This window comes from Saccopteryx bilineata, chromosome 2, assembly GCF_036850765.1.
Source record: "Saccopteryx bilineata isolate mSacBil1 chromosome 2, mSacBil1_pri_phased_curated, whole genome shotgun sequence".
Classification (NCBI taxonomy): Eukaryota; Metazoa; Chordata; class Mammalia; order Chiroptera; family Emballonuridae; genus Saccopteryx; species Saccopteryx bilineata.
In genome coordinates, this window is record NC_089491.1 from 56246 (window position 1) to 267097 (window position 210852).

General features: G+C 50.5%; 1 protein-coding gene across 6 annotated transcripts; it reads right to left on the bottom strand.

Moving 5' to 3' along the window:
• Positions 1-26094: 26094 nt before the first annotated feature.
• CACNA1B (calcium voltage-gated channel subunit alpha1 B) lies at positions 26095-195210 on the bottom strand. Of its 6 annotated transcripts, none has more exons than XM_066255573.1 (47): positions 194807-195210; positions 193755-193860; positions 190306-190445; positions 168567-168658; positions 167038-167190; positions 164744-164934; positions 156295-156398; positions 153071-153186; positions 152380-152436; positions 151232-151321; positions 146162-146371; positions 142880-142992; positions 139032-139144; positions 137060-137191; positions 136756-136828; positions 125642-125759; positions 123926-123993; positions 120827-120933; positions 116929-116991; positions 112721-113530; positions 111595-111812; positions 86255-86381; positions 83728-83857; positions 83408-83467; positions 82363-82469; positions 79781-79877; positions 77683-77843; positions 74083-74220; positions 72755-72956; positions 72312-72476; positions 71893-72003; positions 71443-71526; positions 59894-60010; positions 59580-59645; positions 58245-58336; positions 55768-55912; positions 51857-51984; positions 46190-46286; positions 43394-43502; positions 36387-36494; positions 35520-35632; positions 34502-34629; positions 31418-31556; positions 31127-31243; positions 29775-29982; positions 29296-29540; positions 26095-29013 (listed from the first exon to the last, which is right to left on the bottom strand). In XM_066255573.1, the coding sequence occupies exons 1-47, from the start codon at positions 195088-195090 to the stop codon at positions 28483-28485; spliced, it is 7083 nt and encodes a 2360-aa protein (XP_066111670.1). In that variant the 5' UTR covers positions 195091-195210; the 3' UTR covers positions 26095-28482. The 6 variants fall into 6 exon arrangements, with proteins under 6 accessions (XP_066111670.1, XP_066111669.1, XP_066111674.1 ...); XM_066255572.1 differs by having other exon boundaries at positions 151232-151324; XM_066255577.1 differs by lacking the exon at positions 116929-116991 and having other exon boundaries at positions 112721-113527.
• Between the last annotated feature and the right edge of the window lie 15642 nt (positions 195211-210852).

Sequence of the window (210852 nt, forward strand, 5' to 3'; positions counted from 1 at the left end):
GGCGTGCCAAGCCAGGCCACTCTCCTACATCCCGGGATCTCGGCCTTGGGGTGACAACCTCTTGTCTGAGACTCTCTTTCTATGGAGATTTTCTCCTCTTGGAACTGTGACTGAAGGCAGGGACCCCCCTTCTCTCACCAGTCTCCTCTACTGTGGGCTCCTCTCAGTCCAAACCAGCCAGCCAGGCTCCCCTTGGAACATGGGCTCCTCCTAATCTCAGGCCTCAGAGACTACTCCTCTACTCCTTCAGGACTACTCCTTCGGGACTCACTCTACTCTCCGAGGTTCACAGTTTGGGAGGTTTCTACTCTGAGCGGCTAGTTTCTACGGACTTCCTTAAAAGTCTAGGCACCTAGCCAGGTTGCTTTTTACTACCATAACAATATCCTAAGAGATCTTGACAACTTTTGCCACCGGATAAGGAGGGCATCAGAAATTCCTTACGTGCGGGCTTTTCTTCTCCCTTCTCTCCTGTCCTTAATTTCTGTGCCTTCTGTTCTACACGCAGGCCGTTTTGGCCAAAGAAACCTCACCTAAAACCTCTGCTCCTAATCTTTCCTTCTCCACGGACTCCCAACTCTCTCCCTCCTACCTGACCACCCCCCTCTATGGTCCCTCTGAAAATTTTTTCCACTCGAGTCTCTTCCCTCCAAGAGCCCCCTCCCTTCTCCACTGTGTTCTTCATCCCCTTCTCCCTCCTTAGAAGCTGTGGCTCTGGCTGTGGTGCCTGTCTCTTCTCTGACCCCTCCTCCCTCCTTACAAACTGTTAACTTTGCCTCTTTCCTCCTTGCCCCCTCCCTTCTCCTCAAAGCTCTAAATCTTTTTTGACTCCTCTGACCACGTGGTGCCACACCAGTACTTTAACCTCCTCCTCCTCCTCCTGCAGATTCTGACCCTCCTTCTTTCCATCCACCTATTCACACTGTCCATCCGTCTGCTTTCTCTCTTTCTCCCCTGTATGCTGACAACTCCCTGCTGTCTTGAAAAACTTAAAAAGCAGAATTGTATATTAAGATATGTGAGTAAGTAATCTGTCTTGTCTCTTTGTCAGAAAATATCTCAAGTATAATTTGAATTGAAATAAGTAGCCCTGGCCGGTTGGCTCAGCGGTAGAGCGTCGGCCTAGCGTGCGGAGGACCCGGGTTCGATTCCCAGCCAGGGCACACAGGAGAAGCGCCCATTTGCTTCTCCACCCCTCCGCCGCGCTTTCCTCTCTGTCTCTCTCTTCCCCTCCCGCAGCCAAGGCTCCATTGGAGCAAAGATGGCCCGGGCGCTGGGGATGGCTCTGTGGCCTCTGCCCCAGGCGCTAGAGTGGCTCTGGTCGCAACATGGCGACGCCCAGGATGGGCAGAGCATCGCCCCCTGGTGGGCAGAGCATCGCCCCTGGTGGGCGTGCTGGGTGGATCCCGGTCGGGCGCATGCGGGAGTCTGTCTGACTGTCTCTCCGTTTCCAGCTTCAGAAAAAAAAAAAAAAAGAAAGAAATAAGTAAAGTGCGCTCATTTAAATTCCTTAATTCATAATTTGTGAAATCTTTGTTTAATGTGTAACTGTGTCTGTTTCTAAGGCCTTAAACCAATAATTACCCACCTCTTAAACTAGGCTTACACATCCCCATGGACTCTCCCTGCAATAGCCCCACGCTTCCTGTTCAAAAACCTTCAGGGGTTTATCGCCTTGTACAAGCCTTACACCTAATCAATGAGGCAATAATTCCCCTCCATCCAGTAGTCCCTAATCTCTACAAGTTACTGTCACACATTTTCTCAAACACCACTCACTTCACAATCCTAGACCTCAAGAATGCCTTCTTTACCATTCCTCTACTACCTGACTCTTACTTTCTGTTTACCTTTACCCGGACACTAATGCAACCCAGCAATTTACGTGGACTGTCTTACCCCAGGGGATCAAAAACAGCCCACACCTGTTTGGGCAGGCACTAGATCAGGATTTAGCAGCTTGCAATCTCAAAACTACTACTCTCTTACAATATATAAATAACTTACTCCTCTACAGCCCCTCCCTGCCTGCCTCAAGGAGACACACCACCACCCTTCTTAACTTCCTCACCATGAAGGGATATCACATCTTCTCTGCTAAGGCTCAACTTCATTCTCAGTCCCTAGTCTATCTAGGCATTGCCTTAACCCCCACCACCTGAGGTCTCACCCTAGATCAAACTCAGACCCTCCGCAGTCTCCAACCACCTACCACTGCAGATCAAATCCTTTCTTTCCCCAGTCTAATAGGCTTCTTTAGACACTGATTCCCAATTTTGCTCTCTTAATCAAGCCCCTCAGTGAGATCTTCTGAGCATGGCTTTAAGGTCTATAATGACCAAGGGAGTAACAGAAAAGGCAAATAGAGTCCAAAAGGGGTCAGGAAATACCAGCTTTTGGCATATGCTCTTAAAAGCTCCAGTGCCCTAAAGGGCTTCATAAGATTCCATCAAGGCCCTGCTTCAATAGTGGGAAGAAAGGTCATTAAACTGAAGCCTGTGAGGCTTCTCAACCCCACCAAGGGACACATCTTTGCTGTGGAAAGAGGGACACGAGAAGGTAAGCTGCCCCCTTGCTCCATGGAGGGAGGGTTCAGTCTCTTCTCGCCCTGCTCCAGCTACCTGTGACCTGACCTTGCCCAGCCTACTGGGACTTGCCACTGAAGGCCCAAGGACATTGTTCATGAGCCTAAGTTATGTTTTCCAAGGAGCAGACAAACTGATCTCATTTCTTGTAAACACAAGGGCCATCTATGCCTTGCCTGAATATTTGAGTTTTATTTATCCCTTGAAGATCTCTACCGTGCGTATTGACAGTCTGATTTTGTTGCTTTATTTAATGTATAGTGTCTCCTTTATTCCTCTTGTCTCAATGCCCCATGCCTATTGTAGGCTAGGACCTGCTACTAATTCCAGCTAAAAGCAGTGGTCACTAGGACTTAAACTCTAGCTGCAAAATGTAGAAATGTAACCACCCTTTCCCTAAGTACTTACAGGATTTACAGATTACTCAGCAAACTGTCCAAGAGGCGCTTCCAGCATTACATCACCCACGGACTGACTTTCACATGGACAGGTCCACACACTGTGATCCTGACAACTCCCACTGCTGCTAAAGTAGAAAAATGGCATGCCTTACTCCAACCACAAACTGGAAGCTGGTTGGTCTATGTATGATGAATATATGAAGAAACCAAGGACTCTTTTAATCAGACTTTGGGAAAAGGGAAACTAGAGTAAAAAGAAAGTCAACTTAATTGTCACTAAAGGTTAAAGTTGTTTTGTTTTGTTTTTACAGGGACAGAGAGAGAGCCAGAGAGAGGGATAGATAGGGACAGACAGACAGGAATGGAGAGAGATGAGAAGTATCAATCATCAGTTTTCCGTTGCAACACCTTAGTTGTTCATTGATTGCTTTCTCATATGCACCTTGACCAGGGGGCTACAGCAGACTGAGTAACCCCTTGCTCGAGCCAGTGGCCTTGGGTCCAAGCTGGTGAGCTTTGCTCAAACCAGATGAGCCCATGCTCAAGCTGGCGACCTCAGGTTCTCAAACCTGGGTCCTTCTGCATCCCAGTCTGGCGCTCTATCCACTGCACCACCGCCTGGTTAGGCAAGGTTAAAGATTTTTAAATCAAGAGTTCTGAATAGAAAGAAATTGTATGGTTTTGATAACAGAAGGTATAAGGTATGGAAATACTTTTAAAAGAAAAAGGAAAAAGCAAGTAGTTATGAAAGCCAATTATTTCTGGATAAGAAAGTTCATGAAACTTTATGTAGGATTTATGTAAGTTGTAGAAGGTTTGTGCAGGTTGTAGGAGATTAGTACAGAGAAAAAAGATTTTGAATAGTCAGAAAACTGGTTTTCGAAGAATGTTTAATTAGTCACCCTAGCTAACAATCTTCTACTCTCCCCACTTATTGGGGCAGCTTTTTCCTCCATCATGACTATCTGGAGCTCAGAAACAGAGAAACAAAACCGACCCCTTGTCCTTCTATTCTCTATCCATCTCTCAGCCTGCCTCACCCAATCAGGGGCTTTCTACTTGTGTGAGACCAACACCTATATGTGTCTCCCTATTAATTGGACAGAAACCTGTACCCTAATCTATCTCACCCCAAATATCAACCTAATCCCACCCCATGAGCCTCTTCCAATTCCTAATACACTACCCATCAATCTAAGGACCAAACAATCTATACAGGTAATTCCTCTTCTTGTTGCTTTAAAATTTTCTATAAAAATAAGTCTAGGGGCAGGGGGACTGGCCACTGTCCTGTCTTATTCCCTCTTTCTCTCTCTCTCTCTCTCTCTCTCTCTCTCTCTCAGCGAATTTGTAAAAAACAAACCAAGTCATGGAATCAGTGGTTTCACACAAACTGGGTGTCTTGACTATTGCCTTTCATTGGTCCACTCACTCTCCTATTTATTTTTCTAACTTTTGGACCCTGCCTCTTATGTTTGTTCACTAATTTCTTACAGAACCACACGCAGACCTTTGCCAATCAGAAAATTGGAAAAAAATCTACCTAACCCTACACACCAACCCTGAAACCTGCCCTCGCAAAACAGAAAAATCTGAAACCCTATAAATACACCCCTACCCAACAAGAAGCCATCACTGCATCTCTCTACCCCTCCCTGAGAGTAATCCTTAGAGAGGCCATAACCCCTCACTGCCCCTACTCAGCAGGAAGAAGTTACAGAAGATGATGACCTCCGTCCTTTTTCCCTTGAGGCCTCTCTAGGAACCACTCTCTTTATTTTTTTATATATCAAATAGTTGGGAATCTTAGGTTTCATTTCTTTAACCTGCCAGTAAGTCTGTTTCAGGGCTCACAGCCGATGACCAACCGCAAAGGAATGTCTGACGTCACAAGCCAAGAAGTCCTGGCAAACTTCCATAAAGGAGCATCCTTGGTCCAGCAGCCAATGGGCTAATGCCCCACAACCCTTCTCACTCCCCTCCCCAAAAACCCTTAAAATCTGGTCCCAGGCTGTGCCTGGTGTGCAACTCTCCCTTAATAGCCCGGCAGGGTTCCTTTCTTCCTTTCAATAAAGCCTGTTACTCTGATCTTTTCGGACTCCCTTGGATTCTGACGCCTCCTCTCCCTTAAAAAAAGTCAGTTAAAGGATTTATATTTTTAAAAACTAATAACAAAAGACATGAAATGCCTGGAAGTCTGCTTAACGAGAATAGGCACGATCTGTACAATGATTTTAGAAAATGCTACCCAAGGACAAACTTCAACAGAGTGCATACTCTCATGCTCCCTCAGAAAGTGGTGGAGGAAAAAGGGGCCAATCAGCCTGATCGGCGCTGGCACAGTGGATGAAGCATCCACCTGGAATGCTCAGGTCACAGGTTTGAAACCCCCACCTTGCCCTCTCGGTCAAGACACAGAGGGAACCGAGTGCTACTGAAGGAAAAGTTTTGTTTTATTTATTTATTTTTTTATTTTATTTTATGTATTGATTTCAGCGAGAGAGGAAGGGAAGGGAGAGAGAGAAAGAGAGACAGAAACATCGAGCTGTTCCTGTATGTGCCCTGACCAGGGATTGAACCAGCAACCTCTGTGCTTTGGGATGATGCTCTAAACCAACTGAACTATCCAGCCAGGGCTGAAGGAAAAGTTTTAACTCATGTTCTTTTCTTCAACTAATTCCCAACTCCCTCCATTTGGGTTCTTCCAACCAGGGAGTAGAATGAGAAATAACTAACTTGTTTACCAAGCCCTCAGCCCCCTTTACCTAGTCATCCGGGTTTTCTTCCCCAGTCATTCCCAACCCCCTTACCTAGTTAATGATATTCCCATCTCTCCTTTCCACTGTTGTGCAGCCATTTAAACTAGCCAATGGAGAAAGAATAAGATTGTCCTGTCAACACTCCACCCAATGGAGCAAGACCCAGCATCCTACGGCCTGCATTAGGGATGAAACAGAATTTGCCCTCTGCCCGTGCCTGCTGGCTGGCTTTCTTTTTTATTTTTCTTTTCTTTTTCTTCTTTTTTTTTTCTGAAGCTAGAAACGGGGAGAGACAGACAGACTCCCGTATGCGCCCGACCAGGATCCACCCGGCACGCCCACCAGGGGGCGATACTCTACCCACCAGGGGGCGATGCTCTGCTCCTCCGGGGCATCGCTCTGTCCCGACCAGAGCCACTCCAGCGCCTGGGGCAGAGGCCAAGGAGCCATCCCCAGCGCCTGGGCCATCTTTGCTCCAATGGAGCCTTGGCTGCGGGAGGGGAAGAGAGAGACAGAGAGAAAGGAGAGGGGGAGGGGTGAAGAAGCAGATGGGCGCTTCCCCTGTGTGCCCTGGCCGGGAATCGAACCCGGGACCCCTGCACTCCAGGCCGACGCTCTACCACTGAGCCAACCGGCCAGGGCCTCTGGCTGGCTTTCAATAGTGGCAGCACGCCCTTCCGCAGAAGTTATTAAAGTTGCCTGGCTGAGGTATTTTGTCTCCACAAGTTGGCTTAATTCCATCTCTAGCACTATGAATGGATACTTCACCATTCTCTCTTCTCTCTTTCAAATCAATCCAGATAATCTTTAGGGGGAAAAAAGAATTGCATCATTTTCTCAAACATTATCTACAAATCTAGTGCTGTCTACATTGAAATACAAAAGTGTTCCCACTGGAAGTGCTCACTTACATGGGGAGCAGAAACATATGCCTCACAAACCTGGAGCTCTTCTCTGCTCCTCGTGGCCAACTGCACCTCCCTTCCAAACTTCTCGCGCTCTCACTCCTGTCCCCTCTGTCCCTCTCCTGCTCTCTTCTAGGTCCCAGGCTCCACTCACGTTTCTCCGAGCTCTACACTTTCCGACCCGTGGACAACGGCCTCTGCCTGGCAGCACCGCACCTCACGTCCACAGACTTGCTCCTTCTTCCCCTGAACCGTCCTCCACTGAACCTGCCCTCATTCCTATTTCCCCTCCAGTCCACTCTGCGCCGCAACTCCGCCTGGGCCCCACCCTTCACCTCCCGCCTCCCGCCTCCGGCTCAGACAGCCCTGCAGCTCACACAGCACTTAAGTTTTCAACGGCCCATTTACCTGGAAACAGCCAGGAACCGGGTACACTCCTGCACGTTTACTTTAGCAAAATAAATTCACTTACACTTCACAGGACTATAAACTACCATTGAAAAGTCCTAGAGAATAGAGTATAAACACGAGCCACAACATGGGACATTCTGAAATACTAAAACCGTAAAGGGGCGCACAGACTCCAAGGAAAAACGGTGGGGAAAGTTCTACGGGTAGGAAGAATAAAGGGTGACGGTCATTCTACTGAAAATAATACAATAATTAATAAGTATGAATACAATTCCTTCTCACAGTCACAGTGGAAAACCTATTGTAGAACTCTGGCATTAGGCAAACGTTATACAAATGAATATTATATACAACTTGGTAAACTGAGGGGAAAACCTATGACTGAAAATAATAGCACTTCCTATCGATCAATTAAATTCACCTGGTAATTCCAACTTTTCCTGTATTTAACAAACTACCACTTACAGCAGAGCTACAAAAGAAAACAAAAAAGGAAAATTACCATGGAAAATCATTCAACACACCTCTCTCATTCAGAGACGGACCGTCAATCCTTCTAAAACGATAGGCTCCCCCTCTCTTTCAAAAAAATCGTTACAGAACAAACCTTGCCTGAACAGCAGAGTGGATTCCGCCTTCGTAGAGGATCCGCTCTACTGCGCACCTGCGCTACGGTGTCATTCCCCGAGATGCCCACACGAGGGCGCCAGGGTACCGCGTAACCGCATTAGACGAGACACAAGTGGTAACACATAGAAACACTGTATCTTCCTCTCCTGGTGCTTCTTCCAGAAATCTGCAACAAAAAGTAACTACAGCACCGTTATAGCTACAAGTTATCAAATGCACTTCTCAATAACCCACAAAGTTAATTACACTGGCCATTACAATACCATTGAAACTGAAAGGTAATAAACGGATACACAGGAAATTCTAACAGTCTTCCCTGCAACAGAGGAGCAAGAAACTGTAAGGCCAGGTGCTGCCGCCATGACCATGCAGTTTCTCATCAGATTCAGACAGACGGTAAAGGAACAATGGAGACAGAAAATGGTGGGTCATTCCCTTTATTAAAGTCTCATAACGGCGGACAAGCAAGCAGGCAGGGAAGACCGCTTCCCTCTCGCTTAGGGCTCCCAAAGCCCCGACTCATTCTTGGGACTCTGCGGGACTCACAGGCCCCCACCAGTCTCAGCGCTCTCTCTCTCTCTCTCTCTCTCTCTCTCTCTCTCTCTCTCTCTGCCTCTCCAGCCAAAACCGGCTGGAAGGGAAAAATAAAACCCTTCTCCAGCAAACAATCGCCCTTCCCAAGCAGGAAGGTAATCTGCAATTTGCAATCTACTGTCCTGAGGGCAAGCACTCACAGCATTCCATAGAGCAGTGGTCCCCAACCTTTTTTGGGCCACCGACCGGTTTAATGTCAGAAAATATTTTCATGGACCGGCCTTTAGGGTGGGACAGATATATGTATCATGTGACCTAGACAAGCATCAAGAGTGAGTCTTAGATGGATGTAACATGGGAATCTGGTCATTTTTAAAAAATAAAACATCATTCACACTTAAATATAAATAAAACGGAAATAATGTAAGTTATTTATTCTTTATCTGCAGACCATTACCAAATAGCCCACGGACCGGTACCGGTCCACGGCCTGGGGGTTGGGGACCATTGCCATAGAGTATACACACATCGCACTGCCCCAATACAAGCTAGCAAACCTGAAAAAAAAAACAAGAAAACACTTGTTTACCCAACAACAACCGACCCAAGCTGCCACAAGACAGACACAGGAACTAAACCAGATGCTGACGATGGGAATAGAGCCAGGACTCAATAAAGAAAATTCACACTCTCTGAGTCCAAGCAGATAGCTTCTCAACTATATTTTCATACCAATTTAATGGAGGGAGAAAGAAACATACCTTGCAGCACTACTACATTCTACCAAATCCAACAGAAATAACCCCAAAACCTGAGAGAACAAGAACATTTACCGTAGCTGGCAGATGTCCATGGTCTCAGCTGCAGGACTCTCCAGAAGATTGTGTCCCAGCCATTCATGTCACCTGTCGGCTCATCGACACTATGAGGGATGAAATAAAATGATTTCCTCATACCTTGACAGTTCTAGCAGGTGGGCTACTAATCAAGTGATCAGATAAACAAGAGACACCCAAAGATAATACCTGCTTAAGTAGTTCCTTACGCAAATAAATACAAGATATTGAGGTTGTACTGGGTATATAGCAAATTTCAACAAACAGAATTAACAGAATCTTAGATTTTTTTAGGTGTTACATAAGTGACATTGTAGTAATATAATGTTATAGTAATTAAATATATGAAAATATAAAAAATATGGAAGATATATGAAAGTAATTAAGATATAATGTTAAAATTAATTAAGGAAATTATGTAAAGTTATGCCATTTGGATATGAATTAATATCGTGTGTGCAGATGTGATAAACAGACTCTGACTTTCGAGCAGAGCCCAGTTATTGCGTGTGTGAAGTTATACATAGATAAGAAGTGGCTTGATGTCATAACTCTGTAAGTTAACATAAACAAGAAGCTTCCCTAGGAACATCTTAAAAGTGGTTTGATGTAACATTTCAGTAGATTAACATAAAAAGGGCTCCCTGCGAGGAATTCCCAAAAAGGTAGTTTGAGGTGATAATCCTATAGATTGACACCTGTTAGAAGGCGTTGGCCAGAAAAGGTACTAAAGATGAAGGGCCTCCCTGTTGCAGTAGTCACCCAGACTCCAATGTGAAGATGGACTGTCTCCACGCCACTCTGAGCTCTGACCAAAGACAGCCGAAAGGAGCACGCTGATGGGGCCCCCTTGAGCTGTACCCAGGCATGCCAAAAGGATTTGTGACTAATAAATTGCTTGTGTGATTCTTGCAACTAACTTTGTGTGTTGGTCTTGTGTCTTTTCTCTGGTGACAGGTCATGTCGGCACTGATAAGTAGAATCCTCATAGCTGCCTGAAGAGTAGTCTCGAAGAGGCTGCCAGCCCTGCTGATAAGCAGGAGTGTCCCACTGCACTAGAAAGTCGAATCAGGGACGCCTGATCGACGTAGAGCTTGGGCTCTACTAGGACAGACATGCAGGTAACTTAAGAACAGTGCAACATACCTGACAGGTTACTTTTTGTTAGGAAAACCCAAAACCTACTGGACATAAGAAATAAGGTAGGGGGGTCAACAAACTGTCCTTGGAGTCTTCAAGTCTAAAGCCAAGGTGATCAGAAACAGTTCTTTTCCTAAACCAGATTTGGGCAAATAAATTACTTAAGGCATGAGGTCAAAACTGAATAGAATCCAATTGAACATGTCAGACTTCCTTCCTTAACAGCCAGCTTACAATCAACATATTGAGTGAAAAACTTTGCCACCCCCCTCTCATTCCCACCTTTCCATAAAGCTTTCTGCCCATAAGCTACGCTGCTACGTTGTTCCATTTCTTACTGACATAATTGGTTGGTTTTCACAATAAGTTACTTTACTTAAAATGTTAAATCTTAACTCAGGAAATGGTGATGTTCCTATACTCCCAAAATTTACCTCCCACTACATATCTGATGACTTGCTTCTGTGAAGAGAAACGCACTTCCCTCTAACCCCAAGGATCTTTCAGCTGCTCCAATAAACAGATGTGACACAGATCAACAACAGAAAATAACATGATTTTTTTCTTTATTTTTTAATACATTTTAGAGAGGAGAGAGAAAAGGAGAGAGAGAGAAGGTAAGGAGGAGCTAGAAGCATCAACTCCTATATGTGCCTTGACCAGGCAAGCCCAGGGTTTTGAACCGGTGACTTCAGCATTTCCAGGTTGGTGCTTTATCCACTGTGCCACCACAGGTCAGGCAACATGATTTAATATATAAGTAGGCATGGTAACTTTCATGAGACTCAGAGCCCGCACATGGAGGACAAGATTAGACACAGATTAAAAAAAACAAACTAGGCCCTGGCCAGTTGGTTCAGCAGTAGAGCATCAGCCCAGCGTGTGGAAGTCCCAGGTTTAATTCCTGGTCAGGACACATAGAAGAAGCACTCATCTGCTTCTCCACCCTTCCCGCTCTCCTTTCTCTCTCTTCCCCTCCTGCAGCCAAGGTGCCATTGGAGCAAAAATTAGTCCGGGCCCTGAGGATGGCTCCAGGGCCTCCACCTCAGGCACTAGAATGGTTCTGGTTGCAACAGAGCAACGCTCCAGATGGGCAGAGCAACACTTCCTGGTGGGCATGCCGAGGGGATCCTGGTCGGGTGCATGTGGGAGTCTGTCTCTCTGCCTCTCCACTTCTAACTTTGGAAAAATACAAACACACACACACACACACACACAACTAGATATATAAGACACTCTGTTAGGGATGCTGTAAGGTGCCTCATGGACTTCAAAGGCTCCTTAGAAAATTCTAACAGTAGAGCCTTCATAAAAAGGTGATATTGCTAAAATGTACAGTGGATGGCAAAAAAAAAAAAATTCCCTGGTGTGTACTCCACTCACATGTTATTTCAAAGATGTCTACTAGATGACATTGTGCATCAGACTTGTAAGGGTCCCACTCAGACAGACTAGAGGATTGGGAGAAGTATTCCTACCAGACTATGGAGTCCTATAACATGAACTCTAGGTTCTCACCAAATAAAGTGGGCAAGTCATGTGAGCTCTGGGTCATAGGAGCAAGGTGACAGGTCCCACATGGGGGTGAAATGGTTCCTGGGACATCAGTTCTGGGTTGTTGGGCAAATCAATGTGTTTCAAGTGTGAAACAAGCGAGTTTAAGTTTGCTCATTATATTTTGTATTGGCCTGGGAAGCACCCTGTGTATGTGGTCTTGCCCTCAGGACCACAGGTTGCAAATTGCAGACTGCCCTTTTGCTTTCCTGCTTGGGAGGGGCAACTGTTTGCTATTGTTTGCTGGAGAACAAACAATCCTGTTTTGGAAGAGAATCCAGAGAGAGAACTGAGAGAGACCGTAGGGGAGTCTAGAGAATTAGTCTAGGTTGTGGAACATGAGCTGAGGGGTTTTGGGAGCTCTGCTGAGGCTGGTGGGGGGCCTTTGAGCCCAGAAGGAACTTGAGAATGCATCAGGGTTTTGGGAGCCCTGAGTAAAAGGGTCTTCTCTGCATGTTTGCTCATCTGCCTGTATGAGATTTTAATAAATGACATGGCCCACCATCTTATGGCTCCACAGTTCCTTTACCATCTGCTCAAATCCAATGAGAAACTGCATAGCCACGGCAATGGCCACTGACCTTACCTAGGTAATGTTAGTGTAGACAGAACCACATATGACAGACAACAGCATCTTCTCATAACATCATTGGGTCCTGAAAGGGTGAACAAAGTTTTCTCCTTGTGAAAATAGTGTCCTAAGCCATCATCTGTGTCCCATGACTGTGACAAGGGGGTCCAACATACCAAAGAAAGGGGTCATCTCATTTCTCCTCTGTGTTCTGTGAGCCTGGGAAACACTCCCATGTGACAATTAAGGACCCTGTCACAGGGCCCTATGTTGCTGAGGGCAGAAAGTAGTCCCGCTAGTGACAGTAGCTCCCTGTAACCTCTGAATTAGGTGAAAAACTCCTGACTGGGACCATAGACACTGCTATAAAAATCAGCTGTGTCCTGTCAGGGTGGGGAGAGGTCCTTCGCTGAGAGAGTTGGCCATTGTGTCATGTCAGTTCTGGGTCCTATGATGAAGGGGTGGGTCACACTTGAGAGGGTAAGGGGTCCTGTCATTGTAGAAACAAGTCCCACCAGAGAGAGTAAGCTGTTGTGTCATGTCAGCTCTGGGACTTGTGAGTATATGGAGGGTCCTCCTGAGAATATACCTGATCTTCTGACATCAGATCACGGTCCCAGGGAGTATGGAGGAGTACAGCATGAGATAATTTGGGGTCCTGTCCCGTCATCTCTGGAACCTGTCAGTGTGAGGAAAGGTCCCTCCCTGAGACAGTAGGGAGGGTGTCACATCATCTTTGCTTCTTATGAGTACAAGCAAAGGTCTTTCCCTGAAATTGCAGCTGGTCCTGTCCCTTCTGCTCAGGGTCTTGTGATGGTGTGGAAGGGTCATCCCTGAGAGAGTACAGGGTCCGATAACGTTAGCTTTGGGACCTGTGACATAAGAACGGGGTCCTACCAGGGAGAATAAGGAGTTGTGTTACATCAGCGCTGGGCCTTATGACTGTGCTGAGGGGACCCCACCTAAGAGGGTCACCGGACCTCAAACCGCAAAACAGAGCTCTGGAAAGGAAAGCACTCATTTCATCAGCCTGGCCACCGACACGCCATCCTGTGTCCGCTCCTCACTGCCTTAGCCGTCCAGAGCCTCCACATTAGCAACACGACTTCTGCACAGCATGACTCTCCCTGTTCTTGCCCTACTAAAACCAAGAAGAACCGTCCCCGCCTACCACACTCCCAGAACAGTTTTCCTGTTTCCCCTTCTTCTCACAACCAGGAAAAACAAGACAGAGGTAAGCTGAAGAGCCTCTGAGAGCAAATCCCGCTGAACCCTCAGCCAACTAACTCCAATACTGTACCCCAAACCCACCTGACCGTGTCCTGACGCCCTTCCCCTCCTATTGAAAACTGAACCCCTGCCAATTAGAATTGGCTGCAACTGGTGCTGCTTCCCTCTGCTCTCTGTTCCTTTCCACAGGGGGAAGGGGGCCCTGCGTCCTTCATGACCCTGAAGCTCCACTGCCCTGTATCCCCACCCCCGTCTTCCTATACTGGTGCTGCTTCCCTCTGCTCTCTGTTCCTTTCCACAGGGGAAAGGGTGCCCTGCGTCCTTCATGACCCTGCAGCTCCACTGCCCTGTATCCCCACCCCCGTCTTCCTATACTCTCCCTGATTTTCTCACTGTCCCCATGACCTCGGCTCTCCATTCTGAAAACTCTTATTCCACAAACGCTGACATAGGCACTAACCTCTCCACCTGCAAGGTAACACTTTCAAAATCTCCTCCCAAAGGTCTTCAGTCCAGTCCTCTCCTTTACCCAAGAGAGAGAGAAAGACAGATAAGGACAGACAGACAAGGAGTCAGATGAGAAGCACCAGCTCATAGTTATGGCACCTTGGCTGTTCATTGACTGCTTTCTCATATGTGTCTTGACCAGGGGCTCCAGCCAAGCCAATGCCACTTTGCTCAAGCCAGAAACCTTTGGCGTCAAGCCAGTGACCTTTGGCCTCAAACCAGTGACCACAGGATCATATCTATGATCCCACACTAAAGCTAGCAACACTGCGCTCAAGCTGGTGAGCCCGCACCCAAGTTGGCAAACTTGGGGTTTTGAACCTGGGTCCTCAGCATCCCTAGCTGATGCTCTATCCACTGCACCACTGCCTGGTCAGGCTACCCAACTCTTCATAGCGCCCTTCACAAAAGCCCAGTCCTCCTTCCAACCACAGGCTACACCCCCTTCCCTTCTCACCCTGGGTTTCTCCTGCCCAGATGCTGGGATCACGGCCCCGCTTTTACCTCCACCTCCACTACAGCCCTCACCTGGCCCAGCCTGGGCTTTCTTTAACTTCTCAGCACTGCTACACTCCTTTCCCTCCCTCACCCACAGCGTCCTGGTCATGTCATTCTCTGAGGTTCTTGGTCTCCACAGCACCACCCTGTCCCTTCAACTTTTCTTCCCTAGGACCTTGAGAGCCTGCACCCTGTCCAGCTTCACTCCCTGCCCAACTTCTGCCACTGGACCATCCCCGCACTGAGTTCATCCCCACTGGGCATCCCAGGATCCTGCTGCCAATGGGAGGAAAAGACAGGTCTTTGGGGGGGGGGGGCACAAAGGGTGGGGAGAGGCTGCAATCTGGGGCAGCTTCAAGACCACAGGGAGGCCTGAGCTGAGCAGCCATGCTCTGTGAGGGCTGCCTGGCAGCTGCTTGACAGAACTTCAGCTGCTGAAGTGCACCCTTCGCTTACCCCCGGGAACCCCCACTACCTCTCAGGGGCTGGCTGGACCGGCATGGTGAAGCCATGTCCAAGTTTCTCCTTGCCCTTGACCTCAGATGTCCTGTGCCCATCACATACATACTGGAGCCAGGAAGAAAGAAGTGGCTCCAGGTCCCTCCTCACCTCTGTCTGGAGGCTCCAGCTGCCTGTGAGATGCTAGGCTGGAGTCATAAGAAACAATGTGCCTCTAGGTCTCCCCTGGCCCCTTCCAAGAGAAACCCCTTCTGCCCATCACATACTGACTGCAGCTATGAAGGGAAATTCAGCTCCATATGATCCCTTTCACTGCACAAGCTGCTGGAGCTGGAGTGAAGCATCCTGCTCTCAGTCTTTCCTGGCCAGTGACCTGAAGTCCCACTGTGCTCTGCACACCCTGGCTCAAGCAGGGAGGGAGAATTCACTCGCAAGTCTCTCCTTGCCCATTTTCCCATGACCATTTCCAAGAGATGTATGGAGAGCAGATAAATGATTCATCTCCAGGACTCCCCTTGCCACTAAGCCAAACATCTGCTCTGCCCTCACACATTGACCTCAAGCCCCCAAGGAGAATTTTCCACCAGACCAAACACCTCCTTCCCAGACACCCCCTCTTCTCCTCGACGGCTGGTTGGAACTGGGATAGAAGATCCGCCTCCACGTCTGTTCTTACCCCTCAGCGCCAGACTCCCTGTGCAACTCACTTACCAGACACCAGACACGTGGATCCAGGGCACAGACCTCTCAGGGCCTTTCTTCTGTCACTTGTAAAAGTTCGCACTTTTATAGCTTATAACTCATTCACTGTGGAAAAACCTACTCCAGATTTGGCTGTTGCTGTTAAGGTTCAGGGTCTCATGAAGAGGAGCCACAAAGGAAGGAGGCAGCAACAATTCTGTAAGTGGAGGACCCAATCTCTCCAGGGTTGAGGTGCCTTGGAGAGATCAGCTATGCAATTAAGCAGAAACATGACATCATGCGTATGAAACTAACAAGCAGAATCCAGTGTACAATGTTATTATTTGGTTTTGCAAAACTGATTAGATTTCTCTTGCCCTTTCTGAGACATAACACCATCCATCTGCTGTCTGATTCCTGACCTGCAGAAAGCTCCAGTTGGGCCAAGCATCCACGTCCTTGGGCCTTCCCTGGACGCAACTGTTTTCAGTCACAAGTGCTTGTTCTCAACCTTCACTACCTCAGGACAGGGACAGAAAGTCACTCGGTGCTTTGGCTTTCCTCCAACATTGGCTCCGCCTCCGCCTCCTGAAATGTTGTGACGCTGGACCTTGCTATACTCCTGTGAACTGGGACCAGATGTAGTGCACTCTAGAATCTGATATGCAGTCCAGATGATGTGCTAACAAAAAGTGGTCCAATTGGAATGACTCACCTCATTTAGGACATGAGATATGTACCCCAAAACCTGTATGGGCACCCTTTCTGGTCTTCATGTGAGCTGGCTGCCACTATTCTCCACCCCAATTGCCTCAAGCCCCCCACTTCCACTCACCTGATATCTCCTGGACCATGTTGCTCAATTCATGTTTATGTTCTGATATGTAGACAGAAATGGAGCCCATATCTACTAAGAGATAATACATCCAAAGTGAAAGAAACAGCTGAGAAAATAGGTATTCAACTATAAATTAAATTTCCTTGTCTTTTCCTCTCCTCTTACCCCATGCACTCACTAGGTCCACATGGAGGGGACTGGAGGAGAAGAGCTACCTGCTCATAGCAGGCTACAGTGGGAAACCGAGCCTCCTCAGAGCCCCTACACCTTCCCCATGCTCCCACTTGGGGAGCCATTGGGGAGTCAAAGGGTAGGTTTCACATTCAATCAAAAGAAGAGATGGCCATTCCAAAGCTGACTCATTCAACGTGTCCTGACTAGAAACCCCAGAAAGTGAACAAATATTTCCCCCAGAACAATAAGCTGGAACATGAAGAACACAGAAAGCACTGTGGTCCCCAGTATTCATTAATGGACACTATTCTAGATTAGTCCTCAATCCTCTGTGGATTAACTCCCTACATTTGAGAGGCAGGATCTTTCTACCTTTCCAGGCCAATCATTCAAGTTCCAGAAATTATCTGAGCTCCCAAGGTCAGTGATTCTCACCCTGGGGTGATGATGGCCCCAGGGACAACCACATTGTATGCAGACACTTTAGATTGTTGTGAGCCTGGGCTGAGGGAGGGACTTAATGGAAGGCAGTAAGTACAGAGAAAGGAGAGTGATGAGCATCTGCAATGCATATGACAATTATGAAAAGCAAAATAAAACACAGAAGCCTGACTAGGCAGTGGCACAGTTGATAGAACGTTACATTGGTATGCGTAGGACCCAGGTTTGAAACCCTGAGGTCACTGACTTGAGCACAGGTTCATCCAGCTTGAGCACAGGGGATCTGGCTTGAGCCCTGATCATAGACATGGCCCCAGGGTCCCTGGCTTAGCAAGGGGTCACTCACTGTGCTGGAGTCCCACTGCCCCCACAGTCAAGGCACATATGAGAAAGCAATCAGTAAACAACTAAGGTTCCACAATGAAGAATTGATACTTCTCAGCTCTGGCCGATTGGCTCAGTGGTAGAGCGTCAGCTCGGTGTGTAGAAGTCCTGGGTTCGATTCCCAGCCAAGGCACATAAGAAAAGTGTCCATCTGCTTCTCCACCCTTCCCCCTCTCCTTTCTCTTTATCTCTCTCTTCCCTTCTGCAACCAAGACTCCATTGGAGCAAAGTTGGCCCAAGCACTGAGGATGGCTCCATGGCCTCGACCTCAGGCACTAGAATGGCTCCAGTTGCAGTGGAGCAATGCCCTAGATGGGCAGAGCATTGCCCCCTGGTGGGCTTTCTGGGTGGATCCTAGTCGGGGCAAATGTGGGAGTCTGTCTGCCTCCCTGCTTCTCATTTCAGAAAAATACAAAAAAAAAAAATTGATGCTTCTCATATCTCTCCCTTCCTGCCTGCTGTCCCTATCTGTTCCTCTCTCTGAGTCTCTGTCAAAATAAATAAATAAAATAAAACACAGAAGCTTGCACAATTAGATATAAAAATTCATTTCATTATGAAGGTACAATAATTAAAACACTAGGGTAATGACACATGACTAGACAAAATGATGAAACAGAAAAAAATGCCCAATAAGACATGCACATCCATATATAAAAGTTTGTACAATAGAGACTTTTTTTAGTTGTGTGAAAACAACATGCATCATATAATAAATACAGTGAGAAAAGTATATGGAAAAAAATATTAGAACCTTATATCATACCCTTGACAAAACTCCTTTCTTTCTGGATTTTAATAATTACTCATTATTACTATAAAACATGGATTTACCTAAAATATAAGGGTACAAAGAAATGAAAAGGGAAAGACTACAGGTGGTGTAAAAGTGGGTGTGTGTGTATTATATACACAGTGGTACCTTGAGATACGAGTTTAATTCGCTCTGTAACCAAGCTGGTAAGACAGTCAACTCGTATATCAAACAAATTTCTCCCATTTAAAATAACAAATAGATTTAATCCGTTTCAGCCCTGTGAAATATCCACAAACCATCCTAAATTATGAAAAAAGACATGTTTTTAATTAAGAAACACACATGTATACTTTACTAATGCATAACAAAATATATGAAATAAAAAAAATGTTATTTAGTACTATATTCTTGCCTGACCAGGCAGTGGCGCAGTGGATAGAGCGTCAGACTGGGAAGCAGAGGACTCAGGTTCGAGACCCCGAGGTTGCCAGCTTGAGCGCAGGCTCATCTAGATTGAGCAAAGCTCACCAGCTTGGACCCAAGGTGGCTGGCTTGAGCAAGGGGTTATGTGGTCTGCTGAAGGCCCACAGTCAAGGCATGTATGAGAAAGCAATCAATGAACAATTAAGGTGTCACAACAAAAAACTAATGATTGATGCTTCTTATATCTCTCTCTTCCTGTCTGTCTGTCCCTATCTATCCCTCTCTCTGACTCTGTCTCTGTAAAAAAATAAAATAAAATAAATAGTACTGTATTCTTACCTTGGAGACAGACAAGTGCGGCTAATGGAGGTGAATGGAGGAGGAGGAGTGAGGGAGGAAGGGATGCAGGCACTGTAGACACGTAAACTAAAACTGCACTTTCTTAACACTAAATGTAAACTAAAACTGCATTTTCTTTACTTTAAACAAAACTAAAACTGCGCTTTCTTTACTTAAAATGAAACCACAAAAACTTAATTATAAAAAAATGCACTTTCTTAACTTTAAACTTAACCTAAGCTTAACATTATGTATTTTCCATTTAATCATCACCTGTTTTTGCCTTTTTGGCTGCACTTTCAGCACTTTCACTTGCAGGACTTTTGAATAAAAATCTATTCAAAGAGGTTTGCTTTTGCCTGCCTTTTAAAATGTTGCAGAAATGTGACAAACAAGTGTCATTAAAAAGTGCTGAAGCACGACCAGTTGAAACTTTTTCTGGGTGTTTCTTTTCAGTGAAACTTGAAAGCTTCTCCCACAGTGACTAATCTAGAGTACTGGGGCCAGCATGTACCACAGAATTCACTTTGGTGAACAAAACAGATATGACCATGAAGCTCACTGTTTACACAGGTAGAAAATAAATACATCATTTTTGATAAAGCATTGACCTGGAACGCTGAGGTCACCAGTTTGAAACCCTGGACTTGCCTGGTCAAGGCACATATGGGACTTGATGCTTCCCCCCCCCACACACACTTCTCTCTATATATATCTCTTTTCTCTAAAATGAATAAATAAAACATTTTTTTTAAAAAAGAAGCAAGAACATAACTTTAAAAAAGAAAATAAATACATCATTTTAAATGAAGACAAGGGCTATGTAGAAAACCAGCAGAATGCGGTGACAGGAAAATGGACGAGATGGGAAAGTATGTCTTTAAAGAAGCAGCGTGGAAACAGACTGGAGAACAAGGAAAAGCCAGCCACCTTGCAACATGCGGATGGCAGAGCCAGGTAGACAGGTACCTCCCACATCCAGAGGCACAAGACAGGAGACACCTTGCAGAGAGGGGCATGTGATGAACCACTGCAGGCATCTGAAAACTACTGCTTCTTTTCATTCCTTGCAAATGACTTTTTTTCCCGGAAGTTAGAAGCGGGGAGGCAGTAGGACAGACTCCTGACCGGGATCCACCCTGCATGCCCACCAGGGAGTGATGCCCTGCCCATCTGGGGCATTGCTCCATTGCAACTGAAGCCATTCCAGCACCTGAGGCGGAGGCCATGGAGCTATCCTCAGCGCCCGGGCCAACTTTGCTCCACAAAAGACTTGGCTGAAGGGGGGGGGAGAGAGAGAGACAGAGAGAAGGGAGAGGGGGAAAGGGTGGAGAAGCAGATGGGCGCTTCTCCTTTGTGCCCTGGCTGGGAATCAAACCTGGGACTTCCACACACCAGGGTGATGCTCTACCGCTGAGCCAACCATCCAGGGATGGAAATGACTCTTTAATAATAAGTCTTTGATAATGTAACAGAGAATGAATAATCTTAGTCTTTAACTTTATAAAATTCACCATCTACAGATTTCTTCTAGGAGACTGTAAACATTTCCATATTATGAGTTCCTCAGATGGACTGCAGGGGGCACAATTTCACTTACATAATACTGATTTCTAGAACACAGTTTGTGCAGGCCTTGAACTGTTGAAAATTCTAAGAATTCTATTACTATTTTATGTATTTATTTATTTATTTTTAGATTTATTGATTTTTGGAGGGGGGGAAGAGAGAGAAGGAGAGGGAGAGTGAGAAAGAGGGGGAGAAGCAGGAAGCATCTACTCATGGTAGTTGCTGCCTGTATGCGCCTTGACCAGGCAAGCCCAGGGATTTGAATCGGTGACCTCAGCATTTCAGCTTCATGCTTTATTCACTGTACCACCACAAGTCAGGCTTATTTAATTATTAATGAACTCCTAATCAACAAAATAAAATTTTCTACCTCCTCACATTACCACATTCTTTCATGTTTTTTTCAAGCCTATTTCTCCTTTCTCTAAAATAAATCAATAAAATATTTTTTAAGATTTAAAAATTGAGTTGAGAGAGAGAAAAAGAGAAAACTAGAGAAAAAGAAACATCAATTTATTTTTCCACTTATTCATACAGTCACCGCTTTTTATTTTTTATTTCTGAGAGGAGGGGAGATAGTGAGACATATTCCTGAATGTGCCTCAACCAGGATCCACCAAGCCCATCTGGGGCTGATGCTTGAGTACTGAGCTATCTTTAGCTCCTGGGTTGATAATTAAACCTATCTAGCAACTGGCTGCAGGAGGAGAAGACAGACAGAAGGGGGAGAGGGAGGAGGGAGAGAAGCAGATGGTTGCTTTTCTTGTGAGCCCTGACTGGGAATCGAATCCAGGACTTCCATACACCGGGCTGATGCTTTATCCACTAAGCAAACCAGCCAAGGCCCACTGTTTAATTCTTACATGTGCCCTGAGTGGAGATCACTGCAACCTTGGGGTGTCAGGACAATGCTTTAACCCACTGAACTACCTGGCCAGGGCTGCACAAGTTTTTATATACCTAAAATAAATGATCATTACTGCACAAGAGCTTATTTAACAAGACAACTGCTAAGAACCAACATAAAATTACATCTAATAATAGACTTGGGTGAAGTGGGAGAGGGGGAAATAACAGATATTAATAAATATCCTTTATGTGTACAAACAGTAAGTTAATCAATGAAAAGACCCAATAGTAACAAAATCAATAAAATGCCTATAAATATCCCTAACAAGAATGTGCTCAATATGAATTAACAAAATTTTAAAATGCTATACATATAAAAGAAACTTCAACATATAGAAATTAATATCATGTTCTTGGAAAGGAGAACATATTTAATGATGTCAAATTTCCCAAAAATTCCTATAAATTTATTGATTTAAATAAATATCAGTAAGATTTTTTTTTAATTTTATTTATTTATTTTTTTTTTACAGAGAAGGAAAGAGAGTGAGTCAGAGAGAGAGGGACAGACAGGGACAGACAGATGAGAAGCTTCAATCATTAGTTTTTCATTGCGCGTTGCAACACCTTAGTTGTTCATTGATTGCTTTCTCATATGTGCCTTGACCGTGGGCCTTCAGCAGACTGAGTAACCCCTTGATGGAGCCAGCGACCTTGGGTTCAAGCTGGTGGGCATTTGCTCTAACCAGATGAGCCCGCGCTCAAGCTGGCGACCTCAGGGTCTCGAACCTGGGTTCTCTGCATCCCAGTCCTATGCTCTATCCACTGTGCCACCGCCTGGTCAGGCTCAGCAAGATTTTTAAATATTACAAAAGCTTATAAGGGATAATTCTTTTTAAACAAGGTTTAATGATTAGAAGCTAGCTCTTGCAGATATTTTTTTATAATTTTTATTTTTTAAAGATTTTATTTATTTTAGAGAGGACAGAGAGAGAGAGAGAGAGAGAGAGAGAAGGGGGAGAAACAAGAAACATCAATTCTCATCTGTGCCTTGACCAGGCAAGCCCAGGGTTTTGAACAAGTGACCTCAGTGTTCTAGGTCGATGCTTTATCCACTGTGAAACCACAGGTCAGGCCGCCCTAGTAGATATTTTTTAAAAATGTGTTTTAGTATAAAGCAACAATAATTTAAACTGTGGGGTAAGAACTTGTAAAGAGATAAATTGCTAGACTAGAATACAAAGTCCTATAATATATGTACATCTGTATGGAAACTTGTTGTTAATTGAGAGGCGGGAGGCAGAAACTGATTCCTTCACGTGCCACAACTGGAATCCTAGCCGGCAAGCCCACTAGAGGGTGATGCTCTGCCCATCTGAGGCCACTGCTCCGTTGTTCAACAACTGAGCCATTTTAGCGTCTGAGGCTAGGCCATAGAGCCATCCTCAGTGCTCGGGCCAACTTGCTCAAACCATTTGAGTCATAGCTACAGGAGGGGAAGAGGAAGAGAGATGAGGTGGGGGGGCGGGGTAGAGGAGCAGATGATCCCTCCTCCTGTGTGCCCTGACCTGGAATCGAACCCGGGACTTCCAAACGCCAGGCCAACGCTCTACCGATGAGCCAAATGGCCAGAGCCTAGACATGTTGTATGGTAACAGTGTTCCTTTACATCAGAAGAAAGATTGTGCATCATATGATGAGTAGTGTTGGGACGACTACATGGGAAAGTTTATTGGATCCTTACATCGTACCTTCCACCAAAATCAATTATTTATGAATTTTAATAGCTATTCATAACTAATATACAATACTGGGCTCTACCTAAAATATAAGGGTACAAATATAGTAAAAGTAAAAACATTGGAGAAGATGTATTATGCAAACATAAACCAATTCCTAGGAAAGAGCACTTCATATCAATAAGTTCAATTTACCAGGATGTTTCAGATGTGTTTGCACTTAATAACATAAACTCAGATTATACAGAAAACAGCTACAAGGACAATTAGACAAATTCCTAATCATAATAGGAGACTTAACACGTGGCTCTGAGGGACAGAGCACACCTCTTTCAGAACCAACAGACCCCCCACACAAAAATATTAGTAAGCATATAAAAAGCAACATATTAAACAGCAAATTGGATTCAGCATGCATAAATACCCCACTATTCCCCAAAACTGCAAATTACAAACTATTTTCAGGCACACTTGAAACTTTTAAAAAAAAAGCTGATCCTATTGTGCTGCTTTAAAGCAAATTCTAAAAATTTTCAAAGGACTTAAATTTATATATAAGCTTTGTTTCTTACTCTCATCAGTGTTAATCTACAAACCAGTAACAAAAGGTAATCATATTTAGTTGCCTTATATGCAGATGTTATAAATCACACTTCTAAATAACCCCCCAAAATTAATCCCAGTGTCCATGTACACAAGCTATGTGTCTCCACCTCTCCCATGGGACACGCCCCTACGCAGTGCTTTCTCCACCCACGGCCTTGTCTTGGGGTACAGCATTTGGTGAGAAGGAACAGGGCTGTGGTAGCAGAGGATGGCTGGTCCTCCCCCCACCCAGCATGCAGACACCCCAACGCGGAGCACAGGGGCTGCTGGGCCATGAGACTCCAAGGCTTCTGGAGTGGGGGACATGTCCATGCTTTGGCAGTGAGGGACCTGCTGCTGCCCACACAGCACCTTGCCCACTCTGTGATTCTGCAAATAGGACCTGCTGAGACCTCAGCCCCTTCCCTGCTGCAGGAAACACCACGAGCCTCCCTGTAAAGACGACATTCGGCAACATTTCCACCAGACCCCTTCCGCCTGTTAGTTCCTCTTATCAGGTTCCATGACTCAGTCCATGCTGTCATCACCCAGCTACAGACTGGGAAACCGAGGCCTTGAGAAGCTCTGTAACTGCCCAGAAAGCCCAGCGTGAAACGCACAGCCGCGCGGGCTCCAGGCGAGCAGGCCCATCCGCATGGTCCCATGTTCTCCCTCTGAAGGCTTTTCCCTGGAACCTTCTATGATAAGATCCCCATGGCAGAAGCCTTCACTCCAACGGGACTCACTGCGCACAAGTCTTTCCACAGAATTTGTGCCCCAGGCCTCCTGCAGGGATCCCAAGAGTGGGTTCTGCCTCATGTTTCTGGTTGGTTCGGGACCCTGAAGGGGTTCAGATTCATGACCAGGCTGGGCATCACGCCCTCCTCCCTGAGCCTCCCTCCAGCATCCCCTGCCTGGTTTCCAGACGTGCCTGCCCGCTCCCCTCTCCATGCTAGGGTGGCCTCCTTGGCTGTCACTTTCGGGTCAGGGTAGAAGAAAGGAGAGGTACTCACGAGTCTCCCTCACAGAGGAACCCAGGCGGCACATTTCTAGTGACTTCTTCACTCGGCTGTGCCGAGCCGGGCCCAGGGAGTGCTCAGGAGGCCCAGGGAGAGCTCCTGGGTTCTCTTCTCTTTTCATCCAGCGCTGCCCACAGTAAGTGGCCACTTGCAGAGACAGTATGCTTTCTTGCTCACCCCTCTCTGCATGCACATGGGGCTCACCCGGGCACAGAACTCCCAATGCACGAGACATACCTGAACAGGCACTCCCTCCACATGGGGCTCACCTGATCAGCACACAGGGCTCACATAGGCACACAGCTATGACACACGCAGGCAGCTCATAGACCTCACCTGGCCAGGGCTCAGCACACTGCTGAGCAGCCCCAGCCTCACCTACTGGGCAGAGCTGACTGAGTGAGCTTCTCAGATCAAGACCCAGGAAAACAGACAACAGCTTCTCGGGGCAGCCATCACCCGCATGTGCAGGGACTCTGTGGCCACCTTCCATGGTCATCTCCAGAGGATTCCATGGCTTGGCAGAAGGGCCATTCCTGCCACTGTGTCCCAGCATCCAGGGAACCCAGTGGGTGTCTGTGTCCACTCCCGCTCTCTTCTCCTGACCTGATCCCTCGAGGTGCCCACAGTGTCAGGGGTGGGGATCCACATGTCCAGATTTTAAGACTATGGGGAGGCCGGTATGCAGCCTATACCCTTGGGTGTGCTCAAGACTTGATCCTTCAGGAGTCATGGCTTCGGGATTTCTGGAGGCTCAGGGCTTGGCTATGGCCACACCTCCCCTCCTCCCAGCTGTTCTCTCATCCACAGCTCCTTCCCCAAGTTCTCTGCATCTTCTCCCCATTTCTTATTATATGGACACCAGTCAGGGAATGAACAGTCCACCTCCTCCAGGAGGACCTCATCTTAACTCTGCCCCCCTGCCTCTCTCTATAGAAAAAAAGAATCAAAAGCCAATTTATCCAAACACAGCCACCCCAAACCTTACAGTCTGCCAACCCCTCCCTTCAACCAGCCTCCACTGCCCCCCTAACACTCCAAGGACTTAGCTAGGCTCCTCCTGCACCGTCGACCCTGACATTCACCTGGCTCTCAGCCTGATCGCATCGGTGTGGATTGCTCCTTCCCTGTGCCCTCCTCGCTGGACACTGACACCGAGCCCGCGATGTCCTGAGTGCTCACCGTCCTCCAACTCCACAACCCTCACATACATCACTCAGAAGCGTGCTGGGGTTTCGTTTTTGATTTTTTTTGCTAAGTTTTATTTTAATCCAAGGACTTTGCTTCATACAAAATGTCAATGTAGAAACAATAGCAGAATTCAAAGTTTGGCTGATAAATATTACTCAAGCAGCAAACTAGTCAATCACAGATTTTTTTTAAAGTGAGTCCCAGTCGTGTTGCATGATTAGGACTTCTCTTTTTGTTTTTTTAATTGTTTTTTTAACACTGTTCTTAAATATAAAGTTTTGCAACAAACCTTTGATTTATATCAAATATAATTAAAAATTAACAAATGATTACATTGTATCAAAAAGTACGAAGATGTACATTGTCATGCATATACTTGCATACTGTATATATGTATATATTTTACATGCACACGCAACTTGTTCAAACTACAGCCACTGCTTGACTGGTTCCAGTGCAGACAACTGGTTGATGCATTTCAAATTTGGCAACTCACTGAGATTTGGGGGAAATGTGTTGGCTAAAAAGAGACAGTGCAGAGACAAAACCCAAAGTCAAGAAAACAAGACACACTGTCTGCCACCACACTGTGTAATCTACCCCATCTTCAGTGTCTGGAGGGACCTGGACAGACCAGCGAGGCTGTGGCTCTAGACAGTGGCTTCTCCACTCAGCGTGGTCTGGGGAGCAGCTGTGGTTCTGCACAGAACGGGTACAAAGGAATGGGCTCGGGTACCAGAGATGAAACATCAGACTCAAAACACACACCCTCTGCTTTGCGCCAGGTCACAGCGACCACATGCAGTCTAGATTCCAGTTTAACTGCATCGTATTGGAGTAAAATGCTCTGTTATCTTAAAGTTTCGGTGTTGTGCCTTCCAGTAAGAAAACTCTATAAAATGGTTTGGTCATAAGCGTGCTGAAACCCTAGAGCAGGTGGCGGTCTTGTGTTTTATTTCTAATAAACGTGTGTCTTTTGTTGCATAGCCCTATGGGTGAACGGCATCCACTCACTGTGACAACTCCACGCACACACATCACACACCAAGTTTCTTTATGGAGAATCATGGGGTGAAAGCCAGTGGGAACATACATGACCCAGTGAAGAGACCAGTGACGCTGAATAGAGAACACAGTAGACTCTGCTCTATAAACACTCCTTTCTCCACCAGAGCCTCAGCAGTGTCGGTCCCCTGGAGAGTGGCCCCGAGGCTGGATTTCCCATCTGCTGCCTGCGGGGAAGTCGGGGCAGGCTCCACGTGCCCCTGCTCCACTGCGGAGCCCAGTTCTTCTTACATCAGTCGCTTCCTCCAAGGGAGTCAGGCCCGCCTCCTGCCCAACCACCCACACCAGCCCTACCCGTCTCTCCCACCTGGTGCGAAAGACGTTGGCAACAGAGTCTGCTGGGCAGGCACACTGTCCCTGAGGCTCAGGGTAGGCCCGACTGGAAAGGCCCCACACAGCACCCACTCCATGCTGCTTCCAGAGAACCCTCCTGCAGGAGGAGACCGGCCATGTCCAGTCACACTGTCCTGCTACCCGTGGTCTGCGGTTCTCCGTGGACGGCAGCTTTCTCCTCGGTTGCCGTGTGGCACAGTCTCCACAAACCCTGCACGGCTCACAGCCTCACGTCACCCCCAGGAGCCTGGTGCCAGAGGGCTCGGAGGTCAGGCACTTGGTCGAGAGCAGCGGGACTGGGGATGTGGGGGGACACCTGGACTGAGGAGTGTCTCCTCACACAACGCAGAACACCAGGGGAGGCCGAGATCTCCCTACAGGCTTGACATTTGAAGTTACGCTCACTTTTCCTGCCCTGCTTGTCCATGTTCTCTAGAGTGAGTGTGCAGAGCAGACAGAAGAATGACAGGAACTGCGACTAAAAACCAAAGTCAACACAAAGAACAGTTCCCAGACTTGGTCCCTCTCTGGACAGTGAGTGAGGGAAGACATGTGAGGTTATCAAGTCCGTCTGCTGCTTCAGACTCCGAAAGCCACACTGGTCGTGTGTTTCTAGATGTGGAGGAGGCCGGCCGTGCCACAGGCCAGCTCCCCAGGCTGCTGCTGTGCTGGCCCCCGCCCCCTGCACCACACACTGGGACGAGGACGCTCCCCAAGGTCAGACCCCTAAAGGGTTCCCCGCAGCACCCCAGAGGCTGGGGTCCATCACAGGGATTTGGATTCACAAGGTCCTACTCAGCACACACAGACACTTCCTGGTTGGGTCTGTGACCCAGGCGGGCAGCCCACGAGGGGACAGAGAGCGCCATGGACCTCCACAAAAAGGCTTTCAGTCCGTCCTTCCCACGGAAAGTAGGAGGGAGGAGCAGCGGGCCTCCCCCACTGGCCCAGGACGTGAGGCCCCTCCGCCCCGTGTCTGCTGCCACTGCCTGGGCCCCCAGGAGCCACATCGATGATAAAACTCATCAGCTGCAGCGGGCGCGGGGCGGGTGCGTGCGATGGGGTCGCGGTGCACCTAGCACCAGTGGTCTTGGTCGGGACGGGGGTAGCTGTGCCGCACGCGGCTGCCGGAGCCGAGTCCCAGAGTGCAGTGGTAGCCGTTGGGCACACGACGCAGGGGGTGGGACTGGGAGGTCAGGGAGGACACGTAGGAAGTCCGGGAGGAGCGGCCTGAGTTGGTCGCCACGGCTTCCTCGAAGGTGAGCATGTCCTCAGGCTGGGTGCGGCCGGCAGCCTCGCTGTCAAGACGCTGCCCCAGGTAAGGGTCCGAGCCGATCCGAGAGCTGGGGGCCAGCGGCTGGCTGAGGGGGTCTCTCTGGAGCAGAGCGTTGTGTTCAGAAAGGCCTCGGCTGAGCCGGCCCGGGGAGAAGGCGGGGAGGCTGGTCGGAGCCCCAGCAAAGTGGACAGGCGAGGAGTTGGCCGTCTTGTAGGTGATGCTGGGGCGGGGGGTCAGCGGAGTTTGGGGGAGCTGTCTCCGCCCACTGCGGCCAGGGGTGCTAGCACCAGATGTGGACAGCAAGGGGCTCCCGTTCACGGAACCACTGCCCTAAGGAAAGTGGAACAGAGCGAATCACAGGGTTGGCCAGACAGAGCAGGTGCAGGAGGCCTGGGTGGGGATCAGGGAACAGAGGGGACAGGAGGAGGGACCAGAGGCCGGCTGCTCAGGTCACCCAGGTCGGGGGGAAGTAAAGCAGCAGAGAACTGAGCGAAGAGCCCTGGAGGGTGGGAGACCCGGGGCAGGGCAGGGCGGGGGCTGCACAGGGACTTGGGAACAGGGACTGGATGGGGCCCAGGCCGAGGGTCCCGGGAAGAAGCTGCCTCGGCGTACCTGTCGTGGGGGTCCTGGCTCCTGCCCGGCCGTGGGCGACGTGGGATGACTGCTGAGGGAGGGCCTGGGCTGCAGGGGCTCCCGGCCCCCAAAGCGGTCGCACGAGTAGAAGCGCTGCTTCTCAGAGGAGGAGGAGGAAGGCTGCCGGCGCTCCTGGGACCGGCCCCGCTCCTGCCTGTGCTCCCGCCGGCCGCCGGGAGGTCCCTCTCCTGCAGGCGGCCCTGGCCCTGCAGTGCCACTGGGCGCTGACCCAGGAATAGAAGTCACCCCCCTGAGCTGGCTTGGGGGGAGGAGTGCCAGCTCAGGGTGTGCCAGACCTGCCGCCCGGGCCAGCAGAGGGTCCAGGGCAAGAGCTGGGTGGTCCTGTCTGGGGCCCAGACCTGGACTCAGGGCTGGTTGTGGGGTTGTGAGGTACAGAAATTTGAGGGTTCTCAGACCCCAGCTCAGGCCACGCCCCCTTGAGGAACCCTCCTACTCACTGCCGTCTGTGTCTGTAAACAGACTGGGCCCCTTCTCCAGAGACTTCTGCTTCCTGTCCCTGCGGCGATGGCAGCGGTGGTGGTGGTGGGGGGCGGCCTGGCTGGCGGGGGCACGGTCCGGGGCGGCATTGCAGAGGTGGGCCACGTGGGGGCGCTGGGGCGCCAGTGTGGAGATGGAGCGCTTCATGGGGCTGGCATCCGAGGCCGGCTGCGAGGGACCAGGGCAGGCCACAGCCTGAGGGGCCTGGGGCAGCTCCACAGGGTGAGGCCAAGGCCCAGCAGAATGCGCCCCTCAGAGGGCCCAGGCCCCACAGTCGGCCACCTCCTGGGCAGGGCATGAGTGCTCCTGGAGGCTGCCCAGGTGCTCCTCCACCCCTGGAAAGCTCCTTGCCACCTGAGACCCACCCTCTCTGCTACAGCATCTGCTGCTCACGTGCGTGGCCTTCTCTCCCCAGCCAGGTGGTGCCCAGGAGGCCTCACAGGGCCAGTGGCAGAGATGAAAAAAGTGAGGGACTGGCGAGGTCAGAGCCACCATCAACAGGAGTGACAACTTACCACAGTCAAGTCCAAATTAAATGTAGAGAACCAGAAACCACAGAGAGGAGGCAGGGCCAGGAAGGGAAACACAGGGTGGGCTCAGGCCGCCCTCGGGCCAATGGGTGTCAGCTGCACATAGCCAGGCAGTTGCTGAAGGTCCCAGGCTACAAGGCCAGCCCTTTTCTAGCCTCTAAGTGGCCTGGCAAGTCCCTTCAGACAAGTGAGAGCAGCGTCCCCTGACACAACTTCAGTGGGTCTGCAGACTCCTTCCTGTGTCCTTGTGAAAGGGATGTGGCCCAAAAAGCACAGAACCCAGCCTTTGGCTGGGGCTTCCTGCTCAGTCACCAACCTATCTCAAAAGGAGCAGGCCCTGGGAGGGGGCATCACCTCCAATTTCCAGAGAAAGACTAGGCCAGGCCACCCCAGAGTCTCCAAGGACTGAAGAACGCTAAAGGGAAACGGTGGACCGAGGTGTGAGGCACCCGTGCATTTTATGGGGAAGGGGAAGGGGAAGGGAGAAGGGGAAAGGGGCCGGCGTGGGTAAGGTGTGTCCCAGAGAGAGGGAACGCCTGGGTCAGGCAGGGAGGCTGGCATACCCACAGCTGGGTGGTAGGGATTGTGGCTGGCTGGGTTGCAACTCTTAAGACCAGCGTTGCATTCCAGTGGTGCCCGGCAGGGTTGTCAGCGTCCAAACTGCAAGGCAGCTGGAGGGGCTCAACCCCAACAAGCCCACATGTGGACCCAGCCCCTCCACACCAGGTCTCCTCACCCCACGGCCTCCCTCCTCCCACCCCCCAAACTCCCAGACCACCCACCTGCGTCTCCGCTGCCAGGCGGGGCATGGAGGCTGCTCGGCCCTGGCTCTCCAGCCCGGGTTGGGGCTCCCCATCAGTGCCCCTCGGGACCATGCTCTGCATCTGGACATCCACAGCCTGGGGGTACAGCAGCCCCCCAGTCACACCCACCCCATACCCCACTCTCATCTTCTCTCTCATCCCGGTCTCCCTCCCATCCTGGTCTCCCCCCTGTCCCGGTCCCCCCAACCGGTCTTCTCCCCATCCGGTCTCCACATCCCCCCCATCCCCAGCCCTGGGAGCTCTCCTTACTGGTTTTCCTGGCTGTACCACTGGGATCTCTGTCGAGTGGCCCCGTTCCAGGGGGGGTCTCACCTCATATGGCACTTCCTGGGTCCTCTGAGTGCCCCAGGAAATAGATTCCTTGATACCACCACTCTCTTGGGTTTGTCTGTGGAAAAGAGGTTTGTTCTGTCAGCTCTGATGACCATCCAGGACATGGGCCAACGTGCCAAGAATCCCCACCCCCTGTTGTGAGCTAGAAAGAACCCAGAGGGTGTGGCCCTGCGTGTGCAGGCACTTCCAAGTGGGGGCACAGCAAGGGTTATGGACCCAGTGCTGGGCTGAGAGTGGACAGAGGCCACCCACCCAGGGAACTCTGGGCGCATGCCTCCTGGTCTGGGAACACCTGACAAGCTCCTCAGCTTCTGCAGGGGCCCCTGTGTGCTATGGAAGTAGGAACCATTCACGGCAAGGACGAGACCACGCATGTGTGGTGTGCAGAATGCATGGCAGCTGAGGATGTCCTGCCCAGGCTGGGCACAGGCAACCCTGACAGCCAGGTGCCCTCCTGAGGGGCTCCTCTTCCTCACTTCCAACTCACTGGCTCTAGCGTTCCCTGGCCCCCGGACACAGGAGCCACTCTGCTCTTCAGATACGGGCTGAGTGTCGCCCTCCGGGAAGGCCTTTCCCGCACAGGCACCCGGCCCCCCACCCGCTCCTTCCCTGTCAGTGCTCGTCTTTCTGGTCACGTCTCCCGAGCAGCGGTGGAGCCGCCTAGCCCCGGCCTGGGTCATGGCGGGTTCTACTGCTCAGTGGGGCACTGCACACACATCAGGCACGTGTCAGGTCACCGGGCTGAGTGGCGTCCATAACACGGAGTTCAGAGGTGGAGCCTGATGGCAGCCGGCCACACTGATGGCCACACCCACCGTGGGGGGGTCCTGAGAAAGTGTCCTTCGTCTCCCCAGAGCTGCCAGCCTCCCCGCAGGGTGCTTTCTGGACCCAGGGGCTCCGGGAGGCCAGCCCCTAAGGGCAGCAGGCATTATTTAGGAGCGTGGTTCTGTAGGGGAGCACTATGAGTTTCAGGCTTTCTCAGGGTCCTGTGGAGGGTGCCCCTACACTGTCCCCCATGCTATGAGCTTAGGCCTGGCCAGGTGACTTGTTTGGCAGATGCGCCACAAGGGCAGGCCTAAACCTAGATGAGAGGATAAGCCATCCTGGGTACGCTGGCCCCACAGGACCACCAGGCTGGCCCCAAAACTTGAGAAGTAACACCACTGAGTTACGACAGTAACTCAGCAGAGTCACCTGATTAACACCCATGAACAAGGATCCAAACTCAAGGAAGAATGAGCAAAACACGTAAGGAGAGGACCCAGGTGCCCGGCCCGGCCCTCTCAGAACAGCAGGCCGGGGAGCTGGCCCTACTCAGTCTTGCTGGGTGAGACAAAGCTCACACCCCTGCCTGGGACAATGAGATGTCTGCAGACCTGGGACCTCCGCTGGCCCGGGGCACAGGAGGCTGGCTGAAAGGACCCTGCCCTCCTGTGGGGCCCAGCCTGGCCACTAGCAACCGCCTCTCAGCTATCCACAACGCAAAACAGAAACTATTTTATATAACCTAGTTTAGAGAGGTTTTTTACCAAAAATCATTCTGGCAAGAATTATGGACTATCGAAGGACCTTGCCAATTAGTCTACAAAATACAGTTGCCTCAGAAATCAATACCAGAATGGAGATCTGAGAGAGAAAAAAAATGTCTTACAGGAGTTAGGATGATCAGGGCACTAATACCCATCGATAGAATGGGGCGAGGACCTGAGGTGGAAACAAGTCATTTCTTTCTTTTTTTTTTCTGAAGCTGGAAACAGGGAGGCAGAGACAGATTCCCACATGTGCCCGACCGGGATCCACCCGACATGCCCACCAGGGGGCAATGCTCTGCCCATCTGGGGCGTCACTCTGTTGCATCCAGAGCCATTCTAGTGCCTGAGGCAGAGGCCATGGAGCCATCCTCAGCGCCCGGGCCAACTTTGCTCGGATGGAGCCTCGGCTGCGGGAGGGGAAGAGGGAGACAGAGAGGAAGGAGAGGGGGAGGGGTGGAGAAGCAGATGGGCACTTCTCCTGTGAGCCCTGGCCAGGAATCGAACCTGGGACTCCTGCACGCCAGGCCAACGCTCTACCACTGAGCAAACCGGCCAGGTCCACAAGTCATTTCTTTTTTTTTTTTTTCTTTTCATTTTTCTGAAGCTGGAAACAGGGAGAGACAGACAGACTCCCGCATGCGCCCGACCAGGATCCACCCGGCACTCCCACCAGGGGCGACGCTCTGCCCACCAGGGGGCGATGCTCTGCCCCTCCGGGGCGTCGCCATGTTGCGACCAGAGCCACTCTAGCGCCTGGGGCAGAGGCCAAGGAGCCATCCCAGTGCCCGGGCCATCCTTGCTCCAATGGAGCCTTGGCTGCGGGAGGGGAAGAGAGAGACAGAGAGGAAAGTGTGGCAGAGGGGTGGAGAAGCAAATGGGCGCTTCTCCTGTGTGCCCTGGCCGGGAATCGAACCCAGGTCCTCCGCACGCTAGGCCGACGCTCTACCGCTGAGCCAACCGGCCAGGGCCAAGTCATTTCTTAACAGTCTGCAGGCAAGGAAGCCCAGCGAGGACGCAGAGGCCAGGGCTCCTCGCCTGCAGGAGAAGCCCTCACACTTGGGGAGCTGAGAGCCGGAGGCATAAACTGCCTCCATCGCTGATCTCAGTGCTGGGATTTACTTTTGGGGCTCACCATAGAAACCACTTCCTCGGAACCAGCATTTGGTGGGCACTGAGACATCTGGGCAGAGGTGACCACAGGGCTGACCCCAAGCACTGTGATGGGACTCGAGGATGCCCTGACCTGAGCACTGCGCTGGGGGCCTCAGAGTAGGAAGGCAGAGAAACTAGTCCTGCTTTCCCCAACAAAGTCAGCCTGGTGCAGTCTGGTACACCACCCAGACCAGGGTCATACCCCCGTCCAGGGACCACACACCTTCCCAGTAGTGACACCCCCCTCCCCGGAACTTCACCCCCCACCCAGCACTCATCCCCCCTCCACCACCACCCTGCACCACCCGGCACTCACATGGCCCCACCGTTACTGAGCGAGGCAGAGCTTTTCTGCTGCAGGAAGACACGGGCTCCTCGGAGCACAGCGGGCTGCGTCTGCTCCAGTGTGGCCTTCAGAGGGTGAAACAGGGACACGGGACCCATCTGCAGGAGGATTCAGGGAGAACAGCTGAGGGCTGCGTGGGGCCCCATGGTGCCCCGCACAACGGTGCCTCAGTGACTGTGGGACAGGGCTCTGTGTGTCTGCTTCCATGTCCCTCCCTGCGTACGGAGCAGGGGAGGTCCTGCTCCCAATCTGGTCTGTAAGTGACTTCAGGAAAGTAATTTTACTTCTTGGAGCCTGTCTCTACCTACAAAACTTGGGAGATGGCAAAAAGAATTCACATCATCAACTTGAACTGACTAGTAGAGGCTGCAGGAGCCCCAGGGGAGCAGAAGTCTGAAGATTTCAGGGTTAGAGGGCGTCTGCAACAGACAGGGAATGGAGGGAGCTGGCATGGGTACCACCGCGTCCCAAGGTGGGTGAATGCCCTGTAAGCTCACAACACCAGGCACGTTTCTACACAAAGAGCCTACCGGTGGCCGGTGAGGACGGCTGGGTAGGGAAGTTGTCACGTTCGAAGAATGACATCAGGAAGATGGGCCCCCAAATCATCCCAGAGTCACAGTGGGACAAATGGTGACCCTGGGTCCATCAGTCTGAATCTCTTTGGTCCCTGCTTGTATCCAGGGTGAACGAGTTCTCTTTGCTGCTCCCAGAACCATTTCCTCAAGTGTCCTTCATGTTTCTTCTACCCCTTAAAAATGTGGCATTGCCCCAGGCCTGTTCTCCGCCCTCTAAATTATTGCCCCTGGACATGAGCACCCCAAGTCAGAGGCTCTCCAGAACCACCAGGCAACCAGTTCAAGGAACACATCAAGGCTAAGTAGGTTTTGGAATTTGGGGCCAGAGAAGTGTTTGCGGGGACCTCCCACCTTCCCTTTCCCGCTGTTGTCCAACATTGGAATGCTCGGGGATGCCAGTGTCTCAGTACCTGGGACAGGCCCCCAGGAGCTTGGTGAATCAAGTCTCTGCTGGTTTTGTTCTGTTTGTAGAAGTCGAATATCATCAGCGCTGCGTAGACTTTCCCCACTGTCATCTCGTCGGCTGGAGAGAAGAGCAGGCGAGGGAGGGAACACAGAAGCTGGAGCATGGAGGAGACGGGACAGGGTCCCCCAGAAACGCAGGGCAGAGCAGGGGAAGAAACAGGACCCTGCCCAGAGGACTAGTGGACACACTCAGGCAGTGGTAGCATGCAGCTCGGCCAAAGGGGCCTCCCCTCCCCCAGCGGTACCTCTAGACACTGACTCTTCCCGCAGGCTCCCCAATCTCCCAAGAAAGTCCAGTCAGAGTTTGTCTTTAAGCACCTCGTCTTTGACATCTCTTAGTGTAGGATTAGTCTCCTTACCCTTTCTCTGCACTTTTTAAAGTAAATTCCCCACACAAAGAGTGTAGAGAATAATACCCAAATCACCTTCTCCCATGATTCCTGTGCACCAACTTTTTAAAAAACTTTTTTTTCCAATTACAGTATTGATTTGGGGAGGAGGGTGAGAAGGAGGAAAAGAGAGATGGAGAGAGGGAGGGAGGGAGAGAAACATCAACCTGGTTCTGTATGTGCCCTGATTAGGGGGTGAACTGGTAACCTCTGCTTATCTGGACCACACTCTACAATTGAACCGAGCAATCGGCCAGGGCCACCGCCTTTTAAGACCAGTTTCCCTGCAGATGGAAACTTGCGTCTAGACTATTGAGAACATGAGCCCACCTCTCCAATGTCACTGGACAGTCACTCTCACCCAGCCTCCCTGCTCTGCCTCTAGGTGAGGCACAACAGGGGGACTCTCTCCCCGTCACTTACGTTTATGGGGTGGCACCAGTAAATCCAGGGTCTTCTGGGGCAGATTGGCCCACACAGAGGAAATTTCCTTCCTCAACTCTGCATCACACTGGTGCTGCTTCGTGCCAGCTGGGGCAGGACAGGGTGGAAAGGGAGGAGGGGGTTAGGACCCACCCCAGAGCCACCTTAAGGGACAGGCAGAAGAGACAGTATGGGGGCCGATGGGACAGAGACAGTGATGGCAGAAAGGTGTCACGGAGGCCCGTCAGACCTGTCCCTGCTAGAAACTCGTCTGTGCACACGTGTGCATGGGTGGGGGGAGGGGTGGCACTGGGAAGGGGAGGGATAGGCTGATGTTCCAAACACTCCTCCATCCACTCAACAGCATGTGCTGAGCACCCACGAATGTCAGGTGCTGTTTTGGTGATAAGACAAAACCCAAGAACTGCCCTCTGGAGGGACATGGCAGCCTTCTACCATGAACTAGTGTTAAGTGAAAGATCCAGCATGTCGGACAGAGGTAAGCCAAGTGCGAGGGATGAAAAGTATCAGGAAGGCTGTAGTTTTGGACTGTGTGGTCAGGAGAGGTCTGCTGAGAAGGTGGCACATGTGTCAGGGACCCTGAGAGCAGGAAGGGCCAGCGCCGTGTCACACAGGAGCGGCGAGGGCGATGCTGCTGCAGAGGGGGTGTGGATGCCGAGGTGAGACGCAGGGGAATGAAGTATGTTCCTCTTTTCTTGACACCAGGTTTATTAAGGTATAAATTACATATGCTAGAAATCACCGTTTAGTTATCCCACTCTATGAATTCTGGTAAACACATGTGGTCATGTATCCACCACCACAACCAAGCTGTGGGGGACAGCACCACTGCCAAAGTCCCTCAAACCCTTCACCCCACCCCCACCCGACTGACATGCCTCCTGTCTCCACGGCTTGGCCTTCTCCAGAATGTCACACAAATGGCACCAATGTGTTAGCTGTGGGTCTGACTTACGTCACTCAGCACGATGTATGGGAGACCGCCCATGTTGTGGAACATAGCAGCAGTCTGTCTGTTTACTGCCTGGCACCGTATCATGGTGTGTACAGACCACAGCTTGTCCATTCACTTGATGGACATGTGAGTTGCTCACAGTTTAGGGCAACTATGAACCAAGCCATAAACGTATTGCTAGTGAAGCTGGAAACCAATCCTGTATCACCGTGTTTCACAAATATTTTCTCCGAGTCTTTGGTCCATCTTTTCAGTTTTTAAAATATATTTTGAGAAGTAAAAGTTTTTTTTTTAAAGTTACAAATTTTTTCTTATGGCTCATGCTTTTTATTTTAAATTAATTTCTGCCTAACTAAAAATTTCTAAGATTTCTTATCTGTGTTTTCTTCTAGAGGTTTTACTTACTTTTTAGTGAGATAGACAGAGAGAGGGACAGATAGACAAGAGAGAGATGAGAAGCAGCGATTTTTTGTTGCAGCACCTTAGTTGTTCATTGCTTTCTCATATGTGCCTTGACCAGGGGGCTACAGCAGAGCGAGTGACCCCTTGCTCAAGCCAGCAACCATGGGGTCATGTCTATGATCTCACACTCAAGCCAGATGAGCCTGCACTCAAGCCAGCAACCTCAGGGTTTCTAACCTGGGTCCTCTGCATCCCAGTCTGATACCGTATCTACTGTGCCACTGCCTGGTCAGGCTCTTCTAGTTTTATAATTTTACTTCTATGTCTATGACTCATTTCAAATTAAATTTTTGTGGAAGGTAAAAGATGTGCTACTGACTGAATTATGTCTCCCCTCCCCCTCCTTTGTATGTTGAAACCTTAACCCCAATGTGCCTATGTTTGGAGATAGGGCCTAGGAAGAAGCAATTAAGGTAAAATGAGGTTCTATGGGTGGGGCCCTGACCCACAAGATTACTGTCCTCATAAGAAGAGAGGACACTCATTCTACACATTTGCTGAGAGGAAAAGCTACGTGGAAGGATACTCTGAGAAGATGGCCATGTGTCAGCCAAGAAAATGGTCCCAGAATGAAACCTACCTTCCTAGAGCCTTGATCTTGGCCTTCTAGCCTCCAGACTGTGAGAAACAAAGGTCTGTGCTTAAGCCACTCAGGGACATTATTTTGTTATAGCAGCCCCAGCAGACCAGACAGTCAGTGTCAACATTTTTTAAAAATTGGCATATAGTTTTCTAAATTTCTCCAGCACCATTTGTTGAAAAGAATACCTTTTCCTCTATTAAGTGCCTTTGCACCATCGTTGAAGACCAATGACTGTGCAAGTCCCTTTCTGGAGCTTCTGTTGTCTCCACTGATCATGTCTCCATTTTGTCACCAGCACCACAGCCTTTGGTCAAGGTAGCTTTATAGCAAGTCCTGGATTCAGGTAGGGTGAGTTTTCAAACTATGTTCTTTTTTTCTAAATTGTTTGTGTTACTGAAGTTCTTTTGCTTTTTTTTTTTTTAAACAGAGAGAGTCAGAGAGAGGGATAGATAGGAACAGACAGGAACGGAGAGAGAAGCATCAATCATCAGTTTTTCGTTGCGACACCTTAGTCGTTCATTGATGCTTTCTCATATGTGCCTTGATCGCGGGCCTTCAGCAGACCGAGTAACCCCTTGCTCAAGCCAGTGACCTTGAGTTCAAGCTGGCGACTTTGAGGTCTCAAACCTGGGTCCTCCACATCCCAGTTCAATGCTCTATCCACGGTGCCACCGCCTGGTCAGGCATCTTTTGCTTTTCTATATATATACATTTTAGAATTGGTTTGTAAATTTCTACTCAATGAGCCTGCTTTGATTTTTCCTGGGATAACAATAATTCTGTTGATCAATATCAGAAGAACTGACATAACAATATTGAGTCTTCTCATGCATGAACATGATATATATAGTGCTTGAGTCAATGTTTTGAAAGTTGCAGCATACACAAAGTATACTATATAACATATATATCTTCTCCGTTTCTAGCAATACAGAAGTATTTCATGTTTTTGGTGTGATTTTAATGGACCTTTTTACTAATTTCAACTGGTAACTGCTAATATAAATACTGACTTTGTATCCTGTGACCTTGCTAATCTCACATATTATTTTTAGTAACTTTCTTATGGCTTATAATAATAAAAATTTATTGTCTCAGTTCTGGAAGTCAGAAGCTCAAAATAAAGGTGTCAGCAAAGCTGTACTCCTTCCAGTGACCGAGAATGAACACCCTTCATTCTTTTCTTAGCTTCTGGTGGATCCCATAAATCCTTCTTATTGCTTGGCTTGTAGCTACCTCAGTTTTATTAATATTTTATTAGATCTTTTGGGGTTTTCAGCATAGAAAATTATGTCACTTGTGAATAGAGGCAGTTTTATTTTGTCCTTTCCAATTGCTTTCTCTTGACTTTTTTTTTCTTGACTTATTACAATGGCTCGTACCTCAAGCATGATGTTGAACAAAAATGGTGACAGCAGACATCTTGGTTGCATTCTTGACCTTAGGAGGAAAGGAGTCCATCTATCTTTGTAAAATATATTGTTAGATGTAGGTTTTTCGTTGCTATCCTTTATCAGATGAAGGAAGTTTCCTTGTATTACTAATTTATGCAGAATTTTTAAAATCACAAATGTTTGTTGACTTTTGTCCAATGTTTTTCCTGCATCAATTGAAATAATCATATAGCTTTTCTTTTTTTGATATATTAAATCGCATTAACTTTTTTTTTTTTGTATTTTTCTGGAGTTGGAAATGGGGAGGCAGTCAGACAGACTCCCACATGCGCCCGACCAGGATCCACCCGGCATGCCCACCAGGGCTCCAATGGAGCCTTGGCTGCGGGAGAGGGAGAGAGAGACAGAGAGGAAGGAGAGGGGGAGAGGTGGGAAAAAGATGAGAAGCATCAACTTGTAGTTATATCACTTCAGTTGTTCATTGATTGCTTTCTCATATGTGCCTTAACTGGGGGACTCTAACTGAGGGAGTGACCCCTTCCTCAAGCCGGTGACCTTGGGATCAAACCAGACAACTTGGGCTTCAAGCCACAACCCACTGAGTCATATCTATGATCCCATGCTCAAGTTGTTGAGCCTGTGCTCAATCCAGCAAACTCAGGGTTTCAAACCTGAGTAATCAGTATCCCAGGTTGATGCTTTATCCACTGTGCCACCATCTGTTCAGGCTGTACTGATTGATTTTCAAACTTGAACCAAGCCTGCATTCCTGGGGTAAACCCTACTTCTGTCGCATATTTATATATATAAATATATATACATATTTGGTCTATAATTTTTTCTTATAATACTGTCTTTGTTCAGTTTTATTATCAGAGTAATGCTGACCTCATAAAATTAGGTTGAGAAATATCCTTTTTCTATTTCCCATAAGAGTTTGTACAGAATTGGCATTATTTCCTCCTGAAATGTTTGGCAGACTTCACCAATGGAACTAACTGAGCCTGGGATTTTCTTTGATAGGTTTTTGCCAATGAGTTTAATTTCTTTAATATAGTATGACTTAGAATTATCTATTTTTTAGGCTATCTATATTTTTTAAGTAAGAGAAATAAAGATAGTGAGACAGACTCCTGCATACATCCTGACTGAGATCCAATCAGCAGCCCGTTTGGGGCTGATACTCAAGTACTGAACTATTTTTAGCACCTGGGCTGTCCCTGAGGCTGACACTGGGACAAATGAGCTATCCTCAGCACCCAGAGCCGATGCTTGAACCAACTGAGCCACTGGCTGTGGGAAGGGAAGAGGGAGAGAGGGGGAGATGGAGGGGAGAGAAGCAGATGGTGGCTTATCCTCCTGGGTGCCCTGATTGGGAATAGAACCCAGGATGTCCAATGCTGGGCTGATGCTCTACCCACTCAGCAAACCAGCCAGGACAGGCCATCTTTTCTTCAATGACCTTGACAGTCTGTATCAAGGAATTTTTCCATTTTATATAAGTTGAAGTTTTTTACATAAAGTTTTTAATAAAATTTTCTTATCATTTAATGTCAGCAAGATGTTTTCTATTTCACTCCTAATGTTGGCTATTTTTAGCATCTGTATTTTAAAAAAAATTTTTAGAGAGACAGACAGACAGGAAGGGAGAAAGATGAGAAGCATCAACTCAGAGTAGTGGCACTTCCGTTGTTCGTTGATTGCTTTCTCATACTTGCCTTGACTGGGGGGCTCCAGCTGAGACAGTGACCCCTTGCTTAAGCCAGCGAACTTGGGCTCAAGCCAGTGTCCATGGGGTCAGGTCTGTGATCCTACACTCAAGTCAGTGACCCTATGCTCAAGCTGGTGAGCCTGTGCTCAAGCCAGCAACCTTGAGGTTTGAACCTGAGCCCTCAGTGTCTCAGGCTGATGCTCTATCCACTGTGCCATCACCTGGTCAGGCTCTTCTTTTTGTCTTGCCCAGTCTAGCTAGAGATTTATCCATTTTATTGGTTTGATGTTGAATTCCATCACTCTGGCTGCTGTACTGAAGGGAGACTGAGAGGGCAAGAGCAGAAGCAGACCCGCTAAGGCTGAGCGAGAAGAGCCTGGGTCAGGAGGTTGCAGTGGAAGAGGATGGACACATGATCACATTCTAGATGCATTTTGAAGGTAGAATAAAAGATATGATGGATAAAAGACATTGATCAAAAACAGACAAAGATAGGAGATATGACTCCAAAACTTTTGTCTTGAGCACCTGGCAGAGCTCAGTATCTGTGGATGGGAACGGGAAGACCATGAGGACCAGAAGAAGGAGCTCAAGTCTGAGAAAGTGAAGTTCAGTGAGTGTACTGGGCCTGCAAGTGCAGGTGGTCAAGGGTCTGTGGGATACACAGGCAGGAGCTCAGGAGGAGGCCTGGACTAATGATACAAAATTGAATTCACAATATTTAAAGCCACAGGAAGAGGTGGAGATGACGAAGATGGCAGCCAGAGATGGAAAGTAAATGAGAGAGAGAGAGAGAGAGAGAGAGAGAGAGAGAGATGGGTTTCCAGGATAAGGGAGTGGGAGCTAAGAAAGGGGCTGTGGACAGGACTGTAAGGGGAGGGCTGAGGATGTGTAGGAGCAGGGGAACGTAACAAGAGCACTTCCAGGTCTATGTTGCAGTGAAGATAAACCAGAGAGACAAACACCAGTCTCTCAAAGAGCTGTTTGCTGTGAAGGAAAGAACAAAAATAGGGAGGTTGATAGAGGAGGAAAGAATGTTTTAATGATGGAAGAAATAACAGTGTACTGATATATTGATACAGATAATCTAACAGAGAGAAAATGGATGGGACAAGAGACAGGGAAAAGAATGAGAATGGAACAGGTGTGCAAGTTAAGGAAACTGATCTGAACTCACCCATCCGAGGAGAGTCAGCTGAGCTCAAGGACACGGATGCAGGGAGGAGGATGGTTGTGGGGTGGGGATAGTGTAGGTCCTCCTCTGGCTACTCTAATTTTTCTGCTGAAGGGGAAGCTGTCATCGCAGGAGGGTGAGGGTGGGGGTCGAACGACCAAAACACAGAGGTCGCCTAAAGCCATCGGAAATACATATTTTATTTGAAAATGTATTGTATAATAAATATGTATTTTCCGATGGCTTTAGGCGACGCCTGTGTTTTGGTCGTTCGAACCCCGCCGGGGTCGCGACCCACAGGTTGAGAACCGCTGTTCTAAAGGTTCACTCTCTCCTTGACCTGGCCTAAGCTTGTGTGGTCCTCTTGGTGAGCTCGGGAGAGGGTATGATGGAGGACTGGGCTCCCTAGGGAGGTGCAGCCAGGCCATGCCCAGTTCCAACATGCAGCTGCCAGCACTGGGCAACCTGGACAGGCCATTTAACTTCACTGCAGCTCAGTTTCCTCATATGAAAAGGGAGCATTGCCGTGCTGACCTGCAGGTTGGTTATCAGGGGGCACAGTCGATGCACAACACAAGCACCATGGCAGTCACCCTCTGTCCCCAGACAGGTCCCACAACCCTCTGGGCACTCCCACCGGGGGCAACTCTCAAGGATGGGAGCGTGGACCTGGCTTGATGCCCTCTCCCCGATGTGACCTTGCTCACCTGGAGCCAACTTGATCTCCAGTGCAGTCCGGATGAGGGCCATCAGTGTGGATGTGAAGTGGACAGTCATGTCCTCATTGGAGATGGGCATGTTCATGCGAACCAGGCGCTGGGGACAAGGGGGGCAGGTCAGGGCCCGGCCTCCAGGGGTACCCCCACCACAAGACCACTCAGTGCTGGAGGCCCCTGGAGGTGAGCCCTGCAGGTGCCTGGGACAAAAGAGGTTGGGAGTTTTGCCAGCATTCCTACTCACCCCTGGACCCCTGCCCTCCCTCATGTGAGCTGAAGATTCTCCTGGCTGCGGAAAAGTAGAAGTCCAGGTCAAGACTGGTCCCTGGGGCTGCCCAGGAGCCTGGATCACTCTGAAAGAGCAGGTACTTCCTCAGCCACAAGGCTCCCTGCTGGCTGCCTGTGGTCAGGATGAAGGTGCATGGCATCGCCTAAAGGGGGAGGGGTCTGGGCGGCAGGACCAAGGCTGAGGTGGCTAGGGACAACCCATAGGAGGGAAGATGCCTATCCCTTACTCCTCTATCCACCTGGAGCACTGGAGTGGGGTGGCCAAGAGCATAGCTCCCAGGGAAGGCTCCTCAGCCCCAGCAGAGCTTCTGCCTCTCACCACCCACCTGGGCAGGTGGGAAGAGACACCCAGTGCCACTCGCCCAAGGCATCCAGGGAGCCTCAGAGACCAGCTGCATTTGGAAAGACCCAGAGAGCTGGGTTTGCACAGGCCTGGGCTTTGCCAACAACGTGGGCCAGGCAAGGAGAGGCTCAGGGCCATCTGCAGGAATACAAGCACTCCAGAGCACAGTGGGACAGTTTCCCACCAGGTGAAAAGTCCCTCTTCCTGCTTCAGTTTCCAAGGACAGAAGAGCCTGTCTGCACTGTGCGCCTCTGGGCACAGCCAGCAGCAACCCAGAGTCCAGGGCTCTGGGGACTTACATGCTCTCCGGGGGTAAATCAGGTGTGTCTGGAGTGTCCTCAGCATGGAGAGTGCTGTGACCCACCTGTCCTTTCCCAGCAGCCTCCTCTCCCTTCCACAGAATGAGAGCTAGGGATGGGGCACAGGGCCCTCACTGGGTCTGCTGGTCCTTTGCCATGTCTGCAGCCCGTAACATAACAATCTCTTGGCTCATTCTCTGGGGAGGGCCAGTTGGCCCCCAGCTCTGCCCCAGAGTCTCGGCACCAAATATAACCCTCACCCTGGTGGAGGGTGGGTGGCCAGAGACCTGAACACAGACCCTGTCCCCTGAATGCTGGCAAAACCCCACTTCACACATCTGACTGTGGTCCCAGGACCACGTGTCACCTATGTGATGCACCCCAGGAAAAACAGCTTCCCAGAGCACCGCGTTCCTGCAGACCAGCACCGACGAAAGTGGAAAGGCAGAGGAGTTCCTCTCCGGGGACTTGGGGAATCAGGGAACCGAAAAGGAGGAGCAAAGCAGGTGATTTCCAAGAACGGAGGGCTCCATCCAGGGCACCTTTCCCCAGAGGGCCTGGAGTCTCAGGGCGCAGCAGAGGACCACAACCCGGACAGGAGGACAGGCCTCCCTGCCCTGGTCCTTGGCGCTCTTGGCCACAGCTCTGTGCATCTCCTGTACCCTCCCCAGCTTACAAGCCTGTCTACCCCTCCCACCCTGAATTCTTCCTTGGCCTCTTCATGCCCAGAAACTTGGAGTTGGCCAGCATGGCAGGGCAAGGGTTCCAAAGCTGCCCCATCAGGCCCTGCGGCCCACCCTGGCCCCAGGTGTCAGTGTGGACAGAGCTCTCCTTCTTGGGGACAAAGCTATGGTCTTGCATGCAGGGCCTCCAGGCAGGCACAACACGCATGCCAGGCAGGGGAGGCTGAGGAAGACACCAGAGGCCATCTGCACAGGGCTCCCAAAGACTGTGCCGAGCCAGGGGACAGACAGGTCTGGGACCAGAGCACAGAGACAGACAGCGTGGACAGACCAGACAGACAGAGAAGTGCTGGTGGAAGCCCACTCAGAGAGAGGGAGACGGCAGGAAGGCTCCCGACACATGCTGGCTGTCTGCTGGGGCACAGGACTGTGGGGGGGCTTGTGGGGGGCGGGTGCTGGAGAAACATGAGGGGGCGACAGATGCATGAGTGGGGAGAGCAGGCACGCCTGGAGGTGTCCCTCGGTTTACATTCTTCCTGGCAGCTCAGCTGGCTGCATCATCAGCAGTGGGGGCAGGGGACCACAGGCCACCTGGGTGCTGAGGCTGTTCCCACCCTGCAGTGACCCTCGGAGGAGTATTTCCCTGGCACGCTTCCTCCTCAATGCCATGGTGGGCTCCTGAGACTCCGCAGACCTACTTCCTCCCCAGGCTGCTGCAACCAGGCCTGGGGAGTTCTGCAGGTGTGGACTGGGATTGCTTTCTCACATGCACCTAAGGCCCTGCAGGCCCATCTTCCTCCAGGGTCAGACCCAAGAGTGGCGGACAAAGGAGTGAGTGTAGAACAGCCCAGAAAAAAAGCCTGTGTCAAAAAAACTGGTGTACCCCCTCATTCTAGGAAGGAGAGGGGGAGAAAAGCCAGGGGACGGTTCTGTCTGCTTCCCGAGCCTCTTGGGGCTCTCAGGGGCAGCCCTGGGGTACAGGGGGCCTCTGCAGAGACACCGTCGTGGTGTTCGTGTCCCTCTGTCTGGGAAGGAAGTGGAAATGGCTGGGGTGAAGAAAATAAAGAAACAGTGAGACAGCAGACTGGCAGACAGACAGACGAATAAGCCCCGACAAGAGGTAGGAGACCAGCCCCAGCACAGACAGCCTCCAGGGAGCAGGGTCAGGGTCTACCTTGTATGCAACTCGAGCAGGGCATTTCTTCCCCAGCCCCAGGGGCGGGGACATGTGTTTCAGCATCTCAAACATGTCATTGTAAGTGATGCGCCCACTGGAGACCCGGCCCAGGGAGGCAGAGGCAGAGGGTCCACAGGAGGGTGTGGGAGGGGCAGGGAGGAAGCAGACAAGAAAACAGATCCAGTTAGCCAGCGTCAGAGTGGATGCCGAGTCAGATAATGAAAGGAGGGTCTCCGCTCCTCTTGACCCCTCCGTGCCCCCCAGCCTCACCTCCTCACTCCAGCCCCACGCAGGGCAGTGGGCAGGGGGACATCTGAGCTATGAACATGGAGGGATGAGAAAAGGCTGCATCAGGGTGGCTTTGGGTTTCACAACTTCTGATTTCACAGTTTTAGAAACTACAGAAAATGCCAAATCAGAAAAGAGCTGCCTGACCGTGCAGGAGAGCTGGTGGACAGGCTGTGACCACTGAGGCAGGCCCGAGAACCATGGAAACACCAGCTTTTCCTAATGCTCAGCTTGCTTCCAAGTTAGCCACGAGGCCCAAGGCGGAGAAGAGTCTAAAACAAGCAGGAGAACTAGAGCAGAGGGGCGCTGTTCTGCAGGAGCCCAGAGGCTCCAGACAAACTGGACAGGGCCAGTCCTGACCAAGCCCAGAGACGCCTGAGGCCGGCCCAGAGCAGGGCTGCTGCTGGGGTCAGGGCTGGGCAGGAAATGGGGGACTGCGGGCAGGGATGGGGTGGTGGGTAGCTCGGACAGGCTATGGCCTGGCATCACTCTTGCCCCCTCCGGACACTGTGCGGGGCAGGCAGGGGCCAGAACACAGCCTGAGGCTCCAGACTCAGGAGAGCATCCTGGGGCCAGCAACTACCTCAAGCATCACCTCCACCACGGACTCCTGCCTACGGGACCTGCTTGGGGCCCCAGAGGCACAGGCAGGTTCAGGCCACCCAGGAGAAAAGGGGCAGACCCTTCCTGGGCCTGGCCTTCTGCCCAGGGCTCCCAACCTTGGCTGCGCAAATCAGTCCAGAGGGGCAGCAGACCCTGGGATGTTGGGCTCCTCTGACCCAGAGGGGCAGCTACTCCTGGCCTGCTTGTGCCTATGTCCCTTCCTCCAAGCCCTCAGCCTCTAGTTTCTCTGACCATTAGCCCACCCTTGAGAGCCCAGGAGTTGTGCTGGGTGTCGTCTGGCCCCGGCTCTCATCCAGCAGCTGGTGTGGAGCTCACAGCAGCTGGTGTGGAGCTCACAGCCCAGCCAGGAGGTTCTGTGTGCACTGTCTCACAGGCTGTCTGTCCCCAGCCAACTGGAGGGTCAGGGAGGTCAGACGGGGGACCAGAACATCCAGGAGTCTGGAGTGCGGGGCAGGGCAGGGTGGGAGGAGAGAGAGGTGAGGTGTCGTCATTCCCAAACCAGGCAGGGAGTGTGTGCAGTGTTTGCGTTCGGGCAGGGAAGATATGTCAGATGGAGGCTCTGAAGTTGCAAACCTTGTAGGCCAACCTACGAGGGCAGTTCTTCCCTAAGCCAACGGGTGGCGCAATACAACGCAACAAACTGTACATATCCTTATAATGAATCCGGCAACTGGAAAGGAAACGTCACAGGTTATAGCAACCGAGGCACTGGACCCCATCCCGCCCACGCACCCAGCCTGATGGGCAGACGTGCAGGTGAAGCGGAGGCTGGACAGGGGGCTCCCTGGTGGGGCCAGGGGTTGGGAGCCCCTGGATCAGGGCCAGAGATAGTCTGTGAGCCCCTCTTTACACACGACCACTGCTCCAGCCTGATGGGCAGACGTGCAGGTGGAGCGGGCGGCTGGACAGGCGGCTCCCTGGTGGGGCCAGGGGTTGGGAGCCCCTGGATCAGGGCCAGAGATAGTCTGTGAGCCCCTCTTTACACACGACCACTGCTCCAGCCTGCACCGCCCAGCACAAAATCCACCCTCTGGCAGCCCTGTCCCAGGAGTACCTGAGCCTCCAGGGGCTCTCCTGACTGTCCCCACCTCCCTAAATGAGTGCCCTGGAATCGGGGTTCCAGCAAGGGACCCGCTCACCCCAGGGTTAGCTTCTCTCTCCTGCATATGCCCCCCAGTCCAATCAGCTCCAAACTGTGAGGCCTCACTTGTGGAAAAAAGGGAAGAAAGAGGAAGCCCCACTGTGGCCTTACCCAAAGTGCGTGCCAACCTCAGGGGACCCACGGGACCACCACAACAAAGCTGAAAACATGGTGGAGCCCAGCTCAACACCACCCAGTCTCAATCCACAGCCTGTTCCCTGGCTCATCTCTCCTCTGCCATCAAAACCCTCAGATGCCACCAGATTAAAAGTGTGGGTCTGATACTATCACTCAGATTCAAAAACTATGCCCACGGTCTATAAAACAAAGTCAAAGGTACTTATTTAACCCTGATTTCAAGACCTTTCCCAACGTGTCCTAGCCACCCTTTGTTACGCCGTCTCCCTTTCAGCCAGACACACTCAGCCTCCTCCACCTGCCCCTCCACCTGCCCTCCTCTGCGCTCTGTCCACCCATCTAGTCTGTCCCACACACTCTGGCTCACACACCACCTCCTCCGACCCATGCCTCCCTCCTCAGACACTTCATGGCCTCGTGCTCGGGCTTCTCTTTTCCCCTGTGACCCGGCACAGAGTCCACGTGGACCCTGGTCCCCAGCACTCAGGATGCTGACTGAACGAGAATGGACATGAGGACGAGTGACAAGCTCACAGCGGGCATGACCGTGATATTCCCTCTGGAGTCCACACTCACCCTAGTGTTGAAGCCACAGGGGGTGAGGACCCCCAAAAGCAGCAGCTCCGAGCCTTCCTCCTTTCCCCCAGCAGGCATGTATTTGTGCATATGAGCCCACCCATGCTCACAGGCACTCAACACACACAAGCATGCACCACCACATGCATGCACATTCACTCATGCACATGGTTGTGCACCTGTCACATAGTTACAGAGGGGCAAACACACACATACGTGACAGGCTGGGAAGCTTCACAAAGTCCTATTGTTGTTTCAAAACCTCTCTGAGAAGGAGGACGCAGCAGAGTCGTCCCCTGGGAAATGACCACATGCTGGCCTCTGTCCCAGAGACTAGTGTAAAGCTCACACCACTGTCTCTCCTGCCCAGGGTGTGGGGTCAAGACCCAATCAGCCCAGGGGCCCCTCCCAGAGTCTGGAGGTGACCTGCTCCCAGCCCAGACCTGTGGGAGCAGTAAGCATGTTAGCTGGGGCCACACCTCTGCCACTTTGTGGACTTAGGTGCAGGAGTGCCTCTGGCGTGAAGTGTACATTCTGCTGTCTGCTTCCCCACAAGCACTTTTTTTTCCATGTCCCTGACTGCAGGGCCTCCCAAAGGCCCAGACGAGAACTCTGTGCCCGATCACAAGCCACAGCCTGGCCCAAGTCCACTTCCCGTGTGTTCTACCTCTGACTTAACTGTGCTGGCCAGGGAGTCCAGGGTCTACACTTCACACCAACTAGGGGACATCCTCCCCTCTCCCAGGTCTGCACCAACCTGCCTTTGCCTGTTGGACCAAGTCCCATCTAAACAATCTGTCTTTCTGCAACACAATCTCCTCCACAGACACAGCAGCGTCTGTGTGACCATGTCAGGATGAGTCAATGCTGCCTACATCCTAGTCTCTGCAGTCTGTGCCCAAGGACCAGACCTTGTGTGTGGTCTGATCCGATGCGCCTTCTCGACCAGAGAACCTGTGACTGTCCCTCAGTCAGGAAAATGACAGGGCTCTCCAAGGCCATGAAAATGGCTACACACACCATGAAACAATACTAACAGCCATGTTTGTCTCACACTGCAGGGAACTGAAAGCTTTTCCCTACAATGAAAACACACTGCGGTGTTGGGGGCCTGGAAGTGCCTGGGCCATGGTGCTGCCAGGAGCTCCAGGACTTGCCCAGATGGGAAAGGGTCACACAGGCCCCTTCTGGGTCCACATTGTGCTGAGGTGGAGCTCCAAGTGGTGAGGGAGCCTTTGGGGCCTGCAGGTCAGAAAGCTCCAGGACATTTTCTATGTTGACCTTCAGCTTAGCGAAAGGCGGGCAGAATCCTGCTGCTCACTGTGAGGACACTGATCCCCCTCTGAGTCCTCTGCCACACAAGGGCTGTGCGAGAAGGACGTGGCAGGACACATGTGTATGCAGCTCCAGTTTCCCGTCCCCTCAGAGCACAGGAGGTCACAGGCACCCTCCCACTCACTGAGGCACAGTTCACGTGCATGTCTGCTGAGTGCTCTCCCTGAGCTGCAGGCCTGTGCGGTACCTGGGAGACAGGTCTATCGGTCCCTCCATGCTCTGCCTTGCAGAGAGCATGCCCTCAAACTAGTCAAGTAACTGCTTGAGAGATGAATGAATGAGCAGGTGGATGATAAGGGATGGAGAATGCACAGTGGGCAGGGAATCCATGCTGCTCGGCTAGCCCTGCAGATGAGAGTACACCATGGGCATGCAGGGGTCTCCCAGGAAACGTGGTCTCAAACCACCTTCTGACCCCCAAACCATGCCCTTTACGAGACCCTTGCTCTGCCTGGAAACAAATCATCCCTCACTCACACAACAAACATAGTAAACCTTTCTCACCATGACCAAGGGGTCCTACACATACTAGACCAGGGGTCCCCAAACTACGGCCCGTGGGCCCCTGCCACACTTCCAGAAGGGGCATCTCTTTCATTGGTGATCAGTGAGTACTGTATGTGGCGGCGCCACAAAGCACAGCGTCGCTCACGTACAGTTCTATTTCCGGTGATGCGAGATGCACGTCACGGCTACGGAAGCACGTCATATCACTTGTTACGGCTAACAGTAACAAATATGGAACCGAACACTGACCATCTCATTAGCCAAAAGCAGGCCCATAGTTCTCATTGAAATACTGGCCAGTTTGTTGATTTAAATTTACTTGTTCTTTATTTTAAATATTGTATTTGTTCCCATTTTGTTTTTTTACTTTAAAATAAGATATGTGCAGTGTGCATAGGGATTTGTGCATAGTTTTTTTATAGTCTGGCCCTCCAATGGTCTGAGTGAATGGCCCCCTGTGAAAAAAGTTTGGGGACCCCTGTACTAGACCCTTCCTGGTAGCTCACTAGATTTCAATAACAGTTCACTGAGCACTATTTGTAGCCTGATCTGAGGACACACAGGGGCATGAAGTTTCCTCTCCCTGAGAGAGACGGCAGAGCCCTGAGCCCGTCGGGGAGAACATTCTGTGGCCATGTCGTTCCTGCCCACGATGGCCTCTGTGCTCTGTGAGGATGAGCAGGCCTGAGAGAAGGTGCCCTGCAAACTCCACAACCTCTTTCAGGGCCTCCCACAACCCCTTACGTGATGACCATTCAGTAAGAACCCCAAGTCTCACAAATACCCTGAAAATGTTCCATGACCCCCAGGTAACATCCGAAGGGCTGGACTGAGGATTCAAAGAGATTTCTCAGCCTGGGGAGCTGTAGAAAAGTGCATGAAGCCCCAGTGGAAGACCCAATGAGGCTGCCGTCCCACGGGAGCAGGAACCCTGAGCCCCAAACAACACCTGACGGGGATGCTCATGTAACTTGTCTGATGCCGCCCCAGCCCTGTTCTGATACCGATGGGTCTGAAAGAACCCTGAGGATCACAGAGTGCGGCGACTCACTCACCACGCAGCCGGGTCGTACTCAGCCCAGACCCTGATGAACTCGTCCAGGTGGTGAGGCCCTAGGATGGAAGAGTCCCGCGTAAGGTACTCAAAATTGTCCATGATCACAGCCACAAAGAGGTTCAACATCTGCAGGACAGGAAGGAGAAGAGGTGACGTAGAGAGACCTCAGCCTGCCCTCTCCCGACACCCCCACCCTCCGGTCAAAGTCTGTGTGAGACCATCAGGGTGGCAGAGGTCACTCTGCCTCAGCCAGAGCCGGGCCTCCTCCACATGGCCACTGCCAGCAGCAGCAGCCTCAGCCTCAGGTTGTGGGGTGAGGGGAGGACTGACCACGTTTGGCCCTCTGAAGGCTTCTGCTCTCTGATTCTATGGCCTGTCCTAACTCAGGCCCCATCATCTGACACCCATGATCCACCTGCCATCCAGGTTTATCTTCTCCCATTCTGCAGTCCCATCCTCTTCCCTCTGAGCAAGGACAGCAGTGACTTTGGAGTATTAACAGTTTGGTCACAGAAGGCCAAAAGCTCACGTGCTTTTTTTGTTGACTTGAAATTCACATAACATACAACTACTCATTTTAAAAATGTTTGTTGTATTGATTTTAGAGAGACAGGAAGGGAGAGAGGGAGAGACATTTATCTGCTCCTGTATGTGCCTTGACCAAGGATCAAACTGGCAACCTCTGTGCTTTGGGTTAATTCTCCAACCAACTGAGCTATCAGGTCAGGGCTCAGTTTTTTTATGCATTAATAGAAAAAGAAAGGGGAGAGGGAAAGGAAGCAAAGGAAGCATCCATTTGTTGTTCCACTCAGCTGTGCATTCATTAGTTGCTTCTCCTGTGTGCCCTGATGTGATCAAACCCACAACCTTGTTGTTTTGGGACGATGCTCTTAACCAACAAAGCTAACTGGCCAGGACCTAAGAAGCTTTTAATGTACCTGTTGACCATTTGTATGTCTTCCTGGGAAAAATGTCTAATCAGCCACATTGTGTTGACTATGGCAGCCCCCCTCCCCCCCCCCACACACAGAGGGACAGACAGGAAGCAAGAGAGATGAGAAGCATCAATTCCTCGTTGCAGCACCTTAGTTGTTCTTTGTTTTCTCATATGTACCTTGACCTAGGAGGCTATAGCAGAGTGAGTGACCCCTTGCTCAAGCTAGTGACCTTGGGGTCATGTCTATGATCCCACGCTCAAGCTGGCGACCTCGGGGTTTCAAACCGGGTCCTCCATGTCTCAGTCCAATGCTCTTATCCATTGTGCCACTGCCTGGTCAGGCTGATTATATGATAGCTTTATGATAGTCTTGAAATTGGGAAATGTGAGTCCTCTGTGTTGGAGAGAGAGAGAAATAGAGAGAGAGAGAGAAGGGGGGGAGGAGCAGGAAGCATCAACTCCCATATGTACCTTGACCAGGCAAGCCCAGAGTTTCGAACTGGCAACCTCAGTGTTCCAGGTCGACGCTTTATCCACCGTACCACCACAGGTCAAGCGAATATTGCCATCTTAATTATATTAAGTCTTTTGATTCATAGACATGTCTGTCTATCCACTTAATTAATCTTTAATTTCTTTCAGCATTATTTTGCAGTTTTCAGTGTACAAGTCTTTCGCCTACATGGGTATTTATTTATTCCTACGTATTTTATTCTTTTGAATACTAATGGTAATAGAATTATTTCCTTTGCAGATTGTTCACTGCTAGTGTGCAGAGATTTCTGTGTGTGGATTGTATGCCCTCCACGCTGGTGAACTCATTTATCAGCTACTGTAGTTTCTGGTGTGTGAGTGTGTGTGTCTGTTTGTGTGTATTCTTTGGGACTTTCTATACATGGAACAATGTCATCTGCAAATGCAATTTTCCTTCCTTTCCATTTGGATGCCTTCTATCTCTTTCTGTCTCACTGTTCTAGAGGGGCTTGTATCACAGCAATGGACAGCAGTGATCTGAGTGGGCATCTTCTGCTTGATCCTCTTCTTTGGGAGAAATCTGTCAGTCTTTCACCAAATATGGCGTCAGCTGTGGGTTTTCAGAAAACCTTTTTATTATGTACAGGAAGTTCCCTTCCAGTCCTAATTTGTTAAGTGCTTTTATCATGAAAGTGTGTTTAATTTTATCAAGCATTTTTTTTGCATCTACTGCAGTGACCATGTGGGTTTTCTCCTCATCAGTGTGGTCCTCACACTGACTGACTCCCCTGTGTGCTGTGTTGAGCCACCCTTGCCCTCCTGAGATAAATCCCATTGGGTCACAGTGCAGAACCCTTGCACCGATGCAATTAGTCTGCTGGTGTCCTGTCCAGGGTATTTACATCTATATTCATGAGGGACATGTCTGGTTTTGGTGTCAAGGTAACACTGGCCTCATAGATGGAGTTTGCAAGTGTTCCCTCCTCTTCAATTTTTAGAAAGAGTTTGAGAGCACTGGCATTAGTTCCTCTCTGCATGTTTGATAGAATTTATCACTGAGGCCATCTGGTCCTGGACTGTATTTTGAGGGAATTTTTTATTTTTTGTGACAAAGACAGAGACAGAGACAGGAATAAGGGCAGACAGATAAGAAGGGGGAGAGATGAGAAGTATCAATTCTTCGTTGCAGCACCTTAGTCTCATTAGTTCTCTATTCATTGCTTTCTCATATGTGCCTTGATTGGGGGGCTGCAGCAGAGTGATCCCTTGCTCAAGCCAGTGACCTTTAGGCTCATGCCAGCGACCATGTGGTCATTTCTATGATCCCATGCTTAAGCCAGCCACCCCACGCTCAAGCTGGATGAGCCCAAGCTCAAGTCAGTGACCCAGTGCTCAAGCTGGTGAGCTTATGCTCAAGCCGGATGAGCCTGCGCTCAAGCAGGCGACCTCGGGGTTTCAAACCTGGGTCCTCTGCATCCCAGTCCGATGCTCTATCCACTGTGTCACTGTCTGGTTAGGCTTGAGGAGATGTTTTTGATCAGTGATTCAAACTCTTTCCTTGCTAGAGGTCTATTTGGATTTTCTACTTCTTCTTTAGTCAATTATGGTAATTTGTGACACTCTAGGAATTTGTCTACTCCAACAAATGCAGGCTAATCAAAATATCTGACATCTCCTAGTGTCCATTTATTCATTGTGATAATACCAACCTCAGGTATTGAGGTTGCTGCAAAGATTGAAACACAAGTACTCGTTCACAGGACCCTGCACAACAGCTAAGTCAATGACTGTGAGCAGGCTGTCCCTTTCTCAGTTCCTGTTGCTCTCTCAGTGCCCCTCTACTCTAATCAAAGTGACTGAATCCCGACCTATCCTGGTCCTGCCACCCAGCCCATAAATCACAATACTGTTTTTCCCAACGTTGCTTCTCTGTCACACCAAACCAGACCCAAGTGATTCAGAGTATGAGTACCCAACAGACCCACAACTGGCCAGCAGATGCTGGGGGACTGTGCTTTCAGCTCATTTCCCTTCTCTGCTTCAGCCGAGGACAAGGCCCACAGGACAGCAGCCACAGTGAGGTTCTGACATGTCAGGCCGACCGTGTCCTGCCCAGCTCTTGTCCCCCAGGGGCTTCGCTGGCTTGGAATGAAGCCTACACTCCTGGCACCAGCCCACTGACTGCTCCTCCAGAGCCACAGGCTCCCATGCCCATCCCCACACAGTGGCAGGAGGCTTGTCCCCCATGTCCTGTCACCACAGGAGACATCCTCTAACAGCCGAACATGAAGGGATAGCTGCTCCGCGGAAACCCACAGCCCTCTCCACAGAGGTCAGGCCAGGCTCCGGGGAGCTCCCTACAGGGGGGCCCTCTGGGGGGAATGAGGCCGTCATCTCTGAGGAGTCAGCTTGCAGTGGACACAAATCCAAGTCGGGGCTCCTGGAAAGTGGGGACCCGTAACAGATGGAGACGGGATGGAGGCGCTGCATGGACTCACCAGGAAGGAGCAGAGGAAGATGAAGGAGACGAAGTAGAAGTAAGCGAAGTCACTGCCACACTCGCTGGCATTGGCATGCTCGTCACAGGCCTGGGCGCTGAGACAGGACAGCATGATCTCGTGCCAGGCCTCCCCGGTGGCGCTCCTGATGGGAGGGCGAGCTGTGAGGCCCGTGGAGGACGGCGCGGAACTCGCCTGGGCTCCCATGCAGAGCGAGCCTGCACAGGCGTCATGTTTGGTTGACAGAGGCTGCTTCTAGAAAAGCGCTCTCTGGCATCAGACTTTTTAAGTGAGAGGAGGGGAGATACTGAGACAGACTCCTACATGCGCCCTGACTAGGATCCACCCAGCAAACCTCATCTGGAGCCTACACACAAATCAACCGAGTTATTTTAGTGCCTGAGGGTGATGTTCAGACCAGCCGAGCTATACTCAGCACCTGGGGCCACTGCTTGAACCAATCGAGCCACTGGCTGTGAGAGAGCCAGAGGGAAAGAAAGGGGAGAGGGAGGGGAAGAGAAGCAGATGGTGGCTTCTCCTGTGTGCCCTGACTGGGAATTAAACCCAGGACATCCATATGCCAGGCTGAGGCTCTATCCACCGAGCAACGAGCCAGAGCCTGGCATCAGACTCTGAAATTGCTCATTTCAAGTTATTAAAAATAACCCACTGAAGCAGAGTGAGCACCAGACGGACTGCCCTCCATGGGCACCTCAGAACCAGTACAGCCCAACTGCAGCTCTCACCTCCCAGCACAGTCAGCCCAGTCCTCCTTGAACCAGGGAATAGTGGCTCCATCCTTCTACCTGCTCAGTCATCACCCCGTGTCCTGCACCTCCCTCCTACCACATCTCACCCATCAGCTTATTGACCTTCAGTGGGGCTAAGCCAGTCACTGCCCTGAGCTGCTTCAACGGTTTCCTGACATGGTTTTGCTCTGCCCTGCCCAGCAGCCTGGCAGGTACACTAGATTCTGGTCAGATCTTGTCCCTCACAAGTAAAAGCCAAAATTCACATGACTGCCCACAGCCCCATGTGAGCTGCTGCCTGCCTTTCTCTGACTTTGACGACCACCCTGCTCAGTCCAGTCCAGCCACACCAGCCCTCCACTACTTCTTGAACACACCACAGACACCTTATGCTGAGCAGTCACCTTAAGGACCCTCTGATACAGACCTTTGTTCCTGGGCAAGGCTACCAGCATCAGGGGCCAGGTTTGCACTATAACTGCAGGCAGGCCAGAGGCACCTGTGCACCTACTTGTGTGTCCTGCCCTGGGCAGAGGCTGGGCCCATGCCCCACTGATGATGGCCAGGAGTAAAAGTTTCCTACAGGATAGCTGGTATAGACTACACACGCCCAACAGGTGCAAGTGCTCACATGTGACAGGAAGATTAAGGAGGAAAAGATCTGTGAGACCCCAGGCTTAAAGTCAGTGCTGACTTCCTAGGTTGGCCTCAGGGCCTCAGTGCCACAAGCAGGGATGTTAGTAAGTGAAGAAATATGATGTGTCCCAGCTGAAGTCCAGAGAAAGGACGCTCATCAGGAAACTGTAGCCTCAGGGTGTTTGCTCACCTGAAGCAGAAAACTCTTTCCATGCAGCTCAGCAAAGCAAACTGGTCTTTGCTGACCACAAGCACAGGGAAGAGCCCCGAGCCATCCCAGGGCAGCCCTACAAGTAAATGGACATGGGGCAAAACCTCCGGAACCTGGAGAGAGGACCTGCAGTCGCACAGAGCTCTTTCCTTGGGTCACAGGGTGGGCGGGGCTAAACAAGAGACACTTTGGAAGCAGCAAGACATATCTCCCTCCTCCTCTGTGCTCCTGCCCCTGTTCTCAAACTGGGATGGCCAACCGCCCCCAACCTCAGAGGGTACCCTACCTAAGAACGGTGGTGGGTGCCAAGCATGCCTTCCCAGGGAGACTGAGCCAGAAACAAGCTCTGTGCCCCTCGAGGTTCCAGCTGGGGGCTTGGCTGCACCCCAGAGCCTAGGGCACAGCAGCTCCAGTAAGCAACAGTGGCAGATGCAGGTGCACCCAGACCAGCAGTTCTGGCCTGTTGGGGTCTTGGGCCACCGAGAAACTCTAACCTCTGTCACAGGCAGCCCCTGCTCCCTGGCTTCTCCCTGACCCCATAGGCCCCTGTGGTCAATACAGTAAGCAGGTGAAAAGCTTGGGGCCTGCACATCAAGAGAGGCCCTGCTGGGCATCATCTTCTCCCAGACCTTCCAGCAGCAGCTTTACCAGGGCCTTTGGGCTGCAGTCAGGGAGCAGAGGGAGGAGGGAGGCTAGCCTGGTCCAGGCCCTCAGGGTGACCTCCCCACCGGGTGTCCTCTCCCCAAGAGCCCTTTGGAAGGTCTACCGAGAGGAAGACAGAAAGACCTGAGGGTTGGAGGGGTGGCCTCTGGGTTGCTGCGCAGCCTCTCCACCTGCAACAAAGGAGCCCCTGAGTCTGAGTGACCTCCCAAACAACACACCTGAACAATAGCATCAGCGCTTGTAAAAATGTCCGAAAGTTGTTGTGTCTGTTGATGCTGGAGTCGTCATCCAGAGCTATGTTTCCAAATACCTGGAATAGAAAAGCAGGCTGCAGGCTGACTCGCTGCTCCTGGAGCCAGGGCCAGGCAGGGGCTGTGCAAGCACTGAGGCCCCGGGCAGGTGCTGCCCTGTCGAGAGCACCCCTCCGGGAACCACAGCCATGTGGATGCGGCTAGAAGGGCATCAGCCGTGAGCTTCTAGGGCAGAGAAACCCTGTGAAAAGCCAACGTGTGCAGCCCAGGGTCTGAGCAAGTTTGTGTGACCTGTAAAAACAGGACCTAGAGCTAAATGTACAGGCTCTGCCTCATTCAAGACAGGAAGCATCTTCAAGTTCACATTCATCAATGCTTCCAAAGTGATTGTTACATTGGTAACAGCTCTAATAGGCTGTTTCAAAGTTTCTTTTAAAATTTCTGTGCAAATACCACAATGGGAATTTTACACACTTAATTTGTTTTTTAAGGTTAGAAATGCAGATGATCAGGAACTATACTTAGCTTAAAATCTGGAATCCAGCTGAAAAATTTATGAACTGTCACATAGCCACAAAACACACAGATCTGTGACATCCATGATTTTGTAAGCCATCAAAGCTCAACAAATTTTAAAGCAAGAGAACTTTTCAATCCCTGACAGTTTAAAACATCCACTTGCTCACCTTTAGGACACTGGCCCCTCCCACCCTTCTAGCCTTTTGGTCCACCTGCCAGCCTACTGTGGGAAGTGGCCAGATGCCAAAGCTTTATAACAGGGATACTCTCGCATCTTTTACGTTTCTCCGAACAACAAAGTGTTCTTTGGCAAAATGAAAAAAATCTAAATTATGTAAGCTACATTTGAAAGAATCAGGGATGCGATCTGGTCCCTGTGGTTGGCTTTGATTGTGTATAATGTACTGGAGAGCAGCAGGAGGTCTGTCGTTCAGAACTGGACTAAGACAGCGAGCAGCTGCTGCTATTCAGGCCACTGCGTGTCATGCAGACGAGCTCAGACGCTCACTCCCACGGGCCCAGCAGCCACGTAAACATGCCCACCCTGGGACGCCACCCAAGAGCAGACCATGTGCTGGCGGCCGTCCTTGGTGCCTCAGCGCCCTCAATCACAGAGCAGACTTTCCGAGAACTAAGCTCATGAAGCGCTGACATTGTACCTGGATTGCAGAAAGCTCTGCTAAATGTCAACTTGTCATTTTATAACTGAATGACCATGATCAGTGAGTGCTCTTCTGCCCAGGGACTGGAGCCCAAGTACCTCACCCGGGCGTGCGTGCGCACCTGCATGCCAATGATGGCGTAGATGAAGAACAGCATGGCAATCAGCAGGCACACGTAGGGCAGGGCCTGTCGGACACAGGGAGGGTGGGTCAGCCAGGACAGTGAGTGGTGGCTGACCCCAGACCCACCCCCACTGACCACACCAAGCGCCTCCACCAGGGGAACCCACTCAGAATGAGCATGAACAGGGCAATCTCTGGGTAACACAAGGTTTCACAAACAAGAGAGCAGGTTCCCACAGGTGTGCACGGCGCCCTCCAGCCTTCCTCAGTGGGGCTGCGTGGGTGCTGGGTGGGGCCTGACAGACAGCTCACCTTGAAGGACTGCACGAAGGTCCAGAGCAGGATGCGGATGGTGTAGCCCTGGCGCAGCAGCTTGATGAGCCGGGCAGCGCGGAACAGGCGCAGGAAGCTGAGGTTGATGAAGTTGTTCTGCAGGAATAAGGATGTTGTCTGACCTTCCGGAATCGGCCTCCTGCACGGCAGGCAAGAACACCCCCACCCACCTGTCCCTGCAGCCCTGTGTCCTGAAAGCCAGTGGGTCAAGGGTCAAACACAGTCACTGCTCCACAGTCTGAGCAGCCATCAGCCACCAGAACACCTTCCAAAAGGAAAGCGTGTCATCACAAACCAGTTCTCATGCAGCAGATCAGAGACGGTCCTCACCCTTGGCTCCCCCACCTGAGAGGAGGAACAGAGAAGCGGTCTCCCATGCAGCACCCTGCTGCCAGGTGGAGCCGACATTATCTGCGGTGGTACACGGCCAACAGTCCAAGTGCTGGGCAGGGCTGCTTCTCCTGCGTGCCTCTGAAGGGACCTGCCTCCGGCTGGTGGCCTCACTTCCCTTCCCCACACAGCCAGCAAGGGCCCTGCCCAGAGGACCCCACAGAGGGTCAAACATCTCCTCTGGGGGCGTTCAAGTCCCTTACAGACCAGTCACCTAGGTGGTCCTGCTGCTCACACCACGGAAGCCACCTCTGCAATCCACAAACAGGTCTCTGCTCCAGAGGACCCGGGACACCTAGGCTTGCTCCCCCGTCCAAGGTTTCAAAATAGAGCTAAAAAATAAACCAATACTCTCTGACCTCCACTGATGACCTGGGAGTGAGGCTTCCGCCTGGCCTGGGACACCCTGAATTATTGGCATATCCCTTTCAGGCAACATGACTGAGCAGTGTCCCCAAGTAGATGGGGTGCTGTGGACAAGGCAGCTTTCCACCCCATCTGCTCAGGGACCAGAGCCCTCCAGTCTGAGCAGCCCCTGGCCTGTCTGCTATGGAGCAGGCCAGCAGCTTGGGCTTAGACAGGCTTTGTTGCTAGATTCACTGGTGAAATAAAGAGGAAAGAACAGATGCTGTGACAGCAGCGTGCAGAGTTAAGAGCAGCATGCGGGGCTACGGCCTCACTCCAGAGCTGCCTGTCTAGTCTTGGTGGCCATCTGTGGAGATGGGAACTACTCTGGCTTCTAGGGACAGTGGCCCCAAACACGCACCTTGTCTGCCAATTCCCTGAAGTGTCCCTCTCTTAGGGGCTGATCTATTTCTACCATGGTGGCTGGGGACTCTGGCCCCTGCTGGTGAGGGACCTATGGCTGCATGGGACACGGCCCACAGGCAGGGCGGGTTCTGGGCAATGCTACAGGGGGAGCTGTCAACGGGCATGAGGAGGAGTCAACTGTAAGAAACAGAAGTTGATCCCTGGGTGGGAACCTGGAAGGTGCAGGTTGCCCCCAGTTCCTTGACTTGCCCTGCAGGGGGAAAGAGCCCCAGTGGTGCACAATGGCCGGGAGACGCCCCTCACTGTCTGCATCCCGGGGTCCTGAGGAATCTCTGATGGCTAGTCTCTTCAGGAGGGAGACTGTGCACAAGGCCAGGACGACACAACTGAGCAAGGAAGGGGTGGCCAAGTTCCTGCTCCCTGGGGGGTCTCCACCCTGAAAGTACCTGCTCAGGTGGGTCTGGCATGGCCAGGACTGTGGGAACAGTCAGCACCACCCTAGCTCTAACTGATGTGTTCATAGCTGGCAGACAAAGATACATATTGGAGAAAATACAAGGTTTGGGGTGAGAAAAAGGAATGCCCACAAAGATGGCAGGTAGCTTGCTCATCCAAGTTACTTGTGACAAATGCCAAGGTCATGTTTGGTTGAGTCACTTACTCCTTCTAGTTGTGACTCCAGTTCCTATCTCTCCTCCCAGGCTTCTTTCTTGGGGCTCTGGGAGGCACTCAGGAGAGGGGTGGGAGTGGCAAGAGACAGACAACCCTAGAGAGCCATGAGGACAGATGATGACAGCAGCCACAGACACCCCAAGCACGGCATGAAGGCGGATGGAACGGTGACTGCACTTGGGCAGGGGCTGCCAGGCACAACCACACAGACTGCATGCAGGGCAGCACGCGACCGCCTCCCCACCATTGTGCACGGTCACCTCTGGACTCAGCCAACTCCTTGGAGGTGGACACACCTGGCCACCCTCCCACAGTCCATGGCTTCTGTGGCACCTGGGAGCAGCTATACCCACTGAAAAAGCAGGCCTGGCCTTCCTGTACCCACCAGAGTCAGGAAAAGCCCAGAGGACCACAAGGCGCATCTGCCTTGATGTGGCAGATGAGTCACCAAGAGGGTACATGGGTCCCTGGCTCCTCTGAATCCTAGCTTCCTTCTCCAGGAGAAGAGGGTATTCAGATCCTCCGCCCAAGGTGACCCCTGGGGAGGGGTCACTGAAAAGAGAATTTAAAAGAACACAGGGCTTGTGAAACACCCCACAAAGGCGATATACTGACCCTATGCCAAGACCAGTGTCCCCTGCATCTAAGTACATCACTGCCTCTGGTTAAGGTCACAACAAAGCAAAGGATACCCCGAGACCTGTGCAGACCCGCTGAGGCCCCGCCTCCTGGAGCAAGGTCCAGTGCGTGCGAAGCTCTCCAGTCTCCCACTTGGCTTTATTCTCATGGAGCTGCTGATGAAAGAGACACCAAGCAAAGACCCACGCACACATGCACTGCATGTGTGGACAGGCTGCTGTGAGCACAGGGCTGGGGACAGGAGTCAGAGCCCGTACGGCATCACATGTCATTTTCTCAAAACCCATGAGGTTCCATTCCAACTGTGAAACACCTCTTCACAAACTTCACAAATATTTGCTACTTTATGACTTTCCAGCCACGGCCTCAGTTCCGTCTGCTCCTCAAATCTCTCCAGCCAAGGGCACACACACAAGCCAGTGAGCCTGGGTGACGTGGACCCTGAGCCCCACTGTCTCCTGGGGTCGACCCCTTCTCGTTCTCAGCCCGGCCTTACACAGCCCTTCTGAATCATGAAAACTAAATGTCCAGTCCCCTGGGCCCTGGCCCCAGGCTGACCCCACATGGAAGCGTCTCCAGGAGGGACAGCAGGGGTGACTCTGTCAGAGGCCCCTGGGCAGAACGGGAAACTACTGTTGTCTGCTGGCAGCATGTGCAACAGAAACCATGGACTCCACAGGGACCAGGGTCAAACTCACCTCTGGCACAGTCTCCTAATCTGCGCCAGTTCCAACAGGAAGACCCACCAAGGCACGACCAGCCTCCCACTGCTGGGCCCCAGACGGAGGGACAGTGCACAAGGCCAGAGGGTTGGGTGCAGCCGAGCAGAGCAAGCAAAGTAAGGAGTTTTTAAGAACAGTTAAAGTCATGAAACCAACCGTTTCCTACATGTGATGTTTTCATGGATGAATATTTGCACATTATTTACACATTGGGGTGTTTGAGCAGCAGGTACGCAACATACAGACGGACACATGGGTTTCGCGTTGTATGTTGGTTGGATGGCGTGAGTCAGCAGGTAGGTTAAGGTAAATCAAGAACAGAAACAGAAAACAAAGGAGAAAATGAGTCATCAACACAAGCAAAACTCAAACTCTGAATACTTCACTGGAAAATTTTAGCTTTTTGGTAAACTGAATGTTTTGCTTAAAATGCATCAAAACATAGTTATGACATCTGTAGGTTATGCAGACAGAATGACATTCATTTGCATTCCTGTTTGTAATGCAAATTCAAAATGACTCAGACACTTAGTTTTTATTTCTAGGCAAAGAAATCAATGTCAGTTTTATGCTTGGACTATTTTCTCTACGTGACCCTGGTTACGACTATTGCTTTATTTCATTTTTTGAGCTGGGGATGAGAACTGACACTAATATTTTTGCCTAAGGAAAAAAAAGTGTATGCACCAAGTGACATATGAAGTGACTACAAATAGAAAGAAGAACTCCACGAATCCCCAGGCCAGTGGGCCCACCCAGCCGCTTAGCCTGCTCTTGGCCTGCGGTGCTGCCACCAAGCGGTTTCAGGGCAAGTCTGAAACAGCCTCAAGCCGCCTGGCTCAGGTGTGCAGCTAAGGGGCAGGTGTGGGGCCACTCCAGGTCTCTGCCATGTGTGTGGACTCTGGGAGGCTTCCCGTCTGTGACGTGGGCCAGGCACCCCTGCCTGCTCCTCCTTGCCAGGCCTTCTCAGCATCACCATCTCTGGCCAGAGACCCCACAGGTGGAAGCTCAGTGCTGCATCCCCTTTATCGGGGGAAGAGATTCTTGAGTCAAAGGTGCAACTACAAACACTGGTGCCAACTGCCTGTGAGAAGCACCAGGAAGGGAAGGCCCTTGGGCCATCGACAGGGGAACAACCTTAATTTATTTTTCTTTTTGGTAATACGGCAGCTTTTTGCCTCGATTATTCAGATTAGAGTTTTAAAACTATGAAACATGCCACATAAAAAAGACTACATGTAAATGTCTGCACACACACCTTGAAGAAAAGTAGTAAAATACCCATATTCTGTAAGAATCAGATGGCGTAGGAAATAGTGTCACCATCACTTCTGAAGCCCTGCCTGTCTCCTTCTTCCCTCCAGATGTAGAGACCACCCTTAATTCTTGTGAATAGCTGCTTCTTTACTGTTTCATAAAAAACTTCAAATTGGGTCTCCTTGCCCATTCTTGCCCTTGGTGCTGGGATTGTGCTGTGGGAGGCCTATGTGTGGACAGTGCAACAGAGGTCCCGCACTGTGTTGGGGTCACTCGTGTGCATGTCATGTATGCACTGTGAGCACGGCTGGCACGCACACCTGAGTGCAGGGACAGGGTGAAGTTGCTGAGCAGCAGCCCCAGGCTCTGCTGCCTACCTGAGCTTACAGCAGCTTCCCTGCTGCGGGCAGTGTGAGAATTCTGCTGTGATAAGCTGCGGGTGTGAAGTGGCCTCTCAGTGTCATTTCTCTTTGTCCATCTTTGGATACAGATAAGGCTGAGCATCTCTTCCTATGGCAACTGGCAATTTATGCTTCCGTGCCAAATCCCCTTCATACCTTTTCCCTTTTCCCACCTGGCTGTTTCCTGTGGACTCAAGGAATAGCCTTGCACATTCTGGACAGGAACCTTTGCCAGTGGTCTGGAAAGCCTCCCACCCTGGGGCGACGCCTCTGTCACCAAACAGTGGTGCACCCTGGAACGCAGCCGTCCCCCCTTTTCCCTTCTGATTCATCTTATGGCTCGAACCCACCTGCACACGTGTTCACAGTTCCTGACCTTGTCACTAGCCTGGATCACCTCCAAGATCCAGGTTCTTCGTCCAGCTGCCTACTGGGTGATGCCTCTGAGCAGTCAAATCCCACCCATCCCACTGGCATTCTTTCCCATGATGATCCACGGCTATTTATTTTTCCAGTTGACCAGACCAAAACGTTTGTCATTCTTGCCTCACTTGCATATCCATCCCTGTCCGTGTGCAGCTCTGCGCGACCATTCTATCCAGAATCTGCTGCACTGCTCAGCTCACTGCAGTCAAGCTGGACAGCACCCATATCCCCAATGGCCTGAAGACCCCTCCCCCCCCCCCGCAGCACACACTTCCTCCCTGTGGTGTTTCACAGGCTGGGATACAACTCTCTCCCTCGTTGTATCCCAGCCAGTGACCTGCCAGTGTCAGACAGCAGGGGGTGAAAGTGCCCCAGCCACTTGCTGGGAGACCTGGGGCTTAGAGCTCCTGGCAGGGACCCCAAAGACAACTGACCTAACAGCATCATCCATTGGCTGCCTCCTTCCCTGGCTCAGGTCACCATTCCCCCTGCATTCCTGAGATCACCATTCCAATAAACAGCTTGCACTGAATTCTTGTCTCAGGTTCTGTGTCTGGGAGAAGCCAGTGACAATGGTGCCAGATGGTCTTGCTGCCTCTGCCTGTGCCCTTTATTCCCCATGGAGCAGGCACGGTGTGAAAAGCCAGATGATGTCACCTCTCCTCAAGTCTCCAACCTTTCTCCTGTCTCACTCAGAACAAAGGCTGAACTGACTGACAGGCCTTCCCTCCACACAGCCCCTCACACACGCAGCCAAGGCCTCGGCACCTCACTCCCCAGATCCTCACAAGCCGGAAGTCACCCTCCCAGGGACGTCTGGTCTGAAACACTACCAGTGCCTCCAGTGCGTCTCCTTCCCACTAAACTGAGGCTCTGGAAGAGCGCAGCGCTGACCTCTGTCCCAGGACATGCTGAGCACCCTGTCACTCTTCTTAAGTGCAGAAACAAAGGAATGTGAGGCAACCGTCCTTCCTGTTCACAAACGGCCTTTCCTTCTTATGAGAAACAGAAACTCTTTGTTGTATATATAAAATTTTTTCAGTTATGGCTGGTGCTTTATATTTTGCATAACAAATCAGTCCCTATCCCGAGGTCCTAAAAATATTCTCTGGCATGTTCTTCTAAGAGTTTTCAAATTCTGCCTCTTTTATTTAAGTCATCAATTTGAAATAGATATTTGTGAACGGTGTGAGCCAAGAACCACCGTCTGCTTTCTCCCACTGACGGGGAGCGGCCCTGTTGCCTCCACTGAGCAGCAGCCCAGCCCTCGTGCGTGTGTGGAGCTGGCTCAGCTCTTCCCTGAGCTGGTGCCACCTGTCCAGCCCGTGTGTGTGTGTGTGTGTGTGTGTGTGTGTGTGTGTGTGTGTGTAGGTAGGTAGGTAGGTATAGCTGGCTCAGCTCTTCCCTGAGCTGGTGCCACCCATCCAGGAAGTCACAGCACAGGCAGCAGCCTTCTTCCCACACCCCAGCTGACTTTCTCTTCTTACATGTCTTGACTATTTGGGGCCTTTGCTCCTTCTTATGTATTAGGAGCAGCTTGGCTAGTTTCAAAACAGACAAAAACAAGATAATTGGTATTTTTAATGAAATTGCCTTGAGCCTGACCAGGTGGTGGCACAGTGGAGAGAGCGTCGAACTTGGACGCTGAGGACCCAGGTTCTAAACCCCAAGGTCGCCAGCTTGAGCGTGGGGTCACTGGCTCGAGCAAGGGGTCACTCACTCTGCTGTAGCCCCCCCCCCCATGTCAAGGCACATATGAGAAAGCAATCAATGAACAACTAAGGAGCTGAAACGAAGAATTGACACTTCTCATCTCTCTCCCGTCCTGTCTGTCTGTCCCTATCTGTGCCTCTTTCTGACTGTCTCTGTCAAGAAAAAAAAATTGCCTTCAATCTGCAGGTCAATGTGGAGGAAACTGTCATCTCTATGAAGCTGACAACAGTACTTATTAATTAACAAATAACTTCATCTGTAATGAATGTAACTGACTTAACGTGGGTAATCACATATTCAGCAACCCTGCTGAACCCTTCCTTAGTTTCACATTATTCTAGACTTCATCCCCAGAGAATGATGATATCTGTGAATAATGACAGCACTGTCTACCCCTTTTCTGACCCTTAAACATTTTATTTACTTTTCTTGTTTAGTCACCCAGCAAGGATTTACTGAATACCTACCGAGTGTCAGGCACTGCTCTGAGCAGTGAAGAGAACAGACACCACCTGTCTTCACAGAGCTGACCCTCACTTTACTGAACTGACCAGGAGCCGGGGTTTAATGCTGCAAATAAGTAATGCTTATAGGCTTCATTGTCCTCTTCTCATTCTGAACGACATTCTTTACAAATTTCCCCATTATATATGTTGTTTGCATGGAATTTTTTTGGTAAATATTCTTCAAGTTGATAATTCCTAGGTTCTAATAATTTTTTTTTTTTTGTATTTTTCTGAAGCTGGAAACGGGGAGAGACAGTCAGACTCCCGCATGCACCCGACCGGGATCCACCTGGCATGCCCACCAGGGGGCGACGCTCTGCCCACCAGGGGGCGATGCTCTGCCCCTCCGGGGCGTCGCTCTGTCGTGACCAGAGCCACTCTAGCGCCTGAGGCAGAGGCCAAGGAGCCATCCCCAGCGCCCCGGCCATCTTTTTGCTCCAATGGAGCCTTGGCTACGGGAGGGGAAGAGAGAGACAGAGAGGAAGGGGGGGGGGGGTGGAGAAGCAGATGGGCGCTTCTCCTGTGTGCCCTGGCCGGGAATCGAACCCGGGACTTCTGCACGCCAGGCCGATGCTCTACCACTGAGCCAACTGGCCAGGGCTGGTTCTAATAATTTTTATCATGAATAAAATCTGAGTTTTATTAGGTGCCGTGACAAGATCACATTAACAGTAAGTTGCAGCCCCAGAGTTTCCGACGCAGAGACAAGACAAGCCTGTCCTTTCTTCCCTGGACACTGTGGGACTTGTCACGTGCAGCTTAGAACTCCACATCTCCATACAAGTGGGTGTGGGCTGTGGCCTTCCTTTCTCACATGCTCTCTTTTTAAAATCTGGTGTTAAGACTGTACTGGCCTCACATAAATAAGGAATGCTCACTCATGTTCTAGTCTCTGGGAACACTTTTTGAGGTGGAAATGTAACATGTATGGCGAAACCGGCTGGTGGTGTAACCCATGCTGGGACATGGACCCAGAGGTGGGAGACTAGTCCCTGCACCGTGTACCTCCCTGGCGGGCCCTGTGGGTTCTGGAAGCAGCAGGGCCACTACTGACATTCTGGGGTGACCCACTGCTCAGATGTGACGGGATTTCAAAGTAGAGATCCAAGCCATGGTGTCCCCAGGTGAGGCTGTCTGTGGTGAATGGAGACACTGGGTGGCATCCCTGCACACCCCCACTGAGTGTCTATGCAGACCCCTCAGATTCTGGAACAAGGCCACGTTCCCAATGACCATGAGACCTCGTGTCTGTGACCCCCAACCGTGTCCTCATGAGTAGCGTGTGACGGGCCACCCACAGCCAAGCACACAGAGGAAGGGCCACATTTAGGACCAGGCCTAAGCATTTCAACAGGGCACAGTCACAACACAGCAGGCCCAGATCCTACGCCTGTCGCCTTTTCCTCAGCTTGCCCCCTTCCACACACATCAAGGGGTGACTGCTCAAACCCCGTCGGAGGGGGCTGCTCAGATATACTGGTGCAGGCCCCATGAGAGCCCAACATGAGATGGAGGCCTATGGGTGCTGGACATGAGCAGCCACAGCATGTGGAGAAAGAAATTGCCTGTAGTAAGGGTAACAGGACCCCAGGCCAGGGATAAAGGGTTAAAGGGTTAAAGGAGGCCCTGGCCGGTTGGCTCAGCGGTAGAGCGTCGGCCTGGCGTGCAGGGGACCCGGGTTCGATTCCCGGCCAGGGCACATAGGAGAAGCGCCCATTTGCTTCTCCACCCCCCCCCTTCCTCTCTGTCTCTCTCTTCCCCTCCCACAGCCAAGGCTCCATTGGAGCAAAGTTGGCCCGGGCGCTGGGGATGGCTCCTTGGCCTCTGCCCCAGGCGCTAGAGTGGCTCTGGTCGCGGCAGAGCGACGCCCCGGAGGGGCAGAGCATCACCCCCTGGTGGGCAGAGCGTCGCCCCTGGTGGGTGTGCTGGTGGATCCCGGTCGGGCGCATGCGGAAGTCTGTCTGTCTCTCCCCGTTTCCAGCTTCAGAAAAATACAAAAAACAAAATAAAATAAAGGGCTAAAGGGGAAGAAGCACCCAGGCAGACCTGGGGAGTGGGCTCCTGAGCTCATCTGTATACATGCTCATATCCAGCAGAGGGCTCCCCAACCACAGGGCTGCTGACAGTGCACTGGGACGAGGCAGCAACAGGGGTAAGCAGTCTCCCGTGCTCACACAGGAGACCCATAAAGGACCGACCGTGACTGTCGAAATGAAGGCAGTGCCAGAGCCCAACACTGGGCTCCTTCTTGCAAAGCTGAGCAGCCTCGGCCACTGCAGAGCACGAAGCACTGTGGGCAGAGGTCCATGAGGCCTCTGCGGGTGAGGCTGAGGCTGCCACCCAGAACGCTGGTGGTGAGTTGCCTCCCTGGGAGCCCCTTCACCTGGAATGGCCATACCTGTTTCGGCTAGAACCAGTCCTGCCTTGTCTCAGAGCTTCGCCAGCACAGATCCCACAGATCACCGACTCCGAGCAAGCAGGAAGTGTGCAAACAGCCAGGCAACACAGGACCCACCACACGTCACGTTCCACGTAACTCAATAGGCACAGATACAGAGCCAGTTTGCTGAAGTACTTATGGTACTGGGGTGCTGTCCTTCAGCATGAACTGATGGCCACAGGCAGTACAGGGTACCTAATCAATAAAATGTGTGGATCCAGAAACAAGGGCCACCCCTCCTACATTACTGTAGAGACTCAGGTGGCTCTGCTCGTTGTACCTCAGGTTAGGTGTTGGGACTTTGGAAGTCCTGGCTCAGGGCTGTAAAGTGCACACTGCCTGTCACTCTGGGCTCTTCACGCCAGACACCAGCAGCCAGAGCTCCACACTGGCCAGGAACACTGCCCTCAGCAGGATCAGGGGCTCCCTGGGCCTCTTTAGACACTGCTATGGCCAGTCTTAACCACAACTAAACTACAGCAGTAGCCAGAGTCGCATGAGCCTATGGCCAGCAGGGTGAAAGTCTGGGTCACCTCACCAGACCAGCACCCAGAGCAGCAAAAGGCTGGCAACAGTCAGGGGACTCCAGAAGGGGTCCAGGAGGAATGGGATGACAAATATCGGCTCAGTTCAGGCCATCAGCTGCTGGGCCCTGGCTCCCTCCAGCCCTCTCTTCCCAGAGGGTGTGTGACCAGCCCCACCAGCACAGGTGGGTAAGGTAAACACAACGTGAGGCGTGGGCAGAGCAGGGTGGGCCAAGATGGCACAGATGTCCTACGCTCGTTTGGCCTCATGATATTGACAGCTGCTGTCCTTCCCATCCCCAGCACCTTGGGTTATGGGAGCCTGCTTCTCCTGGTATCTAAGAACTAACACCCCCAGGAACAGCCCTTAGCTGAGGACCCACAGGGACAGAGGTAAGAGCTCTGTGGCTCTGAGCTGTGACCCACCCTGCCTCGGAGGCCCCTCAGGGGATGAACCCAACATCCCAGACTCTGGCTCACGACCTAGCATTTCTGCTCCTCCTCCTGCCTCACCCATCTCCCCAAACCTCTCTCCACTGGTGTTGCTGGGAACACTTCCTGCAAAATAACTTCCTAAGATCTTCATCTCAGCGTCTGCTCCCAGAGAATCCACCCAAAACAAAATGATAGAGATCTGCTACTTAATTCTAACACAGTGTACTAGGATTCAGACCCTTTAAAACAGACTTATGTCCCAGCACGTGGTCAGTTTTTAGTTATGATCCATGTATGCTTAAACAGGATCTTTCCAGTTTCATATATATATATTTAAAAAACCTGGTACTTTAAAACATTCTGAATTCTTACTGATCTTAGTATATATGATTTTGGTGCCAAGTTGTTAGACACACACAAACCTAAAAGAGATACCAGCCTAGAAGACGTTTTGGAAATATTTCCTCATGCAAGAACAAGTAGTTGCTGAGGCAACACCTAATTCCCAAACTCCACCAGTGGAGAGGGGCCTCCTGCCCAGGGCTCAGGGATCGCCTGCTCCAGAGGAGGGAGCGCCCTCTGAAAGGAAACCATTTTGAGGCCCTGGAAGGGGAATAGAAAATGCTACTTACCGCAATCTCTGTTACTAAAATATCAGTAATACTTCCCAACACAGTGACAAAATCAAAGACATTCCAGGCATCTCTGAAATAGTTCTAGAAAGAAAGAAGGGCAGTTGAGTCTGGGGGCTGATGAGGCTCTGCCAGAAAAGGGTCCAGGGGGTCCACTCAAGAAGGGGCAAAGAGAGGGATGGGCTGCCCAGGTGGGACAGCATAAGGTCATGCATGCAGACACCCTGGGTCTGGTCAGCGACAGATCTGACAGCCACGTGCCCCAAGGGGAGCAACCTGCCCCACCGCCTCCCAGAGATGGGCTGGGGACACGTGGGCGGTGGGGCTAAGTGTCCTGTGTACCCTGAAGCTTGAGGAATTCCCAGCTCCAAATTAGGAGCCCCCCAAGGTCCTTCTACAGAGGGGAGCCAGAATGCAGACCAAATGGCCAAGAGGAGCCCAGGCACGCACCAGCACCCCGAAGGCGATGATCTTCAGCACGCACTCCATGGAGAACATGGATGTGAACACGATGTTCAGGCACTTCAGCATCAGCTCGTACTCGTACGGTGCATCATAGAACTGCCCGAACGAGAGCCGTTGGCCACAGGCTTGGCTGCCCCAACACACCCGCCATGGACAGGGACGGGGCCGCTGTGGCTCCTGTCAGAGCACAGTGGGCAGACAGCACCTGCCTAGCCAAGGACATCCCTCCCCATGCCCCACGCCTTCCCAGAACCTTGTTCTTCTCAGCCTACAGCCAGGGGAGCAGCACGAATGAGCACCCTGTGCTGACCATGCTGGGGAGCACCGGAGCTCCCACACAGGTGGTAAGGAAAAGGCAGCCCCCCAAGCCCAGCAGGTGCCTGCCGCCCCCCATGCTGACGCACCTTCATCATCAGCACCACGGTGTTGAGGGCGATCATGGCCATGATGAAGTACTCAAAGGGCGGCGAGACCACAAATGTCCACGTCTTGTACTGGAAAGACTGCTTGTTCTGGGGCATGTACCGGGTCAGGGGCTTGGCGCAGATGGCGAAGTCAATGCAAGCTCTCTGCTCAGGTGAAAGGGAGTGGCTGCAACTCAGCAGGGGACCCCACATGGCAGTGCCAGCTGCACACGGCACCTGTTGCCCTCACCCTCGCAGGCAGTCCCCGTGAGAGAAGACAACTGAGCCCTGACCACCCCACAGTCTCCCCTGTGTGCTGGGTGATAGGGCAGTGAGGGAACCCCATGCAGAAGGAGCCCGAGGGCCCTGCCCCACTGCCCGGCAGGGAACCTAACCGAGCCTCCACACACACGTGCAGACAGAACAGGGGAGGGGGCACCCACCTCATTCTTCTCCAGGCTACACTCAGACATCACCTTGTCCCCCTGCTCCTGGAAGGTGATGATGATCAAGGCCACAAAGATGTTGACGAAGAAGAAGGGGAAGACGACGAAGTAGACCACGTAGAAGATGGACAGCTCCATGCGGTACCCGGGGCTCGGGCCTTGCTCCTCGTAGGTGGCATCCACAGAGTGTTTCAGCACCCTTAACCAGGAGCAAATGCCCAGCGTCAGGGGAACCCGTGAGGGTGCAGCTTTGAGAAAGTCATGAGTTGCATCCCAGCTGAGACTTCCATGCTTGAGCCCAAAGATGGTGAGAGGAATGGGGGAGCTGAGCCCAGGGATGGCCCTGCCATACTGGGCCCAAACCCCCTCCCCAGGTCTGCCATCTTTGTTAGAGGTGGGAAACCTTCCCAACAGGGTTTGTATGCAGGGCTGTTAGAGGATCTCCAAGGGGAGGCCCCATGTGCCTGAGGTCTTATCCCCAGGAAAGGTGGAAGAGGCCCAGTAGTTCTGGCTTGCCAAACTCAACCAAGCTCACTTGCTCACTCCTAACTCACACCCAGCCCACCTGCTCACATCCACCTCACTCCAGACTCACAGCCCCTCACACTGCCCACTCGCAACTCATACATGCTCACACCCCCTCACACTGCCCACTCGCAACTCATACATGCTCACACCCCCTCACACTGCCCACTCGCAACTCATACATGCTCACACCCAGCCCACCTGCTCACACCCACCTCACTCCGGGCTCACACTCCCTCACACTGCTCACTCGCAACTCATACATGCTCACACCCCCTCACACTGCCCACTCGCAACTCATACATGCTCACACCCAGCCCACCTGCTCACACCCACCTCACTCCGGGCTCACACCCCCTCACACTGCCCACTTGCAACTCATACATGCTCACACCCAGCCCATCCCCTCACTCAGCATCACCTGCTTCAGGAATCCAAGTGCCTGAGCATTGATTCTACCTTCTGAGGGTGGTCCTCTTGGCCCCAGAGGAAGCCCCTGTCGCTCAGTGTGGCTCTGAACAAGAATGTCCTCCTAGCTGCTATAACTGAGGCCCATGAGCCATCACAGGGAGACTCCAAAGAGCCCCGTCCCCTTTCTGGCCTCCAGACACTCACAATGATTTTCGGGAGAGCACTGTGCTGTACTCTGTGCTTCAGTATCCTCCTCCCTCTTCCCCAGGAGGCCGCTCTGGAGAACTGACCACCTCTTACCTGGCAGGTGCAAGGGCCTGCGGGCATCTATGGAGTGACAGAAACACACACAAATGCTTTGGGCCCCTGCCTAGCCTGACAGAACTCACATGGGCCACCCTTCTCCCGTGGACACTGTGAACAGGGTGAGCAGCGCCCAGAGCACGTTGTCGTAGTGAAAGTCGTACTTCTTCCACTGCCGTGGCTGCGCCTCCACTTCCTCCCTCTCGTAATCCAGATACTGACCCCTGGAGACAAGGGGCACAGACAGGTCAGAGGTTCAAGACAAAAACCCAAACAAACTATGATTTTTGAAAAGTGTTGTCCACTCGGTGAAGAAAAGTCTCTTCAATAGCTGGTGTTGGGACAACTACATGCAAAAGAATGATGTGGGAGCCCTAATACGCACAAAAACTAACTCAAAATGGATCAAATGCCTCAGTTTAAGAGCTAAAACTGTACCGCTCTTAGGAGAAAACAAAGGGGCCTCAGATTTGCAAATGGATTTTGGATATCACACCAAAATTATGAGCAACAACAACAAAAGAAAAACAAATAAATTTAACTTCGTCAAAATTTAAAGCTTCTTGCTTTGGCCCTGGCCGGTTGGCTTGGTGATAGAGTATCAGCCCAGTGTGTGGATGTCCCAGGTTCAATTCACAGTCAGGGCACTGGAGAAGTGACCATCTACTTCACCCCTCCCCCTCTTGCCTTTCTCTCTCTCTCCCTCTCCCACAGCCATAGCTTGATTGAAGCAAGTTGGCCCTGGGCGCTGAGGTTGGCTCTGTGGCTTCCACTGCAGGCACTAAGAATTGCTCGGTTGCTGAGCAATGGAGCAATGCCACAGATGGGCACAGTATTGCCCCACAGAGGGCTTTCTGTGTGGATCCCAATCAGGCACATGCAGGAGTCTGTCTCTGCATCCCCTCTTCTCAATTGAAAAAAAAAAGCTTTTTGCTTCAAAGAATATCAACACAGGCCCTGGCCAGTTGGCTCAGTGGTAGAGCGTTGGCCTGGCGTGCAGAGGTCCCGGGTTCGATTCCCAGCCGGGGCACACAGGAGAGGCACCCATCTGCTTCTCCACCCCTCCCCCTCTCCTTTCTCTCTGTCTCTCTCTTCCCCTCCCACAGCCGAGGCTCCACTGGAGCAAGGATGGCCGGCGCTGGGGATGGCTCCTCGGCCTCTGCCCCAGGCGCTAGAGTGGCTCTGGTCCCAACAGAGGGACGCCCCGGAGGGGCAGAGCGTCACCCCCTGGTGGGCATGCCGGGTGGATCCTGGTCGGGTGCATGCAGGAGTCTGTCTGACTGTCTCTCCCTATTTCCGGCTTCAGAAAAATGCAGGAAAAAAAAAAAGAAAAGAATATCAACACACAGAATGAAACAAACTATTTGAAAGTGTTACCCATCTGATAAGTCATATCTAGAATATATAAAGTACTACAATCAATTATTAACATCCCTCATTTAAAAACAGGTAAAGAATCTGAAGACATTTTTTCCAAAGAAGACATACAAATGGTCAATTAGCACACAGAACGATGCTCAGCATCACTAATCATTAGGGAAATGCAAGTCAGAACCAGAGAAGACATCAACTTGTACCCGTCAGGATGATTATTATTTAAATTTTTTTTTTTTTTTTTTTTTTAGAGGGAGGAACAGATAGGGACAGACAGGGAGAGAGATGGTGAGTCCGTGCTCAAGATGGCGACTTCGGGGTTTCGAACCTGGGTTTTCTGTGTCCCAGGCCAACACTCTATCCACTGCTCCACTGCCTGGTCAGGCATGATTGAATTTTTAAGAAGGAAAATAACAAGTGTTGGCAAAGATAATGAAGACATCAGAACCCTCACACCTGCTGGTGGGAATGTGAATTTTAAGCCACTTTGGAAAACAGTCTGGCAGTTCCTGAAACTGTTAAACAGAGTGGCCATATGACCTGACCCATCAACTTCACTCAAGAGAAATGAAAACATCTGTCCACACAAACATGTGTGCACATGCTAATGGCAGCACTGATCACAATGAGCAAAAGGTGGAAACAACCCAAACATCCAACCCCAGATGAATAAAGAGATAAAATGTGGCCCATCTATAAAATGGACTGACAGGACACACCATAGCAGGGTGACCTAGGAAACACAAAAGACCACAAATAATATTGTTTCATTTACCTGAAATAAGTCAGTAGAGACAAAACATACATTAGTGGTTGCCTAGGGCTGGAAATGGGAGGCAGGGACAATATCTAAATGGTATAGGTTCTTTGTGGGATTTAGCTAATGAAAATGTTCTAATGAACCACGGAGATGATTGCACACTTCCAGTGATGAGTTCTATGAACTTTACGGTTGTTATATGAATTATATCTCAATAGCTATTTTTAGGGGAAAAAAAACAAAACAACAAATTTGATGCATTGGGAAAAGAATGGTCTTTTCAATTAAACGGTGCTGGGTTGAGTGGGTTTACACCTACAGAAAACTCATCTTCCTCCATACCTCACACAAAACACAATGCCCAACTCCAGACAGACTGCCAATTAAAATGTGAAAGGCAAAAGTATAACTTTAGAGGGAAACATAACAGAACATTTCCTTGACCTGGGCATTTCTTACACAGACACAGTGTACTAAGTGTAAGATATAAATTAGACTGTATTGCGATCAACACTTTGTTCTTTAGAAGACATCATCAAAAGAACAGAAAGCCCCAGTGCCCACAATAAACAGATCTGGCAAAGGAGTCCTATCCAGGGCTTTAAAAAATTTTTTTTATTTATTTATTCATTTTTAGAGAGGAGAGAGAGACAGAGAGAGAGAAGGGGGGAGGAGCTGGAAGCATCAACTCCCATATGTGCCTTGACCAGGCAAGCCCAGGGCTTTGCTATCCAGGGCTTTAAAGAATTCCTACAAATCAACAAGAAAGAGAGCTCATGTAGGAAAATGGGCAAAGGCTTGCATAGACATGTCCCAGGAAGGGACATCCAAGTAGTAGATCCACCTGGGAAAAGGTCATCACACAGGTGCAAAATGAACCACAAACACATGCCACAACCCATGCCACCAGGAAGGCTAAAGGCAAGACAGAAGACACTAGTACTGGCTGGCAAGATCGACATTGGAGCCTCATCCATGCTGGGAAAGTGTCATTTTAAACAAGGATTTGGTGGCACCTGCAAAAGTTAAATATAAATGAAGTCCATGACCAGATGTAAACATCTCCTGGAGCTGTGACCTGTGTTTCCCAAGAGACATGTCCTGGGACAGTCCCCCCAGCACTGCTCGTAAGGCCTCACACTGAAAAGCCCCACGTGCCCGGTAAGACAGTGGTGGCACGGTCACACACAGACAAGCGGGACCACTACCGTGGGCGAGGAAGGAACCGGCTGTGCCGCCATGCTCGGTACCCACACAGGCACAAGCTCCACTTCCCTCCCTCGAGAGGGCACCTCTCCTGTCTGCTCTGGTGTGCGGCCAGGCCCAGGACAGTGAGAGTGGTCACAGTAATTGGGCAACGCCACTGACCTTAGGGCCAGCCTACAGCTTCAGGGTTTACAGAGCCCTCCAGCTACACCCCAGCATCCCCTGTGCGTCCCTGCCCGTCTGTGGCAGGTCCTCCCTGGCCTGGCCCTCGGGCATGGCTGGCCCTGACCGTGGGAGCCCTGGGACAGAGGCACATGCCCCCCAGCCCCAGCCCGGCTTAGGTCACCTGCAGTCCCTCTCCAGCTCCTTGGACTCATCTGTGCAGTAGAAGAACTTGCCCTTGAACAGCTGCACGGCAATGACGGCAAAGATGAACATGAAGAGCATGTAGACGATCAAGATGTTTAGTACGTTCTTCAGGGAGTTCACCACGCAGTCGAACACAGCCTGCAGGCGTGGGGGACAGAGCACCTACATGCTAGAACAGGGGTCCCCAAACTACGGCCCGCGGGCCACGTGCGGCCCCCTGAGGCCATTTATCCGGCCCCCGCCACACTTCTGGAAGGGGCACCTCTTTCACTGGTGGTCAGTGAGAGGAGCCTAGTTCCCATGGAAATACTGGTCAGTTTGTTGATTTAAATTTACTTGTTATTTTAAATATTGTATTTATTCCCGTTTTGTTTTTTTACTTTAAAATAAGATATGTGCAGTGTGCATAGGGATTTGTTCATAGGTTTTTTTTTATAGTCCGGCCCTCCAACGGTCTGAGGAACAGTGAACTGGCCCCCTGTGTAAAAAGTTTGGGGACCCCTGCGCTAGAACTTCAGGACCCTGTGTGGCCCTTGGGTCCCTGACCATCAAGAGGACCTGCTGCCTGCTGTTTTTCTCTCAGGAAGGAAGGGGTCACTGTGGATGTGACAGAGCAGCTGGCAGAGCTAAGAGAGGTGTCACAGGGCAGGTGGGCAATGACAGCCCGGAGCCCAGGCCGGCCTGTGTCAGGAGGGGCTGACACAGAGGGAATGGGATGCGGCCACTCACCCTACCCCTGCCCCGGGGCCTGCCAGAGGGCCACACTGTGCTCCTGCCCATCTGTGGGATCTGTGCAGGGCAGAGAAGCAGCGATGCTGTGACCTGCTCCAGCACAGGCACTTTGGGCACGCTTGGTGGCCCAGGGGTGACTCACGTTACCACCAGCCCTTTCTCTCAGCTCCTTCCCCACCAGGAGGCTCAGTTTTCCCTGCACTGCTGACCTGGCCCCAGTCCCTGCTTCCCGGAACCCAGCAGCTGTCCCCACCCTGCACCAAAGTGCAAAAGAGCAGATCCACAGCCACCTCCGGAGACACTGCCTGCCATGCACAGACTGAGCAGCGGGCTTGGCAAACACAGCCACTGCCCACCTGCACAGTGTCCCTGGGCCCTGTCCCTGATGGCAGGTCCAAGTCCCCACCTGACCCAGTGCCTCTGGCTGCTTTCAGGTCACCTCCCAGCCGGCCCCTTCACACACAGACTCTGGGGAAACTGCCCTCTGTAATCCACACACTGCCTGTGTCCCCAAGGCTTGCACCTCCAAGCTCCTCAAACTACAGGTACTTCACTGCACACAGTTTTGGAGAATTAAATGACTTGACGCATATAAAGCACTTCACACAGTGATTAGATTTCAGAAGAACTCTAAGTGCTGGAGTGCACACTTCACACTTTCCTTTACTCAGAACCTGAGCCACACCCACCCTGCAGGGCCCAGCCCCATTACCACTCTTCAGGGCCTACCTCCTGCACCACCCCATCATCCCCCACTTCCTTGGGCAGTCCTTTCCTCTCAACACTGCAGCTGTGAATGAAATACTGTCCTACAGGACACTACTGGAGGTGTGGGTGTTCAGAGAGCTGAGAGAACCCATCCCACCCACGCAGTACATGGTCTGAGAAAACCTCATGTGGGGGTTCCCCTCAGTTGTGCCTACCCCTACCCCACACAGAAGCTGCAGGACAGGGTTATTCACATTTATACACACGCACACATACATGTATGCACATGTAGTGTACACACCTAACATGCATCCTGCACATGCACAGCCTAATACATGCTAACTCACATGTGTGTACTCCACTGCACAGGCCCACACATCTACATAGCACATACATGCTCATTCACATGTGCACAGGCCCACACAAGTGCATGGTACATGCATGCTCACTCAAATGTGCAGAGGTACACACATGTGCACAGCACATATATGCTTGCTCCACATGCATTCACACATGTGTACAGCACATGCATGCCTATCCACCACATGTGTGTGAGTGCATGTGAGTTAGCATGTATGTACCCAACATGTATGCATGGCGCTGCATGCTCTCAAGTCCCAACTCCAGGCCCTCACCTTGAGCTTTGGCAGCCGCTTGATGGTCTTGAGGGGCCTCAAGACACGCAAGACTCTCAGGGACTTGATGGTGTTGATGTCCTTCCCTTTGGATCCTCTAGAAGAAGAAGCCACGCATGCAGATGGCTGGTTGCACACTGTGCCCTTCCCCATGAAGCCCATCAGGGCTGGGGCATGCTGCCTCTGAGTTTTGTCTTGGGCCTTAGGGCAGAGGACCAAGAAGCATGGAGGCCTCAGCCTTGTAGGCACCACAGAGGCCTCATCTAAATGGACAAGGGCCAGGTCAGCAGCACCTGGTGAACAGGGAGCACTGGGCGTCCTGATGAGAAGAGCTTATTGCCCCAGACCACGTCCATCACCCAGCACTCCCTGACCCCCCAAACCAGCTTCCACCCATGAGGTCAGCAGTGGGAGTGAGAGGGGAGGGGAGAAGAGGCCCGTACAGTGACCTACAGGCAACGTGCCCCACAGCTCTGGAAGGGTTGCCTTCTCTTGAAGGGAGGTCAGGGAACATGTGTGGATCCCCTGCCTGTCCTCTCTCAGCTGCCCTAACACTCCTCCACGTGACATAAAACTGGCAGAAAGGGGCAGGAGAAGAGGATGAGACACCTGAAGGGAGGGAGGGAGAATATTAAAAAAAGATAAACTGAGAGAAAGAGAGAGGAGGGAGGGGAAGGGAGGGAGAGAAGGAAAAAGAGCCAGAGAGAAGACAGAGACATCAAGACAATGAAGAAAAGAACAGGAGGGAGGTAAGGCAGGAAGTGAGGTAAAGAACATTCCAGGCACTAGACACAAGCTCAGAGGTCCAGGATGTTTGGGACCAGATCAGGGCCCCTCACAGAGGAAGCCAGAGGGGACCCAGGTAGCTCCCACAAGCTGGCAGGGACAGAGGAACTGTCACACTCTGGGTCTGGCCCTCCTGCCAATCTGAAGGCAAGGCAGGAGGTGAGAGGGTTCAGGAGGCCAGCCTCAGAAGCAAGGCCGACCTGCCATTGGGGGTGCGGGGAGTAGCTGAAGGCTCAGGACTGGAGGCCCTAATCCATCCTGCTCAGAGGCCACTTCTCCCCAAGCTCAGGGATCTGTACAAGGTGGGGGAAGGCAGTCTCCTTAAGCTCCAGCCATGCTCTGGGGAGAGTGAGCCCGTAAGACCCAGGCAGGCTCCATGGGGGAGGGACCCTTAGGGGAGCCGCATTCTCCTCCTCCAGAACCATAGCTGGGGCCTCCTCTCCAGAATCAGATCAGAGTCCCCCTGAAACGCCAGTCTTCCAGGTAGGACATCTCAGCCTTTGAGTGCTGGTCAGCATCTGCATCACTCCAGCATCCAGATGCCCCCCACACCAGCTTCCTCCAGGTTGCCAGGCTGAGGAGCAAAGAAGGACACCCCACACTCATTTCCAGGAGACGGAAAGGGCCCTTGCTACCGTGGGGAGGAGCCTGCGGGCAATCTGTGCTCGGGGGGGGCTGCAGGCTGCACTTCTCTCCCCCAGCTCAGCTCAGCCCCTTGCTCTGTGGCCATCCGGCTAGGTTCATTGGTTCCCTCACTCTCACTCCAAGTTCCTCACTGACACCGGCAAAGCTGTCACCTCCTCTACAAAGAAAGAGGGTAGGTAAGACCCCCAGAGATGCTGAACCTTTCAGAGAAGTAGTCGTCGAGGAAAGAGGAAAGAGAGCCGTGCTTTTGGGGAACAGACTGTGGGAAAGTGCGTCAGGGTGTCCACCATCCCTGGTCATGTGGCATCGGCCACCCAGAGCTGCCCTGTGGGCCCTCGTTCCTGGCCTCCAGCATTCATTTGGGACACCCTGCTCCCTGAACCTCTCCAAGGACTGCCCGTGCCTAGCTGCAGCCCCACAGACCCCCAGTCCAGGTGAAGTGGGAAAGCGTGGGGTGGGGCTGTGGCTCCCGGCAGCATGCAGCCCGGAGGTGGAGGTGATGAGAGGTGGTGAGGCAGCGATGAAACGGCCCCGAGGGGCAGCTGTGATGTGGGCAGTGTGAGGGGACAGAGGGAGGCATTACCCCATGAAGCTCCTACCGAGTCCAGCAACAGGGAGACAAAGAGAAGAGAGTCAGTGAGAAGGCCTGGCCATAGGCCAGAGAAAAGGAAGACCCATCCCTCAACACTGCATCCTCATCTCTGCATCTCATCCCACCCCTGATCCATGTGACCCCAGCTCTACTCAAGACCCCACACCTGCCTCAGCCCCACCACACACAGGCCCTGGGGGCCTACAGGCCCAGCCACAGTAGGGCTGCGCGTCACCCCCTCAGAAGCCTGAGAAAACAGCCCAGAACCTGAAGGGGTGACACCCATCAGCACTGCAGCTCTGGACAACCATCAGTGCTGCTGCAGGTGGGCAGTCAAGCCGTTTGAAAGGACGTCAAGAGGCACAGAGGAAACAAGCCAGGGTCCAGCCAGCCCAATTTCAGGACAACGGATTTTGGGGACAATAGGCTCGAGGTCCTACGACACACACAGCCCAGCCCAGGCAGCAGACAGAGACAGCCCTGGAGGTCAGCAGTGCCCCAAACTCCATCACGCATCTGGGCTGAAGCTGGCCAGGTCAGAGCAGACGTGGGTACTTACGAGAAGGCAAACGCCACCAGGGCCCCACTGACCACAATGAAGTCCAGAATGTTCCACAGATCCCGGAAGTAGGCCCCCGGGTGCAGAAGCAGTCCCAAATCAATCATCTTTGGGGGAGAAACACAGTTTAGGGGATAGGATACTTTAGAAAAAAAGGGCAGAGTTAGACCCCAGAGTCATGGGGTTGGGGGGAAGGTGACAAAGCCTAGGTCATGCCCTCCCAGGCATAGACATGGCTCAGATCTCTCTCTGTCAGGGAAGGGGTCATGGCCCAGTTCACATCCAGTCATGGGGAAGAGACACGACTCAGGCAGGCCCTCTTGAGGACCTCATGGGCTTTTGGACCTCAATGCCATTGACTTCGAATATCTACATGGTCAGTATGGCTGAGATCTGGCCTGGGCCCCAAGTCCCTTGGGGCTCACTGCTGGGCTGCAGGCACACCCTGCCTGTCTCCATAGCAGGGAAAGGGTTCTGCCTCTCCCAGAGGTGTGACTTTGGCAAGCAATTTAAAGTCTGTAAGGTCTCTGAACACCTCCCCCAGGTAGAGAGGAAGCAGAAGTGACGTGGATGCACAGAGTCAAAGCCACTCTGAGTCGTGCACAGGGCACACCCTAAGCTGCCCTGCATCCGGGGCTCATCCACACCGAACACACACCTAAGCATTCACACTAGCCACTCTTCAGACACCAACTCAGAGAGAGCAGCACCTGTCAACACTGAGCACAGAAAGTGGAGCTCGAGATGTAATGGCTGGTCTTCAATCTGCCATCAAACCCCAGGGCCCTTTCCTGTCAGCGGCGTCAGCACCATCTGCTGTGCTGTCCAGGATCCCTCCTCCAGCCAGACGTCAGGGAGTGGGGACCCTGGTTAAGAGTGTGGGGAGCTCTGCCAAGGCTATTTAACGCTGTAGTGACTCCTTAGTGGTTGATAGCCTCTTGTGTAACCACATGTGCATGGGTGCAAGGCACACCTACCACCTGCCTCCGTAAGAGATTCCACGAGGGAGGGTGAACGGGGACAGCGAGGCACCCATGTCACTCACCTTGATCACCATCTCAAAGGTAAAGACGCCTGTGAAGATGTAGTCCATATATTTCAGGACCTACAACCAAAAAGAGGCCAGATGCTACAGCCAGAACTGTGTGGGGGCTCCAGGTTCCCCCTCCAGACCTCGGGGTGGACAACTCAACAGCCCGGGGGCGTGTGGGCAGTTTGTGAGGAGGGGCCACTGAACCAACCCTGAGGCCTCAGCCTCAGCTCCTATCCTGGGCACGTCTATACTCTTCCTGTCCCTTCCTATCCATGACGTGGAGCTGGACCCTGGCAGTGCCCAGCCCTCCATAGTTTGACAGTAGCACTCACGTTGTTCCTTGGTGAGTCTGTCCGCACGGGGTCCTCAGCGGCCAGGGCAATGCTGCTGAGGGCGATGACCACGAGGATGACCATCTCGAAGTACCGCATGGTCACAATGTAATGGCAGAAGCGGCGGAGCCTGGTTGGGGGTGGGGGCAAAGTCTGGCTCACCAAGGCCCAGAGATGGGTCAGACGACCCTCTCTCTGACTCCCCTGGTGGGCCTCTCCCACAGGTGACTGGTGGTGACTGAGATTCCTGACAGGGTATCCCAGGAAGAGGGAAGAGGGGTGGGAAGGCTGCTGAAACCTACAGCAGGGTCGGCAAACTACGGTGTGCAGGCCAGACTGTGGGCCCTGCGGACATCAGGTCCGCTGGAGTGCTGCAGGACTGACCACCGTTCTGCTCGGTCAGGCACATTCCGCACACTGGGCACAGGGCTGAGCAGGACAACAGTACACAGTGTAGACATGAGCCAACAGGATACTCTCAGATACTAACAAATGCCACAACACAGTGTGGACGGTGACTGGGAGGCCAGGGAAGACCCCTTTGCTGGGGCCGTGAGGTTGATCCCGGGTGACGAGAAGGAGCAGCTGTGTGAGGAGCACGTGGGGAGGACCTCCTCTCCTGCCACTGCCAGGGACACACCGTGCTTCTTCTGCATCCTGCCGCAGTCCCCACGCAAGCTCCTCACTGCCCCTCCCGCCCTTGACTTCCTCCTGACACCAGTAATTCCTGTGCCTGAGGACCTTCCATCTGAAAGGACCTGCTGCACTCACCTGCTTCTCTCTCCCTTGAAGGAACTCTATCAGGTTATCTCATTCCCCACCACTGCCCACAGCTCTGGCCTCCACACAAACACCTTCCCAGGCCCGCTGGCCACTTGAAGGCACTTCCACGTCTGAACGCTCTGTCCCAGCTCCTCTATCTGGCCATTCTCCTAAGCGAAGTCACAGGTCCATCCTGGGCTGTCTCCACTGCCCAGCTCCGCCCATGGCTGCACGCCTCCCCTACTCAGAGGGCCCCCAGCTGTCATACCCAGATGTCATCCTTCATATCTCCTGCTCCTTCCTAATTTGGTCATCGAGTCTAAGATTCTGCCGCTACAACTTCTCCCCAAGATTTCCCTTCCAAATCTCTTCACTATGACTGCCCTCATCAAATTGCCATCTCTTCCTGAAAACCTGGGCCACCAACTAAGTGGCCTTCCTAACCACAGGCCTCTGCTGAAGGGCAACCTGAGTGTCACGACGCACCCCAACTCGACAAGTCTCCCTGCTCCTTGGGTCTTTGCACAACATCCAGTTTCCCTGCAGGACACCACCTGGCCCCCTTCCCTGTCTTTGGCTGCCCTGGGCCCAAGCCGTCAGCCTGGACCACCATAACCGCTCTCCTCTCTACAGACAGCAGTTCTCCCTTGTCATCACTCTTCCTCACCCCTCAGTTTCAGATGAGACTGCTCACTGACTAAAAACACTGCCCAATCCCACCCGCTCCAACCCTCCCCTCCCCTCCCTCTGAATCACTGCAACACTGTTTATCTAGTAGACAGCCTGTCCCCTCCTCCACCATCAGTGTTGAGCAGTAGGGCCACCGTTTCCATCAGCATTTCACTCCTGACCCAAGGCTCCTATGCTCCTGTGTTGATACACAGATTGTTGATACTCAATCTGTGTATCAACAACAGATTGTTGGGGTGAGGGGCAGCTAACAAAGGAGTGGCCACACAGACAGGTGATGTTGGGGCACTAGTCCCACAAACCCTGCTGCCCTTTGTGCCAGGCTCTGGCCACACTAGCCTTTTGAGTGGCTCCACTTTGCTTGTTCTGTCGCCTCTCCCTTGAGTGCTCTCCCTCTCACATCTTTGCTCCAACCTCACCTCCCACTGTAATTTCAGGGCCCCAACAGTTCCAGCTCTAGATTTTCTCTGAGTGTGCACCACCCGACACAACATCCATGGCCTTCACTTACTGGTCTTGTTTGCTGCCTGTCTCTCCCACTGGAGGGCAGGCTCCTGAGAACGGGGCCTGTCTGCTCTGCTCATACTGAGTGTCCCCAGCATCTACATCGCCAGTGGCACATAAATACTGGCTGGCCTAATGAAGACAGGTGTCATGATGAATGTATGAGAGATACATGGTAACCATGATAGGTAAACAGACAGGAGGACACATGGATGATGTGTGTCAGTGTGCCGCATATGGGCTCACATGCATGGGCACTGGGTGTGTATGCAGAGGTAAACAAAGGTCATAGAGGGATTAAGAGCATGCTCTGGAACTGAGTGTCTGTGTTCAAGTCTGCCTGGCTCTGTGTCTGTGGACAAGCAACAGAACTTCCTTGTGGCTCCGTGTCCTAGTCTGTACAGTGAGGTAACAAAAGTATGTGCTTTGTGGATTGCAGTGACAATCAGAATGTTAACATCTGCGAAGTATGCCCGGTCACACCTAGCACAGACGGCTGTCACATGCATGTGTATCACAGGCCATAGATGAAGAACGTCATGGCACAGGTGCGGGCAAGAAGGAGACTCACAGGTTGGTGGGGCTCAGACAGAACATGGAACTGTATGGGACGATGGGCCGCGGACCACTCCTCATCACATCATCGGCTTCCACCTCCTTCTTCCCCTCTGCTTGGCTTTCCAGGTCCATGTTGCCACCTACGAGGATAGAGGGCCGCCAAGTTAGGAGTGTGGTGCACACAAAGCCACATCATACAGGTCTCACCCGGGCAACAGATGCTGTCCAGCTCCAACCCCAACAGGCTGGTGGTGGTGGTGGGATTTCATGGAGTTACCCAGGAAAGTGCATGTGGGTAAGGACCCAGAGCATGAGGGAGGTGAGTGATGGCCATAACTGAACCAGCACTGAGGACTCTAAGAGGCTCTTCAGCACATCACACTGTTACCAGGTCAGGGTACATGAGAACAGACAGACCAGTGGAACAGAATCAAATGCCCAGAAATCAAACCAATATATAGGGGCAAATAATCTTTGACAAAAGAGCCAAAAACACACAATGGTAAAAAGAAAGACTCTTCAATAAATAGTGTGAGAAAATTGGAAAGTCATATGCAAAAGAATGAAACTTGACTACAGTTTGTCCCCACGCACAAAAATTAATTCAAAATAGATCAAATACCTAAATATAAGAACCGAAACAATAAATTACACAGAAAAAAACATAGGTACTAAACTCATAGACTTTGGCCATAAGGAACATTTTATGAATTTGATCCCAGTGAAAGGAAGTAAAGGCAAAAATAAATGAATGGGACTATATTAAACTAAAAGGCTTCTGCACAGCAAAAGAAACAACAAAACAGACAGCCAGCCAAAAGGGAGCTGGCCTTGAGTGGCACATGAGTACACATGCACGGGTACTGGGCGTGTGTGCAGAGCTGAGCAAAGGTCATAGCAGGACAAACAATAGTAGGACAAACAACAAGAGGTTAATATCTAAAATATGTAATGATCTCACAAAGCTCAACAACAAAAAAGCAAATAATCCTATTTAAAAATGAGAAAAAGACCTGAATGAACACTTATCCCAAGAAGACATACCAATTGCCAACAGATATATGAAAAGATGCTCATCTTTGCTAGCTATTAGAGAAATGCAAATCAAAACTACAACGAGATAGCCCCTCATACCTGCTAGATTGGCTGTTACCAACAAGACAGGTAATAACAAGTGTTGAAGAGGGTGTGGAGAAAAAGAAACTCATTCACTGCTGGTGGGAATGTATAGCCACCATAGTGGCTGGTATAGCCACTATGGAAGACAGTATGGTGGTTCCTCAAAAAACTAAAAACATAATTACCATATGACGCAGCACTCTTTCTATTGAGTATCTACCCAAAAAACCTCAAAAGTATTGGTACACAAAGACACATGTACCCCCCATGTTCATCACAGCATTATTCACAACAGCAAAGACAAGAAAACAACCAAAGTGTCCCTCGATAGAGGATTGGATCAAGTAGATGTGGTGCATACATACAATGAAATACTAGTCAGCCACAAGAAATGATGAGATGTCGTCACAACAACATGGATAGACCTTGAGTACATTATACTAAAGTGAAATAAGTAAATCAGAAAAAGCTAAGAACTATATGACTTCACACATAGGTGGGATATAAAACTGAGACTCATGGACACAGATAAAAGTGGTTATGGGGGAAGGGGGAAGGAGGATGGGAGAGAGAGGTGAAGAAAGAGGGACAAATATATGGTGACAGAATATGATTTGACATTGGATAATGGGCACACAACACAATCAACAGTTCAAATGGTATACAGATGTTTACCCGAAACCTATGTATTCTTATTGATCAATGTCACCCTATTTAATTTCTAAATAAAAAGGGGCCCGTAAAGAAAAAATAGGCCCTGGCCAGTTAGCTCAGTGGCAGAGCGTCGGCCTGGCGTGCAGGAGTCCCAGGTTCGATTCCTGGCCAGGGCACACAGGAGAAGCACCCATCTGCTTCTCCACCCCTCCCCCTTTCCTTCCTCTCTCTCTCTCTTCCCCTCCCGCAGCCAAGGCTCCATTGGAGCAAAATTTGCGCAGGTGCTGAGGATGGCTCTGTGGCCTCTGCCTCAGGCGCTAGAATGGCTCTGATTGCGGCAGAGCAACGCCCCAGAGGGGCAGAGCATCGCCCCCTGGTGGGCATGCCAGGTGGATCCTGGTCGGGCACATGCGGGAGTCTGTCTGACTGCCTCCTCGTTTCCAACTTCAGAAAAATAAATAAATAAAAAAAATAAAAATAAAGAAAAGAAAAAATAACATCAATCATGTGTGAACTTTAAAATATCACCAAACTTACAAAGTGTAAGGTCACCATGTGTGAAGGACAGCAGAAACAAGTAGAATCACACCACCATGACCTTGATATAAGAATTTTTAGATGAGGTTTATAAAATAACTAAACATATAATAGATATGTAAAGAAATTTTTAACATCTACCTTAAAAAAATGAATAAGCAGTAAAGTCCACAAAACTGACCCAGCATTACAATGGCCTGTGACAGAGAAGCTTAAAATGACCTGTCCTCCCACTGAAAACAACAACAAAAGCTGAAGAAACATATAAGCTAAACACTTAAGTTTAAAGGTATGAACAGAAGCGAAAAACTATGACTGTCAGGAGAGAGAAGCACTGGTGACCCCACATCCCCCCAGTTTTTCCAAGGCCATTTTCCAAATCATCGTGCTAAAACCCAAGCACCAAGCCTCACTTCCTGGGAGGAGGAAAAGACTGGAGGTTGAGGATGACAGTGTCAGGGACTGAGGGAGAGCCATGCAGAGGAGAGCGAGGCCACTGATCATGTGAACGGGAAGCAAACACCCTTGAGGTGCTCATCTGAAGGAGAAAGCAGGGTGAAGTTTCCATGGCTGTGCAAAAGCCAACAGAGATGTAACTTCACTTAGTTTTGTTAGGACTGTTTTTGTTCTTGTTCTTGTTCCTGTACCATGTACAATGTTGCACAGATCTTGAATCATTTGATCTTAACCCTACTATTCCTTACAAGGCGTTTTATTTTCCATGGGTGGCATTTTCAGGAATGGGTGTATTGTGCTTTAGCAGTCTTGTTTGCACTTTAGGAGGACAGAAAACAATATTAAAGGGATGTCTGAGATGCAAGAACAAAAGGTAAGCCAAGAAATGGTGAATCTACATAAACATAGAATCAATAAAGTCAAAATGATAACACCTATTCTGCGAGATTAGGAAAAGGACTGTCAGTGCTGGATAACAAGGATGGCGTTAGAAATGTGAATGGAGCCCCACCGTGAGGGGACTTAGTATGGACACACGACAGAACTATGAAGGCAACCACTGAACACCAGCAACAGCAGTCAGTTTCTAACCTTTATTAGAGAAAAATGTGATAAGGAAAGCAAACAACCAACCAATTATTCAGTATTAAAACTGAAGGAAAAAAGGAAAACCATAGGAAAATGAAACAAATGTCCAAATCTAAAATAGATGAAGCTAATACAAGTAAATCAATAGTCACAATAAATATAAACACCTGGCCATTCAGTGACACAGACTATCCAGCTGGATATGATACTTATGACACAGCTCTAAGTAATTTCCAAGAGACAAGCCTAGAATAGAAGGCCATGCAAAGGTTGAAAGTCAAAAGATGGAGCCCTGGCCGGTTGGCTCAGCGGTAGAGCGTCAGCCTAGCGTGCGGAGGACCCGGGTTCGATTCCCGGCCTGGGCACACAGGAGAAGCGCCCATTTGCTTCTCCACCCCTCCGCCGCGCTTTCCTCCCTGTCTCTCTCTTCCCCTCCCGCAGCCAAGGCTCCATTGGAGCAAAGATGGCCCGGGCGCTGGGGATGGCTCTGTGGCCTCTGCCTCAGGCGCTAGAGTGGCTCTGGTCGCAACATGGCGACGCCCAGGATGGGCAGAGCATCGCCCCCTGGTGGGCAGAGCGTCGCCCCATGGTGGGCGTGCCGGGTGGATCCCGGTCGGGCGCATGCGGGAGTCTGTCTGACTGTCTCTCCCTGTTTCCAGCTTCAGAAAAATGAAAAAAAAAAAAAAAAAAAAAGATGGAAAATTGTAACAGCAAGTGTTCGTGCAAAAAGGAAAAAGCTCAGGTATATATTCACATCAGAAAAAAATCATTAAAGAGCATCACAAGATGACAACAGGTTCAGCTCCACAGACACATAGCCATTTTACACAGAAGTAACTCAGAATATAGAAGGCAAACACATAAATTTTAAAAAGAAATAAAAGTTGTCGGCCTAGCATGTGGAGGACCCGGGTTCGATTCCCGGCCAGGGCACACAGGAGAAGCGCCCACTTGCTTCTCCACCCCCCCTCCTTCCTCTCTGTCTCTCTTTTCCCCTCCCGCAGCCAAGGCTCCATTGGAGCAAAGATGGCCCGGGCGCTGGGGATGGCTCTGTGGCCTCTGCCTCAGGCGCTAGAGTGGCTCTGGTCGCAACATGGCGACACCTAGGATGGGCAGAGCATCGCCCCCTGGTGGGCAGAGCTTCGCCCCATGGTGGGCAGAGCTTCGCCCCATGGTGGGCGTGCCAGGTGGATCCCAGTCGGGCGCATGCAGGAGTCTGTCTGACTGTCTCTCCCTGTTTCCAGCTTCAGAAAAATGAAATAAATAAATAAATAAATAAATAAATAAAAGAAAAAGCCCCACCAAAGAGATTTGGAAATACAGTTACTGTTTTAGAAACACAGACATGTACTTGGTCATATGTTAGATTGTTTTCTATTCTGAGCTGCATGTTTCAAACTATTCACAATAACTGTATAAAATAAAAACATATATGTATAAAGTAAGAGCTGACAGAGCTACTGAGAGCAAGAGGTTTCAATGTACCTTGCTCAATTATCTATGAATGAGTCAGGCAAAATATTAGTGAGCATACAAAATATCTAGCACTACAACTAAGAAACAATTTAGAGAACAAATAACAAAATTAAAGGGAACATATTCCTTTTAAGCTCATGCAATATTTACAGATGTTGACCAGATACCAAGACATAAGCAACTGTAAATATGTCTTAAAGAAAACCAATGCGAGGGCAGAAAAATAATTTTCTTTCTACCTTTCTAAGTCCCTCTGACTGGACTAACAATCAAATTAACATGAGACAGATTAACAGCAGAAACATGACTAAATTTATTACATATTGAGCAAAGAGTGAAGAAACAAAATGGGGTGACCACAGCCACACTAACAAATTACTTATATCACAATGGGCTGAAACATGAGGAAGGAGTTTGTTTTAGTTAACTAGCCCAAGGACTTAAACTTTTAAACCTCTCAACTTTCAGGACCTGAAGATATATATGAATCCTGTCAACTGCCCTCTGAAGACATAGGGAAAGCATGTCCACATGTCCAGATGGCCTGACATCTGGGAAATCACTACTTTGAACTAATTACAGAAACTAAAAAAGCAAGACTGCATTCTTATTCTCTATATATGAGAATAAGAATTCATATATATATATGAATATAATAATTCATACACATAGGAATTCTCAACTTTAGTTTTCTTCACAACACTCTAGTGTTACCTAGTTGTGTTTCTAGATTTCTAAATCTTAAGACCTTTGAATAGATCTTTGTCATTTAATTATGGTGAATCTCCCTGACTCATTAACCCTCAGTGGTCAGTACATACTGGTTCCCTTAGAAGAGGGGACCCTAAGGGACACACTGGGCAGAAGCTTATTCGTCATTCTGAACTAAGGAGAGCGGGCAGTGGTCTGGGACTTCAAAGGGAGAGTAGGCAATTCACCAGTAGAAAGAAAGTGCAAACATAAATCTCGCTAAGACCCCAGAAACAATGGGGCACAGAGGAGTCTAGTCAGGACCCTAGAAAGCATATTTTGGGCAAACTTCCCCCACCATCATGCTCTCTAATCATAGTGCAATCAAGTTAGACATTAAGTCAGTTATCAGAAACAAAAAAGAGTAAGGTTTAAATTTTACAGTTGGAAATTGAAAAGCAGACTAAAGAGTTTGTGAGTCAAAAATTGTATTTACAGGCAGTAAAACATGTCTACATAGAAAACAAAATAATCTACAGAAAAATTACTTAGCGTAACAAGAGAGATTGGCAACTCTGTGCCTGGATTAAAAAACTGCTTGTGCCTGACCTGTGGTGGCGCAGTGAGATAAAGCGTTGACCTGGAAATGCTGAGGTCGCCGGTTCGAAACCCTGGGCTTGCCTGGTCAAGGCACATATGGGAGTTGATGCTTCCAGCTCCTCCCCCTCCTTCTCTCTCTCTGTCTCTCCTCTCTCTCTCCCTCTCCTCTCAAAAAAAAAAAAAAAAAAAAAAAACTGCTTGTATTTCTGTAGAGTAGGAGCAAATAATTAAAAAATACATTTTTTTAAAGACTACCATTTTAAAAACAGAATATGCAAAGTAAGGCCCTGGTAAGTAGGCTCAGAGGTAGAGCGTCAGCCCAGCATGTGGAAGTCCCAGCTTCGATTCCCAGTCAGGACACACAGAAGTGACCATCTGCTTCTCCACCTCTCCCCCTTCTCCCTCTCTCTCTCTCTCTCTCTCTCTCTCTCTCTCTCTCTTTCTTCTTTCTTCTCTCACAGCCATGGCTCAACTGATTTGAGCACATCAGCCTCATGGCACCAAGGATGACTCCATGGAGTCTCCACCTCAGGCGCTTAAGATAGCTCGTTTGCGAGCATGACCCCAGATGAACAGAGCATTGCTTCCAGACAGGGGTCACTGGGTAGATCCCGGTTGGGGCGCATGTGGGAGCCTGTCTCTCTATCTCCCCTCCTCTCACTTAGAAAAAAAGGAAAAAATATACACAAAGTAAAAGGACAAAAAGAAGAAATTTTAAACTACTCTATATGATTCTATAATGGTAGATATGTCATTATACATTTGTCCAAACCCACAGAAGGTACATCATGTAAACACCATGTAAACTGTGTATTTGGCAAGAAAATGACATGTCAGTGTGGGTTACTGACAGTAACAAGTATACCATCTGGTGGGAATGTTGATAGTGGAGGCAGGGAGTATATGGCAAAGCTCTGTACTCTGTTTACTATGCCTGTGAACCTAAAACTGCTCTAAAAAAATAAAAAGACAAGAATTTCAGGATAATACAAAAGAGATACAAACACAAAATCAAATAATTAGACAAAAATTCTATTATCTCATATTTGAATTATAAAAGTTAAAAGGATACATAAACGTTCTTCTCTTTAAAAAATAAAAAAAAAGGTTCTGTCAAGTCTAAAAGTAATGGCCTGACCAGGCGGTGGTGCAGTGGATAGAGGACCTAGGTTTGAAACCCTGAGGTCACAAGCTTGAGTGCGGACTCATCCAACTTAGCACGGGGTCACGGCCTGAGTGTGAGATCATAGACATAATAAACTCATGGTCACTGGCTTGAGCCTAAAGGTCCCTGGCTTGAAGCCCAAGGTCATTGGCTTAAGCAAGGGGTCACAGGCTCAGCTGGAGCCCCCCCCCCCCCGTCCAGGCACATATGAGAAAGTAATCAATGAACAACTGAAGTGTTGCAACTATGAGTTGATGCTTCTCATCTCTCTCCATCACTGTCTTGTCTGTCTGTCTCTTGCTAAACCAAACCAAACCAAAACAAAACCAAAAGTGTGAAAGAAATGAAAACTCCAGAGTCAGGACCATATTGCTAAATATACACTGTTTCTCATCAAAGGAGCCAAGCATGTCAGATCCCTCCCAGAGAAACTAGAGGGGAGCGAGAAAGCAGAACAGGGAGGAGAAAGAAGCCAAGTAGAAAGCAGTGACCAATGAAGTCCTCAACAGCAGTGTGAGCCGCCATCCACGGAACAGTGGGGTCTGCACTAAAGCTCAAAGTTGTCCTGACCTGAAGCCACAGGGCTGGGCTTTCAAATTCCTGCCCATTCCCCATTGGCTAGGGCCACCTGCCAATTCTCAGCACCTCCACTTCCCGTCCAGGTGGAGGGAGGCCTCAGAAGAGGCGGCCGTGGAGGTGCACACACACTGAGGTAAGAGAGGGGAATGTGCCGGAAGAGCCAGTACACAGATCTTCTTGGAGAAAAGGCCAATCCCAGGCCTGGGGCAGGAAAGGTACATCATGATCCTAGATCATGTTGTTGCTGATGAAAACCAGAAAGCTGTCAAAGATTTCTAGAGGCAAGGGAGATAAAAAAATGCATACTTTTATAAGGGACTCCCTCTGCCAAAGATGGGACCATTTATGCATCAAAAGTAATAGTGAGTGCAAAGGCCTGAAACACAGCAAACACATTAAAATCCAAAAATCCACAATAGTTTTCTTCACTCTCTGTCTCACAACTCATAATTTTGAAAATCTACACATAAATAAAGGAACAGAATTAAGCCTGTCTTCTGCTTAGTATAAAAACAAACTGTATTTCAGGGTAACTAAATAGTTGATGATGTAAGTTCTTCCTTACAAAAAAAAGTCAAATAATAAAAAATTAAGTTGCAATGCCTAATAAAATCTGGGTGACAATCGTCAGCGTCACTAAACCATTAGGGGGGCGATGGTGCAGAACTTTGCACTGGACAGATCAGGCCCAACCCTGGTCAGTCTCAATCTTACTGCTGCCAAAGGAGGACTCTGGGCCTTGTCCAGCTCCTGGACTGGTGCAATATAAAGCGGGACCACTGCCCCGGAGGCTTCCAAAAGAGTTTAACTGAATTCCAACGAAGTCTCTAGCTCTGTGCTTTGCAAACAAGGGTGGTTTTGCCTCCTAGGGACATGTGGCATTGTCTGGAGACATTTTCTGGTTGTCACACCACAGGGTACTACTGGCATCTAGAGGGTACAGGCCAGGAACGATGATAAACAGCCTAAATGACACGAGGGCTGCCAATAGCATAATGTCAGTGGTGCCAAGGGCTAGGAGGCCTGCTTCTACATCTATCTGATGATCAGTTAACAGGAGACACTAAGGACAGAGGAAATATTAAATAACACAGTGATACAATTTACCAAATTCTGAATTGGGTAGATTCTATAGGAAAAACCATTAGTCTTCAACAAATCAATGGCATGCACAAAGGAAGAAGGAAAAACTCTTATAAAGGACATGGGCAGATTGAACAAGTCAAATGAGTAAACCTCATTTGCATCCCAATTCAAACCAATTCTAAAACATTTTTGAAATTGGTAAAATTTTAATCTGGGTTAACTACTAGATAATATTTAGGAAGTATGATAACATCACCAGATGAAATCATGTTACTGTGGTTGTTAATTGTTAGAGATGCTCACAGACATATCTATTCCTACAATGATATATATATAAAAAATACAAGTGAAGTGAGATTGGTGAAATGTGGATAATTTCTTGAGGGTGGGTGCCAGAGACGTGGTGGTTCATTATATTTGTGTTTCTACTTTAAATGTTTCAATTCTCCACAATTAAAAGGTTTTTTATAAGCAGCCCTGAAAAAAAGACAAAGGACACAAAGGAACCACTCAGACTAAAGTCTGGTTTCTCAGGAACAGCAGGGACAGCAGATGCTGGAAGAATCCCAATATGGTGTCAAAAACTAGCTAGAATTCCATACAAAGTGAAACCATATTTAACAAACAACTGCAAAATGAAGATTTTTCAACAAACAGAGAGTTTACACCATCAAATCTCACTGAAACAAATTAAAAAATATGTTCTAAGCAGAAGTAAAAAACAAACAAACAAACCAAATAGATGATATGACATCTAGAAATGATAAGCTACAAACAGAATGAAATCAACAGAAAATAAAAATTCAAAATAAAGTTCTCCCATTTGTAAATTCAAAACCATATTTATAAATAACTCATGGATTATATAAAACACCATAAACTTGGAAAAAGATTTCAAATGAGAAAATATAATGTCTCAAAACATGTAAGATAAAACTAAAATAATTCTTACAGTGAAACGTGAAGCCTTGAACACATCAGCAATGTCGAAAGGCTTAAATGTCATGGGCCAAGTATCTTCGTAATAAATGGGAAAAAGATGATTACAACAAAGACAAAGAAAGTAGAACAGAAAAAATAAAATAAATTTATAAAACAGAACCAAAGATATAATAGAGTAGGTAAAAAAAAAAACAACCCAAAAGTTGAAACTTAGAAGCCTGGCTGGTTGGCTTAGTGGTAGAACATCAGCCAGGTGTGTGGAAATCCTAGGTTTGATTCCCAGTCAGGGCACACAGAAGCGACCATCTGCTTCTCCATCCCTCCCCCTCTCCTCTATCTTCTCCTCCCACAGCCATGGCTCGAATGGTTTGAAAAAGTTGGCCCTGGGCGCTGAGGATGGCTCCATAGTTTCGTCTCAAGTGCTACAAATAGCTCAGTTGCTGAGCAATGGCCCTTGGTGGGCAGAACATTGCCCAGTAGGGCGCTTGCCAGGTGGATACTGGTTGGGGTGCATGTGGGAGTCTGTTGAGTCTCTCTCTCTGCCTCCCTGCTTCTCAATAAAAAAAAAAAGAAACAGTCTATTTAAAGTGACCAAGAAAGAAAGAGCTTATCAAGGGAAAGAGCAAGGGGAGGAAGGACAGAAAGAAGGAAGGGAATTAGAAATGTGAAAGTGGCCATAACTACAAATCCAGCAGCAACTAAAACGATGAGGCTGGCTCCCACAGATAACAACAGTCACCTACTATCAATTTCTCCCATATCCTTTATAAACCATATGGTAAATAAGGAAAGGTGATAAAACCATGCACAGTCCATACTTACAGCGTTTGGCAGTAAAAGACAAATGTGAATTTACATGTAAGTGGGGAACAAACCTGTGAGGTCTGCAGTCAGGCAGGGACTGTGAAGAAGGGGGTGTACAGCAAGGAAGTCCTAGGAGAGTGGAATGCAGACAACACCAACCAGCAGGGAAGCCCCACCCAAAGTGGAGAAAGACTGAGAAGAGGTCTGGGACCTGGCCAGTAAGAGCCCTGTTCCTGGGGACTCGAAAGGAAGGGCTTAGAAAATACAAGGGACTGGGTGTGTGTGTGTGTGTGTGTGTGTGTGTGTGTGTATGTGTATGTGTGTGTGTAAACCTTGGGAATGCACTACTTCTAAAGGAAAAAGAGATGCTTGAAAGGGAGAGGAGGTGTACGTCAGTGGGCTATTGACAGAATAAAGGAAAGAAACAAGTACTTGAGGTCCAGGGTCCTCCTGAGATAGGATAGTATCAAAGAATCAGAACTAGACAGACATTCCCCCCCAAAGCATGACTGACTAAATAAACTAGATTTCATTGTACTAATACAACAGGTGTTGTTGAACTAGAAAGCAAGTAGGCTGCCCAAACACCTCCCCTACTCTTCGCAAAATCAAACATTAATTGCTGGTCTAGCACGATTTCAAACACTTCCTCATTATCAGAACAAGGAAGCTAACATCCATGCAACACCTGTACCATAATAAAATAAAGTGTAAGGATAAAAACTTTTTGCTAATAAAAATACTTCACACACACACCACAATTGCAATGCAGAGGAAAACTGTAATGCAACTTTCCCACATGAAGCAAATATAATTAAGCATTTCCTAATAAGAAAACAACACTACCAAAAGCTCAAAAATGTATGGACCACTAGATGTGAGATGAGAGCTGGTGAAACTCAGGAGAGAACTGAAAAAAAAAATAAAAATACAAAATAATCTCAGAAATCATAAGGGGGCCAAGAGAAAATGAATATGACTAAAAGGAGAGCAAGGGGAAGAAGATGAAAGTGAAATGAGCAAAGAGAAAAAATATGAACAAAGGAATGAGTTTTCAAAAGGATCAGAGAGCAAGTCACATAAAAGACAGGCAATGTATATCCAACATTTGTTAAACTGGAAATGTCTAAAAAGTATAAATAAAATGATAGAACATTTAAAACTCATCCCAATTTTTTTTCCTGAAATGAAATAATACCTACCAGTTCATTTCTTTTTTTAAGTGCCAATTCAATGGGAAAAGGACAGCCTTTTCCACAAATGGTAATGGAACAAATGGATATCCATGGAGCAGAGTGGGGAAGAAACGCAACCAACCCTTAACCTCACAGCACAAATAAAAGTTAACTCAAGACTTCAGTGTCTGGAAAGATGAAATAGAAGCACTCCCCTCCCCCCCTTTATCCCACTCAGCAAAACTAAAAACCCTAGACATCATATATAAGGCAATCCTAAGATGAATCTGAAAGGTGGAAAGAAGGCAGACTGGCTGATGACCTTGTGACCCAAGAAATGACACAGCAGTAAGTTTTTCTTTTCTGAGCTTTATTTATTTTTTTCATTATTATTTATTGATTTGAAAGACAGACACATCAATCTGTTCCTGTATGTGCCCTGACCAAGAATCATGTTTCCAGATGATCCTCTAACAAACTAAAGTATCTGGTCAGGGAAAAGATTATTTTATTTACTGATTTTAGAGAGAGTAGCGAGAGAGAGAGAAAGGGGGAGGGGCAGGAAGCATCAACTCATAGTTGCTTCCTTTATGTGCCTTGATTGGGCAAGCCCAGAGTTTTAAACTGGCGACCTCAATGTTCCAGCTCAACACTCTATTCACTGCACCAATACAGGTCAGACTGAATTTTCTTTTATGCTTCACATATTCTTGGTACTGGAGAAATTAGTGACCCAGAAATGCCAAAAGGCACAGATTTTTTAAAGTCCTGAAAAAAGCCAGCTCTCCCGAGTGACAGGAGAGAGAGACCAGGAGAGCTGCGACCTAGTAGAAAAAGACTTGTAACAGACAATAACTACTTTGCCACAGCCAAACACTGCAGAAAAAGCTGCAGCCCTACCTCCACTTATAAGCAGATACTGAGTGGAGCACCCTAGACTGCCATCCTCAATAACCTGTAATGAGGTAACCCAAAGCACTTGTGGGGGTGGTGAGAGAGCCAAGTAGGCTCTCTTATTCCACTCTGTGGTAATAAGACTCCAAGCCCATACAAAGTCAGTAAAGATCACATGGGGAGACTTCAGTTACCACCCAGAAGTAATGAGGCACCCCTTCCCTTTACTTGCTAGAATCAATGCTAGTGGAAAGTCAAAACTTTTGCTATAACCTAGAGGCAATGAGGTCAACCCTGCTATGTCAATATAGGCTATGTGGGGAAAGAAAAGGCACTCTTGCCTCTCTCAGACGGGATGGTATCAGTGGAAATCCAAGGAGGAGCTAAATCTTCCACCCCAGTCCAATTGGAACAAGGAGTCCACTTCCACAGGCTGTGAATGGAGGTCAAGTGAGAAAACTGTAATTCCATGCCACCTGCCAGTGAGACCACTCCCCAACTCTCCCCTGCTTGGAGCAGTATCACAGTAAACTGGCTAAGACAGAGATTTAAATAGGAGTCACAGCCTAATGACATAATGTCAATGTGGCTGGGTCTCAATAAAAAATCACTTGTCACACCAAGAATCAGGAAAATATCCTTTTCAATGAGAAAAGACAATCATACACACCAACTAATACAGATGTTAGAATTTTCTGACAATAACATAATGTTCCCACCATAAAAATGCTTCAACACACTATTAAAAACACATTTGAAACAAATGAAAAAAAAAATCTCAGCAAAGAAACAGAAAACATTAGCAAAGAAATAGAAGATACAAAGAAAAACCAAATACAAATTTTATAACAGAAAAATACAATAACTAAAATGAAAACTCAATAGATGGGCTTAACAGCAGGATGGAGCATACAAAAGAAAGAATCAGTGAACTAGAAGAAATAACAATAGAAATGATCCAATCTGAACAGAGAAAAAACAGACTGAAAAAAGTGAACAGAGCCTCAGAGACCTTTGTGTCTACAACAAAAGATCTACCATTTATGTCAACAGAGTCCTGAAAAGAAAAGAGAAAGAGAGCAAAGCTGAAGACGTATTCAAAGACATAATGGATGAAAATATTCCAAATCTGGCAAAAAGACATAAACCTACAAATTCAAGGATCTGAGCAAACCCCACACAGGATAAGCCTAAAGAAACTCATGCCAACACACATCATAATCAAACTTCTGAAATATAAAGACAAAGAAACAAATCTTGAAAGCAGCGAGAGAGAAACATCTTACCTATAGGAAGAAAACAATTCGAATGACAGTAGATTTCTCATCAGAAACCATGGAGGTCAGAAGGAAGAGGCACACGTTTTTTCAAGTGCTGAAAAAAAAAGAACTGTCAACCCAGAATTCTATACCCAGTAAAAATATCCTTCCCGAATGAAGGGAAAATCAAGACATTCTCAGATGAAGGAAAACAGAGAATATGTCACCTGCAGGCCTACCTTACAAGAATGACCAAGGAAGGTCCTCTAAACAGAACATAAATTAGGAAAGACGAAATATTGGATTATTAGGAAGGAAAAAAACAATGGAAGGAGTAAAAATATAAGTAAATACAATATATTTTCTTCTCCTCCTCTTTAGTTTCTAAATTTCCAGGTTGAAGTACAAGTTATAACACATACTAATGTGATTCTAAATATATGCAGAGGAAATATTTTGAGACAATTACATTATATGTTGGGAGGAAAAAGAGAGGTAAAGTTTTTATCTATTCTTTATTCAAACTGGTAAAATGATAATGCTGGTGTGCTGAAGTACATTACTGTATAATGTAATACCTAGAGCAGGCATGGCCAACATCCGGCCCGCGGGCCGAATGTGGCCTGCGTAATGAGTTTATGCGGCCCACAATTAAATTTTTAATATTCTCCGCTACTTTAAAATCTCAGCTACTCAGAAGCGGAAGTATCTTTGATTATTGGAAATCAAAATATTTAAGAAGATAGTGATACACAGAAAAGAATTCCACATGTGACTAATTTAGGGTTAACTTCCAATGACTGGTCGAATGGATTCACGATACTTTTTTTTTTTTTAATTCCATTATAAAGGTTTACAACTTTTGTACTCGTCTGTACTCAATATGAATTGTTTGACGTTTAGCGGCAATGTGAAAACCACATTCTTTTAGTTAGAGTTTGCCAGAGCGCACCCAAGGCCAAACAATTTGTTATTTTTGTGGTCAAGTGTGCTGAATCAAGTGGCATTGTAGCACAGACAAAAGCTGCAGTTAATAACTGAATTTGTAAAACAAAATAATTGTTTTATTTGTGATATAACCCCTTCAAGCTCATTCTATTAATTAAATATTGTTTCAATTGATTGCAATACAGTTTGAATATTTATATGGTATGTAATTATATTTTTATTAAAATAATACTGTATATTAAAATTTTTCATTCACATATTCATAAACAAATTACATAATAAAATTTTCTTTGCTTAAACAAATAGCTTTTGTATTTAACATTTTTTAATTTCAATATTTTGACCAGCCTGTAAAGAAGTTTTCTTTCTAATCTGGCCTGGGGGTAAAAACTGTTGGCCACGCCTGACCTAGAGCAAACATTAAAAAATACAAAGAGATACACTCAAATATACTATAGTTAAAATGAGTTAAAAAAATACATACAACCCAAGAAGGCAGGAATAAAAAAGAGAATGAACAAAACAAAAAAATACAACAGCAGACTTAAGTCATAACATATACAATCACCTTAAATGAAAATGGTCTAAATATGCCAAATAAAAGACAGAATTGATAGAACAGATTAAAAATTCAACCTAACTATACGTTGTCTACAGGAGGCTAACATAAAATATAACTATGGAGGTAGTCTGAAAATAAAAAGGTGAAAAAGATATACCACAAAAATACTAATCAAAATAAAGCAAGAGGGGGTATATTTCTGTCAGATGAAAAAGACATCAGAGCAAAGAAAATTATCAGGTACAAAGAGACATTACACAATGATCAAAGGGTCAGTCTTTCAAGAAGACACAATTCTAAACATGTATGTACTCAAAAATAGGGCTGCAAAGTAGAAAAAAAAACTAATAGAACAGACCCTGGCCAATTGGTTCAGTGGTAGAGCGTCGGCCCGCGTGTGGAAGTCCCGGGTTCGATTCCTGGCCAGGGCACACAGAAGAAGAGCCCATCTGCTCCTCCACCCTTACCCCTCTCCTTTCTCTCTATCTTTCTCTTCCCCTCCCACAGCCAAGGCTCCATTGGAGCAAAGTTGGCCCAGGCGCTGAGGATGGCTCCATGGCCTCTGCCTCAGGTGCTGGAATGGCTCCAGTTGCAATGAAGAAATGCCCTAGATGGGCAGAGCATCGCCCCCTGGTGGGCATGCCAGGTGGATCCCAGTTGGGCCCATGCGGAGTCTGCCTCCACTCCTCTCACTTCAGAAAACAAACAACAACAACAACAAAAAACTAATAGAATAAAAAGGAAAAATAGGTATATTCACGTTTACAATGAGAGACTTGAGTCTGCCTTTTTCCATAATTTATATATCTAGACAGAAAACTAAAATTCACACAGAACTCAACAACATCTCAACCAACAGGGTCCAATAGGCATCGACAGAACCACCCACCCAGCAACAGCAGTACGCATATTCTTTTCGCAGAACAGACCAAGCTCTGCCATATCTGGGCTAAATAACAAACCTTAAAAGTTTCAAAGAGTTGATATCATACAGAGTATGCTCACTGACCACAAAGTAATCAAACTAGAAGTCAATGACAGAAAGATAAGAAAATGGAACTCCAAACACTTGGAAAATAAAACAACACACTTCTAAATAATCTGAGTCAAAGAGAAGTTGTTTTTTGTTTGTTTGCTTGCTTTTCTAGGTGAGAAGAAGAAAGAGTGAGACAGACTCCACATGCGCTCCGACTGAGACCCACCTGGCAATCCCACCCAATCTGGGGTCGATGCTCTAATCAACTCAGCTATCCTCAGCACCGGGGACAGATGCTCAGACCAATCGAGCCACTGGCTGCGAGAGGGGAAGAGGAAGACGGGGAGAGGGTGGGGCATATGGTTGTTTCTCCTGTGTGCCCTGACCAGGAATCAAACCCGGGACATCCGCACTCTAGGCCAATGCTCTGTCCACTGAGCAAACCAGCCAGGGGCCAAGAGAAAGTCTTAATGGAAAAATTTTAATAGGACTCAATGAAGTGAAAATATAATGTTGCAGTCTGTGGGACACAGATAAAGCAGCGCTAAGAAGAAAATGTACAACACTAAATGCTTACATTAGAAAAGAGGGAAAGATTCAAATCAATAATCTAAGCTCCCATCTCAAGAAACTAAAAAAGAACAAAATAAACCCAAACCAAACAGAAGGAAAAAAAAACACAAGCAGACATAAAATGGATTGGAAACAGAAAAACAAGAGAAAATCAGTGACAGGATCGACGAGATTAACAAATTTCTAGCAAGACTGACAACAAAAAAAAAAAAAGAGAGAAGACACAAATTACCAAAACCAGGAATGAAAGATGCTGTCACCATAGATTACAAAGACAGCAAAAGAATAACAAGGACTACTTCAACTATACACACATAAATTTAACCACTTAAATTCCTTCCAAAGCACAGACTACTACAACCCACAGAATATGAAATAGATAAAGTAGGCCTATGACTATAAATAATAATTTTAAACTCCAAATATTTCATTGGCAAATTCTGCCAAACATTTAAAAGGATAATACCAATTCTACATCATGTCCTTCAAAAAACAGAATAAATTACAATTCCTTTTACAAATTCAATATTCTGACACCGAACCTAGATGACAGCACAAAAAGGAAGCCCAAGATCTCTAGCCTGAGTCCAAGGTCGCTGGTTTGAGCAAGGAGTCACTTGCTCTACAGTAGCCCCCTGGTCAAGGAATGTATAAGAAAGCAATCATTTAATAACTAAGGTGCTACAATGAAGAATTGATGCTTCTCATCTCTCTCCCTATCTGTCTGTCCCTATCTCTGACTCTCTGTCTTGTCACACACACACACACACACACACACACAAAAGTAAAACTAATAAATTAAAATGCTGGTTCCTTTCATAAAGATCTACAAAATATATAACAACTAACTAGTTTAATCAAGAGCAAAGGGGAGAACATAGAAGATATAGGATAAAAAACAAGGGGGAAAAACACTAAACCAGAGTAAATTCTTGTTAATGAAGCCACCTCTTTGCACAACTCTTCAATAACTGGTGTTGGCAAATCTGGATACATGCCAAAAAATGAAACTGTACTGCTTTCTTACACCATATACAAAAATAAACTCAAAATAGATTAAAGACTTAAATGTCAGACCTGAAACCATAAAACTCCCCAAGGAAAACATAGCCAGTAAGCTCTCTAATACTGATCTTAGAATTATTTTTTAAAATGTCTCCTCAAGCAAGAGAAACAAAAGATAAACAAATAGGATCGACAGACTAAAAGTTTTTATACAGCAAGGGAAACCATCAACGAAACAAAAAAACAACCTACTGAATGGGAGAAGATAGTTACCAATGATACATCCTATAAGGGATTAATACACAAAACTTATAAAGAACTCATACCACCAAAAAACAAACAATCCAACTAGAAAATGGGCAGAGGATCTGAAGAGACATTTCTCTAAAGAGGACACACAGATGGCCAATAGACATATGAAAAGATGCTTAACACTTCTAATCATCAGGAAATACAAATTAAAACCACAATGAGATAACACCTCATACCTGTTAGAATGGCTATCATCAATAAACAAACAACATGGGTTGGCAAGGATGTGGAGAAAAGAGACCCTTGTGTACTGAGGTGGGAATGCAGACTGGGTCCGCCTCTGCGGAAAGCAGTATAGAGATTCCTTAAAAAATTAAAAGAGGCTGACCACGTAGTGGTGCAGTGGATAGAGCATTGGCCTGGGATACAGAGGACACAGGTTCGAAACCCCAAGGTTGCCAGCTAGAGCGCTGGCTCGTTTGGCTTGAGCGCTGGCTCGTTTGGCTTGAGTGCGGCTCATCCGGCTTGAGCATGAGGTCGCCAGCTTGAGTGTCGAATCACAGACATGACCCCAAGGTCACTGGCTTGAGCAAGGGGTCACTGGCTTGGCTGGAGCCTCCCCCCCCAGGTCAAGGCACATATGAGAAAGCAATCAGTGAACAACTAAGGAGCTGCAACAAAGAACTGATGCTTCTCATCTCTCCCTTTCTGTCTGTCTGTCCCTATCTATCCCTCTCTGTGTCTCGCTCACTAAAAATAAAAAATAAAAGAATGAGCTTCCATATACTCAAGCAATTCCACTTACAGGTATTTATCTACGGAAAACAAAAACACAGCCTGACCAGGCGGTGACGCAGTGGATAGAGCGTCAGACTGGGATGCGGAAGACCCAGGTTCGAGACCCCGAGGTCGCCAGCTTGAGCGTGGGCTCATCTGGTTTGAGCAAAAATTCACCAGCTTGGACCCAAGGTCGCTGGCTCAAGCAAGGGGTTACTCGGTCTGCTGAAGGCCCATGGTCAAGGCACATACGAGAAAGCAATTAATGAATAACTAAGGTGTCGCAATGCACAACGAAAAACTAATGATTGATGCTTCTCATCTCTCCGTTCCTGTCTGTCCGTCCCTGTCTATCCCTCACTCTGACTCTCTCTCTGTCTCTGTAAAAAAATAAAATAAAATAAAATAAACAAAACACTAATTCAAATATATACATGCATTCCTATGTTACTGCAGCATTATCTACAATAGCCAGGCTATGGAAGCAACCTGAGTTTCCACCAACAGATGAATGGGTAAAGAAGTGGCCTGTGTGTGTGTGTGTGGGGGGTATATTTAAGTGGTATACATATAGATATATATTTATAGATACGAATGCAATCTTGCTATTGACAACATGGATGGACCTTAGTGGCATTATGCTAAGTGAAATATGTCAGACAGAAAAAGACAAGTACCATATGATCTTATATTTATGTGGAATCTAAAAAACAAACTAAGTGACTAAACAAAACAAAACAGAAATAGACCCACAGTTATTGGGAACAAGTTGGCCGTTGCAAAGCAGAGGGAGTTGGGATGAGAACAAAAAAACGAATAAAAAATATTTTAATCGGTGGTAAAATTCTTTTGTCAGACTTTAAAAAGAAGTGAAAAAGAATTTAAGAACAGAAAGAGCCCCTGGCTGACTGGCTCAGCGGCAGAGTGTCAGCCCAGCGTGTAGAAGTCCCGGGTTTGATTTCCCGTCAGGGTACACAGGAGAAGCACCCATCTGCTTTTCTGTCCCTCCCCCTCCTCCTCCTTCTCTCACTCTCTCTTTCTCTCTCCAACCTCTTCTGCAGCCATAGCTCAATTGACCATGGCCTTGCCTCAGGTCCTAAAGTAGTTTGGTTGCTGAGCAACAGAGCATAAGCCCCAGACAGGGGTTGGTAGGTGGATCCTGGTCTGGGCACATGTGGGAGTCTGCCTCTCTGCCTCTCTGCTTCACTTAATAAAAAAAGTAAAAAATAAAATAACAGAAAGAAAAAACTTTGGAAAACAATTAAGCCACTTTTTGCATAACTTATAAAACCTAAATCAAATGGATCATTTCTAAGGAAATTTACCAAACTGATCTCAGATAGAAAGTTTATACAGACCAGTATCTACACAGAAACAGAGAATTATCAAAGAACTACTCTTCAAAAAATATATATAGACCCAGATGATTTCACAAAGGAATTCTACCAAAATCTTTAAAGACCAGGGAACGCTGATGCTACTTGAACTATCCCAGATAAAGAAACAGAAAACTTTCTAATTCTACGAAACAATAGGCCCAGCCTGCACAACATCTCCTCAGGTGAGATTCCCCAACAGAGCACCGCTCACGTTTCTTCTGTACACACTTCAGGAGAACACACATACTGCTCACAAAAATTAGGGGATCTTCTATCATTTCATATTCATTTTGAAATATCCACTAATTTTTGTGAGCAGTGTTTTTCTCTTTACAATGTTGTCAGAGGTTTTCTTGGCTGATATTATATAAAAAAAAGGTATACATCACCCAAACTCCACACAACTTTAACAAAAATTTTTGAGAAAAAGTCTCAGGCAAAATTCTAAATCCAATCGGTAAATTATCAGAATCTTGTGTGGATGTTTTTGAAAAGTGCAGTAAGTTTCAATAAAGGAGGTGTTCAAAGATACTGCTCGTTCATAATTATTTTAACTGTGGTGATCAGGAAACAATGTGTTAAGCATTTCAGATCCTAATGTGACATTTTTTACTTTTCAGTGTTTTAACTATGCTTTAGTTATATTTTAAGAAATTGGTTGAAGACTTAGAATACAACCAATTGTAATGTAATATAATTTATAGTACATTATGTTTCTCATTTAAAATTATGGGAACTTGAACTCACATTATATTTGATTTTCAGAAATGGATTTGTAAAGTTAAGCAAGAGATAACCATATAGCATTAATATCCAAACCTATTCAAGTACCATAGGTTTGGATATTACTACGATATCCAAACCTATGATACTTGAATGTAATAAAGAAAGCTACAGAACTCACCTCTCTTTAAAGTATCAATCCAAAATCCTACACAAAACACTGGCAAATAGAATCCAACATCACATTAAAAAATAGATATGATAACCAAGTGGGGTTTATTTTAAGACTGCAAAGACAGTTCAATATCAGAAAATTCACTACTATAAACCCACATCTATGGATGATGAAAGTCCTTCAGAAAATTCAACAACTATTCCAGATAAATATATTTACTGAAAAAGGAACTAACAGATACTGACTGCAACATAATTTTCCACATACACACATACCTCTCAAGCCAAAACCAGTATCTTACCTGGTATAAGCGAAAACAAGGCAGGGTGCCCACGAACTCCACTGTTATCTGAGAGTGTACTAGCTACTGCAATCAGGCAAAAAACAAACAAACAAAAAACAATGAGAAGCATAAGACTAGGAAAGAAATAGGAAAGTTACAGAAGTTTTGATAATATACTTAGAAAAAACAAGAGAATCAGTGCTAAAACTAATAAACAATTTGAGGAGTAAGAAAAGTAACAGAATAAAAAATTAATACACAAAACTCAGTAGCCTAGATTTCTGCTTCTAAAAGTAGTAACAGGGACCAGATTAACCCTTCCATCATTAACAAAAAACAAAAACTAAACAAAAGGAATCCTAGACATTAAGAAAATGAAAGAATAAGTCACATACAGGGACAAAATATTTGCAAGCCACATATCCAAAATATACAAATATATCTTAAAACTCAACAATCAGAAAACAATCCAATTAAATAGTTGGCAAAAATGTTGATTCCCAGAATACAATAAAATTAAAAATCAATAAATAGAAAGACAACTGGAAAATCCCCAAATAGGTAGAGACTGCACAACACACTTCTAAATAACACATAAGTCTAAAGAAGTCTCAAGAGAAATTTTTAAGTATTTTTAACTAAATAAAAATTAAAACACAACTTGTCAAATTTTGTTAATGCCACGAAAGCAATGCTTCAAGGAAAATGTATATAGCTCTGGATGCATATTTTGGGAGAAAAAGGATCTAAAATCAATCATCTAAGCTGCCATCTTAGGAAACCAGAAAAAAAAAGCAAGTTACATTGAAAGTGAGCAAAAGAAAAAAATAATAATTAGAACAGAAATCAAGACAATTTGAGATAGAGAATCAATAGACAAAATTGATAAAACTAAAAATTGGTTCTTGAAAAAGATCAGTAAAATTGATAAGCCTCTAAATTAGGCCAACTAAGAAAATACAGGGAAAACACAAATGACTAATATCAGAAAAAAATCAACAAAAAAGACTCCTGAAACTAATAAAGAATTTTAGCACGGTTGCACGATACACAGTTAATATACAAAATTCAATTGCTTTCTGATATACTAACAAGGAGCAAGTGGAATTTGAAATCCAGAACATAATACCATTTGTATTCGTACCCCAAAGATGAAATATCTAGGCATAAGTCTATTGAAATATGTAACACATCTCCACAAGGAACACTACACAATTCTGATGAATAAAATAATAAATCTCAACAAACGCAGATATAGTCCATATTCATGTACAGGAAGACTCAATACTGTCAGGATGTCAGTTCTTTACAATTTGTTTTATAGACTCAATGCAATCACAAAAATCCCAGCAAGTTATTTTATGCATATTAACAAACTGATTCTAAAGTTCACATGGAAGCAAAAGACTCAAGACAGTCGACAATTCAATAATGAAAAAGAAAAAAGAGGACTGCTGCTACTCAACTCCAAGACTTACAATAAAGTCACTGCAATCAAGAGGGTATGTTATTGCTGAAAGAATACACAAATACGTAGAGCGATAAACTGAAGAGAGAGCCCAGAAACAGACCCACAACTACAGTCAACTTATCTCTGACAAAGGAGCAAATGCCATACACTGGAACAAAGACAGTCTCTTCAACAACTGGAAATCCACATGCAACAATGCGAATCTAGAATGAATTTACACTCTTAACAAATATAAATTCAAAACGGCTCATAGGCCACAATGTGAAATGCAAGACCATTAAACTCCTGGGACAAAACCCAGATGACTTTGGGCATAGCAATCCCTTTTAGACAGAAAACACTAAAGATATATAACCCACAAAATAAATAATGAATAAGCGGGGCTTTGTTAAAATTCACAACTTCTGCCTGCAGAAGACAATGATGCCAAGAGAACGGTAAGTCACAGACCGGGAGAAAATATGTGCAATAGGCACATCCGATACAAGATTGTTATCCAAAATATATAAAGAATCTTACAACTCAACAATATTAAAACAATCTAACTAAAAAATAAGCCAAAAACCTTAACAGACACCTCAACTAACAAGATATACACGTAGCAAATAAGCATATGTAAAGATTCTCCACATCATACGTCATCAAGGAAATGCAATTTTTAAAAATTTGACCTCACCACACACCTATCAGAATGGCCAGAATCTGGAACGCTGTAACAACAAATGCTGCTGTCTCACATTGCTGGTGGAAATGCAAAACGGTATTGCCAGGTTGGTGGTTCTTACAAAATTACACACTCTAGCCACATGCTCCCTCCATAGCTTTCCTTGGTACTTACCCAAAGGAATTGAAAATTTATGTCTACATAAAAACCTACAGCAGCTTTATTCATAATTGCCAAAATTTGGAAGTAGCCAAGATGTTGTCCAGTAGGCAAATGGGTAAAGAAAGCTGTGGTACATCCAGACAATGGAATATTATTCAGTGCTAAAAACAGATGAGCTGTCAAAACATGAAAAGAACCTTACACACACACACGACTAAGTGAGAAAAGCCAGTCTGACAAGGGTACACACTATGTGACTCCAACTCTGTGATGTTCTGGAAAAGACAAAACTATGGAGACAGAAAAAAAGATTAGTGGTTGCCAGGGATGGGGAAGAAAGACCACACCTGGACACCTGCTAACAAAAGCCAGGAAGGGGTGTGTGTGTGTGTGTGTGTGTGTGCGCGCGCGCGCGCGCGCTGCGTTCACCCTCAAGCAAATCCAGAGAATCAGAGCAGGGGCTGATTTCTGGAAGTCTGGGAAGACAGTCACACCCATGGGGGTAAAACAGCAAGGAAGCAAGAGGGAGGGAAGGCAAGGCAGGCACAGCCAGCCACCTGCCCTTGTTATACCTGGGATGGAACACTGATCCACAGGCCTCAGGCAAGAGCACCTGAGCAAGAGAGAACAGGCAGACACGCTTCTGTGTGTGGACATCTGCAAACACAGGCAGACGTGTGACAGCGAATGGTCTGCTTAAGACCAAAACCTTCATCTGGCATTCAGGTCTGTTCTGCTTCTGTGGTCTCTCCCCTCTTCGCTCAGCACATTTTCTCTATCCTCAGTGCTCATAAAACAACCATGCACCTTCCGCCTAATGTGAGGGGCCTGTGTTTGTCACCTGCAGGTCTCTCCCTGCTCAATGGAGTGACTTGTTCACCTGGGAGCCTCAGTACCTGCACAGTCGGTCCTGGCCGCTCAATGAGGACATCCTCCTCCACACCCATGAGCTCCCTACCCAGTCACGTCTGTGGCCATGGTCCTCAGCAGCTTTTGTGCAGTCATGACCACGTGGGGGTCTACTCTCCTGAAGAGACTGTAAGCCCCATCAGAGCAACTGGTCCCCCTCCCTCCTGCTGCATGCCCAGCAATCTAACACTGTGCCTGGCACTGACCTGGGAACTCGCAGGTACTTTTGGAAGACAGGAGGATAGAGGTTAAGTGATGTGCAATAGCAACAGTGTTCCTTTAGGGCACTGGAAGCAAAGGGGCATCAAAGCACAGATGCTGACAGCAAACAACTTTCTATGCAGCTGAGGAAACAATTCACAGAAGCAGTTCTGTCCCCAAGCAGCCGCCGTGGAGCAGGAGAGAAAAGGAAGAGCAGACTGGACCTGTGCAAGGTGGGCCCCGCCCCGCCAGTACCAGGAGATACTCACTGGGAACAACTGTGGTCTCCCCGGGAGGGCCGGTCAGGGTCACTGGGGTATGCACAGGAACACTTGGGTCTGAGGGCTGACTGCCCATCCGAGTGACATTCCGCTGATTATCTGCATCTTCTGGCTGTTCTTCCACCTTCTGTACACAGGTGCTGGGCAACGCATGCACAGGGCCCAGGCCCATTGTCCCGCTGGCCTCCAGGTCGCACTGCGGCTCCCTGCAACCAAGAATGCACAGCACAGTCTGATGGAGCCCAGCACCAAACTCCTAATCAGTCTGCAAAACCCAGCTCCTTAAACACCTATCCAGATCAAATAAATCCCTGTCCACCTCCTCTGCTACTCTGGGACTTAACACAGTTTATCACTCTGTACAACTCTACGTTTTTAGATCTAAAACTTATTGGTAGATGGGCTGTGCCACCTGTCTCTTCATGGCACAAAACCAGGCATAGCTGGTATCACAACGTGTGAAATGGAACTGTCTGTAAAATGAAGAAACCTGGAGGATATTTCTCCAAGTCAGCCTAACCTGGGCTACCAAGGACTAAAGGCCCAGCACAGAGCTCCATGGCAGGTCTGATCCTACACGGTAGCCTCTGCCTGCATGATTGGTTCTGGCTGGTTGTAGCCAGTAGGCAAGCATGGAGACTGCTGGCCTGACCCTCCCGGCTCTCAGTGTCAGAGCCAGATACTGTCCCAGCCAGGGAGCAGACTGAGCTGGCCTGGGGGGAGATGCTGCCATAGCGACATAGCCTGAACCCTCCTCACTTTTGACAGCCTCCTCAGGCCTCCCACAGGCTCTCCTGACTCCTTCCTCTACAGTGTTCCCCAATTTCCTCTTCTCCATGGGCACTCTGTTCTTCCCAAGGCAACATGGCCCAAACCCATACCAACAATTTCCCTCTAAGCCCTCTGGGAGCCTTACAATATTGATTGGCTTTCACTAAGTATACCTTCCCCACCCTGCAGGCTCAAGTAATTTACAGCCACCTCAACCAAGCAAGATGGTCACCAACCAGGGAGGGTAGAGACAGAGAGCTTCAGGTGTGAACAAAGTTGACCCTGTATCATCACACCTGCCCCTACCGAACCAGCCATATCCTTCCACCCCGCGCTCACTCACTGGGGCTGGTGGTTCCTCGGCTCCTTCTCCTTGTCCCTGTCCTCGGCCTCGACCCCCTTCTCCGGGGCGCCCTTCTCCGCATCCTCGTGCGTGGGCGGTGCCTTGTGCCTGGTCCGGTGCCTCCGCGCAGGCTCCTCCCCGCTCTCCACCTCCCTGGGGCCCGCCCGGGGGCCACCGCGGTGCCGCGCTCGCCTCTCACTCCTGGCCCCGGGCGCAGTGCCCTCCTTGCCCGGGTCCGGAGCATGCCGGTGGGCACGGTGGCGCCGGGGCTCCCGCTCGGCTGCCTCCTCCGGGGAGCCCCTCCGGTGGTGGCGCCGGCCGCACTCGGGACCAGGGCCGCGGCCGCGTTCGCTCCGGGCCTCCCGGGTTCCCGCGGTCTCCTTGCTGCGACTGCGGTGCGGTCGTGACCGCTCCTCCTGGGCCGCCAGTTCCCCGCCCTCCGCCTTCGGGGCGTCTGCCCGGTCCTGCTCCCCCGCCGGTGCTGGGGCCGGTGCCGGGGCCTTGTCCTTGTCGCGGTGCCGGTGGTGCCTGCGCGGTGGGTCTGGGCCCTCTGCAGACTCCGCACCCTCGGGCCGGGCCTTGCCCGCCGCCGGCGATCGTGCACTTTCCCGGCCCGGCTCCACCACGAGTGGCCGGTCCAGGTGCGTCTTCATGTCCGGCCGCAGGTGGCGAGTGGTGGCGTAGCGCAGCCGTTCCTCGGGGTCCAGCTCACTGTACAGGGCCTCGCAGCTGGCCCGCAGGTTCTGCAGCCGCAGCTGGCTGGCCCGCTGCTCCCACACTGAGCGGGCCTTGGCTGAGTTTTGCTGCCTGCTGTGGGAAGATGGGAGGTGAGCGCCCCCTGCGCGCCCCCCACCTTTCTGCCTCATAGGGGAAGCCACAGATGACACACAGCGATGGAAGGATGGTGAAGTGGGCACAGGGAGCAGGGTAGGCCGGAGGAGTGCTAGATCCCTCGAGACCCCTGACAATGAATGCAAGTAGGACACATGGGGGCATCCAGGGTAACAGAATATACCCTGTGGTTGGATCAGCAGATCCTGCAGGCCATGGGTACACCCACCTAGAGCAGAGGGCTCAAGGCCACTCCTGAGCAGGCAGACATGGCTTGAGACTAAGAGGTGCAAGACAGTGGGAATGACAGGCACCAGCATGAGGATGGTAGACAGGCTTCCAGCACATGTGGGCTACTGGCCAGGAAGACCAAAATGGGGGGTGAGGGGACAGTTTCCATATAGGCATGACTGAGGGACAAGCAGGAGACTAGAGCCCCTGCAACACACAGAGCAGAGCTGCCCCAAGGCGGGAACTCTCCACTCTCCACTGGAGGAGTCGGAGAGCACAGCAGATAGAACAGCCCAGGGAGTGAGGGCCTAGGGCAGCTGGCCCTCTCAGGAGCAGACAGGGCACCAGGGCTGTCCCTGAGGTGGTCAGCTCCACCAGGGTGTCTGCCACTCAGCTCAATGACCGTTTGCTCACAGGAGATACTACTTCCTGTGGTCACCAATGCCCTGCTCTCTCCTAGCTCCATGGAGAGCACCTCCCTCCCCAGGGACAGAGTCAGAACCGGCCCCTGGGCCCTCTAGCGCCAGGAGTGGCATGTGGTCCAGGTTCAGCCCTCACTGTACAGGCTACCAAAGGCCAAGACCCATTCCAAGCTCATTCACAGTCATATGTGGGGTTCCACAGCCCCGGATATACAGGAAAACCTTTGCATTCTGGGCTCTTTGCTAAGTAACAACCCCAAGGTGTGTGACCCTAGCCCCACTTTGGCCAAGCAGACCTCCTCTGAGGTCTCACCCTTCCTCCCCTGGAGGTCATCGTACCCACTGTGAAGGTGCACTAACAACGTGAGAACAATGACTACAGTGATGTCTGTGTCATTCAGTAACCCACACTGTGCTGTGAGCTCTGGTGCCCACCTCACCCAAACCTCACCACTACCTCAGAGAGCAGGTGCTGGTCCCACTTCATAGATGAGGACACAGCCTTGAGGGCGTAACTTACAAGGGTCCCACAGCGAGTCACTGACGGAGCCAGGATGGGATGCATGCAAGGGCTGAAAGGATAAGAGATCTAAAGATGAGAGGCCTCAGCCCAACCCCAACCCCAACCCAATGACAGCACACCTAGGCCCCAGCCTGAGGGGCCCCAGGATAGCCCAGCTATCAGGCTCAGGGCCCTGGGTCACTGATACCATGGTGACCTGCAAAGAGAGGTGGCAGCTGGCCTAAGCAAAGTGGTGGGTGATGAGCCCTACCTTTTGAGGGTGAAGTCCAGGCCCCAGTATAGGAAACAAATCCAGGGCAGAGAGAACAATGTCTGCCCCTCACCAGAGGCCAGACAGGGGAGGCAGGGCAATGTCAGTCTCAGAGGGTAAATGGTGGCCTCTTTGGCCATCTGCTGACTCACACCTTCACCTGCTACCCCAAGCCCTGACCTGCCTCCAGCAACACGTGAAAGCCATGCTGCCCTGCTCTCGGAGTCACCTTGCAACACACTCACTTCTCTCGACTTAAACCTAGAGCCTCAAGGGACTTGCCTCCACCCAGGGTGGCACCGGAACACAGGGCCCAACCCTGAACAATGCTGACCATGAAAAGTCAATGGCAGCCATGCAGGGCATGCCCTAGGCATAGGATCTGTGAGGGGGCCAGTCACTGCTTCAGGTCCCCCATTCTGTCCAGCACCCCATGATGGGCCTGGAATCGTAGCCACTTGGTCAGCAGGGTGGTGGCCCGTTCAATTGCAGCCACAGTCCTGAGACTCTGTTCTTCATCAGAACAGACAAGCAATAAAGTGGACCATGGCTCCTGATGGACTGACTGTGCCCTCCACCTCTATGGCCTGTGCCTCCCCAGGAACCAGCTCAAGGTCACAGAGAGTTGTACTGACTGTGGGCTGAACTGGAAGGTGCCATGGGGCTGGTGAGCTCTCCTCATAGCTACCTGGGAAGCAAGGTCCACTGTGCTCCACCTGGCTCTGCTCCTGCCAGTCTCTCTCGAGGCCCCATGCCACCCACCTTGTCTGCAGCACCTGCCCTGCAGCCGAGCCACTGGCTTCTCTTCCCTTCTGGAGTCTGAGTCAGCAGCCCACACCAACGCTGGCCTCTCTGTACCTCTGCACCAAGTTCATAGGCAGCACCAAGAATGTGAGAGCAAGGGCCAGGCCACTTCTGTTCTACAGGGCCATGTGGCCGGTGACTCAAATCCAGGTAAAAGTCCATACTGGAAAGGGTTCTTTAGGGAGTCACACGAGGAGTCCTGCCCTCGCTTGCAGGCACAGCCCGACCCAGGTGCTGTGCCTACGTCTGTGCTGTAACCCTGCTTTGCAGTTTCTGAGAAAGCCAGTCACTCATAGCTGCTGAGACCATGCAGACATAAATCCCCATCTCACTCAACCTGTGAATCTGTCATTCCAGATCCAGCTTTCTTACCCCGTGAGAGACATTAGGGCCCCAGTGGCCAGAAGGTCCAAGTGTCTGTAGGTGGATAGAACCAGCCTGCTGCTGGTTACGTAGAAAGCAGAGGGCTCAGGGTCAGTAGGGTCTCCTACCATCACCACTAGGATGCAGAGTGGGCACCCAGGCACCTCTGTCCAAGTGGCCTCATTGTACCCAGCCTGTCAAGAGATCTTTCACCTGCAGGGTCTAACCTCACCCTATGGACAAAGCTCCGGGGTCAAGCCTCCCCGGCCCCCTTCCCACTTAAACTGGTGTCACCCCTAGGATTCTATGGCTCTGCCTTGGGCTCTGGCTGGTCTTGTGTAAACCTCACAATGGGAAGCAGCTCTGCTCTAGCTAGAACAAAAACTGTGTAAGGATCAAAGATACATCCCCTCCCAAGTAAGGAAGGAACTGGGGCAGGAGGATCATGAATGTCCCCAGTGAGTACTGACAGACACTCTACTTCATGGGGACCACAAGGAGACCTGAGACCCCAAAGTAATGGCACACGGACAGACAGCAGACAGAAGGACAGAGACCAGGAGGAAGAGGAGAGGGAGCTGAGCTCAGAGAGTCTGATGCCCATAAGCAGGACTTGGGGACGTCAGGAAGCTTGTCCACCGTCCCCGAGCAGGCTGCAGGAGGCTGGCCTGGAGCTGCCTCTGAAGCAAATGACTGGAGGTGGGAAGCAGAGTTAGGAGTGGGGGAAGGTGTTTGCGTGTAGTAATCATGAAGCCAAGGTGGGTATTGTAGCATAGCGACTCACGGTGAGTTTACGCTGGAGACAGATGAGCTGCGAGATACAGTACCTCGAGTTTGCTTTACAAAACTGCACATGCAAAAAACAAAACAAAACAAAAGTGAGAAAACCAGGGAGAGCTCTAAAAGACACGTGCACACATGTGAGCCGTGTCAGGTCAGCGTGCAGGCTGCGGTGTACATCTAGGCAGGAGGCCAGAGACACTTCCGTCAGAATGGTCACCGGCTGCGACCTCGGGGTAAAAGAGAAGTTGAGAAAGAGCAAGCATCCAGGAGAAAAGTGAGCTAAAGTGAACACAGCAAAACCCACATTGGCTAGAGACAAGAGTATTATCATGAGGGCTACCTGATGCAGAATGACACACCTGCCCCTAGAAGGACAGAGCTGGCACCAGTTGTCCCTCGATTCCAAGCAGGCTCCCCGTTGGCACCCCATGGCAGGGCTGCAATGCCTGTCCTTCAGACGGAGCAGAGCGCGGACACAGGCCTGTGAGTTTCTCCTGCTGCCCAGCCTCTTGCTCTGCCCCTGCACACCACAGTCCCTAGCCTCAGCTCTAAGCCACCAGGACCCTTCCCAGGGGCAAAGAGGGGACCTACTCAACCCACCTTCCCTTGGGTATGACTCCAACCATTTCCAAGTGACTTTCTAGAAGCTTTTCCAAAACCAAGAGAGAGAAACCAACCATCTCCTTACAACCATTTCCCCTCAAGGTAGCTTCCCCAGGGGAGGACCAGGTGGGTTCCCAATTCCTTCTTAAGGATGAATCTATAGACATTTGTGAGGCACTCAAAGCAACTCACCTACCTACAGGCCCTAGGTGCAAACAGATGTGTGTGTGCGCAAGAAAGTGTGCACATCAGTGTGTGACTGTGTGTGTACATTTGTAAATGAGTAGGTGTAAGGGTGTGAATGAGTGCTGTATGTGTGGGGAAGATGTGAATGGGTGTATGAGTAAGTGTGAGTGTGTGTCTGGGAGGTGAATGCAAATATAAATAACTGTGAACATGTGTGTGAACGTGTGTGTGAACATGAGTGTACGCAACACCATACAGAAATCCAGTGATGACGATGACAGCAGAGCGAGCCAGGAAGACCCCATCAACCTTACCGCCCTTCCTTCTCAGCAGTCTGAAAGTGACCATCTCCTGATGTCAAAGACACTCACCACCCTAGCCAACCTCGAAAGGACACAGGGGTCCTTATGAGGTGGGATCCCAGCACAGGGCCTCTGCCCCATTGGTGTCAAGCTGCACAGAGCACTGACGGGAGCCTCTCAAGCAGCAGCGACACTCATGATCCCCTCAGCATCCAAGTCACAGAAAGGATCTCAACCAGTCTTCCCATTTCACAGACCACACAGCACTGCTGTGAAAGCAGAGTCCGGGCAAAGGCCACTGGGGTGTTAGTTCTCACCTACTCATCAGCTCACCACAGAAATGACCGGGGAGGAACAGGTACTGCTCATCCAACCAGCATGACTCACCAGGAGAACAGGAAACATGGGGAAGGGACAGACGACAGACACCAGGAGCTCCGAGCAAAGAGCCACAGGGCCCTCAGACCCAGTGCCCTCACACATCCAGGGGTAGGCCTTGCCCAGTGCACAGTCTCTGGTGATTAGACTGACTGTGTGTCCAACAAAGGTGAGCTGATGACATTCCACAGAGGACCAAGACCTAGATTTGCACCCAGCAGAGCCTGCAGGATCTACACGGGAAACGCAAAGACCAACGCCTGGGCAAACCCACGCTGGCTGTGACATGGGTGAGCTAACCCTGGGCGCAGAGCCCCAGGGGCCAGGAAAGAAGCACTGTGGCCGTGATCAGGCCAACAGCTAGTGTCATGGGCACCCCAGCCAGGGGGCCTGTCTGCAGCCGGGTTACTGCACAGTGGTGTTCCCAGAAGGGAACAGAGGAGGAAGAGCATTCACGCCTCATGTTTTGGTGGTGTGACATGCTCCCCATGGTTGTGCTGAGGAGCCCAGCAACCTCCTCTCTGAGGTCTCATCCCAGATGGGGATGACCCTGCCATGTACCCCCAAGGAGCAGGCAGCCCTGGCAGGTAGCAGGGCCACGGGGCAATGCACTCACCTCCAGAAACAACTGGAGGAGGTGAACAGGTGCAGGCTCAGCACTGCCCCTCTGCAGCAGACCTCCAGCCGCTGACAGAGCTCAGGGGAAGGAGTCATAAAAGGAGGTCTGCTGGGTCACAGCACCCTCCTCAAGCAAGCCCACAAACAAGCAGACCGAGCAACTGAACAGGCCAGACAACCAAATAGCCTCTAACAGTCGCGTCCCCCGCAGCCGTCTGAGGGCTGCTGTGTCCTGCCTGGCTCCGTGCCTGGGCTCCAGGGGCCTGTGACCTCCTCTAACTTCTTCTCCACCACAGGCCAGCACACTGTGCTTGGTTCAGAAACAGGCACACTGCAAACACTTTCCTAGAAAACAGGCCATTGCCTTGGTGACTGCCATGCAAGAATGGGACTATGGGCCCTGGCCGGTTGGCTCAGCGGTAGAGCGTCGGCCTGGCGTGCAGGGGACCCGGGTTCGATTCCCGGCCAGGGCACACAGGAGAAGCGCCCATTTGCTTCTCCACCCCCCCCCCTCCTCTCTGTCTCTCTCTTCCCCTCCCGCAGCCAAGGCTCCATTGGAGCAAAGATGGCCCGGGCGCTGGGGATGGCTCCTTGGCCTCTGCCCCAGGCGCTAGAGTGGCTCTGGTCGGGGCAGAGCGATGGGCAGAGCATCGCCCCCTGGTGGGCAGAGCGTAGCCCCTGGTGGGCGTGCCGGGTGGATCCCGGTCGGGCGCATGCAGGAGTCTGTCTGACTGTCTCTTCCCGTTTCCAGCTTCAGAAAAATACAAAAAAAAAAAAAAAAAAAGAATGGGGCTATGATGCTCACTCACACACACATGCACACCCACTCACACGTGGACATATACACACACAACCAGATACATGCATAGTCTCAGACTCCCAGAAGATTCCCTCATGCCAGCACACACACTCAAGAGCATAGATTGCAGGCTGTTCCTGGTGCTGTGACCACAATGCTCAGAGAGTCGGAGGCTAACCACAGGGCTTGGGCCCAGGCATCAGCTGGGAAGTAGGAGGTGTGATGGGTGGTCATGGGGCTGAACTCAGCCTGACCACGGAGAGCTCCCAGTAGCACAGAAGCCACCTCTGTGCTCTTACGGTCACCCTGGGACCAGGCTACGGGCTGAACTTGCCCATCTCCTTCTAGTCCTCCCTTCTCTGGGCTGACCTACCCCAGACCACTGCAACCTTTGGTCCTGGGCTGCACACTCTGTCTCAACTCTGAGGTCCAAATGTTCTTCTGCAGCATGCCCAGAGGCTCAGCTGAACTGTGCATGACCTGGGTCTCCCCGTGGATGCCTGGGTCACACCTTCACCTTTACTCATCACGGAGGCTTCCCCTTGACATCTGGCCCAATAACTGAGATATTTTACCAAAAACTGAGATATTTTTGGTAATGCATGAAGTCTTCTGAAGTACTACCAAGAACCTTTCGGTTCACAAAACACATTTCTGAAAACCTGTGCATAACGTAGATGACTCCTAACCCCAACTCATGATGGGCTTTGCTCAGGGAAGGACCCTCGAGCCATCCAATACCACCAAGGAGCAAATATCGGCAGTTCAGCCAACCCACCCACAACATGAGGGCTGCACCCTGCCACGTCCTGCTCCTGCTCACACTGGAGGAAGCTGTGGAGGCACTCCCTCATGACAACTTTGCTCCCAGGCTCCTGCAGGAGACACGAAACGTGTTTGAACAAGCTCCAGCCAAGACAAGGAGCTTGTGAGGAAGCCTCCGGAAGAGGCCCCAGCCGTGGACTCTGTAGTAGCCCCACTGCCACCCCACAACCCACTCCAGAGAGCCTTACGCAGCAATGGAGACATTTGTGGCTGACATGGGGCTGACTTCAGCCACTTCCTTAGCCTTTTGCAGAGCAAGCTTCTGATTGGCTGCTTCTTCCATCTCCTCTTCATCCTGTGAGCAGACAGAAACATGTGGCCACCCTCAGAGTGCTGCGTGCACCTCTGTCCACATGCTGGGACCCAAGTCCTTCCTGCTGTTTGAACCTGGGCCAGGCAGCACAACCTGTCCACACCTCAGCACTGAGCCCCCATTCCACACAGGGTTCCGGTGGCTGTCAGGGATCCCCAGTCTATGCCTGCTGCTCAAGGTCACAGTCTCCAGGTTTCCTGCCTCAGCAGCCCCCTGCATGTGTTATCTCCCAGAGTGCCCACAAACTGACCTCTCCATACCTATGTGTGCACTAACCCCACTCCTAAGCTCCAGCCCCAGGGACCCAGCTGCTGCATGGACGGTGTGTGTGTGTGTGTGTGTGTCACAGCATGTTAAGCTCACTTGTCAAAAAGCAAACCCAATCCTCCCTTCGTCCCACCTGCCCCCAGGAACCCCCGCCACACTTGAACAAAACCAGCCTCTGTCCCACAGCTATGAGGACAGGGGCCTGTTCCACACCTGAGCCTGCATCCTGGCCCAGCACTGCCCATAGGAATCGTCACCAAGAGTGTATCTAGCAAAGGCACCTCAAAGCCTTTCGGCTTTTCTACCTGTCTGCCTGTCCCCGGCTGTGACTGTGAAAGTCCCTCTTTGTTGCCCCTACAGCTGGACAGCCATTAGCAGGGCCTGGCCCCATGCTCCCTTCCACACTGAGGTCCTGGAGAGGACCCCCTGGCTCTCTGCCACTGTGGGCCGAAATGTGCTCATGTGTGTACACCTGTGCAGACATGCTGCCCTGCCTCTGGCCTCCATGGGAAGGGGGTGGACGTGTGGACAGACCTCTGGCCCTGACCCCACGTCACTGGGCAAAACCCACACGCCCTGCTCCTGGGGTTTTGATACACAGCTTAGGCTAAGCCCACAGCCTGAGCTCCACCGGCCAACTAACTGCTCACTTTCCCCCAACCCCAACCCCAACCCTAGGCCCACCTGGCTCCCCTGGGTGCTGGTATTCCCAACATGTCCCAAAACATCCTTGAATCTGCTCTTAGGGTCACAACAATGGCAAAAACTAAGTCCCCTGTTCACTGCCTGCAGAATTCCACCAGAGAGACAAGACCTTCTTTTCTTTTTATTGAGAGTCAGGGAGGCAGAGACAGACTCCTGCATGTGCCCCAACTGACCAGGATCCACCCAGCAAGCCCCCTACTGGGGGATGCTCTGCCCATCTGGGGCCACTGATCCATTGCTCGGCAACCAAGCTATTCAGCGCCCAAGGCAGAGGCCAAGGAGCCATCCTCAGTGCCCAGGGCCAACTTGCTCGAACCGTTCGAGCCATGGCTGCAGGAGGGGGAGAGAGAAAGAGGAGAGGGGGGGAAGGGGGGGAGAAACAGATGGTCACTTCTCTCATGTGCCCTAACCAGGAATCGAACCCGGAACTTCTACATGCTGGGCCGACACTAAGACCTTCAAACCCAGGCTGCAGAGGGGAGACAAAACTAGGCTCCCATGGAACCCGTCTAGGTCCTTCCTCAGCTCTGGACTCCACTGTGGGGTGAGGGCATCACCGGGACAGTGTTCTGCAAACAGACTCAACCTTATTTCCACGTTGGAAAATAAGTGACTGTATTTGTGGGAATATAAAGAAAGGAGAGTCAAATCTTGCCCTTTGGAGCCAGCCTGACACAGACAGGCCTCCACCTGCCTGACTCCCAAAGAAAGGGAACCCCGGAGTCAGGGCAGCTGGTTCACGGGGCAGGGCCCAAAACACCGCTTCCTCGGGTGTTCTCACCCACAGCAGCACCTGAAGGACTCGGGTGCACCCCTGCCCCAGGAGAGACCACAAATGCTGCTGGGCACCTCCAGGCCATGTAGTCCCAAAACTGCTGACACCAACAAGTGTTCTGTGGGGGCATGGGTCCTCCAAACCAGGGACTTGGGCCATTCTCCACCTACTCTTGAAAGTGAGGCTCAGCCCTAGCCCCTCCTGACAACAGAAATGGGAGGCCTGAGGACACCCTGAGCCTGCCTTCCTCAGCTCAACCCCAGAATGGAGGTGGCACGGAAAAGGCCGAGATGTGCTGGACAACAGTGGACTAGGCTGGGTCAGACGTGCACAGCGTCTGCAACACAGACAGCTCTTTCTCCCCGCAGCCGGACTCGGCGGCAGCATCCTCTCTGCATGGGTCTCCAGGGCTGGCTCACTAAGCACAAGACGAGGCTGACACAGCAGGCAGCCCAGCAACGCTGCTGGGGCTGTGAGGGTGAAGGTGGCCAGGCAGGGGGCTGTGTCCTCTGGAGGGAATCCACAGGGGAGGCGTGTAGAACCACATCCCCAGCAAGCTCGGGGGTGGGGAGTGCAGACGGCGCCCAGTGGGGAGTCTCACTGTAATAGGGCAGAGGCTGTCCTGCTGCGGCAGACACACTGAGAAGATGGCAACAGCTGCTCCTTCAGGCCCAGAGTCTGAAAACAGCACTGTTTCGAGCTCAATCATCCACACCTGAGATCTGTCATGGGGTCTCCTTGCCACCCAGGGACAAGCACAGGGGACCCCTCTGGCCCTTTAGGGTTCAGAGCTGAATATTCCTTAGTACCCACCTAGAGGTCCCTGTCCCCTCACATGACCATGCTGACCTTGTGATGCACCACATGGCCCTGCTCCTGAGGCCAGTGCAGCTGGCCCCGACATCTCAGGGCCCTATCTGGGCTGCACTTCCTTCCCCCACCCTGTTCCTGCCCTTCTGACCATTGTTCCCAGGTTGTGGCTTCTCCGAGAGCTGACTTGGGGCCCTTGTGGTCACCTAGCTTCCTGACATGGTGGTTCCTCATGCTTCAAGTGACAGCCTAATCTGCCTATCCACATTCTTCAGAAGACTCCTTGGCAGTGGTCACACGGGTCTTAACCTATAACCTGACCCTCCTTATGGCTCTCTGGCCTTATCTGGAGTGACATAGGCCAACCTCCAACCCCCTTCTGCACCTGGTCTGCAGGTGACATCCTTCCCTACATACCTTGGTCAGCTCCTGGGCATTGGCAAGATTGTCCACAGCAATGGCCAGGAAAACATTCAGCAAGGTGTCTGGTTGGCTCCAGATAAGGAAGAGAAATCTTGTCTCCCCCATAGTCCCACATGACCATACCATGGCATCCCCCATGGAAAATAGGGCCCTCAACTCCCGAGACCCCTGGGCAACCTGCAGCCTCCTTCCCTTGGCATCCACATACCCCTCTAAGCCCTTGCCCTATTGTACCCAGACACAGCCCAGAACATGGCCTCGGCTCAACCTCGTACCACTTCCCCTAATGCCCACGTGGACGCCTTCCCTCAGCCCAGCTTTACACGCTGACCTTTCAGGTCCCAAGCTCAGAAGCCATGTTGGATTAATTTGCCCTCGCCTCCTAGGAAGGCCCATGAACTCCTTCCTTCTGCTCCCCCACACCCTTGTTTTCTGGCCAGCATGAGAAGCCTCCCAACAAACACTCTCTGCTTTTGGGGTGCACAGGGACTCCCTCACCTCTGGATCCTGCAGGCAGAGACCGCATAAGACAGACCACAGATATGCAAACCCACCCATGACTAGCACCTCTGGGCCCCAGATCCCAGGTCAGGCCCAGAGACACCTACTTGTATTTTCTCTCTTTCCTCACTTCAAGGTGCCAGCCTTCTCAAGTAGCAGGGACATCGAAGCTGTGCTGATGGCTTGTGCCCAACACCAGCCCTCTACCTTGACCCTCATCCACTGAGTACCCCAGGGACACAGGACAAGGTACTACTGACTATCCTTTCAGAGATGAGAGTGCAAAGGCCACAAAGAGGAAGGAGCTTGCCCAGGGTCCATCCTCAGGGGCCCGATGGCCTGGTGCAGGCACAGCCTGCCCTGTGAACCACTCCAGCATCAGACCTCACATGCCACTGAATTGAGTCACTGAGATTTTCCTGCCACTGCAGCTGCCTCTTCCCACAAGCTCATCTCAGCACCAAGCAGCAGCTCTGTTTTCACCTGTGCCCATTGGGGCAGCACCCCAGTCCTCTGTGCTGTGTCTGGCAAGGTTCCTGGCAAGCCTCCGGACCCTCTGTGATCACCTAAGTCACCTCATTCCTGCGCACTGCCGACACTTGGGCGGGCAATCCTGTCACAGATGGCAAGCAACAGCCTGGCCTCTGCCCATCTGCTGCCAGTAGCACCTTCCCCTCACTAATGACATCCACACTGCCGATGTCCTCTGGAGACAAAGTCACATCAGTTAGGACCCTGTGTTCCACGTAATTGAGTCTTTTCACCACAGGCCTAGGGGCTCACAGGCTGCCTCCCCACCCCTACCCTGGGTTGCAAACATCTTCCCAGGGGCTCTGGGCCAGTGCAGTTAGCAGCAGTTAGCTCTGTATGAAGCCAGCAATGACAATAACCCTTGTTGTTCAAGCCCCTACTCGTGTCTCAGGGGCACTGCCTCATGGGCAAGCCTGCTCAAAACAGGACACTGAGGACAGTCTGCCACTGCCCTGCACTAACCACAGCCATGGGCACCCTCAGAGGCCTTCCCCAGAGAACGGGACTAAGGCTGTACTCCACAGGCCCAGAAGAATAAACAGGTGCAGGAACAACTCCAACTGGACAGAATGGGAGCCCTGATGTCCAACATGCCTAGCCAGCACATGCAGGATCAGAATTGCAGTGATCAATTCCAGGCCATTGCTTTGTCCGAAGCCCAACCTTGCAGAAGGATACAATTTCCAAACAGGGTCAGGACAATGAAGTAAAAGGACGAGAACATGCCTTTGCTGACTCCACCTTGCGACTCGATCCCGTGATACATCACTGCATTCCAGTCCTCTCCTGTCAGGATCTGTGGAGAGCAAGTACCACAAGGCAGACCTGCAGGGCCACCTCCACACAGGTGCACACACACCATCCTGCCACACATGTGCACATACCACCACATGCACACTCATGCATACACCCTGCCCTGCAACATGCACACACACCACTCTGCCATATACATGCATACATACTCATGTACACACACACTCATACACACCTGGGCCCCCACATGCATACACACACTCATGCATACACACCGTCCCTACCACATACATGCCATTTACCACACGCACACATACACAAGATTTTAGATGGTGTCCCCAGAGGAAAAGATGGCCCAGGGCCTTCCAGAAGAACATGGCTGCTAGCTGGGTCGGGTCTTAAAAAATGAATATGCTCTAGGTTTTCAGCCAAACATGGGGAAGGGAGTTCCAAGCAGGAGAAAAAGGTAAGTAGAGGCAAGGAGAGGATCTTGGCTATGAGTGAGAAATGAAGCTGGGCTGGGCAGCTGCTAGGTCATTGCCTCACAGACAAGGACTCTTGAGGCTCCAGGAGGGGACCCACCTACTCAGGCCAGGCAGAAACTGCAGGGCCTTGGACCCTCCACTGCCTTGCCACCTCAGCCACTGGGTTGAGGCTGTGAGAGTGACTAATACCATCCTCACCCCATCAGGAAACATTTCTTTTCTACTTGTATTTTTAGAAAAGTACAAGAGGATAAAATATGACAGTCATGTGTCCACCACTGAGAAGGAAAGTTGTTCACATTTCATCATATTTGCATCAGGTCCCATGGCTCATGCATCTGGTGAGAACCCACGTCTGGAGTTCAACTCCACACGAGTGTCTATAAAAACACATGACACCACTGTGCTCTTTCCGTTCCACTCGCCATTTCCATCCAGTGTTGTATCTTCCAAAATGACCCATGTCGACTGACACCTACAAATCCACTTACTGATGTACACCAGTACCCACGACCCTGCTAATCGTGTACCTGTCTCCCACCTGGCAGACACCGCAATGGTTTTCAGGATTTTGCTGTGACGTCTAGACCTGGAATTGCTGGATGGTCAATCATGCACGTCTTTGACTTTCCCAGATGTCTCCAGAGTGGCTATCCCAAGTTACATACTCCATAGCAGTGTGGGCTGCTCTCTCTCACATCCTCGTGTGTTCTGCCAGTGACACACCCTGTGATAGTTCCCGTCTCATGGGGGTGAAAGGGCACGCTGGTGGGGGACATGTCGTCTCCTGAGTCCCAGGCTACTCAGCTCTCTCCTGTGGCCGGTCAATGACCCATCTTTTTCTCACTGGCTTGCGAGTCTTCCTTATTTATTCTTGTTTGTGCTAATTCTCTACCTGTAATATATTTTGGAAATGCCTCCTTGTTTTTTCTTTGCTTTTAACTTACTTTTGCATCACAAAGAAGTTTAATATAGTCAAACGTATCCGTCTTTTATGGTTTCTGTGTTTTGGACTTTGTGTAAGCAAGTCTTCTCCATTCCAAAAGCCATATTTTTCTGTTTTCTTCATCTTTTTAAGTTTGGATTTTTATATTTAGGTTTTTAATACAACTGGGGCTTGTGGTTACTGATCCGTGCACACACAGATCTACGGTTTTCCCATGTGGAAAGCCGACTTCTCAGACCCACTTTCTGAACAATCCATCCCCCCCCATGGATTGTACCATCATTCCCATACCACCAACTTCCTACACAGGTTTGGGTGTGTGGGGCGCTCTCTACTATTCTTTTGGTAATTTCTCTTTATACCTAACACTCTTCAATACTGTAGCTTTTCAAAAAGTTTTTTTTTTTTTTTTTTTTTTTTTTTTCAGAGACAGAGAGTGAGTCAGAGAGAGGGATAGACAGGGACAGACAGACAGGAATGGAGAGAGATGAGAAGCATCAATCATTAGTTTTTCATTGCGTGTTGCAACACCTTAGTTGTTCATTGATTGCTTTCTCATATGTGCCTTGACCACGGGCCTTCAGCAGACTGAGTAACCCCTTGCTGGAGCCAGCCACCTTGGGTTCACGCTGGTGGGCTTTTTGCTCAAACCAGATGAGCCTGTGCTCAAGCTGGTGACCTCAGGGTCTCGAACCTGGGTCTTCCACATCCCAGTCCGATGCTCTATCCACTGCGCCACCGCCTGGTCAGGCTCAAAAAGTTTTGATATTCGGTGGGGTAAAATCCCTCCTTTCTGAGTTCTTGGCTGTTCTTGGACACCTACTTTTCCACATAATCAAGATGCTGAATCCCAAGAACAGTCCTGTTTGAACCTGGGATCAGGACCACATTGAATGCATAAATTAGAGCAGGAACAACTGATACCTTTACTATTTAAGGCTTCCCTTTTATAAATATATCCCTTCATGTATTCACTTCTTATTTCTAATTGGTCCTCTCAGATTTTCTATGTAAATAGTCATATCATTTGCAAACAACCATATCCCTTTCCAAACTTTCTATCTCTTTTTTATTACACTGCCTTCAACTGCCTGGACACTAGGCACCCTAGTTTACTTCAATTACAGTGCTTTCAATGCATATTAGTCTGTCTCTCTAGAGAAACAGAACCTGTAGGAGACATCCATACAGAACTGGCTCATGTGGTTATGGAGGCTGAGAGGTCCCAAGATACAGTCAACAAGGAAAGATGATGGCATCAGTCCCAGTCTGAGCCTGAAGCAAGAGAGAACGATGTCCCCGCTGAAGACAGTTGGCGGACTCTCCATTCTCATTGAAGAGGGCCATCTGCTTCACTCAGTCTGATTCCTGAGTTTATCTCACCCACACACACAGATGCACTGGAAACAAGGTTCGATCTGGGCCTGCTGGCATGGCTGACACATACACTTGACCATCACACAGTCTTACTGGTGATGCTGGTGGTGACCTTTTTAAAATAACCTTCCGGTTGAGATATAAATCTCATACCATGTAATTGTCATTTAAAGTGTATAATTCAAAAGTTTTTAGTACTGTATATTTACCTGATATGTGTAACCCCTACCGCAGTCAATTTTGGAATATTTTCACTCCCTCAAAAAAAAGAAACCCATATCCATTATCCCATACCCATCTTACTGTGGCTTGTTTTTAATCCCATCAATTCCTAAGGAAAGATGTTTTTCTCCATGATATCAATGTTTTATCTTTCTACATCTGTTGACTGCTTATTGCTCCTTTGACCTGTAGAAAGGTAATCACACTGACAAATGCTTGCATTACTGCCTAGACATAGTTCAGCTATGAGGTTCTGTGTTATACACAATTGAATTTGATTCTCAATATTCTACAGTGTGTCCGTAAAGTCATGGTGCACTTTTGACTGGTCACAGGAAAGCAACAAAAGACAATAGAAATGTGAAATCTGAACTAAATAAAAGGAAAACTCTCCCAGTTTCATACCTATTCAGTGCAGTTTGATGTGGGCTCATGCACAGATTTTTTTAGGGCTCCTTAGGTAGCTATCCCGTATAGCCTCTACAGACTTGTCACTGACTGATGGCCTACCAGAACGGGGTTTCTCCACCAAACTGCCGGTTTCCTTCAACTGCTTATCCCACCGAGTAATGTTATTCCTATGTGGTGGTGCTTCGTTATAAACGCGCCGATATTCACATTGCACTTTGGTCACGGATTAGAATTTAGCCAGCCACAGAACACACTGAACTTTCCTCTGTACCATCCACATCTCGACTGGCATGGCCGTGGGCTGCTCTGCTATATACACGGTGTTATGTCATCATCTGCGCATGCGCACATGCTGCCACTCATCCTACAGAAACTGGGAGGGTTTTCCTTTTATTTGGTGCAGATTTCACATTTCTATCGTCTTTTGTTGCTTTCCTGTGACCAGTCAAAAGTGCACCATGACCTTACGGACACACTGTATTGCAAGCTGCTTGCTGAATGTCAGGCAATGTTCAGGCACCCCAGACCATCAGCAGACAATACAAAGACCGTTTCTGCAGCTGTATTCTGGGCTGCAGTTTGCTCTCCTCCGACTATCACTGTCTGGCTGTGGACTCAAGGCTGTACTAGCCTTGTGACATGGTTTCTTCCCTTTCCTAAAGTGGCTTGAATTATTACCTCTTCTCTGAGGGCTTGGTGAACCTCACCAGGCCCAGGGAAGGAGGCAAAAAGACAGGAAGAGAGCTCTGGCTATGGATCCCATTTCTCTAATGGTTGTAAATTATTCAGATTTTAGTTTCATCTTGAGCTAATTTAAGTAATTCATGTTTTTCTATAAAAGTACATGTTTCATCTAAGTTTTCAAATATACTGGCATAAAGATGCTGTGGTGTTCTTTTGAGATTAGAAAAATATCCCTTTTCTGTAGTTCACACGTCCCTTTTGGGCAATACTTCTTATCTGTGCTTTTTCTCAATCAGCCTTACTATAAAGTTACGTACTCTACTATTCTTCTCAAGAACAAGACTTTTGATGACTTCGTTATCTTGATGTTTTTAGTTTTCTTTCATTAACATCGGCTCTTATTTTTTCCTGCTTGCAAGTTTCTTTGGTTTACTCTATTCTTTTTTCTAGATTTTAAGATGAGTACTTAGTTTATTTTTAGTCTTAATTTTGAAAATTGCTTTTAAGTCTCTGCAATTTAAGTCTGACTTGTTTTCTGTTGTTTTTAACCCTTTTACAGAGTTTTTTTATGCAAAAAATATTTAACCTTTTGAGTAGTACGAACATTCATGTACATCCTCAAAGAGTTAACAAAAACTCACTACTCAAAGGGTTAAGAGAGAGCAGTGGGGGAGGGAAAGGGAGACAGACAAGAAGGGAGAGAGATGAGAAGCATCTAATCATAGTTGCATCTCTTTAGTTCAGGGGTCGGGAACCTATGGCTCGCAAGCCAGAGGTGGCTCTTTTGATGGCTGCATCTGGCTCGCAGACAAATCTTTAATATAAAAAATGTTAAAAATAGAAAACATTCTCATGTATTACAATCCATTCGTTTCCTACCACTCTTGTTCATGGTTGCGGGTGGCTGGAGCCAATCACAGCTGTCCTCCGGGACACCACCAAATTTTTATTGGATAATGCGTAAGGTACATGGGTCGTTCTTTGTATGGCTCTCACGGAATTACATTTTAAAATATGTGGCGTTCATGGCTCTCTCAGCCAAAAAGGTTCCGACCCATTTTAGTTGTTCATTAATTGCTTCTCATAAGTACCTTGAGTGGGGGGCTCAAGCAGAGCCAGTGACCCCTTGGCTCAAGCCAGAGACCTTGGGCTCAAGCCAGCAACCAGAGGATCATTTTGATGCTCTGATGCTCAAGCCGGCAACCTCAGGGTTTCAAATCTGGGACCTCAGCATTTCAGGCTGACATTCTAGCCACTGTGCCACCACCAGTCAGGCCAGAAATCTTTAAGTCAAATTTGTCCTCTAAGTATTGCTTCAGCTTCATCCCTAAGTTTTTATATAATTGTTCCGTTCTAAATATCTTGTAATATCTATCGTGTTATCTTAACTCAATCCTCCAGCTTTCAGAGACAAGGAATATTTTCAATGACTGTTCACTGGTGGTTTTTGTTTAATTTGTATCAGGAATGTGCTGGATAGCAAGTTCCTGTGTGACTTTAGAAGTGGTTGATTCCGGTGATTCTTTGTGCCCGGATAATGGCCGCCTGACTGATGATCAATCAGCTGCAGAGCTCGTGTGTGCTGGTCGAGCCCTGCTGGTCAAGCTCAAGAGCTCTCATACACCTAATTTTTTTTTTTGTCAGCTTCACCCTTCATCTGATAGAAATATATGAGAAATCTCACCTAAGGTGGTGAACTCCTAATTTCTCCATGTAATTCTCTGCTTTGGTGCCTATGTTTCAGGCCACATCATTGGGCAAACTTCCTCTTACTACTAGTGATATTCTCGTTTCCTCTTACTAAAGATTCTACCTTAACTTTTTGGGCTGATGTTAATATTACACCAAATTCCTTTGCTGAATGTTTACTTAGTTTATCTTTCTGGATTACTCTATTCTTAATTATGTACGATTTCAAACATTCAGCAAGATACAATGCCTAATACTCACATCTCCGTGTACCCACTCTCTAGCTTAAGAAACATCAAATGCAGCTGAAGTTCCCTGGATAAATCTCCCCAGTCTCACTCCTCCCCATCTCCCAACACCCCCTCCCCAGGGAACCAACACCTTGAACTTGGTGTTTATCATTCCCATGGAGCTTTTACACTTTCACCACATATATGCCATCAACAATACTGTTGCATGTTTTCATCCCTATTTAAACAGTATCATATACCACGGAGCATTCTTTTTTTTTCCTCAACATTATGTTTGTTTCATCCGTGTTAATACCTCTAATCCCAGGAACCACTCATTCGCCCTGCTCTTCAGATATAATGCACTTCTCATCCATTGCCTGCGATGGACATTCAGGGGACTTCCCAACTTTTATAAATAATGCTATGATAGTCATGCATATCTCTGTACATCAGGGTGAGACTTCTGAAAGCCCACACCTATAGCAGCAATTGCTTCTGGCCACATCCCAGGGGATCAGGCATTATAAAATTGTCCTCAGGGTGCTCCTCAACCTACCAGCAGCATAAAGAAATCCTCATTTCTCCACATCTTCTCACAAATCTGATACTGTTGGCTTTCTAAATTTCAGCTACACTGACAGGTGGAAAAGCTCTCTCATTGTGGGTTTAATTTGCATTCCCAGACTACTAGTAAAACTGGCAATAGTTCTTACAGGCTTAAAGAATCAGCCCAGCTTCCTCTCCTGTGAGAGACTTGTTTGCACACTTTGTCATTTCCTGCTACATTATTTGTCTTTTCTCTTTGGTTTGTGGAGGTTCTTGTAAGCTCTGGACTAATCAATTACATTGCTGGTTATTCGCTGACACTGTGAAAGTGTCTTCTTTCAGTCTCTGGCTTTTCTGTTGTTTTTAATCCTTTCATGGTGTTTCTGATGCACAGAAATCTTTAATAGTCAAATTTATTAATGGTTTCCTCAATGATCTGTGCATTTTATATCTTCTTTAAAATGGCCTTCCCTGCCTTGAGTTAATAATGTTACAGTCCTGTATATTCTTCTAAATTTTCAGATTTGCTTTTCTATTTAGGTCTTAATCCATTGGAATTGATATTCAAATCTAGTATAAGGTAGGAATCCAACTTTGTGTTTTTCTCTACGGATAACCAAACTGTCCCACACCATCTGCAATGACAACAGTTTTCTATGTGTACAAATATCTCATCTGTAATTTTTCTTTATTTCTTGTCAATCTTGAAAAGTTTTATTTCACTTTTTTATTCTACTGAACTAAGACCACCACTGATACTAGCACAATTTGCTAAGACTCCATTTGGAATGTTGGGTTTTATCATGTGATTTCCCCTTTTAGAAAAAAAATATTATGGACATTTTCAAATATACACAAAGTAGAGAGTATAATGAATCTCTCTGTATTCACCACCAAGCTGTTACTTAGACAAGTAAAAAAAATTGCCAATCTTATTTCATCTATCCTCTCTTTACATTTGGTTGTGCTGTTGCTAGAGTTAAAATGATTTTTCTGATAATTCAGGGTTTTTTTTTTCTTTCTTTAATCTGTTAAGATGAGTGACATTAATAAACTTTCTAATGTTAAACTGTCTTGCATTCCTAGGATAAATTCAAGTTGATGATAGAGATGATTTTAAGCATACCCAGACTGGATCAGTTATTATTCCCTGTGGATGCCTTATCTGAGTCTGAGATAGTATCTACATGTTTCTTCCCATATATTATGCTTATCCAGTCTTTCCATCTCAAAATTATTCTGACCTCATAAAACAAGTTAGGTGCTTTCCTTTTGATATTCCTTGGAGTGGTCTATATAAAACTGGAATAATTTTTCTTCTTAAATATTCAGTAGAATTCACCTGTAAAACTATCTGAACATTGGTAGCTTGATTAGATTTTTAATTATTCAATTTCTCAGAATAGCTCAGGTTTTCTATGTCTTCTTGAGTTTAATGTATTTTTTCCTTCTAAATCATCTGCTTGAAGAAATGTATAAATGTTTGGTGTTTTAGCAATCGGCAGTATGTGGTAACACTCTCCATACTTGTGTTAATATGTCTCTGGTTCCATCTCAAGCTGGAGTCACAGCTTCTGGATCGGATCCCTAGGGTGACAGGGACTGTCCAACAGCACTTTAAGGTACTTTCCTAAGACCTTCTGGCACCCTTGTTCATGAGAGGACTGTCGTTCTTTTGTAGGAAATGTAGTTTTTAAGATTTTTTTCTCTTTTTCTTCCTTTGGGGGCTTGTCCGGGATCTGAATCCAGTTTTTAAGATTTTTTAAAACCACAATGTGCCTATAATTATTTTTTTTCAAGTTTTGTTCATCCTGCTTAGCCTCCAAGCACACACTGTCAGACTCACTCTGGGCTGGCACCTTCTCTCACACCAGACATCCGTACTCCATCTCCATGCTGAAACAGAAATAGTTCCTCCACACCCTGAAACTCACCTGTCCTCTCTTGGGGTGTGTTGAGTTCACATTGTATTTTTTTTTTTCTGAAGTTGGAAACGGGGAAGCAACCAGACAGACTCTCACATCCACCTGGCACGCCCACCAGGGGGTGATGCTCTGCCCATCTGGGGTGTTGCTCTGTTGCAACCAGAGCCATTCTAGCACCTGAGGCAGAGGCCACAGAGCCATCCTCAGCGCCCGAGCCAACTTTGCTCCAATGGAGCCTTGACTGCGGGAAGGGAAGAGAGAGACAGAGAGGAAGGAGAGGGGGAGGGGTGGAGAAGCAGATGGGCGCTTCTCCTGTGTGCCCTGGCCAGGAATCGAACCCGGGACTCCTGCACGCCAGGCCGACGCTCTACCACTGAGCCAACTGGCCAGAGCCCACCCTGTATTTTATTTTAAAAGTTCTGTTTTTTTAATTTCTAGAATTTCTATTTGTTTTTGTTTTTTTTTTTCATACTGAACTATTCTTGGTTCTTAGATGCTTGTCTTTCATAATTTTGCAACATGCTATGAGTCCTTCCTTTAACCCTTTGAAGGTCTTAGCATATTCAGTGTAAAGTCATCTGTATTTGCTTGGTGGCCTCTGTTACTTTAGGCACGAGCTCACAGTCTGGTCTGTGGATGCTCCTAGCCCTCTCCTGTGTGATCAGCTCTCACCACGGTTTAGACTCAGGTTCACCATGAGCAAAGTTGAATCTGTTTTCTCCCTGGTCACATGTACTCCCTGGCCCCTCTCTTTCAGAAGCAGGGATGTCCATCCTGGGATCTCAGGCCTGGCCTGGGCATTAATCTGCTCTGTGCTCTCCTCAGCCTCCCCCCCCCCCCGGGTCACACACCTTCCTGAGTGCTGAGTCACCTGGTGTGTGGATGCCTCAATACCACCCCACCTGCCTCTGCCCAGACCACTTCCGAGTGCCTCAGTCTCTGTGTCTATCACCATGTTCCATTTCTAGCCCAGAGATTGTTTTCCACTTGGCAAGAGCCTTTTAATTTCTAAGTGTATTTAATATCTGGGTGTTCAGAGCAGAGGGGCTCTAAGGTCTAAATCAGAGTATCGATTCTCTTAACTTTGACCTCTTCATCTGCCCTGGCTCCTGTATCACCACCACTAGCCACGTTCAGGTCCTTTCTTGCAACAAACATAGCAAAGCAGAGCTCTGATGGTCAGTCATGTCACCACCATGCTTGGAAACCATTGCAATGGCCCCACTGGGCTGAGCTTCTTGGCGTGGCATTTAAGGCCCATCAGGCTACTGCAGCCCCTTCCATCATATACCCTGTGCTTCCCCACCAGACCCGCGCTTCTTCCTGCTCTATCTGGACCCACTCCTGTCAGTTTCTGTCACCTGACATTCAAGACCCACTGGTCAGCTGGTCTTGTGACCCACACAAAGAGGGAGCTCCTGCCCATCACCAAGCAGATGACACTGCTCAGGAAAGGTCATGGCCTCCTTCTGCTAGAGGTCTAGCTTGGAGACCATTCATCTTTGTCCCACAGGCAAGATCCTCTTTCCCAATAAGTGCTAAAAACCTTTGGTAGACGTGATTTTGGAAGTCACTGGCCTGTGAATGGGCTAAGGCTTTCAATATAACAAATCAGAAGGTGAGAATGGTCGTGTGCTCACAGGCACCCATCCACTCGGGAAATCCAAGGAGGGGATAAGCCACAAGCAATTCAAGGTGAAGTCAGACTGGAAGAAAGGAAGAGGTCCTAACAGGCCAGGAGCAGGCAGACCTCCGGGAGAAGCTTGCTCTGTTTGCAGGGCTCCAAACCAGGATGAGAGAAAGGCAGTCTTTGTAGGGTGTGTGGGAACAGAACACCAGGACCAAATTACTCTTAAACAGTCACCTAGTCTGACTGGAATGGTCTGCTGGACGGTCCATTCTGGCACACACTGTGGGCCCCAGCTTTGGCTGGGATGAAGGCTAGCAGCCCTAGAAGCCAGAAGCTAAGCTGAGCCCTTGCCTAGCATATGTGGTCTGCTGGGCTTCCCTAAGCATCAGTGTGGGCAAAACCACCACCCCTTGCACCCTCCTTGGGCTCCAAGATGGTGTCCTGGAGGTCTTGTGAGACAAAGATGGCTAGCATGGGGCATTTGTGGAGCCACAGTCCTGTGAGAGGAAAGTACTCAAGCAAGTATCCTCAGAAGGAACTCTGTGGAGGCTCACGAAGCCACAGGGACACACTGCAGACACGAACGGGGACTGAGGAGTAAGTTCAGAGTGCTTTTCTGTTTTATCCTCAAAGACAGCTGGGATCCCAGGTCCTTGGGGCTAAGAGATAAATCTGTGGCTCAAAACCCAGAGATTGCCAGACTGGAGTTCCCCAGGGACAGTATCACAGGACAGGAGGGACATGGAGGGTTCTTTTGTAGAAGGTTGTGTCTGAAATGTGGGCTGTCTGGGTTGTGTGGAGGTGCTAAGGAGGAGCGGCCAGGAAGGCTGCCTTCTCAGCACTTAGGAGAGCTGAGCAGGACAGCAGGGTGCCCAGAGCCAACAGTCTTACCTGGAAGACAGTGAGGATAGCAGCGGGGAAGGTATCAAAGTTGGTCGTTGGAGTCTCATCTTGAAAGTTGAACCTGAGAAAAACAGGAAATCTTGGGAAAAGGCAGCCCCATCAGGAGCCAGGAAGACCTGGTCTCCTGGCACCCAATGCTCTCTGTGAAGACTTCCAGGGAAGACGCAGGTGGAGGAAGGCTTGGGACAGCACACTGCTCTGAGCCCGGCCTCCCCTCTTTTGCAGGGCACCTAACTTGTCCTCCAAACAGTTGCTCCAAGCTGGGCCTCCCCTTTCCCAGAGGACCACTTACTGTCCCCCAAACAGCTGCATGCCCAACAGGGCAAACACCACGATGAACAGGAAGAGCAGGAACAGAAGGCTGATGATTGACTTCATGGAATTGAGCAGAGACACCACCAGGTTCCGCAAAGAGTTCCAGTACCTGTTGGGGACAGACGAGGTCTGAGCTGAGCCTGGGGCTGTGCCTGGCTGGGGGTGCCAGCTCCAGGCACTGACTTCACATTTCCCTGGGCTCTCTGTGATCATGCTTGTAGCTGTGGGACCTTCTAAACCTTAAGGGTCACATACCTGGGATGAGATAGAGCTTTCTCCACAGTCCCAGACCCACTGTCCTTGTCACCAGGGGCCACAGAGACGGCACAGTTGATGTGTCCAGTGCTGACTCACCTCCCAAACCTGCTCCCCGCTCTGCCCAGAACATGATGCCTCAGGTGACCATGCTCAACCAGACTTTTCCCAGACTCCCTTCTCACCCCAACACCCAAACCACCTCCAGTGCCTCAGGTAAGCACTGTGTGAAGTGAGGGCAACGGTTTGTCATCAGCCCTCACGGAAGGACCTGCAAGAGGATGCAAGTCAACACCACAGCCTTCTCTGCAAAGACACTCAGCGGAGGGAGTGCAGTGAGTGGGGGTGCGAATCCTGGCGTAAGTCCCCTCTCAGACGCCCTGGAATCCCCAACACCCCCCTTCACGCCCTTCAATGCTCCTAGGAGTCAGACCCTAAGTCCCTCTCATTCTCCTGGACCCACCAGCACACAGCTTCCCAGAAGTCTACTGACAGCTTCGCTGCTGACCCCTCAGAGTGACTGGTCTCCAGCTGCTTCTTCAACTGTGCAGAGCCCGGAGTATATAGCTTTCCCTTCGGGCTCTGAAACCAGCCCAGACCCCAGGGAGACAAGCCACATGCCCCACTTCAGGGAGAGGGACCTGGATCCTGGAGCCCCCTGCACAGGCGTAGTGTTGACAGTTCTGCTCCTGGGGTCTGCAGCTGTTGTGACCCAGGCTGAGGTATATTGTAGGCTCCACAGCCAGCTGTTCAAGGTAGAGGACTGCCTTTGTGCTGAACAGACTGAGGCTGGGGATGAGGGGTCTCCCTAGTCCCATGAGGGTGCAATCGAGCTCAGCCGTCCTCGTTAACTGTACCGTCTATGCCCACGCCTCAGCCTCCTCACGGGCAAAACAGAGCAACTCGCTTCCAAGGTGACGCAAACAACCAAGTCAGGTAAAACCACAAACATGGGTCTGACAGACAGGCCAAGACACAAGGTGGACAGCAGCCCAGGGGCAGGTGCCAAGCTAGCTCAGGTCAGCAGGTCAGAGTCCTGGCAGGGCCAAGCCAGCAAATGGGGGTAGGGCCAGCATGGGGGCTAAGGAATGAAAAACATCCATCTGATAACTCCATTTCCTCTATTAACTGTGATGCAGTCACCATGACGACTCGAAGGCAGGACTACTGCCTTCAAGAGAAGGCTCACAACAAGGAGTGACTATTTTTACTTTTAACTGAATTTGTCAGGGTGATACTGGGTAGTAAAATTAAATAAGTTTCAGGTGTGCAATTCTACAATGCATCACCTATGTGCTGTATTGTGTGTTCACCACCTTAAGCTAAGTCTCTTTCTGTCACCATTTATCCCCCATATCCTCCTCCACCTGCCCGTATCCCCTTTCCCAGGAGTGAAGGATGGATGGGAGCGAGCTAACAAGAGCAGAGATCCCACTGGCAACTTCGAGGCCAGTCAGTATGACTCCGAGGACAGACGTGCCCCTAATGAGGCCGAGATAAAGTCTTGCCGGGCTGCTGCCCTGGTATGGGCTGTTTCATCACTTTTTATGTTATACAACTATAAGCCACAAAAATAGACTCCAGACAGATGAACTCAAAACCAGCACCATGGTTTCTCAGGAACAAACAAACCCTGTGTGCTAACCCCCCACCCCGCTGGCGCCCTCCCCCACCTGGAGCGTGTGGTGACATACTTTGTGACTTTGAAGATCCTCAGCAACCGGAGTGCCCGCAGCACGCTGATCCCAAAGGAGGTTCCTGGCTTGATCGCAGCCCAAACCACTTCAAAGATGCTCCCCACAATAACCTGTAATGGAGGTGGGTCAGCCCCTAGGCATCCCGCATGTGTGGCTGTCCCTCTGTGGCACCCACCCTGCCTGCCTTGTCTGCAGCTCAGCACACATCTCACACAGAGCTGCAGAACCCACAGGCTCAGTGCCCGTCCTCCCCAACACCCCACCCAGACACACCAAGGCACGGGACAGAGCACAACCAGGTAGCCCCAGTGTCCTCCTAACACTGCAAGGCTGGGCCACCCACTTCAGACAGCTGACCACAGGCACAGCTGCGCTCTCACGGACCAGCAGGACCTGCCTCCTAGAACACTGTCTCTGGTGCAACCACTGTTGAACATCATGTTCAGATTCACAAGCTGCAATTGGAGTCACTGTCTTTCAGTGACCAGAAGGCAGCACATGCCACCAAGAACTTATTGTGGCCAACCTGTCCTTTTGTTTCAACAGCGTCCACACTGGTGTACTAGGATTTGCAGGCAAGGGCATGCCCTCCTTCCAGGTATCCACAGAGGGTTCCATGAAGGGACATCCTGGCCAGACATCAGTCTCTTAAATTCCATGCAACTGCACTTGGCTCACGTACCATCCAAGGGTTCAGTCATTTCCACCCCTGTCACAACCACTTCAGATATGATTAGCTTACATCAACATTCTCACCACATCGCTGAGAAAATGGTGAATGCCCAGGGCACAGAGGCCTTGGTACATCACTGAGACTTCTCCACAATTACCAATGGCCTATGAACCTGCTTGTCAGGTCTGCTGGTCACACCAGCTCCAAGTCACCCCAAATGCACGGCCACCGATGACATACCTGTCCACCTTGAACACAAATGCATTACCCAGGGAGCGTCAGGTGTGCTGCCGACATTCAGATGTACCAGTAGCTCAGCACCTGCCGTGACGTCCCAGCACAACGGATGGGACAAGTTGGCCACAATCTCGCACCAGCAACTTTTCTCAGCAAACACACAGCCTCTGGATGTGGCCCAGGGCTTGAGGTAATTTTCCAAATATGCTTTCTTCTCATTGTCGTCTTTCTACATTTCCCCTATTTCCATCACACAATTCTCAAAACTTGTTCCCACTGGTCAGTATATCAGTGTTCTGTAAGACATCTCTGACGTTCCCCACTGCCTGGTGTCCACCCCTTTGTATAATCCTGTCCCCGTGAGGATGGGCTGGACCTACTGATTCATTTCTAACAAACAGAATGTGACAGAAGTGATGGGATGTAACCTCTGAGGTTAAATTTACAAAGAGACCGTGGTTTCCTTCTTGGGTCACCAACTGTGTGCTGTGAGGACATGAGAGCAGCCCACAGGGCAGGCCACGTGACCAGGAACCACATAAGTGAGGCTGGCAGCTGACCCTCGGAGGCCGTGAGCAACCAGACCATGTGTGTGGAAGTGAGTCTCCAGCCCCAAAGCAGCCAGCAGAGAGCAGCCTTATGAAAGACGGTGAGACCAGGAAACCCAGTTAAGTCACATTCTGATTCCTGACCCATCAAAATGAGAGAACAATGCCTGTTGTTTTAAACCACTAAGCATTGGGGCCATTTTTTACACAGCAAGAAAATACAGATTTTAGAAACAGAAGATGAGGTGCTGCTATCGTAAAACATTAGATGTGGGCAAGATTTTGGAACTCTCTCTCTCTGACATTGTCCCCCTAAGGCAAGAGAAACAGAAAAATAAACAAATGGTATATCAAACGAAAAAGAGAGGAGAAGCATCAATTCTTTGTTGCAGCACCTTAGTTGTTCATTGATTGTTTCTCATATGTGCCTTGACCAGGGGCCTGCAGCCGAGCCAGTGACCCTTTGCTCAAGCCAGCAACCCCGCACTTAAGCTGGATGGCCCTGCGCTCATGCTGGCAACCTCAGGGTTTTGAACCTTGGTCCTCTATATCACAAGCCGACACTCTAACCACTGTGCAACCACCTGGTCAGGCAAACTAAAAAGTTTTTGCAGAACAAAGTAAACCATCAACAAAATGAAAAGATGGCTTACTGAACGGTAGAAGATGCTTGCCAATGACATACCCAATAAGAAGTAAATATCTAAAATTTATTTTAAAAACTCATATAACTCAACATACAAAATAATTAACAATATAGTTTTTAAAAAATAGGCAGAGAACCTGAATAGACATTTCTCCAAAGAGGACACAGAGATGGCCAACGGACAAAGGAAAAGATACTCAATGTCACTAATCATCAGAGAAATGCACATTAAAACCACAATGAGATATCATCTTATACTTGTCAGAATGGCTATCATCAACGAATCAACAACCAAGTGCTAGCCAGCATGTGGAGAGAAGGGAACCCCTGTGCAGTGTGGTGGGAATGCAGGCTGTGCATCCTCTGCGGACAGCAGTGCAGGCTCCTCTACCTTCGTGCAGGGCAGCCTTTCTTTTTTTTTTTTTTTACAGAGACAGAGTCAGAGTGAGGGACAGACAGACAGGAACGGAGAGATGAGAAGCATCAATCATTAGTTTTTCGTTGCGCATTGCAACACCTTAGTTGTTCATTGATTGCTTTCTCATATGTGCCTTGACCGCGGGCCTTCAGCAGACCGAGTAACCCCTTGCTTGAGCTAGCGACCGTTGGTCCAAGCTGGTTAGCTTTTGCTCAAATTAGACGAGCTGCGCTCAAGCTGGCGACCTCGGGGTCTCGAACCTGGGTCCTCAGCATCCCAGTCCGACGCTCTATCCACTGCGCCACCACCTGGTCAGGCCAGGGCAGCCTTTCTTTATAGCTAAGAAAGGTCTCCCCAAAGTCAGGCACCCGTGTCCTTGAGCACAGCTTGGGCAGCCACGTTTCTCTGTCCCAACAAGACCAGGCGCAGGCATGGTATAAACCACCTCTTCTGGGGTCCAGAAACCTGGGATCTAACACTGACCCCCTGTAAACTAGCTAGGCAGCACTGGGCCAGTGATATGATGGCTCCAGTTACTCATCTCTAAAGTGAGCCTCCTGGGAGGGTGGGCTCACTGCAGCGCTGGTGAGAGGAGAAGTTAGCTCCACTCTCACCAAGGTCCCGCGTCCCTCTGGCTACTGAGAACTCTGCATGGAAGTACATCCTCCCTTGAGATTCAGCACTTCTGCTGCTCACTCTGCACCTACAGTGGTCAGGACACAGCCTCCAGACAGGTGCCAGCAGGACCTGGCTCTGGGCTCGTTCACGTGAGCCTTGGACACCTGCCTTCCTTTGAGGTTCCTTGACCTACAGAGTGTGGTAAAGGAACCCAGGCCGCAGCTGCCAAACTCCACAAAGAGTGGGCCATCAGGGTGGGTCACTCCTCCCCTAGAAGCTCTGGTGCATGTGTCTGCCCAGCGCCAGGTCTGCAGGACAAGGAGGGCAAGACGACAGCCCCCTTGAGCTCTGCTGGGGAGAGACTGAGCCCTCCATGGCACAGCAACACATTTAAAAGATAACTGTTCCAGGCACAGAGGGGGGCCAAGAGTCTTCGGATGATCTCGAGATTCCATAGACAGGGTCCTACAGGTGGAAGCAACCTGCAGAAGGCACCTCCACCCATCAGGGCCTGGCCAGGACAGGCCTCCGCTCTGCCACCTGAACCTCCCTGTGCAGAGGCAGATCTGCTGTCCCACAGAAGGTCATAGTCCCCCAATCCCCTGGGTCACACTGGGTGCAGTGTTGGGAGGGACCATGTATACTCTCGAGCAAGGACCCAGCCTCGACCCCCAGCACTAATCCCTGATCAGGCAGCTCACTCACCCCAAAGTCGAAGCAGTTGAAGGAGGACCGAAAGTAGCTTCTGGGCCCCAGGCCATACATCTTTAGGAACATCTCTGTGAGGAAGAGACCCAGGAAAACAAACTCTGCAAAGTCTAGGAGAAGCCGGAGAAGAGGGGGGTTAGCTCGCGGCCTCCTCCCACCTGGCTCCAGCCCAGACCAGAGGATGCCAGTCCCCGGGTCTTTCCAGGGTTGAGCCTTCCAAGCCTAGTGTGTGGCCCAAGTTCTGAAATCTCAGCCCAGGACAAAAATAACCAAGGGACTGCGAGGGGCTCAGAGAGATGCTCATTCCAGTTTGCAAGGTGGTGAGTGCCCACTGCCATGGGACACAGGAACAGACCCTTGGTGAGCTCCCAGGATCAGGCTTAGGAATGAGCTCTGGGGCACAAAGTACGCAGGGCAAGACAGGGCTGGGAGGCCCTAGACCCATCCTGCTGCCTCGTCCCTGCCCCGCCCCATGCTCTGATGGCAGGTGGAATCCCCCAGCTTCTTCCTCAGTCTGTCCCTCCACGAGGACTTCCCGACACACCCCTCAGGACCCCACAGCACCAGGCTGGGTTTTAACTTTGTTCACGGTATGTCCCACTGAACAGCAGGCTGCTCTACAACCTGAGCATACCCAGACCTGGCCAGTATCATGTTTGCTCTGTGAATCATACAGATGCTCCTATGGCCACTACCTCCACCCAGGAGTCCTGCCCTGTCTCTGCAGACCCTCAAGGGCCTCAGGACCAAAGGGAGCACACACTGGAGCAGAGAGCAGGAAATTCAAGGCACACAGACACAACACTCAAACCAGCCTAAGGAGAAGGAAGGGTCAGAACGAGAAAAGCACTCTAGAAGCTACTCAAGGCCACAGAGAGCAGAATGTCAGCCAGCTCAGCTCCTGGGCACATCAGAATTCCAGACACCAGAACAAAATCACTGTCTTTGACCCTCCTCCCAAGGGCTGAGCTCATTATTTCATACAGTAGGCCAAAGGCACTGCGACCTCTGACCAGAGCTCAGAACCCAAGGCAGAGCCTGACACAGAAGGCCAAGGCCATAAAACAGTGTGAAGGGTCAGCTCTGGGTAGTCACCAGCCCAGGCTTCTTAGGGCTTCTAGACCTCTAGCAGCTCCTGATGAAACAGACAGTGGACAAGGGCCCCACACCTCCTGTTGTTACTATGCACCCCAAAACCACCTCTCCCCCCAGATCTCCGCCAAGCAATGCACTCCATACATCCATCGGGGCAGGTCTGCAGCAGCCTGGACCCTGGACAAGCAGCAAGTAGACACCAGCTCTATTGCCCAGTGAGCACAAGGCCTCAAAGACTGACACATTATAGCCTATGCAATCCAAGAAGGTCACAGGTAGGGGACCCTCCTTCCGTGGCCTAAGGATGTGGACAATCAGCCCCAGGGAGCAAGCCTGGCCTCTGAAACCAGCCAAAACATCACCAGGGCACCCAAACCAGACAAGAAGGAAAAGTAGCCTCCCTGCAGAAGTCGAGAGGCCAATGTCAGAGGCAGGGACACCTGCTGACCCTTAGGCCATCATCCAGACCTGATACTCCCAGAAAGACTGACCAGCAAGCAGGAGGGGTGGGGGGAAGCTGTGCCCAGCCCCAAAGTACAGCTTGCAAGGTCCCAGCAACCTGGAAAGAACCAAGGATCCTGGCCACTGAACCCCAAAGCCCCGATATGAGGTCACAAAGACATCCTGCCCCTGCTTCTTGCAGCTCCCCACAAAAGGAGCTCAGGTCCAAAGAGGAGAGGTCACAGAGATGAGACTCCAGCCACCAGCATGGGCCTTGAAGCTGAAGCTGCCCACTCTCCTGCTCCCCAGAGGACTGATGAGAGCAGCCTGCAAGGTTCATGGGCAAGTGCCAAAGGGGAGACTGTCAGAAGGAGGAGGCAGCACCCTACTTGCCCGTCTGCCTGCCCAAGGAAGAGACACCCTCACTTCATGTGTGGCCTCCGCTCCGAGGTCAAGGAACAATGATCACTCATTCCGAGTGGCTCGTTCTAGCGGGTGCTAGTGCTGCCATGAGCCAGCAGGGGAAGCCAGAGTGGGCCACTCAGTGCACACCAAGTGCTCCTTTGCCTTCATCATCCAGGAGTCTGAGCCAGGCTGTCTGCTGAAAGTTTCCTGGGTCTCTCTTGCTCTTGCTGCTTCTGCCCTTCCCCATTATACACGTAACACATTTCAATACAGATGTGCGAAACTAGCTGGGAGTCTCATCCCCAACACAGCAACGTAGCTACCCCACCCACATCACCACATGGCCTGTGGAGCTGGCAGGAGTCCACAGCTCGTAACAGTCTTTAGGAGCTTCCCAGGCTCCATGGTCCCACAGAGGGGAGTGTGGATGGCTGGCCAAGGGTCAGGATTAGAATTCAGGAGGGTTCTTCTCTGGATAAAATGGTCTTCTGAGCACCTCAGGTGGCTTCAGGCACACAGGGCTCCCATAGAGAAAGAAAGGTCCTAGTGGGAGCCCAAGCCTAGTCCTGTTTCCATAGCAGCTATAGACACCAAGGCAGGATGGGTGCAGCTGACCTCTGGGAACAGGACGGTGAAGCACTGACCAAAGCACAAACACCACTAGTGAAGTCTTTAACTTTAGAGCTCCTGTGAGCTCTTTAAGCTCTAAGCTCCACAAGGCCTGCAGAGCCCTGGGGTATAAACATTCACTCTTAGAATGTTAGCCCTGGTCCCTGGAGAGGGGCAAGGAGCCCAACCTGGAGCTATTTTTCTCTTTGCCTCCTTGGAACTGTTGCCAAGGCCAAGACAAATCATGACTCAGATACCCATGGACTGTCCTGTGGCTCGTGGACACTGCACTGCCAGTCAGCCCTGGTCATGGACACACCCAGATCCAGCCAATCAAAAAGAAAATGAGAATAGTCAGAAAGCCCTGGAAGCCTGGACCCCTCCTTGGGAACGTCACAGGAGCAGCTGCTTTGTGGCAAAATAGAATGAGCAGCTATATCCCCTGGGCTGTGAGCCTGAAGCCCTTACACGAAATGACACAGGTCTCTGTCTGGCCTGGCTTGTGCCTAGTCATCCCATGAACTTCCTCCCTACAGTGCCTGGACCATTCCTTTCTCTCACACTCCCCTGGGCTTCCTAGAACCCAGGCAGCCTTGGGATGGGGCACTTTGGTCAGTGCAGGGATCCTACCCAGGGAATCCTAAGGCCAAAGGCTATGGCCGAGGAGTTCCAGGCTACAGACCAGAGGTGGTTTGGGAGAGGTAAGGGGAGCCTGGGCCCGCTACGTACACAGTGCTGTGGTGAGCCGCTGGGGCTGGTTGTAGTGCACCATGGCCACACACAGGGTGTTCAGAGCCACAACGCACAGCACCACCCAGTAAAAGCTCTGTGCCTTCACCATGCGACGCACGAAGAACCGGAACATCTTCTCCTTCCTGCGGAAGTAGGATGAGCCCTCCGTCTTCCCACTCTTGAGGCTGGCACGGGCGAAGGGCGACCCTGGGGAGAGGGAGCTCACTGAGGACGTGTGAGGGCTAGTGACCCCAGGACACCCTCCCCTCCACCAGATGTGCCCTCATTCCCCCCATAAAACCACCTTTAAGGACACTTGCCCCTGTACCTTTGCAGTGGACCCTGACCCCATTCCACAAAGGAGAGGTGGGGGGGTCTCTAGGGTTACTGGGCTCTGGATGGGAAACCTGGTCCCTAGCACTCCCTGGCTACCTTCTGGAAGCCCCTGTGCTCCCAGGCCAACCTAGCTCTTCCCTGTGGCCTGAGGTGTCCTGCAGCATCTGACCCTCCTTCCCTCTTTAACTTGTCTCAGCAACCAAGGGCCACATAGGTTTTACCTAGTTTTACTAGAACAAGCTCCTTCATTATCATCTTCCATAGCTGTGGTCCTGGTCCAGCAGGAGAGGAAAGAATGCCGCACAGAGCCCAAACACTCACTCTCTGGAGAGTCAGCCATAGATGCTGCTCCTGTTTCCAACCCAAACCTACCAGTCTCCTCTCCCATCTGGCATACCCTCTGCTTTACCCCAAAGTGCTCCCACAGCTGGCCTCTTCCTGTGGCTGGCTCCTTCTCATTGTCACATCTCAGCTAAGGTCACCTCCACAAAGCACCCCTCTGGGTATTTCATCTACAAGAGGGTCCTCATGCCCCCAATAATCACTGTAACCTTAGAGCATCAACCACCATACTGGCTTGACGGCCTGTTCTGTGCACAACTCCCAGATCAGGCAGCAAGCTGAGAGGACGAGGGCCACATACCCTTCCCCAGTGAACTCCTCGCCCCACCTGACAGATGAGTGAAGAGCTGGTGGGTGCTGTGAGGTTTGGCATGTGCATGTGCAGGGTCTGGCTTTGTCTGTGCATCAGGTCTGTGCCTGCATCAAGGTTTTCCCAGCTTCTCAATGACAGCGTGGGCGTGTATGCATCTAGGTGTTCCCACCCAGTCAGCTATGAATGCAGGGGCATGGGCGTCAGGTGCCTAGGTGAGAGTGTGAAGTGTGTGTGAGCATGTGCATGATGTGACATCAAGTTTATCTGCATATGTGAGTGTGTGCATGTGCACACTCGCTCCTGTCCAGACTTGGTGGCACGCTAAAAGCATTCATCAGCTAGTGTTAGTTCCCTGAAATAAAAACAGGCCCCAAGGTCTTTGTCCACAGCTAAGCAGCAGTATCAGGCAGGCAGATGCTGTCCCCAACAACAGCGCTAACATGGAAGGAGGGGTCTGGAGGACAACATCCACCAGGCCCTCACAGAACCCTATCCTGTTTCCCCAAAAATAAGACAGTGTCTCATATCAACTTTTGCTCCTAAAGACTTGCTAGATCTTATTTTCAGGGGAGGCTTTATATTTCTAAGCTTAAAAAAATTGCACTAGGTCTTACTTTCGGGGAAACAGAGTAATAGCAAATTCCTGGCCGACTAGTTGCCACACTCCATCTGCACCCCCAGAAGACACTGTTTCATCACAGTCCTCCTTCTAGTTAAGCCAAAACGTACCCTCCCAATCCATGTCCCAACATAGCCACTGCCAATTAGTCAGAGCTGGTTCAATCAAAGAACACTCTTGGCCAGCCTTACTGAGGGCTGCACAGCACCACGGTCATAGCCAGGCATCCCTGCTCCCTCCTCAAAGGCAGCAGAGGGGCACAGATGGAAGAGAGGTAAGCAGGGCAGACAAGCAGAGATGTACACACAGGCAGAGCCACCACAGATTCTTCTGGTGAACCCACACATTCAGAACCTCACCACTTTCTCAGATATTCAGAATCAGACACACACACACACAAATGCTGCACAGCATATATCCAGATCCTGACCACACTCACTCTCAAAGAGACAACTACATAAAAAGACATTTCTCCAGGACACACAGCCTCACAAGCACATACAAGTACACACCTATGAACACAGGGCCACTCTGGGTAGGAGGGTGAAGAGGACACGTCACTCATGGAAACCACTGTGTGCACATACATGGTCAATGAGACAAGCAATACCTTCTCCCAGGGAAACTCCATGGCCATTCCTTCAGCACAAGAACCATGCCCAGTGGGACCCAGTCAGCTCTGTCCTGAATGCTGCCCCACAACCTGTGCCTGCAGCAGACAGCCACAACAACCTCAGTAAAGGCACCACCACTTAAGAGTGTCATCTGCACAAAGCCACCGACTCCTCGCTTGAGCACCCACTCCAAGGGACACCAGGGAAGTGAGAGTGGGAACTGGAAAACACCTTTCCCAGTGACGGTGCCGTTTCCCGTCTCCACATGGAAATCAGGCTCCAGCTCATCAAGCTGACACCACTGGCTCTCCACCACGCACGGCCAACTCAGCATGTCCCAAATGGGGTTCATGTCCTAAACCAAATTCTGGACACAAATGCCCTTGTCTGCAGTCCTATCCTCTGGGGCCGGGTTTCTCTGCCCTGTGGAGCTATCCTGGATGTCTCTCTCACACGCCCACATCCAGTTGGTCAGCAAATCCTGTGGGCCTGTCTTCCAGATATATCTAGAATCCAACCACTTCCCATCCCCTTGGCTGCACCCTCCAGATCCAAGCCACCATCTGCAGGATCCTTAAAGCGGCCTGCGGACGGTCCCTCCTCTCCCCATCCAGTCCTTTCTGCATGCATCTCTGCAGCCCACAGCTGCACACCTGCATGGCTGCCAGAGCCCTTTCTGGGCCCTCGCCCACACGGACCCTCTGGTGTCCTCTATGGTTCCCCCAGCCCATGTCACTTCACTTCGGCCACACTGGGGCTCCTCACTGTTGCTCAGACTGTTTGTCCCTGGTGGCCCTGGGGCTGACTTCCTCAGCCCCTTGCTCAAAGGCAATCTCCCCCCGAACCATCCAGGCCCACTCATTTAACATTCCAGTACCCCAACTGTTAAGCTTCCTCCTTTTCTACGTTTCTGTCTCTTTCACACCTGCACTGACACCTGTCCATTCACTTGTTCTTTGTGTACTGTCTGATACCCCCACTGAAATGGAAATTCTACCAGATGCAGGGCTTTCCTGTGTTCAGGGCTGTAGCCCAAAAGCTTCCATCCCTGCTGGCACCTGATGGGCCCTGAGTGAACATTTGTTGAGCAAATGAATAAAAACTGAATACAGGGGAGACTTTTAAAATTACCCCTAGCCAGGTAGCTCAGTTGGTTAGAGTGTTGTCCTGACACATCAAAGTTGTGGGTTCAATCCTCAGTCAGGGCACATACAAGAAGCAACCAAAGAACACACAACTAAATGGAACGACAAATCCATGTTTCTATCTAAAATCAGTAAGTAAATTAAAAAGAAAAAGGAATTATAGCCTGGCCTGTGGTGGCGCAGTGGACACAGTGTTGACCTGGAACACTGAGGTTTCCAGTTCGAAACCCTGGGCTTGCCCAGTCAAGGCACATATGAGAAGCAACCAATGAACAACTAAAGTGAAGCAACTATGAGTTGCTTCTTGTTCCCCTCTCTGCTCTCTGTAAAATGAAAAAATAAAAATCAGGGGAAAAAAAGGAATTATCGTTTCAATGAAATATCACTTCATTAGCATCAAATTGGCTTCAAACTGGCACAAGTCAGAAGCAGCTGTGTCAGCAGCACTCCCAGCGGTGGTGAGGTCACAGGGCTTTCCTGGGAAGCAGGGCAGCAGCCCCCGAAGGGCACAAACCTGGGAACCTACCCCGAGAGGCAAAAGCACTGGGAACAAAGGACTGACATTCACAGTCCTCAGGGGCAGCATGTGTCATGGTGCAACAAAACCACCTAGAAATAAGTGAATGGCCATCAGTGGGGAGCAGATGAACAAGTCCTACTGAGTCCACACCATGGACACACGCAGTCACAAGAGCAAATCAGAATCACAGGGGTTGATGGGGAGGGTATCCAAACGTACTGACGAAAACCTTTGTATGAAGTCGTTTCTGTAGTATAGAAGACCCTAAACTCTGCATACAAATATGTGCGTGTGTGTATGGATGTGCGTGTTATCTGAGAAACAAGGAAGGACACATTCTAAGCTATTAATGTGGGCTTATTGGGCCTAGGTTTGGACAAAAAAGGGAAAGTATAAATCAATATACAAACTAACAAATGAACAGGTAAATAACTCAATAAACACTTCCTTCTCAAAAGTTACAATGAAATGGGAAACAGATGTTCTGACTTGGGTCCACTCACAATATGCTCACAGAAAAAGGCAGTCCACATCACAAAAACATGTCACTGCCAGGTGTCATCTGGTCTCCTACGGCTAAAGGGGAGGCCCTGGGCCGAGCACAGCAGGGCATGTGGTGGGGAAGGGCCGTGCATTGCTGGCACCAGGCAGAAAGGAGGGGAACTAAAGTGCCTCTGCATCAGAAGCTACCAGGGCTTTTCCTTTCACCATGTGTGAAAGGCAATGGAGCTGGGCTCCACACGTGGCAGGCTTCAGGGGTGTGGAAGACAGATGGGGCTGAGAGATGGCCAGAAACTTTCAGTCCTTACAATGACACACATGGCCCCCGGCCTTGGGATATGACCCAGGGCTCCATGTCCATGGGGGATGGCAGAGCCCACAGCAAAGGTTCTGAAACGACAAGCAAAGGCCTAGGACATGAAGGGACTTCCAGGAGTTGTCCGCACAGCCAGCCTCCAGTTGGGAGGCCCAGCCAGAAATCTAAGCACGTGCCAGAGAACACTGTGCTCCCTGCTGGCATGGTAGCCACAATATTCGCTTATTTGAAAGGGACAGGCAGAGGGGAAGGAAAGGATCCCAGAGAACTGGGCAGCCTGGGGGACAGGCAGGACGCTGGGTGCACATTCTCTATACAGTCAGAGGCCCCCGTGGAGCCAGGAGGAGCCAGAGATACTCACCCACAGCACAGAGATCTGCAAACCGGTCCTCCCCCTCCTCTGCATGAATCAGGTCGTTCCGGCTCTTCTTCGTAGCTGCCCTCTTCAACACTGCTTTAAACAAAGGGTGGAGAGAAGAGACCGCTTGAGCCAGAGCCCAGGCTGGCCTGCCTCTGGGCAGGGCTTTCAGCTGAGGACCCATCGCTCTCTGAGAACTGGGGCCTTTCTTCATCTCCTGCCCGGAAGCTGAAGCTGAGCGGACATGAGGACTCCTGGTCCTCAAAGCAAAGGGACCAGGAGTTCTGAGGGGGGGGGGTCCCCTTTCCTTCTATCCATGATGTTAGGGGAAAGCCTGGCTACCAGCATCACCAGGAAACATTGGCGGGAGCAAGGCCAGGCCTGCAGGTGCCCCAGAGTCAGGGCAGGTCTGCAGACCGGCTCACAGCCTTGGGTGTGGCCTAGCTGTCATCATGGCAGACTGACCCCATCCTGAGCAGGGGTGTGAAGATGGCAGTGGTCCTGACACTGGGGCTATGCTTTCAGCCAAGCAGGCCCATGCCCCTGCCACACTAGCTCCAGGTTGTGCTGCATGTGTCTTTCCACTGCAGTCTAGAAGCAGCATCACCCTGAGCTCTGGAGACAGATACAGCTTAGTTAAACCTGCAGGTATAAAGCTTCTAAAATCAGTGCTGCCCTGCAACACGTTCTAGGATGATGGAAATGTTCTAGTCTGCACTGACCAATAGCTCTAACCCCGCCTGGCTAGTATCACTTGAAATGTGATGAGCAAGGCTAGGAAACTGTATTTTCACCCCACTTCATTGCGAGGTACTCACATGTAAGCTGCCACATTGAAAAGCATAGCTCTTGGGGCCACACTGTGAGCACAGGCTCCCATGATGCCTGGGCTGAGACCACAACAGGCGTGGCTATGCTGTGTGAGCCTACTGCCAGCTAAGGTCACTCTGGTCCATGGCACGTGGCTCGCAGGAGCACACAGCTGACCACCCAGGGCCTCTCTTCAGGAAGGGCTCAGCCAGGCCTGGGTGCACAGGTGCCAGGCCTAGCAAACAGCATCATGCGCCACTATGCAAGTCTGTACACATACTGATGCTCACTGGGCCACCAACTCCCTCTCTGAGTAAGAAGTGCTAACAATGGTGACCTACCATCCAGAGGGGACTTCTCTTCCGCGTTCTTGTCCTCTTCAGCCAGCATGACTTCCTCTGTGAGTGAGACACAACCTCAGGTCAGAGCTTCCTGTCCCCACCCTGATGTAGGTGCACCCCTGCCTATAAGAACCTGCCTTCTCAGAAACCTGTGGGCCCACAGCTAAGCTTTTTCCACCAAGATAGACACCCCTATGTAGTCCAGAGCCCATGAAGAGGGCCTGGCTTGTTCCCACTTACAAGTCACCTCCCCTAAGCGCACCATCACACTAGGTGAGTTCATCACCAAGGAGGCACTTTGAAACAACCAGAGGCACAGGCAAGTGACCCACAGTGCTGGCCTGGGGCTGGGGAAGGGAACCAGGAACTACAGGTCTGACGGGGTGCAGAAGGGGCTCAGTGTAAGTGCAGGGCACTTAGGTCTGACCAGCAAAACCCAGGTCTAGACTGGGCTATGCCACACTGCTCCAGGAACAAGGTCCCTGTCCCCAGAACCAGAGGGCCGCCTGGTGTCGGTACCTGGGGCAGCGGGAGAGGAGCAATTCCTTCTGCAAAACCTATCAGAAGTCCCCGCTTACCTCCCTGGACTGGTCCCACCCCCCAGAGCCCAGGATCCCAAGGGCAGCCCACAGGCCTGGGGTCAGGGAGCTGACAGCACCAGCCAGGAGCGAGGCGGCAGCCCGGCTCTCACCGGCCTTGAAGATCCACTCCAGGTACCCGTTGAGCTCCCTCTCGATCTGCTGCTGCCTCCGCAGCTTCAGGAAAGCCCGCCGGTTCTCTACCCGCTCACGCTCCTTGGCAAACTCTCTGCGACACAGGGGCCAAAAGTGCACAAATCAGGTGAGTGTGAGCACACCCGCAGGCCCAAAGCTGTGGGGCTCTCAGGCAAGAAAACGAGGAAGGGCTGCACCGGAGACAGGGGCCGGGGAGTCCGTCCTGGTAACCCACCACCTTGGCCTCAAACCCCAGCACACAGAAAGTGCAGCTGACCCCTCCCGCTCGGAGGCCTGCAGCACACAGGGATGGCACTTCAGTCCCCACAGAGGGGGCTCCAGAAGGCAGGGACCAGTCCATACCTCCTTGCCTAGAGCAGGCCTGGCACTACCCTCCACATGCCAGGCCCTGTTATTTGTCATCCTACAGACAACTCCTGGACAAGGATTCCCCAGAGAACTGTTTCCTCTGCTGATTCAGACCCAACGCCATTGCTATGGGAAGGGGTTGACAGGAACAGGGGAAAAGGGGCTGCACCAGGGCAGACCAGAGACGGCAGGAAGACATCCAGAGTCCATCAGCGTTCTTTTTTTTTTTTTCCTGAAGCTGGAAACGGGACAGTCAGTCAGACTCCCGCATGCGCCCGACCGGGATCCACCTGGCACGCCCACCAGGGGCCACGCTCTGCCCACCAGGGGGCGATGCTCTGCCCCTCCGGGGCGTCGCTCTGTTGCGACCAGAGCCACTCTAGCGCCTGGGGCAGAGGCCAAGGAGCCATCCCCAGTACCCGGGCCATCTTTGCTCCAGTGGAGCCTCGGCTGCGGGAGAGGAAGGGAGAGACAGAGAGGAAGGAGGGGGGGGTGGAGAAGCAAATGGGCACTTCTCCTGTGTGCCCTGGCCGGGAATCAAACCCGGGACTTCTGCACGCCAGGCCGACGCTCTACCACTGAGCAAATCGACCAGGGACCCATTAGCGTTCTTAACTAAACCTCAGAGGCTCACGATGAGCAAAAAAGAGCTCTGCCCTCCTCAGTCCCCAGCGCCCAGCCTCCCACCCAAGCTTATAGGCTCATAGTGCCAGAGGAAAGCTACCCACACACACATGCACCCAGCATGGCCAAGCTGTCTCAGCTCAGGCTCAGGGCAGGATCCAGGTCCCCAGAGGGCTGGCAGGCACACCTCCACAGCAAAATAGCAGGCTTGTTCTCAGCCCAGAGGCTGTTTCTCTTCCAGGAAAAGCAGCTTCTGGGTTTGGTGGAGTGGGCCTGGCAGGCCTGACTCCTGGCACACAGTAACAAAGAGGGAGAGCTTGGCCATGGCCAGGACTGACCCCTAGCCCAGGGCCAGAGTCCACCAGGGCCTGAGATGCGGCAAACCCAGCATCAGGAGAAAAGAGCTACCACCTAACCTCTAACCCGAAGTCCTGAATCTACAGAACACAGGGTCCCTGAGGGCAGGAAGACCTGGGGGCAGGGTAGGAACAGTGGCAATACTGCTGACTCAGTCTGAAAGCCACCAGCAGGAACTTGCTGAGGCCACCCAGGCCCTTCCTCCCTCAGGCTGCATATCTTACTGGAGGACTCACCAATATTGCTTCTCTGGGGTGCAGGGAGGGTGAGAGATCAGGGCAGGAGAAAGAACAGGCTGAATCTGCTCTCACTCGGTCCTGCCAGGAGCTCCCTCCCGCCGAGACAGGGCTGAGCTACAGCTTCCCCTAGTCCAGACCATCAGGGAAGCATCTGACCACCACTGCTCTGGAGTGTACCCACTGAGGGACTCACACACTGTGTGCTGGTCACTAGCTTTAGGGACCCCCACCATTGGGCGGGGAGAAAAGCCTGGGCTCCCTCAGCTGGACCCAAGCACCTGAAGGAGGGCTCAGCTGAGATGATTAGGAAAACCATCCCTAGGGACCAGGATGCTCTCAGCAGGGAGGACTGGAAAGGCAGAAGCTGGCTGGGGCTGCTCAGTGAGGGGCCTGTGACTGACTGCTCTTCCCAGGTTCCAACCACCCCCTGTCCCTCCTGCACATTCTCCAGAGGGAGTTGCTCAAAGCCACCACCACAAACCCACTCGTGTTCCCGCCACCTCCCTACTGTGTACTGTCCTCAGCCTGGGGCCCACACTCCTCACAAGCCTGGCTGCCAGCCACCCCCCTCCCACCACTCTCTGTCTTGGTTCTGAGCATCCCAGTTCCGAGTGCATATGCACACCCTCTGTACCTGGAGGTCTCCTCCCTCCTTTGCCAAACTTTTCCCTAGTCTCCTCCCATTGGGTCTTAGCTGAGATGCCCTTCCCATCTGTGCTGTCTCTGAACCCAGGCCCCCCAGCTCGGACCATGCATGTCCCCAAACAAGGACTTCTCCATCAGTCCCTAGCGCTCTGGGCTTCCACAATCCCTGTGCAGATGTTTGCAAAGACATGCCAGTGACAGTCGTACCCCTTTACAGGAGAGAACCATCTGGCTAGGCACACATGTCAGAGCACGTAGGCTTGGCCCCTGCCACTGTCCTCTCTGTGGCTGTTCCTTTCCAGGCCAATAGGACGGCTGCTCCTTAGGTCCACCTTGGGCTCTTCCCAGCCCATCTGAAGCCCTGTGCCTGAGCAGGAATCCTCAGGATAGGAGAGATAAAGGCCTTCTCCTCCAGCCTTACATGGAGACTAACACCATGTTGAGGGCAGGGAGGCAGGCCAGGCCCAGCCTGGGAAGACAGGATCCCATGGAGGACAGGAAGGCCCTGTATGCCCACATGTGTGCTCTTACTCACTCCCAATGTGGGTTCAGGAAGCACCTTTCTCAAGGAGGGACTCCCAGCCTTATATTCCCCCATCCTCTCCTGGAGCTCAGCAGAGAGATGACAGGGGTCAGAATTGGGTTGGAGAGCCCAGCATTCACCGCAACCAAGACTCGGGGCTGCTCCATTCGTTCTCTGTTTACCACCATTGCCAAACACCCACCATCAACCTAGCAAGAGGCAGCAGCGGCCCATTCCCCAGAGTCAGAGGCCAGGGTGAAAGTCAGGGACAGGGAGAGATCAGGATGGCAGCACAGAGAGAAGCTAGCTAGTGCTCAGGGTGCTGGGAGGGCTTGCCATGGAGGCAAGCGATGTTGCCAGGCCTGACATCCCTCATGTCACACAGGCCTGTGTCTGATCCCCCCCCTGAGAACAGAGGCAGCACACGGGCTCTCACAGCTCTTACCCTGAGAGCACACCCAGCACCAGGTTGAGCATGAAGAAGGAGCCGATGATGATGAGAGGGATGAAGTACAGCCAGTTCCAGGTGTTGCCAGCGGCGTCGTTTGTCTGGAAGTAAGGGGAGATGAGGAAGGGTAGGAGACAAGACACACACACCTCGCCATGGGGTGTCCCTGGCCCCTCCTCAAACACCTCACAGGGTCATGCAGGGAAAGGCCAGGCAGGGGGACAAGGGTGGTCTGGGCAGGACCCATGGTCAGATCTGCCTTCTCTTGCCCCCCTGCGCTCTCTCTAAGGCTGTGGCCCTCAAAGGACCAAGGACCCTCAGCACTCCTGGCCACTGCCCAGAAATGCTTATAAGCCATGAAGCAGTCCCAGAGAGCCAAGAGCTTCCCAGGGTACCCTGCAGGTTGATGTCTGGCCTCTGCCTGGACACTCTCCCCAGGCTCCCTTTCCAAGCTGCTCCTATGTGGACCTGCAGGCACCAGGGTGCAAGACGGGCCTTCTGTCTGCAGCAGCTTCCACAGCTCACAGACGGGGCCCCGGCCACACGTTCCTTCAACAGTGGGCCCACAAGTTCCCAGAGAACATTCTGAACAGGTGCCTGGTCCAATAGAAAAGCCCACGTTCGGGCATGGTCTAAACAACCGAATGCAAAGAAGAGCATCTCCCCAGGCCATTGGTTTTTACAGAACAACCCTCAAAAGGGAGAGTTCCTCTGAATCCAGTTCATTTCTGGTTGTTGTTTTATTTGCACAGGTCCCCAGTCGACTTGGCCAATGGATGTGGAGCCTTTCTCTTCACAGGGTCCAGTGCTATAAGTTAGCTGAGACTGCAGGAATGCTATGGGCAGGTAACCACCTGGCCCTGTATTTCTCTTTCTAGAGGCAGCTGAAATCAAGGGTCAGGGCCCTGAGCAGGACAGAGGCAGGAGGACAGCCCCAGGGATTCCTATCCTCCAGCATCTGCTGGCCTGGGCAGGACTTAGACTCTATGTCATGAGGGTCCTGTGCCCCTTGACTGACTGAAACTTGTGGCTTCTGATCTCTGGACAGTGACCGAGAATAGACATTCAGACTCCCAACTCTAAATGCCATCTGTGTTCCCTGGCCACACCTCTTCTAGGCCCACATGCTACTCCAATGTAACCACCAAATGACAACCACCAAAACCACCAACCTCCCTGAAGAATACCCTCAAAACCTGCCTCCTTCCTAGGAAACAGGGAATGACTGCTTCACCCTTCTCACCTACTCTGAGACTTGGCTCCCACAACCACCCCGTCTCTAATGCATGGCTCCCATCAGCAGCCAAGCCTCTCTCCTTTTTATTGTAAAAAACAAAAAGAAAAAATAAGTAGAACTTCCACTTCTGGGAAGATGTGGACATACTCTTCCTTACTTCTCCCAATAAGTACAATTGATATACTGGACATCACAAAGAGAACAAGTATAAAAAGACCTTGAAGAGGTGAAGAAAATAAAAGAAAGCAGACCAACTGGGACCTCTGGATGGTGAGTTTCTTGTGTTTTTATTTGTTTGTTTGTTTGTTGCCTCATATATCTCAGACTTGTAGCTAAAGAAGCCTACAACCTGGAAATACCAATAGACCCTGGAAAAAAATTTACCAACAAAAGCCAGTTCTGTCTCTAACCAAACATCAAGGGGCAAGTTGGCAAGATAAAAAGCTTTAGATAGTAACTAAAGTACTATATCTAAACACAACAGGAAAATTGTGGTGCTAGCTCCATCCCTGTAGCAAGGACCCAGTAGGGAGCCAAGACTCTGACTTGGCCCAGACTATAAAGAGGCCACCAACTTACCCACACCCCTAAACCAGGGTGATAACCTTGTTAAGGGACATTCTTCCTTAACAAGTGTGTAACAAGGCCTCTCCTATCCCACCCCACCTCTGTGGGAGCCTAGACTTCCACATGCCACGAACGAGACACACAACCCCCTCCCTCCTGAGGTGCTGCCATAGGTCCTGCTGGAGAGCCAGGGCTTTCACCACCACCCAGCAAGAACAAGGTGACACACACCACATAACAGAAACCGTGTGGAGAACACAGAGGCACACCTAACCCTTCCAACTAGGGACGCATCCTAGAGGCATACTGGGAACCAGATTACCAACCCCACCCAGCAGAAAGAGAAAATCTGAAGGGAAATTTTAAAATATGTTAAACTGAATGAAAATACAATATATGAAATTTACAGGACACAGCTAACGCAGTACCAAGAGACAAATTTATAGCACTAAATACATTCATTACAAAAGAGGAAAGTCTCAAATCAATACTCTAAGCCAGGGGTCTCAAACTCGCGGCCCACAGGCCGCATGTTGTGCGGCCCGCAGACTAATCCACGAAGTTCAAAATATTTTGGATAAAATTAAGTAAGCCTAGGGGCCTACTTGTATTTTTCATTTCTCTAGCATCCTAGCTAGATATTAGCTTAGTTAACAGCAGTTGTGATGTGAACTACAGTTTCTGGTCATTTTGTGACACTGAGTAAACTGCATGTACGATTGTGCTTGTTGTACTGATTTTTTTTTGTTTTCAACTGCAGTGAGAAAAGTGTTGCGTAACAGTTGCCTTTTGTAGACCTAGTGCGGCCCGCTGAACGGCTGTGATCTTGCTCTGCGGCCCACATGCTGAGTTGAGTTTGAGACCCCTGCTCTAAGCCAATGATTTTCAACCAGTGTGCCACAAGAAATTTTAAAACATGCAGCACAGTGGATAGAGTGTCGGACAGGGATGCCAAGGACCCACGTTTTGAATGCTGAGTTCTGGTTTTGATCCCCAGTCAGGGCACAAGTGCAATCACTGAATGCATAAAAAAGTGGAACAAAAAAAATCTGTCTTCCTTCCTTTGTCTCTAAAAATCTATATATAAAAAATTAATAAAGAGAGATAATGAAGGAACACGACAAATGCTACAAGTGTTTGACAACACTGATGAAACAGACCAATTTTCAAAAACACAAACTACTACACCTCACCCAATATAAAATAGATAAATCTCATAGTCCTATTATTATTCAGGAAAGTAAAATTGTAACTTTAAAGCTTTTCCCAAAAAGAAAAATATTGATCAGTGGAACAGAACTGATGATCTAGAAGTAAACCCTTACACTTATGAGCAATTGCTTTTTTACCAAGGGTGCCAACACAATCCAACAGGGAAAAAACAGTTTTTTCAACCAGTGGTGCTGGGATAACTGGATTCCCACATGCAAAAGCGTGAAGCTGGACCATCACTCCATATACAAAAATTAACACAAAGTGGATCAAAGATCTCAGTATAAGAGCAAAAACTAGAACACTCTTAAAAGAAAACAGGAGTAAATCTTCATGACTCTGGATTAGATAATGGACTCTTAACTATAACAACAAAAGACAAGTGGTAAAAAGAAAAAAAATTCATCAAAATAAAAATCTTTTGGATCTGGCTGGTTGGCTCAGTGGTAGAGCGTCGGCCTGGCATGCAGGAGTCCCAGGTTCGATTCCCAGCCAGGGCACCCAGGAGAGGCGCCCATCTGCTTCTCCCCCCCTCCCCCTCTCCTTCCTCTCTGTCTCTCTCTTCCCCTCCCGCAGCCAAGGTTCCATTGGAGCAAAGTTGGCCCGGGCACTGAGGATGGCTCCATGGCCTCTGCCTCAGGCGCTAGAATGGCTCTGGTCGCAACAGAACATCGCCCCCTGGTGGGCATGTCAGGTGGATCCTGGTCGGGCGCATGCGGGAGTCTGTCTGACTGCCTCCCCGTTTCCAGCTTCGGAAAAATACAAAAAAAAAATCTTTTTGTACCTCAAGTGACACCATCAAAAAACTAAAAAGATAATTCACAGAATGTGAGAAAATCTGCAAGTCATATATCTGATAAGGGTCTCTAGACCTATAATATATAACTAAATCTTATAGGTCAATACCAGTGTGTAAATGGGCAAGGATCAGAATACACTTTCCTGCAAAAAAGACAAGTTTTGTGATGAACACACCCACGGTATTCAACATCAGCATCATTAGGAAACTGCCAGGCAAAGCCAGAATGAAATACCATTTCAGTGATAAAGTAGTACCTAGAAAACATAAAAACTCTGCAGTGAAAGAACACCCAGAAGAGACCATGAGCAGAAGATAGGAAGAGCTATTTCACTGACGAAGACATACAAATAGCAAATGAGTATGACGAGAGCTTCATTCACATCATGAGCCATTGGGAATTAAAATCACAGTGCTGCATTGCTGCACACTCACCAGAACAGATCAGGTAAGAAGAGTGACAAACTAGAAAAACCAGATTGTTCACACATGACAGGTGGAAATACAAAAGAACATAGCCCTCTGGAAAAGCTTCTTAAAACGTGACTACTATAGAATCCAGAAATTGCACTCTTGGGTATTTACCACAAAGGAATAAAAACTTAGTTTGCACAAAAACCTGCACACAATTGTGAGCAACTTTATTCATAATAGCCCCAAACTGGAAACAATCCTGATGTTCTCTAATAGGTGAGTGTCAAATAAACTGGTCTGTCTTCACCAGAAAGACTACTCAGCATCATACAGTGATCTGGGTGAGTCTCCTGAGAATGATGTGAGTGAAAATGGCCAAGACCAAAAGTTCCACAGTTTCATTTTCAAGACTTTCTTTTAGCGAGGTGGAGGGAAACAGGAAGGGAGAGAGAAGCATCAACTTGTAGTTGCAGCACCTTAGTTGTTCATTGATTGCTTCTCATATGTGCCTTGACCGGGGGCTCCAGCCAAGCCAGTGACCCCTTGCTCAAGTCAGAGACCTTAGGCTCAAGCCAGCGACCCTGGGGTCATGTCAATGATCCTACGCTCAAGCTGGTGACCCCATGCTCAAGCTGATGAGCCCGCGCTCAAGCCGGAGACCTTGGGGTTTCAAACCTGGGATCTCAGCATCCCATGTCAATGCTCTATCCACTGTGCCACCAACAGCTAGGCAAGACATTCTTTAAATGGCAAAACTATAGAATCAGCAACAAAGTCAGTGGTTACCAGAGTCTGGGGAGGGAACCCTACAAGGACAGAAAAGTCTGTGTCTTACCTGGTTGTAAAATTAACTAGTTTTGCAGGTTATTACCATTAAAGAAAATAGGGCAAGGATGCATGCAATCTGTATTATTTCCTACCACTGTTCTCTCAAAACGATTAATTTTAAAAAGTTCCCAAATCTTCCTGCATTACCTCCCACCACCCCCAGTTCCAGATTCTAGAGAAAATCCAAACATCAGGGTTGACTCTACATACCATCCTCACCCTGTACCCCCTTAACCTACATATTCCAGGGTATTATGCCCACCCTGCTCTGGTCAAGTTCACCAATATCTTCCTTGACTTCTCATGACATCTGACCTGAATCATCATGCACTTGAAGCTCCAGAGTTATTTCTACCCTCACCCAGGCCCACCTGGGGCTCCTGGTGGCTCCTTCTGAATGCTGCACACCCCCAGCCAGCCAAAGGCTCAGAGATGGCTCAGTGTAGGGTGTCCACTTCTCCATCTACACTCGTTACCAAGGCAATCTCACCTTCCCCATAATTTTAAACACCACTCCTGACTTCACATGTGCACCCTCAGACCAGCCATCTCCCTTCATCTACCCTTCTGTATACTCAACATCCCCGTGTGGACAAAATGGTCAAAGCAGGCCAAGGTAGAACACTGGTTCTGCCACCACTCTCTGTGGAAACAAAACTGAACAGACACCTCGCCCCCAACACACCCTCCTCACAGAAAGGTGCTACCTTCCCTGGGGACTCAGGTCACATCACTGGTTTTCCTTTTTCTCTTGGTCCCACACCCAGGCAACGGGCAAGTCCATCCTGCATTAACTTCAAAAGACACAGCCTATGCCCCTACATACCACACACTCCTTACAGGTCATTACGTAACTAGTACAATGAACATGTCAGAACCACATGTATGTAATCATAAACCAATGCTGTCTATCTCCCATTGACCCTATGAACAGAGTCATGGCCCTGAAAGAAAATCTGGAGAAGTTCCGTGTAACAGAAAATTCAGCAATCACTTAAAGAAAAGAAGAGCTTTGAGTCAGTAATTGTGTGCCACCCCAGCTGTTAAGAACATACTTCACACGAAGAGGCCAGCCACAGCTGGCTACCATCAGAGGTCGGAAGGGATGTGTAGCCCTTCTGTGCCCCCAGGTCCAGCGTCCGTCTTCTTCCCTCAGCTGGCTGGAGGGCTGTGACCCCAATGCGAGAAGGGGGACAGGCAATTTTTCCTTCATGCCACTGCCATGAGATAACTTGTCTCTCTGGGCCCCATGAGAATTTGCTACTAACCTTACTTACTCTTCAAAATGCCAGCAAGCCCAACCCCACCCCAACCCCTGCCCCTGCCAGGTTTCAGGAATCCCTTCTGAGCAGATATTCTCTGTTGAGACCCCACCATCCCCCTGATTAGAATTTAAAGGCCTCCTGGCTGCCCACTGTGCCCTGGTCCATGACAGACTCCCTGCTCCCAATATGGAGTGTGCTGTCCAGCTCAAAGAGCAAGTATTTGTGGGAACCAGAAGTCCTCCCACTGGGTTGGAGGTGAAGAGCAGGCTATCCCTCTAGAGAACCCTCTTCACACATCCTGTCCATTTCCAACAACCGATCCTTTTATCCCTTGCTGAGGCCAATGCCACCTGCTCTGGGTGCCAGCCTCACAGCACATTACTGCCCCTGCACCCTTGTGTCCTGCCACACTTCCAAGCCCCCATCCTATGGCAACTGCATGTCTCTGGCTTTTAGATCACCACGCCCTCCAAAGTGCCACTCTCTGCTCTCAACCCATGTGTTTATTCATGACACTGGCCCTTATTGAACCCTATTTATTGAACGCCTCCTGCTCACCACCCAACACACAGCATCTCAGGGAGTGCCCAGCACCCATGGGTCCCATGGAAGTATGTGTTAGATGAAGCCGCTGTGGCCCTCTCTTGACTATACCTCCTTGCCCACGGTCTGGTTCCTGCCCACCCACCCCCAGGGACACAGACCCACCGTCAGTCCTTTGGTCTCTGACCAAGCCCCAGTGAGTACTGGGGAAATGCAGACCTGCCCTGCAGTGCCTCAACTGGGTGAAGTTGGCAGGAACGTGGCCAGCTCAGAGCTATATTTAGGGTCTGTCTTTGTGGAAATTGTTCCTTGATCAGCTGTGGGGAGAGAACAGCCAAACTCTTCATCCCTTCCTCTGTCCTTTGATCAAACAGAGCTGCCCTCAGACACGACTCCCACTCCACAAAGGCATCTAGTTCAACAGACCTTGGACCAGCTCTCCTCATTCCTCATCTGCCATCTGCCCATTCATGAGCATTTATGAAGCATCTGCTGGATGCCCAGCCCCGAGACTCCCTGGGTCCCCACAAGCCCATGGAGGAGGCACAGAGAAGGGAGTCCCAGTCTGTCTCTCTTCTCCCATCTACCCTCATGCCACCAGCACCCAGCTTGCCAGGCTGGGGGCACAGGGTTCCAGGGCTTGCAGCTCAAGCCCCAGCTTAATGCACAGGGGAGAATTCCAAGTGAAGTACCTTGTGCCCACGGTCACCCTGCTCCCACAGTACCCAAACAGAACACACCTTCTAGCCACGCAAAACCTAGCGACCCACCCTGTTGCCCCGCACCTTCCCTCTCCATCTCCCAAAGCCCCGAGGCACTAATTTAATTGTTCTCATGCCCTGGTGGTTCCCAGGGGCAGAAGATTGGGGGGGGGATCTACTCCGAACTAAAAGGACCTCAGGTAGAGAAAAAGGGGGGTGACATGAGTTATTCCCAGGCCCCTCCAAGAGTTATATGGTTTCTGTCATGGGCACCAAACCCAGACTGCCCAACACTGCTGAGCGTGGCTGCCGTCCTAGCAAGAGTGAGAAGGTCAAAGAGGAAGCAAGCTCACAGGCACTAGAAAAGACACTAGCTCCCCCAGGCATGACTGCATGACAACAGAAGTGCCTCTAAGCCCTGGCTCAGTGCAGCTGCAAACCCTACCCCACTCCTCAGTCTTCCCCAGGCAGCCCTGCTGCCCCTTTCTTCACCCAGAGACCCCAGCAGACACTCAGCCAGTCCTGAACAGCAAACTACCCACTGGCCCTACTTCTGCCTCAACCTCATCTTGCTGTGTGGACATGATTCTCTCAGAGATGAAACACTTCCCCGTGACTGAGAGCGTCTGGGGCTGCCCCTGCCATTGCAGAGGGGAACCAGCTCTGGAGCTCTTTTCTAACCACCTCCGGCCTCATTGCACTTTCCTCTAAGAAGCTGTCCTGGAGACTGCAGGGTCCAGATTAAGATTTCCAGCTGAGACTAATCACAGTGGACCCCTGGGTGGAGCTGTCTGAAAGAAGGAACCTGGGGCTAGGCAGAGACTCTCCAGCCAGAAGCGCCATCTAATGGGCCCAGGACTCTGGCTGAAACTCAACTCACGTTGTACAGGATGTCAGTCCAGCCCTCCATGGTGATGCACTGAAACACTGTCAAGATAGCAAACAGGATGTTGTCAAAGTTGGTGATGCCGAAGTTGGGTCCTGGCCAGTACTCCCGGCACTCAGTATCACCCTCGCATAGCCGGGCAGGGGCCTCCTTGCCACAGGGAAAGTCGCCCACTGGCTCTGCATCTGTGTAAAGAAAAACTAAGCTCAGACCCTAAGCTCTTCAGCATCAAGTTCTCCAACCTGTCCCAGCCTGGAGACCCCATCACAGGAAGGCAGGGATCGGGCACCTGGGAAACTCGCCGCCCCTCAACTTCCCAGCATGTCCCTACCCAGCTATGCCCTCCTATCTGCAGCCTGCCCCTGAGCTCAGACCCACCCTCTCGCTCTACAGGAAACACCAATCGCTGCTGAACATGCTCAGGACTCATTTATCTTAAAACAGAACAGCAAACTCCTCTCCCTCAGGTCTTCCTACCTTCGCCGTGTTGACTCCTCTCCCTCACAGCCAAACTCCCACACAGTTCTCTCAACACACACACCTGCCTGTTGCTGGATTCGGCCACTGCAGTCCCCTGGCTTGTCAGGCAGGAGACCCAGAGCCCACCTATCCTGTGCCCGGTGAATGGCTGGGGGATGCACTGCCCTGGCCCCACAGCGGAGAGGAGCTCCTAGCAGAAGCCTGGCTGGCAGCCAGGAACCACACAGAGGAACATGGAGTAAACACCAAAAAACCAGTGCTAATATCTGGGACAGGATGCAAGCAGCACTTGCTAATCCCCTTCACTCCCAAAACCTCAGGAAAAGATACAAAAAATAATAATTTTTTTTTTCACCCTGGCCAGTTTGCTCAGCAGTAGAACATCGGCCTGGCATGTGAAAGTCCTGGGTTCGATTCCTGGCCAGGGCACACAGGAGAAGCACCCATCTGCTTCTCCACCCCTCCTTCCTCTCTGTCTCTCTCTTCCCCTCCCGCAGCCAAGGCTCCATTGGAGCAAAGTTGACCCGGGCGCTGAGGATGGCTCCATGGCCTCTGCCTCAGGCACTAGAATGACTCTGGTTGCAACAAAGCAACGCCCCAGATGGGCAGATTATTGCCCCCTGATGAGCATGCCAGGTGGATCCCGGTAGGGCACACGTGGGAGTCTGTCTCTCTGACTCCCCGCTTCTCACTTCAGAAAAATAAAAAAAACACTTTTCAACCCACAGAAATTCCTCCTATCAACACAGGAGAACTTTCAAGTAATTCTAGGATGAAAGCAATCCTCCCAGGTTGAGAAGGCACAACTGACCACACAGATTTATTCTTCTTCCTCCAAAAACCTTAATAAACACATACAAAAAAGAAGAGAAAGTCATCTATTTGCACAGTGCATTCTCCTGAATGATAACAGTTTTATTTCTCATCCTCGAATTCTAGACAGACTTTATTTCCTCTTTCTCATCTCCTGGCCACAATGATCAGCACTCACGACTAGAAGTGACTATGGTGCCTGTTTTCTTCATGCCTTTGAAAGAAAAACTCTCAAAACTTACACAAAGTATGATATTCATAAGAAATTTAGAGTTTAAGACATTTCCCTTTTATTTCTAGTTTGATCACAGAGGGGTTTTTTTAATTCAGTGAAAAAAGGGGAAGCAATAATAGACTCCCACACGCACCCCAACCAGGATCTACCTGGCAAGCCCACTAGGGGGCAGATGCTCTGAGCCATAGCTGTGGGGGAGGGGTGATGGGGGGAGAGAAGCAAGAGGGGGAAGGGTGGAGAAGCAGATGAGCGCTTCTCCTGTGTGCCTTGACCGGGATTTGAACTCAGAACATCTACAGGCCAGCAGACACTCTACCACTGAGCCAATGGCCAGAGCCAGACAGATCACAGACTTTTAAAATTCTTGACTGTCTATGGTGGCACAGCAGACCTGGAATGCTGAGGTTGCAGGTTTCTAGACCCACAGATAAGGCACATATAGGAAGCAACTACCAGTTGATGTTTCCTGCTCCTCTCCCCCCTTCTCTATCTCTCCTCTCTCTAAAGTCAATAAGTAAAATCTTTTTAAAAATAAAAACCTGTAATGGCTTAACTTTCAGGAAAACTTTTCTCCCCAGCTATCAAAAGGCCACGTGGGGTTCCTCCTTGCCAGCTTCTGCAGCTCCTGCCACAGCCTCTTCCTGTTCCCCCACGTGGACGAGCCCACGCGGCACTCCCTCGCGTGCACCGCACCGCTTCGGCCTCCCCGGGCCGTCCCTCGCTGCGCCCCTGCCGCCCGCATGGGCTGGCCGGGCCTCACCTGTGCTGTTGGGGAAGCAGGCCTTGTGGAACTTGCCCATGTAGAACTCGAGGCCGATGATGGCGAACATGAGGATGGCGAAGAAGAGGAGCAGGCCGATCTGCAGCAGCGGAACCATGGCCTTCATGATGGACTTGAGCACCACCTGCAGACCTGGGGCCAGAGCGGGTCAAGCGGGTCAGGGCGGCGCCCGTCAGGGAGCGTGGGGGCTGGGACGGGGCTGAGCAGCGGGCTTTTGGGGACAAAGGACGAGCTGGGAGCCCTCAGCGCAGGGGCAGAGCAGGTGCCCTGGCACCCCGGGGAAGGCAGGCAGAGCAGAACCTGACCGGGGCAATGGTGTGCACCCTCATGGAGGGGACATGGCCTCGGGTCTGAGGGGAGGCCATTGGTGTCCCCGAGCGAGGGAGGAGCGGGGGCAGGGGCATCAGAGTGTGCACCGCGGGCTCTGGGGAGCACGAGGTGCAGTAACAGCACAAAATCCTCCCATGGAAGATGCGCAAATCCTGAGAGAGAACGGCAGAAGGTTCTGGAAGCTAAGAGCATGAGGCTCCTGAGAGGGAAGAGCAGGGAATGCTGGGAACCGAAAGGAGGAGATCCTGAGAGGGAAGAGCAGGGAATGCTGGGAACTAAGAGCAGGGAATGCTGGGAACTGAAAGGAAAGAGCAGGGAATGCTGGGAATGAAGGGCTGGGAATGCTAAGAGCTAAGAACAAGGAATCCTGGGAGGAAATTTGGGATCCAAGAGGAAGGAAGGCTGGGAAGGAGAGAAGGCGACCCTGGGAGGAAGTGCATGAATGAGCTCCTGACAGACCCAGCTCCATAGGGCACATGAAGCAAGGAACCTGCTCCCCAGGAGGGCTTTGCTCCTGACCGCAGAGAGGAAGTGTGCCAGGCCAGAGCAAGGAGGCAGAGGGCACTGCACCCACGACCCCTGCTTCTAGCCTGGCCAGCTGTCGGATCCAAGCCTAAGCCTTGGCCTGACCAGGTCTCAAGGCTGAATGGGGAGCTAAGCAGTGGACTTCCTTGCATCGTCTCAGAGGACACGGCCCTAGGTCCCTGCCCCAGGCCCTGAGGGAACCTGAACACCAAACCCCCATTGTAGAGGAGGGACGGGACCAAACCGCTCACATGCCTAGGGAGCCCTGGCCATCTTCCTGCCCAGCCCAGGAACATGTCTTCACCTGGTCCCCATTCCCAGACAGGTGGTCCTGGGCAGCCTTGGAGTTCTTCTGTAGGCACCCTATCCCCACTCCCTCAATCTGCCTTGGCTCTTTCCTTTTATCCCAGGAAAAGTGGGAAACCAGGAATGCAGCAAAGCTTCCATCTAGGGAAGCTGAGTCACCCTCCGGGCTCTGGTGGAAAAGGGAGACCTGGAAACATCAGCTCCGCCCTCTTCACCTGGTTGCCAGGGGACAATAGCAGCACGCTTATAGGCCCACTGATGATGATGACTGTGGCCATGGCTGTGGGGGTGGGAAGAGGCCAGTGTTCCAGGCAGCCTTGAACCTCATTGATTTTTGCCAAACTCACTCGGAATTCCAGACACCAGCTTGAGGGGCCTCAGCACCCGCACCGCCCGCAGTGTCCGCAGGTCAAAGTCGGTGCCAGCCGTGGCAAGGATCCTGGCAGGAACAAACAGAAAGAGGAAGTGAGGGCTTCCGCACTGAGTTGAAAAGACAACACACCCTTCTCAGCAGCTGTGTACTTTCTCCCAGGGACAGTGGCACCTTTGTGCTGTGTCCCCCACCGTCTCGAGTACAGGGCTGGCATGGAGTGTGGGTCCTCTCCAGTAATGTGAGTGACAGCTTTACCATCATGACCACTGCTGAAGTTCACAGACATCACCTCTAAGAGGACACTTGCTCTCTGGCGTCTGGCCTGGCCTTAAGTCTGCCCTCCAATTGAGTCCAAGTCTGAATCATGTCCCCAAACCAACACCAACTGCAGTCCTAGCTGCCTCATGAGAGGTGGTGACCAGTAGGAGCAGGAGGGAAATGGAGCTTGAGGGGCTCCTGAATATATGGCTCTTCTTCACCTCATCATGGAATAACATGGGGACAAGCCGGGGAAGGTGGACTACAGGGATCAGAGGACTCAGAAAAAACATCCTGATCAGTTCTGTTCACATAAGAACACGTTCCAACTTAAAAACCAAAGAGAAGATCTCATATCCACCTCTGCCCACAGCACACTTCTCTGTTCCCTTCACCCCAAAACTTATTGCCAAGGTCGACCCTTGTTCTCTCCACCGCCTTTCCTACCATCTTTTCAACTCTGTCCATCTCAGCTCTCACCCCCACCTTTCCACTGAAAACGCTGTGACAAGCTTTCTTCTTCCCAATTCCAATACTTGAGTCTCCTTCTGTACATGGTTTCTTCTCTCGTCCTTTGGTCAATTCTCTCATTTTTCTCAGCAACCCAGGAGCCACTTCTAGGTCTTATTTTGCCAGTTTTCCCTCCTCTACCAGACTCAAAATGTGGATGCTTCAGGGCTCACTCCATACGGGATCCGCCCCATAGCTCTGAATACGACTGTATGATTATTTCTCCCAAACTGACACCTTTAACTGATATCCAGCATTGTGGGCTCAGATGTCCAACTGCATTTTAATCATTTCCACTTGGATTTCAAGAAAACCATACCAACTATTATACATCAAAGGAGCTCTGTTTTAGACTTTAATGTAAGTATCAAAAATGTCCTTTTTAAAAAAGTTCAGAGTTGTCACATCCTGGTGACTAGAGAGCTTTTGATTCTTCCCAAGTCCTTCTCCTTCCCAATACCCGCCTCTAAGTGACTAGTCAACTGTTATTTAAGCCAAAACCAGAGCTTCATCCCTGATTCTTTTCTCTCTTACATTCCACATCAAAATCACTGTTTAAAATACACCCTGGAATCTTGATGAAGACTTTGTATCCCCTAAGTACACTGCAATGAGGAATAAAATTTGAGGGGGAAATTCGGGTCAAAAATAAGATAAAAACTCGCTGGAGAAAAGAGAAGATAGGCAACAAGAAAATCCATTCAAAACAAATTCCGCGGGGCATGAGGGAGTCCAATACTAAGAGAGATATTCAGCTACTGAATTTAACTATTGGAATATTAAGTTTGTTCAGACAAAATAAGCAAATCATGAAACAAAACAGGCAGAAACAGGTAAATTTTATTTTATTTATTTTATTTTTAGAGAGAGGTAGGGAAGGAGAGACAGACAGGAACATCAAGCTGTTCCTGTATGTGCCCTGACCAGGGATTGAACCGGCAATCTCTGCAACTCCAGACAACACTCCAATCAACCAAGCTATCCAGCCCAGGCTTTTTTTTTTTTTTTTTTTTAATTTTTAGAGAGTCAGAGAAAGGAAGGGAGGGAAAAGGGAAGCATTACTTTATTGTTCCATTTAGTCCTGCTTTCCATGTGTGCCCTAACTGGGGATCTAACCCACAACTTTGTCATTTCAGGAAGATGCTCTAATGGACTGAACTAAGTGGTCAGGGCTAGATATATTAAAAAGTAGCTAGAAGTCTTGGCAATAAACAAATAGTATTTGAAATAATACCAATAATGAATCATACTCTAGGCTGGAACAAGGTTTGATAGTATTAATGGCTTAGAAAATAATACTAAGGAATTCACACACAGACATCAGAAGGACAGAAAAATAATGAGAGAAAAGTTAAGCAATATGGATGTGATATCATGCATCTAACACAGGTCAAATGTGAGTTCCAGGAAATAGAGTAAATGGTGAAGAAGCAACAGTTGAAGAGATAACAAGTAAGAAATTTTCAGAATTAAAGATTTGAGTCCTGGCTAGTTAGCCCAGTTGGTTAGAACACTCTCCTGATATACCAAGGTTGCAGGTTTAATGCCTGGTCAGGGTACAAACAAAAATCAACCAATGAATGCATAAATAAGTGGAACAACAGATCAGCGTTTCTCTCTCTCTCTCTCTCTCTCTCTCTCTCTCTCTCCCTTTGCCTTCTTCTCTTTCTATCTCTAAAATCAGTAAATAAATCATTTAAGGAAATATTTGAGCCTGACCAGGCAGTGGCGCAGTGGATAGAGCGTCAGACTGGGATGCCGAGGACCCAGGTTCTAGACTCCAAGGTCGCCAGCTTGAGTGAGGGCTCATCTGGTTTGAGCAAAGCTCACCAGCTTGGACCCAAGGTCGCTGGCTCGAGCAAGGGATTACTAGGTCTGCTGAAGGCCCACGGTCAAGACACATATGAGAAAGCAATCACTGAACAACTAAGGTGTCACAATGAAAAACTGATGATTGATGCTTCTCATCTCTCTCCATTCCTGTCTGTCTGTCACTATCTATCCCTCTCTCTGACTCTCTCTCTGTCTCTGTAAAAAAAAAAAAAAAAAAAAAAAATTTTGAGTTCTCAAGTTTAAAGTTCACTATAAGTACCAATCAAAAATAAAATCACTAGATGTCCTTTTTCCCTCAAATTAATCTACAAATTCAACACAATTCCAGTACAATTTCAACATTTCTTATATGTAGGATCTCTAAATTTGTAGAAAATCCACCAAAAAATACCATAATTAATGAGTTCAACAAAGTTTCAGGATATGAAGTCAACACAAAAAAATAAGCTGGGCCCTGGCCGGTTGGCTCAGTAGTAAAGCATTGGCCTGGTGTATAGAAGTCCTGGGTTCAATCCCGGCCAGGGCACACAAGAGAGGTACCCACCTGCTTTTCTACCCTTCCCCCCTCTACTTTCTCTCAATCTCTTCTTCTCCCGCAGCCAAGGATCCACTTGAGCAAAAGTTGGCCTTGGCGCTGAGGATGGCTCTATGGCCTCCGCCTCAGGCACTAGAATGGCTCCAGTTGCAACTGAGCAACGCCCCAGATGGGCAGAGCATTGACCCCTGATGGGCTTGCTGGGAGAATCCCAGTCGGGCGCTTGTGGGAGTCTGTTTCTGCCTCCCTGCTTCTCACTTCAGAAAAATACAAAAAAAAGAGAAAAAGCTGTATTTCTATGCACTTGCAATAAATAATCAAAAACAATTTAATCCATTTGCAATAGCATCAAAAAGAATCAAATACTTAGGAATAAAATTAACCAAGAAAGCAAAAGACTTGTACACTGAAAACTACAAAACACTGCTGAAGGAAATTAAAGAATAGAAAGACATCTCATGTTCATGACTTAGAAAACTAAACAGCCCTGGCCGGTTGGCTCAGCGGTAGAGTGTCGGCCTAGCGTGCGGAGGACCCGGGTTCGATTCCCGGCCAGGGCACACAGGAGAAGCGCCCATTTGCTTCTCCACCCCTCCGCCGCGCTTTTCTCTCTGTCTCTCTCTTCCCCTCCCACAGCCAAGGCTCCATTGGAGCAAAGATGGCCCGGGCGCTGGGGATGGCTCTGTGGCCTCTGCCTCAGGCGCTAGAGTGGCTCTGGTCACAACATGGCGACGCCCAGGATGGGCATAGCATCGCCCCCTGGTGGGCAGAGCGTCGCCCCATGGTGGGCGTGCCGGGTGGATCCCAGTCGGGCACATGCGGGAGTCTGTCTGACTGTCTCTCCCTGTTTCCAGCTTCAGAAAAATGAAAAAAAAGAAAAAAAAGAAAACTAAACATTACTACGATGTCAATACTACCCAAAGTGATCTATAGATTCAACATAATCTCTATCAAAATTCCAAAGACATTTTTTGCAGGAATCAAAAAACTCATCCGAAAGTTCATATGGAATCTCAAAGGTCCCTTAAAAGCCAAAACAATCTTGAAAAGGAACAAAATTGGAGCATTCAGGTTTTCTGATTTCAAAGTTTACTACTGTTTTCAGTGTACAAGTCCTTCACTTCCTTTGTTAAGTCTGTTCCTATGTATATTTTTTTGTTGCAATTGAAAATGAAATTGTTTCTTTCATTTATTTTTCTGATATTTCATTGTTACCATATAGAAATCCAATGGAGAATATGAAAGCTTTTTATGGTATAGCCGTTGTGGAAATCAGTATGGAGTTTTCCTCAAAAACTTGACCACAGAATTACCATACGATCCAGCAATCTCGGTTGTATGTATATGCCCAAAAGAATTGAAAGCAGGGTCTTGAGTAGATATTTGTCAACCCAGGTTGGTAGCAGCACTGACAACAGCTGAAACAGGGAAGGAACCCAGGAAGCCATCAATGTATGAGTGAAGAAGCAAATAGGGTTATCAGCCTTAAAATGGAAGGAAATTCTGACACATGATGCAGTGTTGGGTAATCTTGAAGACCTTAAGTGAAATAAGCCCGTCACAAAAGGACAAATACTGTAGGATCTCACTTATATGAGGTACTTAAGAGTCATCAAAACCATAGAGACAGAAAGTAGAATGGTTGTTGTCTGGGTCTGAGAGGAGGGGGGTGGGAGCTATTGTTTCATGGGACAGAGTTTTCGTTTTGAAAGATGAAAAGCCTTACAGAGGTGGACAGTGGTGATGGTTTCACAACAGCTGTACATATATCTAAAACCACTAAACTGTGCACTTAATGATTAAGACAGTAAATTTTATATTATGTGTACTTTGCCACAATTTTAAAAGTTGGAAAGTCAAAAGAGACCTAAGTGCAGGAAGCAAAATTTAAAACTTTGAGGGGGAAATAAACAAGAGAACAGTTCTATGATTGTGAGGTCAGGAAGGGTTTCTAAAGAAGACATAAAAATCACTAACCATAAAGGAATAGATTGACACATTTGACCAGAATAAAATTAAAACCTATACCACAAAAGATACTATACAGAAAATGAAAAGTATGTTTGTAATGCCTATAACTTACGTACTTGGTTTCCAGAATATAAAAGAATTCCTGTACAGTCATATGAACAACACAAATAACTTATCAAAAAATCAACAAGTTACAAAAGAGAGAAGATACTAAAAACCACTAGGAATGAGAGAAATTCAGCTTAAACAAATGAAGAGACACCATTTCACCTGCTCAGTTTAGCAAACGACACTAGAGCTGGTGAGGTTGAGAAAGCAGTTTGCTGGTGGGAGAGAACACAATAGAACCACTTCACAGAGTACTTGGCTACTTCTAGAAAATTTTCAAATAACAACTCTATAACCCAGGAAGCTGCCTCTAACTTCATACTAGACAGGTCACACAAACACCTGAAGAAATGCCCATGGCATGTTCACAGCAGAGTCTGTGACAGTGGACAATGAAAGAACCTCCAGCTCATCACGAGGAAAGAGAGCAAATTACTCATACCATGGAATATTGTTCTGCCTTGACACAGTAACACAGAAATGCTTAAAACAATGCTGAGGGCCAATGAGTCAAGTTGTGAAATAATCATTAGTCTATGCATAAACACCTATACACATCATGCAATTAAAATGCAAACAACACTGTATGTTACTTGTGGGCACAAACATATATCGTAGAAGTGGAATACCCCCCAACACCCACACATACAGACACTGACCAACCCTGAGATGTCAGTTAAATGACCTCAGAGGTCACGCCAGTGAGCAGAGAAGACAGACACACGTACTAACACGTCAGAGTTGCCATGGTCTCTGGGGCAGGAAACCAACACCATTTTTTAATATTTTAAGAACGCAAAGTTGCTTGGATCCAGGCAAGAATGTATCTATAATCTCAAGAACCATAAAAACAGAAATCTACCCAAATGACATAAGTAGTCCTGTGGAGTAAATGACAACCTGGCTGAGACACCCAGTGTTGGAGCTGAGAGGCCCTGGCACAGTGTCAAGATTTGAGGAGAGAGTCTGGTCTGTGTCCCGGCCAAGGAGTGCTCTCTGATGAGGCAACTGGCTTTGTGGGTTCTGAAAGCACAGCTCCCTGGCGCCCACACAAATTTAACTCCTCGGAAGACTTAGAATTAAATATATAAATGTTCACGAAAATCAAACATTCTGGGTTAATGTTAGGGTTATGATGAAGAGAATTTATCAGAGCACACCAACATCAGCCCCGAGAGATTCTAGTTTTTAAAAATGTAATAGGAAAATTTACATAGGCTTGAGATTTTAGTTGAAAACTTAAATTTGTAAAGAAGTATTGGAACATTTTTTTTGTTGTTGTATTTTTCTGAAGCTGGAAACGGGGAGAGACAGTCAGACAGACTCCCGCATGCGCCCGACCGGGATCCACCCGGCACGCCCACCAGGGGCGATGTTCTGCCCACCAGAGGGCGATGCTCTGCCCCTCCGGGGCGTCGCTCTGAGGCAACCAGAGCCACTCCAGCGCCTGGGGCAGAGGCCAAGGAGCCATCCCAGCGCCCGGGCCATCTTTGCTCCAATGGAGCCTTGGCTGCGGGAAGGGAAGAGAGAGACAGAGAGGAAGGAGGGGGGGTGGAGAAGCAAATGGACGCTTCTCCTATGTGCCCTGGCCGGGAATCGAACCCGGGTCCCCCTCACGCCAGGCCGACGCTCTACCGCTGAGCCAACCGGCCAGGGCCTGGAACATTTTTTTAATTCATTTTAGAGAGGAGAGGGAGAGAGAGAGAGAGAGAGAGAGAGAGAGGAGAGACAGAGAGAGAGAAGGGGGGGAGGAGCTGGAAGCATCAACTCCCATATGTGCCTTGACCAGGCAAGCCCAGGGTTTCGGACTGGCAACCTCAGCATCTCCAGGTCGACCGCTTTATCCACTGCGCCACCACAGGTCAGGCCAGTATTGGAACATTTAAGCAAACATATGATTCACTATATATATACTTTAATGTACTGGACATACCATACTTAGTATTGAGGAGGGTCCAGCTATAAATTTACAAATGAAATGTTAAATGTTTCACATAACTAAGTTATGAGGTACTATTAGGATCTCCTTGAAAATCATTGTCAAACATTGCTAAGTGTATAAATATTTTTTGTATGGCAAATCTAAAAAGTTTTTTTCCAGTTTTATTGAGAAATAATTGACATGCACCCCTTTTGAAGTGTAAGGATTACGGCACGATTGTACACATGCTGTAGGTGGTGATAAGAACTCTTAGGATTTACACTCTTTTAATGGTTTCCTTTAAAGAAGATGTGGCACATATACACTATGGAATACTACTCAGCCATAAGAAATGATGACATCGGATCATTTACAGCAAAATGGTGGGATCTTGATAACATTATACGGAGTGAAATAAGTAAATCAGAAAAAAACAAAAACTACATGATTCCATACATTGGTGGAACATAAAAACGAGACTAAGAGACATGGACAAGAGTGTGGTGGTTACCAGGGGTGGGGGGAGGGAGGACATAGGAGGGAGGGAGGGAGAGAGTTAGGGGGAGGGGGAGGGGCACAGAGAACTAGATAGAGGGTGACGGAGGACAATCTGACTATGGGCGAGGGGTATGCAACATAATTTGATGACAAGATAACCTAGACATGTTTTCTTTGAATATATGTACCCTGATTTATTAATGTCATCCCATTAACATTAATAAAAATTTATTTTAAAAAAATGGTTTCCCTCTTTATGCTACATCAGCATTGTCTGTACTCGCCATGTGGGACATCACTCCCTGGTACTTACCCTCCCTTCCACCTGGAAATCTGTACCTTAGGACCCCTTGTTCTCTTCCCCACCTCCAACACTGCCTCTTGTAACCACAAATCCCTTCCCTTTCTCTGTGAGTTTCGTGTGTTGGTGTGTCTGTGGTTATGTTTCCTTTCTCTGACGCTCTTCACTTACTTAGCATAATGCCTTCAAGGTTCATCAATTCGGTCATGAATTGAATCTAAATAGTTTTTTTTTTTAAACTATATTCTTAAGATTTGTAACTTTAATAAATGGAATGTTGCCTGTTTGGAAAGTAATGTCTTCCCTGCATAATCTTTTTGATGCACAAAATCCACTCTCAAGGTTCCAACAAACTCACATTGATCATGAAGGATTTCCTTTAAAATCAGATAATAAAATAAGTTATTTCCAGAGTTCTGGGAAAGGAGTAGGTACAATGATGATTCCTGAACATGGTGAGGACCCTCCCAGGAACTTGGGCGAGAGCAGTGTTGACCAGGTGCGTCAGCCTCACCTGAGACGACACATCCAGTGTGTATTCTGGGAGCACTTCTAACCAGCCCACTCTGGAAATCTGTCCCATAAAATTCACACAAAATTAAGAAGCCGCAGTTACAGTGGTGAATAACCCCAAATAGCCATCTCAGTGGTCAGCAGTAGAGAACTGCCACAACAACGGGACACTGTAGTTGTTACAAATAATGACAAAATAGCAAAACTAATGTGTTTGTGATATAATGGTAAAAGATGAATATGAAAAAAAAAGAAAAAAAAAGACGAATATGAACTGATTCATCTACAACATGGAGAGCCTTAGAAACATCATACTAAGGCCCTGGCCGGTTGGCTCAGTGGTAGAGCATCAGCCTTGTGCGTAGATGTCCTGGGTTTGATTCCCTGTTGGGACACACAGGAGAAGCGACCATCTGCTTCTCCACCCTTCCCCCTCTCCTTTCTCTCTCTCTCTCTCTCTCCCCCTCCCTCTCCCACAGCCATGGCTCAATAGGTTTGTTCATTGGCCCCAGGCACTGAGGATGGCTCCCTGAAGCCTCCCCCACACCCCGCACTAAAAATAACTCAGTTGCTAGCATGGCTCCAGATGGGCAAAGCATTGGCTCCAGACAGGGGTTGCAGGGTGGATCCTGGTTGGGACGCATGTGGGAGTCTATCTCTCTATCTCCCCTCCTCTCACTTGGAAAAAGAAGGGAAAAAAAGAAACCAAAAAAAATCATACTAAGGGAAAAGCCAGACACAAAGGGCCTCTTATTCTGTGATGGCATTTATGTGAAGCATCCAGAACAAAGCCGTGGTCACACAAGTAGAGCAGCTGCTGCCGAGCTGGGGCCTGGGGGACAAACTGCTCACGGGTATGGGGATAATGGCCACTTTCTACAATTAGGCTGTGGTGATGGCTGCACTCTGTGATCACACTTAAAACCACTGACCTGTATACCCTGTAAAAGAATGAATATTATGGCTTGTGACCTTCACCTCAATAAGCTGCTATACAAAAAGAGAAAGGCAAAATACAAGTTTTTATATAAATTACGATTACAAATACATAAAACATGCAGGAACTCGGGCCCAGATCTCACACACACACACACACACACACACACAGCCAGCCTGTGACTGCTGCCCTCCCAGGCCCAGCTGCCCAGCACTCCCCCACCTCCTGCATGGACACACACACAGACACACACAGGCACATGGCACACGCTCAGACAAATACCGCACCACAGGCACACACGAGCATGTGTATGGAGAAGAACAGGAGCCACAGACACAGCCTGGACCACAAACACATGGCACAGACGCACAGACACACGGCAGACAGACCAGCCGGTCCCATTTCTGCACAGGCACCCACGGCGGAGGGGTTTCCACACAGCTGCAGCCTTGGCCCGGGGCCCCTTCCCCTGACCCAGGAACTCACCTGCAGCCCCCAGACTGGGTCCCGGATGGTCTCCACAAATGCATGTCTTAAGCTGTCTGTGCAGGAGCCTCTGGGTCGCCTGCCAGTCTTCCGGACTGCTCACCAACCTCCACCCCTCAAGCCCGGCCACATCCCCAAAGTATCCACTTCTGAAAATGCCACAGCTCACCAGGAACCCAAAACTGTTATTTGTCTGTGTGGAAGTGACAAGACCAGAAGAACCCCTGACTGCCCTCACAAACCCTAACCCTGACCCCATGTACCTGGTGGTCAACCACCTGCCTCCACTCCCCTTCCTACTCCTTGGGGGCAAGGTCCTTTCCTCCTGGACTGTCCCTCAAGGGGTCCATGCTGAGCCTAGGGGATGGCCAGGCAGTCCCCGAGCTCCAAGCTGTGTTCTGGAACTGCTCAGGCACAGCCAGGACCTTAGCCAGAGGCCAGCAGTGATAGCCTCAGAGGCCCCTGGCCCCCAGGGTACATGCAAAGCTCACTGAATCCTCATGCTGGTCCCTCGGGAGGGGGCAGTTGTCACCTTGTTTTTCGCTGGGTGGGGGGTCCATCCAGCCACTCTAATGAGGCTCCCGCTCCAGCCATCCAGCAAAGGAGCAGACAGGGTGACGCGGTGACCTCAGACCTGCAGCTGCGAATCTGTATCTGTGCTCCGAGCGTCCCTTTGACTCCCAGGAACACCTCGACTTGGACAATAAGGCAACAGCAAGAGTCTGCAGTGCAGGCATCCCTTCGCCTGGAGATACTGTCACCCTGGCAACGAGCTCCAGGTGGGCCAGAGGCACCACTCAGCCCCTTTTGGGGGAGACCCTCTGCACCAAACATGAGCACCCTGAGCTCAGCAGGGCTTCCTTGGAGGAGCCAGAGCCCTGGGTCACACGGCTGGGATTCAAGTCTGAGCTTGCATCTTCCTGGGCACCGGACTCGGGGAGGCAGCACCTAAGTGTGCAGTCCCCCAATGTGGTCCTGGGGGCCGTGATGAGCCTCCTCTGAGACAATGCTCTGCACACGTGCCTGGCACACCATGGCGGGAGCAGCAGTGTCCTTGGGAACAGCACTGTGATTGTCAGTGAGGGGTGGGCACTCCGGGAGCACTGCGCTCCCCCCAGGAAAGGTCCGTGCACCCGCATACTCCAGCCCCACTCACACTGGGCAGGTGGGGGGTTTCCAGGCCAGGGCTGCAGCGGTGGTGCCCAGCCAGATAGGCCCCCGCCCCCACCCAAGAGATGCAAAGCGGAGCTGGCAGATGCGTGTGGCACAGGCGGCACCATCTCCAGGAACTGCTTTGTCATCGACTTTCCAGGTGCTGCTTCTTGCCCAGGAGGTGGCTGGCGGTTGCCATGGAGACAGCCTGTGGGTCTCAACCTCTCCGCCCCCACAGGGCTGAGCTGGAGCACAAGCCCAGGCCGAGCCCCACCTCCCCTGCCCTAGAGTGGGTGGAGACCACGGTTGGAGAAGGGCCGGCCTGGCCTGTGTGGTCCCCCTCTCTGAGAACACACCTGGCAGAGGACCACGCGGGCATCTTGCTCAAACAAAACCCCGGGGGCCCTGCTGCATTCCATCCAGGGTCTCTCTGAGTCAGCGCTGGCACCACCCTCTCCCAGAGGAAGAGACAGAGGTCCAGGGAGCACGCTCAAGTGTCCAGGCTCACAGCTCAGAAGAGGGGCCCTCAGAGTGATGCACTGAACCGTGCGGAGCCAATCTCACATGCAGCCCACGCCCAGAGCACCGGAAAGGCAATCCCCCCGGCCCCTCCTCCCACCCTGTGCCACTGCACAGGGGACCCATGAAGACAGCAGGACTTCAGGCCCCAGGCTCGAGTACCATGGGTGATGCTTGCACAGCCATCACGCCTACCTGCCTGACCCTCCCGACCCTCCAGGCCATGTTGGAAAAAGGTGGCCCCCAAGTGAACATGGAGTCCTTGGGCTGAACTGCTCTGTCCCCCCGCCAGACCCTTTTCTTCAGAGTAAATTTTACTCTTGCTGCATGTCCTGAGGGCCCAAGAGGCTCTTGGTTAGAAGCGTGAACTCTGTCAGGGTCAAGTGGAATGCCCACTCTGCTTCATGAGACCTTAGGCTGATTTCTCAGACTCTCAGTTTCCAGTCTGCAGAGTGGGGTGAACCTCTGACCGGAACCTGGACATCCCCCCATCTGAAGTAACAAGGCATAACCCTTGTCCCCTTAAGGGTCAGGATCAGAGACCCAGCTAGAACAGGTCTAAATAACATCTAGCGTCTCAGGAAATAATGTGAAAATGTCCAAGTTTCAATCAAAACTGATTCATTAGGCCCTGGCCAATTGGCTCAGTGGTAGAGCATCGACCTGGCATATAGATGTCTGGGGTTCAATTCCGGGTCAGGGCACACAGGAGAAGCTCCCATCTGCTTCTCCACCCCTCCCCCTCTCCTTTCTCTCTGTCTCTGTCTTCCCCTCCTGTAGCCATGGCTCCACTGGAGCAAAGTTGGCCCGGGTGCTGGGGATGGCTCCATGGCCTCTGCCTCAGGCGCTAGAATGGCTCTGGTTGCAACAGAGCGATGCCCCAGATGGACAGAGCATCGTCCCCCTGGTGGGCTTGCCAGTGGATCCTGGTCTGGGCACATGTGGGAGTCTGTCTCTGCCTCTCCTCCTCTCACTAAATAAAAAAACTTTTTTTAAAATCCGATTCATCAAAAACCAGGAAGATCTGAAACTGACTGAAGAGAGACAATCAACAAATGTGATAACAACGGTACCGGGATCATCTGACAACAATTATCTGAAGCAGTTACGATAAAAATGCTCCCAGAAATGATTACAAACATGCTAGAAAGCAACAAAAAACAGTCACCAAGGAAATAAGAGATACAAAGAACCATCTAATGACACGTTTATAGCTGAGAAATGGAGTAACAGAAATGACAAGCAAAGAGAACAGGCCTCCACAGCAGAAGAGGGAATGGACACGAGAGTCCCTGTACCACCTGCCACGGGAGAGATGACCCAACGTGAACCACAGAGGGAAACTGGGCGGACACAGACGGCCAAGGACCTATGGGACGGTGGCATTCATATAGCAGAGTCCCAGACGGAAAGATAAAATGAGCGAGGGCTGAAAAGTGCTCAATTATGTCATGGCTGAAAACTCCTCAGATTTGGCAAGAGGCTTAATGTTATACAGATTCAAGAAGCTGAGTGAATCTCAAACATGGGAAAACTCCAAGAACCCACGACGAGAGACAGCATAGTCAAACTGCTGAACACTAAAAACTAAGGGAAAAAAATCTTGATTCTTTGTGACCATTGGAAAGTTGAAAATGGAATTGACAAGCCAATCAGAGTATATGTGCAGAATATATGAAGAGACATTCCATCAACACGGTCATACAGGTGGCCAACAGGCCATGAAGAAAGGGTGTCCACCACCCCTGTCCATTTGGGGAGTGGACATCCAAACCCCAGTGATACATCACTACACACCTCCCAGAAGAGCGAAAATAAAAAACAGTGACAACACCCAGTGCTGGTGAGGGTGCAGCAGAACTGGGTCATTCGTGCACTGCTGGTGGGGACACCAGAGGTGGAAAATGCTGCCTGCAGCCACTCTGGATAACAGTTGGGTATTTTCTTTAAACACAAAACATGCGGCTGCAATACGGCCCAGTAATATCCCTCATGGGCAGACTCCCCCAGGAAAGAAAACACTCACGACAGAAACCTGCCCACCAGTGTGTAGAGCAGCTTTTCAGAAACTGGAAGCCACCCAGGTTCCCTGGAACGGAGGATGGGTGAGCAGACTGTGGCTGGGACGCAGCAATGGAAAGAAGCACCTGTTGCTGCATGGGGCCTCTGCCCGCTTCAGACATCATCCCGAGTGAAAGAAGCCAGTCCCAAAAGTGCCAGCCCATTCCCACGAAGCCCTTCAAATGACGAAGTCATGGAAGTAGAGAACGGGCTCCTGCTGTCGGGGGGCAAAGGAGGGACGAGGTTGGGGAGAAGAGGGTTTGGGTGGGGGGCGACGTCCTGGCTGGGGCACTGTGCTGCTGTCACAGGCTGTCACCACTCAGCGCTTTCTGTATATCATGAATCTACAATCAGCTCACAATAAAACATTTACTTTTTAAAAAGGGGGTGTTAATAACAGCATTTAGCTCGGGCGGTTGTAGGATTATTATGTTAGAACAGCAGCTGGCACGCAGGCAACTTCACAAGAGTCAGCTGTCGTTTTTATTTACCTGTTTATGTCTCAGGAGCTGGCACGCCCTGTTTTCCTCTTCCTGTCAGCTCTGGTGAAGATCTGGAGGCTCTGCACCGCCTGCCCCACCCAGGGAGGGAAATCCTCCTTGCAGAGGGTGCAGAGCCCAGCCCCCAGCCCCCAGCTACTGCAAGCTTAGGGGCAGGGCTGGAGAACAGCAGGGGCGGCCTGGGTCCCCTGCTCTGTGTCCCTGCATATCTGATGTTGCTGGGGCTTCTAGGTGTCAGACCCTGTCCCAGTGGAAACACTGTACCCAGTATTGATCAGGCGATGGGAAAAGGGGTACTCAACTTCCTGACCATTTCAGAGGACATCCCCTCCCCCACACCGCATTCCCAGAACTAGGGCCCCAGAAGGCAGTTGCTAGAGGGCCCTCGGGGATTCCCACCCTGACAGGGGGCTGCGCCATGCCCAGGGGAACCCCACCTCCTACATGTCATCAGTGCCCACCCCACCCCTGCCCTGATCCAGGCAGAGAGGGTTCCAGAGTGGGCAAGGCAACCCTGGCTCAGCCCAGCCTAAGTGCTCTGTGGTCCTGGTGCTGCTGTGGTGTCAACAGGCCCAGAGGCTGGTGACCCGGAGGAATGACAAAGAACCCAGGGTCAAAAGAAGGGCAGGAGTAGGGAGGAAGATGCTGGATTCCGCAGACATTACCTGGGGCCCACACCATGCAAGCCACAGACTGGCGGGACCTTGGCTTCATCATGTCAACACCGTGTGCCCCTAAGGCCGTGGGCTCCTGCTCCCCCAACGGGATTTCTCTGCTCTGACGCGGTGAGTACCAGCCGCATACTGAGGATGGGGCACGGTGGTGGCGGGTCACACGGGCTCAATCTATTAGGAAGCCCTAGCCCCCCGTGTGACTACATGTGGGGACAGGGCCCAAATGGGGTCCTAAGGGTGGACCCTAATCTGACAGGGCTGGTGTCCTCTTAGAACAGGAAGAGACCAAAGCTCTGCACAACAGAGAAGAGGCCATGTTGACAACACAGCAGGAAGGCAGCGTCGCCAAAACCAGCCCTGCGGCCACCTCGCTCTCGCACCTCCTGCAGCCCCAGCCGAGACAGAAAACGTCTGTGGTTTAAGCCACCTGTCTGTGCCACTCTGTCATGCAGATGACGGTCACATGCCTTCGAGGGAACAAATTCACCAGCAAAGTAACAGAGATGCTGAGAGCTGAGGAGCAAGCCAGAGGAGGGAGTACTCTTGGGGTGAGAAAAGGGTACCGAGAGGCCAGCCGGCAGGCAGGGAGGAGTGGAGAGGAGCTGCACACTCAAACCTCATATGCACTGGAGGCTGCTCTCCTTCCCTCCCCTGGGCCTAGGAAGGAGAAGACATTAGCAACCATTCTCACCTCAGTGAGAACTAGCAGCTCAGCCTCCAGTGTGAACCGGGTGGTCAGGTGACTCCCCTACAGCAGCTCTGAGTCCACCACCCTTGTGCGAAGGCTCCTACCCTCACAGGCATGAACTTGACTTCCTGTGGCCTCTACAAGTGGACCAGCCACAGGACACAAGGGGAGGCATGCCAGGCCTGGGACCCTGGGGGCCCTGGAGAGAAAGGACCAAGCCTGAGCCGTGGGGAGGCCACCAGCTTGCTGGCCCAGCCCCCTGTGCAAGGCTTCATCAAACAAGATACAAATGTGCATCTTCACGTAAAAGGTCCCTCTTAAATATTAGCAACTAATTTAGAGCCCATCTGGCCACACCCCTTCAGCCCACCAGCCACAGACCCACCAAGGGAGCTGTTCCAGGGACTCTGACAGCTCCCACCTCCGGCCAGTATACCCACAGACCGTGGCACAGGAGCAGCACCTGCCCTAGCTGCCACCCCTCCCTGCAGAATGGGTGGGTGAGGGCTGAGATGCCCTGATTCCGGCTTGAGGCTCACTGACAATGAAACAGGCCAAATTCCCTCCGGTTCAGACACCAGCCACTCAGGACAAGGCCCTGTGGGTGATCCCTGAGCTGCTCTGAGGGTTGGGACACCTGGAGACCAATCTACAGTCCCTGTGGACCCTGGGGTCCTGGAAACCTCAGTTGTTAGCAGAAACAGAGCCTCCAGCAAGACCCGAGACAAATGAGTGATGAACAGATCATCCCACCCAGCCCCCTACCAGGCCCTGGGGACACACCTGCCTCCGGGGCGAGCAGCCCAGACCCTGTGAATGACAGAATGTCCCTGGAGTCCAGCGGAAACTTCCCTCCCTTCCCCGAAGCATGTCCTGGTCCCAGGAGGCCTGCAGTATGTGCTCTGGGCCCTGAGGCAGCCGTGGGTTTGCAGAGAGAGGGGCCTCAGGCCTGCTGCGTTAGGCAGCATTTCAGAGGTTCCCCAAGCTGTAAGAGCCCCCCAAGATCTGCACACTGTCTGATGCTACTTCCCCACCCCACCCCACACACAAGACCGTGCAGCCCGAGAGTGGCCCTCAGCCAGCCTTGAGGACACCCCAGGACCAGAGCCCCAGGCATGGGGCCAGCTGCCCACATGGAGGCCTCAGCTGGACTCCAGCCTTGAGGACACCCCAGGACCAGAGCCCCAGGCATGGGGCCAGCTGCCCACAGCACAGCTCAGCTGGACTCCAGCCTTGAGGCCAGCTGTTGGGTCCCCCCTACCCACCCAGGATCACCAGGCCTTTGGGGCTGGTGGGGGGCTCTTCCTCAGACATTCGCCTCCACCTGGGGTGGGGTCTGCAGGCAGTGCCCCCACCTACACACCCAGGAGAGTGTAAAGGGTTCTAAAGCAGACGGGACACAAGGGTCGAGTGAGCGACTTCTCTATAAACGCCCAGCCCAGGTGTTTGCACTCTGCCCACTTCCCCTGGTGTTACATCATCCAGGATGGGGTCCCGGGCCTTTCCCCGGCTGTCCTGAGGCCTCATGGGGGGCCTCAGGTGGTACCTCAGGGTACCACCTCAACAACCCACAGTCCGGAGGGCCTACAGAGACATGTCTGGACCACCAACGATGTTCCATGGATGCTGCCTTTAGGGGTCCCAGCCTCAGAGCCCCAATGATGGGGTCCTGACAGTCTCCCTGGGCTGCTCCAGGGGCTACATACCAGAATTCAGCCTCCTCCCCCTGGTCCCAGCCACATGTTGGGGAGGCCATGTCTAGTCTCAGATGGGGATAGGAGAGGAAGTCCAGTAAACCCCCAACCTGACCAGACACAGAGAACTCCCCAGCAAACCCCCAACCTGACCAGACACAGAGACCCCTCCTGTGTGACCACAGTCACGGACTGAGGAGGAACCTGCATAGAACTGGCTCTGGTGGTTGAACACGAGGCCGCCTGAGGCCCACGCTTGGACACGCACCACAGTCAGCCCACGACCAACCCACGTCATTGGTCACTCAGACAGGGCATGTCTTGTCACCTCAACTCAGGTACAGGGAGGGTCACCGCACATTCAGGTGTGAAGTCCCTGGTCATCCCTGGCCCAACCCTGCCAGCCCTTCCCAGCCCAGGGCCTCTCTGAGCCAGGCTCCCGGTGCCCGGCCCAACAGGACAGCAGGTGCAGGCATCCCACACTGAAGGCCGAGCCCTGGACGATGTCCCTCCCCAGCCGAGAGGCCCGCATGCCTCTCCCCCCCCCCTCAGAGGAGGTCCAGCGCAGGGTAGGATGACTCTCAGCTCTAATTACTTGTCCTGGAAAGAAATCCCAGTTTAATTTGGAGTAAACCGAGAGGCTGTGGTTAGAAATGTCCCCTTGGGAAGCCACCTGCCTGAGCTGAGACACGTTTCTCTGCTGTCCCCAAGGACCAGGAAGGAAAGCCCCAGGCTGCAGCCTACAGGGGGCAGGGCCACTCAGGACTTCAGGGCTGGGGGATTCTGTGCAGCAGGAAGATGTCCCCAGGGTCTGAGGGGACTCTAACCCTGTCCCAACTCTCAGCTGGAATCAGCCCCTCAGGACCACAGGGTGAGTTATGTGGAGGACGGAGGTGGTGACATGGGGATGACCACGGAAGTGGCCAGTTATAGAAGGGCTGGGTCCACAGTGCACAGTCTCTTCTTTCTCAACCCCAAGTGCACACATTCTGCTCACCCTCCCATCCCCTGTGTTACAGACAGACAGGCCCAGATTCCTGGGGTCTGGGTTCCACTCCGCTCACCCACTCCAGGACCTTTCTATGTCACCTGCAGGTCCCCATCTCCTGGACCGGCCCACTAGCACTCCGGCTGGAATCCACACCCAGTCAGACCCTCTGGTTGTTCCACCGTCCTGGTCTCTGCCCTGCATGGCTGCCCGTCTCCCCACACGGCAGAGGGGCTACTGCAGGTGCTCTCCCCAACTCGGCTGGCCTTCACTGCTGCTGAACGCCATGCTCCCCAACAAGCCCCTCGCCCTTCCTTTGAAGAAGCCCCTGCTCCTCCTGAAACACTGTCCACATTCACTCTCTGGCCCTCGCCCACATCACTGCAACCCAGCCTGGGTCCCTGGGCTGAGCCATGGCAGCTTCTCCTCACACCCCCTTCCTAGGGACTGGCCTGGTCTCGGGCTCTGAATACCACCAGTACCCCCACATCCTGGTGCTGACACCTCCAGCCACAGCCTCTCTCCAAAGATCCAGATGGCATCCCCTCATGTCCTTCAAAGTCACCTTATTACTGAGGCCCCTCTGACCCCTCCCAGCCCTCCCAGCCCTCCTTACCCCTCTTCTGTGGGAACAAGGAAGCTGGTGCGCTCGTGCACAAAGTGGCCTTCACGACACGCCAGGCACCAGGGTGGAGCCGTGAAGAACAAAGGTTGAGCAGGACAGCAGGAGACAGATTTTATACAATAAACATCATGCATCAGCACAGCCCATACACACATCACACACATGCACACATTACACACGCACACACGCACATGCATGTACACACGTGCACTAAAAAAACTCAGCAGGGCTGGGAGAACTTGTCCCCCTCGAGCCCATGATTCTGTTCACACCATGGCTCAGCACCTAAATAAAGGAGTGATTAACAAATCACAAATACATGGGGCAGCTCAAGAGGCTAGACAGATGCATGGACAGGAGTGTGGACAGAGCCCTGCCAATAGGACAGTCCCTCAACTCACTCCCGTGGAGCCAGGACGAGTGGCTGTGCTCTCACCCCACGACCAAGCGTGTACCCAAGCTTACTTCACAGATGACAGCCTGAGGCTAAGAGGCTTCCACAAGGTGGAAGTGAGGGGACCGTCCCAACCCAGGTCACCTCCCAAGACCTCACACCAGCCTCAGGAGCAGAAGAGTCCCCAGCTGGCCTCTGGGGACGAGCTGGGCTTCACCAGGCAACAGGCCTCCCCAGCCAGAGCCCCTCCCCACCTCCCAGGCCCTCCAGCCCTCGGAACACCAATTAAGTTAACCCTAATTAAAAACAACAAAGTAATGAGAAATAACACCCCCCCATGACTACCCACAGGGACCTCAGCTCAGGAGGGTTTAGAGTTAGGATTCTTCCCTGATTCCCCACTGGCCAGCACTCACCCTGAAAAGGACCTGGGGTCTTCCTCTACCACACATACAGATGTACACACATGCACACATACACCCACACTCACACACCCACATACGCACATAACCCATGCACACATGCACGCATGCACACACATAAGTTCATGAGTCCTGTGTACTGCATGCAGCAGTGAGGAAGCAGCTACCCCATGAGTCTGGGCCAGCATGTGAACCCCCATGGGATACAAATCACCCTCCCTGCCTGGGGGTTCCCCTCCCAACCCAGTGCCACCTCTGGGGACTGGGAAGTTGGAGACCGTCAGTGCTGACTCCCAGCCCTTCTCCTGAAGACAATGCAGGGACCCCATGACCCAGACAAGAGACACAGAGCAAGGCAGAAAACAGAAGGGGCAGTAAGAACAAGAGAAAAGGCATGAAGACAGGGAAATGGAGAGTAAGCCAGGGAGAATGAGGGAGGCAGAGAGGGAGACTGATAAGGGGGAAGAAGCACACACGAAGAAAAGGACAGAAGCAGGGGAGGGAGAGTTGGAGAAACGGAGAGAAAAACAAGGACAGAGAGTGGAATCTCTAAGGCAGAACTTGGGGGGATGCTTGGGACTCTCGCTGGGGCTCCCAGGAAGGCTGAGCCCATCCAACTCTCTGTGACCAGGAGTGTGGGCAAAGGGAGAGCAGCCCAGGGTGCTCTACCTTCGGAAGGAACCTCCTGGCACCACTAAGGGACCCAGGTTCCCTGGGCCTGGAGTCGTCAGATGTGCTTGTGGGAACACCCAGGGCTCTTCCACTTTCTTGCCTCGCCCCCAGCAACTCAAACAATCAGCACCAAGGACAGCGCCCACCCACTCACGGCTGGCCCCAGAGCACCCGGCTTCTGTAACTCATTCCTTTACAGATACTCCCTAACCGCTCCTGGGAGCCCACCCCAAGCTAGGCTCCGGGTACATCCTGAAATCCTAAAAAATAAGATGCTGTTCTTGTCCTCAGGGACTTGTGTCCAGAGGCAGGGAGAGAGGAAAGTAAACAGTGACACTCCCCGACACCGGCAGTGTGGGTGGGCTGGATGGTGGGCGTGCCTGCTCTCCGAGGGACCACACTCCCCCCCCAGCCCAGCGGACAGCTGTGGACAGTGTTCTCGGTGCCGCTGACCCATGTCCCCCTGAGAGGCTCTCTACCTCCCTCCATCCTCAGTCATTATGGAAACAGGACAGAAACCAGAGTTTCCCTGCTCTACTAATTCCCAGTTTAGAGGCTCCCATCCCATCAGTGCCGGTGACAGACTGGCACCCCCTGCCCAGGACCGAGGAGGGCACCAGGCAGAAGGGCCCAGAGGAAATTATGTCAGCTCTCCCGGGAGAGACCCGCCAATGGCCAGGCCACCTCACACTGGCCTGTTCTCTGGACCACAGTGGGGCCTACTCCTCTGCGTAGTCCTGGGACCCTCAGGCCCTGAGGATGAGTAGATCATGGTCCCCAGCACAGGCTGGGGCCCACAGGTCAGAGAAGCAGACTCCCCCAGGACTCACCCCCTACCTGAGCTGAAATAACAAGCACTCAGCCCCAGCCCTTGGCCTGCTGGGCAGAAGAAACAGGGCAGGAGCCGGCAGCACTGGGAGCCTGAGGCCCACCCAGAAGGGTGGGAGGCCAGGAAGGAAGAGCAGGGTGCTCTGCCCACACTCCTGCCCCAGCCAACACCCAGTTGAGACTTCCTAGACCCCTGGGCTGTTCTGCGTCATTATCAGAGTCCATTGGAAGAGAAAAGCGGTGGACAGGTCACAGGAGAGCACCTTCTGGTAGCCATGGGCACTGCCTGGCCAAGCACTAGAGCTCAGGGAGACCTTTGCTGCTGAGCTCCAGCAGGAAGCAGCACAAACCCACAAACCCACTGCTCCCTGAGGCCCAGACCACTGCCCTGCCTGGAAGCCCCGCCCCCATAGTGCCTCGCCCCTGTCACTGCGCAAGCTTCACCTTCAGGCCGCTGTGAGTTGATCCTCTCAGCCCAGGGGGCAGCACAGGCACCTCTTGGGCCTGCACAGCTGGCCAGCAGAGATGTCCCCACATGGCCACTTGCAGCCATGCCAACTGTCTTGGACGAGGCCAGGAAGGCCACCCCCAGCCCGACACAGGGCAGGCACCCCGGTTCACGTACCCCGTGAGAACCACCACGAAATCCATGACGTTCCAGCCGTTGCGCAGGTAGGAGCCCTTGTGCAGCACGAATCCCAGAGCAATGATCTTGATCCCGGCCTCGAAGCAAAAGATGCCGATGAAATATGGCTCCGTGTCATCCTGAGAACACAGTACAGGGTCGCAGCTGCCCCCGCGGCAGCTGCCCAGACACCACGCCCGCCCTCTGAGCTCCCAGCCCCACCACGGGTCCCTAACATGCCCTCCATGCCCCAGTCCTAACAAGAGGGGCAGGGGCCTCCCACCCTCCAGTCCAACAGCAGGCGAGGCACTGACGATCATACTGCAGGACCTGTCCTGCAATGACCAGAGTGACCCTGTCATTGTCCTGTCGTTAAGTGCTATCATCCTAGAGGAACCATCCGAGAGGAACTGAAGCACAGAAAGGCCAGGGCCTGGGCTGGAGACTCCATTAGTCAGAGGCCACCTGGGTCTGAACCAGGCTCTAACTACTGCGCAAGGTTAATGCCTCAACTCCCTGGAGTGCAGCTCATTAACCCAGGCTTTCTGGATAATCAAAACATACAGGTCTTGGGAGCAAACATGGGCCAGGCTTAGGAGCCTTTGGAGGGTGAAGCATCCAGCCACTGGCCACAGGAAAGGCATTCCTGGCAAAGGGGGCAGTGTGGGCAGGGGAATGGGGCCCCCTCTCTCTACCCTCAGCTACACCTCATCACTCAACCCTGCAGGACAGGACAGGCCCCCCAGTGCTGAGCAGGGTGGGGACAACCCCCATGGAGCTCAGCTGGGGAGGACGCCACGTGGAGACAGGCACAGAGGGTGTGGTCAAGGGTAAGGGGAGGTGGTCGAGAGCCTCAGGGCAGGGAAGCTGGGGGAGCCAGACCAAGGGGCAGACGCACAGGGAGGGTCATCATGGGAAACAGCTGGGGTACCGACCACAGGCACCCGCACACCAGGGCTGCTGCTCAAAAGCAGAGAGAGGGGTGCTGGGAAGGGCTCACCCCAGGACTGTGGGAACTGCTCTACCCGGCCAATGGGGGCAGGGGCCAAGGCTGCAAGCCTGGGGCTGGCCACCTTGGGATCCCCAGAGGTGGATCCCCAGAGGTGGATCCCCAGAGGTTCTGCCAGCTCCCACTCAGGACAGCAGCCTGTGCCTTCCTCTCCCAGGAACCCTGACCCTGAGGGCCCTCCACCCAGGACTCCCCAGTCCACAGCCGATGGGCAGCTCTGTGTGGAGTGTCCATCACAGCCCAGCTTCTCCTTCCTGCCACCCTGATGCTGACTCATGGCAGGATCACCGCCCCCACCCCCGGGGCTTCTGGTCTAGTGTAGCTGGATGGCCCCTCTCTCCATCTGCCCCCGGGGAACTGCTGGGCCCCAGCAAACATCTTCCCAGGAAGCTTCTGGGCAGACAGAAGGCCAGGGCCAGAGCTGGAAGACAGGCCCCTGGCCTCACAGCTCTTTCCCCAGCTCCACCCTTGACCACATGGCTGAGCACTGGTGTGGGGGAGGGGTGGGTGGACCGCAACCTAGGGCCGCTAAAGGCCACTCAGCAAGGTAGTGGGTGGGTGAGAAGCAGAGTCCCCAAGACAAGGAGCCACGGCAGCCCCACCCTGGCCCAGGCTGGCAAACGAGGAGGCTGCTCTACCCCCCAGACCCCACCGCCCCCCAGGCAGTGGCACCAGCTTCCAAGCTGGACCCAGAGGCACTGCCCTCCTCTTCAGGCCCAGCACCAACTCTAGCCTTTAGTGCACCCTACAAGCCTGCACACAGGACTGGGGTCAGCCCAAGGCTCCTCAGGCCTCAGGGCCAAGCTCAGGTGAACACATTCTGCTCCTTTTCTCAGCAGCTCAGCCCCAACCCCTATAAGTGTGCCCAACCCCATCACCACAAAACCAACCCTCCTCACCTGGGAGGCAGGCACTCAGACTTGGCTGGATGGCCCACTGGCTCACCTGAGCCTGTCACTCACGCCACCCCAGCAGGGATGGGTCTGAGCCTTCCTGCTGCACTCTGGCCTCCCTGCCCCCAGCCCCCTGGACTGCTTCTCTCGGGCCCTACTCCTGCCACACTTCCTGGGGGATAGGACCCAAGCTCTGTGGCCTGTGCCTGAAGCCCCAGTTCCCTCTGACTTTCTCCCTTGCCTCCACCCTCTGGAGTGGGTCCTTGCAACAGCACACCACTGGCAAGGTGCCCACAACACCAGGAGGAGCCTGGGCCCAGAGAAGGCAAGTGGCACTCTCCAGCTCCACACTTGGGCAAGAGTCACCACAGGACACATTGCACTCAGCCATGTGGCAGGGCTGTGAGGTCCTTCATACTTCAACAACAGAACCCCGGGGCCTTCTGCACGCCCCAAGAAATGACTGCTCCCTGCAACCTCTCGTCCCTGGCTGTCCACACTGGCTGTCCACTTCCTTCTAGACCCCTGCCTGACTGTGAGCACCCCCAGGGCAGCCTAACTGCCCCCCTTTTCCCACCACTGAGCCCATGGACGGCAGGAAGGAGGGAAGTTCAGGGCCCAGGCCAAGTGCTGAGCAGGCCGTGCCATTCCTGCTTGACTTCCCTGAAGTGAGCAAGAGGACGGGAGAAGACCCGTTGCTTGCTGACTGTGGGGCAAAGGCCTCCCAATGCTCCCTCTGCAGGTCCCTCCCCTGCTTCTCCTTCTCTCGTCTCCAGGGCTCGGCCCCTCAGGCCCCAGGAGCCCACATCAAACCCCAGTCAGGATGCCAGGCAGCAAAGGGCTTGGGTCTAGGGGAATGGCCTCACCTTGGGTTGGGTCTCACCTCCCCAAACCCCATGCTTCCCACTGCCCCAGTCCCTCCAGAGACTAGCCTGGCATCCTGACTGTCACAGGCCCTGGGCTTCAGATTTAAGGGCCCTGGTACAAGGGACTGTGAGCCCATGACTGGAGGGGGTGAAAATTATTCAGGATGTTTAGGAAGAAAGCCTGGGAAGAAATGCTACCTGTGGGAAGGGGTGGCCCCATGGGGAAGAGACTCCAAGCCAGAGAGACAATTCTGAAAGAGAGGCGAACAGGCTCAGGGTGGCACCACCGGGGCAATGACCAGCATGGCCCCACAGCCAGCCACACCTCCCCAGGGCACTCAGAGCTTGACACTCCTGACCCTGAGCCATTTTGAATAACCATCACCACATACACACATCTCAGGCTCAGTTCTTAGTTTCTTAGCTCAAGACGGCCTAAGGCTGAGGGACTGGACGGCCCATGAGGGGTGCAGAGGTGGCTAGTGGCATAGGGCAGAGCAGCCGCCGCTCCCTATCAGGGGCTGAACCGGCTACTCCAGTCCTCCTGACCCTTGGAGAGCGACTTAGCAGCTTGGTTCTAGCCTTTTTCCTCCACTGAAGAAGTGAGCTGCCACAGATCCTAGAGAGTCTGGAACCAGACAAGCTGCACAGCCCTCAGGCCCCCGCCGCCACCGCACTCACCAGCCGCTCGGACATGGGCGTCTTGTCGCCGTCAGGGAGGTGCTGCTCCAGTGCCAACACGATACAGTTGGCAATGATGGTGGCCAGGATCATGTACTCAAACGGAGTGCGTGGGTTAAGGACTGGCCAGGAGGCGCCAAGGGGGGAGGCGAGGCGAGGAGGCCGAGACGGGCAGCGCGCAGTGCAGCAGACGGCCAGGAGGCCTCCGGAGGCTCCCGAGAATGACCCCTACGGAGCCCACCCCTCGCTCCCGCCCTCATTCTTGGGGGCCGCCTCGAAGGGCGCCTCTGCAGTCGCAGCCGCCAGCCCGTCGGCAAGTCTAGGAGGCCGTCAGCACCGAGGACAGCGCCACCCCTGCTCTGCCGGGCCCCTGCTCCGAGCGCCGAGGGGGCGGTGCGCCCCCAGCAAGTGGCTGAAGGAGGGACCCCGCGCAGGCGCACTCCTACCTAAAGACACGTAGCCACATGTATCTACACAGGCACGTGAACATACATGTCCCGAGAGTCCCGAACACACGCACGCGCAGCGCCGGGTTCATGTTCTGCCCGCACACACACGCCAGCACCTGCAGCCAGGCACGCGCACGGGCCCGCGGCCACACGGGGACTCACACCTACACAGACTCCGGTTCGCCCTCGGGTGCCCTCCAGGCTGGCCGTGCGCTCTGCGCCCAGACCAAGGAAGCAAAAGGACTAGTCTGGGGGCAGGGGGTTCCGCCCAGAGTCCACCCCGCTCCTGGAGCCACCATCGCCACGACCACACACTTGAGCGCGCGCACACACGCACCCGGGGTTCAGACAGAGGGGCTCCGGAACCCCGCCGCGCCCCCTCCTCGCCGACCTGTCCCCGGGGCGCCTCTCCCCGGGTCGCACCCTCCTTCCGGCCCCGGAAAGATGGCCACTGGGTGCCGCCCGCGACCCGCCTCGGTCCCCCCACCCCGCCCAGCCGCCCCTCCCACACCCGGCGGGGCGCGGAGGCCGGACACCGCGCCCGGTTCCCTGTGCCCGCGCCTGCGGGCGGCCCGCCGCCCGGCCCCATCCCCGGCAGGATATGGCCACTCGGTGATGCGCTTGGCGTATTTGCGGACGACGTTGTCCTCGCTGAAGACGAAGAGCGAGCGGTTGACGGTGAAGCAGTTCTGCTTGACCGGGATGGGGTTGTACAACGCCATGGTGCGCGCGCGCTGCGCGATCGACTGCTTGTAGAGGACCCGCTGGCCCGGCTGCAGCCCCCCGGGGCCCGGGCCGCCCGCGCCGCCGGCCCCGCCGCCCCGGCCCCGCTCCCCGCCGCCGGTGCCCCCATAGCGGCCGCCCAGCTCGTCCCCAAAGCGGACCATGGCTCCCGGACGCCGAGCGCATCCCCCGCCCGGCGGCCCCGGCAGGGAGACCGCGGGACGCGCCAGGCGTTCGGGAGTGGAGCAGCCCCGGAACCGCCGGACCTGCACCGGACCTCGCCCGGCCCGGCAGCCGCCGCACCCGACTCCGCCGCCCGCACCACGCCCTATAAGGGGGCGATCACGTGGCGGTGCCCGGCCAATCCGCGCAGCCCCGCCCGCTCGGCTCCCGCCCGCCCCGCCCCCAGCCGGCCGCCCCCGCCCTGTCTCAACCTGCGGGTCCCCCTGCTAGTTCTTGGGGGTGCGCCTCGGCCCCCCGGTCCTCCCCGGCTGCTCCCCAGGTCTAGGCGGGCGCGGTGAGTGTGCGGCCTCGGTGTTTCGGGCCTTGAACCGGGGCTAGGCGCTGGCCAGATGCTGAAATGGGCGGCTGTGGCCAGGAGCTGGGCGGGGCTGGGAGTGCTCGACGGCCGTGCTGAGCGGCCCAAGCGGACCCCTCCTTTCCCCACAGAAGGCATCACCAGCAGCGGAATGCTTCAGCCCAAATAGGGGACAGTAGGCCCCGGGTTGCCTATGTTCCTTTCCACAAGTCACTCTTCTCCGCAGCGGCATCGTCAGCTCCCCTCCCCCTCGCCGCAGACCACCGGCCTCTTCCAAGAAGATGATGGCTCCCTGGCCCTGTCTTGCCATCTTTTCGGTGTCATCGACATCCTTATGGTCAAGGCTTTTAACTCCCTGGTCTCGGTTGGCAGGATACCCAACCCTGCCCTCGCCGTCTAGCATATCCTAAACCTTCCCAACAACATCCAGGGAATCAACTTCAAAATCTCAGTTTGGAGATTCCGTATTGCACAATTCATTCAATAAAAATTTAAAAGGAACCTGTTGTGTGCTTTTCGTCCATCCATCCTTCCGCTTAATGTCCCCACCGGGCACGTGTTAGTTGCCAGGCACTAGGCTCCAGGCTGGCCTCGGAGGGGCTGGCACTCTCCTACAAGCAATGGCGGTGTTCACAGACGCTGGCTTGGTGCCAGGCATGTTTACTCTGCTCCAAGCCATTTGCACGTTCGGATAAGAAGCCTTCCCCTGGATCACTCCTGTGAGTGACAGAGGAGGTCAGGCAGGTGTCAGACACAGTTCTCTTCACCAGGACATGAAGAACAAATCAGTGTCTCCAGAGCACCAGGGGCAGTGAGAGCGATGAGGACTGGGCAAGGAGACGGCTGGTAAGGGACAAAGGAGAGGGCTTTTCTAAGACCGAGTCACAGAAGACTCAGAAAATGGCCCCTGAATGTTGTACAGAAGTGAGACCAGGACACGAGTGTAGAAGCCCTTGGGCGTGATCTTGGGTGGTGTGTGCCATGCTGTAGGCTCTGCCTGTGTTGTGAGAGCAACGAAGTCACGGGAGAGCTCAGAGGAGAGAGGTCAGCTGACTGTTGTTCTAAAAGGCTCCCTCTTGCGGTTGCGTGGGGGATAGGCGGTAGGGGCCAGATGACCATCACCTGGGATGCATTCCGAGGTAAGCAGCCCAGCTCCCAGCTAGCAAGGGCTTATCCGACAGTGTGACCCTCACTTAACAAAACGCCATTTCAGGAATGCAGACTGTCCACCTTTCCTCCTGTCAGGGTCACCACCGGCCAGTTGCCTCATGACCAAAGGTGGCTGCCACAGCAGCAGGATCATGTCTTTACGTCAGCGTTTCAATAGGAAGGAAGGGGCAGGCATAAAAGAACATCCATTTTTTATTTTTATTCTGAGAGACAAACAGACAGGGACAGACAGGAAGGGGGAGAGATGAGAAGCATCAACTCATAGTTGCAGCAACTTCATTATTCATTGATTCCTTTCTCATCTGTGTCTTGACCAGGGGGCTCTAGCTGAGGCAGTGACCCCTTGCTCAAGCCAGCAACTTTTGGGTTCAAGCCAGCGACCATGGGGTCATGTCTATAATCCCACGCTTAAGCTGGCGACCCCATGGTCAAGCCAGTGACCTCAGGGTTTCGAACCTGGGTTTAAAATAAATGTGATATCCTTTCATAACAACAGTTTCCAGAAGCTCCCCAACAAATTGCTCCCTAAACTCCTTTGGGGAGATGTAGATCATGTGCTTTGGACAGACCTGGGCTTCAAGAAGATGGGAGGGAGTGTATGGCAGAGGGGACCAGGACTGCCTCCACTCTGAGGGGGGCACATCGTGGCCCCAAACAAAATCTAGGGCTCTCTTGGGTAGGAAGTGGGAGTGAAGGCTATGGGAAGGCCATCGACAGCTGCATCACAGAGAAAAACAGAACCCTGAGAGGAGTGTGGACAACGAACAGTGTGCACAGTGCTCTGCTGCAGAGCTGGTCAAGCTGGTCTAGTGGCGGCAATGGGGTGTGACAGAAGGAAAACTGGACATTCTCACTTTTGACCTAGGTAGCTGTGGGCTGGTGCTCTTTACTGGGGTGAGATAAGGAAGATGAGGGAAGAGCCTGTTGGTCATAGGATGGAAATTAAGAGTGTTGTATTCACTTGACCAGGTGGTGGCGCAGTGGATAGAGCATTGACCTGAGACTCTGAGGACCCAGGTTCAAAACCCCAAGGTTACTGGCTTCAGCATGGGCTCATCCAGCCTGAGTGAAGGGTCGCTGACTTGAGCCCAAGGTTGCTGGCTTGAGCAAGGGGTCAGCTGGAGCCCCCTGGTCAAGGTACATGTGAGAAAGTAATCAACAAACAACTAAAGTACTACAACTATGAGTGGATGTTTCTCATCTCTCTCCCTTCCCATCTGTCTGTCTGTCTCTCTCTCTTTGGCAAAAAAACAAACAAAAACCAAGAATGTTGTATTTACATGCAAGTGGAGATGTCAGATAGGCAGCTGGATGTCTCCAGGGACGCTCAGAGCTGGGTCACAGCTGGAGAGATGGGTGTGGGAGCTGTGCAGAGGTTTGCCTGCCCCTCCTACCACCCTGGCCCTGCCCATGACACACCCCTGCCCACCTCCATGCTTTGCTCTGACTGTGCTGCAGCAGCTCCTGCTCGTGCTGGGCCATGGGAAGCAAAGCAGGCACTGGCAAGAAGGGTGAGGTCAAGGCATTCATTGCCCTGATCCTTCCAGCTGGGTCAGCAGGGTAGACTTAAGTCTCAGTGGAAGGTGGAAGGTCTCAGCCTCATCAGAACTCGCTTACCCTCCCTTTTCTTTCTCCAGGCTCTGGTTACTGCTCCCTTCCTGTTTCTTCCAGGAGGGACGTGCATGCAGGTTTGTCCGTCCTCTCCTTCAAACTTTTCTACACCTCGCACAAAGCACCCAATTGGCAGACACCTGCCTGAATCAGAAGTCATCATCACCAAGGGAGGAAGTGAAAGGGACCCTGGGGTACTCCACTGGAGCCAAGCAGGTAAAAGGAGATTGAGGAGTACCCAGCATTCTGGGTGGAGGTGGAAGGGCTGAGGAGAGCAGTGTCCAGAGCCATGGGACGAGCATGTATGGACACAGGTCATACTCATCTGCTAAGCACTGCCAAGATCCAGAGAGACCAGGCCAACATTCACCCTTCAGCATAGGGGGCAGAGGTGCCTGTTACCTTGACAAAGGCAGTTTCCATAGAGGAGCTTTCATAAGCAGCCTTTGTGGTTTGGGTTAAGGAGACTGGCTCATAGAAGTGTATGCAGCAGGAATGCACAGCCTGCTCAGAGGGGAAGTGCATGCAGCAGAGGTGCACACAGCCTGCTCAGAGGGGAAGTGTATGCAACAGAGGTGCACACAGCCTGCTCAGAGGGGAAGTGCATGCAGCAGAGACACACAGCCTGCTCAGAGGGGAAGTGCATGCAGCAGAGGTGCACACAGCCTGCTCAGAGGGGAAGTGCATGCAGCAGAGGTGCACACAGCCTGCTCAGAGGGGAAGTGCATGCAGCAGAGACACACAGCCTGCTCAGCGGGGAAGTGTATGCAGCAGAGGTGCACACAGCCTGCTCAGAGGGGAAGTGCATGCAGCAGAGGTGCACACAGCCTGCTCAGAGGGGAAGTGCATGCAGCAGAGACACACAGCCTGCTCAGCGGGGAAGTGTATGCAGCAGAGGTGCACACAGCCTGCTCAGAGGGGAAATGCATGCAGCAGAGGTGCACACAGCCTGCTCAGAGGGGAAGTGCATGCAGCAGAGGTGCACACAGCCTGCTCAGAGGGGAAGTGTATGCAGCAGGGACACACGGCCTGCTCAGAGAGGAAGTGCATGCAGCAGAGGTGCACACAGCCTGCTCAGAGGGGAAGTGCATGCAGCAGAGACACGGCCTGCTCAGAGGGGAAGTGCATGCAGCAGAGACACGGCCTGCTCAGAGGGGAAGTGCATGCAGCAGGGAGGCATAGCCTGCTCTAGAGAAAGTGATCCCTGCTGTGTGCTCACGTGCCCTCCTATGATGTCAGTGTCTCTGACCTCCACCCCTCCTTTCTTGGTTGGGCTCCCTGGTCTTGCTCTCTGCCCCACTCACTTGGCAAAATGTCCACCTCCAGCCTTTGAGGATCTTCCATGAGGCTCCAGCCACTGAGTGAGTTCACACAATGGGCAGTGTGATGTCAGCTGCAGTCTTTCAGGTGGGGATCATGGGTCCCCGAACTGGTCCTGTCTGGGCTTGGCAGTGGCATGGTGAGTGTCCACTGTCCTGGAGTCTTGGCCCCTGCCTGGGGTCCAGGGCAGGACTGACCCACCATCACTTGTGAGCCCAGCAGCTTCAACTCCTCTGCAAACACCTTCCGTTCTTATATCCCAGATCCACTGAGATGTGACTGACACATATCACTATGTAATTTATGTATATGTTGCAGAATGACCACCTTCACCCCGCACACGGCCAGCTTATGTTCTGTCGTGAGAAGGCTTCAGATATGCTCTCGGTGACTTTCAAGCTTACAACACAGTATTAACTGTGGTCACCAAGTCCAGAACCAGTCATCCGGTAACTGGAAGTTTGTCACCTTTGACCAGCACCTCCCCATGTCCCCACCCACCCCCCAGTCTCCAGCCCTAGAACCACACTCGACTCTGCTTCTGTGAGCCTGGCTTTTTAGGATTCCACATCTGAGAACATGCAGAGTGTGTCTTTCTCTGTCTGACTTATCTCACTTAGTGAAATGCCCTCAAGTTCCGTCCGTGTTGTCACAGTGGCAAGAGTCCCTTCTCTCTCCACGGCTGCACTCAGACATCCTATTGTGCAGATGTGGCACATCTGCTCCCTCCGCTCCTGCGCTGATGGACACTTAGGTTGTTTGCGTGTTGTGATGGCTATGAAGAATGCTGCAATGGCCCTGGCCGGTTGGCTCAGTGGTAGAGCGTCGGCCTGGCGTGCGGGGGACCCGGGTTCGATTCCCGGCCAGGGCACACAGGAGAAGCGCCCATTTGCTTCTCCACCCCCTCTTTCCTCTCTGTCTCTCTCTTCCCCTCCCACAGCCAAGGCTCCATTGGAGCAAAGATGGCCCGGGCACTGGGGATGGCTCCTTGGCCTCTGCCCCAGGCACTAGAGTGGCTCTGGTCTCAGCAGAGTGACACCCCGGAGGGGCAGAGCATTGCCCCCTGGTGGGCAGAGTGTCGCCCCTGGTGGGCGTGCCGGGTGGATCCCGGTCGGGCGCATGCGGGAGTCTGTCTGACTGTCTCTCCCCGTTTCCAGCTTCAGAAAAAAAAAAAAAAAAAAAGAATGCTGCAATGAACACAGGGGTGCAGATACCTCTTCAAGATCCTGCTTTTATTTCCTTCAGATAAATAATACCCCAAAATGGGACTGCTGGGTCATGAGGTAGTTTTATTTTATAATTATTTTTAATGTTTATTTTATTGATTTTAGAGAGAGAGGAAAGGAGAGAAAGAGAGACAGAGACGACAGGAACATTGATCTGTTCCTGCAAGTGCCCTGATCGGGGATCAAACTGACAACCTCTGTGCTTCAGCACGGTGCTCTAGCCCTCTGAGCTATCCGGTCAGGGTAGTAGTAGTTCTATTTTTAATTTTCTGAGGAAACTCCACAGTTTTCCACAAGGGCTGCACCAGTCTGGGTCCCCCTAACAGTACACGAGGGTCCCTTTTCTCCATGTCCTCACCAGCACTTGTCTTTTGGTGATGGTTGTTCTAACAGGCAGGAGGCGCTACCTCACTGTGGCTTCCACCTGCATCTCCCTGAGTGATGGAGGTTTTCTGAAATTAGATGATGATGATGGTTGCTCAACATTGTAAACGTATTAAAAGCCACTGTCTCATACATTTTTAAATGGTTAAAATGGTAAATCTTATGTTATGTGCATTTTACCTCAATAAAAAATTTCAGAATAAAAAATCCAAATAATTTTGAAGATATTCGGCCCCTTTCATCTCTCCATTAGCATGCCACGCTCCTGGTTGCTGGACAGGTGCTGTGTTACCTGGTGAACGCAGGGGCCAGCCCTGTCCCATCTGCAGCCAAGTGGTCAGATCAGACACAATGTGACCCTCACTGACCTTCCACGGGCTCTCTGGGCTGCTGACTCTCAGCAGCACTGCTGGCCCACAGGACCCTCTGAGTGCCCCATGCTGTCCCTGTGGCTGGACACTGAGGATCACCACTCAGATCTTAAACAGGCCCCTGCTTGTTCAGCACAGTGCCCTGACTGTCTTGGGCTGGGACTGATTCTGTCACCAGAATGGAAGCTGCAGCAGACAGCAAGGCCTATGTTTCCCCCCGCTACTCAACCTGATGTGAGGGTGGGTGACGGATGGTGGGCTAAACACACAGCCCCTTCCCACAGGGCGGTGCCCTGACCACCAGTCAGTTCCACATCAGCCCTGGTCCCTGTCCTCACTCCATCCTCTCTGGCTCACCGTGGCCTCTCCCATGTATCTTCTCAGCATCCAGAGCAGTCTTCCAAGCACAGAGCTCACCACACCACTCCCCGTGACCACATCCATGAGGCTCGGGGGTCTGGGGCAGGCTGGTCGCACCTCTTACCCTGCACGGCTGGGCTGCTGACTCCTGGGTGCCTCCTGGCCTCACTGGGCGCTGCCTCCACCTGCTGCTCTTCCCTCTCCACCCTGTTTCTCCATCAGCGGATGTACCAGCCTCTGCACCACTGACATTTGATTTACAAGTAATGTAACCATTTGTGAGAACAGACCCAGAGTTCTCCAAAGGAAGAGTACAAAATCCAGACACTTAACAACATGGCATCCAATTTTAAAACGACCAGACATGACATTCAAAAGTGTGACAAAATCAGTCAATGAAACAAAGCTAGATATGACAAAGATAAAATCAATATATAGGCCCTGGCCGGTTGGCTCAGTGGTAGAGTGTTGGCCTGGTGTGCAGGAGTCCCGGATTAAATTCCCGGCCAGGGCACACAGGAGAAGCGCCCATCTGCTTCTCCACCCCTCCCCCTCTCCTTCCTCTCTGTCTCTCTCTTCCCCTCCCGCAGTGAAGGCTCCATTGGAGCAAAGATGGCCCGGGCGCTGGGGATGGCTCTGTGGCCTCTGCCTCAGGTGCTAGAATGGCTCTGGTCACAACAGAGTGACGCTCCAGATGGGCAGAGCATCGCCCCCGGGTGGGTGTGCCGGGTGGATCCCGACTGCCTCCCCATTTCCAGCTTCAGAAAAATAAAAATAAAAAAATCAATATATAAAGATTTAATAGAACTATTATAAAAATATTCAAGTATTTAAAGGAAAACATGAACACTATTAGGTAATTGATAGTGAATCTCAAAAGAGAAATTAAAACTACAAAAAAAAAAAGACACACATAGAATGAAGCATTATGACACCTAAAATGAAAAATTCCTGTGATGGGCTTACTAGAAGATATTATACAAATGAACAGTCAAGTTTCTCATCAGAAACAAGGAAGTTCAGACAGCAATGGAAGCCTATCTTTAAAGGGTACCTCCTGGTACTATCTCTGCCCTCTGAGTCACCATTCATGCTTGTTGTTCTGTCCACTTTGCCAGGTCAGGTCACTATCACTATCAACTGTCCCCATGGCCCAGTATCCTCTTAACCTACATCCCTACCCCCAGAGATGCACTGAGAGGCGAGGAGGTCACTGGGGCCTGAAAGGAAGTCCTGGGAAAGTAGCTCCACAGCCTCACCATGGGGCACTGTCCAGCCTCTGGCCCTTCCCATGACCCACACTTGTCCATTTCCCAGCCTGTGCTCACACCAGCACAGACCCCTGTGATCACCCCACCCCACGGTGCCAGCTGTCTGGCTCCTGGAGCAGCCTTCCCAGCCATTGACCCAGAACAAAGCCAGGGCTCTTGGGAAGACCCCAAGGCTGCTGACCTGACCCACCTCATCTGTCCCCATTGCTGAGAATGGGGCCCTTGCTTTTGTCCCTGGTCATGGCACCATGTGGCTTGACTTCAGGGAGAACCTTGCTGTCATAGACCCTCCCCTGGCTGTCACTTAGGGGAGGTTAGTCCTCCAGCCTAGATCCCCATGAGCCATTACCAGGCTCTGTGTCTTGGGACCCTGTAACACAGGCCAGCCTTTCAGAGCGAGGGGACATCTGCTGACTGGGTGACATGTGCGGCAGCTCCCAGCACCCCGAAACACCACCTTCCTTTCTCTCAGTGGCACCTCAGGCCACTCTTGGAACCTGATCCTTGTTCCCACAAGCAAGGGAAACCATGCTCCATATTTTGTTCATTTATAAATGATTTAAAAACATTATAAAAAAAAGGGAAAATAAACTTGCAACCTGAAATTTTAGACCCATTGAAATAACACTAAAAATTAATGACAAAGAAAGATGCTTCTGAAAAAAACAAAAGATGAGAAAATTCATGGTGGGAAAGATCTCTGCTAAAAGAAACATTGTTGCTCTGGCCGGTTGGCTCAGTGGTAGAGTGTCGACCCAGTATGTGGAAGTCCTGGTCAGGGCACACAGGAGGGAGCGTCCATCTGCTTCTCTCCCCCTTCTTCCCCCTTCTCTCTCTTTCTCAACCACAGCCATGGCTCAATCGGTTCAAGCGTGTCGGCCCTGAGCGCTGAGGATGGCTCCTTGGAGTCTCTGACTCAGGCGCTAAGAATTGCTCAGTTGTGAGCATGGCCCAGGACAGGGCTGCCGTGTGGATCCTGGTGTGGGAGTCTGTCTATCTCCCTTTTCCCACTTGGAAAAGAAGAAGGGGGAAAAATGTGACAGATAGGATAATACCATCAAGAAAAGTAAATAGGTATAAATCTAACAAAATATGCCCAGGGTCTATACATCAAAACAAAACTATAAATCTGACGAAAGACTCAAAGGCCTAAATAAATGGCAAGGTATTTCATGTTCATGGACTGTAAGGCTTGCTCTTGTAAAGACGTCTGTCCTCAATTTGATCTACAGATTCAAGACAATACCAATCAGAATTCCAGCAAGCTATTTAGATGTTCACAAACTGGTTCTGGAGTTTACATGGAATGGCAGAGACCTGGAACAGTCAACACAACACTGAAGAAGAACAAAGTCGGACAACTGACACAATTCAACTTCAAGACTTACTATAAAGTGACAGCCATCAGGGCACTATGGAATGTAGAGACACAAATGGAACAGAACTAAGAGCCCAGAAGCACAGTGGTCCCTCCTCTATCATGGGGGTTAGGTTCCAGAACCCCACATGATAGACAAAAATCTGCAAAGTAGCAACCTTATATTTATTTTATTATTTATATATATTTTAAGGCTTTATAAACCCTTCCCACACCTTATAAACACTTCCAAATGCTCTTAAACACTTTCTACACTGTTAAATCTATGTAATTTTAACAACATATAAAAGTCTATATGGGTACTCACCAGTGAATATACTACAACTTGAATGATGAAGATGATAATGATTTAAAATTCTTTTAATACATTTTTACTAATATTTTTATATTGTTTTCAATTTTTAGGCTAGAAAATGCTTATTTTACCGCAAAAGTAATTAAAATAATAAATATATAAAAATACTTACAGACCACAAAATCCCACGCGATAGCAAAAAGTTCGTGATACAAAATTAGATATATACAACTTAAAAATCTTCGATACAGCGGGACTGTGAAAAGTGAACCATGATATGGCAGGGGACAACTGTAGATTTATACAAATACAGTCCACAATCTCTGACAACAGAGTGAAAGTAACTCAGTAGAGAAAGACAGTCTTGTCAACAAACAGCAACAAAACAACTGGACATTCCATATGCAAAAACAAAAAGGCAATCTAGATACAGACCTTATGCACATCTCTCACAAAAATTACTCAAGGTACATAAAACATAACACTGCACAACTTCTAGAAGAAATGTAAGGGAATAGCTAGGTGGCCATGGGTCTGGTGATGTTTGTTATATGGATAACACCAAATGAATAAGCCATGAAAGAAAAAATAATAATAATACATTAGACTTAAAAAAATTAAAAACTTCTGCGCTGCAAAAGACATTGGTAAGAGAATCAAAAGTCAAGTCACAGACAAGGAGGAGATGTTTGCAAACTGCACATCGGACAAAGAACTTGCATTCAAAGTTACACAAAGAACTCTTAAATTTCAGCCTGACCTGTGGTGGCGCAGTGGATAAAGTGTCGATCTGGAATGCGAGGTTGCCAGTTGAAAGCCCTGGGCTTGCCTGGTGAAGGCACATATGGGAGTGCCCCCTTCTCTCTCTCTCCTTTCTCTCTAAAAATGAACAAATAAGATCTAAAATAAAATTGAAAAGAGTGAATTAAAAAAAAAAAGAACTCTTAAATTTCCACAATAACCCAAATAAAAAACGCAAAAGATCTGCATAGACACCTGACCAAAGGAGACAGACACACAAAAGGATGTTCAACATCACTTGTCCTCAGGGATTGCCAATTAAAACGACCATGTGATGACACCACACATACTAGGACTGTACTAGAAGGCTAAAAGGAAAGGCTGACCCTGCCAACTTCGGGTGAGGATGTGGGGCGATGGGAGCCTTCGCCTGTTGCTGGCAGGAATGCCAACGGAGGCAGCCACTTTGGAAGGCTGCTTATCATTCCCTGACAAAGGTGAATGTTGTCTTTTCCTATGACCTAGCATTCTTACTCCTGGGACTCTACCTAAGTGATGTGAAGATATGTCCACACAGAAACCTGCACACCTAGGCCCTGGCCAGTTGGCTCAGTGGTAGAACATCGGCCTGGCGTGCAGAAGTCCCAGGTTTGATTCCCGGACAGGGCATACAGGAGAGGCGCCCATCTGCTTCTCCACCCCTTCCCCTCTCCTTCCTCTCTGTCTCTCTCTTCCCCTCCTGCAGCGAGGCTCCATTGGAGCAAAGATGGCCCGGGCGCTGGGGATAGCTCCTTGGCCTCTGCCTCAGGCGCTAGAGTGGCTCTGGTCGCAACATGGCGACGCCCAGGATGGGCAGAGCATCGCCCCCTGGCGGGCAGAGCGTCACCCCTGGTAGGCGTGCTGGGTGGATCCCGGTCGGGCGCATGCGGGAGTCTGTCTGACTGTCTCTCCCTGTTTCCAGCTTCAGAAAAATGAAAAAAAAAAAAAAAAAAAGAAATGGTATTCAGCAATTGAGCTGCAAAAAAAGGATACAGAGGAAAGGAACCTTACATGCCTATTGCTATGTGAAAAAAGTCAGGCTGTGCGGTTCAAAATTTCAATTTCCATCCTGGAAAATGCAAAACAGTAGACACAGGAAAACACTTCAGCAGGTCACAGACAGGGGAGGAGCCTAAGGAGACCAAAAGTTGACATAGTTGTCAGCTCTCCTGGAAGAAGCAGCCTGGGGAAGAAGATAAGTCATCTCTTGATAAAGTTGATTTTAAAAATTATTAAAAATCCAATCAGCCTTTTTTGTGGGAATTGAGACGCTGATTCTGAAATTCATTTAAGGGCCTGGGGAGCCGTCACCCCTGAGACGAAGCCAGAGGCCGTGCACTGCCTGTGGCCACAGTGACCGTGAAGCCACAGTGACAGAGATGGTGACACGCACTGAGACAGGTCAGCGCAGGCCAGCGGAGGTGGGAAGGCCAGCCAGAGAAACTGGGTGACCACAGTGGAGAAAGTCAGTCTTCACCTCACCCCCATTCTGGTCACAAACACTAAGATGGACCATGTACCAAATTAGAAAATCTAAAACGACAGTGCTTTTGAAGAAACCAGCAACACAGGATAGTATATTCTCAGCCAAGGGACAGGCAAAGATACCTCAGGATAGAGAAAACACGAACCAAAAAAATAAATAAGTTGGACTTGGTCAAAATTTAAAACTGCTGCTCTTAAGAAAATGGACAGGTTCTGACCGGTTAGCTCAGTTGATTAAGAGCATCATCCTGAGACAATGAGGTTGTGGGTTCGATCCTCAGTCAGGGCACACACGGGAAGCAAACAAAGAATGCACGACTAAGTGAAACAACAAATGAATGATTTCTTCCCCCTCCCCTCTCTCTCCCTTTCTCTCTCTGTTTCTCTAAAAATCAACAAAAATTAAGTCCTGGCCAGATAGCTCAGTTGGTTGGAGCATCGTCCCAGAGTGTGAAGGTTGCCGGTTTGATTCCCTGGTCAGGACACATACAGGAGCAGCTCGATGTTTCTCCCATTCTCTCCCCCTGACTCTCTCTCAAAAAATAAAAGACACAGTGGTAGAGCGTCGGCCTAGCGTGCGGAGGACCCGGGTTCGATCCCGGCCAGGGCACACAGGAGAAGCACCCATTTGCTTCTCCACCCCTCCGCCGCGCTTTCCCTCTCTCTCTCTTCCCCTCCCGCAGCCAAGGCTCCATTGGAGCAAAGATGGCCCGGGCGCTGGGGATGGCTCTGTGGCCTCTGCCCCAGGCGCTAGAGTGGCTCTGGTCGCAACATGGCGACGCCCAGGATGGGCAGAGCATCGCCCCCTGGTGGGCAGAGCGTCGCCCCTGGTGGGCGTGCCGGGTGGATCCCGGTCGGGCGCATGCGGGAGTCTGTCTGACTGTCTCTCCCTGTTTCCAGCTTCAGAAAAAAAAAAAAAAAAAAAGACAATGAACAAGAAGTTATAGACTGAAATAAAATATTTCAGTACTTCTGTCTGTCCAAGGACTTGCACCCAGAACCCGTAAAGATCTACACTCAGTGACAGAAAGACAGCCTAATTTAGCAATGCACCCAACACCTGCACAGGCACTCTGCGAAGGAAAGTGCCCATCCGGGTTGTGAGCATGAATGCAGATTCCACTGTCACCCGGAGAAGCAAATTAAAAGCACACAAGGAGGTGCCACTGACTACCCAGCAGAATAAAGAGAACTTTGCTGAACGAAGTCAGAACAGGGGATGCCTCTTGGAGGTGGGATGAGCTGAGAAGGGGCAGAAAGGCATGCTGGGTTATGGGACTGTTCCCCCTCTTGATGAGGGATGGGTTATGCGGGCAGGGGCATTTGTCAAAACTCACTGAGCTGTGCATTACACCTCACTTTAAAAATCTCGAATTTGTATTACTTCACACCAGACACCAAATAAATCCCACCTGGATTCAAGCACTAAACCTTAAAATAAACACTAGAAAAGAGTGCAGGAGAATATTTTTATAATTTGGAGGTGGAGGTCACTCTAAATACAATAATACACTCTCAGAAGTCACAAGATGGCTCCTACCACATAAGTTCTAATTCAGCATAGGTCTAGAGACACCCTATATAAAGAGCTCTTATAAATCAGTAACTAATAGGTATACAACTCTGCACAAGGCAATTCACACAACAGGAAAGGCGAATCTGTAATGAATAGAAGCAGACAATTGCTTTATCAATAACCAAAGGTGTGCAAGAGAACAGAAGTTTTGCTAGGCAGCTAGAAAAAAACATTAAGTATAAATGCTCTATGTGGGAAATGTATCCTGTGGGGGGAGGCGAAGCAGGCACCAGCTGGGTGGGATTCTGATACTAGAAGCCCAAGTACACGTATGTGACATGCTCAGGCCTTTCCCTGAGGACAGCAGTGGGTCCTTCCTGCATGCATGCATGGCATACTCACTGGAAGTGGAGGCTATGAGCCGTTAGCAGGACTGAGCTGTGCAGGGTCACCCTGGGCATGAGCATCTGAGAGCTGGCGGGCCGTTTTCAGGGATGAGCACACCACCCATCAGGGGACTGTCTGGCCCTGGGAGGTATGTGCACTCCCCAGTGGACAGGGTCAAGGGGCATTTGTGCAGTGCTGGGATTCAGTCAGTTTGCACTAGTTTGGCAGAACCGATACCTACTTTTTTGTTGAGTTCGACAAACTGGTCAAGTGGCACTTGTCATCAGGGTTCTAAGTGGGTGCCTGGGCAGCCACCCAATGTGAAAATCACAACTTCACATTCTTTACTTTTTTTTTTAACGTTCATCTGTGCAACAGCGTATTCTAAGCATCCATAGTTATGTTCATTCTGTTCATAGGTGAAAAAAATTGCAAGTGAGGACACCAATCAAGAAGCAATGTGGAAATATCTTAAGTAAGAGTTTTATTGTTTTTTTGTCAAGTATTATTCAATATTTTTTCATTAGTATTTTAAAACTCTTTTCTGCCCCTGGCTGGTTGGTTCAGCAATAGAGTGACATTCCGACATGTGGACGTCCCAGGTTCGATTCCCAGTCAGGGCACATAGGAGAAGTGACTATCTCCTCTTCCACTCCCCATCCCTCTCCCTGCCTTCTGCAGCCATGGCTCAAATGGGTGGAGCAAGTTGGCCCCGGGCTTTGAGGATGGCTCCACGGCCTCAGGGCTCGATTGCCAAGCAATGTAGCAAGCACCAGATGGGCAGAGCATCGCCCTGTAGGTGACTGGACTGGTAGATTCAGGTCAGGGCACATGCGGGAGTCTGTCTCTGCCTCCCCACCTCTCACTGAATAAAAAAAATTTCTTATAATGTAGTTTTGTATATCTCTTATTATTCTTACTTAAGTATTAAATGAAATACTATACTACCTTTCAGTATATCGTTTTTTTATACTTAAAATGGTCATTAGGGCAGAGAACCGGTTGTTAAATTATTTGAATCCCACCACTGCATTTACAGCAGTTTCGTAGTTTTCTTCCAGCTCTTACGTGTTGTGTAAGTTTTGGACCATGAAAGTGTGGCCTGTGCAAAAATGATGGCAACCCTGCACTCTGTCCATATTTCAGGCATGCTGCAGTGGCTGCCCCCAACTGGAGGCCTGCAGAGCGGGTCTCAGCTGCCCTGTGTCCCCGAGGGGCGGTTCCTGGTCACTGTGCACACGACATAGCTGCCCTGTTGGAGCAAGGACCCCCTGAGGACTCTCCCCCAGAGATCTGTCCACAGGTTGGGTTCAGGACTGTCCACAGCGGGCACTCAGGTGGTCACGACCGAGCTGCCAGGACCAGCTGACTCACAGAAGCCGCAGAGCCGTCAGTTTCCTTCAAGCCAAACCCTGGGTCTTGTTTGACATGGCCGGAGCTTGACGTGATGCACCTGGTTGGGGGCCCTTCACCTTACAGGTCACCCCAACACCACAAAGGTTTGAACTGGACTTGGGTCCTGATTCAAGTGACCTGTCTACACATCTAGCACCTGACCCTGGGGCACAGGACAGGACACCAGGATGCAAACCATTGGAAGAAGGGCATCACTTAGACCAGTGGTCTCCAACCTTTTTTGGGCCACGGACCGGTTTAATGTCAGAAAATATTTTCGCGATCGGCCTTTAGGGTGGGACGGAAAAATGTATCACATGACCGAGACAAGCGTCAAGAGTGAGTCTTAGACGAATATAACAGAGGGAATCTGGTCATTTTAAAAAAATAAAACATCATTCAGACTTAAATATAAATAAAACGGAAATAATGTTATTTA

Bases quoted from the DNA above. Each gene is read 5' to 3' on its own strand.
- CACNA1B (XM_066255572.1), bottom strand. From the start codon at position 195,090: ATGGTCCGCTTTGGGGACGAGCTGGGCGGCCGCTATGGGGGCACCGGC. The intron at 153,187-156,294 runs GTAAGAGCTGTG...CCTGTGTCGCAG, and splicing joins GTGCTGGGTGTGCTCTCAGG to AGAGTTTGCCAAGGAGCGTG. The intron at 51,985-55,767 runs GTGAGTCCATGC...CCTGTCCTGCAG, and splicing joins TCTTCCTCTGCTCCTTCCTG to ATGTTGAACCTCTTTGTGGC.